Below are 263,958 nucleotides of genomic sequence, written 5' to 3' on the forward strand. Positions count from 1 at the left end.
GCTCTGCCTGGGCTGGGACCCAGACAGAAGGAAGTCCTCAAACACAGAAGGCAGCTGGCATTCCAATGGAGAGGCAGGTGAGGGCGTGCCACAGTCTGTGAGGCTGCCCAGAAGGACTGGAGCCCTGGCTGGATGGGATGGCGGGAGAGGGGGTGGCAGAGGTGCAGGAGCTGGCTCCCTCTGTCTGCCCGGGACGGAGAAGGCTGCTGAAGATGCAGACAGGTCTCTCCAGAGGGGCTGAAGGGTAAAGGTCCGCCAGAGAAGGGCCTCGCTGGAGGCAGACAAGAGAGCACCTCACGGATGGAGGCCGGCAGTGAGCCAGGACCCTCTGTCTGAAGTCGAGAACAACCCCAAGCCAAGAAGACCACGGCAGCCGTGTGGAGTAGAGGATGCAGACCCCAGCAGGGACCTGCACTGCTCACTCACTGTGTGTCCGGTGGCACTGCCGAAGGACACAATCACAGAAAATGTGGTGCTGCAGATGTTGCCAGCTTTACCCGTACACAACAGTGTGTCAGCAGGCTCCCCCCACACAGGGCTGTCTGCTCTGTAGCCAGAGACAGGGAGGGAGGTGAGTTTAAGACAGAAGTGAGGTTGACACAGAGTGGTGGCCACAGCTGGCATGGGAGCACTTATCCAGGCTGTGCACACATCACGACTGCAGCCGATTCACAAGCCCTGCCCTGGAGTGTCCAGCACAGAGCATGGTTTACAAGGAATGATAAGGCAGCCATGCAGGACGTCTGACATGAACAACATTATCTTGATGAATGGTTCTGAGAGATAGCGTGCCTTGGGGAAGTCAGGGCTTTGGACAGGTGCCCTGGGAGTCACTGGAGTGCAGCAGGTGCCAGCACAATGCTGTGGAGCAGGGCGGAGAACTCACTGACTGGGCCAGGTGAGGACTTCCGATGTGATGGACATACCTGGCACCCCTTTGATTAGGTACCTTGTGACTTTTTAACAGAATGCAGACATCGACAAAATGAGACCAGGTGTTTATACTCAGAGTGTAATGAGGCATCGAGGATGTCAAAACTGAACCTACACAGACGTCCCTTCCCTGTGGCGGCATCGGCCCCCTGCTGCCCAGGGTCCCCATGCGCCCCCTTTCTACAGGAGTCTGTTGCATGCTGTGTTCTGGGGTGAGAGGGGTGTCTCCCTGGGGGAGTTCGGGCGGGGCTCCAGTTCCATCCTGGACACCACCTGCTCTTCCCGACAAGTCCCAACCCAGGCCTCTCCCAGGTCCCGGGCATCTCAGGCTGCGCAGCTCTGGCTTCCCACCATCTGCATGAAGGGTTTGTGGCTGGAAGGGTACAGTCTCTCATGCTCTTTCCCTAAGCAACTAAACCATATTGTGGGATTTTCTCTTCCATGTTCATTTTAGACTTTAATGATGCCTAAAAAAATTAAGTGGTATTTTGATTAGGACTGTGCAGAATTTAATGCACTTCTCATCCTTTCAACATTGTGGTATATTTTAAAAACCATCTGATGAAGCACCTGGGGCCAGGACTGGGCTACAGCTCCGTGAAGAGCACTTGCCTAGTATATGCAAGGCCCTCTGTTCCACCCCAACCTGGAAACAAACAAGCAAGCACAGTAAGAACCAGATGGCTGGAGTAGCTAGGGCCTCTTCCTCAGGGGACTCTCCTGCATGGGGCAAGGTGTGGCTGCCCCTTTGGTCCTCTACTGCTCCCCCAGGGAGTCCCCCATGGGCTGCCTGTTGGAGCTGGTGTTTCAGAACACACTCCTGCCCTATAGAGGTTTCCAGAACTTTGCTTCTTGGTACTGGTGATTGAACCCAGAGAGCTCTACCACTGAGCCGCATCCCAGCTCCTTTCACTTTCTGCTTTGCACCAAGGTCTCACTAAATTGCCAGGCTAGCCTTGTACTCGCAACCCTTCTCTGTCTCCTGAGCAGTGGACACCAAAGGCTCCCGTGCCCCGCTAGGGTTGCTTCTTTTGAAGATGGGGTCTTGCTGGGTTGCAAGCAGGCCTATAACTCCAGAGCTGGAGCTGTCCTCCCATCTCAATGTCCCTAGCAGTTGGGACTCCAGGCACCGCCCCCCCCAGCCTAACTGGGGGTTATTTTAAGCTCATTTACAAATGACTGCCTCTCCCCTCCCTGCTAGGAGGACAGGCTGCACAACCTGGATTTCTGTGGCCACTCTTTCTGCCCCAAGTGAAGAGCTCCAGCCCATGCCTCGGGTCATGACTGCTTCTGTGGTGCACACTTTGTGTCTCCTCAAGATTCTCAGCATTTGCAAAAGCTGCCTGTCCACATCAGACTGTGGTTCTTTACACTACGTCTCTGCTGGCCTCGTGCTTGCCATTCTGCCTCTGGGGCACCCCATCTCAATCTCAGTCTGTGTCTAGAAACATCTCTCCTGTCCTCAGATACGAGCGCTTGGCTGTGGGCAGAACTCCAGGGTCGTGGGGCAAAGGCTCTCTCTGGGGCACACCCTGCCTTGCCCGCTTTCCTTTCCGAGTTTGCTTCAATAGGAAGATGCTTCACAGATTCAGGTCATACACTTTATTTTGGTGAGGATCAGAACCAGGAAACGGACATTCAGTTCCAGGCCAACCATTCTGACGTCTGCAGCCTCCTTGGCAGCTGATCAGGGAGTCAGCTCGGATGCGCCAGCTCACTCTCCCCAGCTCCCAGGAAGCCTACCCCGTGATGCTGGGCAGAACCTAGAGCAGCACTGCCCAGGTCTTCTGTGATGACGGAAACAGGCTGCCCCCAGAAACATGTGGCTGCTGAGCACCCGGGGTGTGTGAGTGCAAACGAGGAGCTAATTGTTAATTCATTTTTTAATGAATTTGAACTGAGAAAGCCACAGGTGGCAGTGAGTGGCCCCACACTGGACAGTGCAGCTCTAGAGTCTGGGAGAAAAAGGTACTTCTGTTGACCATGTCTTTCAGGGGAAACGAGGGGCCCTGAGGGGGACAATGCCCTCCAAGCATTAAATTTAGGTCTGTTGATGTCAATTTCATATTTAAAGAAGCCAAGGCAATAGCGAGTAGGAATGGAGGCCAAACGAGCAGGTCAGGAGTCTGGCCCTTTGGAGAAGAGCTCATGCTCTGCTGAAAGCCTGCCTCTGGGGGGCGCCTCTGCACACCTCCACTCCTCCCACAGGTGGCGAGGAGCATGTGCGCAGGCTGCCAGGGCATGCTGTGCAACAGTGGCTCCAGGCCAGAGAGCACTGAGGGGCATGCAGGGCTGGACCGCCTCCTGTCCACACCTGTTTTGTTTTTAATATCTATGATTTTTTCAAAATTGGCATGGACTGATCTGAAAGAGGTGTGGTCATGGCTGCTGCAGGCCAGGGCTGCGTGAGCCCTCTATCAGGATGCCCTGCACCCACCAGGGCAGGGCAGCACGGACATCCTCAGGGCACCCTCAGACCCCAAGCTGCACCACGAGGTGGAGCTGTGTGAGCGCAAGAAGGTGTGCGCTCCCTCTCGGGACCTTGTGGCGGGATTTAATGGCACTGGCGTCTCCAGGTGCGCAGCATCAGACACGCGGCCACCACCAGGGCCTTTTTATTGCCATTGGGTTGTGACTGTTGGTGTAGTGACGCCTTCAGGAGCAACAGGTGGATTAGAAAACCGTGGCTGGGACATTCTTCCGAGGAGAGGGACCAGGTGAGGAGCAGGGTGACTCAGAACCTGACGAACGTGGCATCGATCTGCCGCACGGAGGGCAGGGCCAGCATGACCTTCCGCCGGTACTGCGGGTCCTTCTGCAGGGGGTTGCGCTCCAGGTACACGGTCTCCAGGCTGTGGGCGCCCTTCAGCTCCTCGAGGTCACTCCAGCTCTCCAGGAGGTTGTCATTCATCTGGGGACACATGGGAGAATAGCCCTCAGGACCTTGGAAGGGGTGCCAGGCACCAAGTCCTCCCTCAGGAGAGGGCGGGAGTCGGTGTGGGCATCCCCTCTGTCCCCTGTCCACCTCTCAGCAGCAGGTTCCAGTGCAAGATACCTGTTCACCTGGGCACTGGGGCCATATCCCCTGTGGTCTGGCCTCAGGGCAGCAGTGCAGAGTGCTGCCTCAAAACTTCTCTCCTGCAGGCAGGTGCTGACACAGGCCTGGTCCTTCTCTGACAGATCAGTTCTCCACAGCTGTTCCCAAGGCTGACGCAGCAGGCAAGGCTGCTCCACCCAACTGCACGGCTCCCAGGCTCCCAGAACCACCTCACATTGGTTCCCAAGGCCCACCCCTGCTGTTTCCATGCCGCCACACCAGGGGAAAGAGACACTCTGCCAAGGTCCATTGGAGGGGCTGCCTGTAGCAGGAAGAACTCTCACTTCTCAAACAAGCCCTCAGGACAAGACTTAAGTGACCAATGCACAAGTGGCCCACACTGTCCAAAGGACATGCAAGGACAACAAAGCTATCTTGGTAAGAGCTTGAGCACCTGTGAAGCTAACGAGACATGAGGGACGTCTGGGAAGGGCAGGTGTGGGGGAAGCAGCCAGGCCCCGGCCATGGTGTGCTGGCAATGCTGACACAGGCTCCCTGGAGAAGGGGCACCAAGAGAAGAGCCCAGCAGAGTCCAGAACAAGGAGTTGGTGCAGCACCAAGCCCTGAGTCTGACCCCATATCTGTCCTGCCCAATGCGAGTCACTCTTCAGACATGCCACGTCTCAGGGCCTGCCACCCGATGGTGGAGGGAGAGCAGGATGCTCCTGGAGGTTGGCAGGCAGAACCAGGCGGGTAGGAGGTCAAGAGGACCCGCCTTGAGAAGCTTGATGAGACTTGGGCACAGCTGGAATGGACAGGGCCCTGAGGGGAAGGCCCTGCTGGCCAGGCTTACACTCCAGGGCCGTGAGGTAGGTCCCCTGTAGGGCTTCCGAGTCTCAGTGTTGCAGATGTGCTGGTGGGCATGGCACTGGATCACACGTTATCTACTGAAGCCAGGTGCAGTGGCACATGCCACTGGGCCTGCAGCCTCAACAGCCGGGCACGACATCTCTCACACTGGCTCACAGAACTGCCATATCTGCAGAGGTGCCTACCATGTGGGAGGCTCTGCTCTGTGCTGGGATTCAGCACTGAGCAGATGACACAGGGGTCAGGGAGAGGACAGAGAGAGGCCAGTGGGGGCAGGGAAGGGGCCGATCTTGAGGGCTTTGCAGGGCTTGGCTTTTGTTCTGAAGTGAAAGGGAAGCGCTTGGAACTTCTTGTTTAAGAAGGATCCATCTTATGTGGGGGGACACACAGGGCTGCAAGTCAGGAGGCCCCTGAAATGGCTCAGGGAAGGGATGCTGGTGGCCTAGGCCAGGCATCTGCAGCAGAAGGAGGACGTGGAATTCTAGACACATTCTGGAGGCAGAGGCAAGATGCTGGATTGGATGTGGCATGTAAGAGAAGGGGAAAGTACAGGAGAAATCCAAGGTTTGGGGCCCAAAGAGCTGGAAGGACAGAGATGCTGCCCACTGAGATGAGCCACATAGAGGAGACAGGGAGAGAGAGACTCATGAGCCCAAGCTTGGACATCTTGCTTGGGTGGCAGTTGGCTGTCCAGAGATGCTTCCAGGTGCACAGCAATGCCACGTACATCTGTGAGACTGAACAGGCCTACCAGGGGAAGAGAAGAATGCTGAGGACTCAGCCCTGGAGCACTCCCTTGATCTGTGGGTGCAAAAAATCCAGGAGGAACCAGCAAAGACCACCAAGGTGTGACTAAGGTGTCAGCAGAGCCAAGTTGGCCTATCACCTATCATCTCATCTATTCACCATCATCTATCTCTATCCATCATCTATCTACCATCCATCTACCCATTAATCATCTATTATCCATATCTATCGATCTATTTCCCAGAAGTTAATGAAGCAAGCATTTCAAGAACAGACTGATCACATGTTATCTACTGAAGCCAGGTGCAGTGGCACATGCCAATATTCCAGCTCCTTGGGAGGCAGAGGCAGGAGGAGCCCAGTTCAGGGCAGCCAGGATAGCTCTCTGGTCGTTGGTCTGAAATCCGTGCTGCCCTGCTCTCAGCCACAGATGGAGAGGGCATCCACATGGGCTTCGGGAGGCTCCACTCTGTGCAGCACCCTCCACCATGCCCGCATCACATCTCCTCATGTCATAGCTGACCTCTGCTGGCAGAAGGGCCTGCTCTGCTTGGAAAGGTTCTAGGCCAGAGGGAGTGACACTGGCTCACCCCGAGCTCTCTCTTCTCCAGTCTGTAGTCCTGTGGCTTCCAGAGAGCTGACCCTGTGGGAGGGCGAAGCAGCCCAGCTCCATGTCAAGGTCTCCTGCAGAGGGGTGTGGCAGGCAGGCTTCCTGCTCCCCTGCTTGAGGAACCTCTTTTCACAGACCTTTTCATGGGACTAGTGTGTCACCAGCTTTGGGGAATCTAGATTTCCAAAACCCAGAGCTCAGGCCATGGGGGCTGATCTGAAGAGCTGTGTCATGAGAGCTGAAGCTCAAGTGGCACACTGCTGCTGCCCTGTCTGCCTCCACCGGAGGGCGCAAGGCAAAGTGGCAGTTCTAGGATAAATTCCTAAAATCTGTTCTGTTGAGCATGATCCTGTCACACCACAACCATCCGGCCTGAGCTGGTCACAGGGCCAAAGCATGCAGGGCCTGCATACCCGGAGGCAGGGAGCTGGTTCCACAGACCCTTGCCGTAGACAGCCTGGATTCCTACTGCCCTGCTCCTGCGTTTGGTCAGGGTGACGACCGCTTCTCTTGCTGGAGGAAAGAGACAGGCACTCCCCTGAGGGAGTGACCAGGGAGCCTGTGCCGTCCCTTTGGGCCAGCTTGTCCTGTGAGGCAGAGGCGAGATGCCCATGCTGGGAGCCCACACCTGCCTTCCCCTGTACTCTTAGCTCCTGTGGGCTGTGTTCTCATGGCGCTTACAGACCTTGTACACCATAGAGAATGACAGACCTTTCAGAGAGCAGGTGTGCTTTTTTAACCAGCAAGATATTCTGCATTTTTATAAAATCAGGTATGTCTATGTTTTCTTTCTTCACTCTTGGCTTTCTGAACTTGGTAGGAGATCTCTATGACATCTTCAGGGGAAAACGATCTCAGGGCACTACGTAAAACAGTCCTCCAGGGGCTTCTTCTCTACTTTCTCACAATCTGACCTTTTCACGTTTACAATCAACAGACACACTTCTACCAGAAGAAAACACAGCTAAGCGATTTACACCGCAAGGTGACTCACAGTAGCCACAGGGCACACGGACGGTCCAGGCGACTTCAGACTACGTCTGTGGCAAGTGTCATAGGACTTGGCACTCATGTCTCAGCCATCACGGTTAAATCACTCTGTGATGCCTGAACAACGACAAGGCCGCTGGCCACACTTTTCTCAGATGCACTCTGCTGTAAGCAATGTGACTGCGGTTACATGCTCTAGCGCGTGAGCCTCTATCTGTACCTCTCACTCTGCTGGGAGGTCCCCATGTGGAACCACTGGCTCAGTGTGGGCATTTCTGCCACATGGGACGGAGCGCAGGGTGCTCTACCAGTCTCCTCACCCCTTTTTGAGACGGGGCCTCACTAAATTGCTGAGGCTGGTCTCAAATGTGCCATCTTCTTGCTTCGGTCAGGCTGCTGAGTCGCAGGGGATCCCATGCATGGGATGACGGTAAGTGTGGTGTCCAGTGTTATTCACAGTGGCCTCCACCTGACTGCCCACCTTCCCTTCCGAAGTCCACTCCTCTAGTTCAGCCAGCTCTGCCCCCAGCACTACTGGGTGCTGGTGAGACCCAGGGAGCAGGATGGCCCAGAAGAGTGCACTCCACAGACACACGTGCCAGTGCCCAGGGGGGACAGAGCCTTGGTTCTGTGAGAGGGAGGAGCTGATGGCTGCACAGTATAACTATTTTTAGTGTCATGAGATGGGACACCTGAAGATGGTTAAGATGATACCTCTTGTTATGTACTGTTTTTAACAATTAAAAAAAGACAAAAGCAGATAAATCCCCTCACCCTCATGAAGACCGCACAGACACAAACAAAAAGTAGATAGAGAGGGCATCTGCCTTAAGACATGTGAAGGCCCTGCGCTGGGCCTGCCTTCTGTCATGCGCCAGCAGGACACAGGACACAGGAAGCAGCTACTTCTACACACTGGACCTCAGGCGATGCAGGACAGTGACTCTGAGGAAGGCAGCAGATGCGTAAGCCTCTGTCTGAGGAGCTTTCTGGACTGTGAGGAGGGCCCAGACAGGCCTGGGGTCATGCTGAGGTGAGACAGTGACCAGGGAGGCAGAGGTGGCTGGAGTTTCCAGGGAGGTGTGAGCTGTGCAGGGAAAAGAGCTCCAGGAAGCCCACTGTGTCTGTCCTCTTGCACCCTGGACTGAAGCTAAGCCACACACAGTAGGGACACCAGGTAGAGGGAGCTGAACAGTTACCAGAGCAAACACGGGCAGGGACGTGTGTGTCCACCCAGAACGTGCACTAGCAACACCAGGGGGCAACGGCGTGGGAACAGAGGTGGGTTGGTCCCAGAAGAGGACTGTGCAGACTTGCCCTGGGAGCCTAGAGAAGCCTCAGTAGGTCCAGCAGTCGCTCCACTTCCTGCCAGATGAACAGTCAGTGTCCTTCAAATCCAGACACCTCACAGTTCAGCACCCTCCCAGAACATCACACGTAATAGGGTGGCATAGCACCTGACTGAGGAGAAGGGAAGCCGATTCTGAAAACAACCAGCTCTTCTTAGGGTCGGGAAATACAACATCTGGTATAAAAACCCACTCCCTGGCTCAGCAGCCACCTGGCCATTGCAGAAGAGACGCAGACCTTGGAGACGATAAGAATGATCATGAGGAACAGTGACGGAGACAGTAAGTGGAGGCACAGCAGGGGCGAGATGGGGGGGCGGGTACGGGCCTCCAGGAGCTGACGGCCAAAAGGCCCATGGGGAAGACGCTGGGGGCAGGGGGCTGGCCAGACTTCAGAGGATGATTCCCAGGCATTTTCCATATTTGATGCAACCTATAAATTCACAGATCTAAAAAGCTCAATGAACTCTCACACATCAAAGAAAATAAACTACTCTACGGCACTTCGTATTAGAGTTGTAAAAACAAAAACAAAATAAAATAAAAATTGATTAAAAGAACATTAAAAAAGCAGTCAGGAGACAACAGACAAGTTACACAAATAAGAACCATCAGAGATCTCTCACTGGAAACAAGGCAAACCAGAGGACCATGGAACAGGAAAAGAAAACCATGCGCACCCATAACATCAGCCTTCAAGAGGGAAGGCCAAGTAGAGATTCTGAAGACAAATCAAACTGAGGAGTTGCTTTATAGCAGATTAATAATGAAGAATATTAAAATTCTTCAGGTAGAAGGAAAATACCCAGTGGAAACTCAGATCTACAAAAAAGAAAGAAGAATGCCAGAAATAGCAAAATAAGTTAGTTTTCGTGTTTTAATTAAAGGATAACTAATATAACAATAGATCATGAAGCTTATAAGATATTTAAAAATGAAATGTATGACAACATAGCTACTGGAGGGAAGAACAGAGTATACTTTTGTAAGGGCCTTCCATTATATGTGCAGTAGCACAATATAATCTGTACAAAGAATGTGGTAAATTAAAAATATACTTTGCATCTTAGATCAATCAATAAAACAACAATAACAACAAAAATCCAAAAAAGGTATATCAAATACACCAATAATAGAGATAAAATAAAACAAATATTTTCATTCTAAAAGAATCTAAGAAAAGAGAAAAGGAACAAAGAATAAATGAGACAATAAAAAGCAAATACCAAAATGGCAGGAAACACAGTAAATGCAATTGCATTAGATGGAAGTAGTCTATAGAGTTGGCCGTGCCAGCCTGGACAAAAGAGCAAGCCTGATTATACACTGTCTGCAGGGAGCAACGGGTAAATCATAAGGACACAAGGTCAGAGCGGATGGGTAGGGCTGGGGTGGGGCTAGTGGTACAGTGCTTGCCTGGCATGCATAAGCCCAGGGTTTGATGCCCAGCAGTTAAAAAAAAAAAAAAAAAAAGAAAGCAGATGGGTAGAGACAGAGTCCCTGGAAATCTGGAAATACTGGTCCTAGACAGATGCAGGGTCTGGAGGGAACTGCGCTAGACCCCACACCCTGCATGTGCGTGTACCTGGCAGCAGACCTCCGAAGCAAGGCAGTGAAGGCTGCTGGCTCTGGGAGAGGAGATAGTACCCACCAGCTACAGCAGGAAGACTGCACGCTCTTCTGTCAGTCAAGGCTGACAAGTGCATAGCCACTAGTTACCGTCTCTGGGTCATTAAACCTTTCTTAGGACTGGCTCCCTATTTCCTCCTATGGACCAAATGCAGCTCACATGTGATGTGGGCAGGGAACCTAGTTTGAGAGTTCAGAGTCAGCAGTTTCCCTTCTTGGATCTAATTCCTCATCTGCAAAATAGGCCAACCACCTTATTCATAGGCAGGCTGCCACTGTGAGAGGAGACGGGGAGCAGGGGACACTCAGAGCCCTGAATGGACTCTGGCTTTGTTCATGGCCTTTTTCTGTGGTCTCAGAAACAGGGTTACTTTCTGCTCCAGGGTCAGGTACTGTCTGGCCCCAGTGATCAAGTACCAACTGACCTGCTTCCCTGAGCTGGGACGCCCCTGGCTCCTGGCTGTGCCTCAGCCCACATCCTGCCCACTGGCAGGACACTCGAAAGAATCATGTTTTAGAAATCTGTTTCGGTACCATTTCCTACCAATGCCCAGTCCCTTCTCTGGGCTCCTCATTCCTGTCTGGCTCCTCTGTGTGGTTCTCTGGGCTGCTCTTGTCAGCCTACTGGCAGCCACACCTTTCTGTGGGGTGAGCTGCAGGCACACAGACTCACCTGGTAATGGACTCCCTCAGCCTGGGCACTCTCACCACCCGCCACTGTTTCCGCTCTTCCAGATATGCTCTGTACCACGTTCTGACACCACCCAAGACTCAGTCTCTTAATAGGGGCAAGGGGCATTTTCATAGTGGCTACTTGTGTTCTGGGGTAACTTGGACGATCTTTCAAGATGGGAAGAGGAAAACACTGCAGTCAACAGTGTGTGGTAGACAGAAGCATTCACACAGACCTTGCATCCCAGGACATCAGTCCACAGCACTTCAGGTGCTATGTGCCATGCCTCCTGCAGGGGACAACGTGAGGGGAGGGGCAAAACTTGGGAGAACTCCTATGGAATCCCAACACCAAGGACTTCAATGCTGCAGTCACTTCGCAGCCCCTTCAGAGGATGGAAAAACCTCCTTTTTTTTTAGGGAGGGGCGGTACCGGGGATTGAACTTAGGGGTACTTGACAACTAAGCCACATCCTCAGCCCTATTTTGTATTTTATTTAGAGACAGGGTCTCATTGAGTTGTTTAGTGCCTTGCTGTTGCAGAGGCTGACTTTGGAACTCATGATCCTCCTGCCTCAGCCTCCTGAGCTGCTGGGATTATAGGCATGTGCCACCACGCCCAGCTGCAAAAGACCTCTTATCCTGATTTCCTCCCACGGGCTCTGCCACACTGCAGCCACAGCCACACCACTACTACTGATGAACACAGCAAATCCCAGGGTGGCCAACCCACCTGACACTCCTTCCACTGTGCTGGGCTGTGTCTGCACTAAATGCATCCGCCCCTCCACTGGGATCCGGAAGCCTCTCAGTCAGTGGACAATTCTAGGCTTAACCGTACATACAACAGGGCTTCTCCCATGTGCACGTGCACAACAACCACCTGGGGTTTTGTTAAGGTGCAGATTCTGCACTTGGGAGACGGGGGTGGTGGGACTGCTTCCCAGTTCTGGGGGTGCAACTGGTCTGTGACTTGCACTGAGGAGCAAGGCCATAGACACCTCAGGGCTTCTCACGACCTCTAGCACATTTCACTCAATAGGACCCACTCAGCTAAGGACCACCAACCCTAGAATATAACTTACCCAGAATTCTTGCAGCTCTGTTAGATGGCTGATATTTTCAATCTTCTTGATTCTATTTGATGCAATGTCCAACATCGTAAGTTTGTTCTAAAATAAGAAAATAAGATTCTTCCTGGATTACCACTGCTCAGTGACCCTGTGACCACGTACAGTGGGAAGTACAGAGTTCAGGGCTGCAGGGTGTCAGTTAGCTCCCATGCTGACCAGAGGAGGTAGCCTGCCCCCTGCCTGCAGCCCTTCCCAGCCAGGCTCTGGCTTCAGTGCTGCCCACAGAGCCCTGCCTGGCATTTGAAGCTGGCTATTCAGTTCCCAAGCCCCAGGTCTACTGAGGGCCCCAGTGAGACTTAGACCCTGGGCTCTGAAGAAGGGTGACAACTGTGCCAACAAGTATTCAGTGTTCCATTCTTGCAAATGAAACACCTCTCACTAGAAAAGAGCCTGGGGCCCGGTGAGGCAAGAAGCTGGCCAGGCACACAGCAGAGGTGGGAGGAGGCACTCTGGGCTACACCTGTCTTCTTAACAGAGGCCCTTCCACCTGGGGTGAAGTGACCAGGAGCAAGCCAGGAAGCTCGGTGCTGAGCAAAGGCTGGAGCTGCACCCTGCTGGGACTCAGGGATGACGGGATTGGAAGCTGGAGGGCTGTGACATTCAGCCACAGAGGACAGCATCTGGGCAGGCTGAGCACTGACACAGACAGTTTGTGCAGGAGGACACAGCCTGGTGTTTTGGGCTCTGTTCTACAGATGTGTGTGAGGCACTTCTAACATATCAGCTAAGCCTGGGTGACTGTTTTAAAGTTCACAGAGCTTCAAGGTTTCACAAACCACAATCTCATGGTGAAAGTGAAGTCTGTCACACTGCTCAACACAGTGTACTTAAAAGCCACCCAGTAAGTTTTTCTAAATGAAGGCCATCACTCATACTGGCCAAACGCCTGGACAGCAGTCCCTCCCCTCCTCTTTGCCCTTCAGGGCCCCTGAGGGTCCTTGTCTTCCATTTTCTACTGTATTCCTGGTATTCTAATTCCAAATTCTCCTGTGTGGTTTTTTTTTTTTTTTTTTTTTTGGGGGGGGGTACCAGGGATTGAACTTGGAACATTCAGCCACTGAGCCACATCCCCAGCCCTATCTTGTATTTTACATAGAGATAGGTTCTCACTGAGTTGCTCATCATTTGGCGTTTGCTGAGGCTGACTTTGAACTCATGATCCTCTTGCCTTAGCCTCCTGAGCTGCTGGGATTATAGGCATGCGCCACCATGCCCAGCAAATTCTCCTGGGTTTTAAGGGAAAGTTAAGAAACATCTTAATAAAATATAAAACCCCACAAGTGCTTGCAAGTGCTGGGCTGGCAGCTGTGGCCTTGGCACTCCTTGAGGTCCCAGGGTTGCCTCCCTGGCCTGCACACCTAGCATCCCACCAGCTGGTGCTGAGAGCACCAGCAGAGTCACAGAAGTGCATGGGTGTGAGAGTTGCCACCCTGCAGCAAGCCACATGGTTACCATGCTGTGCCTCGAGTGGGACTGGTGTGGGCATAGCCACGGTGGCTCCTTCTACTTCTCTCTTCTTGCTGACCCAACTATGTCTGATCAGAGTACTGAGCACTGAGTGCACAGGGCAGGAGTTCAGGGAGCTTCAGAGCAAAAAGGGTCTTAGGAGCTGCCCGCTGCCAGCAGCTCGTCCCAGCACTCTGCCTGCCCTGTGGGGGTACCCTGTGTGTCTGAAACTTGCATGGTCAACCTAGGCCTCGTAAAGCAGGAAGACCTGGCACTCGGACAGAGCACTGGGTGCTGGCTCTCAGAACTGGCCCCTGAACACTGAACTCAGGGATTCAGTTGCACGACTCAAAGACTTTCATGTGTTTTAGGAGCTGGACAATGTTTTGAAAGCTCATCAAAAGCAAACCAGTAAAGCCAGGAGCGGTGGCCTATGCCTGTCATCCCAGTGACTGAGGAAGCCGAGGCAGGAGGATTGTAAGTTGAAAGCCAGCCTCAGCAATTTAGTGAAACCATCTCTCTAAATAAAATATAAAAAGGACTGGGGATGTGATTCAGTGGTAAAGTGCCTCTGGGTTCAATTCCTGGTACCAAAGGGGGGGAAAAAGTAACAGGTAAGTGCACACACACAGAGGTCATGGCATTTTGTGGTGCCAAGTAATACATGGGCCAAGGCTGGTGCCAGCATGAGCCAGACCAGTGCAGAGAAAAGTCCAGGGCACAGGACACGGAGGTGGGGGGATCTGTGACAGCACATCTGCCATCTGGGAAAAAGGCACATCCTTCCTTATGTCCTTCCAGAGGACAGATCTCCCCTCAACCAAGAGATCAAACTCAGAAGAAAATCAGGTGAACACGTTTTCTGTTGAGAACTTTCCAGTGAAGACACTGCACATCGATCACAGTGACTGTCTTAACAACGTAGCCATCTGTAATGCCACTGTTTTTTCCCTTCTGTTTTGTTTCAGAGGCCCAGGGAGGGTCTGGTGTTTGGCCAAGGTAAGACTCTGCACTCCTGCTTCTCTCCTGCTTGCTGAACAGGTCCCATCTTGCGCGGCAGTGGGACTGCTGGCACAGGCTCCTTGTTGGGGCTGCTTGTGTACTTGTTTCCTGCAATCCCCTGGCTACAGCTAGAACCCCGTCCCACCACCAGGAACGCTCCCACTCCTGCTCATCCTGCACTGCAGAAGCGAACACCTGGCCTGCACACCAGTTTTATAAACTCTTGAGTGCAAAACTGAAGGAAGGTGACCAAACTTCCCACAGGTATAGTCCAACTTTTCCAATTTTTTTTTTTTTTTTTTAGATATTGGTGAACTGAAATTAGAAACATCTTTTTCCTTCTATAACAGTAATAATGGCATCCAGGCCCTGGCTGAGACAAAAGCCAAAGGAGCCTGAGATGAGACTGAAACACTACCTTGACAGTACAAAAGTGACCCTTCTGGTTACATTTGCTGGCAATTAAACAAAACAGGGGGAAAAAAATACAGTAAGATTGAGTGAGAAAAAGTATTTTATTTGTCTTGACTTCTGCACTGAGCAGCAGCAGGATGAGCTGAAGGCAGCTGCAGAAGGGTCTAGAGGATGAGGGGAGAGCAGGGTGGATCGGGGAGTAGGAGCAGACTGGTGAGAAGCAGCAGGGGCAGTGGAGAGGTGGAAAGGAGCAGCTTCCTGAGAGCAGCTGACAGCCCCTCGCCCTGTGGCCCCAAGAGACCCCTGCAGCTTGAGGAGGGGCTGAGGCAGCAGGCATGGGGCAGTGAGTTCAGTGGCCAGGAGGGAGGAGGGAAGGAGGGCTGCTGACGCCAGCATTCCCATTTGTGCCTAAACTGCGTGGTGGACATGCCAGCAAAGGCCTCCTGAAATCCCCCACATGGCCATGGTGTAGCGCATGGGCCCTTCAATGCACTCGGGCAGAGCGTCTACCTGAGACCAGTCCTGAAGGCAGGGTATGCAGGCTGCCAGCTGCCTGCCCACAGGCACCCCCCACTCCGCCCCAGACAGATCGGTGGGTGCTTACGTTGTTCTCCAGGCCCTCGATGACCTCGATGCCATTGTGGCTGAGGTACAGCTCCCGCAGGTTCACCAGGCTCTGCAGGCCCTCGATCTTTGTCAGCCGGTTGCTCTGTGAGGGGAGAGCCAGAGTCACAAGAGCAAGGAGCAGTGCAGAGAGTGAGAGATAAAGGGTTTTAGGAAGTGGAGCTCCTTATTATTCTGAAGAATCCTAATAGGGTATTTCATTTAAAATGTGCTAGAATGGAGCTTGTGCAGATTGGAAAGAGGACCAAGTCTGTTAAACAACACTAAAATTCATGCATGGAAATTCAGTTTCTTACATTAGGAACTCTTTTTAGATGTACTTAGGAAGATTTACTTGAATTAAATTTAACAACTTTAAAATATCAAAATCACTGAATATTTTGAAATAAATTATCATTTCTTTTAAAAGTTAGACCCGAAGAACTTGTTTTCACTCTGCAAAACATCTGCTTTACAAAGGATCAGAGTGGTTTTGTGTGTACATCACTGGTGGTCAGTGGGACCTGCCATGCCAGGCTGTCCCTAGAGCATCCAGTCACAACTCCCTTCAAGAGTCTCATTTCACAAATTTGCTTCTGACAAAAGCCAAACAAACAAACAAACCCCCAAAACAAAACCCCAACTGGTCATCTGAGGCCCGGCACACTTGAGTGTTGATTGCTGCCCATCTGCTGCTATCAACAGGGCCTGGACCCTCTGGGAGCAGGCAAGCTCTTTCTTCTGACCTGTAAATGAAAACTACCTCATTATCTAACTGCTAATAGGAAAAAAAAAGAACATGATCTTTAAAGAAAGAAATTTTAGCAGGGTATGGTTGCGCATATTCCCAGCTACCTGGGAGCTGAGGCAGGAGGATCCCAAGTTTTAGCCAGACTGAATAAGTCAGTGAGAACCTGTCTAGGGGAAGTGGGGGTTTGGGGGCTGGGACCGTGGCTTAGCAGTAGAATACTTGCCTAACATGTTTCAGACCCTGGGTTCTACCCTCATTGCCACAAAAAAGAAAAAAAAATTAATAACTTTATTTATTTTTTATGTGGTGCTGAGGGTCAAACCCAGTGCCTCACACATGCTAGGCAAATACCCTACCACTAGGCCAGCCTGAAATTTTTAATATTTATTAAAAACCAAACTGTTAGTTGGGCACACATATGAGAGTATGTGGTCTGTGGATGCTGGGTGGAGCTGTGGCTCAGGCCCTGCCAGGAAGCTGGGGGTACCAGTACCTGCATACTGAGGACGGTCAGGTTGGTAAGTGCATCCAGGTTCTGAAGTTTAGTGATTTTGTTTTTCCCCAAAAACAAACTCTCCAGGTTGGTTAATGTGTCGATATTTTCGATTGCCTGTGAAGAGGACAGAAGGGCAGTCAGCACTGTGCCGGGGACTATGTGGGACAGTGAGGCCCTAGACCAGGAGGCAAGGCAACCTGGACTTCAGCAATGACACTGGGCCAGCCTCTCATCTGCTCTGCGAATTTTCCAATGAAATCTCACTGGGAAATATATAATAAAAAACAGGAAAACGATGGGGTGGGGTCCAAGGCCCTGTCTCTTGGCCTGACTCCCAAACCCAAGAGGGTTTTCAGATCTCTGGGGTTCCAGGGACACAGTTTGAAACTCATGGAGCGGCTTTCTTGTGTCCCTCCAGTTCCCTGGCCTGGGCTGGCCTATTCATCTTATCTTGTACGTGTCAAAGTGCACTCACTCCCCTGAGCCTAGGTCTCCAAGAGTGAGATGCTAGCAGCTCTGACTCAGGCCTCCAGATCTCCAGATCCTGAAATATCCATGAGGGTCCTGGGGGCTGGCTATCTTCATTCCACGGCTTTACTACCAAACACTCCTCCATTGCTATGGGCTTGAATGGTTCTCATTCCTGCCCAGGGGGACCCTCCTTTCTTTCTGTTGGGCAGATTCATGCCCCAGTATCAATCCACATGTGACCTCTCAGGTTTGCGCTCCCTCAGATGCTGGGGATTCTTCACAGGACTCAGTCAGCTGGTAAAGGACTTGATCCTGGTTCTATGGAATACCACCTTTGCTTTTCAAAGCCTCACTTTCCATTTTGCACCTTGTCTTCAAGGTCAAATGGATCCTGGAGAAGAGCAGATTGGATCTTGCCAGGAGACCCAGTCCAGGAGAAGCACCAGCCCAGTACACTGTTCTCTGCAAAATGCCACTTGCTTATCAGATGGCAGATCCCTGAAGGGGCCACCTAGCTGTGTTTGGGGAACCTTTATCTTGGAGGCTCCCTAGAGAAAACCATAAGCAGGGAACAAGTTCAGAAGCGAGGTTTCCAGGCTGGCTGGCTGGCTGTGGCAAACGCCAGCTGGGAACGGTGTGAATTAGGGCCCCCAAAATCTATGCACTGAAGACATGGCAGACCACTTAGTATGGGCATGTATTCTGATAAACATTTAAAAATTCTTAAAAAAATATTAATTTTTTAGTTTTTGGCGGACACAACATCTTTGTTTTTGTATGTTGTGCTGAGGATTGAACCCTGGCCACACGCATGCCAGGCGAGCGCGCTACCACTTGAGCCACATCCCCAGCCCCACGTATTCTGATTAATATAGACTTTTAGTTAGCAATTTAAATAATAATAATAATAATAATTTTCCTTTTTCTGAAGAACCACAACACTGTGAGAGAAACCCAGCCAAGTGCACCTCTGGTGTGCTCCCTGGTGGCCCAGGCAGACCCGGTGGCTCCCCAGGACACCCGCAGGCACTGTCTGCACCTACCCGGATGCGGTTAGACCCCAGCTCCAGCATCTGCAGTTGGTGTAAGTTGCTTATATTCTCAATTTTATTGATTTTATTGTTGACCAAGAAGAGTTTTTTCAGCCGTGTCAATTTGTCAATCCCTTCAATGTTTCTTAGTAGATTAAAAGAAATATCTAGAATCCTGGGAATAAGCAAAACATTATTTTAAAAAATAAAAATGAAAGCAGAATGCATGAGTTAGAATTTAACTAGCTCAGAGGTGGCATCACCACTGTGGACACAGGGTCTGACCACAGTCCTGATGGTCTGTCACACAGTGGTGAGGCTGCCAGGACCTGGAGTGCACTAGAGCAGCCCAGGCACCTGACACTGTCTCCTAGGGCCGTGTGTGGGGCAGAAACCAGGTTCCATTCACAACTGGGTCCAGGGGAGGACAAGCACCAGGTGCTGCACACAGAATGAACCTAAGAACTGCTGAATTAACAACAAACAAAGATCAACAAGCAACAGAGGGTTTGCAGAAGTTCAGGAAAAGTTACTTATCAGGACCTGATTCCTTTAATTAGAAAGGACAGTGAATTCTTTATTTTAAAAGAGGGTTCAAAGGGCAAAAGGACATTTTTTATTTAAGTTCTCATCTTCCTGATTTTGCCTTCATCCCTGGAGCCTGGCCAGAGTCCCATGCCAGTTTTCTAGTTAAGACCGACTAGCAAGGGGATGGCACATAGGAGCTGCCGTGCCCACTGGGAGCCCTGGACACAGCAGGCAAAAAACTGGGAGCCAGGTGCAGGGAAGGACCCTGTGTCAGAGGTGGCCTCCAGAGGGTGTTGGTTCTAGGAAGGCTGGCTGCCCCTTATCCAGTTATCTCCCCCACCAGTCCCAACTCCTCTGGGTCTTCCCACTCACTCCAACTGTGTCAGTGCCTCCAGGTTCTCGATCTTCTTGATCTGGTTGTCATACAGATCCAACTCACGAAGACTCTGCAGTTCTTCCAGGTTCTCAATGCATTTAATTAAATTCTGACGAAGGCACAGAGTCTGGAGACAGGAAGAGGACAACTGACACAGGCACTGGGCGGGTTGCAGAGCCAGCCTTCCTAGTCAGAAGACACGGTCTACTTTCCTCACTGTTTCCTAGAAAAGTGAGGTCCTTCCAGAGGCAGGTGGGCAGAGGCATGAAGCTGGAATTGTCCTGCCCCACCTGGGGATAAGCAGAGGCCGAAGGGAGGAGGCTGTGCAGGCCCCACACCAAGTAGGCCTACTTGGGGAGGGAGGAAAGGTCTGGGGCTGGAACACAAGCCGTGTTCTGGCAGAATGAGCCTTTGGAGGTTCCATTCTGAGAAGCAGACATGTTTTTTGTGTGTGATGCGGGATGAACCCAGGGTCTTGTGCATGCTAGGCAAGCATTCTACCACCTGGGCTGTACCCTAGTCCTTGAGAAGCAAATTTGACTGCAGAGGTCAAGGACTGTAGACTTAGGCAAGCGCCCCTCTGAAAGAGGCTCAGAACCAAGGCAGGCCTAAGCCCAGACCACCTCTCAGTTCCTGCACTACTGCAAAATGCTGGCTACGTTCAGAACACAGGGAGGTGCGTGAAAGGTCCAGACACAGGTCTGTGCCTTCCACAGGATGGGAACAAGGACAGAACCTCCTCACCTTCACCTTCTTCAGCACCTCGAAGCCTTCAATTTTTCCAATGCGATAGTGATTCAGATCAACATCCTGAAACAGACAAAATCTAGCTCAGCTACAGCAGAAGCCTGGTGACCTGGTTCCTGGAATAGGAGCTGCCAAGGGGGGCTGTCGGGTGGATGAGGTGAGAGTGAGTGTGAGAGACCCAGATTGGGTTTGTGACTGACAGGTGATGGTGATGTGGGGTGAGCTGTCACGCTGATGCTCTTGGTTTAGCTATTGTTCATATTAGTTTTACATGAGACTGACCCTCCAAATGATTGGCATGTGGCAGTTTTCTCTGGGCTACTCCCAGCTCCCTTGAGCACAAAGCACAGCTCCGGCTCCAAGAAGATGCACTTCTTAATGTCAGCATCAATGAGCAGCTGTGGGGTGAAGAGAAGACCCCAGGCTACTCAATCCCTTAACAGTTGGCCGTTGGGGATGTGAGGGTCCCACCACTGACAAAGTAGTCATTGTGCTCATGTGATTCACAAGTCAAAAAGGATTTCATTGGCCATAGTCCTCAGTGGGTAAACAGAAATGAGACTCAATCACTGGTGTTAAACAAAGCAAGAATACAGAAAATTGACACAACTAAGGGAGGCTTAGGTGACCTCTTTAGGGAAATCACTTACTAATTTGTCACCTTCATAAAAAATAACCTGACAGTCAGGGTGATCTGTCATGCCCCCCCTGAGGCTGGGTCGAGTAGGCTGCATTACCTCTGCATCTCGGTCCAGGCTAATGGTTTCCATATCCACAGCCAGCTCATGTTCCTCTAAAGAAAAGGAGAAGGAAAGAGCTCATTTAGAACTGTTTACGAGAGGCAGTGGCCCTGAGTCAGTGAAGAGCTGCTATTCTGTCCAGGGTCTGAGACATCTGGCTCATGCACCTAACTGAAATGCAGAGGACACCAAGGGTAAAGATTGATGTTTCAAGCATCCTGAGTTTCCTGAATCCAGCTTCTGGCAAAGGTCTCCAAACTTCCATCAGTGCCTCCAAACTTCCCAAGAAAGGAAATGCAGCCTGAAGGTACTGGCGGAAGAAGGAGCTGCCCGAGCCATGGAGAGCCCAGTCTCTGCTGGGGATGCAGACTCAGAACCTTCCTGGAAACCTCAGAGTGCTCGCTGGTAGCTGCCTGCCCTCCTGTGCATTCCTTCCCTCTTGTCTGTGGCAGTAAATCAGGCCATCTGAATACAAACCATGCTGGGTGTGTCATGTGTTCCAGGATGAGCCTTTTAGTGCTTAGAAGATAGTCCTGCATCTATGAATGCTCTTCTCTGCAAAGAGCAAACAAAATGAGGCACAGCTAAGAGCAGGACTAAGGAGCCTCAATGAATAATTTAAACACCTTCTCAACTGGAAGACGGTGAACTAATTCCAGCAGAGAAGCTCACTCAAGATTTCACAAGGACTATCTACCCCAGAGCTGGGCTCCTCCAAGCCAGGCACTAAGACACACACAGACACACGTGAGCACACACAGGCAATACACACCCCTTAAGCATGCTCAAGGCCCGGGTTTCATCCTTGGAATCGCCCCAAACAAAAACAAAGAAACAAAAAACCCCACACTTGAAGAGCAATAGTTTTTCTTCCATATTATAAAATGTCCAATCATTGCTCACATTTTCCCAATTGTCTTATAATTTCTTCCCCCAGTTTACTTGAAATAGAATCCAAATAAAGTTACACATTGTGTGACTGCATGCATTTCTGTTAAATCCCTTTTTTACCTTGAAACTTTTGGCTGGAAGAAAACAGGCTGTTTGTTTTATAGTGGAGAAGCAGTCTGGATTCTGAATTCTATGCCCAGAGGCTCTTACTAATTTTTAAACTTTTTGTGGTTTTAGAGGCTACTTACAGGATGTTGAGCATGCCATTCATGTGCTTCCCCACTGAGTCATCCTCAGCTCTTTTCATTTTGAAACAGGCTCTGGCTAAGATACCTAGGCTGACCTTGGACTTAATGATCCTCCTGCCTCAGCCTCCTGAGTTGCTGGGATGACCAGGCTTTCACCCCCATAGTTCCTGTAAACAGGTCATCACCTTTTCAAGTCTATCTGGGCTCACTCTTCTGTGCACTTGCCTCTGCAATGGAGCTGGCTGACACAGCCCTGGACCTCATGTCCATGGCTGGCTCCCCAGAGGATAAGGAGCCTGCATGCCAGTTAACGTGCACCTGGACTGGAGCCTTGGAGAGGAGCACTGGGCACAGGACCAGCTTAAAACAAAGCAGCAGTGGCCCGACACTGATTTGCTTTTTCATGATGTCTCTTCTATAATGATCAACAGTGGCCAGCTGATAGAAAAAAAAGTCATTTACTATATTTACTCAATCTTACAGAATACTCACTAATCTAAGAATTAAATAAAAAGAACTGAGAACTGCCAAGAGATCAACCCAAACCTTCCACAAAAGATAGCATTAGCTCACTCTCCCTGAGCTCAGAAAGTTGTGGGATGAGAAGCACTGCAATCAAGCTGGGGTGCCCAGGCCATTTGGTGTCCAACCAGGATACTGGGAGACTAAAGAAGACACCACAGACAGTGGTGCTGGGCCAGCAGGTGGGAACAGCGGCTGCTCCAAACTTCATAGGACTTGTGGTCTATAGTCAAGGGAGTACACACTGCCCCCACCACTCTCAGCGGAACTGAGAGCAGTTACCTGCCATTCTTCTCAATTTATCATGATTACCATAAAAAACGGGTAAGGGAATGCCAGGAGCCACAGCACAGACTTATAATCACAGGTACTTGGGAGGCTATGACAGGAGGACCGCATGTTTGAGGTCAGCTTGAGCAACTTAGTGAGACACTGTCTGAAAAAAAGTGTGTGTGGAGGTGTGGCTCAGTGGTAGAGTGCTTGCCTAACATGTGTGAAGCTCTAGGTTCAATCCCAGTACTGCAGAAACAAAACAAACCCCTTGACACAAAAATATAAGTTAGAGAAAATAAATAAAAGGTAAAGGTTGATATGTTCGAGTTTGTGCAGTTGAACTTAAGATTTAAAAAAGTACAGGGAGGAGTGAGTCCCAGTTTCTCTAAAAAGACTCCAAACACATATTCCCAGAGAATGGAGAATCATCTAGTCTTCTAGAGGAAGGAGCCTGAGGTTTAGATAAACTGGGCTCCCATCCAGCTGGCCCACCCACCAGCAATGTGCCCTCTGGGCAAGCGAGGGGTGTCTTACTCTTCTCATCTACCCCAAATTAGAGCCTTGTTACCATGATCCACCAAGATGACATCACTAACTTGGGAGCAGAGAAGTCCAGGACCCAGTTGTTACAACTTCCAAGTCCCCCACAGACTGCTGGCACGAGCACATGCCAGAGCCCTTCGTGACTGAGTCAGATGATGACATCCGTGCCCATGGCTTTATCCACCCACGTCACTTGTAGAACAGATTCTGAAGTTTCAAACTAAATGTGATGGGTATTTTTGTGGTAATCTCCTTTTGCCTTAAAATTCAGTTGCCATAGTTACCAATCATCTTGCTGGCACAGAGAGCACAATCCTATTTTAAAAATCAGCTTTGTTTTTATAAACTTATTTATATATACAAGGGTAATGTGTGATTATGAACACCTAAAAATCTATACATTGCCTACGAGTCTGGAGACACAGAAGGCTGAAGTCACATCATCCAGAGACCCTCAGCAACACGGATGCGTTTTCTTTTTTAAGTAGGAAAAACTACATATTCATATTTTTAAACTGAAAATATGACTTTGACATATATACTGTTCAGAAACTCGCCTTTTTAAACTTAATCATCTGTCTCAGACACCTCTCAGTGTTCATGTGGTCTCTCTCATTCTCTCTAACGCAGGCTCATTTTCTAAGCAAACCAGCAGAAAGGTGAGCGCCACAGCTGGGAGGGTGTGGACTGCTCAGGAGCCATGTGGCTGGTTCTACGGAGGTGACCATCCTAACCACCACCTACCTGACTCCCAGGCCTGGGGACATGAGGAAGCAGGGTCAGAAATGACTTTGCAACGAACTGAGTGCTACTGTTACTGTGATAGGTCAGCCATTGTGTCTACTTCAAACCTTGGTTCTGAATCCTCTGGTTCTGTGCCACAGGACGCACTGCCATGAGTGCAGTCAGAGCTACATTCTTCCTGCATGTACCACAGGTGAGTTAGCTCGCTAAGGAAGCACCCCAGGGCAGACTGCTCCCAACAGCATGCCCACCTGCCCCAGCCCACTGCGGACCTGAGGAGCAGAGCACTCCTTCTCAGGACTGGCAAGATACCGCCTGAGCAGGACACACGTGCCACACAGCTGTCATCCACACAGACACACTTGCCGTCACGGTAAGCTTAGGGTTCTTGGCTGCACCCAGTACCTTCTGGGTCCTCCTCGCCACGCTCCGCTCTGTCCTTCAGGCTCTGCTCGCTGAGGTCTGCCACAAGGCCGCTGCTGCGCTTCTTTCCTTCCTCATCACCCGATTCTTCAGATTCCACCCGCCTGTCAACTGAACCCAGGTGTATCAGTGAGAATTCAGTCCACTCTACATGCCCATGAGGAATGTTAATAGGCTAACACTCAGTTGTCAGTCAGCAAGACCTCACTCAGAAATAGTGATTGAGTTCTGTTGGTGATGATTTGTGTCTCAGCACCATCTGAGGCACGCAGTGGCAGGGAGAACTGGAGGCAGAGCGAGAAGGTCACCTGGACACTTGGGCGAATAATATAATACTCTTTCCCTCAGGGTCTTGTGAAGAGTTGCCATGTGTTCAGAAAGCCCCAGACCCCTCTGTGCTCACAGGTGTTAACAGCCACATGGTGAAGTGCATCCTGGGCAGCTCTCACTTGGGCCTAGATACAAACCACAGGGGAACATTGTGACCCCTCTGGCCACACATCTCACCCACATTCCACTATCCATTTGGTCAAGAAAATCAGTGCACAGAACCACATCCTGAAAGAAATCAAGACTAACTCAAACCAGACTGTGGGCAGGGAGGAGCTTTAATGAAAAATAAGAATGCACCCATACCGCTACACTCCAGCGAAGGTCACCGAAGTTAAGTGTCACTGGACAGAGAGTTACCAACTCAAGGGTTTTAAAGGCTGGTAAAAAAATATTTTTTGAGTTAATGAAAAAGGCAATGACTAAATGTGGCGGGCTAGTAAAAATTTTCTAGCAAGGTTGTTAGATAATTATTCCTTTTCATAACATTTTCCATGACCTCTCTTGGAAGCCTGTCTGGAAGGTCTAAGACACCAACAAATTATATGGAATTATCAATCACACAGAAAGTGTTCTGATTATGGCTTACTCTATAGAGGGGTGTGTTCTCTGAGGTGAAGTTCCATTTCATCTTTGCTCAGCTCTGCAGGAAATACAAACCATACCCAGGAAAGAACTAGTGGATAAAACAAGCCCTTCTAAAAATTACATCCATTCCTTTTTCTCTGACCTGGCACCTGCCTTGGCTCAACCACTTCTTGCCTGGGGCCTGGGATCCTGCCCTGCCTCCCTAATTAGTCTCTCTATGGCTTGTCTTGCTCGGTTTAATCTATTCTCCATTGTGTGGGAATCTGATCCGTGATTCCAAAAATTTCTGGAATATCAATGGCTCTCCCTGAGTTTGCAAAGCTTGCTCCTAGAGACATAGCTTTGGCAAACCATTTTCTTTTCCAAGTCTCAGTATCCTCATCTACAGGGAAGCTAGCAGAGTACCCATACCTCAGTGCTGCTATCAATATTAAATTAGAAAAGTCACAAGAGCAGTTACATGTGTATGACATGCAGGAGAATTTAACAAATAAGTGACTGCTAGCCACTCTGTGGTCCAGGGTCAGGGAGAGCAGGTTCTGCACACCTCCCAGGAGAGAGGAGGGGCAGCCAGTGTGCCACCTGTGACTCTATCCTGAAGGCAACAGAGAGTGTAAAGTGTGGGACAGAGGATCAGCAAAGAAAGTGACTGTGCAGCTCTGGCTGGTACAATGGGCTGGCAATACAATTGCCCTGAGAAAATGAAGGTCTCAGTTAAGGCATTGGCAGTAAGAACAGAGGAGGTGTTGAGGATTTGGAACTACTAAAGCAGTAGAAGTGTCAGGGCTTGTAATGACACACGTGGGAGTAGAACAGTGAAAAGTCTGACTTTTGTATTTGCCCTTTACCAAGAAATGAAAACAGCTGAAGTGGGAGAAGGAGTGGCTGGGGGAGTGGGGGGAAGAAGGATACAGAAAAGGCATCCCTTCCTTAAAAAGATTCAAGGATATCCAAAGTCCAGGAACTTTGGTGTGATCTTCCCTGGCCAGCCTCATTGGCCACCCCCACCTACATCAGGTATGGTGGTCATTCTGGCTCAAACTCTCCTCCATCCCACTTCTTATTTGACAGGGATTCCTCTGGCTGGAATAATATTTGATTCCTCCCAACCCAACTCTTCCTACTCCAGTCTAAGGATTCTTCAAGGTCCAGCTCAAAGCAGCCTTCACCACTCCCAAACATGCCAGTCCTTCCTTCTGCACCCTCCCTCCTATTTCTGTGACCCACTTCCCTAGCACTTTTCACAGGAGGCAGTGACTGCTTTTCTGGAGAATCAAGAGCATTGAAGCACTCCAAGAAACGATTGGTTCTCTGACTGAGAACAAGTGTGCGGATGCACAAGTCTACGCATGTAAGAATAAAGAATACACGTAACCGAGTACAAACACATGCGTATGTATAAGGCACAGACACACGTAACTGTCAAGTACCATTCCCACAGAGTGGCAGAGGAGCAAGAAAGTTGAATTTAGTCTTTTCGTGACTACGATCATCTGGGAAACAGGCATTGCCTTGTACAACTCAGTCTCTGGAGCTCCTCGTCCTCCCCGCACAACCCGTTCACTTCCTAGACAGGACCCTGGTCCGCCCCAGCCACGAGAACCAACCGCGCACTCCCGGCAGGTCCCCGCGCCTGAGCCGACGGAGGACCGCGTCCGGCCTGTCAATCTCCGAGGTTCGGGGCCGGGCTCCCACCGCCGCCGGTCCCCGCCGGCTCCCACCCCCGGACCGGGCTCGCGCAGCTCGCTCCTCTCGGCTAAGGTCCTCGGGCCGCTGCCGCCCTCGGGCCAGGGCTCCCCGGGTCCGAATGTCCCCTCTGCGTCTAGCCTGGCGGGCAGCTGTCAGGGCTCCGCGGCGGTGCCCTTTACGTCGAGCTCCTCTTGGGTGAGGGGCCGTGCCAACTCGCCGTAATCCCCCCGGACCCCTGCCGCCCGTCGCCCGCAGGAGCCGCTCACCCTCCATCATCTCCTGCGACTGTTGCTGCCCGGCGCCTCGCTCTGCCGCCATATTGGCTGCTCTCCCCCTTTCCGGAATCTGTCGCCTCAGAGCCCTCAGCCAATCAGAGCTCCCCGCTCCGCGTTGGCCAGCCAATCAGGTCCCGTCGCGGCGACTCCCCCCGCGCCTGCGCGGGCGCAACGCCTCATGGGAGCCGTAGTTCCTCAGGAGGCCGGACCCCGCCTCCAGCAGGATTCTGGGGCTAGCAGGGCTCGGGCTAGGAGCTGCACGGGAGCTGGCGTGCCGGCGGGGCGTCAGGCTGCGCGCGGGCTATTCCGCGCTCGTGGGCTCGTCCCGGTGCCCGCCCTGGAGGCGCAGAGGGCCTGCGGCCAGGCGATCTCTGGCTGCAGATGCGGCAGGCAGCACGTGATTTTCGGACTCGGGAGACTTGTATCTGCACGATGAGCTGAGGGGCCAGAGCGACCAATGTTCCGAGAGTCCGCGCACGGATTCATTCGTGCGAAAGGCTGCCTTCAGGGGACGATCAGCGCAGGGCGGGAAGGGCCGCGGGCTAGCACCAGCACGTTCGCCGGCCGCTGCTTACTTTTCCCTCTGTCTGCGACTCAGGTGTCGAGGACGAGGCCGCCGCGAGGCGAGCTGCTGGCCGCTCACCTTCCTCGGTCCTACGGCTGGAGAAAATGCCGTCCACCGAGTCGCGGGTCAGAGGCGCCTTTCTCTTTTGGCTCCTCCGAGGTGCCGTAGGGGTTTTTCGGTGCGTCCCTAGCAACCGTTTGCGCGGGCGCCGCCGTTCTGGCTCGCTGAGTTCCGCCCACAGGCCACCGTGGTTGGCCCGTGGCATCTGTCAATCGATACGACTCGCTCTGGTATTGGCTGGTGGGCTAGAAGCGCGGTCGCTTTCAGCTCTGTGAAGTGCATTCGGCGGTGTGATCCTCGTCGACCCAGGTGAGGCAAACGCCGTTGCTCCGGAGAGCTGGAGCCGGTTGCGGAGGACGGCCGGCGACCCCGCGCAGTAGGCCTAGGGGCCCCTGCGGCCTGCGGCCTGTCCCTGTATGCAGATCCCGGCCCCGGCCCGCGGCGCGGCGGAGACTGGCCGTTTGCCCCGCGCCTGGGGCCGCCCGTGCCGGAGCGTCCTTGCAGGGTAACCCGCCCGGTCCGAGGGAGCCACCCAGGCTCTCGGTCTCCTGGCCTGGGCGTGGCTGGGCGCGTTGAGTTCACTCCTTCGTAGCCGCGTCCTGCGCCAAGCTGCACCCCAGCGCCGCCGTCTTGCAACTCTGTGCGGGGAGCGAGCTCTGCGCCCGACCCAGCACTTGAATGCCTCATTCACCTGAGGCTGCGCCCCCAGTCCTGGCTTCCCTGCTTTTCCTTTTCTCACTGAGAACTTGGGGTACCTGCACGTGTATCTATCTCCTTGCTGAGCAAATCCAGCCAATTCCATGTCTGTTCTTCTCTTTGGGGTTCCCTTCTCCACGTTTCTGCTATGATCTTCATTTTAAGACCTCACAATTTCTGACTTGAATTGCTGTGACCTTTCTTCCTCCCAGCCTTGCCCCTATACTGCCCCTGGAATTATCTTTGTAAAATGCATAGTAGGTTGTTTTTCCTTAACTGTTGATCCCTTAAAGCTGATCTTTAGGATAAAAATCCAGGCTACTTAGTCAGGCCTAAGAAGCCCCGGGAGTTATTCAGGCTTCTCCAGGCTCCTCTCCCCTGTGCTTCTGCACACCGAACTCCCGTGCTTCTGTCTGGACGGCTTCACTCAGCTTGCAGGGCTCTGCTGCCTTGACACCCTCCCAAGCCTTTCCCCACCATTCTGGACTCCAGGGGCCCACCATCCAAGTAGCTGTCGTCTTATGTGTTCATTAGACTGCCTTGATGCAAGACACAGAGCTGTGTGCTCAGGGTGGTCTGACAGAGAGGAAAACAACTGGCTGTCAGGCCCAAAGTCTAGAGGAAGGCAGGTTTCAGGGTGGGTTGATTCAGTACTTCAGGTTTCCAGGCCTGAAGTCCTCATGTTTGCTGGTCTGTTGTCTACTGGTTGGATCCCCTTGAAAAGCTGGTTCTGTTCTTGTACATGGTCAGTAGGTACAGTTGTTCAGGTGGGACAGAGGGTTGCTTCCAGAGGTTCACCCAGAAGAGCAAGGAGTGCATCTGCAGAGCTCTGTATTTGGGAGGTGGGGTACCTTGTGCCAAGGGAGTAGGGTTACTCTGTGACACCCTCAGGTATGGTCTGGGTTCATCTTCCTATTTCTACTGCTTAGAGAGGATTTTAAAAAGTAGATTCTAAAACCCTAGACCTGGGTTTGAAAGTGTTTCTGAATAACATCTGAGTTAAAATTAAACCTGTGAAAAATTAAGGGATCTCTGGTCATGTGAGTCACCTGTGCTCTCAGAAGCCACCCCTCTGGCTGTGGAGCTGAGACATGTGAGGCTGGGACCTTCTGTTCCCATGTGCAGAGGTGCTTGCTCAGCAGCCATGGGGACTTGTGCAGTACAGGATACACGCAGGGAAAAAGACTCCGTCTTCCCTGCAGCCAGTGCCTCACATCTGTCAGCCAGCATTGACTTTCCTCCCTAAATACCATTGTAACTGTTGGTAATAGAACTGAACATCCACCCCACTTCTTACTGCATCAACTCAGACAGTATTGACCTTTTTCCCAGGAAAAACAAAAGTTCCATGCTCTTACCCTCCTTTTGTATTTCTTTTCTGTATTCCTGTTTTATATTACTTTACAGAGTAAACTTTTTTTTTAAAGAGAGAGAGAGAATTTTTAATATTTATTTTTTAGTTTTCAGCGGACACAACATCTCTGTTCGTATGTGGTGCTAAGGATCGAACCCAGGCCGCACGCATGCCAGGCGAGTGCGCTACCGCTTGAGCCACATCTCCAGCCCCTACAGAGTAAACTTTTGTAGCATTTACAATGTGTTCTGAGGAGTTATATTACTTTTAGGATAAAGTTTTATAACAATTACAATGTAGTCAAAAAAATTTAAAAAAAGACAAATTTAAGGTTTTGTAATGATGTATCTGAAATTATGTTACTTTTTAAAACAAGATTAAGATTTTATAACAATGTATTCTGAAGTCATAATTAAGGTTCCAAGCTTTTTTTATAGGTTAGTTCTAAAAGTAAAAACTGCTGTATAATAGGATCTTGGCCTTGGGATTTATTGTAGCAATATTAGTGCATTTAGATGTGAGATGCAAATCTGTAACATTTAAATGGTGTTAGGTTAGGAAAGCAACACATTCTAATAATTACTTCTAGCTTCCCCCACATCTTTCAGTTTACACTGAACCATTGCTTTTCAGGATCCCAGGCTGGATTTTTGGGTGTGTAACACCTCTTGATTTTTCAGGGTATATTAAGTGATTCATGCAAAAGAAAAAAGGCAGTAGATCATGAATCATGATAGTAAAGTGGACACGTTTAAACCCACCACCCAAGTCAGGACCTGAAGCCCCCCTGCCATTGTGTCTTCCACATCTCAGCTCCCTGCCTGCTACAAGTGTGGGCACACCAGCCTCTTGTTGAATAAACAGTCTTATATGTGGGCACCCCTAAACAAGGTGTTTAGATTATTTTATTTTACAAGAAAGGAATCCTACTGTTGATAGTCTTTTGAAACTTGTAGTTTTCCACTCCTTATATTTATATTTTCCACTCCTTATATTTAGGATTTATGTTGTGTGTAGGTGTTTTATAATTAATAACATGAATCTGCCAAAATTTTAAGTCTGTTTGCTTGTTGATAAGTGTTTATTTCATTTTCTTCCTGCTTGTCTGCCTGTCTTTGCCATTGTAAACCTACTGCCCTAAGCATTCCTGTGTGTGTCTTGCTACTCATGTGCAAGAATTTCTCTAGAATATCAATCTAAGAGTAGAAAGAGCTCTGTTGGAGTAAGCAAATGTTTGACTTTGTTTCCTATGCGGATTATATTTACTTAATGAGTTTCTATTGATTTGTTGATCTAAATCCTTAATGACCTTTGGTGTTATCGAATTTTTCATTTTTACTGATTTATTTGGTATAACATCATGATTAGACTGATAATGTTAAGACTCTGGTTGTAGGTTTCATGTTCTACAAGCTGTTGTTCTTATTTCTTGTTATTTTTCTTTGTCTATGTATATTTCAATTTTGGGGTGGGGGTGTCCTAGAGATTAAACCCAGGAGTACTCAATACATTGAGCTCCATCCTCTGCCCTATTTGAGACAGGGTCTTGCCTAGTTGCCCAGACTGGCCTCAAACTGGCAATCTTCCTACCTCAGCCTCCCAAGTCTCTGGAATTACAGGCATGCATTCCACGTGTGGCTGTATCTTTAAAATTTTTTAAGTGTTAAATTATTCATCTTTCAAAAGCTTCTGGATATTTTCTGTTATACATTTGGCAAATATCTTCTCCTAAATTGTGCCTTGTTCTTTCTTTTCCTTCCTTTCAATTAAGTCTAGGGCCTTGAGCATATGTTCTACCACTGAGCTGTACCCCCAGCCCCTTACTTATGAGATAAGGCCTCCCTGTGTTTCCCAGGCTGGCCTTGAGCTTACAGTCCTCCTGCCTCAGTGACCCGAGTAATTAGGATGGCAGGTGTGTGCGTGCCACTGCACCCTGCTTCATTTTAGGTTTCCAGTGGCATTTCTTATGAACACATGTCCTCAATTTTAATCTTAACTTTATCAATCATACTTTATAGTAGAGCTTTGTTGCTTCTTGTTTAAGAACTTCCCCTACTCCAAGTCTTACAGATATTCTGTTCGTTTTCTTCCAAAAGCTTCATGTTCTGACACTGGCTTTGTGTGTGGAGTGTCAATGGCTGTGTTTTGTGGTCCCCTTGGGATACGAATTATCTCAGCACCACTGCTTGAATGGCTGTCTGTCCTTCATAGCCGGTGTCCCTCCCTATCACCTGACAAGCGTCTGCATGCTTTGGCCTATAGCTGGGCTCCACATTGGCCCCTTTGAGGGATCTTCTTATTCCTGCCCCATTGCAGCACACAAGAACTCCAGTTTTCTATTGAACTTTCACATCCGGTAAACTGAGTGCTCCACTCCCTCACTCCCCTCTTGCTTGATTAACAGAAATCTTGGTTCAGTACATTTTCTTCTTCGTGTGTAATTATCTCTTCAAATATTTGCTTTTCTTTATCCTCTCTCCAGTCAAGTTTTCCTTTTGTTGGGTTGTCTCAGTTTTTCTCAGTAATTCCAGGATGCTTGGCTCCTGAGAAGACTGCTTTTCCCAGAACCTAGAGTGATGCTGAGCTCAGCGTTGGGCACTGTCTCCCCAGGTCCCTGGCATCTCTGGCTTGGGAGTGGCTCCTCAGGATGGTTTGCTCTCACTGCCCTGTTTTCAGGTCTTAGGTGTTCTTTTATATTTTGAAGTACCTCCTTTCTCCTGCGTCTCAGAGGTGCACAGAAGCCACACTCCTGTTACAGAATGCAGTGTTGCTGAGTCGTATGGCTCTTCATGCTCTCGCTCCTGATTTTTCTTGAGCTTGTTTGTACATGGGAAGTCAAAGGGATGCAATTCTACCTCAAACTGTTTAATTGCATTTAAAATAAGCAGATCACGATTATTAGGCACCAATCTGCCAGTCCCAACTTAGCTTTTTGAGTTTTCCCGAGGGTGCTACCAGGTGAGTCGCCATTACCTGCATTTTACCCAAGGAAGTGATCCTTGGAACATTGTGCTGGTGAGTACCCCATCAATTCCTGAGAATGAAGATGGGCCCTCTGCTGTGTGCCAGGCTCCTGTGCTCTGGTGGCCTGTCTCTCCTGGAATTGATGGTCCTGTTTGCATGCTTAATTGTTTTTTTTTTTTTTTTTTTTAAGAGAGAGAGAGAGAGAGAATTTTAATATTTAGTTTTTAGTTTTTGGCGGACACAACATGTTTGTATGTGGTGCTGAGGATCGAACCCGGGCCGCACCCATGCCAGGCGAGTGCGCTATCGCTTGAGCTACATCCCAGCCCTGCATGTTTAACTTGTATTGCTTGGTGGCATGTTTTGATGTCACCACCCTCCCACAACTGGTCTGGGTGGGGTTGTTCATTTTCCTTTTGTCTAAGTGGTACCTGCCTTGCTGATCTCAGGAGCTGACAGCTGAGGTGAGCAGTGGTCAGACCCTTAGACTCAAGGGACCAGGGGTGTGAGTGCAGTGGAGACCCCCTGTTGTGATGAGTCTATATCATTGCTATCAGACTCAAAACCTGTAAATTGCAGTAGGTGTGCCCCTCCAATCTCAATAGACACATCTTTATCACAACCTGGAAGCTAGGTTAGAACTGGAGGATCAGGGCTCCTTGAAACTCCTTGGTGGAAGGTGGAGGTTTCAGAAGGGTCAGTTCCCTTTTCCTCCTGCTGCAGGTCTGTCCTGTGTTGGGAGGGGCTTGTGAGCATGTGTGAACACCACACCTGCATGTCCAGGCTTGGTCTTGTGATGCTACTCCTCGGCCAATTCTTGGGTCTGGGTATGGCATGTGCAGAGCCATGTGGGCCTTGGAAGAGGGGTCCAGGACATTTGGTCAGGAATTTTGGCCTTCCAGACGTGCAGAAGGTGATCTGTAAGGAGGAGTACAGGCTCTGGGTGTTCTTGGCCCTGTGGCCTTCCATTTTGTGGGAACTCCCACCAGTGGCCCTGGGACTGACCACAGTGTGCCCTTCCTGTCTACCTGTGGGTGCCCAGGTGGGGCCGTGCCTCCTCCGAGCAGAGGATCTTTTCTTAGTGGCACTGGAGCACTGGAGAAGGTGTGCTTGTGTTCCACGTGCTGGCCGGTTCAGGGTCCCCCTTGGGAGCTGGTCACATGACTGCACATGGCAAGACTGCAGAGAATGGAAGGCGCAGGTGAGCGCAGTGAGTGCTGTGCAATGTCGGTTTCCTGGTGTGGCCTAAGTGTGCAAAATGTGGTCCTGGGAGGAAGCTCAGTGACAGCCACATGGAATCTTTCTGTGTTTTCCCCCATGTCTGCATTGGAATCTACAAGTACACAAGTTCAAAACCACAAACCTCTGGTGCTCATCCTGCCCCCAAGGGAAGCAGACTCTTGCCTTGCTTTTGGGGATGTGCCTAGGTGGTTCTAGATGCAGCTGGGCCAGCAGGTTGTACAGTGGCTCTTCTTGTGGCCACCCTGGGGATCTCCTTGACCGAGGAGCATTTTCTGTTGGTGTGGACGGCAGCTCCTGCCCTTCCTTGTGGCCCCTTCCCTCTTGCTCCGTCCTGCTTTCCCAGCCCTTCCTAGAAAGGGCTGCTTTTGGCGCAGCTCTGCACTGACAGCACTGGCTCTGCAGCCTGACCTGGGACGGCGATGGGTGTGTGGGACCTGCTGAACTCGCATTGCACAGTCTGCTGGTGAAACTGCTGTGGATTCTTGTGTGGCTGATGATGATCAGATGCTCTTGGTTTTCTAGGTGAGAATTATTAGAGGAGGGAGCTTAGTGCCTGTCCCACCTGCTACCATGGAAGCCAGAGGCTTGCTGGCCTTTGATGATGACCGGAGATGCCTGTCTGGGAGCCTACCTGTGCCAGTGCCCACTGAGGGCCCAGCTGCAGAGGCTGCCTCTGGGTCCAGCAAGCCATTCTCCTCAGCCCACAGACATCTGAGCAGGAAGAACGGGCTTTCTAAGCTCTGCCAGAGCAGAATAGCGCTTTCTGGTAATGACTTCCTTTCTGATCATTATGGGCATCAGCCCCACAGCTTGGAAATGTGGGGTCACTGCTTTCCCCAGGAAGCCTGTTGCAGTGACGGAAAGTGGTTCTGTGGGAAAGCTCACTTGCCGAGGCCTGGCCAAGCACTTTCCTGCTGCCTCTGGCCTTCCTGCTGGGAGCTTCAGGCACACAGTGGACATCTCCTCCATGTGAAAACTCTGTGTTTCAAGGCCAGATTAGAACAAAGTGTAGTTCTTACTAGGAGTGGACAAGGGTACTGTCTTAGACTGGGCCACATCCCAAGGAAAGTATTAGCTTGCTGATTGGCTCAGTGTGGAAGAAGGGGCTTTCCACCTGGCCTAGAGCCCCAGAAGACAGGACCCTGCCCGGGGGTTTCACATCACAGGGACAGGACAAGGGCAGCCACTTCTGTGTGGCCCCCCACCCCACAGCTAGCTTATTGCTGGGCTATGGCTGAGAAGGAAGTGCTGCCTGCCCGTAAAAGAGGCACGTCGTATGATGGGGTCTTGAGACAGCAGGGAGTCTGCCTGGAATTGCCGTGGCCCTGGACATCAGGGAAGTCTTTTGGGATAGCAGATGCAACCAGGAGCCAGAGCACAGTGGTAAGGAAGGGAGAAGGTTCAGCTTCGAGGCCAAGGGTAAGCTTGATGGGGCAGCAGGTGTGGGAACCAAGTTTGCCTTGGTCCTGAGGCTGTTGGATGTGGTCCTAGGAGGGGCTAAAGGTAGTGCAGGGAGCCAACTGTGAGGTGTGCTGGGTTCTCAGAAGGCGCTGACACTATAGACTGGCTCTAGGATGATCTTTCTGGTGCTGCATAGGGAACAGGGCAAAAGCCAAAGGCCTGAGAACCAACTGCTTGTTGGGAGAGGAAAGAAGAGCATGGGCTCTGGCTGCCAGTGCAGGGGAGGTCAGGGAGAGGCCACGTGCTGAAGAAGCTTGGACCTGGGGTGAGGGACATGGAGGAGATGTCCAAAGGGCAGGCAGCAGGGACTCAGGTTGTGTGCATTTGGCTTTGAGCCCCTGCAAAAATAGAGGTGAGGAGGGAGCCCATGGCACTGAGAAGCCGTGCACTCTTGGTGGGGAGTGTAGAAGGGGAAAGAGCTCCTGTGCCGGAGGGGAGGGGGCCTGGCCTGGAAGGCTGGGGCAGGCAGGAGTCTCCTGGTGGCTCTGCCTGCCCAGTTGAGTGGGGTGAGGACAGAGGCTGGGCCAGATCAGTAGTATAGCTCAGTCAGCAGTATAGCTCTTCTGGAGCAGCAGGGAGGGAGCCGGTGTGAGGACGGGGAGGTGTGGTGCAGGCAGCTCTTGAACTGGGTGTCACTTTCTGGGAGCAAGTGATAGCTTTTGGAAGGATGGAGGGGCCTTGGAGTGACTGTCACTGGAGAGGTGCTTGGGCCCCTTGGGGGAGTGTTGGCCCTCGGAGTGTGACTGGACCCAAGTGTTGAGCTCAGGCTGTTGGTGCTTCTGAGCAGGCAGTGCTTTCCTTCCAACTGGGTGCCTGAGGCTTGTCTGAATGGACGTGAGGACTGGCTTAGGTCCAGTGTGGGAGTCAGCCCTGAAGGTGGACCAGACCTTGGATCCTGTGAGGGCTGGTGCTCTTTCTGTTTTAGAAGGGAGCTCCAAGCAGCTATGTGAGGTCTCACACTTCCTTTTGTTCTTTCTTCAGAAGACAGATGGAGCTCCTACTGCCTCTCATCACTAGCTGCCCAGAACATCTGCACAAGCAAGTTGCGCTGCCCCATGGCGCCTGAGCTCGTGGATGCCGCTGGGTCCCTAGGCAGTGCGTCCTGCTGCTCCCTGCTGCGTGGCTTGTCTGCCGGGGGCACTGCACCCCCGTTCCCAGCCCCCGTGTGCAACCCTAACAAGGCTGTCTTCACTGTGGACGCCAAGACCACAGAGGTACTGGCTTTGGTTTGTGACCAGGCCATGGATGTGATTTGGGGTTTGTACCTGGAACCTTAAACGGTTTTTTGTGTTTCAAGTGCAATTAGAAAAACATTTGATTTTAGCTACGTTGTAGCAAAAGATGAGAAGTTGGAGAACTAAGTATAATCAATTAGAACAAATTGGATTCTCTTCTCAGGACAGATGCTGGGAAAGGCTCAGGTGCACTGTGTGTTTGTACATGTTGGCACAACCATGTGAGAATGGGTAGTCGGTATTCATGTTCAGTACAGTGGCACCATCTGTGTGAAATGCACCTATAGGAATTGTTAGACTGGATCAGAGTTTGCTGGAAATGCCCATATTTTCTATGGTCTTGATTGCCATGTGCTATTTTGCCTGGTTCAGGGGTCCTGGTTGCCTTGGCACTGGCCAGGTTTTGTGTCTGTGAGGTTGAGATCTCTGGGTGCATGTGTGGGTGTTGTCTTCACCTCTGATGGGATGTGAATGATGATGATGGGACCCTGCTGGGGAGGACAAGCCCCTGGGCTGCCATACCAGCTTTGTGTTGTCCTCAACTCTGCTACTGGGAATTAGAGGGGCTGCTGGTGATGTTTGTGTCTTCTCTCTGCTCCTCCTCAGATCCTGGTTGCTAATGACAAAGCTTGCAGTCTCCTGGGGTACAGCAGCCAGGACCTGATTGGCCAAAAGCTGGCACAGTTCTTCCTGAAGTCGGACTCCGCTGTGGTGGAAGCCCTCAGCCAGGAGCATGTGGAGGCGGATGGTCACGCCGCCGTAGTGTTCAGCACAGTGGTGAGCGGGGTGCAGCACCCAGGCCTCAAGGCACGAGCAGCACATGGCGGGAGGGCCCTGGTTTCCCTGCCTGGACTCTGTCTTTGAGCTGCCTTCTGCTGTGGGGCCCTCGTAGCAGCAACTGTAGCATCTTCAACTGAAAACACGGCCCTGGGTTCTGTTTCCGTCTTTGGCTGGTTGGGCATGGGGACTCAGGACTAGCACCGGGTGATCTGGAGAGCCCCATCTTGGTGTGATGGGGAGGTGTGGTGTGGCTGGCATGTGGCAAACCTGCAGGCACCACGTGAGAATCCCAGAAGAGGGGTGTGATTTCATTGTCTGGACCAGTTCTTACATCTAATCCACATATTCTCTTTGGTGTATGTTTGGTTGGTGTGACTGGGAGAGCTTCCCTGGAGAGCTTTGATCTCTCCTCTGTGCTTCTGGGGCCGACTTGGATGTTGATGGGTGAGCTGAGCTTAGATGCTGAGGACTGAGCCCCAGGCACGGAAGAGACTTGGAGAGGGTCAGCTGCATCAGGAGGTTCCTGGTTTAAGAGGCCTGCTGCTATAGAGGGAAATTGTAGGACTTAGCACGTTGGTGTCTGCCGCTTTAAGAAATACCAGGTGCTGATCTTTTTTCCTGCTGTTTTACCATGGAGTTGAGTGTATTGGTCAGATTTTTCCAGAGGAATAGAACCCTTAGGATGTATCTAATCATAATGGGCATTTATTAGGCTGCTTATATAATCTGAGACCAGAGAGTTGCACAGTGTCCTTCTGTAGGCCAGAGAGCTGGGAAACCAGTATGTGTTGAGCCCGAGAAGTTGGAGCCTGAGAACAAGATGGGCGTCGATGCTGCCCAATCAGATCTGATAATCCCAGAACCCCAGAGTTGTTGGTTCAAGTGTGTGTTAAAAGCTGAAGAACCTCCTGCAGTCTGACGTCCACAGACAATGGCAGCAAAACACGGATCCACCCAAGAAGGACCGAGTGTGTGTGTGAGGGTCCTTCTCCGACACCTTGGTTCCGTCCTCGCCCCAGTCTGCTAGGTGGTGCTGCCCTCATTCAGAGTGCATCCTCTCCACCAGAAACACCCTCATAGACAGGCCACAGTGTGCTTTACCACCCTGTAGGTGTCCCTTAATCTAGTCAATTAGACAAGATGAATCATGACACTAAGGATTGAAAAAAGAATCTTAGTAAAACATTCACTCAGACACCACAACCCTAAGTATCAGAAGCTTGTTTAGCTGGACATGGTGGTGCACACTGGTGATCCCAGCGACTCAGGAGGCTGAGGACAGGAGGATCACAAGTTCCAGGCCAGCCTCAGCAATGCAGAGAAACCCTGTCTCAAAGCGAAAAACAGGGCGAGGTGTGTGCTCAGTGGTAAAGTGTTCTTGGTTCCACCTCCACGACCCCAGAACAAACAAAACCCTTCGTTTACCCTTGGTGAGTTTCCAAGATGGAAGGTAGGCGTGGGAAGTTGGACACACTGAGGTGTGGGGTGTGGGAGGGTGGCTCCTGGTGGCAGCCCTCTCCCGTGCTTGCCGCCAGGGTCCCCAGTGCAGCCTGTCTGTGTGTGCAGGTGGACATCGTCAGCCGCAGTGGGGAGAAGATTCCAGTCTCTGTGTGGATGAAGAGAGTGCGGCAGGAGCGTGGCCTGTGCTGTGTGGTGGTCTTGGAGCCTGTGGAGAGGGTCTCAGCCTGGGTCGCCTTCCAGAGTGATGTGAGTGTGTCCACTCCTTGGCCCAGGAACCCAGCCGTGCCTCCTGCACGCTCCCCAGCCAGTGCTCTCCATGGCTTGGCCGAGAAGAGAGAGTATGGAGGTTTCTGGGGTCTGCCGGTGGCGCCCCTCGCTGTGTGCCCTTGGGCAGGGAACTTAGTGCCCATGCCTCAGTTGTCCTCTCCGTGAGGTGGGGGAGGAGCCGTATCTACTCATGAGATTGTTCTTATATAAAATGAAATGATGTTTGTAAAACCTCACAACATGCCAGCATTGCAGACAGCACCTGGGTGTATTGTTATAAAAAGAGCTTCTCCTGAGGCCAGGGCTTCCAGAGTGCACGTGAGGAAGTCAGAGGCCGAGGCACACCTGGCACAAGAGGAGGTGTTCTTGGGAAAGCCCCTCTGTGTGCCTCTTGAACTTCTGCCCAACGTGAGAATGGTCTTGCTTTTGGCTCACAGGCACTGGGGTCTAGGCAGCTTCAAGCCCAGGTGCACAGGGCTCTTGTTGCCACCCTTACGAGTGCCGCGTGTCTCTCCAGGGAACCATCACGGCCTGTGACAGCCTCTTCGCTCATCTCCATGGGTTTGCCTCTGGGGAGGATGTGGTCGGACAGCATCTCACAGATCTCATTCCATCTGTGCAGCTCCCTCCTCCTGGCCAGCCTGTGCCAAAGGTAGGATGCTGACCACCTGGGCCACATGGTGGCGCCAAGTTCTGGATCCGTAACCTGACAACAGGATAGCCTCCAGCTCTCTGTGCTCCGCGGTGTGGCCAAGGGCTGAAGCCCGTGTGTCCTCCCAGCTGACCGCTGTGGTCTCCTCAGTTCTCTTGTCAGTGTGGCACAGGGAGGGCAGCGTGCTCACAGGGTGTCAGTAGAGTTCTCCACCTGGACCAATGGGATGCACGTGTACAGAGACAAGAGGGGATTCATCAGGGACTTGCCTTTCGAGGTCACAAGGCCATATCCCATGACCCGCCATCTATAAGCTAGAGACTCTGGAATTGACCCGAGTGTGGTTTTGTCACACTTTTGAAAGCCCGAGGACCTGGGAACACGAACGAGAGCAGTGCTTTCAAGTCCAAAGCCACCCCCAGTGTCTCGGCATCAGTGTGCGCACATGCCCGTGTCCTGGAAGCACTAGAAGCGGTGCTGCTCAGCTCTGGGTGTTGCTTGTCCAGGCAAGTCCACACCTCAGGTGGCCTCACGCCCTAGAGGCAGGACGGCTGTGTCCCACAGGAAGTGGGTGGTGGGGTCTGGGCGTGGTGGAGTGCTCAGCCAGCGTGCAGCCCTTCCCCTGGGGACTGGGCCCAAGGTCACTTCTGGTCAGTGCCACTCCCTCTGGTGGGACGAGAGCCATCTGGAGTGTCCCTGGGTGTAGCTCTCTGAACTCAGCCCCTGAGCCTCTTTTGCTACATCAGATTCTCCAGCTTCTAGGAGGAGCCCTTGTCCCCACCTCCTGTGCGCTGAGCATTGGCCACTGGGCTTCACGGCTGGCAGGGCTGTCTACTTGTCTACCCTGGGCACTGCCTGGCAGCACCTGCTCACAGCCCTCTCCCCCAGAGACACCCCCTGGTAATGCATGGCAGAAAGCACAAGTGAGTGTGTTCTTAGCCCCAAGTGGGCTACCATGTCCCTCAGGAGTAGACAGGGACATGCTGGGAGCCAACACAGAGGGACCTGTACCCTTGTTCCTCACCGGGCTCACTGGGGCCTGGGCCTGCCTCTGGCTTGGGTCAGGGCGCTGTGCTGCCCGTCTGCGGCCTGGCAGCTACAGGTTTCCAGTCTTGAAGGGTGGGCCCTTCAACAGGGTGGGGGCAAAGGCTTGGGTCTGCCTTACCATCCTGAAGCCCCTGAAGACTCTGAAGTGTCTGGCTGGGAACACTGTGTGAGTCAAGAGACAGGACTCTCTGGGCATGGGGATCCCAGAGACTCGGGAGGCAGAAGTAGGAGGCAGGTTGGAGGCCAGCCTCAGAGACTTAGTGAGACCCTGTCTCCAAAGAAAAAAATCATTATAAAGGTCTGGAATGTAGCTCAGTGGTAAAGTGTCCTTTGGTTCACTCTCTAGTGGCCTCTGAAGTGTCTGGTGGGGAGTCCTAGTAGGGACGTGGTGGGACAGTGACGTGCAGGGGGAGTGTGATACATGCACTTGGTGGTGTGGCAGAGGGAGGAGCCGAGAAGGCAATGGGGAGTCAGTGACAGCAGGAAGCGGGGCCCCCCAGTCCAAGTGGACTCCGAACTCTTCCTCCACACAGAACTGGGGGCAGTGCCCAGAGTGCGAGTGGCACAGCCACCCACCCTGGACAGCCGGAGCCTGGTCCCTCACTTGCCCATGTCTTGGTTAGCTCACTAGGCTTTTCTTGAATACCCTGGCATGTGCTATACCCAGGCCACTCTTGAGTCCTTGGTGTCCCCTGCTGTCATTCCCCAGGCAGGGTGGGGCTGGGGGACAGCAGGTGTGGGTGTGGGGTGCTCCTGTGCTTCCTGAGGGGGTCTCACAGCAGAGAAGGTCTGCTCAGCCCCCAGCCCAGCTGCCCTGCTGAGCCTGGCACCTTTCTCGTAGAGTCTGAAGATCCAGAGGTCTGTTGGCAGAGCCAGGGATGGCACCACCTTCCCTCTGAGCCTAAAGCTGAAGGCCAAGCCCCGTGACCAGGAGGTGGCCAGTAGCAAGGAGGCCCCCGAGCTGGACTACTGGGCATCAGTCTGGGTGTTCTGCACCATCAGTGGGCTTGTGACCCTTCTGCCGGATGGCACCATCTACGGCATCAACCACAGCTTTGCGCTGACGCTGTTTGGTTATGGAAGGACAGAGCTCCTGGGCAAGGTGGGCTTGTCGGGCTGCGGGCTTTCCACCCGCTTGGGAGGCTGGCCCTTTTGTATGGGGGTGGGGTGGTGGCTCACAGATTCACCCAGGAAGAACCGCAGGCCCTGGCGGGGAGCCTTGCTGATGGCCACCAGGTCATTTCCCTTGGCCGATTCCAGATTCACCCCGGGGAGGGAGAGGAGTGCTGTTCCCAGTGAGATCTGGTCTGGCTGATTGGACCAGGTTTGGGTCACAATTGCAGTGGCTTCAGACTGGTTAATGTCTGAAAATCTGACCCCAGTGTCTTTCCTGACCTTAGGAGGAACTGTCCAGAGACTTGCTCCATTTGTTTGATTTTTTGCCAGTTGTTTTCATTTCAGCCCCAGCAGGATGTGTCCAGGAGGGGGCATAATGAGTCCCCCAGGTCTTGAAGTGTCACTTTTTGCCTCCCAGAATATCACTTTCCTGATTCCTGGTTTCTACCACTACATGGACCTTGCCTGTGACAGTTCTTCACAGCTACCAGACCTGGCCGACTGCCTGGACGTGCACAGTGAGAGCAGGCCTGGGCACATGAGCTGGGACCCAGGCAGTGGAGCCCAGGGTGAGACATGGCCTTCCTCTCCCCAGTGTGCCCCTGGGGGCCCAGCCCCACCAAGGCCCATGCCTCCCACCAGAGATGGGCTTAGGGTCGTGGCTGGGGACTGAGTGAGGGGCACCAGTCCTGTTTCAGTGTTTGTGTCTCTCTCAGGCCTTCCGTTCGCCAGGGGTAGGGCAAGGTGTGGGGGCTATTCTTACAAACGTATTGGCAGCGAGAAGCTGAAGGAAAGGTCTTCAAGAAGCCATGGTCGTGCCCTATCACGTCTCAGCCACAGTCTTGGCTTCTGGGAGGGGATCCATGTAGGTCCATGTGGCCCAAGATCGAGTGGATGAGCTGTCCTTTTTATTCCTAAGTTAGATATTGCTAGCACGTTTGTGGATTTTGTAACGTTTACCCCTTTGGTTTTTACTTGGCACTTTAAATATGTCAACAGTATTCCTGAGCCCTGTGTGTGGACAGTCTCAGCCTGCTGGTCTGTGGACAGTCTCAGCCTGCTGGTCTCTGGGGAGAAGCTCCCAGCCTCCTGTGCCGAGCGGCCTGCTCTAGCTCAGGACACTGGCAGGGTGTGGGGCCTGTGACAGGGGCACTGGCACCCTTGGTCATGCTCTGCCCTTGAGCCCTCAGGTGTGGTTCTGGAGTCCCTGGGCCCTGGTGGGTTTGAGGATCCAGGTGACGTAGTGTGGGGGTGCTGGGCGGGGTCTCTGCTCTAGTGGGGAGGAGCAGTGGGGACAGGATGCGAGTGTCAGGTACCAGCAGGGTGCGTTGTGCGCATCGTGCTGGGCCATGGCCCTTGTGGGTGGTGCTCCCCTGGGACGCCGGGTGCCAGCAGCTCAGGCAGCAAGCGCTGTGAGTAGGGTGCAGGCTTTTCCGATTCTGCTCTCAGATCTGAAGGTGAACGTGGTACGTGCTGGTGACCACCTGTTGCCACAAGATGAGACCCTGAAGCTGGCAAGAAGCCAAGACATCTCCCCTGCTCAGACGCAGCAGAAAGTAGGAGCCTGGCTCTCTTCCTCCTCGTCAGAGCCCTCGCCGGGGTGAGTGCTGGGGGGAAGTGGAGGCTGGTGGAGGAGCTGCTCTCAGGGTGGGGGTGCAGTTCAGTGATGCACCTGGCTCCCACAAACCCAGCACCTGCCCTGTCTGAATGCTGACATGTTTCTCCCAGGTTGCCCACTGAGTGTTCTGCCATGGGATGGGGTGCCCACAATGCCATCTCATCCCATGGCTGTCAGAGGTCAGGGGCATTTAGGTAGACTTAAGAGGGCTGAAGCTGGCCTGGCCTGAGCATTGTGGAAATTGTATGAAGCTGTTTTCTTTGCACGTTTTTAAATAAAGTATCCTACATGGAGTGAAGGACGTTTATGTTAGATGACTTGGGAAAACAGGAGCAAAAGCTCACTGATTCTGTTTCTCAGTCCTATTGTGCTCAGTATTTTGGTGTTTTTAGCTAGTTTTCTTCATTAAAAATATATATGCATGTATTATCGAATATAACATATAATATGTATATGTAAAATGCATATATGTGTGTGTGTGTGTCTGTGTGTGTATAATGAAGCTGGGGTATTCTAGCCCTGGGCTACATTCCCTATTTTTTAAATTTATTTTTATCTTGATGGCCTTGTTAAGTTGTCCAGACTGTCCTCATACTCTAGGTGTCCTCGTCCTGCCTAGTTGCCAGGTGGCTGGGATTAAGGCTATGTATCACATGTCCGGCTTAAAATCCTATTTTACGCACAGTGTTCAGGAGCATGCCTGAGCCTCAGGTGTGCACATGGAGAGCAGATCCATGGTCTTTTCTGCCCCCGGATCTCCTGCTCTGTACGCTTACCACCATGCGGTGGAGCATACGTCAGAGTTGCTGTCCCCTTTGTCCTTGGGTCTGCCTTCTTTAGTTGGTTGTTGTGACTCTGAGATGGCTCCACACTACCTGTTTTCCCAGCCTTCCTGGACTTATTTTAAAGGAGTACATGAGTGTGTTTCAAGTACAGAGCAGCAGTGACAGGTGGACTCCCCTTGGCCCTCTTCAGACCTGCCTCCTCCCACTCTGAGGACACTTGTCAGCAGCTCCAACCCTCCAGACCCTCCCTCCTATGTGAGTCAGCATGGATGTGTGTCGTGTGTGTGTGTGTGTGTGTGTGTGTGTGGTGTGTACCCTTGTGCCTTGCTTTTGTCTAACAGGACAGGATTGCTGAATGTTGTCCTGGCTGTGTGTGCTTGTGCCTGCTGACCTCTTCCCATGCAGCACCTCTTCCCAGCAAGACCCCCAACAGCACCTGTTGTTCCTTCCCTGCTGTTTGGTGTCAGGGTGTTCCTTTGATTTGCTCCCTGGCTCCCTCCTAGCTCAGGTTTGCTTTGGGTGGCATGAGAAGTGTACCCAATGGCTCTTCTTTCTCTGTGCTCCTCTGCAAATGAGGGGAGCTGGGAGCTGGCATGAGTGGCTGATGCTTGTCAAGTGCCCCCGCCTGGCTGGGCTGCTTACTCATGCCAGCTGCTAGTGAGCGCATCATTCCAGGAATGGGGTGTCCAGTGGGGTCACTTGCCAGCCGCTCTCCTCAGGATCAGGGCAGAGTGCCTCTTCTAGGCTCGTGTTGTTCAATGAGGAAGCTACACTGCATTGGTTAAATCTTACATTTTCTTTTAGGTGGGACAGTTTTAGATCCTAGGGGTTTGCGTAGTTATCGTTGGTGGTGCTGAGGATGGAACCATGCCTTGCTCACAGGGCCAAGGTTCTGCCGCGGAGCTGCTCCCAGCCCAGGTTCTGCAGCTCGGCTGGCACCCATCCCACCTGCAGCACGGAGTAGTGAGTCACATGCCCTTCAGTCACCCACTCACTTGTTCAACAGATAACGACAGAGAGTCGAGGCTTCTCTGTGATATTGTGGTCTAATTAGGAATGCAAGCCGCTGCGTCACGAAGTCCAAGTGGGAAGTGCAGAAGGAGGAGGGAGGCACATGTTCTGGGGTTCTGTAGGGCTTCCTCCTCCGGCGGAAGTGAATTGATGCTCAGCTATTCTAGTGAATTGATGCTCATGCTGAGTGGGTTCTTCTGAGAGGCAGAGGCTCAAAAGGACTCCACATGAAGTGACATTGGTTCAGGGGCTCCACGGTGGCAGGTCTTGGTGTCCTTGCTTCGGGGCCTGTGATCCCTGGGGTGACCTGGGTGCAAGTCCCAGCAGCTCCTGACGCTGTGTGGACTCTGGGAGGTGGGAGTGGAGGTGCCCTACTCCCCAATGTCACGTGGCAGCCACACCCCTTGCCCCCGTGCTGAGTGGAGGGCAGAGCGCGGTCTCCAGGGGAGCTGGGGAAGGCCATTCTGTGGTCATGCTAACACGTAGAAGGGCTGCAGGCTCATAGCCTTAACCCACATCTTGAAATCTAAAAACTCCCCAACATGGAAATTTTTCCCTAAATTTGATGCTGGAGCATGTTTGATGATTAAACCCACCCTGAGCTGATGGGCAGCCATTGGTGTTTTCTTGCTACCCCACAGTGGGGTATGTAGAGGCCTCATGCTGTGTTTGTCCTGTGGAGTTCCTTCAAGTGACTGATGCACATCTGGCCCAGGGGTTTAAGGTGGGAGGGCTGTGGATGGGGTGATCAGAGAGGAAAATGGACACTGGGGGCCACCAGTAGTTAGCACCTCAGAGATCCTCAGGGGGTGAGTGAAAGTACAGAGCTGCCCTGAGGTCAAGGCCTTATGTCCTGACCATGGAACACCACATCCAGCGGCTGCCCAGATTCCTTGGTGTGGACCCGCCTCTGCTGGCCCTGGAGAAGGATGCCTGGTCCCCTGAGCCACACAAGGCTCACCTCTGGGCATGCAGTGCTTGGACAGAGAGGGTGGGAGTGGGCATGGATGGAGACCTCTGCAGACCCCCCCCCAGGACAGCTGTGCTTCTCAGACCCCTGCTCACAGTGCCCTCCTCTGCAGTGCTGCCTTGTGCTGCCCTTGTGCTGCCCTGGCCTCTTCTGTCGGTGGGAATCACTGCTGCATTCTTGCTGGGTTGCAGGGTGAATCTGCCTCTGTGCCCTGTAGGATGTGCACTTGTTTGGCATACCTGCTGCTCAGTGTCAGTCCTGGCTGGTGTGGCCAGGCACAGGGTACAGTTTGTGATGTGGGCCTATGCCCTGGGGGCCCTGTGTCACCTGTCGCAGCCTCCTCCCTGCTCACCACTTGCTGGAGGCACTTGGGGGGTTTCTGTTGGTCCTCACCCCCACCTGCTCCCTTCAGCCTGTTGGCTGGCCTGACCATCTCCCCACGTGACTGTGAGGGTGCTGGCCTTCCTAGCCAGTCAGTTGGCTGGTGTGGAGTTTGCCAGACACTGAGTCCCCTCTGGCCCCTCACTTCAGGCCTCAGGGGAGCTGCTGGGGTGGTGTGCCTTCAGTGTGGCAGAGTGAGCTACACACTGGCAGCAGGCTGCCTGGGCCACGTGCAGGCTGAGCTGAGCACTGGGCCTGGGTCTCTGCACTGTGGCAGTCTCAGTACCATCTTTGATAAAGCCTTGCTAAATGAGGATTTGTCTGACAATATTGGAGAGCAGGTGCTTTATGTATTGACTTGGTTGCAAAATTTAGTCTTTTTTGTTGTAAATTTTATGGTGTTAAATGCTTTGTGTTTTAACAGAATGGCTCCTCCTGTCTCCTTTTCTGTGACTGCTAATGACTGACATCTGAATTCCTATTTCCAGGGTAGACAGTATCCCTGAGGGAAGCCCGCCCGCCCACGGAGAACAGTCATCATCCACAGACCAGCAAAGTGTCCCTGAGGGAAGCCCTCCAGCCCACAGGGAACAGTTGTCACCCAGGGACCAGCAAAGTGTCCCTGAGGGAAGCCCTCCAGCCCACAGGGAACAGTTGTCACCCAGGGACCAGCAAAGTGTCCCCAAGGAAAATCCTTCAGCCTATGGGGAACAGTTGTCACCTATGGACCAGCAAAGTGTCCCCAAGGGAAGCCCTCTAGCCCATGGGGAACAGTTGTCACCTATGGACCAGCAAAGTGTCCCCAAGGGAAGCCCTCTAGCCCATGGGGAACAGTTGTCACCTATGGACCAGCAAAATGTCACTGAGGGAAGCCTGCCAGCCCGTGGGGAACAGTTGTCACCTATGGACCAGCAAAGTGTCCCCAAGGGAAGCCCTCTAGCCCATGGGGAACAGTTGTCACCTATGGACCAGCAAAATGTCACTGAGGGAAGCCTGCCAGTCCATAATGAACAGTCACTGCCTGAGAACCAGCAGAGTACCTCAGAAGAAAGCCCCGTGACCCATGGTGAGTCTTCGTTGCTCCAGGACCAGCAAGATGCCCCAGAAGGGAGCCCACCAGCCCAAGATGACCAGTCACTGTTCACAGACCAGGAACGTGCTGCCTTGGGGAAAGAGGAGCCTGCAGCAACAGAGGACCCCAGGCAGGGTCCCCTGGGAGAAAGCAGGTCTGAACCAGTGGATACAAAATCCTGGGCTTCGTGTGAGGGTTCTGAGCCTCCAGGCCCTGCTGAGGACAGGGACAGTGGCCTGAGTCTGGAGGCCCAGCAGGAGCTGATTGGTATCCTCAGCCCTAGCCCTTGGACTGATCCCGCCAGACTCCAGCCCCAAACTGCAGGACAGCTGGCAACGGGGGGCCTCCTGATGCACTGCCCTCTCTATAGTAGCAAGTGGGCCCTACGGCAGCTGGCTCCCAGCCCCTCAGGGAGGGCCAGTATCTCCTTTGGGACGCCCACTCTGGATGAGCCTTGGCTGGGGGCACAGGACAACCGAGAGGAGCTGCAGACTTGCTTGACAAAGGAGAGGCTGTCTAAGCTGAGCTGCACAGGGCCTCTAGGCCTCTCCTGCGATGAGCAGGTCCCAGCAGAGCACCCACCCTCCGCCCCAATGTCCTTCTGCGATCTTGGAGGCAGAGACCTTCACAGCAGCCACTTGGGCAGCTCCTCGGCCTGCTATGCCTTGGCCACTGACCTTCCTGGTGTCCTAGAGGTGGTGGAGGCCCAGGAGGCCCAGGAGGCCCAGGAGGCCGATGTGAATTCTTATTCCTGGAACCTAAAGGAGCTCTTCCTCAGCGACTTGGCGGAACGAGCTTCATCCAGCTGCTCCTGTGCCACACCTGAGCTCAGTGAGACACCTTCTCCTGTGGTGGTGGGCTCTGATGAGGATGTGGGCCATCTCCATAGGCAGAGGCCAGATATCCTGGGGGACAGGGAACTGTTGTTATTGGCTGGCACCTACTTTGACCCTGGTGATGGCCTGCAGTTCCAGGAAAGCCATCTAGGACATGATCAGACAGAACCCTCTGAGATTTGTTTGGTGTCCTCTGAACATCACAAAGCACATGACATGGAGAGCCCGGACTACATCCTTCCCACACTGGATGTGAGCCCTGAGCATACGAACCCGTCAGCAGAGGACCCAAGGCTAAGCGCTCAGGTCACTTCCACACCTGTGGCACCCAGGGCTACCAGCCTGCAGCAGCAGATCCAGGAGGGCACCTACTCTGGGAGTTGCTACCACCGAGACGGACTGCGGCTGAGTATGTCTTGGCCTAGGAGGGCCTGCAGCTGAGTGTGCCCTGGGAGGGCCTGCAGCTGAGTGTGCACTGGGAGGGCCTGCAGCTGAGTGTGCACTGGGAGGGCCTGCAGCTGAGTGTACCTGGGAGTGCCTGCAGCTGAGTGTGGCTGGGAGGGCCTGCAGCTGAGTGTGCCTGGGAGTGCCTGCAGCTGAGTGTGGCTGGGAGGGCCTGCAGCTGAGTGTGCACTGGGAGGGCCTGCAGCTGAGTGTACCTGGGAGTGCCTGCAGCTGAGTGTGGCTGGGAGGGCCTGCAGCTGAGTGTGCCTGGGAGGGCCTGCAGCTGAGTGTGCACTGGGAGGGCCTGCAGCTGAGTGTGGCTGGGAGGGCCTGCAGCTGAGTGTGCCTGGGAGGGCCTGCAGCTGAGTGTGGCTGGGAGGGCCTACAGCTGAGTGTGCACTGGGAGGGCCTGCAGCTGAGTGTGGCTGGGAGGGCCTGCAGCTGAGTGTGCACTGGGAGGGCCTGCAGCTGAGTGTGCCCTGGGAGGGCCTGCAGCTGAGTGTGCACTGGGAGGGCCTGCAGCTGAGTGTGGCTGGGAGGGCCTGCAGCTGAGTGTGGCTGGGAGGGCCTGCAGCTGAGTGTGCCCTGGGAGGGCCTGCAACTGAGTGTACCTGGGAGGGCCTGCAGCTGAGTGTGGTTGGAAGGGCCTGCAGCTGAGTGTGGCTGGGAAGGCCTGCAGCTGAGTGTGCACTGGGAGGGCCTGCAGCTGAGTGTGGCTGGGAGGGCCTGCAGCTGAGTGTGCCCTGGGAGGGCCTGCAGCTGAGTGTACCTGGGAGGGCCTGCAGCTGAGTGTGGCTGGGAGGGCCTGCAGCTGAGTGTGGCTGGGAGGGCCTGCAGCTGAGTGTGCCCTGGGAGGGCCTGCAGCTGAGTGTGCCCTGGGAGGGCCTGCAGCTGAGTGTGCCCTGGGAGGGCCTGCAGCTGAGTGTACCTGGGAGGGCCTGCAGCTGAGTGTGGCTGGGAGGGCCTGCAGCTGAGTGTGCCCTGGGAGGGCCTGCAGCTGAGTGTGGCTGGGAGGGCCTGCAGCTGAGTGTGCCCTGGGAGGGCCTGCAGCTGAGTGTACCTGGGAGGGCCTGCAGCTGAGTGTGGCTGGGAGGGCCTGCAGCTGAGTGTACCTGGGAGGGCCTGCAGCTGAGTGTGCCCTGGGAGGGCCTGCAGCTGAGTGTACCTGGGAGGGCCTGCAGCTGAGTGTGGCTGGGAGGGCCTGCAGCTGAGTGTGGCTGGGAGGGCCTGCAGCTGAGTGTGCCTGGGAGTGCCTGCAGCTGAGTGTGCCCTGGGAGGGGCCATGGCTGAGTGTGTCCTTGGTGGGTTTGGGCTAAGTGTGTCTGGGTAGGGCCGTAGCTGAGTGTGCCTTGGGAGGGCCTGCTGCTGAGTGTGTCCTGGATGGGGCTGTGGCTGAGTGTGTCCTTGGTGGGGCTTGGCTGAGTGTGCCTTTGGGAAGGCCTGCCGCTGAGCTTGTCCTGGGTGGGGCTTTGGCTTAGTGTGTCCCTGGTATCTGTGGGATGGGGCTACGTGGGTCCCTGGCCTGGGCGTGGCGGGGGGCCTAAGCGTGTCCTGGGTGGGACCGGGGCTGTGTGTCACCCTGACCTAGGGAGGCACTGCTGCCTCAGAGCATCACAGCAGAGCACAGGTGTCTTCACTCATCTTGGAGAGGTTGCTAAAGGGTAACGTGTTGTCATTTGACATTAGGGTTATGGCACATCTGCCTGAGGAGAGGGAGCCTGGGTCCCCTTTGTGGTGCTCCGTGCTCTAGCACCTAGTCTTGATTTCCAGCAGGCTCAGGAAGGGGTGGGGGTCTCGTGCTGGGGCCTGTCCTTCCAGCTCCCACTGGTCCCCAGGTCACACTGAGCTGCAGGCAGACGTCTGCTCTGCCCGTGCTCCCTTGCTTCTCTGCGGGGCCCTGAAGCCCCTTCTTCATGGGCACTACAGCCAGGCTCTGACTTTTCCTAATCTCTGGGTCCCCCTTGTTCTAGCTACTTGTTTCGACATTGCTGATTTTGTGGTGTTGATTGCTTACTCCATTTTCTAAATTAAAAAAAAAAAAAAATGTGACTAACACATGTTATTTGTAGAAATGTTAAGAAATAAGGAGGAAATATAATCAGCTCTAACCAGAATTCCATCACCTGAAAGTAGACACCAGGGTTTTAAAAAAATTTTTTAATTTGTTCTTTTTATACACGATAATAGAGTGCATTTTGACCTACCATACACATGCTATATCCTACATGGAGTGTGAGTTCCCATTCTTGTGCTGTACATGATGTGGGTACCCCTGGTCGTGTGTTTACCCGTGAGCATAGGAAAGTGATGTCTGATTCATTCTATTGTCTTTCCCATTCCCTTCTCTCCCTTCCCTTCATTTTCCTTTGTCTAATCCAGTGAACTTCTATTCTTCCCCTCCACCTTAATGTGTGTTAGCATCTGCATATCAGTGAGGACATTCGGTATTTGGCCTTTGGTTTTGGGATTGGCTTATTTCACTAAGTATGATAGTCTCCCGTTCCATCCATTTACTGGCAAACGCCATGATCTCATTCTTCTTCATGACTGAGAACATTCTGTTGTGTATATGTACCACATTTTCTTTATCCATTCATCTTTTGAAGGATACCTAGCCTAGTTTACCTATCGTGAATTGAACTGCTATGACATTGATATGGCGGTGTCACCGTAGTATGCTATTTTAAAGTATTTTCCATATAAACCGAGGAGTGGGATAACTGGGTCCAATAGTGGTTTTATTCGAAGTTTTCTGAGGAATCTCCATATTGCTTTCCAGAGTGGTTGCACCAATTTGCAGTTCCACCAGCAATGTATGAGTGTACCTTTTCCCCACATCCTCGCCAACACTTATCATTGCTTGTGTTCTTGATAACTGCCATTTGGACTGGAGTGAGATGGAATCTCAGTGTAGTTTTAATTTGCATTTCTCTAACTGCTAGTGATGTTGAACATTTTTTTTATATATTTGTTGATTGTATATCACCTTCTGACAAGTGTTTGTTCAGTTCCTTGGCCCATTTACTGATTGGTGTTTTTTTTTAATTTATTACATTTTTTCATTTTTTAGTTGTAGTTTGATACAATATCTTTGTTTATTTTTATGTGGTGCTAAGGGTCGAACTCAGGGCCTCGCCCGTGCTAGGCCAGTGCTCTGCTGCTGAGCCACAACCCCAGCCCCCTATTTGGTTTTTTGGTGTTAAGTTTTTTGAGTTCTTTACATATCCTGGAGATCAGTGCTCTATCTGAGGTGCAGGTAGTAAAGATTTTTCTCCCATTCTGTAGGCTGTGTCTTCATGTTCTTGATCGTTTCCTTTGCTGTGAAGACGCTTTTTAGTTTGATACCATCCCATTTATTGATTCTTGATCTGACTTGTGCTGTAGGCGTCTGGTGGAGGGATCTGGCTCCTGAGCTGATGATAGGTGACTGAGCCCACCTTTTCATCTAGTAGGCCCGGACTCTGCGGTCTGCCTAGGTCCTCGATCCACTTTGATCTGAGTTTTATGCAAGGTGAGGGATGGGGGGTCTGATTTCATTTTGTTACATTTCCAGTTTTCTGAGCACCATTTGTTGAAGAGGCTTTTTTTTCTCCAATGTATGTGTACCGGGCCTTTGTCTGATCTGAGATAACTGTATTCATCTGGGCTTGTCTCTGTGTTTTCTACTCTGTATCGTGGGTCTTCACGTCTGTTTTGGCGCCAACACCATGCCATTTCTGTTACTGTAGCTCTGTAGTAAGATTTAAAGTCTGATGTTGTGATGCCCCTTCTTCACTTTTCTTGGTAAGAATTGCTTTGGCTATTCTGGCCCTCTTATTTTTACATATGAATTTTATGATTGTTTTTTGTATTTCTGTGAAGAATGACATTGGGATTTTAATAGGAATTGAATAGAGCTTTTGGTAGTATGGTCATTTTGACAATATTAGTTCTGCCTATCCAAGAACATGGAAGATCTTTCATCCTTCAGGTCTTCAGTTTCTTTCATTAGAGTTCTGTAGTTTTCACTGTAGAGGACTTTCACCTCTTATTTTTATATTGCTTCCCATCACTGATGTGTGAAAACACAGTTGATCTAAAATACCATGTTCATATTGATGTCCCTGAGAGAGCCCTGTAAAAGTGCCTGGTGATGCACACGACACCGGTGCTTTGTACCAAAGCCCAGAGTGGGTGTGTGGCTTGGACCTGGTGTGACTGCGTGACCAGTGCCTGTGTTTGCGTCATGGCTTTGATTGAGACTGTCACATTCTTGTCCCCTCTGTCTGGCTGTCCTGAGGTGGGCTGTGTAGTCTCTTGGCTCCCAGCTGCCCCACATGCTGCGGTGGTGGTGTCTCCAGGCCAGGGGGCTGCTTGCCCTCACGTGGACTGCTGTGTGTGGTGTGCGTGCTGTTCGGGGAGCAGCGTCAGAAGGTCCCTCCTCCTCACCTCTGTGCTTCAGGTATACAGTTTGAAGTGAAACGCGTGGAGCTCCAGGGCTCTGCAACCCTGTTCTGCTGCTGGCTGGTGAAGAACCTCTTGCAGAGCCACCGCAACTCAGCCACCAGGACCCGCCTGCTCATTGCCAGCCTGCCCAGCTCCACCCACTCCATGAGCGAGCTCCCTGGACCCAGCCTCGGGGAGGTTGGTGTCTGCAGCTGGCGTGGGCCCCCGTTGGCCTGGACTGGCTGGCCTTCCAGTTGGCCTTGCTGTTTGACTTTGTTGCCCGGGGGTGGGAGTGGGGTCTCGTGGTGCAGGGCAGATGCACGCCTTGAGTCTGCACATGCTTTGAGTCCAGGGTGGGGGTGCCATTTTGGATCGGGGTGTCCAGGCTGCCTAGAAAAGCTCCCTGTGGGCACGGGAGGAGAGGCTGTGCTGCTGGGGATGGTGGGCCTGGGGGGGGCACCTGGCTCTGTGGCGGCGGTCTTCCTCAGACCTTCCTTTGCATTTGCAGATGCTCAGAGCCAAGCCCTGGTTTGAGGAGAGCCCCACACCCGTGGAGCTGGCAGAGTTGGCCGCCTGTGACGGGGAGTACTCCCACAAGTACAGCACCCTCAGCCCGATTGGAAGTGGGGCCTTTGGGTTTGTCTGGACCGCAGTGGATAAGGCGCAAAACAAGGAGGTGCTCTGGCTCTCAGGGGGGGCTAGCTCTGCTCTTGCTCTCCCTCTGGGGGTTCAGTGGGAGAGAGGGTCTTAAGGAGAGCACTCCCTGCAGGGCACACGTTGCTGCTGGGGTGGCAGTCCTGCTGCATGTGGTCCAGAAGGCTGCAGCCAGGCTCCTGGGTGTTGGCATGCTGAGGCCCCCAGCTCTCTTGGCATGGGGGATACTCTCCCGCCCACATGCCTACTTTTAAACCAAACTTGTACCTCCTCTTCTCACCTGGAAAGAAATCCTCCCAACATTATTGAGCAGGCCAGAAGGTATACTTGAAACTAAGTACAGAGCACAGTCCCTGGCACAGCCATCCTAATCAAGGGGCACGACTTGTCTGCAACACACAAGCCCGTGTCCTGGCCACAGACCCTGGTGCTTAGCCCTGCCTGCCTGGATGCTGTGTGGACTGAGCGCAGCACCTGTGCTCTTGGGGTGCTGAGCACTTTTTCACGTGCTTATTTGCCATCTGCTTATTTTCTTTGCTGAAGTGTCTTTGTCTCCTGTGAACTTTTTAAAAAAAATTGCTGAGTCTTGGAGCTACTTCCCCAGCACTTTTTATTTTTTATTGGAGACCAGGCCTTCTTCAGTTGCCCAGGCTGGCCACACACTTGCAGTCCTCCTGTCTCAGCCCCCATGCCGGCTCCAGGTGAGCTGGTTGCACTCCTTCATCAGAGGCCTGCTGTGCAGGTGTGTTCTCCAGTCAGAGGCCGTCTTCTCGTCTTCTCGCCTGTGACAGTGCCTTTCAGGGACAGAGGTTTGGATGTTGGTGAAGTCCAATTTTATCAATTTCTTCCCATAGATCATGTGCTCCCTGTCCTATGTGATCCAAGGTCACAAAGATTTCATGTTTCTCTCTTCAGGTTCTGGGTTTGAAGCTTTGCTTTAGGACTGTGATGTAGTTGGTGTGATTTTGCACGTGGCACAAAACACACTTGAGGGTTATCTTTGCATGGGCATGTGCACCAGTCGGCACAGTTGTTAAAAGGGGTCCTTTCTTTATCTGGGAGCGTTGTCAGACATCAGTGGACCACTCCGCCAACCTTGGGTGTGGACTGTGAATTCCATCAACTTTGTGTCCTGGATTAAGTGCTCCTGGTCCGCCGTGTCACTGCTGTCCTGAAACACTGCCGTATCCCTCTGTCAGTGCTCTGTGGTGGTGAGGCATGTGGCTTGAGTGTGGTGGAAACGCTTCTTCTGCCTCTGGGGTCAGTGAAGTGGCCTTGTAAAGACAGACCTGGAAGTAGCCCCTTCCTCTGTCCCCTGCAGGAGTCTGTGCACAATTGTGTACAATATAATTTCCTCCTTAAATATTCTGTAGGATTGAACAGTAGAGTGGTCTGGGAGTGGGTTGCTCTTTAAATGCAAGTTTGAAACTACAAATCAAGATTCTGAAATAGAAGGTGACTTCTGTTTCTGGCTTCTTGAATGAGCTTTGATGGTTTGGGTCTTTCAGGAGCTTTGTTTCAATCAGATTATCAAATGTATCAGCATAAAGTTGTCTGTGATACTTCAGAATCTTTCAGTGTCTTTGGCGTCTGTGATTTTATCATCTCTCTCATACTTGATATTGTGTCTGATTGTTTTTTGATCTGTCTGGTTAGAGGCTTAATGTTATGGCTTCATTAATTGTCCTTATTGATCTGTTTTTAGTTGTGGTTTCAATTCTTTATTATTATTATTATTATTATTATTATTTTATTTTGGATTTAATTTGCTTTGCTTTTCTTCTTCTTCTTTTTTCTTTTTCTTTTTCTTGTTACCAGGGATGGAGCCCAGGGGCACTTTACCACTGATCCACGTGCATACCCCTTTTTATTTTTTGTGTTAAGATAGGGTCTCACTGAGGTACCCATGCTGGTCGAGAGCTGTGGCCCTCCAGCTCGGCCTCACCGGTGGCAGGGATTACAGATGTGCCCACCACGCCTGGCTCCTACTTTTCTGAGGTGCCTTCTTATATGGCTTAGTTGAGCTTTTCTCTAGTGTAAGTATCAGTTGCCATATTCTGTGTTTTGTTTTTATTCACTTATGAATGTTTTGGTTATGTGGAAACGTGTTGTTTAATTTCCAGGTAGTAGGAGTTGTTCAGGTCTCTTTCAGTTTTCAACTTCTAGCTTAGTGTACCCACAGTCTGAGAACACGCTTTGTGTTATGTTCCGGCACGTGGCCTGACTTTGTGAAGGTGTCCTGTGTGCTCTGCTCTGTCTGTCCAGTTTGTGGACTTGCTGGCTGGCCTCAGAGTCAGTGTTGAAATGTGTCTAAGGATGGATTGTCCTTTATTTTCTCTTCTCCCTGGACTTGTTTTTTTGTTCTCCTGGTTAGGACACAGAACTTCAAGGAGGATGAGGCTGCATGGGTGGTCTGGGCAATACCACCCCAAGGTCTCCACGGCTTCTTTTCTCAGGCACTGCTTCCTGGGCCCCCTTCACTCCAGTCCATGCATGAGACAGGACAGGCAGGGATTCCCCCGATCTGCTCAGCTGCTGACTGCCTGCTTCTTCCCGCTGCGGGGCTTGTGTTTGCTTGGGGGAGGAGAACACTGCCGCTCTGCTGTTGCCAGGGGCTGGTAGTGGACATCATGTGGAATGGGACACAGAGGACTGTCCATTATGTCCTCACTGTTTCCACAGGTGGTGGTGAAGTTCATAAAGAAGGAGAAGATTTTGGAAGACTGTTGGGTGGAGGACCCCAAACTTGGAAAAGTCACTCTGGAGATTGCGATTCTCTCCAGAGTGGAGCATGCCAACATCATCAAGGTGAAGGACGAAGCCCTGACGTCGCTGCTGTAGAACATCCTTCATCTGGTGGTTGACGTCAGCAGAGCTTCCCTTGGCCTTGCCTTTCCCAGGTGCTGGACGTGTTTGAAAACCAGGGCTTCTTCCAGCTGGTGATGGAGAAGCATGGCTCTGGCCTGGACCTCTTTGCTTTCATTGACCGTCACCCTAGCCTGGATGAGCCCCTGGCAAGCTACATCTTCCGGCAGGTGAGAGGGTCCAGGGCTCTGTGGGCTAGATGGGCACCATTGATGGACACGGGTGGCCAGGGACTCTGACTGGACTCACTTCTTTCTGAGCTCCACCTGGTCTTCAGCCTTGGGATTTTGTGGAGTAAGATACCTACCTTGAGAAGAGAATCCTGTGGTTGAGACAGAGAAACTAAGAGGAGAGGCCAGAGAGAGACGTGGCCTGAGCAGAGAGAGGTGCTAAGTGACTCAGCTTCCTTTGTATGTGTAAAGTGTCCTCAGAGGTCACAGACGTGAAACACTCAGACCATCACGGAGGCTGAGCCTGTGAGTTGGCTCTGAAGACCTGTCTCCGCAGACCAGGAGATCACAGGAAAATCAGTACTGTAGTCTTCTGGTGGACATACTGGGAGTGACTGTGGACCTGCAGGTCATGGCTGTGAGCCCAGATGTCCCAGGAGCACAGGCGGAGTCACCATGTCACCTACAGGACAGGGCTGTGAGTCCTAGATGTCCTATGAGCACAGGGGGAGTCACCAGGTCACCTACAGGACAGGGCTCTGAGTCCTAGATGGCCCAGGAGCACAGGTAGAATCACTGTGTCACCTACAGGACAGGGCTGTGAGTCCTAGATGTCCTATGAGCACAGGTAGAGTCACCATGTCACCTACAGGACAGAGCTGTGAGTCCTAGATGTCCCAGGAACAAAGGTGGAGTCACTGTGTCACCTGCAGGACAGGGCTGTGAGTCCTAGATGTCCCAGGAGCACAGGGGGAGTCACCAGGTCACCTACAGGACAGGGCTGTGATCCTAGATGTCCCAGGAGCATAGGTAGAGTCACCAGGTCACCTATAGGACAGGGCTGTGAGTCCTAGATGTCTATGAGCACAGGGGGAGTCACAAGGTCACCTACAGGACAGGGCTGTGAGTCCTAGATGTCCTATGAGCACAGGGGGAGTCACCATGTCACCTACAGGACAGGACTGTGAGTCCTAGATGTCCTATGAGCACAGGGGGAGTCACCATGTCACCTACAGGACAGGGCTGTGAGTCCTAGATGTCCTATGAGCACAGGGGGAGTCACCGTGTCACCTACAGGACAGGGCTGTGAGTCCTAGATGTCCTATGAGCACAGGGGGAGTCACCGTGTCACCTATAGGACAGGGCTGTGAGTCCTAGATGTCCCAGGAGCACAGGGGGAGTCACCAGGTCACCTACAAGACAGGGCTGTGTGTCCTAGATGTCCTATGAGCACAGGGGGAGTCACCAGGTCACCTACAGGACAGGGCTGTGAGTCCTAGATGTCCTATGAGCACAGGGAGAGTCACCATGTCACCTACAGGACAGGGGTGTGAGTCCTAGATGTCCTATGAGCACAGGGGGAGTCACCATGTCACCTACAGGACAGAGCTGTGAGTCCTAGATGTCCCAGGAACAAAGGTGGAGTCACCGTGTCACCTGCAGGACAGGGGTGTGAGTCCTAGATGTCCTATGAGCACAGGAGGAGTCACCATGTCACCTACAGGACAGGGCCATGAGTCTTAGATGTCCCAGGAGCACAGGGGGAGTCACCAGGTCACCTATAGGACAGGGCTGTGAGTCCTAGATGTCCTATGAGCACAGGGGGAGTCACCAGGTCACCTACAGGACAGGGCTGTGAGTCCCAGATGTCCTATGAGCACAGGGGGAGTCACCATGTCACCTACAGGACAGGGCTGTGAGTCCTAGATGTCCTATGAGCACAGGGAGAGTCACCATGTCACCTACAGGACAGGGCTGTGAGTCCTAGATGTCCTATGAGCACAGGGGGAGTCACCATGTCACCTACAGGACAGAGCTGTGAGTCCTAGATGTCCCAGGAACAAAGGTGGAGTCACCGTGTCACCTGCAGGACAGGGGTGTGAGTCCTAGATGTCCTATGAGCACAGGAGGAGTCACCATGTCACCTACAGGACAGGGCCATGAGTCTTAGATGTCCCAGGAGCACAGGGGGAGTCACCAGGTCACCTATAGGACAGGGCTGTGAGTCCTAGATGTCCTATGAGCACAGGGGGAGTCACCAGGTCACCTACAGGACAGGGCTGTGAGTCCTAGATGTCCAATGAGCACAGGGGGAGTCACCATGTCACCTACAGGACAGGGCTGTGAGTCCTAGATGTCCTATGAGCACAGGGAGAGTCACCATGTCACCTACAGGACAGGGCTGTGAGTCCTAGATGTCCCAGGAGCACAGGGGGAGTCACCAGGTCACCTACAGGACAGGGCTGTGAGTCCTAGATGTCCCAGGAACATAGGGGGAGTCACCAGGTCACCTACAGGACAGGGCTGTGAGTCCTAGATGTCCTATGAGCACAGGGAGAGTCACCATGTCACCTACAGGACAGGGGTGTGAGTCCTAGATGTCCTATGAGCACAGGGGGAGTCACCTTGTCACCTACAGGACAGGGCTGTGAGTCCTAGATGTCCTATGAGCACAGGGGGAGTCACCATGTCACCTACAGGACAGGGCTGTGAGTCCTAGATGTCTGTGAGCACAGGGGGAGTCACCGTGTCACCTACAGGACAGGGCTGTGAGTCCTAGATGTCCTATGAGCACAGGGGGAGTCACCATGTCACCTACAGGACAGGGCTGTGAGTCCTAGATGTCTATGAGCACAGGGGGAGTCACCGTGTCACCTACAGGACAGAGCTGTGAGTCCTAGATGTCTATGAGCACATGGGGAGTCACCGTGTCACCTACAGGACAGGACTGTGAGTCCTAGATGTCCTATGAGCACAGGGGGAGTCACCATGTCACCTACAGGACAGGGCTGTGAGTCCTAGATGTCCTATGAGCACAGGGGGAGTCACAAGGTCACCTACAGGACAGGGCTGTGAGTCCTAGATGTCCTATGAGCACAGGGGGAGTCACCATGTCACCTACAGGACAGGGCTGTGAGTCCTAGATGTCCTATGAGCACAGGTACAGTCACCATGTCACCTACAGGACAGGGCTGTGTGTCCTAGATGTCCTATGAGCACAGGGGGAGTCACCATGTCACCTACAGGACAGGGCTGTGAGTCCTAGATGTCCTATGAGCACAAGGAGAGTCACCATGTCACCTACAGGACAGGGCTGTGAGTCCTAGATGTCCTATGAGCACAGGGGGAGTCACCGTGTCACCTACAGGACAGGGCTGTGAGTCCTAGATGTCCTATGAGCACAGGGGGAGTCACCATGTCACCTACAGGACAGGGCTGTGAGTCCTAGATGTCCTATGAGCACAGGGGGAGTCACCAGGTCACCTACAGGACAGGGCTGTGAGTCCTAGATGTCCTATGAGCACAGGTGGAGTCACCATGTCACCTACAGGACAGGGCTGTCAGTCCTAGCATGTCCCTGGGGCACTGTGGAGTCACCGTGTCACCTACAGGACAGGGCTGTCAGTCCTAGTGTGTCCCTGGGACACTGTGGAGTCACCGTGTCACCTACAGGACAGGGCTGTCAGTCCTAGCGTGTCCCTGGGGCACTGTGGAGTCACCGTGTCACCTACAGGACAGGGCTGTCAGTCCTAGTGTGTCCCTGGGGCACTGTGGAGTCACTGTGTCACCTACAGGACAGGGCTGTCAGTCCTAGCGTGTCCCTGGGGCACTGTGGAGTCACTGTGTCACCTACAGGACAGGGCTGTCAGTCCTAGTGTGTCCCTGGGACACTGTGGAGTCACTGTGTCACCTACAGGACAGGGCTGTCAGTCCTAGCGTGTCCCTGGGGCACTGTGGAGTCACCGTGTCACCTACAGGACAGGACTGTCAGTCCTAGTGTGTCCCTGGGGCACTGTGGAGTCACTGTGTCACCTACAGGACAGGGCTGTCAGTCCTAGTGTGTCCCTGGGGCACTGTGGAGTCACTGTGTCACCTACAGGACAGGGCTGTCAGTCCTAGCATGTCCCTGGGGCACTGTGGAGTCACTGTGTCACCTACAGGACAGGGCTGTCAGTCCTAGTGTGTCCCTGGGGCACTGTGGAGTCACTGTGTCACCTACAGGACAGGGCTGTTTGTCCTAGTGTGTCCCTGGGACACTGTGGAGTCAGCGTGTCACCTACAGGACAGGGCTGTCAGTCCTAGTGTTTCCCTGGGGCACTGTGGAGTCACCGTGTCACCTACAGGACAGGGCTGTCAGTCCTAGTGTGTCCCTGGGGCACTGTGGAGTCACCGTGTCACCTACAGGACAGGGCTGTCAGTCCTAGTGTGTCCCTGGGGCACTGTGGAGTCACCGTGTCACCTACAGGACAGGGTTGTCAGTCCTAGCATGTCCCTGGGGCACTGTGGAGTCACTGTGTCACCTACAGGACAGGGCTGTCAGTCCTAGTGTGTCCCTGGGGTACTGTGGAGTCACTGTGTCACCTACAGGACAGGGCTGTCAGTCCTAGTGTGTCCCTGGGGCTCTGTGGAGTCAGCGTGTCACCTACAGGACAGGGCTGTCAGTCCTAGTGTGTCCCTGGGGCACTGTGGAGTCACTGTGTCACCTACAGGACGGGGCTGTCAGTCCTAGCGTGTCCCTGGGGCACTGTGGAGTCACTGTGTCACCTACAGGACAGGGCTGTCAGTCCTAGTGTGTCCCTGGGGCTCTGTGGAGTCAGCGTGTCACCTACAGGACAGGGCTGTCAGTCCTAGCATGTCCCTGGGGCACTGTGGAGTCACTGTGTCTCCTACAGGACGGGGCTGTCAGTCCTAGTGTGTCCCTGGGGCACTGTGGAGTCACTGTGTCACCTACAGGACAGGGCTGTCAGTCCTAGTGTGTCCCTGGGGCTCTGTGGAGTCAGCGTGTCACCTACAGGACAGGGCTGTCAGTCCTAGCATGTGCCTGGGGCACTGTGGAGTCACTGTGTCACCTACAGGACAGGGCTGTCAGTCCTAGTGTGTCCCTGGGGCACTGTGGAGTCACCGTGTCACCTACAGGACGGGGCTGTCAGTCCTAGTGTGTCCCTGGGGCACTGTGGAGTCACCGTGTCACCTACAGGACAGGGCTGTCAGTCCTAGTGTGTCCCTGGGGCACTGTGGAGTCACCGTCTCACCTACAGGACAGGGCTGTCAGTCCTAGTGTGTCCCTGGGGCACTGTGGAGTCACTGTGTCACCTACAGGACAGGGCTGTCAGTCCTAGCATGTCCCTGGGGCACTGTGGAGTCACCGTGTCACCTACAGGACGGGGCTGTCAGTCCTAGTGTGTCCCTGGGGCACTGTGGATTCACCGTGTCACCTACAGGACAGGGCTGTCAGTCCTAGTGTGTCCCTGGGGCACTGTGGAGTCACTGTGTCACCTACAGGACAGGGCTGTGAGTCCTAGTGTGTCCCTGGGACACTGTGGAGTCACCGTGTCACCTACAGGACAGGGCTGTCATCCTAGTGTGTCCCTGGGGCACTGTGGAGTCACCGTGTCACCTACAGGACAGGGCTGTCAGTCCTAGCGTGTCCCTGGGGCACTGTGGAGTCACCGTGTCACCTACAGGACAGGGCTGTCAGTCCTAGTGTGTCCCTGGGACACTGTGGAGTCACTGTGTCACCTACAGGACAGGGCTGTCAGTCCTAGTGTGTCCCTGGGGCACTGTGGAGTCACTGTGTCACCTACAGGACAGGGCTGTCAGTCCTAGCGTGTCCCTGGGGCACTGTGGAGTCACCGTGTCACCTACAGGACAGGGCTGTCAGTCCTAGTGTGTCCCTGGGGCACTGTGGAGTCACTGTGTCACCTACAGGACAGGGCTACAGGACAGGGCTGTCAGTCCTAGCGTGTCCCTGGGGCACTGTGGAGTCACCGTGTCACCTACAGGACAGGGCTGTCAGTCCTAGTGTGTCCCTGGGGCACTGTGGAGTCACTGTGTCACCTACAGGACAGGGCTGTCAGTCCTAGCATGTCCCTGGGGCACTGTGGAGTCACCGTGTCACCTACAGGACAGGGCTGTCAGTCCTAGCGTGTCCCTGGGGCACTGTGGAGTCACCGTGTCACCTACAGGACAGGGCTGTCAGTCCTAGTGTGTCCCTGGGACACTCTGGAGTCACTGTGTCACCTACAGGACAGGGCTGTCAGTCCCTGGGACACTCTGGAGTCACTGTGTCACCTACAGGACAGGGCTGTCAGTCCTAGCGTGTCCCTGGGACACTGTGGAGTCACTGTGTCACCTACAGGACAGGGCTGTCAGTCCTAGCGTGTCCCTGGGGCACTGTGGAGTCACTGTGTCACCTACAGGACAGGGCTGTCAGTCCTAGCGTGTCCCTGGGGCACTGTGGAGTCACCGTGTCACCTACAGGACAGGGCTGTCAGTCCTAGCGTGTCCCTGGGACACTGTGGAGTCACCGTGTCACCTACAGGACAGGGCTGTCAGTCCTAGCGTGTCCCTGGGGCACTGTGGAGTCACCGTGTCACCTACAGGACAGGGCTGTCAGTCCTAGTGTGTCCCTGGGGCACTGTGGAGTCACTGTGTCACCTACAGGACAGGGCTGTCAGTCCTAGCATGTCCCTGGGGCACTGTGCAGTCACCGTGTCACCTACAGGACAGGGCTGTCAGTCCTAGTGTGTCCCTGGGGCACTGTGGAGTCACCGTGTCACCTACAGGACAGGGCTGTCAGTCCTAGCGTGTCCCTGGGGCACTGTGGAGTCACCGTGTCACCTACAGGACAGGGCTGTCAGTCCTAGTGTGTCCCTGGGGCACTGTGGAGTCACTGTGTCTCCTACAGGACAGGGCTTTCAGTCCTAGCGTGTCCCTGGGGCACTGTGGAGTCACTGTGTCACCTACAGGACAGGGCTGTCGGTCCTAGCGTGTCCCTGGGACACTGTGGAGTCACTGTGTCACCTACAGGATAGGGCTGTCGGTCCTAGTGTGTCCCTGGGGCACTGTGGAGTCACCGTGTCACCTACAGGACAGGGCTGTCGGTCCTAGTGTGTCCCTGGGGCACTGTGGAGTCACCGTGTCACCTACAGGACAGGGCTGTCAGTCCTAGCATGTCCCTGGGGCACTGTGGAGTCACCGTGTCACCTACAGGACAGGGCTGTCAGTCCTAGTGTGTCCCTGGGGCACTGTGGAGTCAGTGTGTCACCTACAGGACAGGGCTGTCAGTCCTAGCGTGTCCCTGGGGCACTGTGGAGTCACCGTGTCACCTACAGGACAGGGCTGTCAGTCCTAGTGTGTCCCTGGGGCACTGTGGAGTCACTGTGTCACCTACAGGACAGGGCTGTCAGTCCTAGCGTGTCCCTGGGGCACTGTGGAGTCACCGTGTCACCTACAGGACAGGGCTGTCAGTCCTAGTGTGTCCCTGGGGCACTGTGGAGTCACTGTGTCACCTACAGGACAGGGCTGTGAGTCCTAGTGTGTCCCTGGGACACTGTGGAGTCACCGTGTCACCTACAGGACAGGGCTGTCATCCTAGTGTGTCCCTGGGGCACTGTGGAGTCACCGTGTCACCTACAGGACAGGGCTGTCAGTCCTAGCGTGTCCCTGGGGCACTGTGGAGTCACCGTGTCACCTACAGGACAGGGCTGTCAGTCCTAGTGTGTCCCTGGGACACTGTGGAGTCACTGTGTCACCTACAGGACAGGGCTGTCAGTCCTAGTGTGTCCCTGGGGCACTGTGGAGTCACTGTGTCACCTACAGGACAGGGCTGTCAGTCCTAGCGTGTCCCTGGGGCACTGTGGAGTCACCGTGTCACCTACTGGACAGGGCTGTCAGTCCTAGTGTGTCCCTGGGGCACTGTGGAGTCACTGTGTCACCTACAGGACAGGGCTGTCGGTTCTAGCGTGTCCCTGGGGCACTGTGGAGTCACCGTGTCACCTACAGGACAGGGCTGTCGGTCCTAGCGTGTCCCTGGGGCACTGTGGAGTCACCGTGTCACCTACAGGACAGGGCTGTCGGTCCTAGCGTGTCCCTGGGACACTGTGGAGTCACCGTGTCACCTACAGGACAGGGCTGTCAGTCCTAGCGTGTCCCTGGGGCACTGTGGAGTCACTGTGTCACCTACAGGACAGGGCTGTCAGTCCTAGCGTGTCCCTGGGGCACTGTGGAGTCACTGTGTCACCTACAGGACAGGGCTGTCAGTCCTAGCGTGTCCCTGGGGCACTGTGGAGTCACTGTGTCACCTACAGGACAGGGCTGTCAGTCCTAGCGTGTCCCTGGGGCACTGTGGAGTCACTGTGTCACCTACAGGACAGGGCTGTCAGTCCTAGCGTGTCCCTGGGGCACTGTGGAGTCACTGTGTCACCTACAGGACAGGGCTGTCAGTCCTAGTGTGTCCCTGGGACACTGTGGAGTCAGCGTGTCACCTACAGGACAGGGCTGTCAGTCCTAGTGTTTCCCTGGGGCACTGTGGAGTCACCGTGTCACCTACAGGACAGGGCTGTCAGTCCTAGTGTGTCCCTGGGGCACTGTGGAGTCACCGTGTCACCTACAGGACAGGGCTGTCAGTCCTAGTGTGTCCCTGGGACACTGTGGAGTCAGCGTGTCACCTACAGGACAGGGCTGTCAGTCCTAGTGTTTTCCTGGGGCACTGTGGAGTCACCGTGTCACCTACAGGACAGGGTTGTCAGTCCTAGCATGTCCCTGGGGCACTGTGGAGTCACCGTGTCACCTACAGGACAGGGCTGTCAGTCCTAGCATGTCCCTGGGGCACTGTGGAGTCACTGTGTCACCTACAGGACAGGGCTGTCAGTCCTAGTGTGTCCCTGGGGTACTGTGGAGTCACTGTGTCACCTACAGGACAGGGCTATCAGTCCTAGTGTGTCCCTGGGTCTCTGTGGAGTCAGCGTGTCACCTACAGGACAGGGCTGTCAGTCCTAGTGTGTCCCTGGGGCACTGTGGAGTCACTGTGTCACCTACAGGACGGGGCTGTCAGTCCTAGCGTGTCCCTGGGGCACTGTGGAGTCACTGTGTCACCAACAGGACAGAGCTGTCAGTCCTAGCGTGTCCCTGGGGCTCTGTGGAGTCAGCGTGTCACCTACAGGACAGGGCTGTCAGTCCTAGCATGTCCCTGGGGCACTGTGGAGTCACTGTGTCTCCTACAGGACGGGGCTGTCAGTCCTAGTGTGTCCCTGGGGCACTGTGGAGTCACCGTGTCACCTACAGGACGGGGCTGTCAGTCCTAGCGTGTCCCTGGGGCACTGTGGAGTCACCGTGTCACCTACAGGACGGGGCTGTCAGTCCTAGCGTGTCCCTGGGGCACTGTGGAGTCACTGTGTCACCTACAGGACGGGGCTGTCAGTCCTAGCGTGTCCCTGGGGCACTGTGGAGTCACTGTGTCACCTACAGGACGGGGCTGTCAGTCCTAGCGTGTCCCTGGGGCACTGTGGAGTCACCGTGTCACCTACAGGACGGGGCTGTCAGTCCTAGTGTGTCCCTGGGGCACTGTGGATTCACTGTGTCACCTACAGGTCGGGGCTGTCAGTCCTAGTGTGTCCCTGGGACACTGTGGAGTCACCGTGTCACCTACAGGACAGGGCTGTCAGTCCTAGCGTGTCCCTGGGGCACTGTGGAGTCACCGTGTCACCTACAGGACAGGGCTGTCAGTCCTAGTGTGTCCCTGGGACACTGTGGAGTCACTGTGTCACCTACAGGACAGGGCTGTCAGTCCTAGCGTGTCCCTGGGGCACTGTGGAGTCACTGTGTCACCTACAGGACAGGGCTGTCAGTCCTAGCGTGTCCCTGGGGCACTGTGGAGTCACCGTGTCACCTACAGGACAGGGCTGTCAGTCCTAGTGTGTCCCTGGGGCACTGTGGAGTCACTGTGTCACCTACAGGACAGGGCTGTCAGTCCTAGCGTGTCCCTGGGGCACTGTGGAGTCACCGTGTCACCTACAGGACAGGGCTGTCAGTCCTAGCGTGTCCCTGGGGCACTGTGGAGTCACTGTGTCACCTACAGGATAGGGCTGTCGGTCCTAGTGTGTCCCTGGGGCACTGTGGAGTCACCGTGTCACCTACAGGACAGGGCTGTCAGTCCTAGTGTGTCCCTGGGGCACTGTGGAGTCACCGTGTCACCTACAGGACAGGACCATCAGTCCTAGCGTGTCCCTGGGGCACTGTGGAGTCACTGTGTCACCTACAGGACAGGGCTGTCAGTCCTAGCGTGTCCCTGGGGCACTGTGGAGTCACCGTGTCACCTACAGGACAGGGCTGTCAGTCCTAGTGTGTCCCTGGGACACTGTGGAGTCACTGTGTCACCTACAGGACAGGGCTGTCAGTCCTAGCGTGTCCCTGGGACACTGTGGAGTCACTGTGTCACCTACAGGACAGGGCTGTCAGTCCTAGCGTGTCCCTGGGACACTGTGGAGTCACCGTGTCACCTACAGGACAGGGCTGTCAGTCCTAGTGTGTCCCTGGGGCACTGTGGAGTCACCGTGTCACCTACAGGACAGGGCTGTCAGTCCTAGTGTGTCCCTGGGGCACTGTGGAGTCACCGTGTCACCTACAGGACAGGGCTGTCAGTTCTAGCGTGTCCCTGGGGCACTGTGGAGTCACCGTGTCACCTACAGGACAGGGCTGTCAGTCCTAGCGTGTCCCTGGGGCACTGTGGAGTCACTGTGTCACCTACAGGACAGGGCTGTCAGTCCTAGCGTGTCCCTGGGACACTGTGGAGTCACTGTGTCACCTACAGGACAGGGCTGTCAGTCCTAGCATGTCCCTGGGGCACTGTGGAGTCACCGTGTCATCTACAGGACAGGGCTGTCAGTCCTAGTGTGTCCCTGGGACACTGTGGAGTCACCGTGTCACCTACAGGATAGGGCTGTCAGTCCTAGCGTGTCCCTCGGGCACTGTGGAGTCACTGTGTCACCTACAGGACAGGGCTGTCAGTCCTAGTGTGTCCCTGGGGCACTGTGGAGTCATCGTGTCACCTACAGGACAGGGCTGTCAGTGCTAGCATGTTTCTGGGGCACTGTGGAGTCACTATGTCACCTACAGGACAGGGCTGTCAGTCCTAGCATGTCCCTGGGGCACTGTGGAATCACCGTGTCACCTACAGGACAGGGCTGTCAGTCCTAGCTTGTCCTGGGGGCGTAGCCCATGGTGTTAGTTCCTGGCTCCCTGTGAGCACAGGGGAGATCCTGGTGTGTTACTTTCACTCAGTGCCTTTCTCTGTTTTGTACTGAAGTATGCATTTGTCCCTGTCCATTTGTCATTTTAGTGGCTAGGGAGTGATCAGCAGAGGGGTGGGAGGGGCAGGACTCTGCCTTGGGAGGTAGAAGGTGTTGTTCCCTGGCTGCCCCCCGCTCCTGTGTTGACCTGTTTCCTGGGAGGGCCTGGAAGTTCCCTGGTGTCTGTGGGACTCTCCTGGGTACCTTCCTGAGGGCTTCGGCTGCCTGGCTTTCCCTTCCCATGGTGGGGCCGTCTTGCTCCCCTCAGGTAGTGCCACGAATGTGTCCTAGGACTCTGTGGTCCCTAGAGCCCCTATGTGAAGTGACCTTGTAGTGAGCTCTTAACAGTGTTGCCTTGTAGTTGATTTTGTGGCTGATGACACAAGTAACTATAGCAGTTCATATTTTAACATTTTTGCAAAAGTTTCTGGGTTAAACTTACATGTGTTAACATATTTGAATATAGATCCCCAGCTTGGAGTAAACACGTTATCATATGCAGTACTGCCAGTTATCAGCACCTTGCCCCAGCTCCCGTCTGCCAGGCCTGGGGTGCAATGGGAGCGAAGCCTGTGAACTGTTGTCCAGTCCTGCGAGCAGCCCTTATGTGCAAGGCATGGGAGAGCCGCAGGAGTTTGGCTTCTCCTCCCCGCTCAGCACTAGTTAATAAGTCTTAGTGAGACTTTCCATGTTGTAATGAAAACGTGGCTTCTGTCATTGACTGGGCCTGACGGGGCTATGCTGTGTGTGCATGTATGCATGTCTGTTTGGTTTATGTCTACATATGAATGCACATGCACTTGTTTATGTGCAGGTGTGAACACGTGTGCATGTATGTGCATGTGAATGTGTGTGTAGGTGTGTACTATTTATGTGTGTGTGTGTGTGTGTGTATATATATATTTGTATATATATATATTTATATATATATACATATATATTTGTTTATTAAATGTAAGTTTCTTTATGGGCTTAGTGGTCCTGCCATTAGTTTGCTTCTGATTGATTTTGAAATGTTTGACTGCACTCTGGGATTGTTGATTGGTCCAGCTATCCACACTGTGATGCAGTCAGACCCACTGTATGTCTTCCTGGAATCCATGGAGAGGCAGGAGACGTGGGGCCTCTGCCATTGGAGATGCAGAGGGGCCAGGCAGGTGGGTCTATGACTTTTGGAGAGCAGCTTGTTTCCAGTGGAGCAGATGGTCAGAGTCCTGCTCCGTGGGGAATGCTTGTGGGTGTGCCTTGCTGCTCTTTGAAGATTCCCAGAGCCCTGGGCAGGAACATCTGTACCTTCTCAATCACCCCCTGCTGACTGGACCTTGGGCAAGTGGCTCTCCTGCCGTGTGAGCTGCTCGTGGGCACTTCCTGTTGGACACCAGTCTATACAGTTGTTTGCTCTCCGTGTGTTCTTGAGGTCTCTTCCTGCGGAGCTGGTTTCTGTGCCTCCCACGGGGACCAGATGAGGTCTCCAGCCCCCAGCATGATGCACTGGCAAACGAGTTTTGTTGGTGGTATTTTTCTTGTTTATATATTATATATATATAAACTTTTTTTTTTTTTTAGTTGTTGATGGACCTTTATTTTATTTGTATGTGGTGCTGAGAATCGAACCCAGTGCCTCACACATGCTAGGCAAGCGTGCTACCACTGAGCCACAGCCCCAGCCCCTCTTGTAAGCATTTATTTTGACAGTAAATGCCTCTGCCTAATTCCAGCTGGTGTCAGCGGTGGGTTACCTGCGCTCGAAGGGCATCGTGCATCGGGATATCAAGGATGAGAACATTGTGATCGCGGAGGACTTCACTATCAAATTGATTGACTTTGGATCGGCCGCCTACTTGGAAAGGGGCAAATTGTTTTACACCTTCTGTGGAACGATTGAGTACTGTGCTCCTGAGGTTCTCATGGGGAATCCGTACGTAGCTCGTGTGTGCCCTGTCACTGTGCCTGCCCTTTCCACTGGGCCTCAGGATTAGTTTGATTTTAGGGGAAATGGCTTTGGTCAGTGCCTCTTTGTGACCAGGGTGATGAGTGATAAAGGGTTATGTTTCAGAGAATAAGTGGGCAAACATGCAAAGTGGTCAGAGGGTGCTGGGCAGTGGACATGGGTTCATTCTATTATGTTTTGTTTCTCAATTTTTGTTTTTCTTTAGTTTGATATAAATTAGGAAAATACAGAAAGTAAAGATGGGGGTCCCCCAAAATGGGACTTGCTGGGAGCAGTGGCACACACCTGTATCCCCAGCAACGTGGGAGGCTGAGGCAGGGGAATCACAAGTTTGAGGCCAGCCTCAGCAACGTAATGAGACCCTATCTCAGAATAAAATTTAATAAAGGGCTGGGGGTATGACTCAGTAGTAGAGCACCCTGGGTTCAATCCCCAGTACCAAAAACAACAAAAATGCACAAAACCCTGCAAAAATAAAAGATGGGACTTTATGTAAAGTGAAGACACTTCTTTTTTTTTTTTTTTTAATTTTTATTTGCAGATGGACCAATGTCTATATTTTATTTATTTATTTTTATGTGTTGCTGAGGATGGAACCCAGTGCCTCATTCAGGCGAGGCAAGAGCTCTACCACCGAGCTACAACCCCAGCCTGAAAAACTCTGCTTTAGCTAGGTTTATCTGGTGGCAGGAATAATGACCTACTTCAATAAGTCTTGTCAGGCTGGCCATGTTAGAAATCCAGCAGTAGCCAGGGTAGAAGCTCTAGGAGTTGTGGGGAGGATGGGCGGAGGGGCTTAGTCCCTGAGAGGCCCTTCATTGGTACTGCCTGGCCACAGTCAGCCCCAGGGTACTGCCCCTGCTGGGGAGGAAGTGGACCCTGGGGGAAGATGAGTTTGCTTCTCCTCAGGTGGGGGCCGTGGGCGGCAGGGGGGGGCCTCGCAGCGTGTCGTCCTAGTGCTGGGCGTCCCCAGAGGAGTCTGCTGACCGTGGTTTCTGCTGTGTACACATCCTCACCGTCTCTTGCATGCACAAATTGGGTGTCTCCACATACGAAGTATTTTATTAAGTCAGGTTCAGACCCGTTGGAATTAAGAGAAATGCAGCTAACATGCACCTTTGGAGGGGAGTGGGTGACTGGGCGTGACCCGCCTGTATGGTCCTGTCAGCAGTGTGCAGGGTTACCCTGCTGGGCTGACTGGAGCTGGACTTGGCCCTTGGCCTGGATCCAGAGTGTCTGATTGTGGTCACCACTGTGCCACACACTCCAAAGGCTCACATGGGAGGTGAGGGCCCAGAGCACAGTCTCCCAGGTCCCTCACCCTGAGCTGGGAAGTGAGGGCCCAGAGCACAGTCTCCCAGGTCCCCTCACCCTGAGCTGGGAAGTGAGGGCCCAGAGCACAGTCTCCCAGGTCCCTCACCCTGAGCTGGGAGGTGAGGGCCCAGAGCACAGTCTCCCAGGTCCCTCACCCTGAGCTGGGAGGTGAGGGCCCAGAGCACAGTCTCCCAGGTCCCTCACCCTGAGCTGGGAGGTGAGGGCCCAGAGCACAGTCTCCCAGATCCCTCACCCTGAGCTGGGAAGTGAGGGCCCAGAGCACAGTCTCCCAGGTCCCCTCACCCTGAGCTGGGAAGTGAGGGCCCAGAGCACAGTCTCCCAGGTCCCTTCACCCTGAGTTGGAAGTGCAGGTTCCGGGCTGCTCATGGCAGTCCCAGAGCATGGCAGCCCTCAGCCTGCTCCAGCCTTTTCCTGGGCCTGTCTGGCCCTTGTGTGCAGTGACTGGACTTTTTGACTGCGTGGAGTGTGGGGTTCTGTTGGAACCTCCATAAGTAAGGTTTCAGATTGATTTGGTTACCCTGGCATCCGTGAATGCTGGGGTGGTCACCCTACTCCAGTGTGGGAAGGAAGCTAAGTGTCTACAGTGTGTGGCCCAGGACAGGACTGTCTAGGAGGTCCTCCCCCTGTGCCCAGCTGTGCAGCTTCCATGAGGGGTGTGGGTTCCAACCTGGGCTGTGGCTCTGAGCTGCTCAATGACCTCCTATCAGACTGACCAGCTACAACCTAGAGGAGCCCCAATCCTGCTCTCACCTCTCCCAGAGCCCTTGTCTTGCCTTTCCTTCTCATGCCGTGCCTCCTATTAGCTATGCAGGGGGACAGTCCTGCTCCTGGCCTCTGGGTCAGCCCTGGCCGTGTCCTGTTGCCCGTCCTCTCCACTGTTCTGAAAAGGCTGTCTGAGCTGCGATCTCCACCTTCACTAGCAGTGCTCTTCCTTCCTGGGCCGTGTCCAGTCTGATTCTTTTTTTTTTTTTTTTTTTTTTTTTTTGTGGTGCTGGGGATTGAACCCAGGGTCTTGTGCATGTGAGGCAAGCACTCTACCAACTGAGCTGTGTCCCAGCCCCCAGTCTGATTTTTATAATTTTTTTTTTTAATATGGTAACATACATAACGTAACATTGGCCATCTTCAGCCTGAGCTTAGGGCAGTAAGCACATTCATGCTGTCTTGCAACCACAGCCACCTACCCAAAGAACTTTCTTTTTTAATATTTATTTTTTACTTATAGGTGGACACATATCTTTATTTTATTTCTTTATATGGCGCTGAGGATCGAACCCAGGTTCTTGCACGTGCTAGACGAGTGCTCCACCTCTGAGTCACAATCCCAGTCCCCCAAAGACTCTTTATCTTCCTGAACACTAACGCCCACGACCCTCTGCAGCCTCTGCATCTGGTGTCCTACCTCTGTCTCTACAGACCTGCTTCCTTTAGGGACTGGGCCTCCCAGGAGTGGGATTCCACGGTGTTTGCCCTCCTACTGCTGGCTTCTCTGGCTCAGAATCAGGTCCTCAAGGTTCCTCACGTGGCCGTTGGGGCACGGTCTCCCTTTTGTGGGCTGATACCAGCTGCTGGTGGTTGCTTGCTGCTGCCGCCACCTGGCTACTGGGAACCCTGTGGTTGTGTGCGAGTAGCTCCTACCCTTGGCTTTGCAAATAAAAGTCTTATTAGAACATGGCCATGTGTAATTCTGGTGTAGAATGAGGACCACATTCCTCTTGCTAGGCTGCTGGGAGGGTTAAGGTTCAACCACCTGACGGCCTGGTATAGCTGGCAGCATGCGTGAGGTTGTGTGATAACAGGAAATAACAGTGCCCTGCCCCTCCCCAGTCTTCCTCTTCCATCTGGACCAATTCCTGGCCCCACCTGTCCTACTGTCCTACTGTCCTCTGCCTGCTCTGTCCACTTGTCCTGTGTTCTCACTGCTCTGAGCCTGACCTCGTTGTCATGTGGTCTTTCTACAAAGCACCCCACTCTGTGCTGATGACCCCTCGTGAGGCCGCTCCTGACTTCCCTAGCGTCTCCAAGAAGCCCTCCCCCTGGCCTGCGGTCCCCTGAAGGCCTTCCCATGCAGGGAAACCATAGCTGGTGGCAGAGGGCCCAGTGCTCACTGGGGGTGGGCTGGGCAAGCTTGTGCTAGTCCATGAAGCCCTGAGATGCTTTCTCCTCCTCACAGCTACAGAGGTCCGGAGCTGGAGATGTGGTCTCTGGGGGTCACACTGTACACACTGATCTTCGAGGAGAATCCCTTCTGTGAAGTGGAGGAGACCATGGAGGCAGCTATACACCCCCCACGCCCTGTTTCCCAGGGTGAGCAGGATTCCCAGATGGTGGGGAGATGTCGTGTCCTGAGCTGCTATCAGTTCTTGTTTCTGTTTCCTCTCATACCAGTGATCTTATTTACCTTCCTTTTCTATTTCCTGTGCTTTGATCTGAACATAAGAATAATTTGAGTCGGGCATGGTGGCACACCATGGCTGAGGCAGGAGGAGCCCAAGTTGCTCCAGACTAGGCAACTTAGTGAGACCCTGTAAAACAGAGCACTTGCCTAGCCTGCACAGACCCTAGGTTCAACCCCTAGTAATGCGTGCGTGCACACACAGGCAGATGAGTGATTTGAATAAGACTTAAAAAACTCTTGATGATTTAGTTCTTATTAGTGTCTCTTGGGTGTTAGAGGCTCTTTGTCAGTGATAGACTTCACAGTTGTACCCTTTCTGAGCAGCACCTGGAAGATCAGGCATGGAGGTCAGAAGGAAGGACTAGACCCCGACAGCTCACCCTGGAGCCTCCCCTTCCAGAGCAGGGTCTAGTCCTTCCTTCTGACCTCCATGCCTGATCTTCCAGGTGAGGGCTCAGCTCCCCTCAGGCTGCATGCTGTTTGCCTCTGGAGTGAGGACCAGGGTGGTGAGGCAGATGTGGGATCAGTGGCCAGAAAGGCTTCCCAGCCTGGAGTGGGCTGCTCAGTGCTTCCACACCAGGAGGGGCCCCAGGGACTGGCAGGAACAGTCAGGTGTTAGCCAGGTGACTGGACACCAGGGTTCCCAATTCCCACGTTAAAATCTCTGAGACAACAGCATCCTCGTGCTCAACATCTGTGCCTGGATTCTTTTCTTGTTAGAAACTGTTGTCTGGGTCAGCTCAGGCTGGGTGACTGCACCGCAGATGGGCCCTCAAACAGCCGACATTGATTCCTCACAGTCTGGGAGCTGGAAATCTGAGGACGAGGTGCCCGGGTTCTGTTCTTGGTCAGGGCTCTCTTTCTGGCTTGTAGGGGTCCTCTGTGGATCGGAGCCTAGTCCTCTCCCTCCTTATAGGGATGCTCACCCTGCACCTCAGGGCCTCAGCTGACCCTGACGGCCTCTGGTGGCCCTACCTCCCTGCTCTCACAACAGGGTCACCACTTCAACAGCCCAGCTAGGGCACCCTAGCAGGACATTTTTAGAGCCGTGCTAAGGTCACAGCTCTGTGGCATGCTGCTCCATCCACAGAGGTTGTCCCAGGTTTCTCACAGGTTTACAAGGTTCCCCTGGGACAGTGAGGTTCAGAGTGTCCCTGACACCCACATTGTTGGAGGAAATGGAACCCAAATCTAGAGCCAAAGCTTCAGCTTCTCTCAGAATCCATGCTCTTCCCATGGGGCCAGTCGGGGGCACCCTGCCAGCTGCCTCTCTCCAGCCTCTGTGTCCACCCCAAGTACTCACAGCTCTGCAGAGCTGCGCTCCTGACAGCAGGCCATCTGGGGCGCCAGGCCTCTGAGTCCGAGTGAGTTGGGTCTCAAGCTCCAGGCTTCCATTTTAGGGGTGTCTATCTCCCCAGGAGGCCTTCCCTGGGCATTCCAGGCCCAGCCTGAGCCCCAGCCTCCTCTTCCTCCTGCCTCGAAGAGACTCTGTGGGGGTCTGAGATGTGCTCTGCTAGCCCCAGCCTGGATCCACCTGTATTTCTTACATCTCCAGCACTCATGAGCCTTGTGTCTGGGCTGTTGCAGCCTGCCCCTGAGCAGCGCACCACTCTGGAGAAGCTGGTGACGGATCCGTGGGTGACACAGCCTGTGAATCTGGCTGCTTACACCTGGGAAGAGGTGTGTCGAATAAACCAGCCAGGTGAGAGCTTGCTTGGTGTGGGGAGGTGCCCAGGCTATCTGGCCAGGGGGGGCCCCCTCCTCCTTGCTGTCCTGGATACATGTCAGGCCTCACAGCTGCCTGTCAGAGAGGGATGGATTCTGTGCCAGAGGCCACTGGATGTCACCAGGGTTCAGGGAGTGGCTGTGGCCTTGAGGGGGGGGCAAGTGCCCAGGAGAGCCCTTGGCAGGAGCAGTGGGGGCCAGGGCCTGAGGAGTGCAGCTGGTGTTGGCTGCAGATGTGTGATACCTGGGGATCATGGGGACAAGGCTCTGGTACAAGCCAGAACCACTGCTCAGAGCAGGTGGACCAAGTTGGCACCAGTGGCCCTGGGCTTAGAATCCCCCAGAACCTTGTCATGTCCAGAACACTGACTGTGGTTTTCCCAGTCTCCCTCCCACTCCTTGTTCCTCGGGTTTGTAGTGAGAAAGCGTTCTAGAATCTTCTGTTGTCAGGCATGGTGATGCACACCAGTGACTTGGGAGGCTGAGGCACAAGGAGCGTAGATTCAAAGCCAGCCTCAGCAACTTAGCAGGACTCTGTCTTCACATAAAATATTAAAAAAAAAAAGAGCTGGGGATTTGGCTCTGTGTTTAAGTTCCCCTGGGTTCAATCCCTAGTACCCCCACTTCCCCCATGCCCCCAAAATAAAATCTCCAATTGTCAGCATGGGACACAAAGTCTTTTTCCTCCCATCAGAGAGCAGCCTCCTGTCCACTGCAAGTTTGGAGCTGGGCAACAGGAGCCTGAGCGACGTGCCTCAGGCTCGGGGGCTCTGCAGGCTTCCTGCCCCTAGCGAGTCCCCCAGTGGCCAGTGCTGCTTGTGTCCTGAGGACCCCTCCCCACCAGTGGGCTGAGCACACACACGTCCTGCTGCTCTTCTTCACTCAGGTTGGAGAATCATAGATTTCAGGTCCTGTCTACTTAAAAGAAAGTAAATTCTCAAGAATGGAGCTCAATTTACCTTCTAAAAGCCCACATACAACTGGACAAGTGCCACAATGGGAGCAGGTGTGACTGTTTTCTTAGGTTTATAAAGTAAACTTGGAGTCCGTGGTTGTTTTTTTTTTTTTTTTTTTTTTGGTGACCCTGAGAAAGCATTGTAATGTACAATTACTTTATTAAAGTTCTTTTATTTGTGAGCTTATAGAGGGAAGAGTGTTTTAATTATCTATTTGTGTGTGTGTGTGTGTGTGTGTGTGTGTATATATATACAAACTTTGTTCCCTGTGACTTCATATGTGCTCAGCTGAGAATTGATGTGTGGAATCTATAGAACCGGTTAGCAAATAACCAGACTAGTTCATTAATTTTTTTCCTTGAATACTTTCCAATTAAAGCCATTTTGTTAATAAATGATCCCCCTAATGGGAACTCTATGAACTGTCCACCAGGCCTGGTGTGAGAAGGACTTGCCTTGTTTTTCTGTTTATGCACAGATTGCTGCAGCTGGAGAGAAGTCTAGTCTCTGTCAGTCTGGGAGACAGTCTCACAGGGTGCTGGACACCGCCCTGGGCTCTGAAGCTTTTCCCCCTCAGATGCCTGGGGAGTTGCAACAACCTCAGACACTTCCCTTCTCTAAGCACAGCTCAGCAGGGCCAGGTCTGCCAGGTGTCTGAACTCTCAAGGAGACTGCTGAGGACCCAGGGTGGCCGTGGCCGGCTAACACTCTGCAGATGCCCTACAGCAGACCCAGCCCCATCTCTGTGTTTGCGTGAGGGTCTCCAGGCCCAGATACCAGGAGTTAGTGACCTTTTTTGCTTCAGAATTAAAATGAGATTTCTGATGATCTAAATACTGTTTTCATGAATTAAACATTTTCCCTTGTGTTCATGATGGTTATAAAGCACAAGATATCACAGAATGCATTGTTTTAATAAGAAAAAGCAATGAAAACATCTGGCTGGATGGCAGAAGGTGGTCTGAGGCTTTGCAGATGTTCTCTGCAGAAAGAATCTGGAGAGAGAAGTTCTGAGGCTGCAGGTGACAGTTGTTCCTTTGCATGTTTCAAGTGTGGTTCAAGAAAGCAAAGTTTCACAAAACGCTGAAGATGCTGCCCATTTTTCATGGTAACCCCTGCAGCCAGACATCACTCTAGAGTGCGGATGTGCTCAGGTTCCTTGATTCCTCCCTGGGGGTTGGGGGACACTCATAGGATTTCCTTTGGCTTTGGATGTAAAAGCACTAACAATTTATTTTGTGGTGTTAACAGTTGAGCATTTAAAGAAAACTAGATTTTTTTTTTTTTTAAAGCAACCAATTCTTTAGTTTTACACAATCTTCCTCTTCTGTCAAAAGACACATTTAAATAAATAGCACCAGCTCAGTGTCTGGCACAAACAGGTATCCCTGCAAGAATCGAGTCCTTTTGTCAGTCGAGAAAACAAAAAATGCCTATAAAGTAAGGCTGCATTGGGAACAACTTCCTCCTGCTGAGATGGGAGACCGAGGGCTGCCACCGTCAACGTGACCAGCACCACGGAGGCTGACGGTGGAAATCGCCTCTGCTCAGGCCCAACACAGGCCAGCTCAGGCCACACTTTGTCTCCCTCCCCTGCTTGTCCTTTTAAAGTCCTGCTCATCCTCAGGGATTTCGAAGACGGGGCTTTTGAGCAGTAAACTCCGTCTTCCTCCAAGGTGGCTGGGAAGGAGCTCTCGTTCCCGCCGGGAGGGCTGCGGTGTTCAAGGAGGCCAGTGCCCCGGGTGCTGCCGTTTCGCTCTGGGCCGCGCGTTCCTGCCCAGCACGCCGGCCCTGCTTTTGGAGCCCGGGCCCTCCGCTCCCGGCCGGAACCTACGCCCCGAGCACCCGCGCTGGCGCGGGCGGGGCGGGGGGGGGACGGACCGCGGACCGGAAGTGGCGGACCGCGCAGGGCCTGGCTTCCTGTGCTGCGGCGCCGCCTCGGCGCTATGGCTGCGCTTGGCCGGCAGGTGAGGGCGCCACGGGGACCGGGCCCAGGGGTCGCGGAGCCGCGCCGGGCAGGCCTGGGGACCGGGTGCCGGGCGCGGGGCCTCCCCTGGCCGTGGAGGTGGCGGGTGCGTAGGCTCGCTGGCCGGCTCGTGGCCTGGAGTCCTCTTGTGGGAGGGATTTGGGGGACGAGTTTGGGGACCCGTCTGCCGCCCGGGGTTTTCGGGCAGGTGATGCCCGGTGGCTTTGAAACAGCTCCCTCTCGCTCCCCGGCTCCCGCGGTTCCAGCGCAGTCCCCCAGCCTGGCGGCACTGGGAGTCCTCGACCCTCCGTGGGACTGGGGCTCTGAAGTCGGTTCCGGCTTTGCAGGTTGCTTCTGCCTTACAGGTCCTCGGGGGGCGGCGCCTAGCCCCACTCTCCTGGGCCTGTTTGGCCAGGCGGACTTCTCATCCCCCCGAACGGGGAAGGACTAAGCAGACGACCGCTTCCCATGGAGGGAGCCTGGAGGAGGCATTCCGTGTTGGACCCAGAAACTATGTGCAGCAACCAGGGTGTGGGACAAATCCTGTTCAGTGCCTCCCTGAGAAGCAGAGCACACCTGTGGATAGTGGGTCGTTAGAGCCAGAAAAGGTCATCGGTTCCCTCCTGGACATGGGTTTCAGTGATGCCCATGTCAAGGATTTGCTCAGCACATTGCCAGGAGCCAATCTTCAGCAGTTGCTGGACATCGTTTCAGAATTGATACTCCTGGGTCTGAACCCCGAGCCTGTGTGTATGGTCTTGAAGAAGAGTCCCCAGCTACTGAAACTGCCAGTTGTACAAATGAAGAAGCGCTCCAATTACCTGCGAAAGCTGGGCCTTGGGGAAGGTACAGGGTGCAGATTTTATGTGGTGTGAGAAGAGTCAGAGTTGGGGAAGGAGGAATTTAGGTGTGATGGCTTAGGAAAGGTTTCTGAGGAGAGTTCAGTGTCCTAGGGGAGACTGTTTGCAGCCTTTGCAGAAGCCATTGCAGAAAGAACGTGGGGAGATTAGGAGAAGTGAGAACCGGGGCCAGGGCAGTCCTTGTGTAGTGTGTTCACCTAGGATCTCTTGCTTCCAGGACAGTGTTGGCATATGGTCTGTGTTCAGTAGGTTACTCTTGCTGTGTGGTGCTGGTCTCTGTGTGTGTGTGCATATGTGGAGACTCTGACGTGCAAGCCCACGTGATGTGTTCTTTATGCTTTGTGTATTGTAGGGCTGAGGACACCATCGCTTATAAAGACCGAGAATCCAGTGGAACCTGAGAGATCCTTCAGGTTCCTGGGAAGCTGGTAGAATGGCTTCTATAGCTGTCCCCCTCCTCCAGTGGTGTTCACACCTCAGAGATCCTTGAAGTTTTTTGGGTCACTTTAAGAACCTTCTGGAGAAGGAGGATGTTGTCTGCTTCAAGGACCCCAACCACTTTGACCAGAGATGTTCCATTATTATTTTTTTTCACTTCCTAGAAAATTTTTTTTTTAATTGAAAAGGAGTATTTTTGGGCCCATTATTTGTTAGGGTCTATATGGAATTCTTTGTCCAGAAAACAAACAAGAAGGTAGTCTTGTATAATTCTCTTAAAGGGTAATACGAGATACTAGATTTAATATGGTTTGTGCCATGATTATTAATTAGCAACTCAGCGTAGCTATAAGAGATGAAGATAACACCTAAACTCCCAAATCCATTTCTCACTTTTTAGTAAGACAGTGTTTGGGAAACTGAAATGTTTAAAGAAAGTGACTTTCAGTTTCTAGTTATTAAATTTTTCTGAGTGTTTCCTGTGAAGACCATATACCCTAGTTTGCCTGGGATAGTCCCAATTTAGACCATCTACCTTTGTGTGTGGTCCTGGGGACTGAACCCAGGGGTGCTTTACCACTGAGCCACATCCCCAGCCCCTTTTATTTTTTTTATTTTGAGATAGGGCCTCTCTAAATTGCTGATGCTAGTGTGGAACTTACCATCTTCCTGCCTCAGCTTTTTGAGTTGCTGGGATGACAGGTGCTGCTGTGCCCCTCTATACAAGTCATCTTAATGCAATTACTCTTAAGGCCTCTTTCACTCACAGGTGACCTGGTTTGAATAGAACACATGGTCACCCTGTTAGTCAGGGCATTGGTGTTGTGGTTGTGTATTGGGAACATCTTTCTTGTCAACATCTTTCTTGTATTCTCAACATCATCATTATTGTTATGGAAGCCTTTTCATTGAGGTCCAACTCCCAGGTCTTGAGAGTGCTGGTGAATAGTGCTTCAGTGATGGTTTTATTAAAGAGAGAAACCACAGTCTGTAGTCCCACCCTGGGGAAGCCAGTTTCCCATCTTGCTGTCTGATCTTCCTGGTGAAACCCTGTAAAATTCTTTTCTAGGTGAGGAGGGCAAGAGGAGACCTAGAACATGAAGCTAGCGCCTTCAGATGGGAAGCCAGAAACAGGCGGGGAGGTGGGGTGGGCTGGTGAGTCTAGAAGTCATTTCTGTGGTGAGCTGGAACAAGCTCTCATGCTCTGGGGGAAAGGACCTTCCTCCTTTTTCTCATGCAGGCTTCCGTCAGGGCTGTTGGAGCTAGTCCTTGGGTTCTGGCATACCGTGAAATTATGTGCTGTCCTTTTCTTCATGTTCTTCAGGGAAACTAAGGCGGATGCTCCACGGTTGCCCTGAGGTCTTCACCATGCGTCAGCAGGACATTGATGACATTGTCAAGTTGCTCAAGGAGAAGTGCCTTTTCACAGCTCAGCAGGTCACTGAGATTTTGCACAGATGCCCCGGTGTTCTTCAGGAGGACCCCAGTGAATTGGAATACAAATTCCAGGTAAGCACAGCTGCAGCAGCCAGCAGGAGGGGCAAGGGTTTTGGGTGTAGTGAGGTTGGTTCTGTGTGTAGGGAGCCTCTGAGTGGATGAGGGAAGGGCTTCTCCATGCTGTCCTTTGCGTAGAGAGCCTCTGAGTGGACGAGGGGAAGGGCCTCTCCATGCCATCCTTGGTCCCAGGAAACATGGTGCTGGTTCTGTTATTCCTCCTTTCCAGTTCAGACCTGCTCTATTTCTTCCATAATAATGAATGACAGTTCCATTCTCTGAGTCCTAGGTGGGTATCCAAAACAGCTATGAAACAGCTGAAACTCTCCTTTCCTTAGAACATATTTTTGCATGTTGATTTTGAAAATGTAATTGTGATAATTGGCCTAATAAGTTATGACAACTTGAGTCAGATTCCTGGGTGCTTTCTGAGTCTTGCCTGCACTTTCCACACTCATGGTTCTCCACGCCTATAGCCTCCTCCTGGGTTTGTCAAGAACAGTGTTGATTTCTTCCCCACTAATTTACTTTCTGCTGCGTTTTTCTCAATATTAGATTTTGAAAACCATCAGTTTCCACACAAGTGTCAGTGTAGCAGTGAGTCTCTGTGTCATTAATCAGGCCTTTCTTTCTCAGTGCTCTATAGAGTGTGTGGGGAGGAGTCCTCACTGTGTGTGTCTCCCAGTATGCTTACTTTAGGATGGGAGTCCAGCACCTGGACATAGTGAGGACTGACTTCCTTCAGTACTCCGTAAACAAGATCAAGCAGAGACACAGCTACCTGGAGCGCCTAGGACGGTACCAAACCCCTGACAAGAAGGGGCAGACGCAAATCACTAACCCTTTGCTTAAGGACATTCTCAGAGTGTCAGAAAGTGAGTTTTTGGCCAAAACAGCCTGTTCTTCTGCTGAAGAGTTTGGGGTTTTTAAAAAGCTCTTGGCTCGGGAGGAGGAGGAGGAGCAGGAAGAGGAAGAGGAGCCTGAGAGCAGCACATCTGAGGACAGAGAGGAGCAGCTGTGACGAAGGATGGGGAGCAGGGCCTGGGCCTGCCAGGGGACATGCACCGTGTCCAAGCCTTGGGAGCTTCACTTGGACTTTCTCAGTGTTTTCATTCTAACACAGGTCTTCTAATGGAAAAGTCATTCAGACCACACAGGGTGCCCTGGTGTGGTCTGTCACCAGGTTTTGTGGGCAGGCACTGTTCTATCCTAATAAAAGGCAACTTTTAAAATGGGACTCAGTACTTGCAAATTAGATTTGATTTTTCCTGTCTTAAAATGTCAGTGCTAATACCATGAGGGAGGGCAGGAGGGCCTGCTGGCTGAAGAGTCCTTGTGTATGTCCTGTGGTGATAAAGGTAAGATCAAGGCCATAGTACATCATAGCACTTTATTTTATGAAAACAAGTAGCAAGTCTCCATAAAAATACTCCTGTTTTTAATCCAAAATGTCTCATTGCTACTCAGTTGCATTCAGTGTATAGCAGAATGAAAGGCGCTGCTGGTGATGTGTTCTGGGATTGTGCATGGCTTCTGCAGGCCCGCAGAGCGCCAGCACTTGTCTCTGAAGACCCGTCCTTCCAGCTTAGTCATGTTGGCTTTCTGCCAGCTCCTGGTGGTCACTCCAGGCTTGATTCTCTGACCTGTTGCTAATGCTGCCAGAGTGATGGTCTGGAGAGTGCTGGCTTGGGAGGGGCTGGGGAGCAGGCTTAGACAGTCATACCCCACTGCGTGACAATAGGTTCTGAGGACCAGAGGAGAAGAGCGCTGGCCCAGGACTGCTCGTGGATTTGTTCCAGAGGGCTCCTCAAATGCCCAGGGTGTGGACATCACCCTGGGGAACAGGGGTGTGAGGAGCCGTGTGACATGCTGGAAATGGGGTGAGGCAAACTCTGAGGTAGAAGCCTGGCATTGATGGGGCGAGTGCTCAGAGAGTCCCAGAGGACTAGGGCCTCTTAGAAGGTTCTCTGTTGCTTTTCCTAAGGGTATTGCGAGGATTGGTGCTACAGAAAGCACCATGGGTCTGCTTGGTGGCATTTGATTAGTCACATGACACTCCTCTGATGCTTGGCCTCATTCTTCTCATGTTTGTGAGAATCCTTCAAGGCCACAGTGCTTACCTGGGGGTGACCTTGATCCTTAGGACATCTGGAAGTCTTGGGAGACATACTGGTTGCCATGACCCTGGTGTAGGGTGCTGCTAGGATCTATGGACAGAGGCCAGGGATGCTGCAGAACACCCTGACGTACAGGGAGCCCCACACTCGTGGTCAGCCCCAGGTGTCAGTGCCAAGGCTCAGAAACCATGCTGCAGCCTGGCTGAGCAGAGTGCAGCTGTCTGTGAGGACTGCAGGGGGTGAGTGACTTAGCTGTGTTCCTCCTTCAGAGTGGGGTCGTGGCAGGCCTGGCTGGGTTGTGGGGATTCAGTGCTGAGGTGTGGAGGTGCCTATGCTCTCCACGCACCATGGGGTTGGACTGCAAAGAAAAGCAGTAGCTGCTAGTGGAGGAGGGCCTGCTAAGGAAGGTGCAGGGCCTGGTCAGCTGGCCCTGCCTATGGGTCTCCACAGGGAGCACATGAGTGAAGGCAGTGGGGAAAGGGCTCTCTGTGGCTGTGGGTGAACGGGGAGTGCAGGAGCTCACTGCCAGGTTGCTGCTTGCTCTTCACTTTGTGTTATCCAGTGACCATCACTTTTTTGGCCCCATGAGAGCTGAGAAGAATCCTAAGCCTGAGCATGATTAGATGGGCCGCTGATCCCCAGTGCTGGTGGCAGATGGTGGCCTGAGTGTGATTAGAGGGCCACTCATCCCAAGTGCTGGTGGCAGATGGTGGCCTGAGTGTGATTAGAGGGCCACTCATCCCAAGTGCTGGTGGCAGAGGGTGACCTCGGCATTCGGATTTCCTGTTCTGATTCCATGTGACCTTTGCTGAGATGGACTTGAAGTGTTTCTGAGGAAGATGTTAGTCTTAAGAAGGACATTTTAGAACAGCAGTGGCCACTCCCTGGGATGTCTGGGTGGACTGTAACCCCTCAGTACTGGGACATTCTTTTATCAGACACTCCATCTGTGTGGCCTCAGTGTGGGTTGACAGCATGACAGCACAGCATCCTGCTCTGTCTCTTGTTGAAACAAAGACTCTGAGCTAACACCGGGCCCAGGTCATGGCTGGCTGGTGGCTAAGGGCCTTGGTCTTCAGTGTGGTGGAGAAAGTCTCATCTCCTATCGTGGGGTGACCTTGGTCCTACTATTTCCTAGTGATCTGGGGTGTCATGTAGAGGGCAGTGATGGCCTGGTGCTGCAGTGGAGGTCAGCCTGCATGTCTGTGGACTGGCTTCTGACTAACTCTGTCTGGGGCCATCTGGCCTTTGATGTTTGCAGGGCACAGTAGGTTTTTCTTGAATCATTCTTCCTCCCTTCTGAAAACAGCAAACTTCACAGTGCACAGGTGTGCACACACCGTTTCAGTTAAATCTAAAATGCACCTCTTCAAAGAATGCTTTTATAGACCCCAGGAGGAAGGAGGCCTCTGGCATGATGTGACTGTGCTCCATTTCTGCTTGTGTTTGAGTGGTTGTCCTGCACTGAGAAAGGGGCCTGACTGCTCTAGTTGTGCCCACACTGCAGGGAGAAGACAGCTGTGTGGGGCGGTGCTGGGGCACACCTGTGCTCTATGATGTGTGTTAGGCTGTGTTTCTACCTGGAGGCCCCAGAGGTCTGCTCTGGTCATGGACTAAAAGGACCCCTGCATGTGGTCTCGTCCAGCCTGCCCAGAGCGTTCCTCTGTTACCTTCAGACTGGCGAGAAGACCTTGCTGCTTCATGGTGGTATGCCTTCGCTTTCTGAGGAGGGTTTTTTTTTTTTTTTTTTTTTTTCTGTGTAAGTCTTCTGTGGGTCTTTGGAGCCTTGGTGGTGACTTGTCACCCAGGGGATGGCTTCCACTACATGAGGCCAAAGCCTGGGTGACCTCACAGATCAGAGGTCTACCCTGTGACTGTTCTTTTGAGTGGAGCTTCAGGGGAGCACAGCCACGCACATTCAGCTGCACATCCATGGCTATGCTGCAGGGGCAGAGCTGAGCAGTGGCCATAGAGCCTCTGATCTTCAAGCCAGAAGCGTTCACTGCCCTGCACAAGGAGTCTGCAATCACGGTGCAGCCTGAAACTATCCAAGCTCCATTTTAGTAGTAATGAAGACTTCCACCTCCAAATGCATGGACCATGTGCAGCATGAATGATGTGCAGCAGGTAGGAGGATTCACCTTGTCTCCACTTCCCCACTGCCCACGTCTGTGGTAGAAGTCTGTCCTCCTCCTGGTTCGGGAGACCTTTCTCACACTGGAATCGGAGGGCTGGCTTCTAAGCACTGCAGAAGTGATGTTAATGGCCCCGCTAGGCCAGCTGCGTGGAGGATAGACCAAGTTCAGGGATGCCATAGATGAGCTAGATCGTAGGTGCTTCAGTGACTCTTGGGGGCTGGTGTGTGTACAGGCCTGGCCATCTGTTTTCTAGAGGCCTGAGGCCAGAGGTCACAAAGGGAACTGACCCATCCAGGGCCTTGTTTCTGTATCCTTTTCAATCCAGTTTTTAGAGCTCATCTTCCTAGGTTTTGGAAACTCCTAAGGTGGGTGGATTGCAGTGAGCTCGTCCCAAGTCCTTTGAAGGATCAACAGATCCAGACATGAGAAGAGCACCAGGCATGCCCTCCCTGCTGCCCTTTGAGCCCAAGCCTGGCCTTAGTGCAGGGAGGCAGGGCCTGGAGTGGGGGAGGACCTGTGCCCACCCTGGGAACCTGAGCAGGCACTGGGTTCTTAGATTGGCATCAGCAGGTGGCTGCCCCTACACCCACCTCCACTGGGCACCGACCAGGCTGCTCTGTGTTGAAGGAGTCTCCATGTGGTTCCTGGCGGCATCTGAGTGGTGTGCTCCTGTTTCCTGCTTGTGTTTGCCCCAGCGTGTCGTAAGAACAGGTGTGCTCCACAGCTGGTGATCCATCATTAGCTGGGGGTTTCTCATTTGTTTCTATGGAAATGGGTTTGCTAGGTGAGCTTTTAAAAAGATGCATAATATTTCAGGAGACTTAATGCCATGCAGATGTTTCCCACCCAGATGGTGTATGTGGGCTCTTGACCTCACCAGGGTTGGGCTGCCTGCAAGCCCTCGACTGTCTGTTTGTGTGTCCTTAGAGGCAGAGTCAGCAGGGGAGGTGGTGCCCAGAGTGGAAGGAGCCCAGCACTGTCGGCTGCTTTCGCAGAGAGAAGTCCCATTTGAGATGGGACCCTGCTGCTTGCAAGGTCTCCCCAGGGACCCGGGGAGCTTGTCTTTCCCCTCAGTGTGTGAGCCCAGCTGGTATGCTCCTTGGCTTTTTAGACATTCTGTTTTCTCAGCCCAGAAGTAAGGACCCTGAAAGGCCCATGACCACAGAGCCTCCCTGTCCCCCAGTGCTAGGAAGGCAGGCTGTGTGGGCTCTTGGAGAGGTGGAGCCGAGAGCTTCATGTGGTCTCGTAGTGTGGCCCAGTGTCTCCACAGTGTTGTGAGGAGTGCCAGTGCTCTGTAAGAACCAGCAGAGTGGCGTGCAGGGAGACAGGGGTTGGGTGGGGTTTGTTTGCCAAAAGAGTTTGGGAAATGCTGGATTGAACAACGGTAAAATTTCTTCCATCCCAGAGTTCACGATGCTTAGAATTCCAGTGCCTCATGTGACCATCCTGGTCGGAGACCGTCTTCAGGACTGCCAAATGTTTCTTGACTAAGGCCTCCATTTTAGCTTCCAGTATAATACCATTCTGGGGTTTCCCCAGAATTCCTCAGCACCTCAGGCCCTCCCTCCATGTGGTCTCCTCCCTCCAGGTGCCGGGTGGTCTTCCAGCTTTCTGTGAGCCCCTGGGCAGCTGCTCCATGTTCCCTTGAGAGAAGCAGGGTGTGCCCTCACCCAGAGGCTGACTTCCTCCTGGAGAAGAGTTCGGGTCTGCTGGGAGGCCTGAGCCACCTGGCCTGAGGCTTTAGCAGGGCCTAGGGAGTGGCCGCTCAGAGGCCCAGGTGAGGCGGGCTCCTCTCCCTCTTCCCAGCAGCTCTCGGGGCACAGGGGACTGGCACCTTTTGTTTCTTCAGTGTTTGACGGTTACTTTGTTTCCTGAAACAACTAAGAAAAGGGCTTAATGAGAAGGAGACTTCTGTGCCCTTAGCCCTGCCTCACTCTGCCCTCTTGCTCATGTGTTCCATGCCCCTGTCTGGAGGCTGCGGCTGTGGAAGGGGAGGACACAGCCTAGCTGGGGAGGGCGTGGAGAGTGGGGGGGTGGGCAGGAGGAAGCAGGAGTGGCCTCGGGGTGAGACCTCATACTCAGGCTGAGCAGTGCTGGGGCTTAGTACTCGGCCAAGCCAGCAAAGGTGTGGGGCCACAGTGGATCTTGAAGAATGAGACTGAGATTGGGGCTCTGATTCTGAAAGCATATAATGTTCCCAGGCACTTCTTTCAGTAAACCCCAAAGAGTACTTGTGAGCACCTTGAACCCTTTGGGGACGGAACCTGGGTGTAAATGAGCAAAGGTTAAAAAGGTCTTTTCTGTTTCTGTTGTTGTTCACTTGGCCTGCCAGGAGTGCTCTACGCTTCTCCCCGGAGCGTCTCGCTCCTGCAGGAGCCGAGTGCCACCCGCACTCACCATGCCCACTGTGCCCGTGTGTGTGCCCAAATCTCACCCACACACAGTGTCAGGCATGCATGGCACCACCCCTGCCCATCACCCTGCAAGCCGTATGCAGGACATAGGTTGGGCCCGGGTTTACCTGTATGGGGCTTCTTGAGGCTGGTACTCTCACAGTGTTCTTTGAAGCACACGTCTTGGTGAACCTTGTAGACTCTTTTGTACCTGTTGTCACAAGAAAATTCTGTGACAAAATCATAGAATTTGGAGGGAAATGGATGGCATTAGAGCAGATTATGCTAAGTGAAGCTAGCCAATCCCTTAAAAACAAATGCCAAATGTCTTCTTTGATATAAGGAGAGTTACTAAGAACAGAGTAGGGAAGAAGAGCATGAGAAGAAGATTAACATTAAACAGGGATGAGAGGTGGGAGGGAAAGGGAGAGAGAAGGGAAATTGCATGTAAATGGAAGGAGACCCTCAGGGGTATACAAAATTACATACAAGAGGAAGTGAGGGGAAAGGAGGGAAAATATAAGGGGGAGAAATGAATTACAGTAGAGGGGGTAGAGAGAGAAGAGGGGAGGGGAGGGGGGAGGGGGGATAGTGGAGGATGGGAAAGGCAGCAGAATACAACAGACTCCAGAATGGCAATATGTAAATCAATGTGCAACTGATGTGATTCTGCAATCTGTATATGGGGTAAAAATGGGAGTTCATATCCCACTTGAATCAAAGTGTGAATTATGATATATCAAGAACTATGTAATGTTTTGAACAACCTACAATAAAAATTAATTAAAAAAATAAAAAAAATAAAATAAAATATACTGAAAGATGGGCACATTGGCATGCACCTATAGTCCCAAACACCAGGGAAACTGAGGCAAGAGGTTGGCTCAAGCCCCAATTCTTTTGAGGCCAGACTGGCTAATATAGAAAACCCCAGCTTTTAAAAAAAAATTTCAAGTGTGTGTATGTGTGTGTTTCCTGGCCTTACTCCAAATCAAATTGGAAATTTTTGGTGATGAAGTCTAGGCAAAATATCACTTATTCTTTTATTGTTTTTTACAGCTTTGTTGAGGTATGATTAGTCTACAATAAACTGCACATGCTTAAATCCTAAAAAAAAAAAAAAAAAAAAAAAAAAGAAAATTCTGTGAAACTGGACACCGAAGAGTGTGCTGCCCACCTACTTGGGCTGTGGACCACCTGTGAGTGCAGAGGTGCTCAAGGGAAAGACCACTGTTTCCTGACTAGAGGTGGCCTGTGGTGTGTTAAAGTGCCCACCGTAGAAGCCATGTGACTTAAGATCAGCTGTACTGAACACAATTGACATGTGAGGAATACCGTTTCAGAGTGCACTTCATGACTGCTGGCAAAGCCATGTGGCACCGGAAGTGAAATGAGTTCCAACATAATGACTGTTGGAGGCAGGCCCCTTGGCCCTGTCCCTGGGCTCTGACCCTCCCGCTCTGCTGTTTAGACTTTGGGGAGAAGGCCAAGCCACCTGGGCTGCAGGCTGCACAGGCAGCAGTGGAGGGCCAGAGACTTGGTTTCTGCCTCTTCTCCCATTATTAGCCAGGGCGCCTTGATCAGGCTTCTTTGACTCTGTCGCACCCATTTTGTGTCCTTGGGAGACTTATGCCACTTCTTGTCACAAGGAATCTGAAGATGATAGGAGGGGAAGGTGTTTAGTGTGAGAGCCATTTAGAAGAGGCCTAAGGAGCTGCAGCGCTGGTGTGGGCAAAGCTGTAGCCCACACCAGTCTGTAGCCTTGGTAAGACTTCCACTCTGGCCTCCAGAGAGTGGCCAACTATGGAAGGAACTCCCAGAGAGCTGGACATATACAGGAAGTAACTGTCTTCAGGTGTTAGGAAACAGCAAGCCTGGGAAGAGGGAGACAGGCACAGGGTCACCTGCATGTTGGCCGGCAGCAGGGCTAGGGCAGAGTTGCAGATAGGTTCAGGCTCAACTCAGGGTCACACTTTGCGTGGCCAGAGTACCCCAGGACAAAGCTACTCCATAGCAAGCCTCAGGAAGACCAAATCATACCCAGAACTGCCTTGCAGAGAAAATATTCTTGCAAAGAAATACAAAAAGTGAAACAGTTTGGCACCTTTTTAATGTTCAGCATTCTATGAAAATTTATAAGACGTTCAAAGAATCATGTGAAGAATTAAAAAAAAAAAAAAAACGACCCCTATCCTGGAGAAAAAGAATTGAACAGAAAAAGAACAGAAATGGCCCTGAAGACAGATCTAAGTTTGTGCCATGTGTTTAGTGATCTAAAGGAAAAGCTTCTCATAATGAAGAGAGTGGTGGTGGGCTAGAGAAGGAGCCGAGTGGAATTTCTAGAGTCGCACACAGCTGTGTAGGTGATGCAAAAGCAAAGTCGATGGCCCTGACTGCAGAGGTGGCACGTCTGAACAATGGGAAGAACGTGGTGACAGCACCAGCCCAGCACTGTCCTAACAGGAGAGAAGTGAAGGGGCAGGAAAATGCGCAGAGCAGCGGGGTCCACACGTCCCAGATGTGGCAGAAGTGAACACCCGAGATGCAAGAGCTTCGCAGTTCCAGAGGAGGCACACCGGGAGCCACAGCCCCAGGTCGGCCAAAACCAGTCCCCGAGAGAGTGAAAGAGCCAGGGTGAAGGACACATTGCGGGGAGCGGGGCCGGTGACAGGGGCCGTGTCTCTGCAGGTAAAGTGCTGGAGGAAAAACTGTATCAAACAGTAATTCTGTATCTAACCACATTTCTTCAGAAAAAAAGGTGAAATGACCTTTTCAGACAAACAAACAGAGAATTGGTCACCAGCAGACCTGTGCTGTAAGAAGAGCCCCACTGTTTAGGCTGGGGGCGTGATGCGCGGGTTGGGACGGTGAGCTGGCTGGTGGGTGTGCCCTGGCTGTAGAGGGCTCCCTCAGCATGTGGAAAACAGGGCTGAGGGCAGCATCGGCCTTGGTAGTTGGTGGTGTGCGTGAAGGAAGAGGCTGAGGGTGAGTCAAAGGATGACAGTTGCAGGAGTCTCCCCTAAGCTGCGGTCGGCCACAGACAGGAAAGGCAGGTCCTGGTAAGTCGAAGGTGCATGTTGAAAACCTTGCAGCAACTCCTAAGTAACAATGAGCCAAAGAGGAGGGACCAGCAAGCCCTGAACAATCACTCCTGAACTAGGAGGGAAAGAAGAAAAAGTCATGCAGAAAGATGGGATAAATAGAAAAAAGTAGCAAACAGCCACATCGCCATTATCTAAGAATGATGTGAATGGTCTGAACAGTGACAGAAAGCAGAGATGTCACCCTGGATGTGAAGCAAGGCTGCCGTCTTTTCAATACCAGGTCACTTCAAAGGTACAGGCAGGTTCCCAATGAAAGGGCAGAAGGCCTTTGGGAATGAAGGCTTTCCTGTAGGCATGCTGGGGACCTGACAAGGCTGCAGGCAATGTTGGGACCAGCCCAGTCCAGCAGCTGGGGACTGCCCCCACAGAGTCCAGGCCAGTGGTGTCACACAGCCTCTGTGCCCTGCAGCTTGGTCCTGCCTCTGTTCTGTCCTCGGCCTGGCTTCACGTCCAGCTCAAACAAAGCTCTCTGCCCTTGCTGCCACCTCTCCTCCTCTGTGGAGCATCCGGAGCAGTCTATGAAGTGCTGTCAATGTCCCTCCTCTGCTGAGTGACCTTCAGTCACTCCTCACTTCATGGACAACAAACACCACCATCCTTATGGGGTGTCCTCGCGTCACTCCTCTGCTGTTCTCAGACATCCAGGCATACGTGATGCAGGGCCAGAAAGGGATGCTCCTTCAGGAACCTTCTTCCTTCCCACTGCCTCCACATCTGCTCGGTGTCACCTCATCCCTGAGGCCCACCGTAGTCACCTGTCTGATGTAGCATGGCCTTCACCTGGCTCCCTAGCCTCACTTCCTCTCTCCCTTCCTTCCTTAGCACTCACCACCTTCTGTGACTGCATGGCACCAATGCCCATGTCCCTGGTGGGCTGTGCCTGCAGCACCCTGGCACACAACAGTGCTGTCAGGGTGTGCCTAAATGACTGAGTATACCACCTAGAGTCACAGGATTTGGGGGGAGGTCCCCAGAGATGAATGAGGCAACTGTCCCTCCACAGCCTGCTTTACAAGTGAGGGAACGGAGACATGGGTGACTTGTCCAAGACCGCAGCATGAGTCAGTGGCAGTGCTGGACTAAAAGTTACCATGTGCCATTTGTTTTCCAGGGACTGTGATGAAGAGAGGGAGGTCAGGTCCTGGAGTCCTTGGGCATAGGACCCTCTGTCCACTGGGGCCTAGGGGGTGTAGAGGAGAGCCAAGGGCTTGAGAGACAGGGACCAGCTCTTCTCAGCCACTGTTCCTGAGCTGCAGGGGCCTAGGCCCATTCCTCTGCCTCAAGCCCCTGGTTTGCTATGTGGTGGGCATGAGCCATCCAAGCCAGTGTCTTCTGCAGCCTCCGTCCCTCGGGGTTAGTAAGACAGCACTCTGGAAAGTGAAGACCCTGTCAGCATCATCAGAAGCCAACTTACACGTGGTGGCAGACGGCTCCCTCCCAGACCGGAAAGGACTTTGTCTCCGAGAACAGTCGAGTGCAGGGGCGGGGCACCTTTTTACAGGCTGCCGGCACAAAGGAGAAGGGCAGAGGCTTAGGAGGAGGCTCCATGCCACAGGAACTCTCTTCCTGCCCTCGCGAGAGACCCCTGCCCGAGGGAGACCCAGGCAGCTTTTCTCAGACCCTGTTGGGCCTGGGGATCTGTGCCAGCTTCCCCCTGGGATAGTGACCTCCTCCCAGGGCTGCCCAACATCTGCAGAGACTGCCCTGGCTGGGGTGACCTCGTAGCCTGCAGGCTAGTATAGTGGTGTAGGGGGTTCTGCCCCCAACCTGGACACTCAGTCCAAAGGAGCCTATGTCCCTCCCATGGACTCTCTTGTCTCCTGCAGCCTCACCCCACTGTGGCACGTCCGCCGCTTATGGCTGCCGTTCTTGGCTTTTCTCAGCCCCTGCAGCCAAGGGCCACCTTTCACCCTGGGACTCACAGATCATTCCTCGGTTTCCTTGCCTGTCAGCCTCTGTCCCTAGATGCTCTAGGCCCCTGTTCTGGCCCTTCAGTTTGGAAGGCCTGGGACAAAGCCACCTGTGCCCAGCCTGCCAGGGCCTAGTGACAACTGCTGTAAGAGGCGCCTGGAGGCCAGTTCCCAGCTGCGTGGCCAGCCCTGACTTACCGAGCTCACAGCGCCTGCCTTTGAAGCCTGGGCCGCAGTCACAGTGGTGGGCATCTGCACCTGGCACACAGGTGCCTCCATTCTGACAGGCACCTTCTGAGCAGCTCTCAGGGGCGCCTGGAAACAGACCAGGAGAGGTCAGCCCCCAGTCCTGGGGAGCCTGCTGGCACCTGACTGGGTGCTCGAGGACAGCCGTGACAGGCTTTTCCCTCCTGCTGTGGCCTTCTGTGCCCTGCTTCTGTGGGCTCGTGACACAGACAGCAGAGAAGGGAACATGGACCTCGGTGTGCTGGCCCTGACCCGATGACTCAGGGAGCAGGGAGGAGAGAGCCCACGGCCTCCTGTGTGAGCAACCTGGCTTGCGGCCACCCCCAGGTTGTCTGCTTTCACCCCTACACACGGCTGCTTCTGCCTGGAACTCAAGACCCTTTTGTCTCTGAGTGTCTGCCCCCAGTTGGCAGAGACTTCTCCACCACATCCCCAGCCCCAGCCAGCCCTTTGTGCAGAACTGGCACCTGTGGCCCTGTGAGTGGCGGCTGCCCACCTCCTAGCACATTGCATCTTGCTGTAGTGGAGGCCAAGGTGGTCAGCAGTGCTGCCTGGGAGGAGCCGGCCTGGCTTGGCCTCGCCTCCATCCCTGAATACATTCTGGCCCCATTTTTGTCATTATTTTTAAAGACACCTGTTATTTTATTTTTAACTTAAAGCACAAAAGAGTAAGAATTGGCCTTCCCTATGTCTGGTCCTGAAGGAGTCTCAGTCTCCATCACACCATCTAATGGAGCCCCACCTGCCTGACACTTGCAGCATGTTCCTCAAAGGCTTCTCCAAGTTCCAATCCCATGGTTCATGGCCGTGGGAAGACCTTGCTGCCCCTGCAGGTCACTGCCCCCCTCCTCCGTCCCCATTGGATCCACTTTGCTTTCTTCCCTCCCCCTGCTGTCTTCTGGGCCTTCCTTTTGTCCTTCTTGATGTACTTAAAATGAATTGTGGGCTTAAAAACACCTTCATCATGAACTTTCCAAACTGACAGTGTGTGGAATAGGGAGACCCCAGGCGCTCAGCTTTGGCCCATCCGCTTCACACTCGTCTGTTACCCTGAATAACCGCAGGGCCGTTCTCATGTCCCCTTTCTCCTGTGGACGGCCAGCAGTGTTTGCACATAGATTCCAGTGCTCTGCATGACCAGTTACCAGGAACTCTCTAGCGTGGAAGACTGAGGCTGTGTCCACCTTAAAGTGCCACTTACAGCTGGGCTAACAGACGAGGGTTTGTGAGGGCCTGCATGCTGCCTGTGCCTGATATGTCTCGGGTCTCCATCTGCACCCCTGGTCTTCTACCTCTGTTAAAAGAAGCAAGGCCATTTCCCTCAAGTGCCCTCCTGGATCTGACCTACTGCTTTTAGTGGACCAACTTGTTCTTCACCCCACAAACTCTTCATCAGAGAAGGGCGCAAGGGGACTCAGGTTCCATGCCCTTTGCAGGACTGTTCCGCAGGGTGCTTGTCATTCTTGGACATGTAGGAGGCCAGCCAGGTGCCAAGTCCCACTTGAGTGGTGCGCGACAGATCACAGTTGGGCACTGGCAGCCTTCCCTGGAGACCCAGGTCCTCCTAAGCCAGATAGCCCTGTCTGCACTGGCTGTTGCTCCTGCCTTTACCAGCTTGCCAGGGGCCTGCAAAGATGTGCTCTCCTCACCGCCCTGAGGACTGAGATGAAGGTGCACACCTGCAAGAAGGGCCAGTGCTCAACCCTGTCTTCCCTCTGCTGCTTGTGTCTGTATGTAGACCGCAGTGCTCTGCATGACCAGTTACCAGGAACTCTCTAGCGTGGAAGACCACGGCTGTGTCCATGCTGACTGGCGAGTCTTTCCTTCTGAGTGTTGACTGTACTCAGCTCTGGATGCCCCTGTTGCTTCTGGCTGGTGCTGTCATGTTTCTTGGTGCTCAAGCCATCCTGTCTTGGGCGGTGGGAACCCTTTCAGGCTGGCTCTTTGGCCCCTGGCAAGGTGCCTGTTGACTTTGGATGTGCGCTTGTTGCCTGACGGCTTGTGCCTGGTCACTTTTGTCCACATCCTGCTGCAGTCTTGGAATCAGCCATTTCTCCAGAGCCCCTTCCTCCAAGGAGATGGGTTTGGACCCACAGTCAGGTGCTCTGAGAGATCCCCAGTCCTGAGCTGCCTCTGTCTCAGGCTTTCCAGTGAATAGGACAAGGAAATTAGAGTTTTAAAAAATAAACAAGTCGTGGGTTTATTCTGGTATTTCCAGGGCCTCACACCTGCTAGGGAAGTGCTCTACCACTGAGACCCAGCCCCAGCTCCCTGCCTTTTCTTGTTTAAAAATATTTTTCTTGGTTCAAAAGTCAAAACTATGCAACAAGGTCGATATATTCAGAGAAGACTAGACTCTGTCCATCCCTTTCCCTGCTCTTTCCTTCCATGAATAGCTCACCCTCTTTGTTAGTTTCCTTCCTAAACATAATAAAAACATGTATTCGTATTCCCCTCTTGTTTTCCGTGCGACAGAACACCAAACACACTGCAGCCTGTGGCTTTACAGCACCTTTAGTGAGATGTCCACAGACCACGTGGGCCCCCATTTGACATGTGCAGTTCCTTGTCACCATAGTCAGTCCCCTCCAGAAAGAAGGTGTGGTTTTTAGCTCCCCCTGTCCACCTTGAGCCTCCACCCTGTCCTAAGCAGCCCCTGAGCGGCTCTGTGTCTTCACAGTCTCTTCTTCTGGACTTGGCTGCATGTGGGAGCCTTGTGCACGTGGTCTTTTGTAGCTGGCCCTCCACTCAGCATGTCTCCAGACACACCCAGGTGGTAGTGTGTAGCAGTGCTGTGTGCCTGTCACCTCAGCTGTCCTCTGATTGGAGTGGTGCCGTGGGGGGTCTCCCTCCAGCAACCGTCAGGCATGGGTGTTTCTGCCTGTGGTGGTGGTGGTGCTGCTGCTGCTGTGTCCATCCACGTGTGAGGCCTCGTGTGCACGCAGTGTCCATTTCTCCTGGGGGCAGGTGTCAGTGGGCTTGCTGGCCATGTGGTCCCTCTGGTTTACTCCTCTGAGGAGCCACAGCACTGGCCTCCTGGCAGTGGCAAGCCGGTGCCATGTCCACACCCTTGCCAATGCTTGCTGTCCTGGGGCCAACCGTCCTCTGGTGAGGGACATCAGGCATCTTTTCCTGTGCTTACTGTTAATTTATGTGCATTCCTTGGAGAAGTGTTCCTTCATTTTCTTTGCTCATTTTTAAACTGGGTTCTTGATGTATTTTAGATACACGTCCCTTGTTTACCCATTCTGTGGGTGTCTTCCACTTTCTTGGTGGTGGTCTTTGAAGCACAGAAGTCTTGGATTTTTGATGAAGTCCTATTTTCCTTTTGTTGTTTTATCTAAAGAATCCTCTGCCCGAACTAAGGTGAAGATTTATTCCTGTTTTCTTCTAAGAGTTTTGATTTTTTTCTTTTTATTGGTTCTTTTTAATTATATATAACATTAGGGTTCATTTTGACATAATTATTAAAGTATGGAATATAATTTGCTCTAATCAGTCCCCAGCACCATCACCCCCACCAACTCTACCAAGAGTTTTGATTTTAACTCTAACACGTGGATCCGTCTGTGTGACTTAGGGCCTTAGGTCAACGGTGTGAGGTGAGGGTCCGCTTCACCTCCACGTGTGGACATCCACTGATCTAAGTGCTCACCATTCAGCAGGACCACAGTGACTTGACTCTGCGGCTTCATAGTCAGCTTTGACATTGGAAATGGAGTCCTTCTACTTTCTAAATCTTTCAGCTCTGTCTTCCTTCGTTCCTTTTCTCCCTCCCTCCTTCCTTCTTTCCCTCCCTCCCTCCTTCCTTCCCTTGCAATTCCATTTGAATTTTAGACACTATACACAATTGTCTAGAGAGATTTTACAGCAGCCCTACAGAATACGGCAGTGTGTAGGGTATTAAGAATCTACAAGCTTGTGTCATTGTGTTAGTCAGGTTTTCATTACTGAGACCAAAATACCTGATAAAAACAACTTAGAGGAGGTAAGGTTTATTTTGGCTCATGGTTTTGTGATAGTAGGAGCAAATGTGACTCCATTTTGTTTTATGACTTCATCCTGTAAAACAACCATGCCAAGAGTCATGACTAGGGCAAAATGTTCTTTTCCTTTTGCTATAGAAACCTTTAAGAACACGGAACTACCTAATGGGGCATTGTTTCTGTAACTAGGGTAACGGGGCTCTGTTTCTGTAACTGGGGTGACTGGGGTAACTGTGATTGGTTAGGCTTCCCTCCGCTTGAGCACTGTCCCGCTTCTGTAACCTGGCTGGCTTGCATTGGCTAGACACCACCGCCCCCCAACATCCCTTTTGCGGTTTTCAGGCTTATAAGGAGTGCCCTTGCAGTTGTTCGGGGCTGATCAGGGGAACAGCTTTATGCTCTGGTCAGCCGCCACCAGTGTGCTTCAATAAAGGCTTGATTCGATTATACGTGAGTGGTCTGGAAGTCAGTTCTTGAAACCCTGGGACGAAGCTTTCACTATAACAGTTTCAGAAGGTCGGTCCATGGTTGGTCAGCTCTATGCTCTGGCCTGAGATAAGGCAGCTTTAATGAGGTGTCCACAGACCACGTGGGCCCCCATTTGACAGAAGGGCATGTTGGAGAAGAGCTGCTGAGCTTATGGCAGAGCCAGGGAACACAGAGGGAGAGGAGCCAGGGACATGATCTGGTTCCTGAGATCGCACCCCCAGTGACCTTCTTCCAGCCACGCCCATTCTTCCTGTAGTTAACATCCAGTAGTCCATTCAAATTATTAACCATCAAAAGATTGACCCACTGATGAGTTTATAGCGCTCCTGATCTAATCATCTCACCTCTAAACATTCCTGCATTGTCTAGAATGAGCTTTTGGGAGGACACCTAATGTCCAGTTCATACAGTCATCATCTCTAACCCTCTGGAATGGGACAGGTGTGACTACAGAGACCATGCTTGACTTATTCTTTTGTGGACTTACGAGGCCCCAACTCTGCAGCTTGTGTGGCCACAAGAAGGCAGGAGGGTACAGAGCTGACCCTGCAGCCTGTTCCCTATGGCCATCTCCAGTAGATCCCGAATTTACTGTCACACCCATATACACAACAGGGAGAAGGCTGCTTTGAACTGGGTAGGGAACAGGGTGTGGATGCACCCTGGGGGCTGGGCACTGAGCTGCTCCCATGCAGGACGAATGACCAAGCAGCGCAGTTCAGTCCCTGCCCTTGCCCAGTGTCACCTAGGGACAGTGTCCCTTGCCTGGTGTCACCTAGGGGCAGTGCCTGCCTGTCCTTCTGGTGACATCTACTCAGACCATGGGGATAGTGTCCATGGTGATAAAATCAGAACGGACCATAAGCCCCCGAGTGGAGTTGGGGTGAATGGGGTGGAGGGGATCATTTGACGGGTCTTAGCACTCTTTCACTCCTGCACCTGCAGACCCTCAGGGTGACTGACTCTGGTCTTGGGAACCCAGCTCCTCTCAATGAGGTTCCCTCTCAGGCTGGAAGGTGCACCGGGACAGGATGGTTGCTTGGCGAGGGCAAGCTCATCAGGAATATTAACTGTGCTTTGTGGGTGGGGGCTCTCTGGGGTCCTCCTTTTCTTGAGAAATCAGTCTAACAGGAGCATGATGGATACCCGAGGTAACAGGACTGGGCCCAGGGTGGCAGTGGAGAAGGAACGCCGACGTGGGACTCCACTTCCACCACACTGCACTGCACATGTGGGGGCTCTGAGAGTGTTCTCAGGTACACAGGGTCTCGAAGTCCCAACAAGTGCTGGGTGGAACTTGATCAGCTGACATGTAAAGGTCAGGGTCAGCTGAGCCTTTCTCCAAGGTCAAGGTGGGAGACTGGCCGAGTCGAGCAAGTCAGATGTAAGGTCCAGTATCAAATAGGGTGGATTGGCTCAGAGAGTGCCAGTGGATCGAGGAGCCAGGCCAGCATGGACTCGTGTGCATGGACACTTGATTGGCAGCATGGGAAGGACAGTCAAGAAAGGACTCTGAAGGACAGTTGTCCATAAAAAGAGCTATTTATACTGTTTTTATTTTTTTTTGAGGGGGGGCAGTTCTGGCGATTTAACCCAGAGGCACTTTACCACTGAGCTATATCCCCAGCCATTTGTTTTGTTTTGTTTGGTTTGGTTTGGTTTCTTTTAAAATTTGGGACAGGGTCTCACTAAGTTGCTGAGGCTGGCTTTGAACTTGTGATCCTTTTGTCTTAGCTTCCTGAGCTGCAGCAGTTACAGGTGTGTGCCACTATGCTCAGCCTGATTTGTGCTTTACAGTAGGACAATCAGGTGAGTTATAGGTCTGAGTTTAAAAGGCAGACAATTAAGCTTTAAATGATATGATTGTATATATAGAAAACCCCAAGAATCTATGTCAAGAATCAGAGCGTTTGGCAGGATGGTTGGGTGGGAGGTCACAATGTAAAGGCCAAATAAATACCTATACTCCAAGAATAAATAATTGGGAAATGCAATTTAAAAACTACTATTTATAGTAATATGAAACTGTGTAATACCTAGACACACATCTGTATTCTTATAAAAGACTTCCTAACCCAGCAACACCAGTGCTGGGAATGGCAGTCCCTGCTTGAGTGCCCACAGGCATCCGTCACTGCTAGAAGACAGCTTGATGTCCTCACACACCAAGATCCAGCGTGTCTACTCTTTGGCATGTGGAGAAGGAACCATGATGTGGGAAACCTGGTCAGGAGCATCCACAGTGCCTCTGGCAATGCCAGTCACTCACAAGCCGCCGGCCTGGGTACAGGGAGTGGGTGGGGAGACCCGGGAGCCCGCTCCATGCCACTGTGCTCCACAGCATGTGAGGACACTGCACCACCCATTAGGGTCTGGCCAGCCCTATCCAAAGCCCAGAGAAGGCTTTTGTCTTTGCAAAGAAACCCCATCAGGACACACAGGGAATGATAAAGGGGCCACAGGAGAGTGCAGGGAAGACCAGGGATGGTGACCAGTCCTGCACACCTGGGCTACTGTTTTCATCTCCTCATTTAGAATCATCCTGCACCTCAGCAGGACAAGCATCGCAAATGGCATTGGCCTGGGGCCAGCCCTGTGGGGGCAGCCCTGTGGGGGCAGCCAGATGAGCCAGCTTGTGCTCTTCTCATTTCTGGGTTTTATTGAATGGAACATCTAGTACTTAAAGGGCTGACATACACAAACCATGTGATGGAAAGTTTGCTTTACTCCATCAAAAATGGTGTCCCTCACTGCTGGCCACTGACACACAAGCCCACCCTCCTGGTGCTCAGAGCCCAGGAGTCTGTGAGACCTCATGTGGTGAGGGGACAGTGCTGGGCTAGATGTAGGCTTGGAAGGCACCCTCTGCGCTGCAGCTGCCCTGAAGAGGTGTGTCCAGGGGCAGGGCCTTGCTGTGAGACCACCCACAGAGGCCACGTCTTTATCAAGGACCTGCTTCTCTGGGGTTGGGTTGATGGGTGAGCCTAACCTGAGTCCATAGTGTGACTAGGGGAAAAAGGACCACTAGGTTCTAGGACTGTCCTAGAGGGCAGAAGTGGGGGAGCAGAGTGGTAGTCAGTGTAAGGAATGGCATCTGTCCTGTCCCTGCCCTGCGTGGAGTTTGGCCGTGGCTTTCACAAGGCACAGTGGCAGGCCAGGCCCTGTGTGGCCCGTGTGTTGCCCAGGCTGGAGAGGCACCCACCAGCGAGGCTCGGTGTGACTCCCTCAGCCTTTCTCACTGTGCTGACCAGGGCTTCCCCTGGGGAAGAGCAAGGCAGTGGTGCCTGGGGAGGGGAAGGCCAGCTGCTGGAGGCAGGGCCAGCCCTTCTAGCACAGGCCCTGGTCTCCTCGCTGTCTGTGGCAGGATGAGTCACCACCCCAGGTGGTGTAGTCTGCCCTGCCCTGTCCAGGCTGGGGTGCTTGGCTGTCCCCTAGGCAGGCCCTGTGGACCCCTCACTGGGGGCCCAGCAGCAGTCATCTCTAGGTCCCCTCCACCACTGCCAACTTACTTTCAGCATCCTTGTCGCTGTCTTTGGGGAGCTGGAGGACCACGTGGGTCTGCTGGGGGGCCTCTTCTGTGTTCCCGAGTTGCACTGGGGTTGTGGGTTCTAGGAGAAGCCAGGCAACCACATTGCACCCTTCACACGCAGGTTCCCAGAGGGCTGCTTTCTGAGCCGCTTCCCATCCACCCCTGGCTCCCCCAGCTCTGGCACCAGCCCTGCGGCCCCAGAGCTGCATCCCAATGGGATCAGGCCCCACTCTCCTTCTGCCCCTCAGCAGGGCCCAGCTCCTACTCCCAAGGCCCCATCAGGCTGCTCTGGGAAAGGCAGGTGACTGCTCCACCAGGAGCCTCACCTCCTCACGACTGGCACTATGGCACTGTCCTTCCTAGGGTCAGACTCTGCCTGCTCCTTCCCCCACCCCTGCTTCTGTGTCTGCCCTACTCTGCAGGCTGTGCTCTTGGCCCACAGTGGGATGTCACCTCCGTACAGTGTTCTCGCTGTGCCCCTGAGCATTTTACATTTGTCCCCATGCCTAGAGTCCCATAAGCTCTGCCTCTATACCCCAGACCTCACCCTGCCCACCACCTGGATCCTGTGGTTAGCCCGACCATCCTGCCCCCACAGGCCCTTGGCCCGGCCTCTCCCTCACCTGGCTCCCCACATGCAGTGGCCCCTCTGCTGCCCCTCTGCTTTTGGGCCCCTGTGCCCTGCCCTCCTCTCCCTCTCCTTGGAGATTCCCACTGAACCAGTGATGAGGCTCTCTGCTGGAGAGTCCCATGGGGATTCTTCTACCCAGCAGGTCCTGCAGCATCTCAGGGAGCTCTGTGTTAGTCATACGGGAAGCCTGCCTCAGGCAGGTTCCTAGACACCCCTTCACCTGTGGGCTAGAAGGCAAGAGCACAGGGCATCTAGGCTCAGACGCCTCTTTGCTGCTGGGCCAACCTTCCAAGGGACGGTCTGTAGGGTGCCCATGTCCTGTGGTGCTGGGCGAGGTGGAGGCTCGTCAGGCCTGAGCAGGAGCCCAGAGGCCCCAGGTAGCTGCATACTCCTGGGACAGGGACGTGTTTCCCTTGTTTCAGGATAGTGTGGCCAGAAGTTCTGGGCAGGGTCCATCCTTCTGGAAGCTACCAGGCAAGGCTGCTGGTCCAGGGACCACGTTTTGAGTAGCAAAGAATGAGAGCACCCAGCCTCCTTAGCAGAACTGGCAGGCCACCCTTGACAAGCAGAGCTGCCAGTGTCCTAGACCTATGGCTGACGTCTCCTCTGGCATGTCAGCAACCTGCACCTCCAGCCCACAGGCTGACCACGTGGAGACCTCACCAGCCCAACCCTCCATTGTGTTCAGTGTGTGCTGACCCCAGGGCCCAGAGCCTTGCTCATGGCTGGGGCTGAGGCCCTGGCTGGAGACAGGGTTGGGTACTGGGGGTCTTTAGGACCAGGCCTTGCCACTGTCACGGTGGGACAAGGAGTGGGTGAGAGTGGCCGGGTGGCCACTCGAGCTGCCCCTGAGCTGGTGCTGGGAAGCGTAGCACTCACGTGGTCTCTCGGTGGCTGAGGTGCTGGGCAGGACCCCGAACCTGGCACTTACTCTTCTTCTTCCATCCACAAGCTCCGAGAAGCTGCAGAGGGTGGGAGGGTCACGAGGGTTGCAGTGTCCCTTGGACACCCTGGGGTGGTGACTGGGACAGGTACCTCGGGGGCGGGGTTGGTGTTCCGGGGGCGCCGTGGGTGTTGAGTAGACGCAGCTCTGGCAGGTGCACCGGGGGCGGTCTGTTTCTGAGCACCCGTGGGTGATGTCCTCCCTGGTGCCAGCGTCTGTCAGTGCCATCTCTGGGGGCTGCAGAGCCAGTGGGAGGAAGGGGAGTGGCCACGCTGCCCCTTGCATCTGACCCTGCTGCAGAAGGGGCAGCTCACACTGCTAGGCTTGGGGAAGGGGCAGGAGGTATGTGTGGGCCTGAGAAGCCCCTTGCCCCACAGCCTCTGAGGAGGACCGCATGTTGACACTGTGACATGCTGGGCTCCGGACCTGGACCCCAGCTGCCTCCTGACCCACTTCCTCAGGCCAGGTTCCCACCTCAGGGCAGGCCCGGGTACCTCCAGGCCACCAGGGCCGCTGCCCTCCACAGGGCTGTGACGTGCTCCTAGGGCACAGCTGGCTGCCCTTTCTACCTGGCAGCTGTGCCCAGAGCCAGACGGGGTGGCAGGGCTGGGTGTGAACCCCACAGCCTGTGCTGGCTGGCAAAGCATCTCCTGGGCCCCGGAGGCGGAGGCAGGATCCAAGAAAAGCTGGGGTCTGCAGTTCTCTCTCCCTGTTCCCCTGATGTCTCACCTTGCACCTGCACTCCCCAGAAACCCATCTTCCCACAACAGCACAGGACAAGTGGGGCCCAGTGGTCCCTGGCAGGACCCTCCACACCGAGAACAAACCCGGTCCTTGGCATGGTGCCTGAGCCCCCACACCCCAGCAGCTCTGCCGCCTCCTCATGGCGCTTCCTGCTGCTCTCTCCCACGCTGTGTCCAGAAATGACTGTGGGCTAGGCCCGGGGGGCCCCTGTGGTGCAGCTGATTCCCTCTCCTTCCTGCTCAGCCCGCCTGGGACCTGCCCCAGGAGTTGTGCGAGATGGGGTTCATACGCTTGTTGTCACTGTCCTTTAAGTCCTGAGGTAGGACAAGCCTCCAATCACGCAGACTCCTCTGTGTCAGACGGGACCTGTTTCTAGGTGGTCCAGACCAGTGAGGGGCCTGGGGACTGATGACCACCCACATTTCCTGGACAAGGGCTGTGTCCACGGGGCTGACCACACACCCTCTGGCCCTGGCCGCACACTCACACGTGATGATGTAGAGGTGTGCGGGCTCGCTGTGCAGCTGGCCCTGCTCACTGCTCTGTACTGCCGTCACCGAGAGCTGGTACCGCCGCCCTGGCAGCAGATCCCGAACGGTGTAGGACACCAGCTTCCCGTTGGGGACGTAGCGGCTCTTGGTGCTCTGGCCTGTGGTCACGTTGATGACATACGCCTCCAGGGATGTGCCTGGAGTGGGGGTGTCCCAGAGTACATGGGCAGAGGTGGCTGTGACTCGGGAAGCGGTGAGGTTTGCTGGCGGCAGGGGACCTGGACGAGGCAGGGACAGCAGAAGGAGGTGATGGCAGGGTGGTGGTGGGGCTCTGACAAGAACGTCATGTGGGCTCTGAGAGGGTCACTGAGGCCAGGCCTGTGACTAGGGACAAAGGTCAGTTCTGAGAGTGGCGGCAGAGCCCACTGCTGCAACCAGCACCCGCAGTGTACCCGCCATCCTCGGGGCCCAGTGCCCGTGCCACCACTCGGTGGGCCATGGACAGTGGACCAGCAGCTCAGGCCCGGGAGGCAGAGTCGTCCCTGCTGGGCCAGGTCTTCACAGGCCAAGAACCTCATTAATGAAACCATTGCGCTGGCCGCATGGTAGACTCACCACCCTGCCCACCTGCCCTCCCCATGTGGTGGCTGCTGTGCTCTCCACACTGAGGGTGGACTTGGGGACCAGTGACACCAGGGAGCTTAGAGTGGGCTGGTCACATGGTCCAAGAGCCCTGGACTGTGTGTGCACCCTTGTACTCTCTGGTCAGTGTTCAGTGGGAATCTGCCTTGAGGAGCTGCCAGGTGCTGAGGGCAACATTGGACCATGTCCCCAGTAGAGGACCCAGACCAGCCTGGTGCAGGGACCCTCCTGATGGTCTAAGTGGAGAGGCCTCAGGGAGTCTAGGTCTGAGCTCACAGTGCTGGGTGCACTCTGGAGAGGCTGAGGAGGCTGGCAGGAAGCAGTACTCTCGAAGGGTGCCCGTGGGGTAGAGGCCACACTGGCCTACTTACGTGTCCACACGTGCAGTGGCACTGAGGCCAGGCTCTCTGTAGGATGCTCTGCTCCCCCAGGCCCACTGAGGGTGGCCACCCACACGGTGTATCTCCTTCCTGGCAGCAGGGCCCTGCCGTGGGGAGGAGGACAGGGACATGTGAGGCTCTGTGGCCAGCTCTGATAACCAAGGGTGGGGCCTACTGTGGCTGGCAGTCCTAGGTGCTCCTCTGGGGGGAAGCCCCTCCACTGTCTGGTCTAGTGAGGGACTGAGCAGGGTCCTGTGCTGAGAGCAGCCACGCTGTGGTCAGAGCGCTGATGTTCCCTGTGTCCCTTCTCTGAGTGGGTCCCAGCTCCCAGTGCCACTCTGTGCTCAGTCCCCCTGGTGAACCTGGCTGGGGGCAGTCCTGGGACAGAGTCAGCAAGTGCCCACCTGGGCCCTGCTTGTGTTTCTTCCATAAGCCACCTGGGGTTCTTCTTTGGAAGAAGCTAGGATGTGAATCAAGAGAAATCACAGCAGAATTTAAACAGTGAACAGGAGAGGGATCTGGGCAGATGTGGGGCAGGAAGCCTGGGAGGCTGCCCCGCTTTCCTGTCACTCTGGACTTGATGAGGGCCTGCAGCTCCTGAGGAGGGGGAGAACCTGTGGTGGCTCTCCATCAGCCTCAGCGCTCAGCAGAGCAGCCTTGCCCTCCCGCCTCGCCTCGTGCTCCCAGGTCACCCCGCACACAGCCCACAGGAGCCAGGAGGCAGAGGATCCTTTCCCCAAATAGTAGGGACCACGGTGCTGCTTCTGCTCAGAGGTGGGACACAGAGACAGCGCTGTGTTGGCAGCCCCTCCCTCCAGCCAAAGTGACTTGGTGATCTGGTAGCTCCAAGGCCAGTGCCCTCCTGCTTCCTTGTTCTTTTCTTCCCCTCTCGGCAGCCAGACATCAAGGACAAGGATATTCGAAAGCAACTGCTGGTGGCGGGAAATGGGAAGGTAACTCCTCAGAGGCTGTCCTGGCTGTCCTGGCAGGGACGGCTTACAGCAGTTACAGCAGAGCCAAACAGAACAACAGATGAAAAGAGCAGGGGCCCTGTCTAGTGGCGCAGGCCTGCCACCCAAGCCACTCTGGAGGCTGAGACAGGAAGACTGCAAGTCCAGGCCAGACCTACAACTCAGCAGACCCAGTCTCAAAATAAAAAACAAAAAGGGGATGTAACTCAGTGTGGAGTGCCCCTGGGTTCAATCCCAGCACTGGGGAAAAACAGAGGGGACATCAGTTCCAGGGGTGCCATGTCATTTGATTCAAATTCAGTTTCAACAACAATAACAACAAAATCAGAGTATATCAAGAAACACAGCACATTCAAAGGAAAACAGAAACTCCCTGAAAAAGATGGCTGCCTCTACTAGAGAAAGACTCTGAAGTGACAGCCCTGGAGCAGCAGAGAAGTAAGGGGTGTGGAGCGAGGAAGGGAGCCCTGTGACCAGCAGGGCAGAGAAGGGGCTCTGCAGAAGCCAGTGGCCCGGGGAGAGCAGGCAGGCTGCTCTGAGCACCGGGGACTGTCTGCTTGGGAAAGAGCACACACTGGAGAAGGGCCTTGGCACATAAGTGCAGGTGATTCCCAGGGTAGGGCACCCAGGAGTGGGGCTGCTGGAGGCCACCTGGCCTTGCCATGGTCCCCAAGCTCACCCTGCAGTGCTCACCTTCTGCATGGCCCCTCTGAGCCCCCTGAGCTGGGCACTGCTGAGATGCCTCCACCTGCTCCCTGGGAATGCCCTTCACCCTGTGGACACAGGAGCCCAGGAAGCTGCCAGCCAGATGCCCCTCCAGTTTCTCTGCCTCCCCAAGCACTGCTGGAGCAGGGGTCCAGAACTTGGCCTCTGGCAGGTGGACCCTGGGACTGGAAGAAACCTGGCTGCCCACCCCCAATGACTGGTTTCCAGCAGCCAAGGTGCCGCCCCAGGGCCCCGAAGCTCCTGGGCACTTTGCCGTTAGGCGCTCCTTAGACGTCCTTGTGAGGAAGCAAGGCAGGGGCCGTCCCAGAACCAAGCTTGGCTTTCCCGGGCCCCAGCCCCTCCCAGGCAAGGGACAAGCAGGTGCACAGACACAGAACAGCTGAGACCTTGTGTCCCCCAGGAACCACCTCTTACCCAAACGTGAGTCGGTCCACGCTCTTGTCCACCTCGGTGGATTGGGCCTCGGTGGCCTCAGGGTGGAGAATGGACACTCGAATTCCACTGACGGTGGCATGATGGATCCTGTGCAGAGCCCACCGCACTGAGATGGCATCAGCTGACACGTTGGTGACCTCTACATCCTCAATGGGGCGGGGGCCTGGGGGCAACAGATGGTTCAGCAGACGCCGGCACATTCATGCTTCTGGGGAAGCAGGGCTTGAGACAAGGCTTGAGAGGGTGCTGGGGTCACAGAGAGGCCATTGGTGAGAACTGTCCCCTCAGCAGACCAGCAGGGATTTTGGGTAGGGGAGGTGCCCAGGTTCCTCACCTCCAGGGTGGCAACTGCAGAGGGCCCACTGTGGGCACCCTGAGCCAGCCAGGCCCTTAGAGGCAGACTGAGTTGCCTCCCTCTTTAGATGTGACAGTGACGTGCAGAGTCCTTCCTGGCCCCAGTGAACCAGGGCACCCTCTCTTTCCTTTGTGCTGTTTTGGTCCAGCAGTTAACCTCTGGCAGTGCTGGGCCCGGGGACGTGGGCTGCAGAGTCTGCAGTGACCACAGGGAGGGGAAGCTCAGGAGCTGAGCTCCTCACTTTCTGTGTCCTCAGAAGCTTGAGAGCTGCTGCTGGGAGACCAGGAGAGACTAGAGGGCTCATGGCACAGTGCCCAGCCTGGTGGACGTGGCGTGGACAGTGGCCCTTCCCACAGGACCTGGTCTCCTGGGGGAGACCCCACTGCAGTGGGGGCAGGAGAGATGCCTTTGGAGGGCAGACTCCATCTTGGGAAGCCGCCCACGTGCATCTTTCTGAAACTGTGCTCAAGATGAGCTCACCCACCACCAGCCCTCTGATGGCCCTGCTGGCCTCCTGCTCAGGACCACCCAAGTGTGCATTGCAGGGCTCCTCCTCTGAATAGAGTGTACTGTGTCCTCAGTGTGTGGGGACCTCTGGTCTTGGTTGCCACCTTCTGCACAATAGGTCCTATGGGCCCCCTGCAGTGGGCTCAGTGTCCTGAGGACCTTGGCCTGTCCCTTGCTTGCCAGAGTCTAGCCGGGCTGAGCTGTGCCTCCTGGTGTGAGCCTCTGAGCTCCTGCCACCTTGCTTCCCACCTCACCCATCACAGTCCACGAGACAGGTCCCTGGCTCTCACTGCCGGCTGGGCCAGCAGCAGGAACTCCAGCAGGTGCTCGGTTGCATGCTGGACTGCAACCACCCTCACCCCTCCTGGTCCAAGCTCCTAGCCTTCCCTCCTTCCTTAAGGCTCCAGCACCCCTTCCCCATTCTCTGCTCCTGCCTCTCAAGTACACAGGTGTGGTCTCCACAGCCAGTGCCCACATCAGCTACGGCCCCATCTGGACACAAACCTCCTGTTGAAGCTGATGCTGGTCACCTGGTAGAGGGCCAGCCCTCGGCCTTGTAGCAGATCCCACTCCTCAGCCACCCATGGGCTTGTTCCAGGGACTCCTCTTCCTCCCTGAATGGTCTCCAGCAGCAGACAAGGAGCTGAACCTCGACACCCACTGCCACACTGCCCGATAGCCACACCCTCCTTGTGGACACTGTCTGACACCCTTTCTTGACAGCTCCGGAAGGCTCCCTCTCTCCACCCTCAGTGGCCTGCAGCCTCCCTCCTCTTTCAAGTTGTTGGTCCATCACTGCCACCACTCAAGCTCCGGCCTCCTGGGCTCTGGAACTTCCCTTGTCTGGCTCCCCAGACTCTCGTGTCCCCCTCCACCCACCCACAAGTGGAGACCCCATTTCTACAGCTTCGTCCACTGGTCACAGCCATCAGTGCCCTGAGCTGACACCTCCAGAAGAAGGGGCCACATGGCTCCCCGGCGTGTCCTAGCAGAGATACCCCTCATTCCCACAGGACAGAACCCCTCCCCTTGGCCATGTCCCCGACCCAGACCCTCCCAAGCCTTCAGCTTTCACTTTGGAAACCCGCGCAGGGCTACTGCCCTCAGTACCCGTCTGCCCCCTGCCCTCCGTCTGCATTTGCCTGGTCTCTGCCTTCGATGCTGCTCCTGTGAGAAGCTTGGCCCTGCCTGCTGACTCCCTGGGCAGGGCGGAGGCCGCGCCTGACGGCACTCACGTGTGCGGGTGAGCAGGGCTGCAGGCCTGCTGATGTCGTTCTTGTTGTTGGTGTTGCGCTTGACGGAGAAGACGGAGATGTTGTAGGCCCGGCCTGCCGCCAGAGCCCTCAGCTGGTGTGAGGAGCGGCTCCTGTCCACAAAGTCCGTGCGGCGGTAGGAGCCGTCGGAGGAGACATAAGTGACCGCATAGCCATCGAGCACCTGCCTGGTGGCAGGGCCCTCGGGTGGGCTCCAGGAGATGGAGACCCCACTCTCCTCCACTCTCTCCACCCTGAGGGCCGTCGGTGGAAGGAGCTCTTCAGGGTTTGGGCCAAAACACAAAGGAAGGGAGTGGTCAGCTGCTGCAGGAAGCCTTGTCCCCGCCAGGCACCCCTTTTCGGACCCTGGGCCGGGACAGCAAGGTGTTGTGGCAGGGAGCCTCCCCCTCGGCCCTCCCCCGCAGTCCTTGGCTCCTGCCCGCACTGGCCTCCTGGAGGGTCACACCCCTCTCCCTGCTTCTCAGGAGAGGAGCCTGGGTAAGCAGTGGCCCGTTCTGCCCTGGGGACCTCTAGGTCCCCTCTCTGCCCCCTGGTGTAGGAGATTGCCGCCCCAACCCCAGCTCCCTGTCTCTCCCTCTGAACCCCTAACTGCTCACCTTTGGCACAGTCCTTGCCTGTGAAACCCACTTTGCAGGTGCAGCTGTGGGACCCATTGATGGCCAAGCAGTAGCCGCGGCCCCCACAGGGGCTAGAGAAGCAGGGGTCACTCACTGAGGTGAGAAACAGCAATGAGGCCCAGTGTCCTTGGGTCCCCTTGCTCCTGGGAACTGGGCTGCCCCCAGGTGAATGGGTGTGGCAGGGTTGGCCCCGTGACAGCACCTGCCTCCCCACAGCTGATGGTGGTGGTCAGGCCCCGCCTGGCCATGAGTTGGGCCACCACACTGTAACTCCTGTAGGAGGGAGGCTCAACACAGGTAGGGAGAGGCATTCCAGATAACGCTGGGGAGGGGGTGGACAGTGGGCTACTGCAGACAGGGGCCAGGGAGGGCATCACCTGGAGGGTCCCTGCTGTGGGCTAATTGGGGGACTGTTCCTGATGATAGGGACAGAGAGTGTCTGGTCTCTGGTCTGGGCTACAAGGAGCTTGGCCTGTCCAGGGACAGCAGGGCCAGGGCTGGACATGTGTGCTCAGGGTGACCAGGACTATGGTGAAGGTGAGGGCCACCCACGGGGGGGGGGGGGCTCTTGGAAAGGACCGTCTGGGGGCCGAGGAGGTCAGAGGAAGGTCACCTGCCCAAGGACTGAGGAGGACCTCCCAGGGAGTGGCCACAGGCAGGCCTGCCACCTACCTGTCTCACAGTGGTGACCGAAGAAGCCCTCGGGGCAGACGCACAGGTAGGCCCCACCGCCGTTCTCACACCTCCCTCCGTGCTGGCAGGGGCTGGAGTCGCAGGCTTCCACCTCTGGGGAACACCCAGAGGGTTGGCCCGCGCAGCAGGGGGGGCTCTGGGGGAGGGAGGAGAGGACAGCAGGAAGAAGGGGTAGGGGGAGGAGCACAGGCCGAGAGAGGGGTGTGGGGAGCCCACGGGGTGGAAGGGGCTCCTGGGGAATCCCCCTCAGCCCTCCCCACAACTTCCCTCCCAAGGTGGCCGGAGCCCTGGCTGTCACTCGCCCTGGGTGTCCAGCAGGGAACGGGACCCCACACCCCCTGACCTTCCAGAGGCCAGGCTCCGTTTGGGACCCTCCCAGGAGCCCCCACCTGTCCCTCAGTGCACTCCAGTGAAGCTGCAGAGCACTGGCTCACAAGTGGCAGGGAGGTCCCTGCAGGAGCCCCCGTCCCTGCAGGGCTATGCTCTGCACTCATCTGTCTCTGAAGACAAAGTCCAGGCACCAGCACGTCCCTCGGGACTCTGGCTGCTCCTGAAGGAGCCTTCAGCCCCAGGGTCACCACTCTGCATCTTGGCCTTTCCTCCATGAGCCCTGGCTCCCCTTCCTAGGTGCCCCACCTCCACTGCCTGCCCCTCCTCCTAGGGACCAGTGTCTCTGTTTGGGCTTAGAGTCACAATCATAAGGGCACGCTCCGGCAGGCCTCCCACCTCTGCCAGCTGGCAGCACTGGACGGGGTGAGGCCGTCCCCGCCTGCCCTCAGGCAAGTGTCTCTCAGTTGAGCTCTTAGTCCCCAGGATAGGAGGAGGCAGAGATGTCTGCAAATCTCTGTCCTGGACACCGGAGCTGGCAGGAACTTGGGGAGGAAGCGGTGGCCAAGCTGGCCATCTGGACAGAGACCCATCCAGGGGAGGAATGACTAGGGCAAGGAGGCTGTGCCAGGGCCCCAGTGCCTCCAACTGTCACACCCAGGAGTCTCTTACCCAGTTCACAGTGGGCTCCCTCATAGCCTCTGCTGCAGAGGCACAGGTACCCGGCAACATGGTCCTGGCAGGAGCCCCCATGCAGGCATGGCTGAGACCGACACTCGTCCACTTCTGAGGGAGGAAGACCCCAAGAATAAAGCCACGTGCCCTTAGTTAAGCCAAGTTCAGATGAACACAAACTAGTGCTGAGGGTTCAGAGTCCATGACACCCCGTAGTTCTTGGAAAGGCCAACACCAGGGGCCAAGCCCCTCGGAGGGAGGGGCAGGTTGTAGCCCCAGGACTCAGAGCCTGGCCGTGGCTATGAAATTATAGGGATGATCCTGGTCATCTTAAGGGCTCACGGAAGACACTGCGGATTTAATTCCAATTTTGGATAGGTCCAAAACACACGAGGTTTGGCAGAAAATGTTCCGTGTCAAATTTTGCCATTTCAGTATACAACAGTCCTGTGTGAAACCAGTGTATTTGGAGGCCAATCTGGTTCTGTGTGGTGAATCTGTATGGTGAATCTTTTAAACTGGGAGTTGTGCTCCTGAGTTCAGATGTTCAATCTGAGGAAAGTCTAATGTCAACACCTACAAAGCAAGTGAGCAGGACGGCCTGGTGCCGGAGCCAGCACCTGCCTGGAGCTGGGCGCTCTGTGCTCTCGCACTTGGCTTCCTCCCTCCTCATGGAACTGGCTTGCAAGTATGATTTCTTTGCCTTTTAAAAACCCTGTGAATGGCTAGACAATGGGCGGTTCTGCTTTTGCCTGTGACCTGTACTAGCAGAATATCACAGTGTGTGTTCTTTCCCACCCAGCATTTTGACAGTGGTCTCTGTGGTGTGTGACCACCTCAGACTCATCCTTCCTTGTCTGGTGGACACTCGTGTTGGTTCCAGACTATGGCAATTACAGCAGATGCTGCAGCAAGTACCCCACCTGCCCAAGTATAGATGTGCAAGTGTCTCCAGATTTCCCCCAAGCGGGGTCGCTGAGGTCAGCTCAACAGGCCAGTCACCACATCCAAGTGCTCATACTGACTTCCTCTCATCCTGCCAGCCATCTGCAAAACACTGCTGGTCCACATTCTCACCAAGACAGGCTTCTTAGACTTTGGAATTTTGCCAACAGAATGTCTCATTGTACTTCTGATTTGCATTTTCCTAATTACTAATGAAGTCGACTTTTTATGTTCGTTGTCCACGTGTCTCTTCTTCCACCATAGGCCTGTTTGTGTGTCCTGCCTGTTTCCATACTGGTTGATTGTCCTCTCCTATGGACACATTGGCATTTTTCACACCATCTTGAAACAGCTCCTCATCGGTGCGCATGTGTACTGGCATGTGCCTCTGTACCCTCTTGAGGGTCCAGCTGACATTTCACTTCTCACTTAAGTTAGTCCATTCATTTCTTTTATAGTGCATTTTGTGGCTTTCCTTACCCAAAAGTAAAAAAGATATTTACCTATATTTTACCCACATAATTATATAGATTTTGTTTTCGTTTTCGTACCAGCTCATGAGCTATTTCAAAACATCATTTAAAATATGGGGATGGTGGCTCACACCTGTAATCTCAGCAACTTGGGAGGCTGGGGCAGGAGGATCACGAGTTCAAAGCCAGCCTCAGCAATTTAGGGAGGCCCTAAGCAAATCAGTGAGACACTGTCTCAAAATAAACCTTACAAAAGGGATAGGGAGATAGAGCACTAATCTCCAGGATATATAAAGAACTCAAAAACACCCCCCAACCCCCAAATAACCCAATCAGTAAATGCACAAAGGTACTGAACAGGCACTACACAGGAGAAGAAATATGATTGGTCAACAAATATATGAAAAAATGTTCTGTTCAACATCTCTAGCAATTGGAGAAATGCAGGTTAAAACTCTCACTGAGATTCCATCTCACTCCAATCAGAGTAGCAATTATCAAGAATAACTATAAATGTTAGTAAGGATGTGGGGAAAGAGATTCACTTATACATTGTTCACTTATACATTGGGACTGCAAATTGGTGCAACAACTCTGGACAGCAGTATGGAGATTCCTCAGAAAATTTGGAATGGAACCACCATTTGACCCAGCTATCCCACTCCTGAGTTTATACCCAAAGGACTTAAAATTAGCATATTACAGTCACACAGCCAATCAATGTTCATAGCAGCTCAATTCATAATAGCTAAGTTATGGAACCAACCTAGGTACCCTTCAACAGATGAATGGATAAAGAAAATGTGGATGTATATACAATGGAATATTACTCAGCCATAAAGAGAAGTGAAATTATGGCATTTGCCAGTAGTAAATGGATGGAATTGGAGACTATCATGCTAAGTGAAATAAGCCAACCCCAAACAAGAAACCAAAGTCCAAATGTTCTCTCTGATATGTGGATGATAACACACAATAGGGGGTGGGTAGGGAAGACTAGAGTACTTTGGTTTAGACAAAGGGGAATGAAGGAAAGGGAGGGGAAATGAGAATAAGAAAGATAGTAGAATGAATTGGACATAACTTTCCTATGTCCATGTATGAATACAAGACCAGTGTAACTCCACATCATTTATAACCAGAAGAATGGGAAGTTGTGCTCCACGTATGTATATGTTAAGATGTACTCTAGTGTCATGTATACAGAAAAGAACAAATTAAAAAATAAATCACTTAACAGTGATAAAAGGGCCAGGCAGGCGGAGCTGGGGATGTAGCTCAGTGGTAAAACACCCCTGGGTTTAATCCCTGGTACCAGAGAATAGAATACAATAGCTCAAATCTGCATGGAGATTTTAAAATGTACCTTGTTAACTTCTGACTTTTTTTGCTTGTTTAGAGAATGCATTCTCTTGGGTGTTTACCTGCATAACAGTTCCAATCTTCTACCTCTCTGCTGTTTGTCTCCTTAGCCTGCAACCAACCAATTGGGTACACATTTTTAGATTTTAAGTTTATTTTAATATTTATCCTTTTTGGGATTTACTGAGCTGCTTGGATCTCTATGTTGACATATTTCTTTATTTTTTAGAAAAAAAGTCATCCTCTCTCTGAATATTCCTTTTATCTACTGTGCCATCTGTCACCGGGGCCCAGTTATGGACTTGTTTGCAGTTGTTCCACAGGCATCTGATCTCTGCCTGAGTTTCAGCATTCGTCTTTTCATTATTTGCTTTCGGTCATTTCCCCTCTGATCCACAGATGAAGAAGCTTTGTGGTCCTGGCTTTGAGTCTAGTTTAGTCTTCATTTCAGATTGCACTTTCAGTCCTAAAAATTTCTATATTGTTACATTTTAAATCGTTTTTTTCCCTGGTTGGGTTCTCTATTATTTCATTCATTTCACCTCTTTTCCCTGTTTTCTTTAACTGAGCTACAGTGGCGTTTTAAATTCCTTGTCTGTGAATTCCAGCATCTGGGGCGCATGTAGGCCTATTTGGATTGACTATTTCCTTCTAGATGACCATCATAATTCCTTGCTTCTCAGACACAGTTTGGACAGAAACAGCAGGGCCTGGGAGTGGGGCTCACAGCACAGTGAGGGCCTGAGTTCCTTCTCAGCCCTGCAGCACACAAAGCCAGTGGAGACTCGGGTGACCGCTCCTCCCTGGAATGAGCCCTATCCTGGGTGAGGCAGGTGGGCTGAGCAGCTTCTCACTCTCCTTGATGCTCTCTGGACTGCAGCACCAGCTCAAGTGGCTTCAGTTTGCAGTGGCTGTAGACACTCAGGCCTTTCTCTCTAGAGCTGGAACTGGATCCTGGCTTTGCACCCATGAAGGTCATGTGGGGAGAGCCAGTGGGACCTGGATCCCTGTGGCTGTGCTCAGCTCCACCGTGCTTGCCCACAGTATCGAGTGCTGGCCTGACTGCTCTGCTCCCCAAGGCACCTGCCCATGGTGGGGAGAGACACACCTGCAGTCTTTCTCACCTGCGAAGGGCTTGCCCAAACTGCTTGCACCCCAGATCTTGGACAGGTTAGCAGACATGATCCTAGGCTTGGCGGTGTTTCTTCCAAGTCACACCAGGATGCCAGTGTCCATATGATCAATGTGTCTCCTTGGGGTTTAAACCACCTCCTGTGGCCTTACTTCTGATGCTGCTGTTGGTTCTTTTTCCTCTGTAACCTGCTCTTCTCTCCAGATGTGCCGATGTTCTCATTGTCCCTTGGCACCTTTGCATTTCCCTGTGATGTGGCTGGGCTCCCTTTCCTCCTGTGGGATGCGCCATGAGTCCTTCCAACCCATCCTTCTTCTGTAATCCTGGGAATTTAACTCACAGCTACTAGGAGTTTTCTCTCTTGTATTTATCTTCTCTGTATATCTATATTTCTCTACACATTACAGCTCTCTTCTTCTTGGGTCCCTTTATCCAGGGTGGGCACTGTGCTTCACCCTCCTTTTGATGCACAGTCTTTCCCTCTTCTTCCAACTGTCTTCAACTTATTCTTCATCTATGTCCACTACTAAATTATGTTCATTTCAACTATTGTAGTCTTAAATCCTTTTATTTATACTTTCTCCTTAAAAACTATTGATCCTGTTTTGTATGGGCAACGCCAAGTTGACGCTTGTGCGTCACTTGTACTATTTGTAGTGCAGTGGCTGTAAGCACTCAGGCCTCTCTCCAGCAGGACTTGGATCCTGTGTTTGTACTGTACAACATGAAGCAGGCACGATCTAGAGTGTACTTGCTCTTTTGTGCTGTTAGTCTGCTTTCTGTGCCCTCCACCCTCGGGGCATGCTGTCTGGACCTCCTTTCCTACTCTGGAGTGGCTGTGCTTCTCGGGGGCCTCGGGGTCTTTCTGGTGAGCTCCTGTTCTCTTGAGGACACTGGCCTCTCATTTGGCAACAAGCTGGGGAGAAGCAGCACTGGAAAGGTCTCTTGACAGTCAGGCATGAGCCTTGGGAGGTCAGGAGTAGAGGACAGATGGTTGTGACCCAGGCAGTCCACAGAGCTCTTCACCTGGGTAGGGCTGCACAGGGTGGGTTGGGCTTTGGGGACATTTGGGAGATATTAATGGGCTTATGTGCCCCATTCCTGTCTGGATGATGTCACCACCAGCCCTAGGCTTGTTGCTTAGAAATCCTTGATTTATGAAAACCATGTAAACATCACACAGCTTTTCGGAGGAAGAGCCTGGATGCCTTGGCTTGGTGCAACACTCGTGCCATTGTGTCAGAGCCCCGGCGTCTGGAGGCCGCCCACCTCCAGGTATGCACCCTAAGCTCCGGAGTAGACTCAGCAGGACCAGAGGCAGTGCTCTCTGGGGCAGCCCTCTGCCGTGCCCTGCATGTTGTGGGGGCTGGGGGGGGGATGTTGTGCAAACACATCTCTGACACCACAGGTCTGGGTGGGTGGGAGTACGAGGCAGGTCCTAGCCTGGGTCTGCCTCCTTAGGACCCTGCGCTTGGCCACGTCTTGGCCTTGGCGGCTTCATCTGCAGAGTGGGCCTTAGGTGATTGACCCTCTGTTCTGAGCTACTCTGAGGATAGGGAAGCCCTTAGTGAGGATGTTCCCGAGTAAAGTTGACAGGATCCACATCCTCAATGCACAGAGAGGAGACAGGGAAGGTGGGGCTGGGCCAAGGATCTGTGTCCCTCCACAGGAGGAAGCTGGCTGGTGGGGGGGTGTCCCGTCCACCCTGCCCCTGAGGGCCCACGAAATCACCTAAGCACTGGGGAAGCTGGCTCCAGACACCTTGTGGCAAGCAGATGCTGGTGTGGCTGGGGGCACTCAGGCTGTAGCCATGGTCACATGTGTACAAAGCCACCGAGCCCAGGCGAGTTCCATTGAAGCGCATGGTGGCATGCTTCACCTCTTGTGGGCGGCCACAGTCCACCTCTGCAGGAACGAGAGCACAGCAGCCTGTCCAGAGCTGCCATTCCTCTGCTGGGCCCCAGGGTCTGAGGAGGCCCAGCTCGCACCCTTCTGGAGCAAGGTGCTGGACTTTTGGGCACTGGCAGTTTCTGAGGTTTCCTTCCTCTTTTCCTTCCCGTCTCTGCCCGGTCCCACCCTTGGCATGGCCCCCAGCCCAATCCCCTGGATTGCTCACCTGCCTGGCACCGGTGTCCTGTATACCCTGCTTGGCAGTGACAGGAGAAATCCATGCCTAGATCCTCACAGGTGCCTCCATTTACACATGGGCTCCGGAAGCAGGGGGAGGGGGCTGAAAGAGAGCAGGAGGGTTCCCATCACCAAGTCTCCCGAAGGGCTCTCAGATGCGTGGGGGTGTCCTACCTCCTGAACCCAGATCCACCTGCTATTCCTGTAGGACCCAGGCCAGCCCTGCCCACTGGGCCTATATCCATAGGAGAGTTCCCCTGCTGTTCCCAACCCTACCTATCTCACAGTGCCGCCCGGAGAAGCCTGGGGGACAGTCACACTTGTATTTGCCAATGTAGTGGAAGCAGGTACCACCGTTGTGACAGGGGCCGGAGGCGCAGGAGTCTGGTTTCCCTGAAAGCAGAAGGCACCCAGCAGGGTCAGGTGTCATGGCTAGATGCTTCCCTTCACCCCCACCCAATTCCCTAACATCCTAGGGCTGGAAGCCTTCACGATGGTATTCCTGAGAGAGACACTCAGGTGGCTGGGATGGGGACTAGGGGTCTCAGGTGGAAGTCTGGCTCCCTCCCACTCTTCCCATGCTGATTCTAACTGATTGGGCCCCAGTTCAGGGCTTGCCAGCCACCCCACTCCATGCTGGGGCCGCACCGATCTCACAGTGCCTCCCGGTGAAGCGGTAGGGGCAGCTGCAGTGGTATTCGCCACCTGACTCCTTGCACGTGCCCCCATTCCGACAGGGTCCTGAGCTGCACAGGTGTGGCCGGGCTGTGTGGAAGGACAGAGACGATGGTGAGCACAGGGCAGCCACTGCTTGTGCCTTCTGCCCTGGCCGGCCAGGCCGGCGTCTCGGCTGAGGCCAAGTTAGCCAGGACATACACGGGGCAGGGCTTGCAGTCTGTAGACCCCTACTGAGCCTCAGGTGGGCTCTTTGGTGGACAGCAGGCCCCACACCACAGCACGTGATGCTCCCTCCGTCCTGTTTGGCATCTGAAGCAGGGGCGGGGGCTGAGTTGTGACTGAGGTGACATCACCATCCGTAGCAGTGGTCTGAGTCCAGGGCTTCCTTGGCTCCTGAGGTATAGGTTGTGAGGCCTGTGCTTGAGGTAGCCAATATTTAAAGGTGTGATTTGGATGGCAGTTGCCAAATCAGACCTGTCCGTCTGTCCTCCCATCTTGACAGGGCCTAGTGAGTTGAGTCCTTGGATTTCTTGCTGTCCTGCCAGGAAGGCACAGCACCAGGGGGCCTTCCTCTCCCTCAGAGTCCACTCCTCCTCCCCCCCACTCTACACCTGGGAGGCCTCCCAGCTGCATGTCCCACCTCTGAAAGCAGACTCCTGAATCCTCCCTGGTCCCCCTTGTGGCTTCCTCTGCTCTCAGGAGTAGGGCCTCTGAAGGGAGCCTACGCAGTTCCTCAGGTGGGTGCAGGGACAATGGTGCAGGGACACTGGGTACTGGGAACCGGGCCCAGAGAGGGGCGGGACGTGCTCTGGGAGCTGTGGCCTCCAACCCTGACGGGAGGTAGGCTGCGGAGGAGAGTGCAGATGAGTTCTGGGCAGGGCCCAGGACGGGGCGTGGTTCCAGGAGCTCATGGAGGAGGAAAGCAGGTCTGGCAAAGAACCCAGCAGGGGCCCCTTCTCTGTGAGCCCCCTTTCTTGCTGCAGGAGTGGGAGAGGTCAGAGGGGTCTCAGGGGCCACTGTCAGGGACAGGTGAAGAGCAGCAGAGGTGTCTGGGAAGCTCCTAGGTGGATCAGATAGGGTACTGGCTCTCCAGAGAAGCCCAGGCCTGAGCTGGGATAAAAGGCCTGACCACACTGGACTCTGGCCAAGGGATGCCTGAGATGCTGGGAGATGAAGGCTGTAAAATGTCTACATTCTCCACATGTAATAAGGATTAACAAACTTCTGATGAAATACTTTTTTAAAAAAACTCCATACAATGATCTATTTGGAAAAATGCTGAGCAGAAAGAAAGTAAAGCCCGTTCTGAGGGATGCAGATCAGAACAAATGACCAAAAAGACAGTCAAAATAATGAGGCGCTGTTCCGGATAAGTACGACAGAGCACCATCGCAAGGGGGGTCCCAGAGGGGTCCCAGGGAAAACCCAAAGATGCATGGAAATGGGACCGCTGGCCTGCGCACAGGCGCTCTCCAGGGTGCTGACCCCGCAGCGTCCCCGCAGGCCCCGCCCGCAGCGACCCGCAGGCCCCGCCCTCCCGGGGCACCTTTCTCGCAGTGCCGGCCGTGGAATCCGCGCGGGCACTCGCACGTGTAGGAGTCGTCGTGGGAGTCACAGGAACCTCCATTGAAGCAAGGGTCTGAGTCGCAGGGCGATGGCAGGGCTGTGGGGGGAGGGCACGCAGAGGCCGGTCCTAGAGCAGGTGCTGCCAGGGTCGCCTAGGAATCCTGACTGGAGCCAAGGCCACTGAAGATATTCTGTGGACCCAAAGGCTCCTCCCTGGAATTCCTCATTCTTGGTTTTAGCATAATTCACCCTGGCTCTTCACGGGGCAGCACTGAGCTGTGACACACAGATGTCTCATCATCACTGCTGGCAAACTCGATATATGCAGAATTATGTCCCGAGGTTAAGCATCTTTACACTAGCACGTAAACAGCAGTAAGTGCAAATACCCTGATTATGTATGCACTAAGCGTTTCAACAGATTTGCGGGGGTGGGGTGGGCTAGGGAATCCACACGTGTCGCCTGTGTCCGGGTCAAAGTCTTTCTCCCTCCGCGCCCAGGAGCTCCCTGCCCACCCTGCAGGAAAAGCTCTTGCCAGAGGCCCCTCCACCTGCAGGGCTGCTGGACAGACAGCAGCACTGGCCCTGCCCGCGTGGTGCTGCCTTTTCCTGCAGGACACCCCGCCCCTCCTCTTTGGCCAGGACCCCCGCAGGCCCTTCTGGAGCCACTAACCGTGGGTGACATTGTGGCCGGTGTGGCAGACACACAGGTAGCTCCCACCGTACTCCATGCAGTAGCCTCCGTCTGGGCACTGGGTGTTCATGTTGCAGGGTGTGGCTGTGACTTCTGCAGAGAGGAAGAGGGTGCTCCCATGTGGGCCTGTATTCCTGGGGACCTCAGGTCCTCGACAAGGGTGGGGCTGCCCAAGACCCAGTGACCCTGCTAGGGAGACCAGGGTGGAGCACTTCTGCAGCCACTCGCCTCTCCCGCACAGGGTGGCAGTGAGGGTTATGGGGGACTCTGCTGGTAGGGATGCTCGACAGAGCAGGATGACTGCTCCCGCCTCCAGCCCGACACCTACCAAATTCACACAGGAGTCCAAAGAACCCTGGGGGGCACTGGCAGAAGGTGGTGTTGGTACCCAGGCACCTGCCTCCGTTGCGGCACTCACAGTCACTGGGGATTCCTGCCACAGGGAGGGAGAGAGTCCTATTGTAGGGGCACAGAAGATGGGCTCTCCCACCTGCCCTGCCTGGCCACCCCCCCACAACCCCTGTGTGTATACACACGTCCTCACACACCTTCTCTCGGGAGCTTCCTGCATGCACACCCTATGGAAGGTCCCTCCCTGCTTTTGCTACCCACAGGCAGAACTTGGGTCCTCCTGCCCCAGCCCTGGGGTATAATCCCACGCACTCTCCGTGCAGTCCAGGCCCATGAAGCCTTCCGGGCACTCGCACACGTAGCCCTGGTCCGCATCCACACAGGTGCCCCCATTCTGGCAGGGGGCAGAGAGGCAGGCATCAGGCACTGAGTGGCTTCCTGCAAGAAAGGCCGTGGTCACAGTTGGCCACTTAGGAGTGGGGAGAATGCAGGCACCCCCCAGGAGGAGAAGAGCCACGTTCTGGCTGGGTTTGCACCTCTGTTCTCAGTGTCAGGTGGGACTTTAAGCCAGAGGCTTATTTTCTGGAAACTGATTTATGGCTGCTCTGCCCCCTGTAGCTCAGCACCTGCCGGCTCCTTCCTGGATTCCTGGAAGTGCATTTCCTGCTATAAATTTTAATACCTGTACATGCAGCTCTGGGAAGCCAGCCCAAAGCCAGGGCCCCTAGGCACTCCTGGTCAAACATTCCCCTTGGTAAGATTATTGGGATTTTCCAGGTGTCTTTCTATTGATTCTTAGTTTAGCTTTGTTCTGGCCAGAAAACATAATACTTTTTACTGAGCCTCATGTTATGGCCAGCAGTGGCCTATCATGGGGATGCTCCATGAATTCTTGCAAAGAATGTGTGTACTCTTGGAACACCTGTTAGGCCAAGTCCAAGTCTTCCGTAGCCATGTTGATTTTTCATGTGTTCTGTGAATTACTGGAATCACCTGTAATCATGGATCTGCTTCTTCTTGCAGTTTGTCAGGTTTTGTGTCATGTATTTTGATACACATTAGTAGGGCTAACAGGTGCAAGTATACTTAGGTTGTCTTGATGAATTGATCCTTTTACCATTATAAAAGGTTCCCTCTTTTTACTCCTACAACTAAAATTCAAGCTATCTGATATTAATATAGCTACTACAACCTCCTCTTGATTAGCATTTGATCAATTTTTTAGGTACATTTAAAATTCATCTTTATAAATTAATATACAGCAAAATTGGCATTTTTGGTGTAACTGCTATGAATTTTAACACTGTATAGATTTGTGGAACCCCACCACAACCAGGATACAGAACATCCCATCATTCCAGAGACTTCCGTGTTCTGTTTCTTCAGAGGTTCGGACTCCTGATCCTCTGAGCTCCTGGCCACCACAGCTGCCCATCACCGCAGTGTTGCCTCTTGGAGAATGCCAGGTGAATGGAATGTGGCAGAGATCTCATGTGGCCCTGCAAGCCCGTGTGTTGGAGGCCTGTCCCCAGCTGACGGCACTCCTGGAGGCAGTAGGAACTTTAGGGATGTCATTAGGGTGTGTCCTTGAAGGGGATCCTGGGGCCCTAGTCTATCTTGTCCTTTTCCGTGCTTCCTGGCTGCCGTTAGGTGAGCAGCCCCTCCACCATGTGCTTCCGCCATGAAGTCCTGCCTCACCAAGGCCCAAAGGTACAGACGGTGCCCTCTGAAACAATGAACCCTTCAAACATGGCCTCCTTTAGGTGGCTTCTCTCAGGTGTCTGTCACAGTGACCAAGGCTGAGTCACACCATGCAGGAATCTCTTGTGACGGGCTTCCTTCCCTAGAGTGCTGCTGAGGTCATCTCAGTGAGTGTGTAAGGGTGAGTTCCCTTTGAGATTGAGGGGTGTTTTCCGTGGTCACCACAGTTTATCTGTCCACTCACCCGATGGAGGAGACTTGAGTTTTAGATTTCTGGTGAACATAAACAGACATGATTAAAACACTGTGTAGATTTTTTCAGTTTTCATTTCTGTAGGGTGAATACCTAGGAATAGGATGCTGGGCCACATTACAGGTGTATGTTTAACATATAAAAACTGCCACATTGCTTTTAGAGTGGCAGAACCATTTTGTAGTCATCCCAAATGTGTGCGAGTCCATTGCTCTGTGTCCACACTGGACACTGCAGTCAGTGTAGGGGGGTGTCTCACTGTACCCTGGGCTAGCGTCTCCCTCGTGGCTACTGATAATGGCGAGAACACCCTCCACCCGCCCTCCACCTGTGTGCTCCTGTGGTTGTGCGTCTCAAGTCTCTTGTCCATTTTATGATTGAGTTCTTTTCCCACAGTTGGTTGCTTTCCCACATCAAGTCCTTTATCAGAGGCGAGTTTTCCAAATATTTTCTCCCCGTCTGTATTTTTGTCTTTTCATTCTTTTAACTATGTCTTTCACAGTGCAAAAGCTTTTAATTTGGGCAAAGAAGTCTAATTTATCTATTTTTTTTCTGATATAGATAATGCTTTTGCTGAGGCCAGGTTACCAATATTTTTTTTCACATTTTCTTTTAAAAATGTTATAGTTCTACATTTTCCATTTAGGTTTATGCTCCATTTTGAGTTAATATTTGTATAAGGTGTGAGGTTTGAGGTTTTTTTTTTTTTTGCATAAGTAAAATTTCAATCCCATTTCTTGGAAGGGTCATCCTTTATCCACTGAATTGCTTTTAGATATTTTTCAAAAGTTAATGGACCATATTTGTGTGAATCTGATTTTGAATTCTCTCTTCTGTCCCATTGACCCATTTGCCAGTAACACGTGGTTGTCTTCAATGTAGGTTTATAGTTAGTCTTAACACCTGGTAGTGCAGATCCTCAATATTTATTCTTCTTTTTCAAAATTGTTTTGGCTATTCATATAAATTTCCATATAAATTTTAGGACAATCTTGTCTATATCTACAAAAAAAATCCTGCTGAGATTTTGGTTGGAATCCTATTAATTAATCAATGTGGGGAAAACTGACATCTTTACTTTACCATGTTGACTCTTCTCATCCATGAACAAGGGGTGTCCAACCATTCACTTAGACTTCCTTTGGCTTCTTTCATCATTATTTCATAGGCTTAATCATACAAATTCTGTGCATTTTGTAAGATTTACATCTAAATTTTTATCTTTAGGGAACTATTATAAAAGGTATTGTCTTTAAACTTTGGATCAGATCACACATGCCTAACCTGGAGGAGCCCAAGGGTTCATAAATAGCTTCCTGAAGTTGCTGAACCCAGGTGCAACCTCTGCTCAGTCTCCATGAGCTCTCTGGGTTACTCTTCTTGGTCCTGTGGCTAGAAAGCTGAGCTTTCAGTTGCCCTCCCTACCATCTGCTCCTGTGACTGTGCTCGTGGTGGGGGCAGAGAAGGACAATAACAGGGGTTGGCTATACCCTTTGCAACTGTAGCACCTCCAGTTGGTGAGGAAGGTTCCCTGCTCACACTGTGAGGTCCCCACAGTGGGCCTCTGTGGGCCCTGCTTCTGGAGCCTGGGCACAGGGATTACTGGGCTCTCCTTTGCCCATGTTGTGGACATGTTGCTCACTTTTGGTTTCAGAGTGACTTTGAGTCCAAACTGAGGGGATACCAGAGAGGGGAAAAAAGTGAACTCACCACTGGCTCGGTGGCACTTCTTGGCTTGGTCTCCTTCCCCAGTCCACCTGCTACTATTTACTTCCCCGAGTCCTCAGATAGCTACTCCATGCATTCTGTCCAGGGTTTACGGCTGCATTCAGTGGGAGAGACAGGATAGAGTGGGCTTACTCTATCGCACTCAGGACCAGAGACCCGTCCATCACTCTGAGATGATCCTCACTGTCACGCTTGGTTTGGCTTTCTTTAAACAGTGTCTTGATGGGTTTTGGTTTTGATTCACTGACAACCTCGTCTCTAACTGGTGCCTTTGGTTTGCATCTTACTGAACTACAGATGTGACTAGATTGAACCTGTCGTCTTGTATGAATCTGTGTGTCCTGATGCTCCTTTGTTACTTTTTTCCTACCTCTGGATTGATTAAGCATCTACCATTCTACTCCCACAACTGGTTTTAGTTTATCTTGTTTTTTCACTTGTTGCTCTAGATATTACAATGTTTATCTTTTACTTAAAACTTATCTTTTGCCTTTACCTTTAAGTAATATTATGCCACTTTATATAACATGAGGCTTTTATAATATTATACTTCCATTTCTTCCTGTCTTTTATGCCAGGTTGATAAACTATGGTCCACAGACCAAATCTCGCCTGCCACTCATTTTAAAAATTAAAGATTTTTTTGGCACCCATCTATGCCATACATTTGTGTCTTATCTATGGCTGATTTCCTATCACAATGGCAGAGCTGAGTAGCTGTGACAGAGACGATATTGTTTTCAAGGCCAAAAGTATTTATCTGGTCCTTACAGAAAGTCTGCACCACCTTGTATGACAGTTTATCCCTACCTATACTATAAACACCATGATATATCACTACTTCATTTTTCAAACTTTCTTTTTGTACTGGGTATTGAACCCAGGAGTGCTTCACCACTAGTTACATCCCACCCATTTTTATTTTTATTTTGAGACAGGGTCTTGCTATGTCACTCAGGCTAGCCTTGAACTTGCAACCCTCCTGCCTTAGCCTCTGTAGTCACTGGGATTATAGGTGTGCAACACCACATCAGGATACCACCTCACCTTTAGAATAAAAATTGCTTATTTTTAAATTATCTTTAAAGAGCTTTTGAAGTAAGAAAGTCCTTTACCTAAAGACTGGTAGTTTCTAACATTCTGTACTTCGTGTGAACCCATAGTTTTTCCTGGGATCATTTTCCTTTCATCTGAAGCATTTGACATTTTTACAACACAGATAGGCCAATGAATGCTCTTGGCATCTGTTCATGTAAAAAAGTCTTCATTTCTCCTTGATTTCTGAAAGATAGTTCTGCTCTGCCGATAGTCTTTTCTTTCAGCACTGAAATGATGTCACTCGTGTGTGCTGGTGAGTGCAGCTTCTGGCGAGCCTGCTGTCACTCAGGTTCTCTGGATGTGACCACCTGTCCCTTTGCTGCTGCTGAGACACGTTCCTTGTGCTGGGCCCAGCAGTGCTCACGGGGTATCTTTGTGTGGTTTTCTTGCTCTTCTTGAGCACTTGGGATTAGTTTTCATCAACTTTGGAAGGCACTTGGCTGTCATTTCTTCTGTACTGTTTATGGGACTCCCTCTTCCCGCCTCTTCCTCTCCCGTGGACTCCAGACCTCTTGGGGTTGTCCTGTGGGCCACAGATCACCTGTGCTTCCAGTCCTGCTCTCTGGACACTTACTGAGTTGTTTCTGTTCCTCTCCCTCCTTCTCGTTCGTTGGACCTCCCTCTGCACATCTCACCTGCTGTCACAATCCAGTGTACTCACTACAGTTTCTTTTAAAAATATTTTGTACTTCTCAGTATTCCCTTTTCCTCGCTCAACTGTCTTGAGAATATGCAGCATTCTCATGTGAGTGTCTAAGTATTCATGATGATGCTCCTGTCTCTGTGGCCTGTTTCTGCTGATCTGTTTTTCTCCTGGATATAGGTCACGTCTGACTTCTCTGCTTGCCTGACATCTCTGACTGGGTAGCTTGGGTTCTGGGCCCTGCGTAGGCCTCTTATGCTGTTTGGGGAGTGTAGGATGTTCCTGCGTGTGGTCAGGACCTGGGATCCGCTTGATTCTTTTGGACTTCCTTCTGAGGCCGTGGGGCCATCAGCTCAGTCCTCACCTCAGCACAGCCTTCTCCATAGCTGAAGGGCTCCCCTGAGGCTCTCTCCACCCTGGGGCCCTGGTGTGGAGACTGCCCTCCGCTCTGGCAGGTGTGGGCGACTTTCCGAGCCCTGTTGGAGATGGGAGTCGCTTTCTGGTGTTCTGTTCTAGCTTTGTGGATTCCCCCCACCCAGATCACACGGAAGCAAAGACTCCAGGCCCTTCCTGATCTCACGTCCCATCCCCCCACCCATAGCTCCATCTGTTCTGGTCTTAGCCCCCAACCTCTGTTTGAGCCTTCAAACCTGAATCTTGCTCCTCAACTCAGAGGGCTCCTGACCCTGGACCCCTCCCTGCAGAGCAGCCTGGGTGCTCCGACAGCGTCTGGGGTGATTGCAGGGCTCCCCTCTCCACTGCCTTCCTCTCAGGGATGGCAGCCCTAGGCTGTGTTGTCCAGTGGCTGAAGTCAGGCACTTGCAGGCTTTGCTTGGCTTTCTGATTGTCGACAGTGAGAGGGGAATTTCTAGAGCAGTTAGCATGAGAGCAGCCACTCTGTAGTCTCAAGTTCATTGGTCAGTTCCCATGAACTCTGGTTAGACTGTCAGGGCTTGCACTTTGTACGTAGCTAGCGAACTTACATCAGTGGTACAAGTGTCAGTTCTGGGGCTTTTGTATGTGTTGGGATGGGGTCTCCTTTGTTGCCCTGGCCTCAAACTACTGGGCTCATGTGATCCTCCCACCTTAGCCTCCAAGCAGCTGGGGCTCTAGGTGTACACCAGGCACTCTGCCTGTCCTGCTGTTTTTATCATTCACTTCCATTTGCATTATTATGCTGTGTCAAACATGATTTATTTGTAAAAATCTTTGGAAACCACTTACCTGCTTTTTGACACGAGTTTAGTGAACCGTATGGTTCTTTAGTGAACCACCTGAGGAGTGGACTGCAGCCCCAGTGTGAAGGCAGCCAGCAGGCCAGGTGCCTCCCGCCCCACCCTCTGCACTCCAGCCTGCCCCCTGGGGACGCTCTGCCTGGGTGACCATGGACATGGAGAAGGATGGAAGGCAGTGTCCATCTGTGTCTTTCTCATGGTTAAATTAACTTCCTTCTTATTTTTTAAAGCCAAAAATGAATTTGAAGAGTCTGTCTCAGCACCCAGGGCACAGCAGCCCCTGCCCCTCCAGGATGTCTGCCCCATGGGTGGGCCTTGGGGTCAGAGCAGTGCTCAGACACTGAAGGCTTTGGGTTCTTATTTTTTTATGTTGCTTCAAAATCTCTAGTTGGCCTCTTCCTTGGTCTACTGTCACGACCCACGTTTAAAACAACAGGAAATGGCAAAAGGTCCCCTGCAGGCACTGAAGGTCGGCCTCCTTTCTAAACTCCCCGGCTCTTTCCTTTGCACAAGGAGGATTCTGGGTCAGGAAGATGTTAAAAAGCCATGACACTGAGCTGGAAGAGGAGGTCTGTTCTTGCATTTTGCAGAGGAAATCGAGGCCCAGACCTTTCCCTGAGCAAGAGAAGACCCTCACCCAGCCTCACACAGCTTGCTCCCTGCTCTGCAGGCCCCAGCTCAGGAGGGGATGGGAAGTGGGGAGAGGGCAGGGACCTCCCCAAGCCAGAGGCAGATGTGGGGTTGAGCTGGACAGTGAGGCAGGACCCGGGCATGTGGCCAGCTACCTGTCTCGCAGCGAGGTCCCTCGAAGGGCTCCACACACACGCAGGTGTAGTTCCCCACCAGGTTGACACATGACCCTCCATTTAGGCAGGGGTCAGAGCCACACTCGTCCACATCTGGGGGCAGCAGAGGTGGGAGGTTGGCTGAGCCCAGGTTGACACCCCGGGCCCAGCATCTGGCTGGGAGGGGAAACTCTCCCAGCACCACCCACTTCCCCTGGCCCTTCTGCCCAGAGAGTCACTGCTCACCCGTCTCGCAGGTGGCCCCTGTGTACCCGGCCTGGCACACACACACTGCAGAACCACTCTCCGCCTGGCACTGGCCGCCATTTTGACACTCTGTGCTGTCACATGGGGATAGGGCTGCATGAAGGAGGAGAGGACGGCATGTTGGGTGCCTGGCTGTGCTACTGATCGGCAAAGACCCAGGACACCCGCTGAGCCCCTCCCTGAACTTGCTACACCAGCAGAGATGGTTTCTGTGGCCTGCGGTGCTGAGGTGGCTGCGATCCGGACACTGGGCTAACCACCATGTGTTCTATGAATGACTCTCGCATTGTGTCAGGGCAGCAGGCTGAGCCCGAGGGCAGGGGGTCACCATGCTTTGGCTTTAAGGGGCTCCCTTGTGTAGCTCTCCAAGCACCACCCCACAGTGAGGCTCGGGCCAGGAGGGGGACCCGTCTTTCTCTGTCAAGAGGTCAAGGGCGAGGGGAACCCAAGGGGCCCCAACTAAGGTGCTGGTCAAAGTACAATTATCTGAGGCTGAATCGTCCAGGAACAGCCTCAAAGAGCCAGGCTCTGAGGCAAAGGGCCAGCCCCCAGTGGTCTGGAAGCAGGAGTGGAGAGGAGAAGGACCCAGCCCGTGCCCGGCTCTGAGACCCTGGGGTGGGAGAAGGGGTATCCTTGGGCCTGCTGGCTCAGGAGGCATGGGCAGGTGGAGGCCGGGCTGGGGGTCTGTGCTCCCTGAGCACACGGCTGGGCCTCCTCACCCTAGAGCTGGCCCAGGAGCCCCAGGAGCCCTGTCTTCCCATCGCGCTATCTCGGTGGGCCTCATCTGGGCTCTGCTGATGGTCTGGCCTTGACGTGGGCCTGGGCGCTGACCCAGACACCAGCCCAGCAGGGCCTCATTCCTACTCCAGCATCAGGGCCTGGAGGCCGTGTCTCTTGGGGTCACTCCTCTTGTTCACCCACAGGCAGGACTTCTGTCTAGTGCCTCCCCACCGCCGATACCTCTCGGGTGGCCTACAACTGGGGCTGAGCCCCTCCAGGGCCCAGACCTCAGCCTCTCTAACCACGGGTCCAGCTCTCCTGCAGCAGCAAGGTCATGGGGCCTGCTGGCAGGTTCTCCTTACCCGACTCACAGGTGGGTCCCCTGAAGCCAGCTGCGCAGTCACAACTGAAGCTGTTGACACCATTGGTGCAGGTCCCGCCATTCTGACACGGGTGTGAAGCACACTCGTTCACATCTGAAACGGGCAGGCTGGGCTTCAGTGGAGGACGTAGGGCTGGGAGGAGCCACCACAGCCTTGGGTTGGGGTGGGGGATAAATGGCCAGACTGAGCTTGACTCAGAGAAGGTCTCCAGGGACAGCAGCAGTAGCCGCCTACCATCTTCACTGCCACAGAGCCACAGCATTTGTCCCTCAGCCATCCCCACAACAGAGGGACAGAAACCCTAACTCGGCCTTCAGGGTCACTGCCTGTACCAGCAGCACTCCTGAGCCAGGGCCACCAGTGGGCCGGTCCCCTCATTGAGCACCCTGTTCCCCGGGCCGTGACTCACCCAGGTGGCACCTCCGCCCTGTGAAGCCTGCGAGGCAGGAGCACGTGTACGAGGGGTTGCCGGTGACACAGTCATCGATGCACTTGCCGCCATTGAGGCAGGGGCGCAGGGCCAGGCACACAGAGGCTGTGGGCATAGGAAGGAGCCGAGTCTCCTGTCAGCCCCTAGGACTTGGGCCAGAGAGCTGCTCATATACACTATGTCCTCCTCCCCTCCCTGGGTCCCCAAGGTCACCTGGTGACCATGGGCAGCAGCACACCCATGCTTTCACTGCCCAGGTCCTGGTCTGCAGGGAGCCCTGTGTGACTGAGGGGTGCTGCCTGCTGGAGCTCCGGCTGGCAGTTAGTGCCCCCAGCTTTGACTCTGCCTTTGGTGAAGGCGCACCCCCAGAATCACACCCACAGCCCCTGCTTGTGCCTCGAATCTCCCCCAGCTCTGCCACGGGCAGTTCCGAGGCCAGGCGCCCCTCTTGGTCTCCTTGCGTGTCGAAGGAGAGGCCGGCAGTCAGCCGTCAGAGCCCTGCTTCTCCTAGCGTGGCTGCCACCAGGGAGGGCCCAAGACCTCCACCCCGACCTGCCGTAGCAGACAGCCACCAACCCCGCTCCCGAGACACTAGCCCAGGAGAAGCAAGGCTGTTGGAACCTGTGGCTGATAAGCACAAATCAGCAGGTGACAACAGCATCCCGAGGACTTGGATTCCTGTTGCTAAGAGGGTCCCAAGGAGACTCCTGGAAGGACCCTGTGCTGCCCACCCAGCCTCCCTATGCTTGGCCACCTGCTGAATGGTGCTGCCTGTGGGCCCTGCTTTCTCAGAATCCGACTTCCAGATGTGGGTGCACTGCCTCTCAGCACACACTGACCCCCCTGCTGATGAGCCACGTTCATGGAGTCCTCAGAGCTGACCCTGGAGCTGGACAGTATGCATGCTGCTGCAAGGCTGGCTCGGAGCACTGCAGTGTCCCTGCCCGCAGGGGTATCGGGGACCTGGAGGCCCCTCTAACTGTTCATCCAGAGATCCTGGACAGTGGGCAGGAGGGCCCCCAAGGACGGGCAGGACCCTCTTCTGAGGGCCCCTTTCCCCAGGCTCATACCTCACAGCTCCAGGCCTGGCCTGCCCACAGGACCCCACCTGCACCTTCTCCTCAACCCAACCCCCTACCTTGGCCAATGGCAGGCCACCTGACCCACTGACCCACCCAAAGCAGTGGTTGGGAGTGGGTGTCTGCACCTATGTGCACCCTCAACTGCCCGTGCCAGATGCGTGGTGGAGCCTGGAGTGGGTGTCTGCACCTATGTGCACCCTCACTGCCCGTGCCAGATGCGTGGTGGAGCCTGGAGTGGGTGTCTGCACCTATGTGCACCCTCACTGCCCGTGCCAGATGCGTGGTGGAGCCTGGAGTGGGTGTCTGCACCTATGTGCACCCTCACTGCCCGTGCCAGATGTGTGGTAGAGCCTGGAGTGGGTGTCTGCACCTATGTGCACCCTCACTGCCCGTGCCAGATGCGTGGTGGAGCCTGGAGTGGGTGTCTGCACCTATGTGCACCCTCACTGCCCGTGCCAGATGCGTGGTGGAGCCTGGAGTGGGTGTCTGCACCTATGTGCACCCTCACTGCCCGTGCCAGATGCGTGGTGGAGCCTGGAGTGGGTGTCTGCACCTATGTGCACCCTCACTGCCCGTGCCAGATGCGTGGTGGAGCCTGGAGTGGGTGTCTGCACCTATGTGCACCCTCACTGCCCGTGCCAGATGCGTGGTGGAGCCTGGAGTGGGTGTCTGCACCTATGTGCACCCTCACTGCCCGTGCCAGATGCGTGGTGGAGCCTGGAAAGGCTCTGATCTGAGACACCTGTCTGTGGCTCCCCAGCTTGGGGGTGGGGTATGGCTCCTGGACGCCATGCCCACAGAGTGCCTACTCCCTGAGCTCAGACTCGAACTGGGGCCTACTTGTAGTCTGCTTTGTGGGCAGCCTGTGGCTCGCAGGCCTCTCCCCAGAGGTGGGCACCCAGGAGTGTCTCCCCGGCCAGTAGATGCCTGGCGCTCCTCCCTCTTGGTCATGGTGTGTGTGCCTGCACCTGCAGCTGGTCTGGCGGGTCCCCAGCATTGTACTGGCTCTCTGGAATGGCGCTAGGGAGAGGCACCCAGCTTGGGGTGGGCTCGGGCCCAGTGGAGGGAGGGGAGGCAGCTCAGGGTGGCCTCGGGCCCAGAGGTGGGAGGGGAGGCCCCAGTAGAGGCCTCTCTGTGGCACCAGCTTGGCTTGTGAGGAGCAGCTCCCCCACACGCCTGGGCAGTCACATGACGTCTTGTCTCCCGAGGCTGCACGCAGCAGCACTGGGGGTCCCAGGGTCCACACTGTCCCAGGGCCGTCTGCTCGTGCAAGAGGGACAAGCCCCATCAGCCTGCACAGTCAGCTGGAGGGACCTGGGGACCACCCAGTCTGTACCAGGCACAGGCTGGTCACCACACCAGCCCCTAAGTGTGGTCCACTCCTGTGGTCCCAGCCTACATCAGGAGCCCATAAGCCCCTGGGGAAACCGGCTCAGGGTGGAGCCCCAGGACCTGCCCAGTTCATGTGCTTCCAGGAGGATGGGCCTCACGTAGTCCTCACGTGGTCCCCCTGCCCTGGGTCAGCACCCCACCCAGCCCCTCCCGTAGGCCCCCGTTCCTCAGCCCCCCCGCCCTGAGCCTCTTACTTGTATGGCCGCAGCCCCCCACGCGCACCTGGGCATCATCGATTCTGAACGCCCAGCGCCCGGGCACACCCACGTTGGTGGTGGTCTCCACCTCTGCGATGTCCGCGGTGCGCGAGCCAGGGATGTTGAAGTAGCGCCGCCCATCACCCGCATTGAAGCCTGCCTGGGGTGGGGCAGGAGGGAGACAGGTCTCCTTACCTTTCCTCGGCCCTTCCCTGGGTGGCCAGGTCAAAGACGGTGGGCAGATGGCCGTGTTCCTGGGACTCTGCATATGTCAAGTCCTAGCCAGGCCCTGGGGCCAACCAGCCTCGCCTCAGCAGACAGGAGCCCTGGCCCTGTTCCCTGACCCGTGCCTCCAGCCTCACCCCTGGGCTTCTGGGCCTCCCGGAGGGCCTGGGGGCTGGAGAGGGTCCAGAAGATGAGTGGAGGCCACACTGAGGGTAGGGGCTTCCGGTCACTTTTGTATCTGTCAATCAAGATTCACTGTAAGGAGGATCAGGGGACAATGGTGCCTTGGTGCCTGAGGATTTCTGTAGTTCTGGGCAGTGAGAGGCCTCCTTGAGGCCACCTGTTGTGCCTTGTCCCTGTGACCTGCTCGCTCTGGCTTCCGCAGGATGGTGGGCAGATCTGCCTACAGTGACCCAGCCTTGCTCCTTCAGGTTATGACAGTCCCAGCAGGAGGAATAGGGGCCCTTGATACCCAGTACCAGCCCCACCGTGACCTACCTGGGCTGCGATGCCCCCCAGGCCAGCAGAGTTGCCCCCACTGCTGGCATGAGTGCCTGTGGTCCATGAGATGGACTCGTAGTTGAAGATGGTGAAGGAGGACTTGCCGTCGGTGACCAGCACCGTCTGGAACGTGTTGACCTGTGTAGGAGAGAGGGCTGGGCAGGGGCTGCAGTGAGGCCCTGCTCTGGGCCTACTCAGTGTCCGCCCCACAGGGGGACAGTCAGCCAGGCAGGAGTGTGAGGGCCCAGTGCACAGCACCCCGCCTTGCTGCGTGGGCCGTGAGTGACGTGCACTGGGTGGGGGCCGCCTAGGACACGAAGCAGACTGGGCCCACCCACGAGGACTGGGCTCTGCAGTGGCTCAGTGCTCCCTCGGCCAAGTCCATGAAACCTCTGTGTGAAAAGAGGGGATGACGCAGGGGAACTGAGAAAAGCAGTTCTGAACCCTCAGGGTTGACGATCTGTGTTCTGTGGTGGGCAGTGTCCACGTGAGAGATGTCATTTTACGTTGGGTGGGGAATTGGGACAGTTCAAGAAACGACCTGGGTCACACGGGGAGGCGTCCTGAGAGAGAAGGGACTCCGAGCCTGCTTTTACCCAGCACCCGATCAATCCCAACCAGCGTGGCTCTGAAACACAGCCATGGAAATCCTAGAAGGAAAGAGGCCCATGTGTCCACACCTCTGAGGAGAAGGACCTTCAAGTATGACGTTTGTTAACAGCAGGGACCAACAGGGAGACTTATATATTGGGGAAAAAACTTCTTAATAGAAAAAAGTGTTGTAAGATCAAACTGAGTGTCAAATGGCGAAGGGAAGGAGCCCTTGAGACCGAGGTAGTCGACATGGATGTCCTCACTGCAGGGCAGCATCACGGATCACAGGGAAAGCCCCAGAGCGTCCCTCCACAGCGGAGGACACCAGCAGCAGCAGCTGGCCAGACCACCCCAGAGAGCAAAGACACCCAAGTCCCTCAGAAGCACCTCTGTGGCCTGCTTGGTTGCCAAGGAGGGACAATGACACAGCACGTGGCTGGGGTCAGGCACTGGCACCGCGAGGTGTGGGGGGGACTCTCGGGGGGTGCTGCAGGTCTGCAGGCCATGGGTCTCCAGGACACCACCATGCCAGGGGCCACTTGGGGCCACATGGTGCCACCCCACAGCCTTGTAGCACATGGATTTTGTCCAAGTCCCGGAGAGACAATTTGAGGTACAGCAGGGCCCTGGGCTGGCTGGCAGCCATGGAGACCATGGGAGCCGCGGTGGGCACTGTAGTGTGAGCAAACAGGGGAATGGGCACTACGCTTTGGGAAAGTGAACCTAACCAAGATGTGACAGCCACCATCAGGGCCAACAGCGGGGCTGTGGGAGCTGGCCGACCTCAGTGTTTCCACAAGCTACGAGGAGATGCAAGAACCGTGACGTCCACTTTGTGTTGATGAGCCTGCTCCTGGCAGCACGGGAAGTACTGCCAAGTGCCACCTATGCCTCCAAGCACTTCTGGTGCCTGATGCCCGGGACATGCTGTTCCTGTCACCTCCACTGGAGTATGCTGAATGGTCTGCATCACTCCTGTCTGCTTTGTCCAGGGCTGTGTCCCCAGTGCCCAAGACACTGCCTGCTGCTTAGCAGGTGCCCTAAAAAGTGTTTGTTGAGTGGTGAACAGATAGCTCGGGACTTGTGCCCCTCGGTACCTCTTTCTGGGGAATTAGCATCTATCTGGGCAGTTGTGGCCCAATATCCAACACAGGCCTTGACATAGTAGGTGCTCAATAAACACTGTCCTCATAAGGGAGCGTCCACCCACCTATTCTCACCAGGAATTCCTGTTAGCATACTGGCTGGCTGGCAGTGCCAAGGGCAGGGAACAGAAATGGAATGGCTCCTGCAGAGTCCCTGAGTGCTGGGCATTCCAAATGGAAGTCCTCCTGACTCCTGCTCACCTGACAGAGTCACTAGCACATCTGCTGCAAGTGTGCAGCTTCCAGGAGGTATGGGAGGAGAGGGCTCCACCCCCTCCAGGGGCCCATGACCTCAGCCAAGGAAGTTGATCTACTCTTTGCTGCGGGGACTGGGATTCCTGAGCCCCGTGCCCCTCTTGGGTGTGGATGAGGGACTGCACCTGGCCTGCCTTGGGGAGGGTCCTAGCTAGATACCCTCCCTTCTCAGGACCAAGGCCTGGACTCACAGGAGAAGAGGAGCTGCCTCCAAAGAAGGTCACTCGGTACCATGTGGCGACAAAGACCCAGGTGGCAGAGAAGTCTGAGAGCTCAGGGAAGTAGCGTCTGATGTCCGCCGTGGCTCTGTGCAGCGTGGCTGGGTCTGTGGCCTCCCGGTAGTAGACGTCACCTGAACGCCTGTTGTCCACATCTGCCCAGAAGGCCGCCACCACGCAGCGGTCCTTGGCGATCGGGAAGGCCACGGGGGTGAACTGGGAGACCTCCCTGAGGAAGGAGATGATGCCGTTGTTGTTCACCTGGAGAGGGAAAGCGGGAAGCTGCGGCATGGTGCCTCCTCCCTCCTGATCAGGCGTCTTGGGAGGGTGACCCAGCCTCAGCGCATCCCCAGGAGGACCCCAGATGGGGCCGCAGGGTCTGGCTGCACCCCGCCCAGGCGAGCAGGTGCTGGGGCCAGGTTCTGACCTGAGCCGAGTGCCTGAGGCCCTCTGTGGAGTCCCTCCCGGCAGGGCCTGCTGCTCTTGGCCTGCCCAGCAGCCTCTGCGGCTTCAAGGGCTTCTTGGGCCATCGGGAAGGGTGGGGTCCGGGCCAGGGCCAGCACAGCCGGCGGAGGATGGAGGTGGGGAGCCCCCGGAGGCTTCAGAGCAGAGAGGCTGAGCAGAGGCTCTGCATCCAGACAGGCAGAATTCAGGCCCGACTCTGGGTCCCTGAGAGGTCAGCTACCCGCTGGCTCTGGTCTTCTTACCTATGAGACTGAGCTCACACGGCTCAGCCCCCAGACCCAGCCTCACCTCCAAGATGATGTATGGGGGGTGGGGCCATCTGGAGGGAGGGGATCATGAGGGCGGAGCTCTGAGGAAAGGGATCAGTGACCTTATAAAGGCCAAAGGGTGGCCTCCACTGAGGACACAGTTGGAAGACCCCAGGAAGCAGGCCTCTCTGGCATCAACTCGAAAGAACCAGGGCTGTGAGAAGAATGCTCCTGTTGTTTATCAGCTTCCCAGTCTCAGGCACTTTATTATAGTAGCTTAAGACACCAGCTCTGACCTCACAGGGGGCTGGGCAAAGGCATACGAGGTCACATATTGTCATTATGGTCACATATTGTCATTCTTTGCTGCTGGGAGGAATGTGAGCAGAACTGGGCCTTTAGAAAGGCTGCTGGGGCTCCCTCCAGTGAGGGCATGTGTGTGTTCAGATCAACAAGAAGGTGGATGGGTGCACTCTGTCCCCCAGAGCACCAGGGTCCAAGCCAGGGCCAGGAGAGGCATGGGGGCTGGCCTTCCCAGAGCCCAGCTGCAACTTGAGCAGCTCAGGGAGGCAGAGGGCCATGTGGGAGCTCAGGGCTAGCTGGAGCCAGGGCCCCTGATCAGCCTGCAGGGTGCTGGGCCCTGGCTCCAGGCCCGTGGGTCCCGGGGTGTGGGTCGGGTGGCCTCTTCCAGGCAGAAGCAAACGAAAATATGCTCTGGAGGGAGAGGGTGTCATCTTGGCCTCCAATCATTCCTACAAGTGATTGTCGACCGAGGACATAAAGATGATTTAGCACATAGGAAGGCATCAGCAGAGAGGGACACCAGGTGTGGCACCGTCAGGCTCCTACTATCCAATAACAAGGCTCAAAGAAATAAAATGCCAATCTTAAGATCCCATCAAGAAAACAGTCAAGCCGGGTCCTGCTGGCCCAGGTGGAGGGTCACAGGTCCAAGGCCAGCTTGGGTGACTGAGTGAGAAAGAGGTGGGGGAGGCTGGGGATGCAGTTCAGAGGTAGTGTCCCTGGGCTCAATCTCTGTCACTGCACAGATGTCCTTTGCCCACTTTTGAATCAGGTTGTTTGTGTTTAGTTGCTGAATCTGAGAGCTCTTTCTGTATTCTGGACACCAACCCCCTATCAGGACATGACAGGCAGATGTCTCCCATGCTGGGGGTTTGTGACACTGTTGACTGTCTCTCTTGATGTCCCAAAGGTCCAGGAAGTCCTCTATGCCTGTTTTCTTTTATTGCCAATGACTCTGGTTTCACACCCAAGAAATCGCTGCCCAGTGGCTGCCCCCGGGTTTCCCCTGAGTTCCAGTGTTAGCCTTTGATCTACTTTGACTCTGTGTTGGTGGCAGTGCCAGGGGCATCTGACGGCATTCTTTCGGTGTGGCCACTCAGCTTCCCAAGCACTATCTGCTGAAAGCCTGTCCCTGGCCCTGGTGGCCCTGGCCTGCTGTGAGAGGTCCTCTCTACAAGAAACCTGTGAATGGCCGACCACCCTACCTGACCACCTGGGAGCTGTGAGGCACAGAGCGTGAGTGGCCGTGAGACACTGGAGCTCTCAGGCCTTGCTGTGTGCCAGCGCACCCCATGTTGATTGTGGTAGTGCTGGCATATCTGCTGGCAAAAAAATAAAAATTGCATCACTGGTGACACCATCAGCAAAGATATGCCAGCACTACCACAATTCGCTGCACTAAACGATAGTTACATAGTCCAGACAAGTTCTGCAAGCAGTTCAAAGCGGAGGAATCTATCAATATGTCCGTTTCCTCCCAAAGTCCGTTTCCTCCCAAAGTAAGTATTTCCAAAGGAGCCGTCAATTGGCTTGGTGTCGTGGCATTTCTGTATCCTCCTCCCTTCTGCTAGTGATGGTCTAAAATTTGGGGGCCAATGGCTATATGCTGGACCAGTAGTCAGTGACGGGTTTGATCCAATTGCAGTGGTATCAACCTAAGACAGGAGGCTGACGCCTAAAGGTCAGTTTTCCGATGACGGGTAAGAACCATATGTTGAATTGGACAACCTACCAGGCACGGTCCTTAAGCCACATTAACCTCACTCCCCCACTGGCACCAAGGCCAAATTTGGGGGCCAACAGAGGTGAGGCAAAGAACCTCACCCCCCCCCCCCTGGTGCATAGACCTATCCACAAGTATGGCTGTATGCTGGACCGGTAGTCAGTGACGGGTATGATCCAGTTGCAGTGGTATCAACCTAAGACAGGAGGCTGACGCCTAAAGGTCAGTTTTCCGATGACGGGTAAGAACCATATGTTGAACTGGACAACCTACCAGGCACGGTCCTTAAGCCACATTACTTGTTGTTTAATTAATCAGAAGGGGGGAGATGCTGGGAGCCATTAGCCAAGTAGGTATGACAATTTCCTTGCCAGCGTACCCCCATGTTTCTTAGTGGAAGGTGACCTTGCTCAAGGACCAGGGCGGATCCGGGTTTAAGGCGGTTCCAGGTTGAAGATTATTCCTGCTGGGAATAGGGCCTGAGTTCCCGTTGAGTTCTCCCGGGATTCAGAGAGTATTTTGGGCAGAGAACGTGTGTGTTTGTAGAGGGCCGGTGTGAGATCGGGAATAAAGAATTGCTGTTTGAATCTACAAAGCTGTGAGTGGCTCGTGATTTTGTGCCCAGCCAGACTGCGGCACTGGTGGAGATGTAATGGTGAAATGGAAAGGGGGAATAGAATGAGTAATGGTGACCACAGAAGGACCTGGCCATTTGGCTCCTGCATATAAAGCCAGGTCACAGGCCAGGTCTTGAGGATTTGCATTGTGTGCCCAGGTGCAGAGCATCATTATTCACAACAGCAAGAAGCTGGAGGCCACCCCAGCGTCCACTGGTAAAAGGATGGACAGAGAAAGAACGGGATGTTATTCAGCCTTAAGAAGAAAGAGAGTCCCAGGTGTAGCAGGGTGGTGAGCCCTGGAGATGCGGTCAGTGCAGTCAGCCAGTCCCCAGGGCCCTGTCCACAGGGCCAGGTCCACATGCACCCCAGGTGGTCCTGCCCATGGCTTCCTGGAGTCCTTGTGCAGCCAGTGTGGAGGTTCAGTTTAGCAAGAGGCGCCCCCTGTAGGCAGCTGTGTCGGTGCTCACACTGCAGCTCTGACCGCAGGGCTGGCATCTGCACCAGCAGCGGGTTATGCCATGTGCATTTCACACAAGGAAACGCTGGGGGAGAGCAGGGAGGAAAACCAGCTATCAGAATAGTTAATGACCAAAGAAGATAGTTTAAAGAATCAAATGAATATAATAAAAGGAAACAAAATAATAGAAATTAGGAACTAAAGGGACAGACTTGAAAGCAGATTTGATGCAGTGTTAGAAAAACCAGTGAACTGGAGTGGAGGATGGTTTGGAAGAAACCACCCAGAAACGAGAACAGAGACAAGAAGGTGAGGATTCCGAGTAGCGGAGGCAGCACAGGAGTCAGCTCAAGGGCCAGACAAGGGCGCCTTCTGAAGCCCCAGGAAGAAGAGAGGGTCAGAGGGCATGGCTGAGAAGCTCCCAGAACTGACTGTGTGTCAGTCCATCTGTCCAATCCCAGGACTCGCTCTAGAAAAATAAGAACAAAGCCGCAGCATGCAAGCAAGTGCTGGGAACTCAGGCAGCCAGGGACACGGACGGGACCTGAGAAGGAGAAGCCGCAGAAACCATGGAAGGTGGTACGGGAGCAGGCGGCTGACTCCCGCAGCCCAGGGCCCAAGAGAGGAAGAAAACAAGGCCTGCCGCCCAGAGACGTCCCTCGCGGCCAGCAAGCGGCGCAGGAAGGAGAGAACAGACCCCACTGGGGAGGGGGTGGGGTCGACCTTCAACCACAGGGGTCAGGGGAGAGATGTAGAGGGAGTCACAGACTGACCCAGTGGGCAGTGGCCATGTAGGGAACCTACAGGGGCCGTGGGTTGTGAGAGGGTCTGTAGAACTAGTGGCAAGGACACCAGGCGTGCCGTGTGCAGCACCGGGGCAGAGCCCTGTGCAGACTCCTGCTAGGACGGGGCGGCAGAGCTCCAAGCCAGCAAGAGAAGAGAAGGATTGTAACGCAGGGGCCAGTCGCCCAGGAAGATGGAGCACGGAAACCCGTCCCCCAGGCGTGCGTCCAGTGGAGAGGGAGGAACGCTGCTCCGGGTGAAGGCAGGCTGGCTGAATGCTCGCCACAGGGAAGCTGCAGACCACCAGCAACACGGACTGCTGGAGGCCAGAGTGTCCTGCCCGGGGCCAGCGGGACCACCAGTCCCCAGCAGGGCCTTCACATACGCAAGAGTCCACCCAAGGAAACAGCCAGCCATGATCCTGCACGAGTCCCTTCCTGGTAATGTGTGTGGCAAGACCACCTGGGGCTCAGGCAGCAGGGGAGAGAATTCAGAGCCCTGTCTGCTGTGGGCCTCGAGTCATTTTACAGGGTCACGTTCACAAGGATCCACCTTGAGGGATGAAGTGTCCTGTCGTCTCTTGGTCTTTGGGGGACCACGAGAAGCTTGCTCTAAAAGAGAAGCATTCCCAAGTTTGGTGTGCAAACACACTGTGTGTGTGGCATCTTCCTGGCCTGTCCTCCCGGGGGCTTGAGAGCCCAGGGAGCCCAGGCAGCCTGGCCCATCCTTCCTGTGCTGGGATGAGGGACGTCCTTTGTCTTTGATGTGGGCACTCATGTCTTCCGATGGCATCCGTGAAACAACAACAGGGTGACCTATCAGTTTGCAAGGAGAGTATGATGTTGGAATGATCCTGACAACTTTATGTAAAAGAAAATTTTTTCTAGAAAAGTGAAATTTACCAGATTTAATCAGAAATACAGAACCAAATTTTTTATATAATCACTAAGGAAACTGAATGAGTATTCTAAAGTTTTCCTGCCAAGAAAGCTCTGCATCACAGGACAGTATCAGTGCACTCTTCTCGATGCTTGAGAAAGACTCCAGAGATCCATGAATGCTCCCAGGTGAGCTCTGCACCTCCCTGAAGGTGACATCTCACAGGGACACACTTGAATGGCCAGTGGTGAGCTGTCTCACTAAGGTGAAGCTGCTAGAACCTTCAGAAAGCGGTCATCAAACTGAATCCAGCCATCTATAAATAGGATCCATTATCCTCATCGCCAAGTTGAGGTTTTATTAGGAATACAGGGAGTGTTTTACATTAAAAAACAATTGATTTTATTCATTATTACATGAATTTTATGAAGTTCACTTATGGACTTAGAGACTGAAGGAGAAGACTGGAAGCATCTTACTAGGAGTAGCGAAGGCATCTGATCAAAGCCGGTGCCCTTCTGCAAGGTGAAGGGTGTCCTCGAAGCCACCAGGTGAGGGGCTGTGGTTGTGCTGAAGCACAGGACACTTTGGGTCAGGGTTCCACCGGCCCACTTCTGTGGGACGGTGATGAATTCTCAGCCAGGCAGGAAAAAGAGCCCAACATAAAGTGATGGAAAGAAAGGGACATGGTGGTCACGGGTGCACATGAGGTGGAAGTGGGCGGAAAACCCAGAAGCTGCAGACAGAACCCCTGGGAGAACATACCCCTGGGAGAACCAGTCGGCTGCCAGACAAACTGGGGGATGCAAAGAGTCTCACAGTGGACAGAAGGGAAGTCAGGGAAAGACACCGTCCCAGCCACGCAGGCCACTGGCACCCAGAGCAAGCCTAGCGGAGGCCCACAGGGTTCTGCATGGTCAGAGCTGCCCCTCACAGCAGGTGCCAAGGCGACCCAAAGGAGCAGGACACGCCGTGTCCCTGGGCAGGGTGACTGGGAGCTAAGAGCCGGCAGCTTCCTGGCCTCTGGTGGAGTGACCAGTGCAGGGCACAGTAACAAGCCCACAGGTGTGCATCTTGACAAGCCAATTCTAATGTCGAACAAAGGCACCAGCAAAGACCAACCAAGGCCATCTGGAGAGAACGAGGTGGCAGGATGCGCTCCAGCAGACACCAGGAGTTCTTAGGGAGCACTGGCTCAGGGACAGAAGAGTACCCTGAGCCCAGGAGCTCCCAGGGAGCCAGGGCACTGGGTCCCCAGTAGTGGTACTTCAGGCACTGCAGGTGGCCTTCCCCATATGCTGGGGGTTCTGCTTGTCTTCAAATGAGAGCGGCCCCAGGATCCTGACCTTGTGCCCTGCACAGAGACCTGCTCCAGTTGCACTAGAACCCTAATGTGAAGGACGAGGGACAGCCTTGCAGTTGCTGGGGAAGGGATGTGTAGAGGTGCTCGCGGCTTCGGTGAAGCATTAAGGCAGGCACAGAAACATCCGGATCTTGATGTGAACACACTCTGCCCGGTGCAGCTTGAGGCCCTGTCTTAAAGCTTGCCACCCGAAAGGTTCCCACGATCGGGATTTTTTTTTTGTTTTTTCAGACTTTGAAAAACTTGTACACACATGAGATATCTTGGGGCTGGGACCCAACACAAAACTCATACTGTTTCATGGCACATTAAATGTTCCGCCCAAAGCTAAGTTTATGTATCACTTTCACTAATTTTGTGCCTCTAAGAAAGTTTAGTACACTGAACCATGTTTTTGTTATTTATTTTTGAATATCAAGATAAATAAAAAAACAATGACTAAATAAAAATAAATAACTCCCCTGTGGAGTGTGTGCTGAGGTTGTTCTGCCTGCAGCTGCCCCAGAGGCTGGGGGTGGCGTCTTCCACTTGGGGCTCGTGGACTGCAGTCTGCTGCAGAGGGGGACACTCAGCCTGAATAGTGAGGGGCAGGGCTTCTGCTCAAAGGCACCACTGGAGAGAGTCCCAGGGCACAGAGAGGGAAGAGGCTTTTGAGACGCTGACAATCTGGTTTTACACAGAAGGGGAGACCGCAGCGAAGAAGAAAAGGACTGACAGTCACTTCTCAAGGGGAAGACTCCCTCAGTGACACCAGGTGGACCCCCAGCAAGGGCATGGCACCTCAGGGCTGCCACGACTGACCGTGTCTGTGGAAAAGAGGGCCACCCAGATGTGACAGTGCGGAGGGTGTCGTGTTCCCAGGCGAGCCTCACCCGCCTGCTGCCTGGCCAGGCCTGGGCTGAACAGAGCCAAGTGAAGTCCTGAGTCCCGATTCACCAGGGCCTGGTCCTATCCCTCTGAGCAGGCTGAGATTCTCAGGGGGACTCTGGTCAGCTGCCTGGCTCTTGGGAGGCCCTGAGGCCAGAAGGAACAACAGGAACTGAGGAGTGCCCGGCTGCAGGAAGGAGGGGAGGCAGCTGTGCCGGGGACAGGGGCTGTCCTGCAGGATGCACCCCCAGCTGGCTCAGAGGAAGCACAGGGGTGATGCTGGTGGATTTCCTGCTTGGATGAAGAGAGGACGTGCGCTGTGGAGGCACCTGGGCTGAGGGCCTCCCTGGGCGGGCGGTGGGCCTGGGGCAGCAGGGTCCCTGTCAGCCAGGAGTGCCTGGGGAACTGGCGGAGCCCCGCCCAGCACCGCAAATCAGATCAGAGAGGGTGGCGCCTCGGTTCCCCGAGTTAACTTCTCTGCCCCCAGGCACTCCGTGAGCTTGTTCTGAAGCAGGCAGGCATGTCTCGTTTCCTGGCCACTTTCCGGGTGGTTGGATTCCTCCCACAGTGCAGTGGGGCTGGCATCCGGGCAGCAGTGGGCAGAATGCAGGCGGAGCCAGCTTCACGCCCAGCCCTAGAAGGACAGGCTGGCTGGGCAGAGCACCTGGTGCTGCACCTCAGGAAGCCTCACAAGCGGCTGCAGAAGGGACAAGAGCAGAGTTCCAATGTCCCTGCAAGAGTGACCACCAGGGACAACCTGGGCCACCTTCTGGATGCCCTAGATGGGAGCAGTGGAGGAGGCAGGGAAAGGACTGGGTGTTGGAGGACAGCCTCCCTGTCTTCCAGTTGGCCCTCTCTCCTGCCCCCCTAAGTCCACTATTCAGGGCCTCCTTCTGGCCACCCTCTGGTCTCCTGCCCCAACTCTTACCTCTGGCCCTGAGTGCAGGACTGGGTGGAGGTGGTCTTGGTAGCCCTCCTCTTATAGGGGCTACCCCAGGGGGTCCAGGTAACTGCTGTGGCCTCCCTCCTCTCCTCTCCTCAGCTGTCCCCAGTGCCTTGTGCAGGTGCACACCTGGCCAGGTGCCGGCCAGAGTCTTAGGGGCTAGGGGCCAGCTCTCACACTAGCCCATGGGCAGCAGCCATATTTTCCTAGGAATTCACACCTCCCTTGGGTCCATCAGTGGCTTGGGCTGTTGTGTATGCTCTACCTGGTCCAGCTCAGACAGAGGGGCCTCCTTACGACCACCTGAAATGTCTGAAGCTACCACTGGGTCACTGACAATTTGCAGTGGTCAGAGGTAGAATCTCCAGGCTACACCTGGCTTGTCCTGGCTCCCCACACATACCTGGACCCTTGTCTTGTCCCCTGGGAACAGTGGCCACTCTCTGGGACCCCACACAAGGTACAGTCCCAGTGGGCCTCCAGGGCTGCCATGCCTGATCCATTCCCCATCTCCATGGGTGCTCCAGAGCAGGGGTCAGGAAGTGTTTGATGAAGGTCAGGTTCAGAGGTTTAGAGGGCTGCATCTGGCCCTCAAAAAGCACCCAGACAAGCTCAGAGGACATGAGGGATAGAGCTGCCTCCAGTGTGGGCACCCTGGACGGTCAAGGGCCTGTGCCAACCCATTCCCATTCCATGCCTTGTACCCTGTCTAGACTGCAGCATCCTGAGGATATCTGAGCATGTGCTGGGTCCCATGCACCAAGGAACAGGGCAGTGGCTGTATTCAGTAAGTGTTTAATATGCAAGACCTGGCTGGCTGAAAGAATAACTTGTCCTGCTTTGTGAAGATCCGGTCTGTGATGTGAGGCTGTGAGCCTGGGCCTGGGGGGCATGCTGGTGGGGCTACCCACCTTTCTGGCACAGAGGTGCAGGAGCAGCCTCCACAGGGCCAGTCTCCTCTGTCCTTGGGTCTGCCCACGTCCATCAAGAGTCCCAGTCTGGCTAGAGACCAGAGCTACAGAGGGACGGCTGTGGCTGGGCCTGGGGGCAACATGTCTGGCCACCCTATCACCATACGTAGGAGTCAGGAGAAGGCTAAGCCTGCAGGTCAGTCAGGAGGGCTGGGGGTCTCCCAGGGACAGGTGAGCAGGAGAGCAGGCACGCTCAGCTGCAGTGATCCTCAGATGGGTCCCAGAAGAGGCCCAGTATCAAAATAAATAAATAAATAAATTGACTCAGGGTCCACCCAGACCTGGGGTGCATCCCTCTCTGCTTGACACTTCTGCTGTGCCCCAGGAGACACTGGGTGCTCCCCCATGGAAACCTGCTCTGGAAGAAACCATTCCTGAAGCTGGCCCAGGGAGCAGCCACCCCTGGGCACCTTCGCCCAGAAGAGGGTGTGGATGGGAACATACTTCTGGGTGGTCAGGAGCCCTGCACAGCCCCTGCCTCCTGGAGGAGTCCCTCTTCAGCAGGGAGCCCTGCATTGAGGGCCACTGGCACCACCACATGCCACAGCAGTGGTCAGCCAAGCTGAGTGCAGTCAGCCCTCGGGTGGCACTTGTTGCTCTCATTAAAAAGCACACTCCCACAGTTCAGGGCTCCGGCCACACTGCAAGACACTGTGTGAGGGCCCCAAGTGAATTCTATGAAAGTCCAAACAGGTTGGAAACAAGCTGTTTATAAAGAGAGCCATCCAGGAAGAGATCCACCGGAACCCTGGAGACATGTGTTTCTGGTGGCAGCATTATGGGGGCTTCCCATTGATCAGAAGAGGAACGACTGATCTTTACTGAGCAGCTCCTGGCACTGGGCACTCTTCTGGAAGCTTGGAAGCACAGTGGACAGGAAAGACAAAAATGATGTGAATACCACAGATAGAATGTAATGCCACTTCTCAGAGCAAGGGCACATCAGAAATGAATGAGAGGTGAGAGAGGCCCAGCCAGCAGGAGAGCAGGGCTTCGGCTGTGCCACGAGGACGCATGGTGGCAAGTCTGTCATTCCACACTGTTACCTGCAGTGGGTCATAGGAGCTGATCCCAGGTGGCCAGGCAAGTGGCCAGGCCGCTCTGGGGCAGTGCAGACCCAGCAGGTCCTATCAAGAGGCATTAGGCCCCTGCCACGTGTAACCCAGTGCCATGTCAAATGTGCAGTGCATCGTGGTGTCAGACTCCCCGTGGTCACCAACGCCAGCCGGCTGCCCTTTGTGCCTTATCACTCTTCTCCCCTCAGTCCTGAGCCACTGGAGAATAAGCTACAGATAGGATGACCTGCACTCCTAAGTATTTTACTATTTCCCAGGAATAAGAACCTTCTCTCGGGCTGGGGATGTGGCTCAAGTGGTAGCGCGCTCGCCTGGCATGCGTGCAGCCCAGGTTCGATCCTCAGCACCACATACAAAGATGTTGTGTCCGCCGATAACTAAAAAATAAATATTAAAAAATTCTCTCTCTCTCTCTCTCTCTCTCTCTCTCTCTCTCTCTCTCTCTCTCCCCTCTCCTCTCTCTCTCTTAAAAAAAAAAAAGAACCTTCTCTCATATGAGCACATGCAAATCCCTGAACCAGAGGGCCTAACCCCGATGGTTAGGTGCAATGCTGGTGACGGTTCTGTCCCCATCTATGCTTCATCATTCATTTACTTGTGTCTGTGTGTACAGACGCCTCCTTTATTTAGTGCCCTACAAGCTGTGTCTATCATTATTTATTTTTATATTCAAACTGTCCCAGACATGGCTAGTGGGAGCCCCTCCAGTGGCCTCTGTGTCCTGCTGCCTCTCCATCCTTCCTTGCGCTCTTCCTCACTCTGTGGTACAAGGCTCACTTTTCTTGACACCAGCTAGAATTTCAAGAAAGCCTGGCTCTGTTCAGTAGAGACTGGTATGCAGCAACCAGTATCTGGGCACCGGAAGTGCTCATGGCTTTGGGGGATGCTATTGGACAGAGCAAGAAAATCCTTAGTGACGGGGACACATTCTGAGAAATGTGTCATTAGGCTTTTACCTAGAGTGCACTTACACAACTTTGCATGGCCCAGGCCAGTCACCCCACAAGGCCTCTTGATACCAGCAGGAAACGTGAAAGATACCAGATGCATAGCAGGGCATAATGTTTAATGGTAACTTGGTTTTAAGTAAACAGAATACACCTAAAATAACAATAGTCTATACAGCCCAGCATAGCATAGTGGTCCACTATTGCTGCCAGCATCATGTACTCTTCATAACTGTGTGTGTTGTATGTCCATGTCTGGCGGCACAGAAGGATGCTCCCCACCAGCGTTAACACCAGCACGCGAGCAGTGCATTATCCATGAGGTTAGGCAGCTTTGATGGCTCGGCTTTTATGGAAGTTTCCATCTCCACTGTAGTTAGTCTTATGGGACCATTATTGTATTTGTGGTCATGCAAGACATGACCAAATGTGTGTATGTCATACATGGGTATGTCTGAATCCATCTACCACAATATACATTCATCTTCACAGGATAATGTGAGTTTATATTGATATAAACCAATTCCTATCCAACATAAAAACCACTGGCTTTGTTTGTGCTTCCTCCTTTCCACATCTGTAACTCCCATCTTCAAGAGTGAAGCACACATCATCCTCAATATGTTCACTCCTTCACTCTACAGGTTCAGAATCACTAACCATACCACTGTGAAAAAATAGGCTAAAATTACAGTTTGATATTTGGATATCATTCTTTTAATTTTACTTTGCAGGTGTATGAAGTATCGTATTAAAGTTACTTGCTAAAATTAGAAGATAATTATATTAAAGCAACTATTATAAATATTAAAATTATGCTCAGAATATAAAAGAAAACATCAGGATGAGGAGGAAATAAATGAAAGATGCAGAAAAATCCAAATAGAACTTCTATCAGTGAAAAATAAAATAGCTGAAACAAGAACACACTGAATGGGATTAATGGGTTAAACACTGCAGAAGAGAGAATTGGTGAACTTGAAGACATAAAAAAAAGAAATATCCAAAATTAAGGACATAGAGAAAAAAGGACAGAACAAAAAGTGAACAAAGTTTCAATGAGCAATGGAACAATTACATGCAGTTTGATGTACATACACTTGAGTCTTCAAATGAGAAGGTCAAAAACAGGAGAAAATGAAAACTATATATCCAAAATCATGAATACAAGCAGAAGAAATATAAAAAACATCATAACAATGCACCTAAAAATCAAATTGCTGAAAAGCAGTGATAAAAAGAAAATCTTGAAAACAGAGAAAAAAGACATTATACACAGAGGAACAAAGATGAGAAGGCAGCAGACTTCCCATTAGGAACTATGCAGATTGACAGACAATGGAACAGCATCTCTTCCACACTGGAAACGAAACAAACAAACAAAAAAAACCAATCCCCAAATCACACAGTTAACCTAGAATTCTACACCATTCATCAGAAATATCTTTCAAAATGGAGCTAAGTAAAAAAGTTATCAGAAAAGGTAATTTATGCCAAGCAGGCCTATACCAGAAACATTATAGGAAGTCCTTCAAGCAGAAGAAAAATAATATAAATTGGAAATCTGGATCTACACAAGAAATGAAGATTGGAAATGGTAAATAGGTGAGTAAATATCAAAGACTTTCAAACTTTTAAATCCCTTTAAATGACAATTAGTTATTTATAGCAAAATATTAACAGTGTATTATCAGGTTTATAATATATGCAAATCAACATTTATGGCAACAATAGATTATGGTATTATAAGGTTCTTACATTGTATCTGAAGAGTATAATATTGTTTGAAGATATTCCATATAAAGTTAAAATGTATTTGAAACTATAACAATCATTAAAAAGTTTTTAAAAAGAGATATATTACTAATAAGCCTATAATAGAGATAACATGAAACCATCTCAAAAATCCCAAAGAAGAACAGATGTAAAAAATCAGAGAATACATTAAACCCAACCATACTATAAATCACACTAAATGTAAATGAACTCAATACTCCATTAAAAAGAAGGGATTGCCAGACTGGATTTTTTAAAAGATCAAATGCTATACTTTTATGCATTCACTAAAAGAGTCGAGGCCAATCACCCAGATGCAATGAGGGTTTTGTTGAAGGTTTTGAGGAGCCACAACAAGAAGTCAGTGTCTGCCCTGCCCAGGCTGCAGTGGTCTCAGTGTTACCAGCCTCTGCACATCCCCTCTCTCCACGGCCTTCCTGGTAGCTGGGAGGCTGTTTCTCCTGCTCCCCCTGCCCCAGGTAGAGGCCAATAGACATGGTGGGAAAGCCACTCTCCATGGTTAGGCAAACTGAGGTTGGTGGAGGAAATGACCAGGCGAAGTCCACAAGCTGCCTCTAGACACCATGGCACCTGCTTCCCCCATCCTGGGGAGGGGAGTGCTGGGACCATGCTCTCTGGGTGGGAAGGCCATCCAAGGCTGGGCAGATGGGTGTGGACCCAAGCCTGGCCTCCAGGGCATGAGAGCTGAGATCGCTAGCAAGAGTTCAAGGGCACTCTGTTTATCAACAGTCCTTCTTGACCAAGGGCTCTGCAGGGACACTGCCCACTCCTGGTCCCTCCCACTCAGGGTTCCACGTTTCTTGGAATGGTTCCAAAGTTTTCAAAAGACAAAGAGGTGCAGTGATAAGGGAGTGTAACAGTATATGAGGGCACAGCACATGACGGACCCCTGGGAGAAGCCTCCAGGGGGCTGGGTGAAGGGTGCTCTCTGGGGAGACAGGACTCTGTCCACGCCCAGCAGCTCAGGTTGGAGATATGCCTCATGCGCCATCCACTGCACACCCTAAGAGACTCCTGGGCCCACCAGGGCTCAACACCTTAACAGAAATTGCTCCCCAGGCACTCCCTTCCACTGGCAAAGAAGGGACAGAGGCTGAAGTGTGCTACCCAAGGCCACCGTTCAGGCTGCTTGTGCTAAACACACAAAGATTCTCTGTGTGGCCCTCAGATGCTCCCCTGGGTGGGGCTGCACCTGGGGGCTGTGGCTTCAGCTAATTGGGAGAAACAGGCATTCCCTCTCACTGTCCACATCTGCCTGAGCAGACCACTCCTCTCCCACAGGCCCCATGGTCCCACAGGCCACGGCTCAGCTCCCATCACTACCCAGAACCTGCAGCGGGCTGGTGGCAGGCCTGTCGGTGTGGCCCTCAGCCGTCCCAGAGGCTCACAACTAGCCAGGTGCAACAGCTGTCACACGAGAAAGAAGCAGAACAGTGGGCCCCTTCCAGGCAGGGGCCGCCCACCTGAGGTGGCACTGTCTGGCCGGGGCCATATCGGCAAGCTGTTTCTAACAGACTGAAGAAGCACTCGCCCCATACAGGCACGGCTGCCTTCCCCACATGACCGAGGCCAGTACAGAGGGACAGAGCTTTTATTCACTCGTTCATGCCGTAAGCCTGCTCTTGGCCAAGCCACAGGTGGAAGACAGAGGGAGCAGAGGCCACATAGAAGGTCCTTGTTCGGCCCACACAGGCGCCTGGGCTGGGAGTTGCTGTGCAGTGCTGAGAGCCAGAAAGGGACATCCAGGGCAGAGTCCTGTCTGCCAGGGTGGGCGCATGGACACCCAGAAAGGCCCTGCAGTAAATGCCTCCGTTCTCTGTGTCTGGCTTGGACCTAATCTGTCTCCACACCCTGCATCTGCTTCCCTCCCTGACCACAGAGCCCGCTCAGGTATTTCAGGCCAGGTGTCCTGGACACGGCTCCCTGAAGAACTCCGTCCTCTGCCCACTGAAAAAGGGAAAGGTGAATGGCACTGCACACAGTCCATCCACACAGCAAGGGTGTTCCAGGTAAACCTGTGTTTCAGGAAAGAACAGCTGGAAGATTCATTTCTGATGACACCTTTGTTTTTTTAGACAGACTTTCCACTTCAGAACCATGTCTCCCATTGTTTTGGCAAGAGCAGCTGTTTTTGGTGAGGTTGTCTAGAGGGTCAACGGTGTTGGCAGCACCTTCACTGTGACTTTGAGTGGGAAGATGATACTCGCCCAAATGCTTAAGGGACACTTGGACAGAGTTCTGCCAGGACAGTGCTGGCATGGGGCTTTCCCATTCCTGAGATGGACTGTTCTCCTCTGGCTGGGCAGACCCTGAACTCGGCTCTGCCTGACCACTTTCCATGTCTAGGAGTACACTCTGCTCCTCTGTCAATTCCTGGCCCAGAGGGACCTTCAGGTGGCATCTATAGAGAAAGGATGCCCCCAGCCCCACCCCCAGATGCTCCCTGGGTGGGCAAGGGGAAATGAGCTGCCAGGCTGCAGAGTGGTCCCTGGGGTGGCTGTCCAGGTACGGGGATATTGGAGGTTGTGCTGCTTCTGGATGGGATGGGAAGACATGAGGGTAGTGCAGAAGACTGTCTGGTGAGGGGAGTGGTGTTGAAGATGTTAGGGACCACGTGGTGGCGATGCTTATGGTGGAAGGGGTGACAGCAGGTGGTGTTGCTATTGGCAGTGTTGGTGGTTCTAGCGAGGACACAGGTGGCAGTGCTAATGAGAAGAGTGATGGTGGTAGATGTGACTGGGGTTTGGTTGGGGCAATGGTGTTGGGATGACTGTATACCAGCCTGTCCTAGCATGTGGTGGTTCAGGGGACCACTGGGAACCTAGGTACAGAGGCCACCTCACCATGCTTCATCCCCTGGGTGGCCCCCAAGTGACTGGCCCAGCAGTCACACCCTGGGTACATGGAGACAGAACTGTCACTCAGGCCTTTTCCTGCACCCCCGGGCTCCAGCAGTTCCCTCTGGGGGTCCTGTTGGACTCCCTGGGACTCAGAAGGGTCAAGAGAAGAAACAGCTCACTGACTCCAGCCAGAGCCCCTACACTGCAGCTGGCTTCCAGCCCTGGCCAGGCGGATTTGCTAAGAAGCCCTGAGGAGTGGGGAGGGTCAGTCTGCTGGCACTGGGCCTCCCGAATCAACTGGGGGCGGGGTCCAAGTGGCCTGGGAGGGGAAGGGATCGCAGGCCAAGTGCCCCATCTGGAAACCCAGGCTCAAGGCCGTGTTCCTTGCAGCCACATCGCTGTCAGAAAAGGAAACAACGCGGGGCGAGGGTCACCACCAGGCTCCGGACCCATCTCAGGGTGCATGCTGCGGGCGAGCCCGCCAGCGGCAGGGAGGCACCGCTCCGCGCGCTGAGGCCAAGGTGGCCTGGCTGCTTCTCGCCCCGCCCTGCCCGCGCCTCTCCCGCCGGCCGCTGTCCGGCCCTGGCCGCGGAAGGGAGGAAGCGCTGTCCTCATTCCACCTCTGGCCGCCGTGGTGCCAAGTAGCTGGCGGCGGCAGCGTGAGTCCGGGCCGGCGGGCAGCGGCCGGGGCGCAGCGCCCTCCCTGGCGCCCCCGCGAGCTTGGGGTTACTCACGTAGAGTCCGGAGTGCTCGGCGCCGAAGAACGGGAAGGGCACCGACAGCGGCCGCAGCCCCGAGCCGCCGTCGTCCTGCTTTGGGGTGACGGCGTCGCCGCGCTCGGCGCCGAACGGGTAGAAGTCGGCGAGGGCCACGGCGCCGCGCACCCCGTGCGCCCAGAGCCCCAGCGCCGCAGCCAGCAGCAGCGCCCAGGCGGCGCCGCTCGGCATGGCCAGGTCTGCGAGCGGGACGCGCGGTCCTCGCAGGGCTGGGCAGGTGGCCGCGCAGGGACGGGCCAGCCGCGCTGTCGGTGGGCTCCGCAGCCCGCGCCCGCTCCGCGGAGAAGGCACAGGGCGGGGCCGCTATCGGCCCTCCGCCCCCGGGGCCGCGCTTTAAATAGCCGGCGCGGCGCAGCTCGGCGGGGCGGGGCCGGGCGGGGCCATGCAAATTTGTGGCTCTTAAAGCGCCAGGCTCCGCGGGAAGGAGGGGCGCGCGGGGGTCCCTGCCAGTGGTCGCTGGTGCCGGCGCTGGGTAGGACTGGATCCGGAGGCCTAATTGGGGCCCTCGCACCCCTAGATCTCCCCCGGCCTGTGCACTGGCGAGGGAAAACTCGGCAGGCTCGCGTCCTGGGGCGGGGTGTCCTCTTCTGCGGTTCCCAGGCTCGCTCCATCCTGGGCGCGAAGGATGTGTCCGAGTGGGCAGAGCAATTCCGAGGCACACCTGTTTCCCGAAGGGCTGCCCCAGATGTTGGGCGGAGGGGCAGAACTCCGGGTGCCCTCCAGGGACTTTGTCCAGGTGACGCAGTCCTAGCCCTGATGGAGCTTCAGTCCTTGACGCTGGCTCCGGAGCCCCCTGGGGGAGCGGCCTGTCCTCAGCACCGGGCAAGCTCCTCCCAGAGTGTACTCGGGCTCTCGCTCCATGCCAGGACAGACCCTGGCCCTGGGAGTCGTCAAGGCATAAAACAGTTTCTGAAACGCATCACCACATCAGAGGAAATTCCTGGGTCCAGGTACTCACCAGAGTCCGGAGTGCTCGGCGCCAAAGAAGGAGAAGGGCACCGACAGCGGCCGCAGCCCCAGCCGCCGTCGTCCTGCTTTGGACAAGATGCCAAGGCAGACCCTAGGCAGAGCCGTCCTCCCTGGGAGACCAGTTACTCGGGACTTGGGGGCAGGAAGGGCAGGGCTCTCAGCAGCCTCCATGTGGAGTCCGTGTTCCGTGCCTGTGACTGTTGCAACCCTTCTCTCTGGGACCACTCACCTCAGGTAGTACTGGCCCTGTCACTCCCTCAGGGCCCAGTGTCGTCCACCTCAGCGTCCCTAAGCCCCATCAGAGGCTAGACTCCTGGGGCACGGTCTCCACTGTCCTCTCTGTGCTGGGTGATGTGTCCTGAGGGGTTCTCTGAGGTCCTGGCTTGGTGGCTATCCATGTCAGGCTGGCCCTGCGGGGCCGGTCCCACAGAGCACGCCTGCACCCAGCACCTGGGCCTGGCTTGCTGTGTTCATCCCCTGCTTGGTAGAGCATCCTGCTCTGCTGAGGGGCAAATTGAGGCCAGGGAGGTGATGGGCTGTGCCCTCCATTAGCAGTGGGAGGTTTGGCCCTGGCGCTAGGCTCCTGGCCTTGAGAACCCCCAGGACAGCACACCACCATGTGGTGCTTCTCCATATCTCCCTGTGAAGGCCAGGGGGTCCAGGGTGCAGTCCCTATGGACTGGCCTCAAGGGCAGAGCTGCCAGGAGACCAAGTCAAGAGGACATACTGTTCAGACTGTCTGTTCTATGAAAACCTGGCAGTCTCTGTGCCCCTGTCCCATAGGCTTGGGACCTCTGGGAAGTCCTGGTTTTCTTAGTTCTTGTTTTCCCAGGTAGAAGGGCAGCTCCAACCTGATGCAAGACCCCTTGAGCCCGAGGAGCATACACCTTGCTCCCTGAGCCCTCCTTCTACAGCACCCTCCTCTTCTGCCCTCCAAGCCCAGCCTAGGGCCTGCACCTTAGAGCAGGCTGCACAGGCTGCCCTGGCTGGCAGTCACCCTTCTGAGCACAGGCCTGAGGACACTGGTAAAGGCCCATTTCTAGTCAGGGTCTGGGCCTACCTGGGGATCCCTGGAGTAGGTTTGCCTCCGGGCCAGCACATGGCCAAGAGCAGTGGTATGAGTAAGTGCTCTAAGACTGTTCCTGAGGTGCAGGGGAGGGGTGGGCCTGGACAAGGGGAATCCCCTAGTAGCTCTCCAACCTCTGACCCCAGGTGGCCGTGACCACTGCTGCCCCAGCTTTGCTGACTATCCCCAGCCTCAGCCCTCTGCAGATTTTTAGTTGGGTCTGGGAGAGTGGGGGTTAACACAGGGTCATTAAAAGAAAAAGGCACACAACTCCACAGGCAGAAAAGAAAAAAAGTTTCAGGTGCTAAAAATATTATCAGGAAATACTTTCCAGCAGCGTGCTGTTTTAGGCCTCCCTCTGGTCTCAAGGACGCCTTTGTCTCTACAACAGAAAGCCCACATCTATCAAGACCAGGGTCATTCTATCAAGCTCATGTTCTGTGGCAGGAAACCTGAGCCCACCCCACAGGCCTGTGACACTTTAATTTCAGGCCAGAGTATGTGTGCAGTTTAGGTGGGGAGACCTGGAGTCCACCCTCAGGATGCCCCAGAATGCAGGGTCCACCCACCCGCATCTGGGGGCTGGGGGAGGGTCAGGCTAGGCTTGGACAGCTGTCCTACAGGGCAGGGTCTGGGTTGCAGTCCACCCCCAACTTTGCTCCCCTCCCAGAGGTGGCTGGTGGAGTACAAGTCCCCTGCCACAGCAGTGGGTCCCATCATGTGGGCATGACCCAAAGCCCCAACTCCCAGTCAACCTCCACCTATATCAGGAGGAGGCTAGGGAGGTCGAAGGGATGTGGGGTGGGCCCAGCTCCTGAGGAGTTACACCCTGGCCATCCACTTGGCCATTGCCCTATGGGGCTGGCCACTGAGGCAGAGAAGGGAGGGACAGCACAGCCAACCCAGACCCCCACCACATGCGCAGGGAACCTCACGCCCCAGCCCCCATGACGGGACCTTGCTATTGATCTTGGGGAAATGATCAGAAAGCGCTTGGCGTATGCTCCCTGAGGTGGTCACTGCTGCTTTATTTAGAGAAAAGAGGAGCTGAAGAGGCCCAGCAGGTGGGTTCAGGCACGGGGCCCTTGGCCTTGCTGAGGCTGTCTTCCTGAGTGCCTAGGTCGTCCCCTCTGTCCACGGCAGGGGGTTGGCCTATGGGGTCATGCCTGGGGGCCCAGGATGGGCCTAATGCGACATGTCCCCCTCCAGGCTCCACGAGGTGCCTTGGAATCTGTCCCTGCAGGGACAGTGCCAGTCTCTGCTTCCTGATGTCCAGGGCAGCCAAGAGAGGAAGGGCAGGTGGGGAACGCAGGGCCCTCTCCATTCGGAAGGCTCTGAAGCCTGTAGCCATGCTTCTGAGGCATCTTTAGAGACATGAAAGACCCCAATGGCGGTCACATGGAGATGGCCTCCTGAACAAGAGGCCTCACCTAAGGGCCCCTGTGGGTCTGGGGTCATGGGTGCTGGCTGTGGCAGGACGATTCCGTCCAGCAGGGACGTCATGTGGGATGGGGATCCCAGCAGAGTGTATCACCTGGGCCACTGACACTGTCTTGGGGCATGTGAACACATGTGGCAACGTGGCAGAACTCTTGCTGACTCACTTCTCAGAACACGTCCAGAGTTAGGCAACCCATGGTCCACTTGAAAACCATCAGTGTTTTAGGAGCCCAAGTAAGCCACACGCGGTTTCCAGCTGGCCTGTTTTCTGCCCCAGTCACGTCGCGGTGGAGCTCTGCCTGCCTCAGCCCGCGTGCTGGCCTGTCTTGGGATGGAGCTGAGGTCCTAGGCCGGGCACCATCTTGAGACACCTGGGAGGTGGGAGCCCCTAGGCCTGTGCACATGCGGGTCTCCCAGATCCCTCGGCAGAGGCAGCGAGCGTGGCCTGTGTCTGGGTTTTGTGTTCTAAGACAGGAGCTGGGTATCTGCCTACCTCTGGACCACTGCGTGTGGCCACTGAGTGTGTCCTGGTGTTCCGAAGCCCTGCACAGTGTGTCCAGGGATGAGTGCCCTAGGGTCCAGGCCCAAGAGCCACCTCCAGGTTCTCACACACACCACAGCTCGGGGGCAGAGCTGGTCTTGAACTTGAAGCTGGAACCTCTCAAGCCACTGATGAGCTCTTTGGGGTCTTGTCAGGGTCAGAGGCCCCCACGTTGGGTGAAGCGGGGGAAGTGGGCGTACCCCACCCCTGCATTCTGGGAGCAGGTTGGGTGGAGGCAGGTCAGTGCAGGTCCATCATGGTCTTCCTCCTCGTGTTCTGGGAACGGTGGAGGGCTGCCTTCTCCCCTGCCCACTGCCTGCACATCTCAGCCCCTCCTCCCTTGGCTTCCTCTCCAGAGAGGCACATCTTTGTCTTCCCTGCTGAGCAGAAGCGGTGAGCTGCAGCAGGTGCTGGGGAGCTCCGGGCCTGACCCACGTCCAGCCAATGGTCCTGTGGCCTTGATCTAGAGGTAGAGCTTCCTACCCCCAAGCCAGGTGCCTGAAGGGCTGCTACAGGAATGGCTAGCTCTGACACACTGACAGCTCAGTCCGTGCTCAGGCACCCACCAGAGTGTTTCCATGTGGAAAATCCTCTTTTCCTAAATACGTACCTTTGTGTTGAGTGAGTAGAAACAGTATCTCCTCTGCTGATTTAAATACTTGTTAAACTACAAAGATCTCAGATTCACAGGCACTTTGACTATCCCCCGTAAGCTGCCAGGACAGGGAGGGTCCCAAGTGGCCAGGGAGCAGACTGGTTGAATGACATGTGGTTTTCTTTTTGATGCTGAGAAGTGACCTGGAGCCCCCACACTGAAGCAGGTCCCTCTGTGCACATTTGCCAAGTACCGACTCCACTGGGAGCTTCTGCCATGAGCAGCACCAGGGGACAGGAGAGCAAGGCTGCAGGCTGGGCACACAAGGCTCCCTGAGCCAGGGCTGGGGCTGGCTGGCCTCCTGCCCCATCACCTCTCAGGTCCTCTGTGGGGGTGTGGCGTGGACACCGCCTGGCAGCCGAGAGGCACACCTGCTGGCCTCCATGGAGTTCACTGCTGCCTGCACCCAGCCACAGCTCGCAGAAGAGTCCTGTGCCTTCTCTGCCCAGAGCAGCCCTTGCTGAGGGTCTCTGGGGGCTCCCCCTCAGAGCCTGGGCAGACTTCCTAACAGCCACTGACACCAGGCAGAGCAGAGGGGCAGAATGAGGCCTCCCCCGTCCTGGCTCCAGCTGTCGGTCTGTGTGACTCAGACACTCGCTGACTCCTTGCTGATTTTAAGTGCCGTATGATCTTGCAGTGGACAGACAGGGCCTGCTACACACCTGGGCCAGGGCGGCTCTGTCAGCTTTCGGTTCTCCCTGCCTGGCGCCAGAGTCCTTGAGGGTATTCCAGGGGCCCAAGACAGGAGCAGCCCCGGGGCAGGCAGCCTGGTCCTTGTGCTGCATGGGGAATCACTGGACCGGCTTGTGCCCCAGAGATACTGGAAATGTACAGCTTACAGCACGAGAGAAGCCATTTGCAGAGGACAAGTCACACTGACCAACAGCAAGCTGAGTGGCAGGCCTAGCCCAGCAGCCTTGGCCTTCACGGCAGAGTCCCAGGGGACTGTCCCTGCAGTCACAGGCTGGGAAAGCAGGCAGCTTCAGAACAGCTTCCAACTTCACACTGCAATGCCCCTCGTGGCCAGTGAGTCACGGGGACTGGAATCTGAGTCACTTCCAGCCACCTGCCATGGGGACGGGCCTGCAGTTCCTGGACACGGAGGTTCCGTGGCCTCTGGACAGGGTGTGGTGCTGGCCTGGCAGGACTGCGGACTCTGGGCCCTGGTGGTGGAAATGCTTTCCACGCACTTCCCCATGTTTACAGAGCCGAGGGTGGGACCCAGCCTGTGGCTGAGGAAGTGGCCCCATGAGGGCCTGGCCACAGGGGTCTGGCCAGAGCAGTAGCCTGAAGTGTGAAGGGTGTACTGTGGGAAGGGGTGTCCAGCTTAGGCGGAGGCCTGGGTCCCAGAGGCAGGAGAACTTCCGCAGTCTGCAGGACTAGAAGTGCTTGCGGCCATAGGCCCCCGACACGAGAGCTCTGTGGCTGTCTGAGCCTTCTGTCTGCACTGTGCCACCCTCATGGGGCACACAGGCATCAGCCTCCCGGCAGTGGCCCTCAGCAGCCTGGGCCCTCAGCTCTGCTTGGAGCCTACTCTGGGTCTGTCAGGGCTGCAGAGCCCAGCCACCCAGTGGTCGGCGGCAGGGCTCACTGCCTGACCAGCAAGGCCTGGCTGAGGTGGGTGTGTTGTGGTCGCTGTACCTCCTGGTCCAGCTGCTCCCTCAGGGTGGCCACCTGCAGACAGGCAGGGACGCAGTCAGGTAGGGGCCCCAGGTGCAGGGCACAGAGAGTTCTGTGCGGCAGGGCTGGGCTGGGAGGCCACGGAGAGGAGGTGTGTGTGGGAGAGAAACGCCAGGGGAAAGAGGGCATTCTCACATGGCAGAGGGTCCCAGGGTCCTCCCTAAGGACACCCACTCCAGTGATGGACCCCCTTCTGTTCAGGCCTTGAAAATGCTTGGAATGATAGGGAAGGCGCTTTCTTATAAAGTGAGCAAATATGGCTGGTAGGCCCATCCACTTGGGGATGACCCTGGGCAGTCATTTGCTCTCTGGTTCTCAGTGTCCTTGTGGAAAGTGAGAGGTTGACCACATGGCCCTCGGCTCCTGGCAGCTCTGGGCTCTGCAGCAGGCACAGGAGGGTGTGCTGTGCCATGCGTGTGCGTGTACGAGAACCTGCCACACTCCCATCCACCAAGTACGGGTGCTCTGCTGTTCTTCCTGGTGACCCCGAAGGTCAGTGCAGGGCTGCCTCTGCCCAACCTGCATGGCAGGCCCAGTCCTGGCCCTGAACACAGGACCTGCCAGTCTGGGGTCACCTCTGGCAGAAACCATCCTCAACACCCCACTTTGTAGACAGGATGACAGAGGCCCAGAGAGGGTAGTGACCTTCCCTGGAACCCATAGTCCCCCTCTCAGTGAAGGGTGGGGTCAACCACAGCTCTGTCTCTTGAGAAGGTGGAAGGACAGAGCCGTGGAGTGGAAGCTTCACGTGGAGGCCAGGCGGTCACCCCTGCAGGGTGCTGCTACAAGATGCTTTCCTCCCATCCTTCCACTCTGGGCTGGGCCCCACCTGCTCATCCAGCAGCTTCACCTGTTGCCAGTGGGTCTCTTCCCGGGATTCCAGGGCCTCTGTGGCCAGGAGCTGGGCCCCATGCAGCCTCTCTGCCTCCGTAGCCGGCTCATGCAGCTGCAGTTCAGCCATCTGGGCCTGCAGTGAGGACACGGGGTGCTGCGTCTGCCTGCTGGAGGGCTGCCCAAATCCAGAGACAAGGCCTGATGGGGGGTCCCACCCTTCTGGGCATTCTGTTTGACGCTGGCCTGGGCTTGGCCTCAGTTTATGCCCACCCCTCTCCCCGCAAACTGTGCGTCCATCGCTGACCCCTTCTTCGGAGGGTGCTTGCTTACTGTGGAGCAAGAGAAGCAGCCCTCCAACTCCCACTGGGCCTTTGTTGGCCTCACTGTCCTGCGCAGGGTGCTGGCCCTGGCCCAGCAGACTTGGTGTAGCACACATTCAGCCCACAAGTCTGGGGTCCTGACCACTTGCTAGGCCTCAGTGGCAGCCCAGTTTCCTCTTGGCCAGGTTGCAGGTCCTAAGGGCATCCAAGGTTGAGGGGTGGGGAGGTGGGAGGGGAGGCGCAAGGCCCCAAGGTCCACATGGGTGTCAGGTCCTGGGCCTGGGCCCTGCCCGCTCTGTAAAGCCAGGCTTGGCTCACGGGAGCCCACACTGGTCGCAGCATTCCCAAGGGGACTTTTGATACCTCAGGAGAGCAGGGGACCTAGAAAGGACACTAGCGGGGCCCCTGGAGCCTTGGGTTCTGGCTCCAGCTCTGTCTGGCACCTCGGTATGATCCAGGTGGCCCCACTGTGGTCTGGGTTCTGACTCTGCCTCTGTCATGTGCAGCTTTCCCGCATGGGTGCATCCAGTGCATCCAGGCAAGAGACGGGCCCGGAGCCCACCCCAGGTTCACCCCAAGGCTGCAGTGCACAGGACCCCAATGATGCAGCTCACCTGCTGCTGCTGGTTCTGCCTTAGGGTCCAGTCTAGCTCCTGGTGCAGGCTGAGCAGGGACTGCCGCAGCCTCTGCTTCTCAGCCCCAGCCTCGCCACATCCCTCCCCCTCCTCAGTGTCTCCCACACTGTCTGCAGGGCAGGGCGCAGAGCTGCTGGCAGGGTGCAGTGGCCTCCTGGTGGGGATGTGAGGTCAGGCCACTTTCCCTTTGGGGAGCAGGAGGACACCTCTGGCCAGGGCACTGTTCCCCACCTCTGTCACCACTGACATCTATAGCCAGAGTAGCTTAAGAACAGGGCCCAGTCCCCATGCTGCTGAGTCCCTGTTGAGACCTCTGCTAAGGTGGCATCCTAGGACCTCTGCCCCAGTTCCTTCCCAGGACACCCCAGGCCTCCTGAGCTGGGTCCTCACAGACCCATGGCCTCTGTAGGCACTTGACCCGGAAGGCCACGCAGGTACACCCTGGAACTGGGGCACAAACCTCAGCATCCCCATCCCACGCTGCAGTCTCTTGGGCTGCAGCTGCCCCAGCAGAGGCCTCTTAGCCACCCACATGGGAGTGGGGCAGGAGGCATCTTCCATATGAAGGTGGGTGGGCCACTCTGCCCCGGTAATGGAAGCCGTGGGGTCTAGAAATTCTCTCACTGGTTGGGAGGGCAGCAGCAGAAGAGGGCCCTGGACACCCTCCTGGTACTGCTGCGAAGGAAGGGATCCCGTGATGTGGCTCCCCAAAGCCCTGACCGCTTGCTGGGCCAGGACAGGGCAGGAGTGGAGGGGACAGGTCCATTGCTCCTGCAGGACTGCCTGCTGGCCCACATGCCTGGCAGGGGTCCCAGGCCCTCCCTTCAGTGTGGGGCAGAGTTGGGGGTGGAGCTGGGGGTCTCTCAAGGACCCTGGGTTATGCGGGGTGGTCTGTCAGAGGGCAGTAGCTAAAGCTCTATACAAACAGCCCTCCTTTTCCCCAGGAAAACAGTCCTCCCTGATGGAAAAAGAAAGCTGTTTCTTTAAAAATCTAGTAACAGCCCTGGAAGTGCATGTTGTAAAGAGAAGAGAAAAATGAAGTCCAACACAAACACATGGCCACATCCGGGTTCCCCTCCTGAGACGCCAGTAAAGGTTTTATGGGTTTGTGGGCCCCTCTCAGCTGACCTCCTGGAACTCATTAGCTGTTCCTTTCCTCCCCCACCCCAGCCCTGGGGACCCGCAGCCGGCACAATGCCCACAGCTGGCTTTGCTGCCCCCAGGCACCGCCGTCGCCTGGCTGGACGTAGCTCCACCCTGACCCCACGGCACCCGAGGAGACTCCCCAGATCCACAGCCTGGGCTGGGCCCTCCCATCGGCAAGAGCGGCAGGATCCCGATGGGCCCTGCTGGCTGTGCCTCCTTTCATGGAAGGGCAGGTGGCCCTCTGTGTGGACAACCCTGACTGTCCTGGCCACGGGCCTCTGCCCCTTGGCGGGCTGTGTGGAGAAGGGCTTCCTCACTGTGACAGGGTCTGGTGTCCTGTCCCACAAGTGCTCCCCTCCCTCCCCACCCCATGCACTGCCTCCCCGCTAGCAGCCTGCTCTGGAGTCCCTGTTCTTCAGGCCCTGTCCATCCCACGCGGGCCTACACCCTGGCCCAGTGCGTTGGCCAGGTCAGCCTGGTGGACTGCATGACCCTCCTGTGCCTCAGCAGCACAAATGGTGGGGACCAGGACTGTCTAATCGGGCCTGTGTGATGGAGGTCAGCTGGGCGGTGACCAGCAACACCCCTGGTCCGCATGAGCTCTCCTGGTCTTGTTGTGCAGGCTGGCATGTCAGAGGGACCCAGAGGAGGGCAGTGGTCCCTCTCTGAGTGCCTAAGGGGTTGGGCCTGCAGCCAGGCTTATGAAGCACACCTGGGCTGGCTCTGCCTGGTCCCTGTGGCCCCTGAGGCAGGAGCCATTCCACCATCAACAGCCGAGGGGGTGGTGTGCTGGTCACAGGTTTGGGCAGAGCTGAGGCACAAGCCTAGGGCAGCTGCCATGACCCCTGGTGTCTCCCCAGAGAGCCAAGGCAGGGCCAGGGCGACACCCCCAGAGGGGCCACTCCCTGAGTTGGTGCCGTCCCCCTCAGCAGATGAGACACAGAAGCCGGCGGGACCAACACCCTTCACGGCGGCCCCGGCGGTCTCCGCGGACCTCCCAGTGCTTGCGGCACCCCGCACCTCGCCAGGGAACCCTCACCACGTGGGCACTAGGTACCTGCGCCCGGCGCGCGCGCAGCGCCGCGAGCTCCCCCTGCAGGCGGGCCCGCTCGGTGCGCAGCGCTGTGGTCTGCTCCCGCAGGGCGAGTCGCTCTGCACGCTGTGCCGCCTGCTCCCCGCGCTGCCGCCTCCGGAGCACCTGGGCCGGAAGAGGCTACTGACGCCAGGGACGGGGAAGGGGGAGTCCCAGGCTTCTAAGAGCTGGGCATTCTGTTTGACGCTGGCCTGGGCTTGGCCTCAGTTTATGCCCACCCCTCTCCCCGCAAACTGTGCGTCCATCGCTGACCCCTTCTTCGGAGGGTGCTTGCTTACTGTGGAGCAAGAGAAGCAGCCCTCCAACTCCCTCCAGACTCGGTTTCCCCACCTGTCACCTGGGCATCGGATGCCATCCGGGTCACCAGCCCAGGCTCCTCCCGGCTGCGAAGGACTGAGGAGGTGCGGCATGCAGTCTGGCCAGGGGTTTGCTGCCTCCTGGTGAGGGCCTACTCTCCCTGCTGGGCCTCACCTGTCGCAGGGGCTCCAGGGGTCCCTCCTGGCACCTGCTTCGCAGACCAGCCAGCTGCGCCTCCAGCAGCCTCCCCTTCTCTTCCAGGCCCTTCCTGCTTCCCCCCAAGGCCTGCTGCAGTGTGGCCACTTGCTCCTGGAGGGAGGGAGACACAGGGCCACCTGGAACATGGGGTGGGACACCCCAGGGAATGGGTGCAAGCGCATCTGCCCTGGGCCCCTGCAGGTCTGAATGCTGGAACGTAAACAGCAGGAGCAGAGTCAAGGACAGTGGCACCTGCTGAGTAGGTGGTTGGTGTGGCCAGGGAACCTTGAGGAAGCCTGGCCAGCTGGCCCTGTTGGCCCTGCATGGGCCAGAATCTGGGCTCCGCGTGGTCCCTGCTGTGCTCAGAAGACTCATCTGCAGTATCTCTCCCTGGTTCAGCCTGTTGTATCCCTGACCTAGCCTCCAAACAGCAGTGTTCCTGAGCCTGATGGAGCTTGTCTGGCTGAGCCTCTGCCCCCATCCCACCCCTGCTCTGCCTTCTTACCCTGAGGAGTGTTCTCCTGCCTCAGCTCTTGCCCTGCCAAGCCCACCTGCAGCCCCCATCCCTCTCTACCCCACAGGCAGCAGGGACGCAGCCGGCCCCAGGCAGCTGAGGAACCAGGATGGCCCATGACTCCTTCCTGCTTCCCCTGCACCCACTCCCAACCCCATGCTCCATTCCCAGCCCCTCTGCCTTCAACCTGCCCAAACCCTCATCATTCATGTGACCCTGTGATGGCCTCCGTGTCCACTGCCTCCAAGCCCACCTTCCACAGTGGCCCATGTGCATGGCCACGACACCTGCTTCTCCCCAGAGCCAAGTGCCAGCACCCGGGACTATTACTCCCACCCAGGGACCCTGGCAGGGAAGAGCCAGGCTGGGGCACAGGCTGTTTTCCAGTCTCCCATGGGCATGATACAGCCTCCCAGGTTCTTCTAGGGACCAAAGAAAGATGGGAGGACCTCTGGGGGGGGCTGGGTCTCTGGAGATGCCCCTGGCAGGCTGTTAAGAGGGCCTTGCTCACGAAGCTAGAGACAGTCTCAATACCAGCAGAGGAGACAGAGGTCTCCTTGAAGGTCCTTTACCAACATGAGGAAGCTAGGCCACCAACCCCCAGACCTGTCCTAGGGTCTTGTCAGTGGCCCAGGCAAGTGTCCCCAGGCTCCCTCCATGGGTGAGCCCCTGGCTTTGCCCTCTGTCCAGCTACAGAACAGGGCTGCTCCAGGGAGTCCTCACCTGGCACGGTGGGATGCCGTGGCCTCTGGGGGTCCAGGGAGTCCTGGTCACCCCTGACCTCTGCCTGTCTGCTTTCATCTTTGCCTGCTCTGCAGCAGCCGTCCTCTGGACTCACTGTGGCCAGCCCTAATATCCTGCCTGAAAACTTTCTTGGAAGATTTCCAACATCTATTCTTCCCTATAAACTGCAATCAGTGGGCCCCGTTCCCTCTAAATAAACCACAGCAAAAAGCCCAGACCAAGGCAGACCAGCAGCCAGCCTGCGGACAAGGGCAGGCCGGGACAGGAGAGGAGACCGTACGGCCGAGGGCGGGAAGCCACCCGGCCAGGCTTCCACCGTGTCCCTTTCAGTAACCCTGAGTTAAGGCAGAAGGAAAATCAAAAATCCTGGAACACTGGCAAAAGGGGAAAGAATTCATATTAAAAACCTACGGTCACACACCAACCGGTCACCCCACAAGAGGAGTCAGGAGGGTCCCCAGGAAAGAGGGCGGCAGAGAGGTGCTGGGTGAAGGCAGAGCCGGGGGGGCAGAGCGGCTCTGGAAGGACCAAGGAAGCAGGTGCCCGGTGGGGGGTCAGAGGAAGAGAGACCACCCAACCTGGGCAGGAGGAGCTGGTGCCAGGTGATGCAGGCATGCCTGAGCCCTTGTCCCCACAGGAGATAAGGTGGACCAGTGCCGGAAGGGGTGGCAGGGAGCCAAGATTCCTCAGGAGCAGGGCCGCAGTGCAGTCCAGCCCTGAGGGACTCAGTTCCTCTCCCGGGGACTGTCCAGGTGACTACAAAGGCAGACGTGGCCTTGGCACAGAGATATCTGTGGACGTGGACTCAGGCAGGCAGTGATGGACTCCACCTGTGGGCCAGTGTCCACAGCCAGGGCCTGGAAGGCAGGGCAGTGAGCAGGGCTGGCTCTAGGGGACGTGAAGGGCTGCTGGGGCTGGGTGTGGCGTGCTCGGGCACAGGGAGGGAGGAGAGCTGGCAGGAGTCAAGGAGCTGTGAGCCCTTGGAGTCATGGGCTGTGGTCTGGCTCCAGCCTGCAGGTAGTGCAGTGGTCTCCCCCCGGGGCCATAGGCAGGGTGTGTGTGGGCAGTGCTGGGCAGCTTCCAGGCATGCCCCTGATCAGAGGCCCGGCCAGCTGTGGGCAGCGGGTGCTGTTGTTCTGCTGGGTTCCCAGGGTAGCCCTGGGAACCGGGAAGGTCTCTCTCCAACAAGAGCCGTACTGTGTGCGCAGCACAGCCTGCCATTTAATTAGAAAAATATGTTTTTAATTAACTTTCTCTTGACAAAAACATTGGTTCATGTGAAAGGGGGTGGGGGCTGGTGAGTGGGAACCAGTCGTGAAAGTGAAAGAAGCTGTGTAAATGCAGAGCTTGCTCCAGAGGACGGCTGCCCAGGGTGTGGCAGAGCCAGGAGGGCACCAGGCCTGCTCTGCCAGAGTCCAGTAACCACGCGGCCTCAGGGGGTGCTGGGGCAGGGAGTCAACCCTCGGGCCCTCTGCCTGGGCCTCTTCAAACCACGGGGTCCCAGGTGACTCGTCGATGGGTCTGAGCTCCCTCTCTGAGGCCCACCACAATGCTCAGCAGGTCACAACCATTGGGAAAACCGCCTTCCGGCTGCAGACCAGGGCTTCAGGGGGTCCTGGGGGCACTGGAGCTAACTGCCCCCCAACAGTGAACATGGTACTTGCCAGAATCATAAAAGTGCCATCTACAAATGTGGTTAGCATATGTCATGAAAAAATGAGTGGATTCCACGTGGAGCAGAGAGCAAGTGCCCAGCGCAGGTTCTGTTCCAGCTGAGGAGACCCCAAGGCCAGCCCCAGGACCCTGGAGCCTGGCTCAGGAGGGTGAGGCTGGGGGCAGCAGGTGAGGGGCCAGGAGCATGGGAGAGGGAGGTGCTCCGCAGCTGAGCCCCTCACTCTGGCTGGGGTGGGGCTGCTCCATGTGGGCCACACTGCTCCCCACGCCTCAGCTCTTAGAACCCCTCTTTGCCTTTCCTCTGGGCCAACGTCAGGACAGGGGCAATTCTAGGCCCTGCAGGTCCGTCCCCAGTTCACCTGGCACTCAGCAGATCCTTCTTCCTTAAGGACACCCAAGGGACAAGCAGTACCCAGAGGGAGCACCCTGGAAAGGAGAGTCGTTGTCAGAACTGGCTCTGGGGTTCTCGGAGCCACGGGAGACCCCTGAGGGGAGCACGGGCAGCCACATAGAGACCAGCAATCAGGCCAGCGGGAGGACCGGCGAGGCCCTGGGTCTCTGAGGCCGAGAATCCCAGCACGAAGCCCGCGGTGGAGAGGCTTGTGAAGTGGAGGCACTGCAAACGCCAGGGCTCACCCAGACAGCAGAAGTCACAGGAAGAAAAGAACAGACCAACAGTTGGTGACATTTTTAAGTTTCAAAGAAAAATGGGCCTCTGGATCCCACTCTGAAAAGGGCACGGGAGAGGGAGGTCCAGAACCCACACCCCACGTCCCCTGGGCCCACTCAGTGGAGGCAGAGGGCAAATCCTGAGCCTGGTCCTGGGGGACAGCTCTGCCCACCAGTGTCCCCAGGCCTGAAGCCCAGCTGCCGGGCTGAGCTGGAGCCAGGGCCCTGCGGCAGGGCATGAGCCCTGGTGTGATGCTGAGGTCACATTGGGTCCCTGGGGCAGGTAAGGCTGCCGTCTGCTGCCAAGTTAGCCAGGGAGAGTGGAGCCTCTTCTCACAGCAGCCTCTGGGCTTATGAGGAACAGGGACAGTGGGTGTCGGTGTGCCGGGACTCAACCTGGGAGAGAGGCCCAGAAGCCCTCACCCCGGAGCCGAGTCCCAGGACCTCAAGGAACCAGACTTTGCCAACAGCCCGGATGGGTTTAGGGACCCTGCCCAGAGGTCAGCTGAGCCCAAGACTCAGCCCCTCAGCTTGCAGGAGGCCCTGCTGAGGGCACCTGGGCCAGGCCAGCTCCTGATGGTGGACCCAGGGAGAGCAGCTGCTCAGCGGCTGGGAGTGACTCCACGGAGTCTGGGCTGCAGTGGGCAGAGAGCCCTGGTCTGCAGCACCCTGGGGGTGGGGTTCGGAACTCTGCACGCAGAGGGGGGGCGGGCAGGGGGCACAGGGCCTCCCGAGGGATGGTCTGGAGGAAGTTCTCCTAGGAAAAACTGCCTTCCGCCCCAGGACACAGCCAGAGAGGGCGTGGGAAGGGTCCCTGGCCCAGCCAGGACCCCCGAGCATAGCAGCACAGCAGGTCACACTGACACTGAAAGACAGTGCTCTCAGCCTGTCAGACACCTGGACCCAGAGGTGACCAAGACAGAGAAGGAGGCCTGTGGGCCATCGCTGGAGGGAGAGGGAGAGGGAGGAGGGAGGAGGAGGGAGAGGGAGGAGGAGGGACAGGAGCAGCGAGCCAGCACAGGGACCTGTCAACCACAGAAGCCTGGGTGAGGAAACGCCCTGTGCCCATTCCCAGGAGAGGGAGGGACTCCACAGCGGATTAAGCGCAGAGCCAGACCATGAGTCCATGGGAGTGCAGAGGCTGCCATGGGCACAAGAAAGCCGGACACAGCCATTGCCTGCGGGAGGACAGTAAGGGGAAGCTAGCTCTGAGCAGCATGTCACAGAATGTACCACTAGAGTCTCTTAGAAATAGAAGAGGCGCTGGGGAAGAATCAGCAGGAAGACCCAGCACAGCCCTCCCAGCTTCGGCACATTCCAGAACAGGTTGAGTCTGCAGTGTTTCAATCGTATGTTGGAAAGATGGTTCGGAAGGTGCATTTCCAAAAGAAGCCTCGCATCCGCCGCGCCTGGAGCGCACCCAGATGAACAGCGTCGTGTAAGACAGACTCAGCCCCACTTCTCAGATCCCGGCTCCCAGGCACCTCCCCACTGCTGCCACGTACCATCCTGGACCCTTGGAGCCAACCATAGCAGGTGGCCTGCCGTGGTGGGACGTTTACCTGAATCCTACAACCCCTTCTGTGCCTGAGCAGCACGTCAAGAAAGGCTGTCCTGCAGCAGCCGGAACACGACCCAAGAGGAGCCCCGTGGCTGGCCAGGGTTCCCCAGGCCTGCCAGTGTGGCCAGAGGGAAGGGTGGCCCCTGACAGCTGTGTACCCTCTGTAGAGCAGGGGCTGGGACAGCTCCCGCAGCTCTTCCAGGGGTAGTCTGAGTGCCAGTGACTCTCTACTGCGCCTGTGCCCGTTCCCACGGGGACTCTGGTCCAGCCACTGACCTCTGGTCTGACACTCTAAGCTCTTACAGCCCCCTACCTCCCGCCCTGTCCCGCTGCCTGCCCTACCTGTAGCCGCCGCCTCTCCTGGCTGGCCGCCCGCAAGCTGGACAGGTGCTCACTCTCCAGCCTCTGGAGCGCCTCCTTCTGCAGGGCCCGTGCTGCCCGGGTGCTGCTCAGAGCACCTTCTGCCCGGTGCCGACCTGGGGGAAGCCAGATGGCAGGGGACTCCCAAGGCCTTCAGGCTGCAGGGGATTACCACTCCCAGGACTGTCCCCCCAGTTCACAGGCTGCAGACGAGGCTCGGTGGACCTGTGACTGGCTCCTCCAGAGAGTTCAGGGTCCTGGCCAGGGCCCTCATTTCCTCTCCTTCAGGCTCCAGAGTCCTCCCACGGCCATTGCCCCCCCCTGCCCCCACCAGCATTCCTGTGGCTGACTCTCCCGGAGCCCAGGCTGCCCTCCTGGCCGACACTTCAGGGGAGGCAGTAAGTGGGGACCCTTCTGAGGAGGCTAGAGGGGGCAGAGTCCAAGGGGGGACACATGTGTGGTTTTCTGGGAAGAGGGCCAGGTAGTGGGCACAGCCAGGGCCAAGACCCTGGGGTGGAGTCCCAGGAGAGGGGCCAGGCCTGACCTGCAGAGCCTCAGAGTCTCGGGACTGCTCCCGTGCTGGGGTGACCTCTGTGAGGGAGCGGGCGCTGGCCAGGCCCAGGGCTGGCTCGGGGGCCACCCGCCCCCTGGAGCTGCTCTCAGACTGCTCCCAGTGGGGGAGGGGAGGGAGGGAGCAGTGGGCAGCAGTCACCTTCCTCTGCCTCTGCCAGGGCCCTCTGCAGCTGCCCCAGGTGGCTCTGGGCTTGGGCAAGTTCGCTCTCCACCCTGTGCAGCCGGCTGCTCATGCTCTGCACCTGGACATGGGCCTCATCCTGGGCAGAGGAACTAAGGTCAGCAGGACAGCCTGGAGGGCAGAGGTGTCCACTAGCAGGCTGGGGTGTCAGGTGGGCAGCTGTAGTAGGGCAGGGCAGTGGACAGTGTGGGCTGTGGGCTGCAGGGAAGGTCAGGCCTGGTGGTTGGATGAGCTGCCCTGCTGGCCTGGGAGGGCCCTGAGTGGCCAGAGGGAGGGCTGGGCAGAGTAGGAGCTGGCAGGGGCTGGACACAGCCTGTGGTTCAGTGTGAAGGGAGCCAGGGCTGAGAGGAATGGGACCTGCCCCTGGTCTGGTGTCAGTGGGCAGTGGGCCTGAGGGAGCTGCTGGGGCCCGGCAGCCCTGGGACTGTCGTCGGTCTCTCCCACTTGTCAGCCACCAGGGTCCCGAGACCACCCTGCCACCTGGCAAGTTGGGAAGGGGCAGACTGCAGGCTCTGCTGGAGTCCCGGGGCCAGGAGCACAACTGGACATCCACTGCATAGGTGTCCTCAGGGGAGGGGTCCTGCCGTGCATGTCCCCGCCTCGGGGACAGTTCTTCAGGGATGGCATGGGATGGCGAATGCCTGTCCCCAGGGGACATCACAGTGGGCCAACTCCAGGGGCTTTGTGGCCCACCCTGAGGGACAGTGTGGCCATGTGAGGGTCAGGCTTGAGGGCAGTGGGGTCACAGAGGACAGTCTAGACACTCAGACCACGCCCAGTGGGCAGGGGAGGGAGCAGTGGGCAGCAGTCACCTTTCTCTGTCCCTGCCAGGGTCTCAGTGGGTCTGAGGACAGACACACAGATGGAGAGTCATCTGGGTGAGTTGCTGTGTTCCCTGATCCCAGGGCCCCAGGGGGTGTGCCCATGTGGGTGGGGAGGACCCAGCTGCCCCTCACCCGCTCCCGCTGGGCATCTTGAAGTTTCTGCATAAGGTCCTCCAGTGCGACCTGCACAGAGGCCACATCAATGACCTCTGAGTCGCAGTCTCCAGGTGCAGGTGGGTGCCACCGGGGTGGTGAATGGGCCCTGGTGGGGGAGCTGGCTCTGTACCACTCAGGTGGAGCCTGGGAGCTGTTGGAACCTGCGTCGGTGACAGTGGAGAGGGTGTGGGGAGGTTGGTGACAGAAACGTGGGCACTCCCCTTCTCCCTGAAGCTCCTGCTGTGGGCGCTGGGGTGGGGCAGATGTGGGCACAGGCCCCTAATTGCTGGGACTGGTCCAGCCCCCTCATGTGTGGGTTGTGTGAGGCCTAGGAAGGGGTGGGGTGCCCAGGTCACAGACAGAGCTGGACAGGAGGACACTGACCTTTCATGGGAGAACCAGGTCGTTCTGGGGAGGTGGAGGGGCTCCGACCCCGGAGCCCCAGGCCACGGCGAAGTGTGGAGCACAGCCCGTCCAGCTGGGCCTCTGCGTCCCGCCTGGCACCCTTGGCTTGGGCAAGCTCCTGCTCTAGGTCATGGGCCCGGCCATGGGCACTGTCCAGGCGGGCCTGAAGACTGTCAGCCAGGGAGCTGGCCTGCCGCAGCCTCCTGGTGACGCTGTGCACCTCGGCCCGCAGGGCCTGCTCAGTCTCCTGGCTCTCGCGCAGCTGTCCTTCCAGCTGCTGTGCCCAGGCCTTCCCTGAGGCCTGTGCCTCCGCCAGCTGCCTCTGCAGGCCCAGCACCTGCAGGAGGGACGTGGGGGGACCAGCCAGGAGACCCAGGCCTATCTGCCCCTGGGAGACCCTTCCCCAGGCCTCTGGGCCTCAACCCCCTCGCAGGTCACAGCTGGCAGGTGGGGTCACCTGAGCCAGGTGGCACCTTAAGACCACAGAGTGTCCCTCAGTTGAGAGTCCTGCTGGGGGCTCCCTCGGCCCCTGCTGCAGACCCCTTTAGGACCCACCCTGCTGGTCAGGGCAGAGCCCTGGGCCAGCATCTGCACACACAGGTGCCCTCTCCACATGCGTGTGTGAGTGAGGAGTGTGCAGGCTGCAGGGTGGGGAGGGACACAGACAGGCCTCTGAGTCTGAGGCGCAGGGTGGCAAGCAGGCCTGGTCTCATCCTGCTTCCTGGGTGGACACAATGACTCACAGATGGACTGAGGTCACCTGGTGGGTCATGTGGACTGTGGAAGGTCAGCCCCGGGTTCTTGGGGCCCAGGCTCAGTGCGACTGTGGGTGGCATGCACAGCTTTCTGAACCAGTGTGGTCAGTGACCCTGGGGCTCGGGAGCTCTTCCGGCTCTGGGAGGTGGCGAGCCCTGGCTGTGTGCAGCACCTGGTTCAGCACACAGAGCTGGCAGGTGGGCCTGGGGCAGGGTCTATGTGCAGGTGTGGGGTCGGGGGGGTGTGTGCATGGGCCCAGCCTGAGCTCAGCACCACCAGCTCCTGGGCATCCCTATGTCAAGCTCCCCTGCCTCCTCCTTCATCTGGGCCAAACACAGCTCCTGGGGAAGTCCAGGGAGGTGTCTGTAGTTGGGCCCTTCCTCAGATCCGTCTCCCCTGCCCCTGGCTGCACAGTCACCCAGCATGTGGGCTGTGGACAGGCCACAGGTGCAGGTGGGAGTCAGCCTAGAAGTGGGTCCTCTGGCCTCCTTCCCACCCCCATCTGGTGCCTCCTGCCTTTCGGCTAGGGCTCCTTCCTGGCCTCTCCTCAGATCTATCCAAGAAAAGCACAGGTCCTACCTCCTTCCGGATCTGCTGGAGGGTGGCCTCGGCCTCTGTCACCTGCCTCTGTAGCCCCAGTGCCTCTTGCCGGCTCTGCTGCTGACGCTGGGCATCCTGTGCACCCCGGGCCTGCAGCTCACTCACCTCTTGGCTCTTCCTCTGATTCTCACCTTCCAGCATTCTCACCTGGGAGGGTGGCAGCTCTGGGGCGGGGGCAGGAGCCCCACAGCCTCCCCTCCCTGCCTCTGCTCATGTGTCCTCCCTCATGGCAGCTGACCATATTTTGGGAGCCTCAACCTAAGTCCAGCTCTGGGAGGGGCCTTGGTGCCCCACGTGACCAGGTGCTGGGAACCGAGCTCAGCCACTCCACAGACACACACCTGGTAGTCCTCTCTGGGTGCAGAGCCACCAGTGGAGCTGGGCAAGGAGGGCTTGGAGGGGCGCTGACCGGAGAGCTCAGCGGCACGGAGGGGTCTGAGCTGGGCAGGCGTCACTAGAAGGTGGCTCTGGTCAGCGTGGCCCCTGGAAGAAGCTCCTCCCAGGAAGGCTGAGGGGAGCAGCCTGGGGGAGTGTGGGGACCCCTACCTGTCTGCGGCTCTCCTGCAGCTCCCGGCGGGTGTCCCCCCAGGCCTGCTCCAGCTCCTGCAGCCTGGCCCGCAGCACCCCGGCCTCCTGATGAGCAGCTGCCCAGGCCTTCTCCAGCCCCAGCACCTTCTGCTCCTGCTCCTCCTTGGACCGCTTAAAACTGAGCAAGCACCAGAGGCTGGCTGGACACCCCAGGCCTGACCTCCTCAGGGGGGCCCTGTGGCTGCCTGGCTGCCTCCCCAAGTAAGACCCGGTCCCTAGTGCAGACCCTGTCCCTAGTGCAGACCCTGTCCCTAGTGCAGACCCTGTCCCTAGTGCAGACCCTAGGCACTGCTCCAAGACCCAGCCTCATCCAGATCCGAGCACCTGCTAGCATGGGCCTGGTCCAGTGTCCACTGTCCACCTCTTCAGCCTCTCTGTAGCCTGCCCCTCACCTCTCTGGCCCTCACGACACCACTAGAGACCTCAGGTCTTGTGCCAACCTGCTGTGCCTCAGGGGGCCTTCCTGCAGCCCGGCCAGGCCCCAGTCTCCCACAGGCCAGGCTGGCCTGTCTAAGGGGCTGCGAGGCAACTCCTTGAAGGCAGGGACCATGTCCACCCCCCTTCCCTGCTGCTTGGGCTGGCCCTGGCCGGCCTCTCAGACGGGGTAGGGGTTGGTGCCTCTCCCCTCTGTCTGGCCCAGACCCCTCACTGCAGCCTGGGCTGAGCCACACCTGGCCTCCTCCTGCGCGGCCCTGCAGACGGCGGCCCGCAGCTCAGCGTTGGAGCCCTGCAGCACACTCTTCTCGAGGGCCTCGTCACGCAGCGCCCGGCAGGCCTCCAGGACCTCCCTGTGCAGACCCTCTCGGCTCTTCTCCCAGCCCCGTCGCTCCTGGCGCAGGCTGACCAGCTCCTCCTGGGCCACCTTCAGCTGTGCCCGCAGCCTCTCAGCCTGGTGGAAGCATGTGGTTCTGGTGGCTGGTCAGGGGCCCTGCTCCAGGACAGCCGCGGGCCACACAGGTGAAACTGGTCTGGCAGGTGCTGGTGTCTGCGCAGCCTGGGAGCCTAGACACCAGCCCCGCCCTCCACGGGGCAGGACCTTCCTACCACTGCTGAGGCCAGGGGCAGCTTAGGAGGGCAGTCCCTCAGCCCAGTCCCCATCCTGGCCTGTCCCTGTCCTGGACTCCAGGACACTGACCACTGCTGGTCAGGGCCTGCCTGGGCGTAGTCTGCTCACACATCTGCACTGTCCTCACCAATATTCAGCTGCTGCTGCCCGGTGGCCCTTCCTACTTGCTGCCCCTGCACCCACTCCTCCCCTGCAATGAGTGTCAGCGAGGGCCACTCCTGCCCTGCAGTGGGCAGCTGGGTCAGCAACCCAGTGGCTCAGCACTGGCCACTGCATGGTTATGGGCATGCCTCCCGACTCCGGCCTCCTTGCTCTGCCTCCTCCATCCACGGGAGGCAGTGGGGAGGGAGAAGGGTGCCTGGGCCCTCAGAATTTTCTGGCAGTTGGGAAGCCACTGGTGCTGGGCTGCCCAGCTGCTGGGACTGGAAGCTGTCCCCATTATAGGAGCCCTGCTCAAAGCTCAGCCCACAGGAGCATGGTCTCAGGCCTGGGAGCAGGGGGCACAGAAAGAAGGCCACTGTGGGTGGGCTCTGGGGCCAACGGGAGCCGCGGCCCCCACCCCACTCCTGGCCTTGGTCATCCTGCACACCTGAGCTGCCCCATGGTGGTGTGAGTCCTCCTTCCCTGCCAGGGTTGTCCAGGGCCCGGAGTATGACCCCATCACACTGGAACCAGGACACGTTCCCACCCTGCACCAGTGGCCTCTTCACCCCAGGTCCTCCAGGTAGGCCTGGATGGGGCAGTTACATAACCGGAGTTCGCCCCCAGGCTGCAGCATGGGAGTGGGAGGGTCAGCAGCCTGGAAGACACAGGTTTCCCCAGGTCCTGGGCTCCCAGGATGGAAGGGTCTGGAGGAGGCCAACTGGGCAGGCTCAGAGCTGGGCAAGAGCAGCCCGCCTGCAGCACTCAGGCTATGGGTGGTGGGAGCTTGCTGGCGCCCAGCCTGGACCCCTGGCCTCCTGCCTCCTAGGCCTGAGCTATGGCCCTGACCAGCTGCCTCTGGGAAGGCTCCATCCTGGCTCTCGCGGGCCCCTGGGGAGGAGGCGGCGGAGGAGGTGGGCAGGGGCAAGCCCAGAGGGAAGCCACAAACACTCGGCCAGTGGCTGCTGTGCCCAAGGCAAACCCCTCTTTTCTGGCTGTTTTCACAGGACATTGTCCAGGCCCCTGGCCGCCTGGCCCGGAGTCTGCCTGCTGTTCTTGTTGTTCTGTTTTTGGGAAGGGCCTGAGCCTCCCCTCAGCTCCCCTCCTACCCCCACATGTGGGAGCAGCAACTGTGCCGAGCATTTTCCGCTGAGCTCAGCAGAAATCCGCCCAGGAGGTCAAGGACCAGGAAAAGGGCCCATCCATCATAAAAGAAGCTGTTTTCCTTTCCCAGGGCCGAGGGGATGAAAACAAGCAAAACAACCCCCCACCCCCACCCTACCCACCCCCACCTCTACCCCCTGTGTCTGCCCACCCGCCTCATAAGAGCAGCCGTCCCTTTTACGGGAACTTTACAGCCAAATCGCTTAATGTGATTATAATAATTATTTCTTTACTAGAAATTGTATAAACAGCCGCTTTTGAAACCTCCTGCAGGGGGGCAGCTGCAGAGGAGGCAGGGAGGGAAGGCGGGGGAGGGGCAGCTGTGGACTGGCCTAGGGGCAAGTGTGCATGCACAAGTGAGTGTGCACACATGTGGTCTGGTGTGCAAACATGTGGCCGAGCGAGAGTGTGCATGCACCGTACACAGGCATGATGGATGTGCTTGCATGTGCACACGTGTGTGCTTGCCATTCATCTTTATGCATGCCTGTGTGTTTGGTGGTGCCGGAGTGTGTTTGCATGTGTGAGTGCTGAATGCATGTGAGAGCCTGGGTGTGCATGTGCACATGTTCGGTGTGCACTTATCACTTGGTGTGCGTGCTCTTAAGCAGCGTGGGACATGTACAGACAACGTGTGGATGGTGCTGGCACCATCTGTGTGTGGGGTGGACCTGGGCAGGGCCTGGAAGGTGCTCCAGCCTACAGGCTGTGGTTTCCATGGCAACCCTGGGCTCACCTGGCGCCTGCTTCTCTGTGATTGTTCCCCTGAGCACCCCCTCAGTCCCTGTCACTTCTACACCCTTTCTGGGGTCTCCACTCCCTTTCTAGGGTCCTCTCTGACCACCTGGATCTGCCCTGAGCCTATGTCCACCTGGATCCACCAGAACAAATGTGTCCCCAGCCTCCCACACTGCCCCATCTTGGAAAGCCCACCCTCCTTCCCCTGTGGTCACTGACCAGGCCTGACTTGGAAATCGGCTGGAAGGAGCCCCTTCTCTTTGGGGCCCATGTAAATAGCCCGTCGTGGTAAATCATGCTGTCTTCCTCTCGGGGGGCCCCAGCGGGGCGTGCCTGGGGAGGGCTGAGCCCCTCTCCCTGCTCGGCCCACAGCCCAGGGAGCCATGAGGCCACCTGCCCCCGCAGGTCCCTCTGGGCTTTGCTGGCCCCTGGTCCAGCTCTCAGACACTTGTCCCCTGCCCTGCCTCTTGCAGGCACCCCCAAGTCCTGTCAAATCTCCTCAGAAACACGTCTCCATCTGCTGGCCTGCTGGACCCCAGTTGGCCTCTCTGTGGCTCCTTCTGCCCCTGCCTTCCCCACCCCATCATGATCACATGGGCACTGGGCCACTGGGGTCTCTGTGCCACACCAGGACCCGCCAGGCCCTGACCATCCCTGAAAACCCCACTAGCCCTGTCTCTTCCTGCCCTCTACTGCAGGCTCCTGCAGACCCAGCCTCATCCCATCCCAGTGCCAGCCCAGGGCTGCCCTGCCTGGGTCTTCCCACAGCCGACAGGCTGAGTCCAGCCCCCCGTGTCCACCCCCAGTCGCGGCTGCCTCCCAAGAGAGACCACAGACCCTGCACAGGGAGGTGCCCTTGGACTCCGGGTGTCTGAGCTGTGTGGAATAAGAGTGCTGGGCCGGGTGTGGCTCCACACCTGGACCCTGTGTCCCGGCCAGCCTCCCACGAGTTGGCCCAGCCTGGGGCACGCCCTCTCCTGTGGCCAGGACTCGGACGGTCACGTCCACCCTCCCCACACCAAATTCATCCTTGTAGGTTTGGAATCTGCGCCAGCTTTCCCTCCCCACGGCGGCTCTGAGCGTGAGCGCAGCCCTGCCCACTCGGCCCCCTCCTGCTGCCCTCACCTCTCTCTGGGCACTGCTCCTCCCGGCTGCCATCTCCCGGAGACTCTGGCTCAGAGCTGCGGCCTGTGTCTGGTGGGAGGAGATGGCCTCCTCAAACTGGGCCTGAAGGGCCCGTAGCTCCTCTGTCCTGGCGCTGAGGGTGGCCTGGGGAGGAGGACACACCACACATCAGGGAGGCCAGCCTGAAGGGCCCGTAGCTCCTCTGTCCTGGCGCTGAGGGTGGCCTGGGGAGGAGGACACACCACACATCAGGGAGGCCAGCCTGAGGTCGGCGTCCCAGGGGTGCAGCTGCGGGTGCTGACTGCCCAGCATGCGGGTGCAGGGCAGAGGTGCTGGCCCAGAGGGGGCTCCGGGAGGGGGGCTGAGGCTGCAACCCGTCTCCCACCTCTGTTTCCCCTCTGAGGCTCCCAAGCCACCGCCCACGGCAGGGGACGCTGGGCCCGGGACCCCAGAGCCGACTGCTTGCCTGCCCACGATATCCCTGCTGGGCTCCTGGGCTCAGGGGGAGGATCAGGAATGGTCATTTGGCATGTGGACCGGCCCTGCCCTCAGTGATGCTGGCACATGGGGCTCCCAACCTGGGCAGTGAGCTGAGGCCACCCAGGAGAGGAGGGCTCACCCCCTGAGGCATGCCCATTCCCCCCCCCCGGGGACCCAGGCCCATCAGCAGGGAGGCCAGAACATCATCAGAGATGCCCTTCCTGGGAAGGGTGCCACTCTGCTGCTCCTCCTTCCTGGATCGTCCAGTGGCAGGTGGAGGGCGCCCACTGTCTCTGCCGGCTGCCAGTGTGAAGCGTTCAGTCTTCCTGCCCTTGGAGGCCACCGTGCCTGGGCAGCTCTGGCACCACTTGGGACCCGGCCGAGCCCAAACTGTCCTCCTGTCCCACACCTGCTCTCCTGTCCAGTGAGGACTCTCCCCTGGGCCACAGTGTCCTCACACGGGCTCTTCCCCAGGCTACAGTATCTGTGGCCCACTAGCAGCAGCTGGGCAGAGGAGGGCAGCTGAGGGGACACGGGGCTCCAGGGAGGCACAGGTGCCACGTGGGCGCCCCCCATCCTGCAGGCCGCTGCCTGGGGCACTCTGTGGCTTCCACCGGCTCTGGCAGCAGCACAGCAGGAGCCCTCCTTTATGCCAGTCAGGGCCAGGGCGCAGGCTCTTCTACCCCTGCTGCCTCCTGGACGGACAGGCCGCCTTGGACAGCTGGACATGGGCTTCGTGCCCTGGCACGGCCCCAGAACTGCTTATTCAGTGAGGCTGGAGGACACCTTGGGACCTTGGGGACAGGTTCTGGCTGAGAGCCCTGAAGTAGCCATGACAGCCCGCAGGCCCCTGTGCCCTGGAGGCTCTTGACCATGTCACCCCCAGCTGTTCCTTGGCTGCGTTTCCACTCCCACCCCTCTCAGAGGGTTTTGATCCCTGTTTTTGGAGCCGAGGTGGTAAAAGAGCCCCTAATGAGCGCCCCGAGGAGCTCACTGGCCGGCAGGTCCATCTGGGTCCAGGGGAGACTCAGCCACACAAATGCTCCAGGAGCCAGGCCCAGAGGCTCCCTGAGAGCAGCGGGCATCCCTCCCTGTCCCAGGCACTTTCTTGGTTCCCTGCCCACAGGGGCTAAGAGAGTAGCTGGGAAGGGCACAGCCCCATCCTCCAGCCTGGGGACGCTCTCAGCCTGCCTCAGGAAAGGGACACGGCCGAGGTGGCGGCTGGGAACAAGAAGTCTGGGGCACGGCCTTCCTGGGTCCAGGCTGCCTTGGACTGCCCTGCCCAGAGTGACATGGGGTCTGGTCTTAGTGTCAGGGGAGGGCCAGGCAGCCCCTGGGGCCACCTCCTACCTGGTCAGCCAGGAGTCCCCATCCCCACGTCAGAGCCAGCAAGCGCCCTCCCCCAGGCCTGCCACTCATCACACCTGCTCCCACCCACCTCACACCTCCCAGGCAGGCAGCACAGGTGGGTGGCCTCGGGGGCAATGTGGTGGCAGGGACCCCAGTGCGTGAGCCTCTGCAGCCCCTGGGTCCCAGCTGAGCTTCCCACCGCACAGCAAGGCGAGGCTGGTTGGTGCAGATGGGCACAGGCCTGGGGGCAGCCCTCCCCCCCTCCCTGGCCAGGCCCCCCCTCTGGGCCCCCGCTGGTTCTGAGGGCTGGGAGCACTGGGCAAGTGGGGTCCGAGCACCCGGACCTGCCCAGGCAGGGACTAGAGCGCAGCCTTGGCTTCCTGCCACCAGACTCTCTCCTCCCTGGGCAGGAAGCCCTGGGCAGCGGCCATGCTCCTGGGACAGGAGGAAAGGTGAGCTGGTGTCTGCCGCAGGTTGGGCCGTGCACGGCCAGGCCAGGGGCTGGTGGCTGGCTCAGGGGTGGCTCACCTCGGCTTGTGCCTGCTGGCCCTGGGCCTCCTGCTGCACATGCTCCAGGTCCCGCGTGGCCCTGGACAGCTGCTCTTTCAGCAGGCTCCTCTCTGCTTCCTTTAGAGACAGGGCCTGGACACAGGGGTGCTCATGAGAGGGCTGGAGAACTGGGGCTAGGCCTCTTCACAGGATAGGCCAGCAGAGCGGCGAGTACCAGAGCCCTGCTTCCACCCCTGCTGCCGAGGAGGGCAGCCTGGGGCCTGGGGCCTGGGCCCTTCGCCCAGAGCTTTTCCTCTGCCCCATGCCCTCCTACCTGGCACTGCGCTCAGACAGCCTCTTGGGGTGCCCCTGTCCTGTATCTGCCTAAGTCCTGCTCTCTCCCAGAGCAGACAGAACTTCATGACCCCGACCCCTGCAGACTGTGGTCTCAGTGCACACAAAGGAGCCTTCAATGGCCCCTGGAGCACCCCAGATGCCCATCTCACTAACTGTGAGAGGAGTGTAGGTGGCTGGACCCAGAGAGGCCAAGTTTGTCCTCATGCCAAGGGGGACGTGCTGCTCCAACAGCAACCGGTGGACAGTGGAAGGAGTCGGCAATGCCCGTCAACAAGCGCTTATTCCCTCCCTGCCCAAGCCCACTGGGGAAGGGAGCCTAGAGACGCTGCCCATGTGCAGGACATCCAGCTCAGCTCTCTTCTGTCACTGTTTATGACACTGAAAGCAACTAGCAGGAGGTGACCTCGGGGTGAGCCACGAGAGGCCCGCACCTGGTGGCCTTGCGCCCAAGGGAACATCACAGCGGAGAAGCCTCACGAAGCCCGACTGCAGTGCAGAGGCCTGGGACACTGTCAGGAGGCCCCGGAGAGCAGGTGGCTCCACACCTCCACAGTAGAGGTGCCGAGGGAACACGGGCTGAGGCCCCGTCCAGTAGAAACCGTCCAAGAAACCATCCATAGAGCTGCCCTGGGGTCTCTCCCCAGGCCAGTGCTGTGTGGCCCAGTCCTCCGACTTGAGCCGGGCAGAGGCAGGAGGAAAGCCCCACTGTTAGGTGGGGGTGGGTTTGGCAGGATGTGCCCCAGGCTGGCTGAGGAGTGCCCGCGGGGTGGTGTGAGCAGCCTCAGGGAGGGGTGCTTCCTAAACCCTCTCCTGGTCTCCCCCGAGTCCCCGGCAGGAGCCTCTTCATCTGGGAAATGGCCATGTCGTCACTGTCCCTCATGCTGGCCCCAGGAGCACATCTGAGACTGTGCCAACGAGCTGCCACGTGGTGGCCTTCTGCCAGTTTCAGGTGGTTCCAGGGAGACTTGGAGCCCTGGTGTCAGCTCCTGGTCTCTAGGAGGAGCACGGGACACCAACTTTAACCATGTGGACAATCATTCTATTGATGGTGAAACCCTGGACCGACGCTCAGCGGCCTCCAGGATGGTGGACGCAGAGACTCCAGGGCTGCAGGCCCGGCCTGCCCGACCCCAGCCCCACGTCTCCTCTCTCCGTGCAGCCTCCTCGATCCTCGTGGGGTCAGGCCACGCTTTCCGGGGTCCCAGGAGGTGGTCTCTGGGTCCTGGCTCCGGGGGCTGGTGGGAACCCCACACTGGCAGTCGCTGGCACAGGTCCAGGTGGCCTTGAGATGGCGACATCTGAGATGAGGCGGTTGCATGGGGACTGGGCCCCTAAGTGTAGGGTCTGAGCTGGCCTAGCAGGGGACACCAGGGTAACAAGTCCCCAGGAGCTGGCAGTGTGGCAGGGACGGCCTCCGTATCTGGGATGATTTTGGAAATGAATGCACCCTGCTTGGCCCTCTCCCTCCCTGGAGCCCTTGTTTATTCCAGTCAGGGCCAGGGCACATCTGTCCCTTTTGAGACCCTCATTAGGGGACACAGTAAGAAGGTGAAAGTCTTAAAAGGATCTGTTTTCGGGGGCAAACAGAACGGAGCAAGCCCCGCTGCACGCGTCTGACTCTAGTCCACCTGGAGCCCCCTCAGGGGCTGGTGACCTGCCCCCTCCTGCTCTCCCTGCTCTGCTGTCTCTGTATGGGTGGCCGCATAGGTAGGGCAGCTCCCAGGTGCGTGTGATGTGGGCAGTGCTGCCTGGTGGATGGTGTCGGAGAAGTGAGGCCACACAGGGCTTTGGTCACTGGGCCTCTCTGGGCCTCTTTCCTCCCATGGCACAGGTAACACCACTGCATCCCCAGGGCCTCTGGACCTGCCCTTCTTTGGCTAGCCCTGCCCAGCCCTGGCCTCTCCCATCTTCCTGGTCTCAGTCTCTCTTCCCCACCCCGTCACGACACCCCTACTCAGAACGGCCATGCTCCCCATCACCACACCTGTGTGAGACACCGTTGGTGACACCCTGTATTCCACTGGCTTCCCGGCCTGCCACAGCCTGGTGGCTGCAACCCTCCTTGATCTCCCCAGACTCCCGTTCCTCCTCCCAGGCCACCGCAGGATGCAGGGTGGTGGCTGCCAGGAGCAGGGACGGCTGCGCCCACCAGGCGAACTGCCAGCCCCGGCCAAGGGATTCCAGTAAAGTGGGCTCAAAAGAGTGCGTCCCCCAGCACGGAGCATCAGACTAGGAAGGCAGTGGGACAATAAGACTGGCTGTTTTAGTCACCAGCCCCACAGCTGTACTGTGTGCCAGCAGCTGGTCCTCGTCACGCGGTGGCAGCCCACGGGGTGGTCTAACTGTCTTCCCATTCTCTCCACAGTGAGCCCTTCAGGGTGGCCTGTGCCCTGGAGAAGCCTGCACTCACCCCTCAGGCCCAATGAGGTCTCAGCCTCTGGGGGACGGATGGCCAGTGAGTGGTGATGGTTGTCTACCTGCACTGGGGGTCAGACCGAATACCCTGATGCACAACCGGACGACTGGCTGAGCAGATGAATGGATAGGTGGGTGAGTGGATGGGCAGGTGGGTGGATGGGTGGATGTGTGTGTATGGTTGTATGGATAGATATAGCGGGTGTACATCTGTGTGTGTTGATGGGTAGGCGGGTGACATGCGGATATATGGGTGGATGTGGGTAGGGTAGGTGGGTGGATGTGTGGATGGATGTGTTGATGGGTAGGTGGGTAGATGGCTGGCTGGCTGGCTGGATGTGTTGATGGGTAGGTGGGTGGGTGGATGGCTGGCTGGATGTGTTGATGGGTAGGTGGGTGGGTGGATGACTGGCTGGATGTGTTGATGGGTAGGTGGGTGGGTGGATGGCTGGCTGGATGTGTTGATGGGTAGGTGGGTAGGTGGATGGGTGGATGGATGTGTTGATGGGTAGGTGGGTGGGTGGATGGGTGCATGGATGATGTGTTCATGGGTGGATGGGTGGATGAGTGGATGGATGGATGTGTGGATGGATGTGTTGATGGGTGGGTGGGTGGGTGGATAGGTGGATGGATGTGTTGATGGGTGGGTGGGTAGATGGCTGGCTGGCTGGATGTGTTGATGGGTAGGTGGGTGGGTGGATGGGTGGATGGATGTGTTGATGGGTGGGTGGGTAGATGGCTGGCTGGCTGGCTGGATGTGTTGATGGGTAGGTGGGTGGGTGGATGGCTGACTGGATGTGTTGATGGGTAGGTGGGTAGGTGGATGGGTGGATGGATGTGTTGATGGGTAGGTGGGTGGGTGGCTGGCTGGCTGGATATGTTGATGGGTAGGTGAGTGGGTGGATGGGTGGATGGATGTGTTGATGGGTAGGTGGGTGGGTGAATGGGTAGATGGATGTGTTGATGGGTGGGTGGGTGGATGGGTGGATGGATGATGTGTTGATGGGTAGATGGATAGGTGGATGGATGTGTTGATGGGTAGGTGGGTAGATGGGTGGATGGGTGGATGGATGTGTTGATGGGTAGGTGGGTGGGTGGATGGGTGGATGGATGTGTTGATGGATGGCTGGGTGGGTGGATAGGTGGATGGATGATGTGTTGATGGGTAGGTGGGTGGATGGATGGGTAGATGGATGTGTTGATGGGTAGGTGGGTAGATGGGTGGATGGGTGGATGGATGTGTTGATGGGTGGGTGGGTGGGGGGATAGGTGGATGGATGTGTTGATGGGTAGGTGGGTAGATGGGTGGATGGGTGGATGGGCGGATGATGGATGGCTGGGTAAGAGGGTGCTGTGGAGTACTGAAGCTGCTGCAGGGGTAACCTGGAAACGCTGCACATGCCTGGTGGCGGTGGCCCCAATACAGCCTTGTGCTGGGCTGGAGAGGAGAATATGGGGCGGTGGGCCCTTGCCTCCTGTGCCCCCGTTACCTTCTGCATCTGGCGGAGACTCTCCTGCTGCTCCTGCTCCAGGGTCTGCACTTCCTGCTCCAGGGTCTGCACTTCCTGCTCCAGGGTCTCCCTGGTGGCCGCACTCGTAGCCAGTAGCTCCCTCTCCTTCTGCAGCCTGTGAACAGCCAACTTCTTCTCCTCTGCCAGGGAGAGAGCGAGGGCCTCCTAGGGAGACAAAGGACAGGTGGCCAGGTCAGGCCAGGAGACCAGCAGGCACTGTGGTCCTGTGTGAGGCCCAAGGCCCTGCATACTGGGGCTGGACAACTCTGGACCGTGTCACACATTCTTCCAACAGTTCCTGCGCCTCACCTGAACCCTACCCAGTGCCACTGAGGGACACAGGCATAAAGTCCTGTCAAACACAGCCTCTGGGGCCTGCGGACGGCCCAGGTGGAACAAGGTTTCCTCCAGCTCCCGGCTGACTGGTGGGCCCAGCCCCTTCTGCAGAGGGAGCCTGCTCTGCACACCCACCTGCTCCAGCGCAGGAGCTCGCTGGGCGGGCTGGTGCCACTGCTTGAACGTGATGTGAGCCACCCGGGTTCCACCCCAGGGAGCATGGGACAGACACCCAGGATGTGGACAGTCCCAAGGTCCCCTGGGAGGCAGACCTTCTCCCTCTGGAGCTGTGCCATGTCCTCTTGGTGGGCCAGCGCCTGGCTCTCCAGGGCCAGCTGCAGGTCCTGCTCCTGCTGCGTCACCCGCCACTGCAGCCGCCCTACCTCCCGTTGCAGCTTTGCCTCCTGGACCGTCCAGTCCCTGTTCAGTCTGTCCATTTCCACTGCAAAGCCACAGGTATGTCAGGCCCACTTGGTGCAGAGCCCATGAAGACGCCCCCTGCTCCACCCAGTTCTGAGCCTCGGGCTACTCCAGTGCAGGCCAGACAGGCTGGTGGCCTCCTCCGTGTGGCCCCTAAGTTACAAGAGCTCCAGGCCCCATGTGTGCCCCCTGGGCCGGGGGTGTGTGGGCAGTACACCTGGGGATGGGCAAGGGGAGCCACCCTGGAGCACCTTGTAAGGCCTGCTGCTCCAGCCGGGCACTCTGGGCCTCTCCCTCGAGCTGTTCCTGCTGGACCTGCAGCTGCTTGGCCCGTTGCTGGGCTTCAAAGAGGCTGCTCTCCAGAGAGTCCCTCTCCAGCCTGCAGAGAAGCGTCAGGCGCATCACCCAGGAGCTCCGGCCAGTGCGGAGTGGCTCTGAGCCAAGGCCGGCCAGCAGATCAGAAGGCCAACAGGGCTCCTTCATTTCAGATTTCTAAGAACGAACTGGACCCTAACAAAACTGTTTCAGGTGGAATAAAAAGTCAAATGCAGAAACAAAGAACATTTACTAAGTCACGCAGAACAACTCAGAACCAAAAAAATGGTAGAAAAACCTAAAGGGTACTTTGTATTCTTCTTAAGCAAGACCTGAAAACCAGAAGGGAAAGAGAGTCCGACAGATCTGGAGAGAGGGACGGGGAGTATTCCTGCAGAAAAGAGTTCATAAATCAACTTAAAAGATGAGGAACAGATGGGAAGAAAAGCTGCACTAAATGTATAAAGGATTAGCATCCATCACATGCAAAGAACTCCTACCAATCAACGAAAATCTGCTGGTCCTATTTAAAAAATGAGAAAAAATGACTGTTAAACACAAAGAAAATACAAATGGCTAAAAATATGAAACTTGCTAGACTTCATAAATGCCAGGGAATTTAAACCACAGTCAGGTTATTGATCACTTATCAGATTAGCAAAAGTGTAACAGTGACAACACTACATGTTGGCAAGGCCAGGGGACTCTAACACGCGTAACGTGGGCTGCAGTTCCACTCACAGGTGCCCGTTTTACAGAAATACAGAGGTACTGACCACACATGACCGTGCTCACTGGGGCTTTCCCAGGGTCCTCACTGGGGACCTGGGAGAGTCTTAGAAGTCACATGTCCTGACTCTGGCCCACGGTGCCGCTGTCAACAAGGGCAAGAAGACAAGCTTCTATTCTCTCCTGGCAAAGAGTCACCCCCAGCAACCGCCACACTGGAACCTCACACGCATTGTGATGGCGTGTGCCGGCCTATGCACACAGATTGCCCGGACGCACATGCTCAGAACACGAGAAAGCCTGAGTCACTGGCATTTCATCAGTGACCGCCCCGCCCCCCCCCATGCCATGTGCATTTATGGTGAAAACACGACCAAACAACACACACAAACACAGACACTCGAAGCCCACAAAGTGCCCAGAACCCCACAGCTGGTGCACACAGGCAAAGCTCTCTTCCTGTCCGCCTCCACCTGCCTCCTCCGTGACTTGCACCTGGCTTCTACCAGGGGGGTGGCCTGGGAGTCTGCCCCTGCGAGTCTGGCCCAAGAGCACCTGCTCCGTAGCCGGGCCCCAGGAGCAGAGGCCCCACATGCCGCAGGGTGGAGTGGCCAGGGCCAGCGGCCTGGGGAGCAGGTGGGAACCTGTGCATTCCCCTTGGTACAGCAGACCTGTGCGACTGTGGGGCCCTCAGAGCCAGGGGCTGCCGCAGGATGCCTGCACCGCCATCAGGAGATCTGAAGCCACCAGCACGGCAGCCCAGAGCCAGCAGAGAAGCGGAGAGAGGGGACAGATGTGCTCTGGCTGAGTCCCCGCTGGGCTGGTGGCTTTCTGGGCTGAGGGGCTGCTGTGTGCAGTGGCCCTGGGTTCAGTGGTCAGGGCTGAGAGCAGGGGCCACGGGACAAGACCCTGGCCATGGAGGCTCTAACCAGGGTGGGTTTGGGGAGCAGACATTCCCAGGGCCAAGGAGCCAGCGAGGGCAGGCCTAGGGCCTGTGCTCCCCGACTCTGGGCGGCCTGCATCTGCGGGAGAGGTGTTTCCATGAAGAGGTTCGAGGACCTGAGACTAAGGTTTCTCACACCTCCCAGATTCTGGACCCCAGGAGGAAATCTTCTGGACACTTAGGTGTTCCCAAGAAGAGCTCAGAGTGGGGCAAGCCCAGCCGGCCCTGGGTCTGTGATAGGCCTTGGAACCAGTTCAGGCCAGGGGCAACGATCTATGGCACCACCGATCCTGCCCACAAGTGCCCATTTCAACTTCTGGACATTTCTCTTGACTTTGGTCTTTGGGGCTCCCCCCGACTCTTAGCCTTGTGCCTCCTGGGTGCTGGACGGGCTTTAGACCCAAGCCTGTACTCTGAGCCCTGTGGCTCCAGCTCCCAGGCCGCTGCAGGGCTGCCCAGAGGGTCAAGGTGCCTGACGGCAGCCCCTCAGGGACTTGTGGGGAGAAAGGTGTTTTGTCTGCCGGAGGAAGGCCCTGGTGATCGCTGACCTTCTTTTGCCCTCTCCAGGTGACCCCTAGCACTGAGGGAGGAGGGAGCAGGTCCGAGGACTGTGGGAATGCCTGGAGCAGCCTTGTCTGAAGCTAGGTTCACTGGGAACTTCTCAGATCTGTGAGCAAGACATTCCACACCTTCCTGCCACCTGTCTTCGGCAAGGTGACCCCAGGACTATTCCTGGGGACACTGTGTGTCACCCCAAGGCACTCTTTCCCTCCCTCAAGGCCCACCCTCCTACACACAGCAGACCTCCCTGTGCCTCCCACCCCTGCCCACCACCCTGCAGGTCTCCAAGGTCAGGGCCATGGACACACGCTCTGACTGGCAGGCTCACGGGTACCTGAGGTCAGACGCTTCCTCAGCTGAGAGCTGCCCCTGCCTCTCCAGGGCCTCCTGCTTGGCCAGCAGCTGGACTCGCTCCTCAGTCAGAGCAGCCTTGGCCTTCAGGGCTTGCTGCAGAGTGTCCATCTGGGTGTCCTGGTCCTGCAGGCACTGTGCCAGCTGCTTCTCCAGGGCCTGTTTTCTGCATGTGACCTGGGGGGGGGGCAGTGTAGCAGAGAAAGCGAGTAAGTGGGTAGGTGGGGGGCCTGCTGAGGGAAATGAAGGGCCTTGGAAGAAGAGACTTTCTCAGACTGGCCCAGAGGCGAAAGTGGAGGCAGTGGGTAGACGTGGACGTGTTGAACCTCAGAATGCACACGCACCTTTAGAATAGAGGGAGCTCAACTCCCCAAACCACAACAGAGATGCTGTTATGCTGGGCTGCCACACTTCATTGGGCCACTAGTTTCTAGGGGCAGGACACATGGTCTGGGCGCGTCAGTAGCAGTGACAGAGGAAGAGTGGGGCCCGCCAGTGGTGCCACAAGGGAATCAAGAGGTGAAGACAAGGTGAGTCCCAGGACAGAGCAGGGTTCAAAGGAGCCGAGACCCTGAGGAGAAGGGCCACAGGAACGAGCCCTCACGTGCCATCTCCTCTCTACTCAGGCCATTTGCTGATTTAAAGTTCAGGCTGAGAAACTGACTACCAGGGAACTGACCTCACGTCATCTCAACAGACTCAGGGAAGCATCTAGCAGAACTTAGAACTCCTACTGATTTTTAGAAATCTCAGCCTACAGGAATGAAAGGCAAATTCCCATCAAGCGCAGAGAGCTTGACCCCAGTGGTAGTGGTAGAACTGGACTGCCCTTCAAAACAACCCGTGTGCCTCCGTCACTGATCGGATGATAGTGTTCATTTCCACTTTCATTGCCTCTCGGAACCAAAGATAAAGCCCTCAAAGAATGGCATTGTCAATAACGTCAAATTGTTTATAAACTTTGTATTTATGATATCTGGCATTTAATCAACATGACCAGGCATACTAGGAGATAGGACCACATGACAAATACAACGACACACATAAAAACAGAAAATAGACTAGACACTCGCTCACCCTCACCAGCTCTCCAGATATTGGAGTTGTCAAACATAGAATTTAAAATAGCTGACTAGTATGTTCAAAAACCAGATTGTGCGATGTAGAACTGGATACTAAGTATGAAAAGTATGATTTTAAAATACAATAGCCAATATTAATAAATAATAGGTGAGTTCAATGGCAGACTAGACAAGGTAGAAGAAACAATGAATTATCAGGAAGATAGGCCAAAGAATACTCTGAGTGAACCATGGAGAGAAAAAGGATAGAAAACGCTATAATAGAAGACCAGGAGAAAGGCCCACCATGTGTGTGATTGGTCAGATTCCAATTCCTTTTTTTTCTCCAGATACCAGTTCTGACAAAGACATTACAAGAAAAGAAAATACAGACTAATATTCTCCATGAATGTACAAGCAAAAATTCTTAGCAAAACATAAATTGAATCTAAGAATATATAAAATGAATATTAACTCATGACCCATTAGCATTAACTCACATATGCAATGTAGGTTTAGAATTCAAAATAGTAATGAATATAATTTATCCAATTAACAAAATAAGGACAGCAATGATGTCATCTCAACAGGCTCAGAGAAAGCCTTTAGCAGAATTCAGTACTCCTATTGATTTTTAAAAATCTCAGCCTACAGGAATGAAATGGAATATTCCCCATCTGATAAAAGGCATCTATAAAAGGCATATAAATAGCATCATAGTTGATATTAAAATATCGTATCATTTCTTCATGACTGAGTTTAGTGGAAGGATGATCACTCACCACTTCTATTCAACTTTGTTCCGCAGGTCATATTGCATAAGAGAAGAAAAAAGAAAAGATATTGAAGAAGGAAGTACAGTTGTTACTCAAAGGTCCACCACATGAGTAATTTATCAGATTCCAATTCTGGCAAAGACATGATAAGAAAATAAAGTACTCATGAACATAAATGCAAAAATCTGTACTTTTAAAATGATAGTATATAAATGAATTTGTCACAGTCACATGATTAAAGTCAATACATGACATTCTATTCCTATATATTAGTAGCGAACAATAGGAAAATGCAATTGAACCAGCAATGCAATTTACAATGTCAAATCTTGAAGTTAATCTAATAAAAAGGCCTCTATGCTTAAAACTATAAAACATGGCTGCAATAAATAAAATATAGACATGATTCTCCTTGCTCATGGGTATACTATATTTATGGATAAAAGACTCATTGTAGTTAAGATTTGTAGTCTCCTCAAATTGACCTATAAACTCAACCAAATCCTATTCAAAGTCCTAACAGGCTTTTTTAGAGGGGTGGGTATGAATTGCCAAGAGGATTCTAAAATATAGATGCCTGTGCAAAGAATTCGGAAACAGATTGAAAAAGGAAAGCAAGTCAGGAATACACATAGTACATAATGTTAAGAGTTTCTATGATCAGACAGGAGTTTTGGTGAAAGAATGAGGAGATAGATCTATGTGCCAAGTCCCATGTGTACAATTTATTCTCCACAAGTTGCCAAGATGATTCAAGGATGAAGGAGAGTTTCTTTAAAAGATGGTGGTGGAACAGCTGGATGTTAGTATGAAAAATATGGGGCCTTAGTACAGTGGTTCTTGAACTTAGTGTGCGACTGAGTCACCAGGAGGGGGCTGATCAGATTTCAGATTTCTGGGTCCTCCTCATGGAGCTTCTGAGTCAGCGGGTCTTGGGTGGGGCATGAGAATTTGCATTTTAAAAGTCCCCAGATGATGCTTATACTGCTTCAATTCACTTGGGAAACCACACGAATGACTTGAAATGAAGCCAAGACCTCAACTGAAAGTCAGATAAAGCCTAGGAGGCTATCTCCTTGTCCTCAGGCAAAAATCTCTTCAGAAAACACTGACATGTGAACTGGGGATTTGTTCAGTGGTTGAGTGCTTGCCTAGTATGCATGGGGCCCCGAGTTCAATTCCCAGCACAGCAAAACAAAAAACAAACAAACAAAAAAAAAAAAACCAAAAAAAACGAGACTTAAAATTAAAAATTTGCCAAAGTTAAAATTTTCTGTCCATCAAAACTATTATTAAGAAAACATGGGCTGGGGCCGTGGCTCAGTGGCAAAGCGCTTGCCTAGCATGTGTGAGGCACTGGGTTCGATCCTCAGCACCACATAAAAATTGACAAATAAAATAAAGGCATTCTGTCTATCCACAACTACAAAAAAACTAGAAAAAAAAGAAGACATAAAAGTAAGACACCAACTTGGGGAAGAATTGGCAGTGCATCTGTCTCTCTGATGAAGTACTCGTGTCTGCGATATAGGAAGAATTTCTAGATATATCCACAACCAAAAGAGGAGAACACAATCTCAAAATGGGCAAAAGCCCTGAGCAGACGTGGATATTCAATGAGCATGTGAAACACCAGTGACTCATGGGCCCATGTGAATCGAAGCTCGGTGGCGTACGACTTCACAACAGAATAGCTGAAACACACCAGACGTTGACAGAGCAGGAAGGTGGAAAGGGCTCTGATGGATTCCAAGATGCGGATTTAGAGACACCCAGTTATCAGCAGAGTCTCGGGGCCGGGCCCTCAGCGCTGGAGAGAAGTTCAACGTGGTGACGGTGGAAGGTGCTGGTTTCAGTTGTGACCAGGAAGGGAGGCTCCATGCTGGGCGCCGTGGTGGCACTCTGGTGGCACTCAGAGGACCAGGATAAGGTGAGGACAGCCCGACCAGCCAGGAAAGGCCTCAGCACCATGCACGAGTGCATCCATACACCTGTGCTCCCCGAAGCTGCCCGGGAGTGGTTTCAGTCAGCTTTTGGCTGCTGTGACCAGAAGACCCTACAAGAACAGTCTTAGAAGAGGAGAAGTTTATTTTGGTGCCTGGTTTCAGAGGTCTCTGTCCGTAGATGGCAACCTGTTTGCTCTGTGCCCAGGAAGACGCAGCGCATCATCATGGCGGAAGGGTGTGGAGGGGGAAGGCAGCTCGGGACTGGCTGTCAGGAAGCAGGGAGAGAGCGCCACTCACCAGGGGCAACACATAAACCCCCAAGCCACAGTCCGGGGACCCACCTGGCCCAGCCACACCCCACCTGCTTACGGTCACCACCCAGTTACTCCCACGAGTGGATCAATCCACTGATTAGGTCACAACTCTCGTTCTGCAGTCACTTCATCTCTGAGTGTTCTTGTGTCACCTCACACATGAGCTCTGGGGACACCCCTTATCTAACTCAGAACAGGAACCCACCCTTTCCGGTGTCTGGGAACCAGCAGCAAAAGTCCGACACTGGCCCAGCAGGTACTGGCCTTGGGGACGAGCCTGGCTCTGGGAGAACTCTGAGACAGAGCTGCTCAGAGCTCCGGGTGGGAAGCCAAGCTATGAACAGGAGTTGCTCTGCAATTATGCTGAGTCAGCTTTTCCACGCTGTGACGGCCGGACCCGGCCAGGACAACTATAGAGAAGAAAGGTTCATTGAGGCTCACGGTTTCAGAGGCCGGCTCCATTCCTCAGGGCTTGAGACGAGGCTGAACCTCATGGTGAATGTGTGGCAGAAGGAGGCGGCTCACATGGTGATCAGGAAGCAGAGACTCCACTTGCCAGAGACAAATCGACACCCCACAGCCACGCCCCAGTGCCACCTCCTCCAGCCACACCCCAGCTGCCCTCAGTCACGGCCCGGCTGACCCTCGGTGGCTGATCCACTGACTGGGCCAAGGCTCACAGCCCAGGCACTTCTCCTCGGAACCTCCCTGCTGGTGTCACACACGAGCTCTGGGGGACACCATGACAGATCAGGACTGTCCACCCGGAACTCAGCCAGGGGAGGCAGAGTGCCTGGGTGGGGCCACATTCGGAGCCGAGGGTCGGCCACCGCCCCGCCCCCCCCGGAGGGCCGAGATGGGCTCCAGTGCTCCTCCTCTCTCTTCTTCTGCCCTTTCTCCTTTATTTATTCTCTTCTCCTTGTAACATTGAACATTTAATCTTATTTTCTTCTTCCATCTCTTTCTTTCCTCTACAATTAAAAAATCTTTTTTTTTGATATTTATTTTTTTAGGTGTAAGTGGACCCAATATCTTTATTTTAATGAGGTGCTGAGAATCGAACCCAGGGCCTCACATGTGCTAGGCAAGCGCTCTACCACGGAGCCACAGCCCCAGCCCAGTTAAAAAATCTTTACGTTCATCTTTTCTTTCTCTTTTTTCTTCCACTTTCTTGTTTTCCCACTTTTTAATTTTTCCTTTTTTTTTTGTATTATTTTCTTCTTTTTAAAAAAATTGTGTGTGTGTGTGTGTGTGTGTGTGTGTGTGAGATCTGTGTTACTGGGGATTGAATCAAGGCTTCATGGATGCTAGGCAAGTATTCTACTGAGTTACTTTTCCAACTCATTTTACTTATATTTTGAGGCAGGGTCTCACTATGTTGTCCAGGCTGGCCTTGAACTTGCGATCCTCCTGCCTCAGCCTCCCAAGTCACTGTGGTCACAGGTGTGTGCCACCCCTGCGCCCAGGCTACTTAAAATTTTTTCTTTATTAATCAGCGACTTTTCAGCTCATTCTGTGTTATTTTGCCCTTTTCTATCGTCACTGGCGCGGCGGTGGTGCTGTTTCTGTCACGACTACATTTCCGTACCTGGTTTGTTTGGATCCAGCAGTTGTCCCTCTCATTCATGTTCTTCTTTCTCAGGAGGCTGCAGATTGCACCCAGTGCCTCAAGCGTGCTGGGCAGGCATTTTGTACTGACCTACACCCCCAGCCCAGTTGTAAGAAACTTCTCCATCCAGCCATGACTCAGTCCTGCTCAAACCTCAGCGAATGATTTGTCTTAAACAGAAGGCGAGATAAAAGACTCCTGCGATGACTCAGCCCCAAGTAAGCAGGGCCAGGGAAGCCCGAAGTCCTCATCTTGGCTCTTCACCCCGTAGCTACAGCAAAGAGACAAGGCAGCCGCTTGGGACACCACACCGTGAGGGACCGGAGCAGAGGTGGCTCCCACGCCCTTTCCGACTGCACGAGTCTGGAGGAGTGACCACCGAGAGAGACCTGATATACACAACTGTCTGCCTCCACCTGCCTAAACTTTCACAGGGTTCCCACCTTGTGAGACTCACAGGGTCCCTTAGGTTCCAACACAGCATGTGCTGTGTCAAAACTCACTGATGACGGAAACGCACTGGTCTCCATTTGGAATTGAGCTCAGCACTGTGCACAACCTGGCTTTCCTGGACGCCTGCTCATTAGGAAGCCCTCACGCAGAAACAGAAGGAGGTTCCACTCAAGCAGATGCATAAATCTCAACATTGAGACACAAAGACTCTGGAAAAACCAGACAACACGGCTTCTCGAAAAGCTAACGGCTCTAGAAGATCCATGATGGGCATGAAGGTAAGATAAAGGGTTCAAAAGACTAATTTAAAAAATGACTGATGAATTTAAAGAGAACGCAAATAAACAACTGAATGAATTCAGGAAGGCAATTCAGGACATAAAAACCAATTTAATAAAAAGTAGAGATTCTGAAAAAGAACAAAACAGAAATGTTGGAAATGAGAAGCTCAATAAGTCAAATGAAGAATTCAGTTAAAAGCCCCACCACAGACTAGATCCAGCAGAAGAAATACCAGGGCTTGAAGAGACAGTTTGAATGAAAGAAGCCAGACTCAGAAAGACAGGTGTCACAGGTCTCTGTCACAGTGGACCTGGGGCTGGGGTCAGGGACCAGGCACACTAGTGCACACCTGTGACACCCGAGGCCAAGGCAGGGGACTCCTAGTTCAAAGTCAGCCTCAGCAGTTTAGCGAGGCCCTAAGCAAATCAGTGAGACTTGTTCTAAAATAAAGAATAAAAAGGGCTGGGATGTGGCTCAGGGGTCAGGCACCTGGGTTCAAACTCTGTACCAAAAAGGAAAGAGGAAAGTCTGGTGCTGACTCCCTGGCGCCACGGGGTCCACCAGGCCCCGCCACCTGTCCACAGCCCGCCTCACCTGGTCCACCTGCTCCTGGAGCTGGGCCCTCTCACGCCCGAGCAGGGTCACCTGCCCCTCCAGCTGCTCCTGCCGCTGCTCCAGGCGCCCGCAGGCCTCCTGCAGGCCCCTCCGCTCTGCCCGTGCGCAGGCCAGCTGCTGCTCCAGCTGCCCCAGCTGCTCCTGGGCAGCCCCCTGCTGCTGCTCCAGGGCCTTCTGCTGCTCCCGCAGCTGGTCTCGCTCCTGCTCCAGCTGAGGGCAAGAAGGGGGCGTCTGCACCAGCCCACACCACACACCCTGGCCCACGAGGCAGGGACTCTGCCCAGGCCTGCCCTGGGCACTGCCCTTCCTCGCTCAGGCCCCTGTCCATCCCCGACATCTGCTCTCAGGGAGGGGCCTCAGTCCGGAAGGAAGAGCATCTGGGGGTGAATGAGCCGAGGCCCTGGAGCTGGGCCCTCGCTCACCTGGAGCACCACGTGGCTCAGGGAGCCCTTGTCCCGGGCCAGCCCCTCCATCAGGGCCGCCATCGCGGCCAGGGAGTCCCGCTGCTCCACCCCCTCCGACTTCAGCCGTGTCACCAGCAGTTCCAGGTCAGCGTGGCTGGACTCAGCCTGGGGGCAGTGGCCATCCAGAGGGATTTCAGGGAGGAGCTGGAAGATCCCCGCAGAACCCCGGTGCTGGGAGAGAGTGAGCCCCACCTGCGGAGCTGTGGGGCTGGGCCTGGGTGGGCGTGGAGGAGGCCCTCGTGGGGGTCTCTGGCAGAGAGTGGCCCTACCAAGGCTCCAGCCGGAGGGGTGACCAGGCTCAGGGAGAAGCCTCAGAAGCAGGCGTCCCCGGTGGTGGGGCGGCTGGGGCTACGGCTGGTGACTCGGAGCCATGTGGGCTGGGGACCCAGGTGGGCACGGAGAGGGTGGGGTGAGGCCTGGGAGAACCTGGCACTGAGGGGCATGGCACGTACCCGGGCCAGGGCGCCGCGCAGGCCCTCCCTTTCGCTCTCCACGAGGTCCCGCTGCAGCTGCGCGGCACTCAGGGCCTCCTGGGCCACGGCCAGCTCCTTCCTGAGCCCAGAGACCTTCTCCTCTAGCTGCTGCAGGCGCCTCTGTCTGGGGTCAGGGCCAACGGGCAAGGCGTGAGGTGGCCTCAGGGTGAGTGGGGATGCCCAGGAGACCACAGGCAGGGCTACCGCTAGCAGCCCCTCCAAGCACAGAGTCCTGTGAGGAGCATGGGGTTTTGGGGTCTCCCCAGGGTGGCCTCAGGCACATGCCTGGGGAGGTGGGCACACACAGGGAGGACACCCACTTCTGCTGGCCCACAGGGGGTATCCCCAGGGGCCGACTATGGGCTGAGGCAGGGGTCTGGGCTGGGCTGGGCAGGGAAGAACCCTCTGCCCCTCACCTCCCTGCGGTGCAACAGGTAAGGCAACAGGCCCCCAGTGGATGGACTCTGAGGCCAGAGAGGGACGAGATGGCCCCAGGCCACACAGCTGGGCACAGAGCCGGTTCTCTCTGCCCACCTGGCCTCCAGCTCCCGCTGGCTCTGCCTGTCCTGCTCTGCCTTCCACGGGAGGCTCCTCTGCAGCTCTGCCTCTCCCAGATCCGCCCTCGCCCTCAGCTCCTCCACCACCGTCTCCAAGGCCACCTTTTTCCTGGGTGCATGGGAAGAGGTTAGGGTGGCCCCAGGACCTAACTGGACACATTCAGTGTGTGCCCAGGAGGGTGGTCAGCGGGACATGGTGGACATGGGTCCATGGAGGTTGCAGCAGGTAGAAAGGTCTCCGGGAGGCACAGGCAGGGTCAGGGCTAGGGTCAGGGTCAGGGTCAGGCTTAGGGCAGAAAGGAGCCCAAGGCACGAGGGGCCTGAGTCTGTTGTGACATGCTCAGACCCTGCTGGCGGGGACACCTCCCTGGCTGGCACACCCCGACTGCGGCTCTTCCCCAGGTCCCAGGTCTCACCCCTGTGCCCTGCCCTGTCCTCCCATCAGCTGCTCCACTCTGGCTCGCAGCATCCTCAAATGACCCTTGGAACCCAGCCCTCCTCCCTGCCAAGGGGCAGTCAGGCCAGGCCACCTGACCCCAGCAGATGTCCCCGCCCTGTTCCTGAGCACTGTGGGTGGCCTTCCTCTGGGCCACGGCCCACTGGCCGGCTCGCTCTCCTGAGCCACAGCTCTCTCACCCTGCACCCAGCACAGCTCCCTGCTGGCAAGGACCCTCTGCCCCTGGCCTCATGCCCCTGCTTCACCTGGATCCCCACACCCTGGTGGGGCTGTGCCCTCTGCTTGCCCTCTGTCACCTCCCCCTGTGTCATTGGGACTGCTGCAGTGTCCAGGGACTGCTGCAGTGTCCAGCCCTCCCTCAGGCCACCCAGCGGAGCTGCTGTGAAGGGTGCAGGTCCAGCCCCCTCCGCAGGGACGAGAGGGCATGGGAGTGCATCTGTCTGCTCCTGGGGTGGTCACCTCCTGCAGGAAGCCTTCCTGGCCTCGGCCGGCTCACCGCAGGCCCTCCCCACCACAGCCCAGACGGAGGCGTGTGGAAGCCGGGTGTGCGTGAGGGGAGGCCGGAGCTGGGGTTCTGTGGATGGCTACCAAGGGCCTGAGGTCCTGGGGACACAGGGAAGGGCCTCCCAGAGGGAGTCCCGCGGCAGGCAGGCGGGAGACAGAGCCGCGCTGGGTCTGCTGGGCTGGGGCTGTGGTGCATGGAGGCTCAGCCTGTGGACAGAGGGCAGTCCGCACCGGGAGGAGACCCAGTGAGGGAAGGGATCCCTGTGGACAGTAGGACGGGGACACAGGGCAGGGGTGACCTGGAGGTTCAGTCGGGAGACTCGGCCCTCCTGCATGCAGTGTGAGCTCTCAGCCAGCCCTGCTGCCCCGGCCATGCCCCCTTCCTGCCACCTTCCCAAGAGCTCTGCAGTCCTCTGGCAGCGCTTGGCCTCGTGCCTCTGGGCCTCCAGCTTGCCCAGGAGGGCCTCCTGTTCCTGAGTCCTGCTCTGCAGGAGCCTCTGCGAGGCCCGAAGCTCCTGCTGGCACGTGGACAGCTGTTCCTGGAGTCCGGCCGTGGCCTCCTGGGAGGACTGTAGCTGCAGACGCAGCTCCTGCCGGGCAGGCGCCCTGTGAGCCGAGAGGCCCCGGGCTCCGACTCCCCCAGAAGGAACCTAGAACCAGAGCCCTCCCTGGCTCTGTGGGGCCCGGGCTCACCAGGGCAGTGGAGGGGTGGGCCTGGGCTGACCTCCCCAAGCTGAGGGAGACCCGGCGCAGCTTTGCCTCCACTGCCCCGGGACCACAGCCGCCCACCTGCTCCCACAGCCGCCCACCTGCTCCCGATGCCTCCGCCTCTCAATGGCTGTCCGCACGGCCCACAGTGCTGGGTCCAGGTGGGCTGGGGAGTGGGCCCGTGGGGAGGACACAGCCTGGCGGGGGGACGTGGCACCTGGGGGGCTCTTCAGTCGGCTCCGCGCCTCCTGGCCATCAGTACTGCTGCCCCATGCCAGCTCCAGGCTCCCGGAGTCCCCCAGAGCCACCTTCAGGGTGCACAGGGGAAGGGGCGGGGAGACGCAGGCTGTGGGGAAGTGGGACCTCCCGCTGTCCCTTGGAGCAGGGGCCCTACGGGTCATCCGGGCTGTACCACCAGGGCTCAGGATGGGCGCACCTCTGTGATGCTGGCCAGCACCCGCTGCAGGGATCCCACCTCGTCCCTCAGGGTGTCCATGGCCAGCTGGCCCCTGTCCCCGTCGCACTGGGACTCCTGCAGGGAGAGACCCTTAGCCAGGCAGACAGCTGGCCTCCAGCCCAGCTCCCATTTCCAGCCCACGAACCGGTCTCTGGCCATCGGTCCTGCGGGAGTCCGTGGTCCTTTCCCGTGACCCATTCTGCTGTGTGAGCTTGTCCACTAGCAGTGTCTGCTCCGAGAGTCTGGGGAGGAGCTGGGGGTAAGTGAGGGGCCTTGGGATGGCCTGGTTTTGTCCAGATTCCTGCTGCAGTGGAGCCTCCCTGCGGTGCCAGGGCCACACCTCTGCTGATCTCACGCCTCTCCTGCTATAGAACCTTCGATGGCTCCCATGGTCTCAGGAGTGAAGCACAGACCTGAGCCAGCATTCAAGGCCACACCCTGGCAAGCGGAGGAGCATGTGGGTGTCCTTCCTGGCTCACCTGGCCTGCAGCTCCGCCTTCTCCGCATCCCAGCGGCCCTGCAGCTGCAGCGTCTCCCTGACCTGGTCCCGCAGCCGCTGCTCCAGGGCGCTGGTCAGGCTGCTGGCTGCCAGTCGCAGGTTGGAGTCGAGGCTGCGGCAGGCTGCGTGCAGACGCCGGGCTGTCCAGGCAGCCTTGGCCTGCATGTCCGTGAGAGCCCTGGAGAAAAGGCGACGCTGTAGAGGAGCCTCAGGACCTGGGCAGGCTCTGGTCACATGGCCACTGGCCGTCCTGGGGCAGCCCCACAATGGCAGGACAGCAAGCTCATAGCCAGGGCAGGGCCAGCAGGGCTGAGGCGATGAGAGGTACCTCAAGGGCCATCGGGGGCCTGGGACAGGCCCTCGTGAGGCACCAGCAAGAACTGGCCAGACCCAGAAGCTCCTGCAGCCAGGCCACCTGCTCCCCTCCCCTCCCCTCCCCCTTATTCACCCTCCCCCACGTCCCCCTCTGCCTGTCCAGCCAGGGCCCTGACAGGCTGGTGCCGCTGTCTCCCTGCTCAGGAGTGGCCTGGGCACAGCTGCACTTACCTCTCCGTGGCCACCCGCAATTGGGCCACGTGTCCCCTGAGTTCCGAGGCCTGTCTCCACAGGAGGAGGAGATTCCATGGCTGCCCAGGGCCCATCCGCTGGGTCTGCAAGCAAGAGGCCCATGTCCACTGCAGATGGGGGCCACTGGCTCCTGCTCACTATTCTCTAGGTGTCCTGCTAAGCTGGCTCTGGGGAGGCTACAAGTGGGACTTGTATCACCTACCAGGTCCCAAGGTCCCTGTGTCCCACAGGCAAATAAGTTCTGGGCTCCCCACCCTGGGACAACGCTGTCCTGCGGAAGAGGAAGACTCCCATGTCCTCCCAGGGCATCCCAGGAAGGGGTCCAGGCGCGGGAGCAGGTCCCACAGGCTGCACTCAGACCTGCGCAGCCCCGAGGGAGGAGGCTGTGCCTCTCCCGTCATCCCAGGTGGCAGCTCTTACCCGAGGGCAGGGGACAGGGTGGGCTGGCTGCGCCCCAGCAGCCCACGGTGCGGCAGGGGCAGCTGGGGCTGGGGCTGGGCAGGACGAGTTGGGGAGGACATGGGGAGCAGGCCACTGCAGGGCTGTGTGCGCCCAGAGGTCCAGCCCCGCGGAGTGCAGTCCCACACCACCTCTGCATCCTGCACACTGCTGCTTCTGGCAAGATGGCCGCTGGAACCTACGGGGTCCTCAGGCCCAGGGCTTTCCTGTCTCATGGCCTGTCCTGCTGGTTCGGCCCACCCAGCACTCCTCAGCCAGCTCTCAGGAGGCCACGCCACCCCTGGCTGGACCCCGCCCTGAGCCCCTCCCTGGCGAGCCCAGGACCACCTTCACACACCCTCAGTGTAGTGTGCCGGGCCACAGCGGGGAGCTCACTGGGGCCAGGCACACCCCACCTCTGGAGTGACCGTCCAGGGCGGGAAGAGACGTCTTCTTGCACCACCCCCTGGAGCCCAAGTCGGCAGACCCAGCCCCTCTCCCCAGGCAGGCTGGCCGGCCCAGTGGGAGCTACTGAAGGTTCTATAGCAGCAGAGGCGTGAGATCGGGCAGACCTGGGTCGACCGCTTCTCCTGGGTCCACATCACGATGCTTTGTCTCCTGCTGTTTGGGGTGATTTCTTATTTTTTAACTAATTTTCTAACTGTTCATTTCCCGTGGAACTTTGTGGCACCTCTTGGAGAACCAGGGTGAAGCCTCAGGCGGACCTAGTGGAGTCTGGAGCCAATGAGGCAATTTCTTGCCAAATAGAGAAAGTCGTTCTTGACCCAGGGCCCTGAGGCTGAGCCAGACCCAGGCACATCCTGCGTAGCGTCCCCTGTGCAGCAGGGTGGGTGGGCTAGAGGGTGAGCTGCAGCTTCAGCCACGCACGCACGCACGCTCCCAGGCCACACGCACACTCACACACACCCACGTACACCACACACACCCACGGACACCACACACACCCACGTACACTACACACACCCACGTACACATCCACACACACCCACGTACACATCCACACACGCATTCACACACACATCCACACACGCATTCACACACACCCACGTACACATCCACACACACCCACGTACACCACACACACCCACGTACACATCCACACACGCATTCACACATACCCACGTACACTCCACACACACACACATCCACACACGCATTCACACACACCCACGTACACCACACACACACACATCCACACACGCATTCACACACACCCACGTACACCACACACACCCACGGACACCACACACCCACGTACACTACACACACCCATGTACACATCCACACACGCATTCACACACACCCACATACACCACACACACACATCCACACACACATTCACACACACCCACGTACACCACACACACCCACGTACACATCCACACACGCATTCACACACACCCACGTACACCACACACACCACGTACACCACACACACCCACGTACACCACACACACACACACCCACGTACACCCCACACATGCATTCACACACACCCACGTATACCACACACACACACTCACACACATCCACACATGCATTCACACACACCCACGTACACTCCACACATGCATTCACACACACCCACGTACACCACACACACACACTCACACACACATACACCACACACACACACACTCACACACACCCACGTACACCACACACACACACACATTCACACACCCCCACTTACACCACACACACACCCACACACACTATGTACATACAGGCACTCACAGGCACACTCCCTTACACACACCATGTGCACACACACATGCTCATAAACCCACACACACTATGTGCATACAGGCACTCACATGCACTCCCTTACACCATGCACACATACATGCTCAGACACTCACAGACACTCACACACCCACACACACTATGTGCACACAGGCACTCATAGGCACACTCCCTTACACACACCATGCACACACACACATGCTCATAAACCCACACACATTCACACACCCACACACACTATATGCATACAGGCACTCACAGGCACACTCCCTTACACACACCATGCACACACACACATGCTCATAAACCCACACACACTCACCCACACATGCTATGTGTATACATGCACTCACATGCACTTCCTTACACACACCACACAAACACACATGCTCATACACTCACACACGCTCACACACCCACACACACTATGTGTATACAGGCACTCACAGGCACACTCCCTTACACACACTATGCACACATACACACATGCTCATAAACCCACACACACTCACCCACACACACTATGTGTATACACGCACTCACAGGCACTCCCTTACACACACCACACATATACACATGCTCATACACTCACACACACTCACACACCCACACTCACTATGTGCACACAGGCACTCACATGCACTCCCTCACACACACGCTCACACACTCACATACCATGCCCACATGCACACACGTGTGCCCACAGGAGAAGCTGCTGTCCAGCACACTGGAGGTAAGCAGACAGGGTGTGAGGTGCAGGCGACACCCCTGGGCTCCTGCAGGCCCAGAGCATTTCCCAGGTGTGGCCCTGAGCTGCTGGGCCCCAGCACCATCAGAAGCAGATGGAATTCTTCCTGGAAAGTATCGCCTTCCCCCAGTCCCCCAAGAGGTTCCACAAAGTTCCACAGGAAATAAGCAGCTGAAAAATGAGTTAAAAGATAAAAAATCGGCTGTGGCTGTGGCTCAATGGCAGAGCGCTTGCCTCACAAGCCCGAGGCACTGGGTTCCATCCTCAGCACCGCATAAAGATGAATAAATAAAGATGTCAGGTCCATCTGCAACTCAGTATACATATACAGATGAATGATGAAGAGTCACCCCAAACAGAAGGAGACAGAGCATCGTGACGCGGGCCCAGGAGAAGTGGTCGACTCAGGTCTTGAAAATGGTGGACACTGGACCACATGATAACTGTTTCTCACACGCACCAACGAGCCAGGAGGTGGACGAGTTGGCCAGCGGGATGCGCGGGAAGGAATCAAGGAGAAGCCTGCGGGGCTGGGATTCAAGCAGGCGGATGTGCCGGGTCAGAGCCAGAGCAGGAGCAGCCTGACAATGCAGGCGAGGAGGCGCCACCGGCCGTTCGGCCACCAGGAGGGTGCCTTCCACTGGGGTGAGGGCAGAGGGCTGCACACCTGGGTCCAGGCCAGTGAGGGGTCGTCCCCGCAGGTGAATACTGTGGACGGGCCCCTTCCAGGGCTCTGCCCTGCAGCCAGACTTGCACAGCTCCTCAGTCCTCAGGGGCTGGGTCTTCCCTCAAAAGGAGGGGGGCTGGGGTGTCCCCACTCCACTGACCGCTGTGACCAAGCCCAGGATGAGCCCTGGCCCCAGGAGGGGCCAGGTGAAGTCGCTGTGCCCTCCCTGGTCCGTTACCCGCCCACCGGCAGCATCCACAGTGGTGGACACCTCTGGTGTGTCCACCCAGGTAGGACCCCTCTGGTGCCCAGCCGCACCTCCCGGCGCTCCAGCTCACGCTGCAGGCGGAACATGCCGCCGGTGGTGTTGGCCAGCTCCCGGGCCAGCTGGCTGTTGGCCTCCTTCATGTGCTCCAGCTGTCCCCGCAGGAGTGCGTTCACCTGAGAAAGGCTGCAGCTCCTGCAAGACGGGCCAGGGCTGGCGGCTGGGGCCTCTAGAGAGGGCTCAGCCCAAGTCCCAGGCCGAGGCTCCAGGGGGCCCCGAAGCCCCTGGGCCCGGCTTTACCTCATGCAACGCTGACCACCCCCAATGGCCCTCTCAGAGGCCAGCTGAAGGGGCTCTCCTAGCCCAGGCCTTGCCCTGTCCCCAGCTCTGCCCGTGCCTCTGGCTCTCCGTCTGGGAGGCCCATGGGCTCTGCAGGGGTCACTTGTGGAGAACGGGGAAGGGGCCCCTGGGCAGGCAGGCCAGAGAGGGAGTCAGGGGGCCTGGGGGGCACAGCCCCGGGGCCCGTCCTGCAGCAGGTCTGCATGCACAGCAGTCAGGGACCCCCAGCTGCTGGGAGGCTGGTGCCTCTGAGAGCCAGACTCCCCAGACCTGCTGCAAGACCACGAGCCTCGGGCCCTGGCCTCCTCCCCAAGGCTGGTTTTCAAAATGCTTCTAAGCACTTCTCCATATTCCCAGAGGGAGAGCCACCTACTCCTTCAGGAAGTATTCTGGAAATGTTAAGCCTCCCAGGTCTGGGCTGTTGGGGCCCTGCTGAGAGCCACTCTGTCCCAAGACCCTGTCACAGGGCTGGGGACCTGGGGTGCTGGAGCTCAGCTGGAGTGCTGTTACAGCCTGGGTGGGGCCATGAATGGGGGGCTGAGGTTCCTGGTGGGGTGCTAGGTTAGTGCTGGGTTAGTGCTAGGGCTGGGTTAGTGCTGGGACTAGGTTAGTGCTGGGGGCTGGGTTAGTGCTGGGGCTGGATTAGGGTGGGATTAGGACTGGGGCTGGGTTAGTACTGGGGCTGGGTTAGTGCTGGGGTCCTGGTTAAAGCTGGGGCTCTGCCTTTGCTTTGGGGTGCCAGGTTCGGATTAGGGTGAACAAGAGCTGAACGAGAGCTCTGTGATCAGAGAGGCTGAAACCAAAAGTTCCCAGGAGTTGAGGCTGAACCCTAGGGAGAGCCAGAGAGGGGCGTCCCCAGGTTGGCCGGGCCAATGTGTGGCCACCCTCAGAGGCTGGGCAGAGGGGGCCTGCACCACCAGAGCCCCTGAGAGGTGCACAGCAGAGTGGGGCTGACCCTTTCTTGCTTTCTGCTTGGCCCTGGTCGCAGGATGTGGGGAGAGTGGTCCTGCGGTGAGAGGGCGAGGGGCCAGCCCCTGCCCTGCCTCCCCTACCCCAGCCTCCACACCTCTCACAGACAGAGCTAACACCAAGCCGTCTGCAGGAGCCACAGGGAAGCAGGTCCGCTGTCTGGGGGCAGGGGTCCACTCCTGGCAGCCTGCTGGGGTCTCACCTCTGCTCTGCGGCCTCCAGACGGCCAAGAGCCTCCTCCAGGTCCACACTGTGCTCCAGCTGTGACCTCCGCAGCCGAGCCTGGGTGGCCTCCAGGCGGGCCTGCATCTGGACAGGAGTGGCAGACCTGGCTGGTGGTCCTTACCCTGCTGGGCAGGGGCAGGGCATCTGGGAAAGGCCACTCTGGGCAGGGGCAAGAAAGAGGGCCTCCCAGCAGGAGCTGGTGTCCGTGATGGGGTTTGGGTTGGGTCTGGGCCAGATGGCGGCTGTCCACACCCCATCCCTATGCCTAGCACCTGTGGCCAGCAGAGGAGGGAGGAGAGGGAAAACACTGCCCTGGAAACAGCACTGGCCTGGTAGGCCCAGAGGGGCCTGACAGCCCTCCTCCAGCTCCTTCAGATGGGCACACCAGGGACTCAGGGCTCAGGGGCACAGTGGAGGGTGTGAGGGCAGCTCTGCCCCCTACCCAGAGGGCACAAGCCAGGACTCCTCCAGCCTAGCTCACCTCCCAGCACTGTCTTCCACCCCAGGCCCTGTCCAGAGAGGGCAGGACACACACACCTGACCAGGCCCCAGGTCCCCAGGGGGCCCAACCTGGAGGTACCGACCCCTAGTGATCCACTCCGCGCTCTGACTCACGGTTTGCTAATCTGTGGCAGGACTTCTGTGGTTTCAGTTCCCTGGGCCTGTTCCCACGTTTCCCGCCCAGTGCTAGGAAGAAGATTCCCCTCCCCACCCACCCAGGCCTGCAGGGGGCTGGAGGGGAGGGCAGGCTGGGTGGGCTTGTGCACTCCCAGGCGGGACCAGGATGGCCCTCCTCCAAGTGGCTAGGCCCTCATGGCCCTGGTGAGCGGCCACCCCCTCTGTCCTGCCACACCGAGCTCAGGAAGGCCCTGCACCACCCCACGCTCAGCTCTGCTTCAGAAGCGGCTGCTGTGGGTGCTGCATGGCAAGACACCGCCTGGCCCAGCACTGTCTCACTTTTCTGGCCTCAGTGTCCCCGTCCACTGCCCAGGGCCTGCATGTGCTGTGGTCCTGAGACTTACTGATGGCTCCCAGGTAAAACCACAGCGCCACCTGCACGGCCGGCTGCCAAGCACCAGTGGCACTCACCCTGTGGCTGACAGCCTGGTACCTGCTGGCCAGCTCTGCCTGCTCCGTGCTTGACTGGGCCAGCAGGTCCTCCAGCCGGGCCAGCTCCTCTTGCAGCAGCTCCCTTTCCTCATGCAGGTGGACCAGAGTGGCAGGTGGCTCCAGCACCCCTGTGGGCACAGCACCTGGTCAGCTGGGTGGCCAGGCCGGCACCCTCCCTGTCTCCCACTGTGGGGCCTGCCTGGGCCTTCTGGGAGGGTTGGTCCCGGTCCACTTCCTTTCCTTTTGACAGACACCTGCCTCCCTGCCTCTTATCCACATCTCCAGTGCACCCAGACCCACGGTCAGGTTGAGGCCAGCAGGGGGTGGAGCAGCCCAGATGCTGGGTGCCCAGAGACGGGCGACTTGCCACAGGGTGGCAGGACCTCGTCCCAGAGTGCGAAGTCGCTCTTCTAAATATGAGTGGGTTCTCTGTCCCTACCGCACGCCTGGTGGGTGCTGGGGTCCCTCAGAAAGCCAGGCAGAGCCTCAGCATTCAAAGGGACTGCTGGGACCCATGTCCTGAGGACGTTTCAAGTGACCTTGTGCAGGGACTGAGCCTCAGTGCAGTGCTCCGCTGCAGAGTGACAGGAAGCAGCAGGGAGGGGCTGGGGCCAGGCTCAGGGCTGGGGGGGGCCGGGAAAGATGGAGACCGTGTAATCTCGAGGCTGATGGTCACAAGTGTGTCACAAGCACCTACGTTGTCCCCACCCTCCGGTGGTGCACACCCTGTGGAGGGCTGCAGGCTGCAGGCCAGCTCTGGGTGGGGTCGGCCTGAGCCCAGACTCAGGGCCCACTTCCCTTACCTTGGGGTGGCTCCTCACGCAGGCTGCTGGCCACGATCTCACGGATGCGGGCAGGCAAGGGGGTGGGCGAGGCCTGCCGGCCCTCCCCTCGCACAGTGAGCACCCGATCTTCCCTGCTGGCCGTGGGGCTGAGGATGGTGTCCTCCAACCTCTGAAAGACACCCCAGAGACACCTGTGGTGCTAAATACGGGCACCTGCCAGGCACCCCGCAGGGGCCAGTGGAGTTGGGGAGTCCTCAACCATCACCTAAGAGACCAAAGTGCCCGGGGGAGGGTGGGAGAGGCTGAGCAGGTCACCCAAGTCACCACCTGCAACGCAGAAGGGAGAGAAGGGGTCCAGGACTGGCGGAGGGCAGCACAGCTCGCCCACGGCCTGTGCCACCTCTGAGCCAGCTCATCTGACACGGCTGAAGGGTCACAGCTATCCTCTCTGGGGTGCGGGAGGCCGGTGCCTTTGTTTCTGGGCCACAGCAGAGAAACCCAGTTTCTTGGGTCAGGTGGGCTCACAGCAGAGGGGGATCGCAGGCCAGCAGGGCCAGAGGGTCCTCCCACTGTGCCCAACTCTGGAAGCAAGAGTGGGATGCTTCTCCCTCAGATACGGCCTCCTCCCTCTGGACCCCTGAACACACTGGCCTCTCTCCTGGACTGACCACAGACTGCTAGCAGTCACCCCAGACCCAGGCTCTGCATGGCTCCTGGATAGGCCCCATCCTGATCCCCAGCAGCCCTGTGAAGGGCAGTTACCTGGCAAATGCCAAGTGGGTGTCAGCCCAGGGTTGGTTGACCGGCCCTTCAGCTGCACCCCATACTTCCTTTTCCCCAGGGATTAGGTCTCAGTCCCTGGGAGGTCTTGGGCATGGCCCTGCACATTCTCACAGAGGAGGCCCCAGCCAGGCTCCAGGATGGGCCAAGGGCCGGTGGAGCCTGCCACCTCTCCTGGGCCGAGCAAGGCCCCAGGTGTCTAGGCTGGGAGCCCGCTCCTGTCCTCCTGAGAGGAAAAGGGGGTGGGTGGGGCTCAGCCGTTGGACCCTGGCCTCCAACTTTGTGCAGGGGAAACAGGCCCCGCGCACAGTACTGCAGACCCAGGATCATCGTCCAGCCGGCTCCACCTCCCTCCCGCGCCCGCCCCTGCCGTCCCCGGGGCATCCGTGGCGCCACCCGCTAACGGGAAAGCGCAGCACAGCTCAGACTTGACTCATTCCTAGCGTTTACAGAGGGTCGCTTACTAGCAGAGCTGTCCCGGGAGGCGCTGGGGGCGTAATGGGTTCCAGCTGTGGCCGGGTGCCTGTGAGGCCGCGGCCCAGATACAGCGGGAGGGCACGGGGCGGGTCCCCAGCTGCCCCCCCGCCCAGACGGCAGTCCGAAGCTGGTGGGCGCTCTGGCAGGTCACGGGGCTGCGCCCACCAGCTTCGGTCTGCACTCCACCCCTGGGCTCCTCTGCGCTGAACCTGCGGCCTGCAGCCCCTGGTGGATCGTGGCCCCAACTCCCAGCCCTTCCTGGCCGGAGGGGCGATCCGGGGAGTCAGAGGGGGCTCCAGGACAGGACTTCAGGTTCCCAGAGGACCCTGGTCACAGCTGACCGGGTCCTGCTCATCCTGCATCTGGCGCACTCCGGGGCTTAGCCAGCACTAGAGACCTCAGAGAGGTCACAGACCCACCAACGGCCTACAACAGATCCTGGCCCTGAGGGTCTGTGTGAGACCCAGTGGGGACAGCCAGCAGGCCATGACTGTCCCCCTCTCCCTCAGGCTGTGTGGAGGGGACCCTCTTCTCCTGCGGGGGTCAGGGCTGCAGGCCCTTCTGAGGGAACTGTAGCCGGTGACAGTGTACACGGTGGCCTTGCAATGTGTCCCCACCCTCCTGAACCTTATGTCCCAGCTGTTAAACTTGGGGGGGATAATCCAGGTCCTCTTGGGCCCCAAAGCCCCCGGCTGCAGCTCTGTGGACAGGGACCCAGCAGGAAGGAGACTGGCAGAGGCTGCCCCCCAGAGGAGGGCGCTGCTCCCATCTCAGGCAAGAGATGTTCCCACCCCAGTCCTGCTGCGGCCCCAGGCCCCTCTGCTCGGCTGCACTTTCCTGGGGGCGGGGGGCTGGGCTTGGGCTCCGGGGTTTGCGGAGGCCTCTTCCCCCAATCCCCTCCCTGTCCTGGGTCTTGGCTGGAGATGGCTGAAAGGTGGGTGCAGAGGTGGACTGTGCTGTCAGTGGAGAGACTGGCCAGAAGGGGCCCGGAGCCCCCAACAGGGGCCAAGGGAGGAGGCTGTACCCCCTCTGGCCACGCTCCATGCACAAGGACCTGCCCCGCAGGGAGGTGCACTTGGCCTGGTCGGGGGGGCACACGCTCTCCCCACCCCCCCCCACCCTGCACCCCAGGCCTGACTTTTCCAGATGGTCCTTCCAGACTGCCAGGGGAGGGGCCAGAGCCCCAGAAGGGGATTCAGACACAAGGCCCAGAAAATCCACCGAAGCCCAGACCCCAAGGGGCACCGGCCCCCTCACAGCGCTCGACACCCCTGCCACGTCCCTGTCCCTTCCTGCTTGGCAGCTGCCTGAGTCAGGAGCGGGTGGGGCAGGAGGAAGCCAGTCCAGTGTGCTCCTGCCCAGTGGCAGGGTGGGCCCTCAGGCAGGTCTGAGCGGGTCAGGGTCACAGCCCCCAGTGCCCCTCACTGGGGCAGAGCCCAGTCGCTCCCCAGGGGTGGGGCTCAGCGGGGGTTGGTGTGCACAGGCTGTCCTGCAGGTGGGCCCAGCACCTTTCATCCCAGGTGTGCTGGGGAGAGAACCTGGACCCTGGGGGTGGTGGGCAGTGATTGGAGGTGCAGGTGATTTGGGGCAGAGAGAGCTGGGCTGGCCGCTGCTCCCCAGTGGAGCCCAGGGCGCTGCAAAGTCAGTGCACACGAAGCCCCACTACCCACGGGACGACCCCTCTGGGCAGCTGTCACAGTCCCAGAAGCACAGGCTGCTCCTCTGAGGACCCACAAGGTCTTCCCGTGGCCGGGGTGCCGGGCACAGAGGAAGCCCTGTGGAGGCCCCGGTACAGCAGAACCTGTCAAGCATACAGTGAGCCTCCAGCGCCGCAGGGGCAGGGGCAGGGGCAGGGGCAGGCAGACAGCCTTGTGCTTAGAACCCCTGCCTGGGCTCTGAAGGAGGGACACCCCTGGGGTGGTGGACACCCCGGGGCGACAGCAACAGCGAGCCAGGCACCAAACCCTGTGAAGATCACTGAGGGAAAAGGGCTGTCCAGTGGGCAGCCCCAACACAACCAGGACACCAACTCTGGCCCCACCCTCCAGCTGCAGGAGCAGGACTGGGATGGCAGAGCAGAGGGTGGAGCGCAGGGGGCTGTCCCTGGCCCCGCTGCCTGGAGGGTGGCACTGCTGCTGGGCCACCAAGCTCCAACAGCGCCCCTGTGTGGCTGCTTGGGGCACTGCAGGAGGGCTGCCCCTGGGGCTCCTGGGAGTCCAGGCTGGGTGGGCTAGGCTGCCTGAGGACAGTGACACTGGTGACCATGCATGGGGCAGGGAGGTGAGTCCAGGTTTTGATATTTCCCACCGGCAGACACTTCACACCCCTGATCTTGACCTGAGCCAAAGGCTCCTTCCTCCTGGGTGGAAAGGGAAGCAGTGAGGCTAGGATGTGCTTGAGGTCCCCTGCTCAAAAGTGCCTGGGTAAGGCGGGGCTCCGCTCCTAGGCTCCCACATGCCCGTGGTGGTGCGTGGACGGACAGCTGGACTGCTGCTCTCCTGCCCTGGGCACCACAGTTGTGGCTCTGGCCCACCAAGAGCCTGCTGGAGGCCCGCTGCTGTCCCTGCCCAGGGTGGCCCTCTGCAGCGTGCCCAGGCAGGAGGCACTCTGCTTTCTTAGAAAAGAGGTGTCCTGCGTGGGGAGGCTGGGCTCTGGCTCTCCTAACCCTGCTCGGGCAGGAGCGGGCTTCCTGTGGGTGTCCTCCCTCCTCTCACAGCAAACCCAGGGGCCTCCTAAGGCCTAGGGGGCTGGGCTTGAAGCAGGTGTGGCAGGTGGAGGGGCGGTGCTCCCCTGGGCCCCTGCGCCTGCTCAGCGCTGGGCATGCCAACAGGCCCAGCCTCATTCAAGGCCCAAATGGCCGAAGGTATGAATCACGAAGTGCAAAATGACTCCTGGCCAGGAATGTGCAGGGGGCGAGGCTGCGGCTTGCTTCTCTGGGCCCTGACACACAGGCTCGGGAGGGCCAGGTCATGAGAGCCCCACAGCCAGAGGGCCTAGTCCAGGCGCACAGGGGACTCCTGGGGAGGAGGGAGCAGAGAGAGCGGTGGCCTGAAGGGGAGAGAGCTGGAGCAACTTCGAAGGCCGTGGGCGTTCATGGAGGACTGTGGGGGACAGGGCAATGTCCCGAGGGGAAGGTTGTGGCTGGCCTGCTTAGCCCACCACCACTGTGTCCAGGAGACCTAGAGATGGGCGGCAGGCCCTTCCCTGGGGCACTGTGAGTGCAGGGGCTTGGAGATTGGCCCCTGGCCGGGCCTCTCCTGACCATTCACAGCTCCCATCCTGGTGGACCAGGACACCTGCCCCAGGACAATTACCCTTGGAGTCTCCTGAGCTGAGTGGTAGTCTTCTGTATGGGGGGTAGAGACCCCCAGAGTGGGGCTGGTTGGCAGAATGACCAGGGCAGGACTAGGGTGGTGGAGCATTCAGCCCAAGCACCAAGGCCTCTGGGGAGCTGCGCCTGAGCCGGTCACCAGGGGCCAGTCAGCTAATCCATGGAACTCCTGAGAACACTAGCAAGTAGGTGGGAGGGTCTCTGGGCCTGAGGGCGACCCTAGGGGCAAGCTGGCTCCCCTCCCAGACACCTGGCCCTGGGCATCTGCTCCAGGGCCTGAGACTGTCCTTAGGTAACTCAGAAGGAAGCAAGTGAAGCACCCTGGATTCTGGGAGCTGAGGGCGGAGTGTGGCCAGTTGGAGGTCAGGGGCAGCTAGTCTTGGGAGTGGCATTTGAAGAGGGGCAGTTGTGTGGGGTTGCGTCCTTGCCTGTGGGGCAGTGCCAGCGCTGGGTAGGGTGGCGACTGACTCGGAGGACTCCCGGGGGTATGCAGAGCTGGAGGTCAGAATCCACACATCTGGCGTCAGGGGTGGTGTGGGCAGAGCCAGTTCCCACAGTGAGCCTCACTCAGAGGACACACGGGTAGCAGGTGACCCTTGGAGCTGCAACCAAGCAGAGTGGCGGCCCCTCACCAGTGCACCCAGAGTCACCATGTGACCCAGCAATGTCCCTTCAGGTGTGAGTCCCCAGACAAAACCAGAGGCTGATAGCTGGGCACACCCTGTGGACGGGGTCACTGTTCAAGTCACCGGCAGGTGGGTGCAGCCCAGGACCACTGACAGAAGGACAGTGCAGAGTGTGGCCCACCTACGCCGTGGAGTGTGATTCACCTCAAAAAGGAGATTCTGACCGAGGCTGAGGTGCAGCACAGGACACCGCTCAGTGGACAGGCCAGTCAGAGAGACAAGAGCATGGACGCCCACTCACACGAGCCAAGAGCGGTCAGCCCTGGAGATGGGGTGGTGGGCACGGGCCAGGAGGGGAGAGGAACGTGCTGGGGTGGGTCGTGTGGGGTCCCTGAGTCACATGAGGGTCCTGAGTGCCACAGACTCGCTGAACAGTGGGCAGTTCACGCCACACGAATACCATCGCTGATAGCGCGATGAAGGGAAGCAAGGCTGCAGACCCACCGCCAGGCACACACCTGAGACTCAGGTGAGCTCCAAACACAAGAAATTAAAAGGAAGAATAAACACGTAATAAAACTGAAGGCAGAAGTAGAGTAAAGGGACCAATAAATGACTGAGCAGAAGTGAAGAGGGTGCCTCTCAGGGTCCAGTCCTTCCCTGGGAGGGGCCCTTCCCCAGGCAGCTGCAGGGCTGAGGGCTGTGGCCCTGCCGACCCGTCCGCCTGGGCCTATCTGGGCATCTGGTGGCGCCCGCCTGCTGCCTGCTCACCTGGGGTAATTGCTTCCAGATCTCAATCTCCATAGTGCAAACGCCAGGTGCTGGCGGGGCGGCGGGCAGAGCAGACGCCACCAGGCTCTGTCTGGCTCCAGACGGCTGCTGCCAGGCACAGTGGGCAGACAGAAGCACCCCCTGCCCCATGGCCAAGGACTATGACCCAGGTCATCGGGCATCGACCTGGATTTCTCCCTCAAACCAGTTGGCCATGGCAGGCCTCCAGCCTCAGTTTCCCCAGCTCCCAGAGGGACAGTGAAGCCCACACAGGAGCTGAAGGACTGACCTGGCTGGCCACCTCTCTTCATCCTCATTACCCTGAGGCTCCATGGAGCTGGACAGCGTGGCCTCCCCCCGGGGACCCATGGAGCTGGACAGCGTGGCCTCCCCCCGGGGACCCATGGAGCTGGACAGCGTGGCCTCCCCCCGGGGCCCCATGGAGCTGGACAGCGTGGCCTCCCCCCGGGGCCCCATGGAGCTGGACAGCGTGGCCTCCCCCCGGGGCCCCATGGAGCTGGACAGCGTGGCCTCCAGTTGCGAGTCCCACCCAGGGCACTCTTCTGGTTCTCTGTGTCACCTGACTCAGACATTCTGCAGGGCTGCGTTCTGCCCTGTGTGGGCTCCTCTGTGTGAGTGTTTGTGGGCACCGTGACGCCACCGTGTCATCAGCCACCTGGCACCACCTGTGTGCGATCATCTTTGCAGGGACTTGTGCTGCGTATTGAGGGCAGTCGGCCCGGCAGGGTGGCCCTCGGGGTCGGAGGACTCTGAGTCAGCTGGCCCACCTCAGGGGCACTGGAGCCCCAGGGGCAAGGGACTGCTGGCCTTGGTCACCAGACAGGTGGAGGCAGCGTCGTGGAGGCTGGGTGTGTGAGGCTGGGGGAGGGATGCAGAAGCGGGCAGTGGTGGCTCTCCACGCAGGAGTGGGGGAGAGGGACGTGGGGAGTGATTCCGGCCTTGAAGACCAACAGAAAGAGAGCTCCTGGAGGTGGCAGATTAGATACTGGGGACCCCTGAGAAAGACGCAACACCCTCCAAGGAAAGCTGCCTGGCCCCTGCCCTTGGCCACAGTGAAGCAGACTGCCCGAAGGTCAGCAGGGCCTCCGTCCTCCGGCTGCAGCGTGCAGACTGCAGGCCCGAGGCTCAGGGGCTGACCCGAGCTCCTGAAGCCAGGAGCAGGGAGTGCTGGCCGCTGGGCCGTCTCCTCCTCTGAGTGTACCCAGCATGTCCCTGGTCCGTGTGTGTGTGTGTGTGTGTGTGTGTGTGTGTGTGTGTGAGAGAGAGAGAGAGAGAGAGAGAGAGAGAGAGAGAGAGCGCCCTGCGCATGTCTGCTGACCCCTGAGCACGTGGAAAGCGTCCCTGGGAGTCAGGGAGGCCCAGCTGCCCCCGTCTGTCCAGGGTCCCACCCCGTGGGGACCTGGTCTCACTGACCTGGATCACAGCGTCCAGCCCCAGGGGGGACTGCTCACGGCCAGGCTCGCTGGAGGAGGAGCTCATGGCTATCCAGAGTGCAGGACCTCGGAGAAAGGCGGGGGCCGGCTCCCTGTGGGTCTCCCCAGGGCTCACAGCACCCGGCTCCACAGCCCTGCAGCGCCCCGCAGTGCCCAGCTCTCTGAGCCCGGAGCCCGCTGCCCAGCCTTGGTGAGACCACAGACCAACCAAGCCATGGGTGTTGCGTGGCAGCAGGACGCTGCGGGCTGGGTTTCCCTGGAAACAGGAGCCGACTCTTTGTTGTCGTGGGGATTAGGGAAGCTGTTGGTGGAAGTGTTTCCTGGAGACCTGGCACGAAGCTCTCCTCCTAAGCAACACCCAGGAGGGCTGGCCTCTGCCCAGACCTCCCGGTCACTCCAGGAGGAGGCTGTGCGGGCCACACTCCCAAGGGCAGCTAGCTCCCAGACCACGTCCCGTCATCTAGACTCACCCGCTGCAGCTGCGCAGGGCGTGTGGAAGGCTGCTGACCGCAGTGCCGGGGCCATCTCCGTGGTGGGCTGAGGCCTGAGGGGGGAAGCCGCCCACGCAGCAGGGCAGGCCCTGTCTTCCCAGCCCTGTGCCTGGACGAGCCCCTGCAGAGTCCCCCCACCCCCTGAGCCCTTCCAGGGTGACCTGTCCCCTGCACAACACCTGACCTGGTGGGAGTCGCTTTCCTCTCTGCTCACCCACGTCGTGAGGGGCTGCCAGGGAGTGGGCCCCGGCCGGGGTGTGGCAGAAGGTCTGTGGGGGTGCGCCTCAGGGGGGAGCACAGGAGGAAGGTGTGGCCCTGCTGCCCCCTGCAGTGTCCTTGCAGACCACCCTTGCACCAGCCTGGGCCGCAGGATTGGGCCGGCATCCCACCTGCGTTCACTTCCGTCAGGGGCTCCTGGCACCAAGCTAGGGCCTCCCTGAGCCAGGCCGCTGCTGGTAGGACCCTCCTGGGAGTGGGCAGCCCCTGGAAGCAGGCCCTGCATCAGCAGTGGCCATACCTTTTGAGAGAGTGGCCAGCCTGTGCCTGGGACTCTGGGATGGGGGCATCCCTGTCCAGAGATCTGAGTTCTTGGAGCCAACCCATCAGAGAGGGAGAGGGCCTGCAGGCCAGGCCAGGCAGGACCAGGTGGTGAGGGCTGGCACTTAGTGGGTCAGGATGTCTGTCCCCTGCTGCCGAGGAGGGCCTGACATGGCCAGGCCACTTCCTTAGACCCCAAATTTAGGCAGAACACAGGGAATGCCTGGATTCCTCCTGGTGTCCCCAGAGCTCCTGCCCACCCCACCCTGGAAGGCCACGGTCAGGTGCTCCGTGAAGGGAGGTGGGGCCTCTGGCCAGATATACCCCACTAGGCCTCGGGGCCAAGGTTCCTTGGACCGTCTCTGGGAGTCCTGGCTGGTCCCTGTAGCCCCAGTGCCTCTGGGCCAGCAGCGCTCCAGGTTCAGACACTAGCAGACCCACACATGGCCTGGGCACCTCCCTGGGCAGCTTGCCAGGCTCCCAAGGGTGCCTCTAGCACTCCTGAAGTCCTGGGAGCCTTGTGGACCTGGGGGTCAGGCCCTCTGTGGGGGAGTAGAATAGAGGACTCTGGTTGCCAGTGTGGTACTGGGTGACCACAAGTGGTCAGTGAACTGCAGCTGCTCCAAGTGGAGTAGCCTGTGAATCTGTCGTCCTCCAGTCCCTGTGCTGCATGGAAAGTCACACCTCGTGAGCTCCCCTCCTGCCTGTGGCTGACCACCTGCAGGCTGCCCGAGGGGCTCTGCTCAGAGAAAGACCCTCCGCAGACAGGCTTACCCACGGTTCTCAGAGTGCTGGGACTCTGTGGGGACACAGGGACACAGTGGCTTGTGTTGGCCATGTGAAGATGACTGGGGCTGGCACAGACATGCTGATGGCCAGGGAGGTCAGCCCTGGCTGTGCTGAGCTGGTGCCCACACCTGGATCCAGACAGGGCTATGTGGGTCCAACTCTTGCCCAGCACCTGCAGGAGACACATTTGGACAGAGCCCTCAGAGGCCATGACCAGGTCAGCTGAGCTTGGCGGCCTTTGGGAGCCACTCCTCATGAACAATTGCTGCCGCCCCACGGTGAGCAGTCGGCTCAGAAGTCCAGGCAACTCTCCAGGGCACAGAGTGACTAGGCCAGCAGAGCCGGCGACAGGAAGCTAGTCAGATTCCAGAGTGATTATGGCTGGACGGGCAGTCCTGGAGGCTGTGCGGCTGAGAGAGAGGCCGCTGCATTCCCTTGGGCCTCCTCCCTCTTCCCAAGAATTGCCCCCAAGGTGAACCGTGCTCAGAAGACTCGTCAGCCTCTTGGTCCTGCACACAGCAGGCTGGGTGGCCCGGCCTCATTCCCAGCTGTTGACTGAGGAGGAGAGGCCGTTGGAGGGCCAGGGTGGGGCTCGTGCCTCCACGTGAGAACCACAGGGCATTTCACGGGACTCCCAAGGTCACTTCCCTCTCCAAAGGCTTGGGGTCAGGAGTGGTGTATTATGGTGTCCCCACAAGCGGCAGACCATGTGCAGAGGACAGGCCCGCTGGGCACGGGTGCTGTGTTTGGGGGTCTGGCCTGGCGCAGGTCCCGAGAGGTTCCTGGGCGGAAGGGCGAATGCTGCCACTGTGGGCCCTGGGGGCAGTCCTGGCGCAGGACTTCTGAGAAGGCTCAGGCTCCTGCCTGCCCCGCCGCCCGCCCGGTCTCTCCTCAGGAGAAGTGCAGATGGAAGACCACAGTGAAGAAAGGGCCAGAGGGCTGCCTGGGGCAGAAGGTGGTGCACCAGTCACTGGAACCCTGCCCCAGGACCTAAATGTGAGAGCTAACGCTATACAACTCCTGAAGGACAACAGACGGAAGAGTCTCACCACCCTGGATTTGCCACAATTTTTTAGATATGATACTAAAAGTGCAGACAGTGGAAGAAAAAATAGATAAATTGAGCTTTATTGAAATTATAAGTTTTGATACCTCCAAGGACAGTATCCAGAAAGTGAAAAGACAGAACATTGTGTGAGAAAATATTTTCAAATAATTTATCTGTTCTAGGTAGGATTAAGATCCAGAATATATAAAGAATTCCTACAACTCAACAACAATAAAACAACCGTTAAATGGGCAAAAACCGTGCTACACCTATCTCTAAAGAAAATGCACAAAAACCCAGCAGGACCATGAGAACATCTTGATATCAGTAGTCACTCAGGAAATGAAGACCACCACACTGTGGCGAGAAGTGCAGCGGCCCAGAGAGCTCACACCAGCTCCAAGACCACCAGGTTGGTCCCTCAGGCAAGCAGGGGGTGAGGGGGTGCAGGGCCGGCACCTCTTACACCCGCTCACTCTGTGGACTGTGCCCGGCGCAGTGTTCCCTCCCCACCAGGCACACTGGAAATCCCTGAGCTGCAGGACGCTGCTGTCCCTGAGCCGCACTGAGGTGGAGTCAACACCAACGTGTGCGTTCTGGGCCCCCAAGGCCCTGATGGACCCTGTCGGCTCTACCTGCGATGCTGACCCCATCTCACCATCCCTGACCCCACTGCCCGCCCTGGGGTCTGCAGGTGGTTGGCTTGGGTCCTGCTGCAGGCCTCTGAAGAACCTTAGTGGCCAAAGGCTTCCCGGCCAATGAGGGTAGGTGCCGTGTCCCTGGCCAGCCCTTGTCCTCCTCTCTCTGCCAATCCCCTGTGTGTCCCTGCAAGGCCATGCAGAGCCCAGGTCCAGCTTTCCAGGCCTTCACTATCCGTCGTCTCCTAGTGTTGTGCACTCTGAGCATAGGCAAGTGCCCAGCTGCAGGACACACCACGGAGGCCAGCTATCCCCAATCAGAGGGCCTGGCCCTCACGGCTCTGATGTGAGCTGAGGTCTCAGGAGGACAGAGTCCACCAGGTCACTGGAGAGGAGTTGGTGTGTGAGCTCCCTGGGCCACAGTGCCTGATGGCCACGGCTCACCCGTGGCAGGGGATGAGCTAGGCCCTGCTCTTGATAGGACTCAGAGCCCTGGGTGCTTTGGATGGACTGGGGCAGCCGGGAGATGGCCCTGAGCCTGCCTAGAGAGCTGGAGACGTGGGTGAAACCCAGATGTGTAAGAATCTGACAAGAGCTGCCCTGGCCTGCAACCGAGGCTGAGGGTCAAGACAGGGTCACTCCGGCTCTGCAGGAGGGCCCAGGCCAGAGTCCTGTGGAAACATGGACCGTGGGCACAGCAGTCGCAGTGTTTGGGGGTCCTAGAGCCGGGGCAGCCACCTGGGGTGGGCAGACGTGCTCTGGGCAGCCTCAGGGACAGGAGGGGCCAGGCTGGAGGAAGAAGAGGCCTTTCTTGCTTATGGAGGCATGGAAGCGGGCACCTGCTCAGGGGGCTGCAGCCCTCAGGGGGGTTCCAAATGCCAGGAAGGGCGTGGCTGTCCCTGCCCCCAGCCGTCCTCAGGTCTGACCTGGGGCCACTGCAGGGGGTGGTGTGCCGAGTGCTTGTGTGGGGGTGTCTCCACGTCACTGTGGCAGATGTCCCAGCTGCTGAGCAGCCTTTGCACACGGCCACCTGGGACCAAGGGTGGCGGGGGTGGCCCTGCCAGCTGGTTCAAACTTGCCCAGCTCTGTGCAGGGAGGAGGCGGGCAGGTGCCGGGCAGGTGCCGGGCAGGTGTGGGGGTGGAGGGGCCGTCAGGGACTCTCCAGGCAGAGGCGGAGCTCCAAGCAGGCTGCGTCCCCCAGCACCAGGCAGCTCAGCTCCCAGTCCAGGTGGGTGCTTGTCCGCCGAGGAAGGCTGGGCTGCTGGCCTCATGGCCCCAGGATCCCAAGCTGGTGGCCGATGGCAGAGAGGGTGGCAGAGTCACACCTGGGCTGCTGAGTTTGAGCAGGGCACAGGTTTTGAGGGACCGTGTGGAGACACTGCCCGGGTGGGCTGAGGCCCTTTCATCTGAGTCCTGATGATGCCTATGTCCCTTCCAGCCTGGCAGGGAGGTCGGGGCAGCGAAGGCCTGATGTGTGTACCAGGCCGCCTGGCGCTGGAATGGGGAAACAGACCTCAGGAACGAGCCCCCTCCCGGGACCTGCAGCCTGACCGTGACGTGATGGGCTGCTATGGCCTGGGATTGGGGGGTAGTCTGGAGGGAGGGGCGGGGAGGAGAGTAGTGAGAGGCCCAGCCTCCCTCCCTGGGCGGGCCGGTGACATTCCTGGGAGCCGGGGACTGACTCACTTCAAAGCCTTGGCTTCTGCTCAGCTATTTCACCCTCCGCTCTGCCTGTCACCGCGCTCCTGCCTGCTGAGCCCCACCTGCAGAACTTCTCCTCACCTGGCAGCGGCTATCTCCTCCCAGCCATCTACACCGGCCTGCAGACAGGTCCCCAGGGGCCACCCTCACCTGCTGCTGCTGCAGAAACAGCTGTCCCCAGCCATGGCCGCGCAGGTGTCCCTGTGGCACCACTACCTGCATGCCATCCGCTCACGGGAAGCTCCCCGGGCCCAGGACTACCAGCGTGCGGAGAACGCGCTGCTCGCGGTGCTGGAGCGGGTGCATGCCCTGGACCCCCGCTTCCTTGTGGACTACTCCCGAGACCTGCAGGCCTTCCAGTTCTCCCTGCGCTCCTCGGAGGACCCGCTGGACATGGAGGTGCCCCTGCAAGTGAACACTGAGGCTCTCTTGATCGAGGAGCTGGGGGCCCCGGAGCCGGGGGACGGCCCTGCCCTCTGCCGCCTGGGCGTCCCCCGGGAAGCAGTGGGCCTGGCGCAGTGGAGGACGGAGGACGTCTTCAGCCCTTCTGAGGATGAGGGCGATGCAGAGTGCTGTGGCCACATCGTGCCTGGCAAGGTCCTGCGTGTCCTCAGGGACCTGCTGGTGGCTGCCATTGTGCACTGCAGGCACCACAGCCTCATCCCGCCAGGTATGGCAGCCCCCGCGTGCTGTGAGCATGGGCGTGCACGTGGTGTGCTCTTGAGGTGTGCCTGCCCACCATGCACACAGTGTGTGCACATGTGTGTGGTCCTACGTCCAGGTGCACAAGGCGGCCACCACCCCTCAGGGATCGCAGGCACACACACATGCACATGTGGTACCCATGATTGTCACCACTCGGTGGCCCTTCTGGCCCTGAGCCCCTCTACACAAGCCTTCTGCCTTCCACGTGACCTGGCTCTGGAGTGGTCTTGACCCGGGTTCCGTGGCAGTGCCTGTGAAGGCCTGGAACCCTCATGCCCAGCAGGCGCCACCAGGGTCCCAGCGTTCTGGGCTGTGGCTGCGGCCCATGGCGATGAGGACCGTCCGCTCTTCAGCCTCTGCTCACAGGCTGTGAGTGTGCAGGATGTGAAGTGTGTGCACATCTGTGTACGTGCTTGTGCACACGTGAAACACGTGGGTGCACATGGGCACACATGTGCCTAGGTCTGTTTCCACTCAGGGCGAGTTGCTAACTCATGTCTTGGGACACAGCAGGCTTGAGGCTGGTGCTCTCAAAGGCACAAGTGGCCTGGCCTCAGGCTCCACTGGCGGGCTCTGCTGTGGGCGGGGAGCAGGGCTCCTGCAGGCCTGGGCAGTGGGTTTCCATCAGCTGGGGGTGGGGGAGAACAGTGACCCCTGAGGGATGGGGCCCGTCATCCTGGGTCAGAGCAAGGACTCAGGCTGTCCTGGCAGGGCACTGGGCACTGAGACAGAATGTCCTGCTTTTGGGGGGGAGGGACAGTAGTGGCTGCCACCTCCCATGGATTTGCTGTCCAGTTACCTCCCTGGTCTTCTGTCCTCACACACACTGTGAGGTCAGTGCGTGGGGTGGTCAACCCACCTCACAGGGCCCATCCAGGCTGCCCAGCCCATGGAGACCTGGTCTGGCCACACATCTGGGTCCTCGGCCACTGGGCTGCCAGGACCCCCCTTTCCTCTGGGCTTCCTGCAGGTCAGGAAGGCCATCCAGCACAGCCAGGCTGCAAGCTGGGCCGCAGGACCAACAAGCATCAAGAGGGAAGTTTCCGGGGGCAGCTCTACTCCAGACTGCCCAGTGGGTGCTCCCAGGCAAGGGACTGACCTCTGGGGTGACCAGAGACTATGATAAGGTGTCTGACCTGCTGCTGCCCCTCTGCCTCCCAGAGCCTTCTCTTAACTACAGGCAGAAGTAGTAAGGTGGGGCTCTTTCCATCTTCCGTCCACACGGTGTTCCCAGCTGGTCACCTGGGGCCTCCCTCACCTGGGCAGGAGCGTCTGTCTGTCCCCTGGGGGACAGCTCCCTGTTGGGTGAATGGGAGGCTCTGGGGCCACACCAGGGTGATCTAGCTTCGGGGCCCCTCCTCACACGTGGGTCACCCCTGCCGAGAGTACATCCACTCCTGTGGTGTCCCCTGCGGTGGGCTGGGCGGGGAGCAGGGGACAGCCAGGCATTGCTTCCTGTACCTTCCGTAAAAGGAAGGCCACGGCCAGGTGGCAGAGTTCAGCCACCCCCACCCTGGAACCGGTGGGACCAGCCAGGGCTGCGTGGCCCGTGGAGTGCAGGTGTGGCTGGCTGCCCTCCAAGCTGCCGTTTCACAGGCACAACGTGTGACCAAGGCATGACAAGAAGGCAGAGCTGCCCGCGGTGGCCCTGGTGGCTGCTGAGGGAGGGGGCCACTTTCTGTTCCTTGCTGAGGGGGAACCTGAGGCCCACATGGGACGGAGTGGCCCAGCAAGTGCTCAGGTGCAGCGTGCAGGAAGGTGCTGAGGGTCCACAGCAGGAGGCCAGGCTCCTTCCTGGGGTGAGGTGGACAGCTGTCCGCTCACTGCAGGCCTTTCTCCAAGGATCTCGTCCGGGGATTCCCTGTGGCACTTGCTGCTCCCAGCAGGTCTGTCATCCTGGCCCCTGACCCAGGCACTCTTGCTGGACAGTGCTGCGGAGGGGAAGGCAGACTGCCCAGCCTGGCCTGTGTTGGTCAGAGCCAGTGGTGCCGTGCCCTCTTACCCCTGGGACATGCTCCCTCTCTTTCTCTGGCATTAATTGGCTTTGGCGGGAGAAGGAGCAACTAAGGCCTTGGTGTCCCTTCCTCACTGCCTCCAGCAAAGGACTGGACTGTCACGTCCATCTGTCCTCCCTGGCCACAGGCTACATAGAAGGACGAACTGACCCCCAGGCACTGCTGGTGGCCTGGCAGCTGGGGCTGAGGAGTGCAGGGCCAAGAGTGCCCACAGCTTCTCCTGGAGACTGCTGGGTCCCTGGTCTGTCTGGTAGCACAGACAAGTCCTCAGAGCGGGGTGTCATGGCCACTAGCAAAGGGCTGCAGGCTCTGAGCTGCCCAGGGCCTGCCCAGGGCCAGGGGGCTCAAGGGAGGCCCTGCAGCACTGCCGTGCAGAGCCCAGCCTGCAGCCTGCAGGGCCAGGGGCAGTGCGGGGTCCACCACTGCTCCTGGGACTGAGTGTGTCCTGAGGTGGGCCCTGGTCACAGGCATGGGGCACAGCCCACAGGTCTGGGCGGGTGGTTGGCAGGCTTGGGCCACCAGCTGAGGGAGGTGCCCGGCAAGGCAGAGCCTGCAGTGGAGCGGCACCACTGGCCCCAGAGTCATCAGGTCAGCCATGGTCGTGGCTAGCTTCATACCCAGCTGTGGTTCCTGCCTGGACAGAGGCGTCCAGGGTGGAGTGTCCCAGCTGTAGGCGGGGCCAGGCCCAGGAGAGGGCAGCTGACCCACAGCGGGTTGTTGCAGGTTCGCTGAACGCGGCCAGTCTGAGTGAGGAGCAGCTGCACCTCTCTCTGCTGGTGTCCAGCGGCTGGAGGAAGATCCGCTTTAACATTGTGCCTGTGGTGAGGAGGAAGCCAGGCGCGCCCACCCCGGAGAGGGTCCAGTTGATGCCCGGATTCCCTGAGGGCACCCTGAGAAGAATCCTGGGCCACGGGGTGGACCTGGTGCCCACCAGCCCCCAGCACTGGAGGTAGGTGCCCTTGCTGGGTCTCTGGGTCTTGGAGAGCAGGCAGGAGGGGGTCTGCACCCTGGGGCCTCCCTCACCTGGGCAGGAGCGTCTGTGGGCCCTGCCTCACCCTGTGTGACCCTCCCAGGGGTTTTCTGCTTCACACTGAGGCTCCTGGGCGTTGGGGACACTCAGGAGCCAGCGGGACTCTCCCAGAGCAGGAGGCCCATGGCCACATGAGGAGGTGCAGCTGTGTCCCCTCCTAGGTGGGGGGTGGCCAGCAGAGTCTGTGTGGGATGGGCCCTCCATGAGAGGGAGCGTCCCGGCTGCTGCGGGTCACAGCAGGGTCCCGTCACGCCGTGGGCCTTGCTGGCACCTTCCCTCTGGGCTGGTTCCAGGTGGCTCCCGCCCCAGGTGTTCAGCTATAGGTGCCCTGCCCCACCGGCCCAACCTCCACCAGCCCCTCCTGGGGACCTCCCATCTCTGTCCCCAGGAGCCTGTGATCCTGGTGAGGCCCCTGCCTTTGAGTCGTGTCTGTGAGAGGGCAGGGGGCCGAGGCTGAGACCTCTGAGACCCTAACCAAGGGCCAGAAACCAAGTTCCATCCCATCTGACTGGCCCCCGCCTGCAGGAGATGTGATTTGGCCAGGGTGACGGCTCACATGATGGAAGGGGACATTGCAAGTGACATTGCAAGCCATTTCAAGTGACAGTCACAGAACTGCTTGTGCTCTCCTGGGGCGTCCGGCAGGACTCCTGTAGGCACCCCACTCTCTGGCCCCCGTGCAGAGCAGGGCTGTGGCCAGGATTCCCGAGAGACCCCTCGCCCCAGGGAGGTGAAGCCTGGGCCAAACAGAGGCATCTTCTGTGAACACGGGAGAAAGGCCACCCGGGTCCTAGTGCCCAGAGCCTCTGCAGCAGGGACCCCTGAGGATGGAGACTCCAGAGTGGAGATTCGGCGCCTCGGTCGGGTCAGCGAGCACACAGTGAGCGCCCGGGGCTAGGATGCCCTGTACCGTGAACACTGAGGTGGGGGTCCTGGCCCACTGCTGTCCGCTGCCTGCCTGTGCAGCTGGGCTCAGGCTTCCTGAGTGGACCCCCGGGGGTGCTGGCCTGCCCCTAGGCCAGGGGTCCACTGTCACCGCTGCCCAGGGAGCAGGAGCTGCTGCCCTACCTAGGCAGGTCTGAGACACTGTCCTGCCCCTCAAGGGGCCAGGAGGCTGGCCACAGGTACCTACGTCACTCCTCACCCTGGAGGGGAGTGCATGAAGACTGGGTGTCCACCATAAATAGCCCCGGGTCAGTTCCTAAGAAAAGTGAGGGGCCAGCTAGGTCCCCAGAGAACAGGCTGAAGCCCAGCTTGGCCACCGGCAGACTTAGGAGCCTCCAGCGGGGGCAGCCACAGAAGCCGGGCTGCTTCTTTCTGGTGATAAACTGAGAATCTGGAGCCGAGAGCAGCCCCGGCTGATGGAGTGGTCTGGGCTTCCAGGACCTCCACTGGCTACCCCCTCACCCAGCTGCTCAGTGTGCTGGGCTCCCTCCAGGGCCACCGCCTGGACAGCCTCTGCATCCTGGACCGGGTGAACCATGAGAGCTGGAGGGACGGTGGCCAGAGCCCTGGCCTGACCTTTGACCACCTGAAGGTAGGCAAGCCTGAGTCTTGACCAGGGAGCCAGGGGCAGGGCACCAGGAATGTCCCTTGTGCCAGCTCCCACTGGTGGCAGCCTGGGGTGGGCTCCGTGTCTGGAGGACTCCAGGTTCTGGGGGCGAGGCCTGGATCCTGGGGGGCATGACGGGTGAGGCTGCAGCCCGCTGTCTCCCGTGAGGCCAGCTGTGCCATTCCTGGGCTGTGGGGTCTTGGGGTTTCTGCCAGGGCAGCCCCCCCCCCCCGGAGTGTGCTGCAGGGATGAGGGACCTCTGCTTGGTCAGGTTTCAGGGAGAGGTCTTGACCTGTCCTCAGACCATGGCTCTGTCCAGGGTCTCCCATGTGACCTCAGGCCACTCTGCCCTCTCAGGCCTCTGCCTAAGGTTGGGGGGACAAGGACTGTTGATTCCCAGACTGAGCTGAGTGGTCCTGGGGGCTGGAGGAAGGACAGGGGCCTGAGGGCACAGCACTCAGCTGAGCAACAGGCAAGGCCCGGGCAGGAGGGACACTGCTCATGCTGCACAGGGGGCCTCGGGGTTGGGCTGGGCGCATGCACGGGGACCCGGCGGAGGGACCTCAGGGGAGCCCAGTGGGAAGAGGAGTCCAGAGGGGGCCCAGCGGGGTGGAGGAGCAGAGAGTGGGTGGGGTCCCAGGCAGCCCTCGGAGCAGCAGGTGGTGGCTGTGTGACAGATGGCGCTGCTGTGGGCCTCGGTGCTCTTCCCGGCGCCCGAGGACTGGGCGGAGCTGCAGGGGGCCGTGTACCGGGTTCTGGTGGTGCTGCTCTGCTGCCTGGCCACAAGGAACCTGCCACACCCGCTGTGCCCCGGGCACAACCTGCTGCGTGGCTGCGGCCTGGACCTCAGTGCCGTCTACCAGCGTGTGGAGCGCTTCGCCAGCCAGCCAGAGATCTCCCTGCGCATCCACGTCACCCACCTGGGCCGCATCCCCCCGCCGCGCATCGACAACGGGGTCAAGGCGCTCCTACAGCTGCCTGCCAGTGACCCCACCTACTGGACCACTGCCTACTTTGACGTCCTGCTGGATAAGGTGGGCACAGCTGGCTGAGGGCCCAGAGTCGCGTGAGGGTGGGGACAGAGCCTGGTCCAGCACCCTGGCTACACCCGCCAGGTCAGGAGCCCAGGGTGACTGGGTGGGGTCAGGCCTCTGGGCAGAGGTGGAGGCATATGTGAGTACTGGGGGTCCGGGTCCATGGAGCGTCCCCTCAGCAGTGGCCCCTAGCCCAGGCCACTCCCTGAGAAGCAGGGCAGCATCTCTGAGACCATTTCCCCTGGGTAGCCACTGCTCAGAGGCCCTGCCTGTTCCCCTGGGTGTGGCCGTCCCTGTTGGGGCCTGATTCACCAGCTGCCTCCACCACAGAGCCCAGTCCCATCCCCTGCAAAGGCCAGCCCTCACATCACCCCAAGAGAACTGTCACCCCCTTCTAGGACACGTGGGCCTCCTGGCTCCCCGGCCCCACCTCCTGCTGGCCAGGGGAGGACCTCAGTCCAGCCTCTGGGTTGGCAGGTGGGGTTGGTTGGTGACCAGAAGCCTCCAGCCAGCACCTAGTGGTGGATGCCTACGTGTGAGGAGGAGGGCTGCGGGCTGGTTCACGGGGTGAGGGAGGAGCCCAGGACAGGGCCAGCTGTGCTCTGGGCCCTGTGAGGCCTTGTGGCTGGTAAGGCCCGGATTCCCCGTGACCCTCTCTCCTTGCCCATCTGCAGTTCCAGGTCTTCAACATCCAGGATAAGGACCGCATCTCGGCCATGCAGGGCATCTTCCGGAAGACCAAGACCCTGGGCGCTGAGAGAGCTGAGCTGGGCCCCAGGCTCTGCCACCCCACAGAGGCTCCTGGGACGTGTGGAGAGGCTGGGCTTCGCCTTGAGGGGGTGGTGGAGGGACTCTGCTCCGGGAGTCCTCGGTCTGTCCAGGAGCCGCTGTGATAGTCAGTGCCAGGCAGCACTGTGTCCCCCAGGCCAGGGGCCTAGGATGGAGCTGCCCCAGGTGGCACCACCAGGAAGACCCAGTGTCTGCATGGGGACGTGTGGTGGCTCCTCCGTGCCTGGCGGCAGGCGGCCCCGTGGTGGTGAGCACTGAGCCTGACCCCACGACACCCCGCAGGGGCCCCACTTTCTGTATCTCTAGTGGAAATACAGAGGCCTGGAGGCAGAGGAGGCTTGTGTGCCGACCATTTCCAACGTCTCCATTCTCTGCCGTGGCCTTCCCTCAGGGTCGCCTCCTGCAGTTCACAGGGGCCCCACCCCCGCTGCCCCCTGTCCACCTGCCCCTCCCTGGGGAAGGCCCCTCTGCCACATTTCTCTTTCCCTGCTGACTGCCCAGCCCACAGCCCTGTCAGCCCGCTGCCACCTGCCTGCAGTCCGTGGCCTCCCTGTCCCCAGCCCAGGGGACGTTTTCTACCATGCATCCTCCGCAGCTGCTTGGTGGCATTGGCAGCCCACCCAGGACCCTGGATGGGAACAGCCTCCTCCCGGGCCCAGAGGCCTGGTGAGCGGAGTAGCCACGTGGTGGCAGCCAGAGCCAGGCCTCGAGCGCTGCAGGGCAGGGAGGGTCCTGTGTCCTGGGGACAGGGCATCTGGGACCTCGCCCACCCACCACAAGGAGCAAGACGGTGCTCAGGGCCTCGGTGAATGGCAGAGGCTGCAGGCGCCCACTCAGGAAGGTCATGGGTGACGGGGAGGCTGTCGGCTGCATGGGGCCAGAGCACAGTGGGCTCCGTAGCGGAACATGCCGCCCTCCCGCCACAGAGCCCAGGGAGTCCCGGGAATGGTGCCAGGTGGCATCTGGCAACCCCGCGTGGGAGCTGAGGTTGGAGCCAGGGCATCAGCAGGGTGTCAGCCTCATAGGGAACTGGCCCTGGCCAGGTGGTGCCAAGCCGCCCTCTGGTCTGAGCTGCCCCTCATCCCAGGGGTCCTGCATTTGGGGTGGCCGCGGCGGATGCAGCGATCCATGGACAATGGTCATGGTCCTTCCAGGATCAGGCTAAGAGGGCGGTGGGGACAGTTCCGGGCAAGCCCAGTGGGCTGGACCAACCTGCCATTGCATCTGAGGACACTGGCACACTGGCCTTCCTGTGTGTTCCAGTGTCCCCACGTGTCCTGGCTCCGGGGGGCTTGCTCTGCGGGGGCCACCCAAAGTGGACCCTCTCAACTCAGTGTTCCCAGAGGACAGTGGGGAGGGAAAGTCCTCCCAGAAGTGGAGATTGTCTGTCCATTCTGTGTGGAGGCAAGTGCCCGAGGCCAGGAGCACAAGGAGCAGGTGACCTGTCATGATGCCCGGGTGGCTCTCTGTGATGAGACGGGCACTTTCTCCGCAAGCCCTCCCGCCCTCAGACCCTACAGAGCGCAGGGCAGAAGGGCACAGCACTCCCCTTGGACACCCCCCAGCACTCGACAGGAAGCAAAGACCCACGGAAGCGCTTAGAGGGGCGGGTCACAGGACGACTGTGGCCTTCCCCGCGGATCTCAGCACAGTCCCACGACATAGGACAACCACAATATGATGTCCAGACAAAGTGAGAAAAGCAAGGTGTTCCAGTGTCCCCACGTGTCACGCACAGCACAGGGCGTCTGGGGGGAAGTCACCAGGGCACCTCGGTGTATTTCGAATGGTCACAGCAGCCACAGGGTGAACTCTGGGAGATAGAGCCAAAGAAGAGCTGGGGTTCCTAGCGTTAGGTGCTCAAGTCAGAAAAGATGTCTCGGGTCTATTACCTAAAGCTTTGCCACGAGAAGCCAGGGAAAGAGGAGGAGCCCAAGGGCGTGGGCATTAGCACAGGGCGGTTGAAACAGTGGAGAATACCTATAAAGGAAAGGGAGAGAATACAGCCAACGTGAGTCCAGCCAAGGGCCCGGTGGAATCGGAGTGGAAATCAACAGAGAATGAACAACAGGAAGCCACAGAGGAGACCCTGGCTTTGAAGGACCAACGAGCTGGACACTCGAGCAAGCAGGGACTTCCTATCCCCAAGGCCCTGAGACCTGAGTGGCCAAGAGCCGCTGCCCGGGGAGTGGCTCTCCCCTGCCTGTGCGCCTCTCACTGCGCACCTAGAAGACCCAGAGGGTCCCACACAGACCACCAGGCCTGCTGCACGCAGCGAGGTCAGAAGACAAGGCCAACACAGAGACCACTGCACTGGTACCACCAACAAGTGACTGGAAGCGGAGTCCTGAAACACCACTTAAAACAGCATCAAAAAACCAGACACCTGGGGACGAGCCTGAGACACACGGGAAGGGCTCGGCCGCGAGGGCCGGCAGCACTGCAGAGACTTGGACCCTTCCTGACTCAGGCTCGTGGACGGAGACTTGTGACAGTCTGGTGACTCTTCTGCCATCTTTACCCTGGTGCCTAGATCGGGGGCAGCTCCTGTCCAACACCAGTGAGCTATTCTGAAGAGACAAGATGACCCCACGTTTCCACAGCATGGGAAAGTCTCTCAGAGGCACCGTGCGCTGCAGCCTGTGCCCGTGGGTCTCAGGGCCCCTACCGCGGCCACACCTCAGAGGACACAAGAACCCTGCCTCAAACAGAACAGAGGGGCCAGACGTCCCGACCGGCTTGGTCAGTGGAATTCCATCCAGTCGGCCACTCAGTCGGGTGCGGAGAGCAGTCTGTCTGTTCAGCAGACGTGGCTAGGACGGCTGGCAGTGCTCTGGGTGACCACGCACCCCGCATGGGACATGGGCAGCTCGGAGCTGCACCTGGACGTGCACCAGAGCGCTTCCGAGGAGGAGAGAGGGAGGCGTTTCACAACCTCGCGTCGGAAAGACTTCTCCACCCAGAGAAAAACAGCCACCAGTAGCCCTTCCCCAGGATGGAAGCCCTTCCCCACGATGGCAGCCCTTCCCCAGGATGGAAGCCCCTCCCCACGATGGAAGCCCCTCCCCACGATGGAAGCCCCTCCCCACGATGGAAGCCCTTCCCCACGATGGAAGCCCCTCCCCACGATGGAAGCCCCTCCCCACGATGGAAGCCCTTCCCCACGATGGAAGCCCCTCCCCAGGATGGAAGCCCCTCCCCAGGATGGAAGCCCCTTCCCCACGATGGAAGCCCCTCCCCAGGATGGAAGCCCCTCCCCAGGATGGAAGCCCCTTCCCCACGATGGAAGCCCCTCCCCACGATGGAAGCCCCTCCCCACGATGGAAGCCCCTCCCCAGGATGGAAGCCCCTCCCCACGATGGAAGCCCCTTCCCCACGATGGAAGCCCCTTCCCCACGATGGAAGCCCTTCCCCACGATGGAAGCCCCTCCCCACGATGGAAGCCCCTTCCCCACGATGGAAGCCCCTCCCCAGGATGGAAGCCCTTCCCCAGGATGGAAGCCCCTCCCCACGATGGAAGCCCCTCCCCACGATGGAAGCCCTTCCCCACGATGGAAGCCCCTCCCCACGATGGAAGCCCTTCCCCACGATGGAAGCCCCTCCCCACGATGGAAGCCCCTCCCCACGATGGAAGCCCTTCCCCACGATGGAAGCCCCTCCCCACGATGGAAGCCCCTTCCCCACGATGGAAGCCCTTCCCCGGGATGGAAGCCCCTTCCCCGGGATGGAAGCCCCTCCCCACGATGGAAGCCCCTCCCCACGATGGAAGCCCCTTCCCCAGGATGGAAGCCCCTCCCCACGATGGAAACCCTTCCCCAGGATGGAAGCCCCTTCCCCACGATGGAAGCCCCTTCCCCAGGATGGAAGCCCCTCCCCAGGATGGAAACCCTTCCCCGGGATGGAAGCCCCTCCCCACGATGGAAGCCCCTCCCCACGATGGAAGCCCCTCCCCACGATGGAAGCCCTTCCCCAGGATGGAAGCCCCTTCCCCACGATGGAAGCCCCTTCCCCACGATGGAAGCCCCTCCCCACGATGGAAGCCCCTCCCCAGGATGGAAGCCCTTCCCCAGGATGGAAGCCCCTTCCCCACGATGGAAGCCCCTTCCCCACGATGGAAGCCCCTCCCCACGATGGAAGCCCCTCCCCACGATGGAAGCCCTTCCCCAGGATGGAAGCCCCTTCCCCACGATGGAAGCCCCTTCCCCACGATGGAAGCCCCTCCCCACGATGGAAGCCCTTCCCCACGATGGAAGCCCCTTCCCCAGGATGGAAGCCCCTTCCCCAGGATGGAAGCCCTTCCCCAGGATGGAAGCCCCTCCCCACGATGGAAGCCCCTCCCCACGATGGAAGCCCTTCCCCAGGATGGAAGCCCCTTCCCCACGATGGAAGCCCCTTCCCCACGATGGAAGCCCCTCCCCACGATGGAAGCCCCTTCCCCAGGATGGAAGCCCTTCCCCAGGATGGAAGCCCCTTCCCCACGATGGAAGCCCCTTCCCCAGGATGGAAGCCCCTCCCCACGATGGAAGCCCCTCCCCACGATGGAAGCCCCTTCCCCAGGATGGAAGCCCTTCCCCAGGATGGAAGCCCCTTCCCCACGATGGAAGCCCCTCCCCAGGATGGAAGCCCCTCCCCACGATGGAAGCCCCTCCCCAGGATGGAAGCCCCTCCCCACGATGGAAGCCCCTCCCCACGATGGAAGCCCCTTCCCCAGGATGGAAGCCCCTCCCCACGATGGAAGACCCTCCCCACGATGGAAGCCCTTCCCCACGATGGAAGCCCTTCCCCACGATGGAAGCCCCTTCCCCAGGATGGAAGCCCTTCCCCGGGATGGAAGCCCCAGGTTTTGGAGATGCTGTTAGGAAAGCGAGTTGGTGAGCCCTGAGTCAGAGGAGATGCTGGGCGCAGCTCCATGGCGAGCTGGAGTGCAGCAGAGCCACCACAGGTCAACAGCAGAAGAAGCCAACATGTCACGAAGGGGACTGATGGGAGACTTCTCAGAGGAAGGCGTCAGAGTGGCCAGTAGCACCCAAAAAGATACTGGATGGACCAGCCACCAGAAAATGCAAGTGACCGTCAGCCAGACCCGACTACATGACATACAGGAGGTGGCCGAGCACTGGAGCCCGCAGCTCTTCTGTGCGCTCACTGGTGGTCACACCACCCTCAGCCCCGAACCTGGTCCTCACTGTTCACCAGGGAAAAGTGAAAGCGCACAGCCCAGGGAGCCTGCCACGGCCTGCACTCGCAGCCCCACACTGGGAGCAGCCCAGCTGACCACCCACGGCAGGAGAAGGAGCCCACCAAGACGTGCCGCCAACCCATCACACTCAACCGTGCACTGAGCCCACAGTGACACCGTGAAGGTCCCAGCTGTCCAGGGACAGGCTCAGACAGTGAGAACAGGCCGTGTGTCCACCCATCAAAACAGGCAGCTCACCCATAGGAGCTGATCTGGGGCTAGAAATGGACTGCAGGGTGGCTGGCTGGGTCAGAGTGGAGGGGACCTTCCCTGGTGACTCCTGGGTCTCCCCTCACTAACTGCTTGTACGTGAATTAAGCTCCAACTGTCTGCCTCCCGGAGAAGGCAAGGCGAGGCTGCTCTCCTGCCCAAGGCCACAGTCTCCACATGACCGCACGGCCCTGCGCCTCCTGGCCCCTGGGCCCTCCAGCCCCCTCCCCAGACCTCCCTGTCCTGTGCTGCCAGGCTCCCGCGTCATGGCTGTGCTGTGACGGCGTCTGTGTGGCCCTCCAGGCTTCGTGACACCCTGGGGCCCGCAGGCTCTGTCTGCTCAGGGCCTCCTGCGGGCACCGAGCATCACACCCTGTCTCCACAGAGCTGCGTCTGTGCTGTGGGCATGTGGTACGGCTGTGGGCTTATCTGAGGGCTCAGCCGCTGGCCTGGTCAGGAATTCCCTAGACGTGAGGGTGGAGGCCAAAGGCCTGACCAACCAGCTGAGGAGCGGCGGGCTCAGGCGGGCACAGTGGGGCTGGTGGCCGAGGCTGCAGGGCCTGGATCCCCATGGGCACGGGTCTGACTGTGCGCCCTTGGGTGTCCTTGTGAGTGGGGCTTCCGGAGGTTCTCCTGGAGGCGGCCTGCGAGGGTGTTTTGGGGGTGATGTCTGGGGCTGGAGTGAGGTGGCAGGCCCCAGCCCCAGGATCTTACCCACAGGCTCCAGGACAAGGGCCCTACTTGGGTGGTAGGGGGAGCAGAAGGGCCCCCCACACACAGCAGAGGCGATGGCTGACCAGTGCTTTATTGATTATCCCAGAGGTCAGCGCCTGCGGGGCCTGCGGCTGGCTCCTTTGAAAGTCCCGTCTCCCTCTTCCTGGCCACTGTTTGCCTGGCTGGGCCAGCAGCTGTCCTGTCCCCAGGCCTGGTGACTTGCGTGGTATGTGGGCTCCTGCCTCAGCCCAGCCCCTCCAGGTGCTAGGGGCTTTGTGCGGGGGTCACAGCTTGTTCCGAGGGCAGTGCCGAAGAGCCTCCTTCAGGGCCTCCACCACCAGGTCCACGTTCTTCCGGGAGGCGTTGCAGCCCAGCAGGCCGATCCGCAGCACCTGGTGGGCACAGGTCAGGGCATGTGGCAGCCTCTGTCTGTGGCTCCCCAGCCCTGAATGAGGCCTGGGCAGAGCCAGGGTGGGCTCACCCCATGGGTCACCCCCACCCAGCATGCAGGAGGGACACAGATGAAGACCCCAAAGACCCCGGCCAAAGCCAGCCCTCTCCCCTCTGCACCAGCGTGGCACTCAGTGGAGGTCACTCAGCAATTCTGGCTCTGCAGAGCAGCTGGACTGGGCCTGGATTTCCAGCTGGACTGCAAGGTCCAGTTGGAGGGCAGGAAGGACAAGGACGTTCTGAGAGGAATTGGAAAGGGTGTGCCCGGTGACCTCTGGCCAGGGTGGGGTGGGCGGGGAAATGCCCTGGAGCAATAGGCCTGGCCCAGAGAGTCCGCTGACCTTCCCCGAGGAGGGCCCCAGGCCGCCCGAGATCTCAATGTTGAAGTGGTCTTGAACATAGCTCACGATGTCTCTCCAGTCATAGCCAGCGGGCACCGCCACAGCAGTGACCGTGGGCAGCCGGATGGCCTGCAGGAAGTGCTGGGCTCAGCAAGCAGCCAGATGACCTGTGGGCCCTTCGCAGTGGCTCCACTGGGGCTCCTGCCCTGGCCTGACGGCCCTGCCTCAGGGCCCAGAGAAGCCCAGGAGAGCAAGGGCTCCCTGGGCAGTGTCCCAGCCTCTGAGGCTCCCAGGCCCACAGGCCCTTCATCAGGGCAGGGCAGCCATTTCCACTCAAAGGCAGAATGTCCTCCACCACGAATTCTCGCCTTGGTCGCTCGGGCAGTCTGCCTCTTCAGCTGACCCGCCCCCCCACCGTCAACCCGGGCCTCCTCACCGGGTCCCTCACAAAGAGCCGCAGGCCCAGCTCCTGCAGGCGCCCGTGCAGGTATGCGGAGGCTTCACGGTGCCGCTGCCAGCTGCTCTCCAGGCCCTGGGGGAGATGGCGGGACACTGAGGCCGAGCAGGGCAGGGGCCGCTCCCGAGGGAGAGGGGCTATGGGGACCACAGGCCTGGGTGTGGCCAACTTCAGCTCGGGGACCCACACCTTGGGGGCTATTGGAGCCCTGTTTGGGGCCCTGGCAGACTCAGGGCGGGGCCTGCCCTTGCCTCTGGAAGGCGGGGAGGTGGGCACCAGGGTGTTGTGGGTGCCTGGGGCCCCTGGGAGGAGGGGACTGCCCAGCAACGGGAGGGGCTCCTGGCCACACAGGACGGAGTGGATCAGAACCAGGACTCACTTCCTGTGAGGGGTCATCTTTCCAACCCTGGGCCTCCCAGTGCATGACCCGTGACCTCCAGTGAGACTCTCCCCAGACCTCATCCCTCCACCCTGGCCGCCGTCTTCCCTGCCCACCAATGCCCACAGCCTGAGTCCACCGGACTCCTCTGAGACTGCCCCCTTTCCTGGACCCTTCCCTGCTGCCCTCTCTTCTCTCCCAGCTCAGACCTCAGCCCTGTCTCCTTGGGTGCACACACACAGTGGGTGACACCCAGCTGTGGGTCACCATGCCACCAAGCCAGCCCCCAGGCAGCAGCTTTACGTGTGGGCACAGAAAGGAAACAAGTGGCCACAGTCCAGGGGCCCTTCCTGGCCCTTCTTGGCCTCTGGGCTGGTGGCAGGGAGTGGCCTCAGAGGATAGTGGGCACTGGGCATCCAGTGTCCCAGAGGGGGACTTGGCCCAAGACAAATCCACATGCTGGTCACAGACAACTGGCCTGGCCAGCTCAGCTCTGGGCACTGCACGTGCCCACAGGAATGGCAGCCTCTCCCTGGACATAGTGGCGCTGCAGTGGTCTGGGGTCCAGTTCACAGGCAGACCTGCCCAGCACGGCAGTCAGAGCCCTCAGGAGGTGGGCCCAGCGTGCCTGTGGCCCTCCTTGCTGTCCCTTTGGCCCACATGGGTCCCTAAGACTTGCTGTGACGCAGCACGAAGCCCTCACCAGATGCACCTGTAGCCTGGACTTCCTGCCTCCAAGGCCACCAGCGGGTTCTGAGGTCTGTGGGCTCTCAGCCTGTGGTCTTCTGTCAGACAACACGGCGGACCAGGATGGCTGCTGGCCACTGGTACCAGTTACTGCCCTTGGCCCCTATGACTGCCCCTGCTGCCTGTCCTCTCTTTCCAACTCGCTCGGCTCTCTCCCTGGACCCTGCCCTGCTCGCTCACGACAGAAGGGCAGAAAGAGTGCACCTGACCACGCCCCTGCATGTCCCTGGGCTCTGTTGTCCTGTGCACCTGCTGCCCAGGTCCACCATCCTCGGGGCCTGGGCCCAGGCCTCCCCTGCCTGGCAGCTCTGGCACAGGACCCTGCCTCCACCCTGTGGGCACCTCCTCCTCTGCAGGCCAGGCCGGTCAGCAAAGCTGCCCAGGAGCCCTCTCCTCCCGTTTCCCCAGAGCAGCTGCAGGCCTCTGTCCTCAGGGTGGGGTGCCTGGGAGCTGAGTGGCCCCACCTTGGCCCTGCACTGGACCAAGCCCCTGCCACTCACCTGCTCCACCATGAGCGCCAGGCTCTCCCTCAGGCTGTACAAGCCGTTGACAGACGTGGTGTGATGGTACCTGGGAGACAGCCCAGTGTGACCCATGGGGAGAGAATGGGCAGTGGCTGACCGCGGGCAGCCCCTCGCCAGGGGTATTGTCCAGTTTCAGGGTCATAGACCATGTGGAGGGCAGCTGGCCCGCATGCAGAGTGATGGGCAGAAAAGAAGCCGCCATGTCCCACTGCATCCCTTCAGCCTGTGTCCCTGCACTCTGAACCATGGGGACCTGGCCCATACGTGACACATGGGGCCTGGGGATTAAGGCTGAGGTCACCTCATGCAGCCCCTGGCTCCCCCTCTCCTGATGGAGAGGAACTGGGGCCTGGGGAGGGGACGCCATCGCTGGGCCAGGTCCAGAGAGCCTGGGGGACAGGGCACATGGAGAGGGTTGGGGGCCCCTCTGCTGGGCCTGAGTCTCCAGGCTGCGTGAGGGGCCTGGAGAGGGCGAGGGACACCTGGTCAGGCGGTCCCAGGGCTCTCCTGGGCGCAGGCAAGAAGGCAGGGGTTCTGATGAGAAGAGGGAGAGGTGGCCAGGGTGGAGGGAGGGCCAGGCCAGCCATCCCCGTCCCCACCCTGGGCTCCCGTCCCCGTCCCGTCCCTGTCCTCACGTCCTGGGCTCCCGTCCCCGTCCCCGTCTCCGTCCTCACGTCCTGGGCTCCCGTCCCCGTCCCCGTCTCCGTCCTCACGTCCTGGGCTCCCATCCCTGTCCCTGTCTCCGTCCTCATATCCTGGGCTCCCGTCCCCGTCCCCGTCTCCGTCCTCACGTCCTGGGCTCCCGTCCCTGTCCCCATCCCTGTCCCTGCCCTGATCACGTCCCCATCCCCGTCCCTGTCCCTGCCCGGCTCACGTCCCCGTCCCAGGCCCCGTCCCCGGCCCCGTCCCCGGCCCCGTCCCCGTCCCCGTCCCCATCCCTGCTCACGCCCTAGGCTTGTCGTCACAACCCCAGAAGTTGGCCAGACACTTGAGGTCCATGAGGACAGAGAAGGGCTTCGTCCTCCGAGCGTCAATCTTCTGCCTGTGGAGGAAGCCGCCTCAGTGTTGTGGCCCTGGCTCTTTGGGTCTGTCCTGTGTCATAGGCATGGCTGGGAGCAGGACCCCAGGGGACCATGTGGGCCGGTGGGTCAGGGGGTCCTCAGGCAGCCCAGCCCTGCTGGCCCTTGGGCCCATGTGGGCGTGACCCTGTCACCTGAGGCCAGACGCCTCCACTCTCAGTCCTTCCCTCTCTCTGTCTCCCTGCAGGGTCATCTTGGCTCACCCTGCAGGTCCCCGAAGGTGACCGCACTTAGAGACAGGGGTCTGCTGCTTTGCCAGCTCCAAGCCTGACTTAAATGGCAGAGGGCAGGACGGCTGAAGCCACCCCTCTGGCGGCTGCCACTCCCATGGGGCTCGGGCTACAAGGTTGGGATGTGGTCCAGGCCCAGCACCAAGCACCCCTTTCCTGGGCTGGCAGCCCTCACTGCCCCTGCTGTCCCTCCCACCTGGACCCCCACTCTGCCCCTGCACCCTGCCCGGCCGGGGCTCCGTCAGGGACTGCCGCTCTACTCTGGGGCCCTGGGACACGTCTGTTTTCCAGACTGACCCATCCAGCAGGGCCTTTCTCTGAGCTCCACTCTCAGACCAGCTCCTCCTGGACTCCTCCCCTGGCCCCCAGAACCCCTGACCTTGCCCCAGGTTGTCTCTGTCCTGGGTGGTGCCTGGCTGGCTGGGCTGCTGCTGGACGGTGGGCGCCCGCTGGGCTGTCAGCCTGCCCTAGCCCTCTGACCTGGCCCTGACTAAAGGTCTGGACACTGCAGGGTGAAGAGCGTGGCTGGAGCCCGTCCTGGGCCTTTCCTGGTCACTTCCTGGAGGCCGGGCTGGGTGGAGGAAGGGCTGGGTCTCTGGGTCCTGTTCCTGCTGTGCTCCTGGGAACCTCAGGACCCAGCCCTGCGTCCTGCACAGCAGGACTGTCCCCTGGGGACCTGACGTCCATCTGTGCCTCCCTCTCCCCACCACCCCTTCAGTGAATGCAGGCCCCTGCAGGACCCCGTCTGGAGGGCGGCAGGGGCTCCGGACCGTCTCCCTCCCCCGGGGCCCACTCACTTGGCCTTGTTGCTGAAGGAGATGAGGGAGGTCCCCGGAGGGCCGTTCAGGACCTTCTGGGAGCCCGAGTACAGGACGTCAATGCCTGGGGACACAGCTCATGGCAGGCCTGCCCGACCCAGGGCAGGTCACTCCCGAGGCCCTGCCTGCCCTTCCCAGTTCCCTCCTGGCCGCAGGCAGAAGCCCTGGGTTCCAGAAGGCTCATTTAACCTGCTCCCTGCTGCCACGGCGTGCAGGCAGTTGGTCCCAGGGTTGGTGGGCTGGGCACTCTGTCCACCATGTGGTGATGTTGGGAGGCTAGGCCCTGGGGGAGGTGACTGGGTCATTGGGTGCTGCCCTCAGAAGGACTCAACCCTGCGGTTGTTATAAAAGAGAGTAGCTATAAAGGAATGAGTCTGGCTGCTCCCTGATCTCTGGCTTCCTGCCTTGCTATGTGACCTCTCCCTCTGTCATGATGTCATATGCCAAAGGTGAGGCAGGGGTGTGGGTGTGCTAGAGACTCTGCTATGCTATTTGGACTTTCTGCCTTCCAACCATAAGCTAAACAAACCTCTTTTCTTCATAGGCTATCCGGCCTCAGGTATTTTGTTATAGTAACAGAAACTGAACTTACACACCCAGTGAGGAGTTGGTGCTGACCCAGCCTATGAAGACAGGACCCGGAGCCCAGGTGTGGACTATGGTGGGCCTAGAGGCACTGTTAGATAGAACCTTCCACCAGGGCTTCACGCTTACCTTGCTGGTCCATGTAGATGGGGACCCCGCCCAGGGATGCGACAGAATCCACCAGGAGCAGGCACTGGTGCCTGGAGGAGGGTGAAGTGCAGAGGGCAGCAGAGGGCAGCAGGAGTGGCCCGGAGTGCTCAGGCCTCGCCTGCACGGGGCACCCGGAGGGGCCTGGGAAGCGTTGGAAGGCCAGCAGGGAGACAGGAGGTGTCTGCCGCCGGAGCCACCGCCTCCTGTAGGCTTTTTTCCCACCGGTTCCTTGGAACCCGCTGCACGGGGCTGTGTGGGTGTCCGTGTGTGTCTGGATCCCCACCCCAGATTGTGTGTGAGGCTCAGCCTGGGCAGCCTGGGCTCTGAGCCTTCAGCCTGAGGGCCCAGTGACCGGGCGGCACAAGGCCCAAGTCTCCCCAAGAGCCTGCCCACTTAAGCGCCCTTGTCCTTGGGTCCCGCTGGCCCTCCCTGGCCGTGGGGAGTTCTGGCCTTCCACCCTGTGGTCAGTCGCACAGACACATCAGCTCAAGAGTGCTCTGCCCCTGTTTCCCGGGGGCAAAGAGGAGGGCAGGGGCAGTTTTGGGCACCATGGGGGCAGGACCTGGTCCAGCCACGAGGCCTGCAGGGCGAAGGGCCCTGGGGGGAACCAGCCTTGGGACACTTACCCTGCCCCGAGCCCTGGGTCCTCCTCTGAGAAACTAGCCAGCCCAGGGTCAGCCCATGGCCCCTGAAAGGGGGCCTGTACACAAGGCCATGTGGAAGATGCAGGGAATGTGGGGCTGGGGACAGGGAAATGGCCACCCAAGGCCCTTGGCCTCCAGCCAGGCTCGAGCAGCGCCCCAGCTCGGCCCCCGGGGAGGCTCACCTGTGGCAGAGCTGCCCATAGCCGTCCAGGGGCTGCATCACACCCGTGGACGACTCGCTGTGGGTCAGGAACAGCAGCACTGGCTTGTGCCGGGCCAGGCCCTGAGGGACAGAGGGACAGCTGTGGGCACAGCTGAGAGGGGATCACCGTGCACGCCCCCTTCCCGCCGTGGGCAGGCCTGTCTGGCGACTGGTGTGGGCAGGCCTCCACCCTCGGTCAGTGGCTGCTGAGGGGAGCCTGGGCAGCTCAGCTCTGAGAGGGGACTTTTTCCAACAGGAGGACTTGTGACAAGAAATGGTGCCCCAGCCTCCTGTGGGCCATGGGGCGGTCAGCTGCATCCAGAGCCTGGTAGTTTGGGACTGGCCTGGCCTGAGGGGGAGCAGCTGGCACCCTGAGTATCAGGGACAGGTCCTGTGCCCTGCCACAGCTCCGAGAGGGCTCCTGACTCAGTTTCCCTGCCAGGCAGAATCAGATGTCCCCCTCTGGCCAGGCATGGGGGAGACCTCCTGTAGAAAGGGCTGAGGACCAGCGGAAGGCCCTGGCTCCCCAGGCCCCGTCCTGCTGGGCCCACCCCCTCCAACCCCAGACCCGGGCACCTGGTACCTCTTCCACCTCCTGCAGGGTGTAGTGGCCTCCGGGCTCCTTGATCATGGGATGCACACGGGCTCCTGGCCAGGGGCAGAGTGGGCAGTGAGCAGCCCCACAACACTGCAGGAGCCAGTGCTGGGGAGCGGTGGACCCCGGGGGCAGGACCTCATCCACCCTGGTGCCTGGTGCCCTCAGAGCGGGTGAGGCCTGTTCCCTGGGAGGGCTCTTCCTGCACAGCCCCCGCCCCCCACGCTCCAGGGCTGTGGGGACAGACTCTTCAGGGTGCCCTTCATGGCCCATCCTGAGCCCAGCCAGGCCTGGTCACACAGGGAGAGCAGGTGGGCTCGGCAGGATGGGACCACAGAGAGCCCAGAGGGTCGGACGCAGGACGGAATGAAGAAGTGCCACACTGGCCTCGCCCCAGGGGGCTGGTAGCCAGGAAGCAGGCCCTGTCCTGCCCATGTCTCTGAGTCCTATGTCCTGGGCTGCCCATGACCTCCCAAGAGTCAGGAAGGAGCCAGGCGGGTGCACAGGCTCCATCAGAGGCTGTTCTGAGACCCGGGGGAGGGTTCCACCTCTGAAGCCCCGTCCTGTGCCAGGGGGATGCCCAGGGCCCAGGGGCTTCCCTGCAGCTCTACCCCCACGTCACAGAGATAGGGACTGTCACCCTGTGGCTGCCCAACAGGGGCTGTGGCCTGCTGGAGGACACAGTGGGTTGGTGGAGGAGGTGACGGAAAGGTCACGCAGGTGAGCCCTTGTCCAGGGACCGGCCATAGCCAGAGCTTGGCAGATGGAGGTTCTGGCAGGCTTCATCCACGGAGGAACTGGGGAGGGTCCCGAGGGCCACAGCTGCCCGTCCTCTTCTTACCTATGCGCTCCCCGATCTCCAGAGCCCGCTGCCCCCACATGCCGTTGGTGCCCACCAGGAAAGAGTCCCCAGGCTCCAGGAGGTTGAACAGGGCCACCTCCAGGGCACAGCTGCCCGAGCCGCTGACAGCCAGTGTGGTGGGGTTCTGGGTCTGGAACACATACTGGATGCCCTGCTTGATCTCATCCATGACCTGGGCAGTGGACACATGGGTCAGGGCCCTCTTCCAATTGACCACACGTGTAAACCAAAGCCCAGCTGCTGCCTACCGAGGCCCACCTGGTACATCTCCTTGGTCATGTGCCCGATCATCTGCAGTCCCCCGGCCTCTAGCACTCGAGGGGCCAGGTTAGAGGGGCCTGGGGTCAGCAGGAGCCGGTCAGGGATGGAGAGGGGCCTGCGGAGGGCCTCGGGGGGAGGCACAAGCAGCCGGTGGGAGGCCATGGTCTGCACCCAACCGACCTGTCGGGGCCCCAGGGCTGCTCTGGCCTTGGCCAGCACTCGGAACATTTCCCAACTCTCCCTGCGCTGGACATACAGGTGAGGCCGGTCGATGGGCCTCACCCCTGTTGTCCCTGTGCCTTTTATTGTCATTTGAACCCTTATCGATGTTTGCCCTGCTGTCAGGGGGACAGCGGGGGTGTTGAACCTTGGGGGGGAGGGGAGCCTCTGGAGTCCAGTCAAAGGGAAGCAGGGAGTGCCGGGACCCCCCCCTGTCAGCCCAGGGACGCCAGCCCAGCAGACCTGCTTCTCCAGGGTTACGAAAAGTCTTCCTTAAAGACTCAGAGAAGCATTTTAGGCTGTAGGCCTTACTGTCCCTGGTGACACCCCCACTAAAATGACCTGGGTCCCAATAAAACTTTATTCATGAAAACCCCCGTGAGGGCAGATGTGCCTGCACCGAGACTGTAGCTTCCTGAGCTGGCTCAGCGGGGGGACAGGCTCCCTGCAGCCACCGTGCCTCGGCTGTGGGTAAGGAGGCTCGCTCACACACTCAGCCCTGACCTCCTGGAAGCCAGCGTTTCCTGAGTCCTGTGAGAGCCAGAGGGCCTCAAGTCTAGACCGCACCCTCACAACCAACAACAGATTCACCCAAGGACCCCTCCTCGCTGGCCAGCAAGTGGACAGAATGGGTGCGATGCCAGGCTCCCCACAAGAGGAGAGCCAGACCCGGCTGAGGGTGGCGGGGCCAGAAGAGCTGTGGGTGTCCAGAGAAGTCAGGAAGCTGTGTGTGCCGGCCAGGCCCCTGCCCTGCCCCCAGCACATGGCGAGCTGTGTAGACCTGAAGCCCAGAGGTGCCCTCCAGCAGCGCAGCTATTTCTCAAGGTGCTCAGGAGCCCATGGCCACCTGATCAGGCCTTTTGCCCTCTGTTGGTGGACCTGAACCCCTTTGAAGGGGACATCCTGGGCTTTAGTAGCCAGGGGAGACTCTGGCTTCACACACCCCAAACAAACCTGGTCTTTTCTAGTGACCAGGGAGGCAGCAGCTTCTATCTGGGACCACACACTGGACCCTCTCCTGGTGACGGGCTCCCCAGTTTAGCAGAGCTGTCATTGCTGGGCCATCTTGCCAGGCATATGGGGCTGTGGGCAGCCAGGGTCATAGTATGGTCAGCCCAGCCCCAGGCCCTGTCCAGCCATGGCACTGAACAGCTGAAGCCCCAGATCAACCCACTCCTCTGTTCCAAGCTGACCCCAGACCATGCTGTGCCCCTTGGCTTGGGTGACACACCCACCCGGGAACCTCCTGCCTGCCCTGAGCAGGGCCCTGCTCCCAGGGACAGCACGCCCACCAGGGCTCAGTGCCTGCCCCAGCCTGCTCCACTGGGGCTCCCCCTTGTCCCCATGCCACATCCCAGAGCTGTCCTAGCTCCTGGGGCCTCCTGGGCTCTGTCCCCTCTGTGCCTCTGGCACAGCCCCTGCCTGCTGCTTTCACCTGCGGGGCCCCTGTACTGGGTGCCGGGCCCTGTAGGAGTCGTCCCTAATGTCTGGATGCCTTTGCACGCCCTTGATGGCCTTCCTCCTGTCAAGGGCACGTCCCTCAGGCCACGGGCAAGAGTCACACATCTGTTTACGTCTGTCTCCTCCCAACAGGACACCCCTTTCTGCAGGTCTGTGTGCCCAGCGTGGCATGTGGGAGGCAAAGGGAGCCCAGGCCCTAAGGGCCAGGGCACAGGGTGACCTTCCCCTGCCTTGGCACAGCTGGAGCCCAGTGTTGCAACCAGGGGAAGGTGTTACCCCAGGCCACAAGCTGATTGGAGCCTGGGTCCTGGGGACAGCAGCAGGGCGGGGACGGACCTCTGTGTCCCTGGAGACCAGGGCTCCCGGCCACCTGGGCAGGCTCAGAGGGGGGTTGATACCACCTGCTGCCTGCTCACCGTGGTTCCAGCACAACCCCATCCCTGTGCTAACCCAGTGCTGTGTGACCCACAGGTCTCAGGTCTCTGCAGCTGTGACCAGGTGAAGCAGGTCATTCTGGAGTAGGGTGGGCCTAAGCCTGTGGTTGGTGTCCCTATAAGACAAGAGATATCTGGACACACAAGTGGACACACTGGGTGCCTGCTGGGTGAGGACCAGGCAGAGACGGTGAGGCAGCTCAAGAGCTGGACGAGGAGGCAGGAGGGTGCTCCCTGAAGCGTCTGAGGGCACTGCTGCCCCAGAGCCTGCCCTTGGACTTCTGTCCTCCACAGCTGGAGGACGTCTGGCTGGGTGGCCAGCGTGTGACCGCTGGTTACTGCAACCCCAGGAAGGAACCTTGCGTTGGGCATCTGTGGCACTTTTGCTTTGGACGCCTGTGAGCTGCCGCCCGTCGAGCACCAGCAGCCGGGCTCTCCCAGGAGCTCCCAGGCGGCCGCCTGCACCCTCAGCTGCACCTTGGCCCCTGCTGCTCACCCCTCCAAAGGCCTGGAGCTGACTCAGCGCAGTGTGTGAGTGGGGTGCTGGACCAAGGTGCTTACCAAACCACTGGGTGCCCAGCCAGGTTCAGACCCAGGGAGGGCACGGCTGCCTGTGGCCAGCCACAGCTGAGGAAGAGGCCCGCCCTGGACACGCCCACCCCTCTGGCAAGGACACAGCTGGCTCTTAGGAGAGCTGAGCCTCACAGCTGGAGGCTCTCCTCCCATCTGCGTCAGGCCCCCAGGCCGTCTGACCTTGTGGGCCACCACTGTCCCCCAGAGTGCCACAGACTGCAGGAGGGTCTGCTCCCGGGGAATCAGATCCTCCCATGGGAATTCTGTCCCCTGGGGCAGGATGTGGGTCCCAGCCTCGCCTGCGGCTGGGGGTTCATGGACCTCCTGTGTGAGAGAGGCCGGGAAAGGTCCTGCTGGTTCCCTGGATGGAGGGCACCTCCCGCCTCTGCTCTGGTGGGCAGGACTGGGAAGCATGTCTCCGCCAGCCAGGGAGCTAGGGTGATCTCGGGGACCCCTCAGAGTGCACACCAGCTTTCCTGCAGCTCAGGAAGGTGCATGGGCCCCCAGCACTGCTCAGCTGCTCAGCTGGTCAGCTGCCCGCTGATGAGGTCGCCTCGCTGCCTGCTGCGCGTGACCCCGCCTGGCCTCTCTCCCTTCCTGGGGAGGAGCCGCCTCCTGGCCCCCACCATTGCTTGGTCTTGCCACTGTCACTGACGACCATCTTCCCTGTGTCCACCCTAGGAGAGCAAAAGGTTATCAACAGGATGGTGAGGAAATGCTCAGGGTTGGCGCTCCAGCCTGCTGGGTCAGGAGGGGACACGTGTGGCATGGAGCTGTGGCCTCAGGGCACACCCGAGGCACGGAGCAGTCAGCAGGAAGAGCCAAGATCTGACCCAACGTGGGCCAGTGGGGGATGGAGGGGCCCAGAGCAGGCAGGTCCTGGTGACAGCATGCGCAAGACCCTGGAGCCAAGAGCCCCACAGAGTCACGGAGGATGGACTTTGTGTGCGAGGAGGGGAGGGGCCCGCTGGAGCTCGGTGTCCTTGTGGTCCAATCCCATCAGTGAGATTCACGAGTGGAAGCCCCAGCCTCCCTCAGAACGGGACTCCGCACACAGGTGCTGTAGAGTGATTAAGGTTACACAGGTCACTCGGGTGGCCCTGAATACAACAGGACGGGTGTCCCCATGTGCAGAGGACATGAGGACAAGGAGGCACCCACAGGCCAAGGAGAGGCCTGGAAACAGCCAGCCCAGCCTACCTGGGGACACCAGGACCGTGAAGTCCAGTCTCCAAGTCCCCAGGCTGGGGGTCTGCTGCTGCAGCAGGAGCTGTGGACAGGAGGTGAAGAGGCAGGAGAGGCGCCCTGGCCCCTCAGGGGCAGAGGGCCTGTGGAGGGGCCTGCAGTCTGCTCTGTGAGAGTCCGGGGCCAGGCGTGTGCCCAGGAGCGGTGCGCCTGTGCCTTCCCTGGGGCTCCGCTCTGCTCTTTGAACGGCTCCTCCATCCACACTCTGTTCAGCGGCCAGGGAGGGACAGCAGCACCTGGGCCATCCTGCCCAGGGGCTCACTGCCCACTTTGAACACCCCAGACCTGGGCTGAAGATCAGGCAGCAGCTCCCAGCAATGTAGAATGTGCGGAAGGTTCCAGAACACCCAAGCATCAGCACCATGTCCTGCTAGACGTCAGCCAGAACCCAGACTTGGAGGTGAAGTCGGGCTCCTCCCGGTGCTGGCCGACTTCTGGGTCGCAGCTCCCTGGTCAGGCAGCAGACCCAGCCTCTCTCCAGGGACTTCTCTCCGGTTTCTTGTCTGGGCAGTTCAAAGGATGAAGCCCACGGATAAAGGAGTGGACAGAAGCAGGTGGCAGGAGAAGCTGCAGAGCCCTGTCAGGTGAGGGGCTCCATGGCAGGTCACACCAGGATGCTGATCAGGGGCCCACAGGGTGACCACCAGGGCCACTGGCCATCTGTGCTAAGCAGGCCATGGAGGTGTGGCGGCTGCTGGGTGGTTGTGGCCTCAGCCTTCCCCAGGCTGCCCCTCCCTGCCCTCTCTGGGTCAAGGGGTCAGCTACCATGTTTGAGATACTTCTACGGATTAGTTTCATGGGGTGGCTTTTATAGTTGCTGGGCAGCTTCCACCCGGCTCCTGAGGTGGCCGGGTGGTGGCCTCTTCCTGGCCACAGGTGCACTCATGTCCTGAGTCCTTGTCTCCCCAAGGCCTGTCCCCATCTCCCAGGGACGGCTTCTCACAGGAGGACATGGTGACACCTGTCGAGAAGGCAGCCCCTCCTGGCCCACTCGGCCCCCATGCCTGGCTCGGCCCGGACCCAGGTGACCTGTGCCCGCTGCCTGGGGCCTGACCCTCCCAAGAGCTCCTGGTGGGCAGGGCTGGGCAGCATGAGGAGCGCTTCCTGGCAGAGGCTGGCTGCCTGGGGGCCGTGTGGCTGGCAGCACTGTCTTCCTCTCCTCGGTGTCATTCCTGACCACAACTGGCCCCACATCTGAGTCCCTCAGAGACACCAGATGCTCTGGCCGGAGGACGATGGCCCCAGCACACCAGGCATGGGCTGAGGCTCACCGGGCAGGAGGCTCAGAGGGGAGGGGGCAAGCCTGTTCTGGGGACCAGGGGACAGCGCAGCGGAGGCAAGGGGAGAGGGCAGTCCCCGGGGAAACAGCGACACCCAGTGGCCACACTGTGCACTTCAAGCCCCTCCCTCAGAAGAGGGTCCTTGCTCTTCAGAAGAAGGGTGTGGGGTTGTCAGGTAGGGGAGGGACCTCAGAAAGGGCCAGGCAGATCAGCCCCTGCCCTGTCCCTGCTGTGCCCTGTGAACGAGACCCTACAGTCCCTCTGTGAGAGTGCTGCCCGGCCACCAGCTGGACATGACCCTCTGGCTCAAGGAATTCTGAGCCTGGTGGCAGTGACCTGCAGGCGAAGGACATGAGAGGCATTAGGAAGGTGCGGCCCTTGTGTGGAGCACAGGTGGGTGCCAGGCCCAGAGGGTCCTGCGGTCATACGGCTGTCACTCCTGGGGTGAAGCTGCCTCTGGAGTCGGTGGACACAGAGCAGGACGTGGAGTCAGGAGGCCAGGCCCTGAGGGGGAAGTCTGCACTTAGCCAGGAGGAGAGAGGGGCTCCAGGGTCTCAGGGTGCTTTTGGGGGCCCGTGTTTCCACCTGACCCAGAGTCCAGGTTGACTCGGGGACCCCCGCTTACAGGAGGCTGAGATGCCTCCAGGTCCTGGTGCCTCCCCGGCCTGGCCTGGCTGCCTTATCTGCCCATAGTCAGCCCCGAGGCTCCCAGAGCCCTGACCCCGTTCCCTGAGCTCACCCTCCTTCAGGGGCAGGGAGAGACCTTCCAGCAGGGTCCACGCTCAGGCACCTGGCTGCCTGCCCGGCTGCTGCTGCCCACCACCCTGCCACGGGCCCTGCCACGTGGCTGGGTAGCCTGTAGCTGCTGGCTGTCCCTGCTGTGAGCTCCTCTGCGGCACTGGGACCAGAACATGGTGCCACCCAGCAGTGCTGCTTCTCGGTGTCTTGATGTCCCCAGGGCCCGGCCTTGGCCAGCCCCTCCACTTCTCTCCTATGGGAGGGACAAGGGTAGGTGGAGCCTGGTTTCTGCAGGGCGACCCACGAGCTGGGGTCGGGTGGGAAACGTGAGGGCGCAGGCAGCCGTCCACCCTGGGCCTGTCCACCTTCTGGGCGTGGCACACCCCAGCTTCCCATGTCTCCTGTTAGACCCTTGCTGTCTCCCATCTCACTGCTCCCCTCCCCCAGGGCCTTACCTGTGTACGTTTGCTGAAGAATTTCAAGAAAACCCCTCACATCATGTTATTTCACCCAGATATTCCAATGTGCATCTAAAAACATGGACATTTTCTTCCAAATCCCCAATGTTATTATCGTGCTCAATGAAACTAAAAATAGTTCCTTAACATCAACTAAGAGCTGGCCCACAGACAAACTGCCCCAGGTGTCCAAAAAGTATCCTTTGAAAGCTGGTTTGAGAGAGTTGGGATCAAACAGGAGAAGGGTCTGGTGCTCAGAGACACAGGTGGACCACGGAAGCCCAGAGGAGGCCTCTGGCCAGGAGAGAAGAGGGCCTGGTCAGGCCTGTGTCCCTGTTCCTGGGAAGGCCCCCTGCTGAGCTCTGCCTGGTCTCCCCAGGGCTACGTCTGCCATGAGGCAAAGGTCTCGGGGGGCCACCCACTGAGGAGCGTCCCCCCATGGCACCTGTGACAGAGCACAGTCTTCCCCAAGGGCAGGGCCCTCCAGGAGGGGGCTGGGTGGCCGGAGGCCCTGCCCAAGCTCTCTGGAGGCCTGTGCCTCTGTCCGCTCTTCTGGCAGCCCGGGGCCAGTCTCCTCTCCCAGATCCTCTCTTACCAGCCTGGCCCAGACCCCAGGGCAGGAAGGGGAGGTCGGTGAGCTAGACCTCACGGGGGTGCGCCAGCTCTGGGCAGGGTGTGGGCTCCCCACAAGCTCATGTTGGACCCTGTCCAGCACGGGTGGCTGAACTAAGGTCACTCATGTGAATTTGGGGTGACACAAAATAAAACGGACACAAATCACCTCCACACAAGGTTCAGGACGGCTTCCAGGCTCTCGGCCTCAGGCTCCCCAAAAGGGAGCGCAAGAGAAGGCCACGAGAGGCTGACCAGAGAGAGGGGGCACATTCAGAATCGAGCTTTTATTTGGGGGACACTCTTCTTAGAAAGTTCTATCCGTAAGGGCAGGAGGTCAGGCTTACCAGGGGCAGGTGTGACTCAACCCAGGGGTGGCGCCTACACTCAAGAGCCCCTTGGTATCCCAGCTGGGTCAACGCCCAAGTCACCACGAAGTGGAGTGGTGGTCAGAGCCCCTGCTTAGGACTGGGAGGGGGCACTGTCACGTGCTGGTGGCCTTCAGAGGAAGGGCCTGGAGGAGGTGATGGGGTCAGAGCAGTGGTGGGGGTAGGCTCCCCAGAAGGCCGCAGAGGCTCTCACCAGGCACCCCCACCTGCTGTTGAACTGCAGCCTCCTCAGCTGTGAGCCGACTAGACCTCTGTTCTTTACAAGTCACCCCGTCTGTAGTACTCCGTTACAGCAACAGAAGCAAAGACAGGCTGGAAGTTCCCAGGGTCAGCTCTCAGCCTTGTCCTCCTGGACATGTCCTCATGTTCCCTCCCGTGCTGCCCCTGACCTGGTGAATGTGGGTGGAGCAGGGTTCTGTGGTCACTTCCTTGAGCTGACCGCTGCACTGAGACAGTCACTGCGCGGGGTGGGGGCTGCTGGAGGTGAGAGGCAGGAGGAGGGGTCAGGGCCCAGAGAGGAAGTCCAGGCTGCTAGCCTGGCTGGGAGCACAGGTCACAGGAGCAGGGACGGGAGGAATCAGGGCCTCTGTCTTATCAGATGCACCTGGAAAAGGCTGGAACCAAAGTCCAGGTAAGAAGAGGGACTCCTGCGTGTCCCACAGCAGCCCTGGGGTGTCCCCTGTCCTCAGCACCCACAGAGGATCCCTCAGGGGAACCTGCAGTCACCCCACCTACAGATGAGGACAAGTGGCACAGGCAGGCAGCAGCCTCCCAAGGGCTTCCTGTGGGTGGTTCCAGGGCAGCTGATCAAGCTGGCCTGCAGGACGGGCTGGGTGTCACTGACCTCTGGCTGCCAGGCTCTGGACCTAGTGTGTGTGTTGACTGGGTGCCCTGCCCTGGGGGAAGCCTGTGCCCTGTGACGGTCCCTCCTCCAGGACCCTCCCTGGGAGGGCTATCTGGAAGGCCAGCCTGGCTCAGCAGGGATGGCCCCCGGGTGCAGCCTGGTGCTGGCTCCTGGGGGACACTCCCTGAATCAGGGCACAGGGTCCCCTTCTTGCAGGTCTAGACAATCCTGGGCTCACCTTTCCCTCAGACATGGCCCCAGGGGGCTGCCTGAGGCCTCTGAGCTGGGGGCTCCCACCACAGGGTCCCTGGGCCCTGACCTGCAGGGTCTTTCTGGCTCTCCCCGTCACTGCCTGCCCATGCCTGCTCCTGACGTCCTCCATGTGTCCTCCTTTATACCCTACCCGACCCCACAGCCTGTGACTCACCCAGGGGAGACGGGCGGAGCCCACCTGGGAACCTCGCGGTCAGCACCCTCAGCCCTCCTGAGCCACAGTGAAACAGGAATTGATCCCCAAACACCCTCCTCCAAGGTCAGTCTCTCCTCTGCCAAGATCTAAGAAAAGATTTAATTTCAGCTGCTGCTGCTGCCAGTTCTGTTTTGCAATGTCATCTTCTGACTCGTGAGACTGCATTCTGGGTGGATGGGTACCGAGTCCTCTTGGTGGGGCTGGATATACTGAGGGCACTTCAGAGTCGTGGACTAGACAGGCTCCCAGCTTACACACGGGGAAACCGAGGCCAGAGAGAGGGAGCTCTGCCAGAGCCACACCACGAGGGTCAGGTGGAGCTGGGGCAGGACCCAGGGGTACCTCCTGACCAGGCAGCAGCCCCAGGTCCTATCAGGGAAAGCCACTCAGGCCCTCCTACCTCAGGACTGGCCCACAGAGGGGCATGGGGAGACTGGGAGACCACAGCTCAGCACAGGAGTCCTTCCCAGAGCCACCACACTGCCTGCCAAGGGGGGAAGGCAAGTTGGCCAGGGCCCCAGTGTGAGCACCAGAGACCCCAGGACGGCTGGCCCAGGTGTCACCTCAGCTGCCTCGGGGAGCTCTGATGGGGTCTGTTCCCCGTGTCCAGGGAGGAGGCAAAGGCCTGGGCAGCTGAAGCTGGCCTTCACCACCCTCCTCTTCCTGCCGTGAGCTGAAGCCGCACGAGGCCCTCACCGGAAGCACCGTGTCTGGACTGCCTGCCACCTGCAGCGCCACGAGCCAAGAATACCTCTTTTCTTTATAAGTTCTCTCCTGTGGGCGACCGAGGGTGGATCAAGACAGCGAGTCGGAAGTCTCAGCTCTTGTTCGAGGGGCTGATCTGTCTGGAGCTCACCCCGGCCCTGTTGGTCCTGTCCAGCCAGTGCAGTGTGGAGGGCAGAGGGTGTCCCCGAGCTTGGAGCGCTCCGTCCTGGGCTAGGGCACGCTCTAGGTCTTCTGCTTCTTCAGTCGGAATTCTCTGCTGTTCCCTTTGCTGAACTGACTCGCTCAGTTCTCACAGGTCCATTTGCCACCAGCCAGGCCATCTGGCCATCTCTCGTCCTTCCTTCATTGCCCCTCTCCGTCCACTCTTGTGGGTTTTGCCTTCACTGACTTCAGCATTATCTCAAGTTCCTAAAATTCACTCTTATGATTTTTATAGAATTGCATTAAATTTACTGTTTTCCTCCCCCTACTAGACCCCAGTTACTCAGATTAATTCTATGTCAATAGCATTTTATAGTTTTTAATAAAGACTTACTTATTTATTGTCAAATTTATTATAACTTTTAGAATTCTGTGACTGGCATGACTGGAATCTGTCTTCCATTCCATGTTTAATTAATTTTAACATATTTTGAAACCTTTCAAAATTTATGCACTCATTACCAGACTTAACAATGTTAATACTTTCCTTTTTCTTCTGACCCTGTTGTTTTTCACCTTTATTTAATTTATTTATTTTTACATGGTGCCGAGGAACAAACCCAGTGCCTCACATGTGCTCAGCAAGTGCACTGCCATTGAGCTACAACCCAGCCCCAAGATCCTAGTTTTCCAAAGATATAAAATGGTGTCAGTAACAGTGATAATCAAGACAGTGTGACATTAACACTGGCCTAACGCATGGGCAGGTCTTCAGGGAGGCTGCTCTGTTGGACCTCAGCTCACGCTGTGTCTTAGGACACAAAAGGGCACTAACCATAAAAGAAAAAAGTTGCATTTCAGCAAAACTGAAAATTTGCTCATGAAAATCATTATGAAGAGCATAAATAAGCAAACCACAGCTGGAAGAAGATGGCCATAGCATGTCCGGAGCCACACAGGACACACAAGAATGTTGCAACTCAGCAGCAAAAAGAAGAGCATCTGATCTTCCAGCCCTATTTTGTATTTTATTTAGAGACGGCCTCTCTGAGTTGCTTAGAGCCTGGCGGTTGCTAAGGCTGGCTTTGAACTCATGATCCTCCTGCCTCAGCCTCTCAAGCGCTGGGATTACAGGCGTGAGCCACTGCACCTGGATCTTTATGTTTTTTTTAATGGGCAAAAAGTTGAGCAGATGCATATCTATTTCTCTCTCTCTCTCTCTCTCTCTCTCACACACACACGTGCCCCCAGCGCATGGTTAATCGTCCAGGAAGTTCACCTCTAGAGTGGCTATTGATGTCCATTGTGGGTGAGGATGGGGAGCACGGAGACCTCTTGGCGGAAGTGGACAAGACCACTAGCACTTTGGGCCGCGGCACTGCAGCTGTTTTTTCTTGATTGTTTTTTATTTATACATGGACACAGTATCTTTATTTTTGTTTATTTATTTTTATGTGGTGCTAAGGATGGAGCCCAGGGCCTCACATATGTGAGGCGAGCTCTGCCCCTGAGCCCAGACTCCAGCAGAGGCACTGAAGCTTCTTAAAATGTGACCCAATCAGGCGGAGCACCTGCGACCCAGGAGTCCCCTCCTAAGTATTTACTCAAGAGAAATTAAAAACATACACCCCGAGGGGCTGGGGATGTGGCTCAAGTGGTAGCCGCTCGCCTGGCACGCCTGCTGCCCAGGTTCCATCCTCAGCACCACATACAAACAAAGATGCTGTGTCTGCCGAGAACTAAAAATAAATATTAAAATTCTCTCTCTTAAAAAAATAAAATTAAAATAAAATAAAAATGTACATCCCTAAGCTTCGTGCGCGGTGCTCAGTTGGAAACCCAACGCTCCGGAAGGGCGCAGGGAAGGCCAGGGGGACCCGCTCAGCAGCGGGGAGCGCTCCACAGGGCGCCCAGCGGAGGACCTCGAGTCCACCGAGTCCGCACGGAGGGACCAGGGACCGTCCTCGGCTGCGGGCCGCCGGGGAGGGGCACGGAGGGGCCTCCTGGGCCACGTGTGGAAGCTGGCCGAAGGGCGCCTGGGCTTTTCACCCTGCTAAGTGATACCGCGACAAGGACCCGTGCCAAGAGTCCCCGAGGTCGCCTGGAGGCTTCCTGAGCACCCCTCCGAGACAACCCGCGGACAGGGGATCTGGGTCTTGAGCTAGTCTATCTGGAGCCAGGTCTGCGCGGGCAGGGTGGTGGTGGGAAGCCCACCGCCTCGCCCCAGCCCTGTCTGGGGTGGTCCGCTCCACCGCCTGGTGCCTGGCGCAGGGACACACACTGCCTCATCCATTCTGGACTGGGCACTGCGAGGACACCCGATCCTGTCCCCTCTGGTCCTGTGCTAGGGTAACTCCTGAAGCGCAGGGGCGGGGCTTGGGCGAGCACACCTTCCTTCCATAGTCCCTAAGGTCCTGGGGACCACCCCGGGGCCAGCAGCAGGGTGCTCACAGATCCAAGGCCACCTGCCGCCTCACATTCTCTGCTGATTCTTGGCCCAGGTCTTCCCATTTCCTCTCCAGATCCTTGAATTTTCTCAGGTTTATTGCTGATATGTATTTGTTGTTGTTGTTGATTTGGTATTTGCTCACTTTACTAAAGTCAATTTTTCTAAGTAGTAAAAATATTTCTCCTAAAGATAGTATGTTTCTTTCTTTCCAATATTTAGATGTAGTGTGTTTTTCTTGTCTTCACATTGAATAGGAGCAATGGAAATGAACAGAAATTGCAACCAAAAAAAAAACAAAAAACAGTTTGTTTTAACTTTATTGGAAATAGATGGAGTTGTTCATTCACTAATTCACTCATTCATTCATCAGATGTTTCTCACCCAGTATTTTTATACCAGGCACTGTGTTTATTGGCTCACAGTGTGGTACCTGTTATGGAGCACGCTGTGACAGTTGGTGTGGCCCACCATGTGTGGCCAGCACATTCTGGTAGTCAGCACTTTCCTCCCCTTTGACAGTGGACGTGTCTCTGTGGTGAGGTCTTCAGACGCCCAGCTCAGCACGCATGCCCTGTGCTGCAGAACACCAGGACTTCCCACCACCAGCCTCTTTCCATCCCCTGAAATAGCAGGGAGGGCCTGGTCCCCACCAAGGTCTCCCACATCACCCAGCTGCTTTCCAAGCCACGTGTCCACCAGTGACCAGGCTCAGGGGCTGCTGACTCTGCCCCCAAGTTTCCTGCAGCCCCCACATGCACAAGGTGCTGAACTTGACCCATATATGACCCTTGGGGGGTGCTAGTGGGCACCTCGACTATCCTTGGTGAGCTGAGCCCAGATTAACCCAGTGCTCAATAGCAGATAATGTGCAGAAAGCGGAGAACTGAAATCCTGGGACGCTGTGCCACAGCGGGCCGCGTCCAAGGGAGCCTGTCTATTATGTGAGCTGTACTCCTCGCTCCCTGCCTGAATCCAGGTCTGTAGGCCTGGCATCTCCTGTTCTGGGTGTGCAACTCTGAGGTTGCAGGCATGGTCTCTGCCCCTGGAAGAAGAGACGAAGGAAAGGAGGCTTAGAAACATATAAATGCTGAAAGGAAAGCGGGTCGTGCCCGGGTCTGGCCACAATGGAGGCAGTGTCTGATTCTGGGTTATCGTTACCCTCCAAGAACAGATTCAGGATTTTTACTGTCTTGTAATTTTTCTGTTTTAGAACACTATAAAAACAGCAGGAGCCAAGGAGCTCGCCCATGAGTGACCGGGCCTTAGCCTGCACCTGTAGGAGGCCAGGCAGCCTCTGCATCTCCGCTCAGCCTTTCCCTCTGCTTGTGAAAAGCCTGGCAATCAATGTTTTCTTAGAAAACTGTCAGTTTTGTTCAGAGTTCACTTTTGATGTCCATAGTGTCTCCTTCCTGTGACTGTCCTCTTTTCTAAGGGCCAGTCCTTGTCTCTGAGCTGAGTCCATGCCCTATTCCACGAGGTGAGCTTTTCCTAACTCCTTACTCCCCTCTGCTGAGCCTTGAGGTCGCTGCCACTCTTGTCCTAGACTTGAGTGTCCATGTCCAGCACTTCTGATCCTTCCTGAATTCTTATCCAGGCACTCTCAGCCTGACTGCTCCCCTAACCACAGGGGCTGTGTCCCTCTGGGATTGGTACACAACATTCTCATTTTCGTGCAAGTCTAAATGGTATGATTTCATTTAACCCAGTAAGTCTTTAACTTCCAATATGCTGGGCTTTGTATTTTTCTTGACTATGCCTCTCTGGTTACTGCCTTGGACTCAGAAAACAATGACCTGCCTAACTGCCTCTTTGAATACCTCATTCATATGTGGGGGTCTCTATGTTCCCTGCTTTACACCCATACACCCGACCCTGAGACCCTCAGAGGCAAAGATGCACAGGGCAAAAGAGGGTGGGTGGGGCGGAGCCCAGGAGGGTGCGGGGATGGTGGGGAGGACAGGAGGGCAGGAAGGGACGCTCCAGAGAAAGTGTGACCACAGCGGCGCAGGCACCGGGAAAGCCCAGGCGGGGGAGCCCTGTGCACCCGAGGTCCGGTCAGGGACAGCAGGTTGGGAAGAAAACAGTCCCCGGATCCGGCAACCCCGCAGGCCCCGACCAGGTCAGGACCCTCGTCCGTCCGCAGGGTGCGAGGCCCAGCTGCTATGGCAACGCGCTCCGGAGGCCCGCGGGGCCGGCAACCCGCGACAGAGCCAGGTTGTCCCGGCAACCAGGGGCCTCGGGAGGGGCCTCGGGGCGTGGCCCAGGCGGAGGCCGCGGGGCCAGGGTGAGACTTCCCCGGCTCGCCTGGTCAGCGCCTGGTCAGCGCCGGGCGCTCCTCCGCGGGGCCGGTTCCGGGGCGGCCGCCTCTCCTGTCTGCCGGGTCGGCCGCTGGACCCGACTCTAGGCCACGCCTCCTGCCCCTGGGACTCCAGCGGCTGCCCCCGCGGCCCGCGCTGCCCCTCCACGTGGCCGGTCCCCTCGGACCTGCCGGCGCGGCCCCGCACGCAGCCCCTCCTCGCGGCCAGCTCCCGCTGGGCTTCGTGCTCAGGTCGAGGCCGGTTCTTTCGGACTGATTTTTATCAGGGGAAGCTCGTCCTGCAGAGATCGCGGCCCGTTGTCCAGTGGTGGAACAGGGTCGCACGTGGTTTGACCTCCTACTGTTTCTAAATTGTTTGGTTTCATCTAAAGTCTCAGCTCTGACACGATTTAAAAAGCAAAATCTGTCTTGTTTTTAACGTCAGGTTTTTCAGTAGTGTAACTTCAGATTGAAACAAAAAGACAGCAAACAAAACTGGATCTTAATCGCACCCTTAACTCCACTGCATTAAAAAAAAAAAAAAAAAAAAAAAAAAAAAAAAAAAAAAAAACCATGCCTGAAAATTCAAGCCACATATACAGGAAGATTGTGCATTAAAAAAGAGAAACCTGGGCTGGAGTTGAGGCTCAGTGGTAGAGCACTTGCCTGGCAAGTGTGAGGCACTGGGTTTGATCCTAGCACCACATAAAAACAAATAAAGGCATTGAGTCCATATTCAACTAAAAAATATATTTAAAAAAGAGAAAAAACACTGTGCACCCCAACAGTAGCTTGCCTCAGCTGTGCCAGCTGAGGTCAATATTATTATGATTCCTTTTAGGAAAAAAGGGCAGGATTAGATTACTGTGCACTCTTTTATGTCCCTTTTAAATAATTCAGCAAACAAACCTGGCTGTCTTTCCCATGAGCACTGCTGAGACTCATTCTTTTTCAGCTACTTTGAAGAAATCACTCCAATGTACAACCTATTTCTTTTCACACCTTTGCTGTCTCCAGTTTTTGCATCAATGTTGTGGTAAACATTCTTGCCTATTCATTTGGGCAAAATTTTTTGTGTGCATATAGCCATGGGATGACTGCAGAGTACCTTAAATGCAAATGAATTTTGACAAAATGCCTTCCAGAAAAATGGAACGTTTTGCCCCAGACACCACCATGGCCCAGAGGGGCTGATTTTCTCAAGGCTGACCTTGCAGGACACCGCCCAACCTGTTAACTTTGGACAATCTGGTCAAAAAAAAAGACCTCCCTGACTAGACCTGCATTTCTTTACCTGAGGCACCCCGCTCCCACCCACGAGCCTGCCTCTGGCTGCTGCTGACCTGTTTTCTTTCTGAAAACTGTCTGGTCCATCTGGTGACTGCTCCTGTGTGTGCTGCTGGTCTGCTTGAGCTCTGTGCACGTCTGGGAGCTCCCTTCATCTTCTTGTGTGCTGAAGTGCTTTCCCGACGTGGGGCTGGTCTGTGGATCTTGTTCCTGGTGCCAGCCAGGTCAACTCCTAAGTGGCCACCTGTCTTCCCTATGGCCTGGCGTGGTCCTGCCTTCTCCACCCCAGCCTGCTGCATGTGCCCCTACCTTTCATTCTAGTTTTGTAAAGTTACATGTTCCCACAAAGTAATGTTTATTCCATCAGGAATTTATCTTGATGTCAGGGATTCATCTTCCCATGCTCCCCTGATCTCTGATTTATTTCCCCTAAATTACTTTAAATGAAGCATTTAACATACAATTTTGATCTGTTTCCTCTTCTTTCCCGGACTCTTTTTAATGATTAGTATGTCTTAATGTACTTGGGTCTGATTGGCAGGTCTTGCTCCTCCTCCTTTGTGACAAGTGTCCTGATTAGTCCTGACGTCTGTTTTTCCACGTGCACTTCTGTGGCGGTTCTGACTGAGCATGTTGGGCATGTGGTTTTGATTCAGGGAAAACTTGTCTGTTGGGATATTTCTTCTTCCTTCCCCAAGGCATGCTGTGCTTTTCATCAGCGTTTTCTGTGTGATTTCTTCATAGGCAAACTTGCATTTTACCTTTCTGACTGTGGGTCTGTCTGGCTAGCGTGTGCTCTTGGGAACTGCTACCTTCTGGTGCCTGTTTCTCTTAAGCATTCAAACTTCTTGCTCCCGGCAGCTCTTTGGTTGCCCCTTAGGTTTTCTGGATCACGTTATCTGCAAATAATGACAATTTTGTTTCATCCTTTCGGAAATTTTGTTTTTCTTTATGATCAATACTTCTGAGGCTAGATGTGTGGGTTTTCCCCACGTCAGTCTATTCTGCGACCTTCTGACACTTGAGTGTCCTGAAAGTCAATGCTAGTTACCGGAGCTGGTGCAGACCCCACGGGGTTGGGCTCAGTCCCTCCTTCAAGACTGAGCCCATATCAGACTTTAGCTGTAAGTAGTGGGGCCCAGGTTATCCACTTCTGTCTGACTTGCCTGCAAGCCGGGGTTCTCACGGCTCCCTCCTCAGGTTGCGTAATCTGCTAGGACAGCTCTCAGAATTCAGAGAAATGCTGGTGCATCCCTGATGTGTTGTCCAGGGCCTGGTGAAGGACACAGACGGACAGGCAGCAGAGGAGGTCCCACACAGGAGCATCTTTCTCCATAGATTGGGGTGTACCACCCTCTTGCCCTAGGGGTGCGTTCATCAACCCATAAGCTCTCCAAGTCCTCCAGAGATTTTTAGGGAGTTTCATGTCTGTGCATTTCTGGGCTGCTGTAGCAAAATACCTTAGCCCGGGTGACTTATATGCCACAGAGGGCTGTCTGGAGGCTGGAGGTCCCAGGTCACGGTGTTAGAAGATTCACTGTGGGAGAGCCCGAGGCGCACAGATGGCCGCCTGCTGCATGTCCACCTGGTGGCCAGTCTCGTGAGGGGCTCCCTCAAGCCTCTCACAGGCCACTGACCTACTCTTCTCCTCAGGGCCTCCCCCTAGAGCGGTCACACCGGGGTCAGGTTTCCTCAGGGAATTGGGGGCATCTCTTAGGCAAGGTCTGCTGCTCACACATCTCTAGCCCCTCTGCCCTCCCCAAGTGCCTAGTCATGAGCCGGCTCTCTGTGCCTAGCCCCAGGAGGCTATCCGGGAGCTGCCTCCTTAAAGTACAAGGGCCAGTCACCCAGCAAAGCCCAAGGTTCCGTCCCAAGTGTGGACCAGGGTCCTGGAATCCAGGTGGGAGAGAGGGTGGCCCAGCCCCCTGCACTTAGGAGTGTGCGAGGCCTCTGGCCCGCAGGCAGATCCACACTGGGACAAGTCAGCCACAGTGTGGGGCTGTGGGCAGGCACGCCTGGGTCCTGCCCGCTTCTGGGATTGAAGCTTGCCTCTTGGATTGCCATGAAATCGGTCAGTGGTTTTCTGTTTTGAAGTCTCTCCGCCAGGTTTCGACAGTAATGTTGTACTGGTTTCACAGACAGAATTAGGTAGGCACCTTCCTTTTAGTACTATGGTCACTTTAAGTCACATTAGGGGGGTCTGGGCATTCTTGTGTTTAAAGACTGTGGAAGCATCGGGGCCCAGGCCTGGGGCCGAAGCTTCCTTCCATGTTGCTGAACTATTTTGGTTTCAGTTTCTGAGATTTTTTATTTAGAAAATCATTCATTCCTTACGTATTTTCAGGATATTCACAGGTCACGTCTTATCATTCTGTGTGTGGCTGTTTTTCCTAGTTGGCTCTGAGCCATGCTTGGTACCTTCCCTCCTTTCTTGAGTCACACAAGCAGAGTTTTCTTTTTCTCATCTTCTTCTTCGTAAAGAACGACTCTTCAAAGGCTCTACTTTCCCTTTTTACTTGCCTTATTCTCTTTTACTTTCCTTTGATTCTCTTTCTTTCTTTCTAAGAATCAGGTGGCTCATTCATTTCTTCTCAAACTTTCCTTTTCCAGCTGGGCCCGTGTTTAAAGCTAGGAGCTTCCTTCTGAGCAGGGCTGTAGCCACATCCCATGAGTTTTGCTGCGTATATTTTCCAGATGTTGTGCTTGAGGGAGCCCCTCACACTGGCCACCAGGTGGACATGTAGCAGGCGGCCATCTGTGTGCCTCGGGCCCTCCCACAGTGAATCTTCTAACACTGTGACCTGGGATGTCCAGCCTCCAGACAGCTCTCTGTGGCATATAAGTCACCCGGTCTAAGAAGTCGAGCCTGTGACCAGCTTCGACTTCTGTGATGTGGAGAGATCAGCCTCAGTTTAGACCATCACACTGCAAGCCCCATGCTCCACTCCGCATGGCAGCTGCTCCCGTGGCCCCTGGCTCCATGGCAGGGTGGCCTCCACCCCTCTGCTGCACAGGGCTGGTCCCACCAGGCGTGCAGGAGGGGTGGACGGAGGTGAAGGTAAAGGACAATCCCCCTCCTCTGGGGGACTCAAGCGGGCACATTCCAGGGAGCAGTGCTCTTTCCTGGACAGTGGCTACCCCTGCCCTTGGCCACTGGGCCACCCACAGCCTGGTTTGGTATCAGCCTTGTCTTTCCAGAGGTGACTCTGGGACCTGCGGGAGCCAGGCCCTGGGTCCTCGTGGACGGGGTAAGGCCAGAGGAGACAAGAGCCGCCCGGGGGTCCCCTGAGGCACCCCAGATAGGGGAGACACTGCTGTGGGCTGTGGTTTCAATTGTGGGCACTGAGCCCACCCACCAAGTCAGAAGGCAGAGAAGGTGCAGAGAAGCTGAGGGTCCAAGGCTGGGTGGGGCCAGTGCACAGAGGCGCCGTCCCAGGAGAGGAGTCTGCAAGGGCAGAGGAGGGAGACCATTTGAAACGTGAGGTGAATTTCTCCTTAACTGAAGAAAAATAAACCATCTCAGGTTGGAAGAGCTCACAGTCAGCAGGAGACAGACTGGAAACCCATACCCTGTGAAAGTTCCGGAAGAACCCTGAAAGCACAAGCCCCCTGGACACTGGACTTCTGCACAGCACACGAGGAGGAGGCCAAGGGGTCTTTTTAAAGTACTAAGGAAGCAAACTCTGTAGCTGGGATTCTATATCCAGCCAGACTGAAAGACAATGAGGATATTCTTGGGAATACAGGCTTTAGAGACACATGAAGATCTTTGTTTCACAAGTGAGAATGTGGGAGAAGCTTCAGGAAACATGGAGAATGGGGGATTAATGAGGAGCACCTTGGGATGGTGTGCTGATTGTCTTGAAAGGAAAGAAGAGAAGCGCCAGGGTTCTTCCCGTCGGCAGCGCCCGGGCCAAGGAGCCTGTGGCCAAGCAGAAGCACGTGTGGGTCTGCGGGTGTGCAGAACAGACCCTGGCAGGCACTGGGTGCTGCTGTGGGGGCTCACTGTCCTCCAGAGTCCCCTGTTAAGGGCTTCCTCCTCAGGGTGCCACTGTTGGGAGGCGGTAGACACCCAGGAGGTGGGCCTCACCTGAGGTCCTAATGTCATTGGGAGGTGCCTTCCAGGGGCCGCCAGTCTCTGTCTTTCTCTGTGCTTTCTGGCTTGTCACGTAAGCAATCTGCTCTGACACACATTTCTGCCACCATGACCCTGATGGGCCACTTGGTCTTGGACGGGAACCTTCAAAACCAGGGGCCAAAATCAATCTTTTTCTTCACGAGTTAATTGTCTTGGGCATTTCACTGTGGTAACATAAAGCTGGTTAACACATTGGGAAAATGAAATAGAAAAGAGTCTTAAATTCAGGGCAGTTGCCATAAGAATAAAAATAAAAATGTGTAAGTAAGCAGAAGAAAGCCCAACATGCAATGAGAAATAAGGATGATAGCCTCCAGGAAGTGCAAGTTTTAATAAGGTGGCAAAAGTTAGCCTAGACATCCAGCCATCACTGTGAATGTAAACGGATCAAATTACAGTTAGAGGTAGAAATGGAAGACTTAATTCCAACCATGGTTTGTCTGAAAGAGAAACACTTAAAAAAGGACACAAAAACTTAATATAAAAATTTAGCAAACATGAACCTCAGGAAACTGGGTGGATGTCTTCATATATAATCCTCAACTTTAAAGTAAAAAAAATTTTAAAAACCTCAAACCACAGACAAAGGACACACAGTCATTCTAAGGGGGGAGTCACAGAATCTTGATGCACACCCTCAAAATCTCTCCAGTTCAGCACATCTGGCAACCCCCGCCAGGCTGGGGGGTGGGGAGGCAGATATTCCAAGATTGTAGCTGGAGATATTTTTCTTTCTTTTTTCCTTTTTCAGTGCTGGGAATCATATCCAGGGCCTTGCACATACTAGGCAAATAAATACCCTACCTCTGAATCACATTGCCAGCCCCTAATTGAAGATTTCAATTTTATAAAAGATTGATAGCTCAAGTTGACTTAAATTAGCAGAAGTACAGAAATCTGTACCCACCACACAGCCAGCACAGCCATTCGGAGCACAGGCAGAGCCTTCATAGACATGGACCAGCATCAGGACCAGAGGGGTGGGGCTCCAGCTGTGTGCTCTCCTCTTCAGTCCCTTTATCCCCTTCTTTGGGGGCCACTCCAGATGCTCCAAGCTCCCTGCTCCAGTTTCCCCTAGGGCTCAGCCAAAGTGACACCACTTCAGGCTAAGGTGTTTGCTCCCCTTGCTCCCTTCCTGTGGGTGGGCGGCTGATGCACCCTAACTCCCCCACCTGCAGGTGGAAGGCTGCAGTGCCACCTGCCCTTGGATTTCCTGACCTCCCACCACACCTCTGTGGGAGTCACTTTTTCAGACACTGCCTCAGGTAACTCCCAGTATGCTATCTGCTCTCTGCCAGGATCTTGACTGAACACACTTTCTTCCATGACAAAACGCAATTGGGAACCTGTAACAAAGGGTTAAGATAAAACAAACACTGTTGGAAATGTTATTAAATAACCCATGGGTTTAAAAGGAAATCATCAGAGACACTAAGAAATATTGTCATTCAGATCTGAATGATAGCGAATGCATTATATGACCAAATTTGTGAGACCCAGCTAAGGCAGCCCCACAGAAGGATTTGGGTGGCTTTAAATAGATCTATCAGAAAATTGGAAGGTTTAAAAATGAGCTAAGCATTTGCCATAAGACAGAGCAAAAGATCCACCCAAGACTCTCCAAGGGAGGAACAGATGCAGACAGAAGAAAGTGAGATAAGGGCAAGCCAGAGCATCAACACAACTGAAAGACGGGCCTCCGAAATACTTAAATATTTAAAAAGAAAAACTCAAATAAAATACAGAATAAAATAAGTACAGAAACAATACAAGCATAGATATGCTAGTAATTTTAAAATGAAACGAAATGAATCAATTCTTTGAAAAATGTCAAATCTTACATTAATTCCAAGGAAAATATCATCTGCCTGGAGAAACAGAGAACTTGACCAGGCTAACCAGGCTGACCAGGCTGACCAGGCTAACCAGGCGATGGGACGGGAGGGGCGGGCAGATGCTTTCGCCCTTCCCACCGTTGCCAGGGACGACGATTACTTTCCCCTTTGGCAGGTGGTTTGGGGAAAGATGGAGAAGGTCTCCTGGGTTCTGGTTGGGGTGGGTGGGGGCTGCGAGGCGGAGTGCAGGCGCTGGGCTGCGGTTCCTTCGAGGCCCGTGTTTGCAGTGACTCGTGGAGGTGGGGTACCCCTCCTCCCCAGCTCCAGCGACTGCTGAGAAGGCCGCTGTGCTGGCGCTGAGGTGCTGATGGCAGGGGTCTTGGGGAGGACGCCTGGTGACTCGTTTCGCGGCAGCACACGACGTCACTACGCCCACCACCGCAGTGCGGGGACTCCCCGGGGGCGAGCAGACCAGAGACTTGTCGGAGTCGCCCAGCCCCAGGGCGGTGCAGGATGAAGTTGGCGGCACCGCAAAGATGCCCCCAGGGGGACCAGAAAGTAGCGGGGTTTGGTGAGGGCTGAGGACCCCGAGTAGCGAGTGGCGTGGGAGTCCGGGGGGAATTAGGGTGAGCAGTGTGAGGCAGAGAGGACCCTGAGCACGGCTGGAGGACACCCGGTCCGCAATCGGGCGGCTGCGTCAGCCTCTCCAGGAGAGCATGCGGACGCGCTGGCCTCCTTCCGGGCGCAGGCCCGCTCGCCGGACACCGTCTTAAGACCCACCTGTTACACCGTGAAGTCCACACCCCTAATCCTCGCCCCCGTCGTCCCTTCCCTGGTGGGAGGCCCTCCCCGCCTTTGCGCGCCCCCCGCCCCCACGGCTGTTCGTCGGCCGGTATTGGTCTCTCCCCGCGGGGCGCAGGCAACGGCTTTATGATTTCCCTTGAAAGGGGACCGTCTGGGGCAGGGTCTGGCGTGGGGTCTGCGGGCGAGTTGGGTGGATGAGGGCCCTCCCCTGCAAGGTGGAAGGGAGGCGCCAGCTGTTCTGGAGGGGGGACGTGGCCTCCGAGCCCGGGCGTCTGTCCCCCCCCCCCCCGCCATC

The 263,958-nt window shown here is 56.7% G+C and overlaps 7 protein-coding genes and 1 long non-coding RNA gene across 27 annotated transcripts; 4 read left to right on the top strand and 4 right to left on the bottom strand.

The window, feature by feature from the left end:
- Nucleotides 1-2,520: 2,520 nt before the first annotated feature.
- On the bottom strand, nucleotides 2,521-27,306 carry Ppp1r7 (protein phosphatase 1 regulatory subunit 7). 2 transcript variants are annotated; one of them, XM_076865704.1, is made up of 10 exons: nucleotides 27,093-27,306; nucleotides 24,202-24,330; nucleotides 20,573-20,628; nucleotides 19,833-19,898; nucleotides 19,085-19,215; nucleotides 18,197-18,359; nucleotides 16,680-16,796; nucleotides 15,437-15,541; nucleotides 11,923-12,009; nucleotides 2,521-3,844 (listed from the first exon to the last, which is right to left on the bottom strand). In XM_076865704.1, exons 1-10 carry the CDS (start codon nucleotides 27,142-27,144, stop codon nucleotides 3,668-3,670), a joined length of 1,083 nt encoding a protein of 360 aa, XP_076721819.1. In that variant the 5' UTR covers nucleotides 27,145-27,306; the 3' UTR covers nucleotides 2,521-3,667. The 2 variants fall into 2 exon arrangements, with proteins under 2 accessions (XP_076721819.1, XP_076721818.1); XM_076865703.1 differs by lacking the exon at nucleotides 27,093-27,306 and adding an exon at nucleotides 24,528-24,669.
- A 7,226-nt stretch (nucleotides 27,307-34,532) lies between these two features.
- Nucleotides 34,533-76,781, top strand: Pask (PAS domain containing serine/threonine kinase). Its single transcript, XM_076865786.1, has 17 exons — nucleotides 34,533-34,748; nucleotides 36,425-36,657; nucleotides 37,285-37,455; nucleotides 39,025-39,165; nucleotides 39,704-39,838; nucleotides 41,727-41,987; nucleotides 42,420-42,570; nucleotides 43,451-43,601; nucleotides 47,255-49,083; nucleotides 53,560-53,741; nucleotides 54,052-54,219; nucleotides 56,880-57,005; nucleotides 57,098-57,232; nucleotides 70,020-70,219; nucleotides 73,761-73,894; nucleotides 75,541-75,687; nucleotides 76,405-76,781. The coding sequence occupies exons 1-17, from the start codon at nucleotides 34,553-34,555 to the stop codon at nucleotides 76,560-76,562; spliced, it is 4,518 nt and encodes a 1,505-aa protein (XP_076721901.1). The 5' UTR covers nucleotides 34,533-34,552; the 3' UTR covers nucleotides 76,563-76,781.
- Nucleotides 76,782-78,559: 1,778 nt separating this feature from the next.
- Nucleotides 78,560-82,540, top strand: Mterf4 (mitochondrial transcription termination factor 4). Its single transcript, XM_076866756.1, has 4 exons — nucleotides 78,560-78,633; nucleotides 78,998-79,478; nucleotides 81,255-81,439; nucleotides 82,110-82,540. Exons 1-4 carry the CDS (start codon nucleotides 78,613-78,615, stop codon nucleotides 82,443-82,445), a joined length of 1,023 nt encoding a protein of 340 aa, XP_076722871.1. The 5' UTR covers nucleotides 78,560-78,612; the 3' UTR covers nucleotides 82,446-82,540.
- A 231-nt stretch (nucleotides 82,541-82,771) lies between these two features.
- Nucleotides 82,772-153,273, bottom strand: Sned1 (sushi, nidogen and EGF like domains 1). Of its 12 annotated transcripts, none has more exons than XM_076866745.1 (30): nucleotides 152,944-153,273; nucleotides 135,901-136,188; nucleotides 133,713-133,853; nucleotides 132,987-133,149; nucleotides 130,298-130,423; nucleotides 129,868-129,981; nucleotides 128,765-128,878; nucleotides 128,519-128,632; nucleotides 121,388-121,513; nucleotides 121,053-121,157; nucleotides 120,704-120,817; nucleotides 120,011-120,127; nucleotides 118,435-118,551; nucleotides 118,063-118,179; nucleotides 117,776-117,889; nucleotides 117,391-117,564; nucleotides 111,745-111,858; nucleotides 110,725-110,838; nucleotides 110,032-110,145; nucleotides 109,397-109,693; nucleotides 107,279-107,462; nucleotides 105,159-105,271; nucleotides 104,142-104,423; nucleotides 103,003-103,147; nucleotides 102,847-102,929; nucleotides 101,317-101,415; nucleotides 93,285-93,401; nucleotides 92,591-92,678; nucleotides 88,201-88,283; nucleotides 82,773-87,550 (listed from the first exon to the last, which is right to left on the bottom strand). In XM_076866745.1, the coding sequence occupies exons 1-30, from the start codon at nucleotides 153,154-153,156 to the stop codon at nucleotides 87,525-87,527; spliced, it is 4,116 nt and encodes a 1,371-aa protein (XP_076722860.1). In that variant the 5' UTR covers nucleotides 153,157-153,273; the 3' UTR covers nucleotides 82,773-87,524. The 12 variants fall into 12 exon arrangements, 11 of the variants coding, with proteins under 11 accessions (XP_076722864.1, XP_076722860.1, XP_076722863.1 ...); XM_076866744.1 differs by having other exon boundaries at nucleotides 82,774-87,559; XM_076866746.1 differs by lacking the exon at nucleotides 111,745-111,858 and having other exon boundaries at nucleotides 82,774-87,559.
- A 5,970-nt stretch (nucleotides 153,274-159,243) lies between these two features.
- On the bottom strand, nucleotides 159,244-214,495 carry Crocc2 (ciliary rootlet coiled-coil, rootletin family member 2). The gene is given in 32 exon segments (XM_076866345.2): nucleotides 159,244-159,330; nucleotides 161,105-161,235; nucleotides 163,292-163,487; nucleotides 163,896-163,970; nucleotides 169,364-169,497; nucleotides 170,094-170,214; nucleotides 171,092-171,266; nucleotides 171,496-171,857; nucleotides 172,856-173,023; nucleotides 173,423-173,582; nucleotides 174,136-174,353; nucleotides 177,699-177,842; nucleotides 180,057-180,185; nucleotides 184,280-184,465; nucleotides 184,909-185,078; nucleotides 185,308-185,435; nucleotides 187,939-188,132; nucleotides 194,991-195,221; nucleotides 195,434-195,580; nucleotides 195,928-196,072; nucleotides 196,483-196,614; nucleotides 197,857-198,056; nucleotides 198,276-198,482; nucleotides 198,611-198,706; nucleotides 198,777-198,873; nucleotides 199,111-199,308; nucleotides 199,677-199,780; nucleotides 203,636-203,777; nucleotides 205,093-205,199; nucleotides 206,205-206,353; nucleotides 207,029-207,179; nucleotides 214,430-214,495. Coding segments are annotated over 32 exon segments (4,950 nt in total).
- A 5,341-nt stretch (nucleotides 214,496-219,836) lies between these two features.
- On the top strand, nucleotides 219,837-226,882 carry Mab21l4 (mab-21 like 4). Its single transcript, XM_076866346.2, has 5 exons — nucleotides 219,837-220,323; nucleotides 223,097-223,322; nucleotides 224,787-224,940; nucleotides 225,633-225,989; nucleotides 226,664-226,882. Exons 1-5 carry the CDS (start codon nucleotides 219,837-219,839, stop codon nucleotides 226,880-226,882), a joined length of 1,443 nt encoding a protein of 480 aa, XP_076722461.1.
- A 6,132-nt stretch (nucleotides 226,883-233,014) lies between these two features.
- Nucleotides 233,015-250,117, bottom strand: Agxt (alanine--glyoxylate aminotransferase). 8 transcript variants are annotated; one of them, XM_076866626.2, is made up of 15 exons: nucleotides 249,970-250,102; nucleotides 248,881-249,063; nucleotides 247,217-247,468; nucleotides 245,153-246,981; nucleotides 241,263-245,012; nucleotides 240,984-241,176; nucleotides 240,131-240,195; nucleotides 239,528-239,628; nucleotides 238,681-238,751; nucleotides 237,946-238,030; nucleotides 236,786-236,881; nucleotides 235,816-235,885; nucleotides 234,169-234,264; nucleotides 233,733-233,861; nucleotides 233,015-233,333 (listed from the first exon to the last, which is right to left on the bottom strand). In XM_076866626.2, exons 5-15 carry the CDS (start codon nucleotides 241,575-241,577, stop codon nucleotides 233,226-233,228), a joined length of 1,329 nt encoding a protein of 442 aa, XP_076722741.1. In that variant the 5' UTR covers nucleotides 241,578-245,012; nucleotides 245,153-246,981; nucleotides 247,217-247,468; nucleotides 248,881-249,063; nucleotides 249,970-250,102; the 3' UTR covers nucleotides 233,015-233,225. The 8 variants fall into 8 exon arrangements, with proteins under 8 accessions (XP_076722741.1, XP_076966415.1, XP_076722739.1 ...); XM_077110300.1 differs by having other exon boundaries at nucleotides 248,881-249,151; XM_076866624.2 differs by having other exon boundaries at nucleotides 249,946-250,102.
- Nucleotides 249,111-251,263, top strand: LOC143407432 (uncharacterized). The gene is made up of 3 exons (XR_013092350.2): nucleotides 249,111-249,305; nucleotides 249,934-250,050; nucleotides 250,598-251,263. It is a non-coding gene; the product is annotated as an uncharacterized LOC143407432 (long non-coding RNA).
- The last annotated feature ends 12,695 nt before the right edge of the window (nucleotides 251,264-263,958 follow it).

Source organism: Callospermophilus lateralis, chromosome 9 (assembly GCF_048772815.1).
Source record: "Callospermophilus lateralis isolate mCalLat2 chromosome 9, mCalLat2.hap1, whole genome shotgun sequence".
Taxonomy (NCBI): domain Eukaryota; kingdom Metazoa; phylum Chordata; class Mammalia; order Rodentia; family Sciuridae; genus Callospermophilus; species Callospermophilus lateralis.

Excerpts from the sequence above, each read along its gene's own strand:
- Ppp1r7 (XM_076865703.1), bottom strand. The coding sequence starts at position 24,588 with ATGGCAACTCTTCACAAGACCCTGAGGGAAAGAGTATTATATTATTCG. Across the intron at positions 18,360-19,084 it reads GAGGCACTGACACAGTTGGA|GATTCTAGATATTTCTTTTA; the intron begins GTGAGTGGGAAG and ends GCTTATTCCCAG. Across the intron at positions 3,845-11,922 it reads CAGAGCTGCAAGAATTCTGG|ATGAATGACAACCTCCTGGA; the intron begins GTAAGTTATATT and ends ATGTGTCCCCAG.
- Mterf4 (XM_076866756.1), top strand. The coding sequence starts at position 78,613 with ATGGCTGCGCTTGGCCGGCAG. Across the intron at positions 78,634-78,997 it reads TGGCTGCGCTTGGCCGGCAG|GTCCTCGGGGGGCGGCGCCT; the intron begins GTGAGGGCGCCA and ends TCTGCCTTACAG. Across the intron at positions 79,479-81,254 it reads AAAGCTGGGCCTTGGGGAAG|GGAAACTAAGGCGGATGCTC; the intron begins GTACAGGGTGCA and ends CATGTTCTTCAG.
- Pask (XM_076865786.1), top strand. The coding sequence starts at position 34,553 with ATGGAAGCCAGAGGCTTGCTGGCCTTTGATGATGACCGGAGATGCCTG. Across the intron at positions 37,456-39,024 it reads CCGTAGTGTTCAGCACAGTG|GTGGACATCGTCAGCCGCAG; the intron begins GTGAGCGGGGTG and ends CTGTGTGTGCAG. Across the intron at positions 73,895-75,540 it reads CCCACGCCCTGTTTCCCAGG|CACTCATGAGCCTTGTGTCT; the intron begins GTGAGCAGGATT and ends TTACATCTCCAG.
- Mab21l4 (XM_076866346.2), top strand. The coding sequence starts at position 219,837 with ATGGCCGCGCAGGTGTCCCTGTGGCACCACTACCTGCATGCCATCCGC. Across the intron at positions 223,323-224,786 it reads ACCAGCCCCCAGCACTGGAG|GACCTCCACTGGCTACCCCC; the intron begins GTAGGTGCCCTT and ends CTGGGCTTCCAG. Across the intron at positions 224,941-225,632 it reads TGACCTTTGACCACCTGAAG|ATGGCGCTGCTGTGGGCCTC; the intron begins GTAGGCAAGCCT and ends GCTGTGTGACAG.
- Sned1 (XM_076866744.1), bottom strand. The coding sequence starts at position 153,156 with ATGCCGAGCGGCGCCGCCTGGGCGCTGCTGCTGGCTGCGGCGCTGGGG. Across the intron at positions 130,424-132,986 it reads GGGGGGCTGCGGCCATACAA|CCTCTGTGTGCCTGGCCCTG; the intron begins GTAAGAGGCTCA and ends CTATGCCCACAG. Across the intron at positions 128,633-128,764 it reads AGGGGCCACCTGCGAGACGG|ATGTGGACGAGTGTGGCTCT; the intron begins GTGAGCAGTGAC and ends TGCTGCCCCCAG.
- Agxt (XM_076866626.2), bottom strand. The coding sequence starts at position 241,577 with ATGACAATAAAAGGCACAGGGACAACAGGGGTGAGGCCCATCGACCGG. Across the intron at positions 233,862-234,168 it reads GGCTCTTTGTGAGGGACCCG|GCCATCCGGCTGCCCACGGT; the intron begins GTGAGGAGGCCC and ends CACTTCCTGCAG. Across the intron at positions 233,334-233,732 it reads TGGGGCCCTCCTCGGGGAAG|GTGCTGCGGATCGGCCTGCT; the intron begins GTCAGCGGACTC and ends TGTGCCCACCAG.